At 46.2% G+C, this 270,095-nt stretch overlaps 1 protein-coding gene across 3 annotated transcripts; it reads left to right on the forward strand.

Moving 5' to 3' along the window:
* Positions 1–15,684: 15,684 nt before the first annotated feature.
* Positions 15,685–232,597, forward strand: TMEM178A (transmembrane protein 178A). Of its 3 annotated transcripts, none has more exons than XM_063918045.1 (4): positions 15,685–16,481; positions 182,778–182,891; positions 216,072–216,209; positions 228,648–232,597. In XM_063918045.1, the coding sequence occupies exons 1-4, from the start codon at positions 16,061–16,063 to the stop codon at positions 228,887–228,889; spliced, it is 915 nt and encodes a 304-aa protein (XP_063774115.1). In that variant the 5' UTR covers positions 15,685–16,060; the 3' UTR covers positions 228,890–232,597. The 3 variants fall into 3 exon arrangements, with proteins under 3 accessions (XP_063774115.1, XP_063774116.1, XP_063774117.1); XM_063918046.1 differs by lacking the exon at positions 15,685–16,481 and adding an exon at positions 60,577–60,659; XM_063918047.1 differs by lacking the exon at positions 15,685–16,481 and adding an exon at positions 61,610–61,695.
* The last annotated feature ends 37,498 nt before the right edge of the window (positions 232,598–270,095 follow it).

Below are 270,095 nucleotides of genomic sequence, written 5' to 3' on the forward strand. Positions count from 1 at the left end.
AAGGAAAGGGTGACAGGAAGAGCGTGACGCCAGGGAAAGGGTGACAGCAGTGGGTGACAGGAAGAGTGTGACGCCAGGGAAAGGGTGACAGCAGTGGGTGACAGGAAGAGTGTGACGCCAGGAAAAGGGTGACAGCAGTGGGTGACAGGAAGAGGGTGACGCCAGGGAAAGGGTGACAGCAGTGGCTGTCAGGGAGAGGGTGACGCCAGGGAGATGGTGACAGGAAGAGCATGATGCCAAGGAGAGGGTGACAGGGAGAGGGTGATGTCAAGGAGAGGGTGACAGTGGTGACGACAGAGAGAGGGTGACAGGGAGAGGGTAACAGAAGTAGCAGAGGGTGAGAATTTGACAGAGAGAAGGAAAGGGTGATGGAAACAGACAGTGAATGATGATTATATTGCATTTTCTTACCTGGTCCTGGGCCTAGAACTGCAGCGCGGCTCCCCTATTTGGTGGCAAGGACAGCATGAACATGAATCTGGAGTCATGGAAGAGTGAGGGAGGAGGGGAGGAGCAGGGATCATGGCCCTCTGGCCAGCAGGTCCGGCGACAGGGAGGTCAAAGGGGACACCCATCCCATGTCCCGATGTTGTGAGGGGCCCCAAGGTCCAGCAGCGGCAGCATGTCATATTTAAATAATATAAATCGCAGCATTTTGTTTTTATTCAGCCGACAAGCCCCCCCCCACACACACACCCACACACACACACACACACACACACACACACACACACACACACACACACACACACACACACACACACTCCCCTTCCCTCGGCCCTGTGCTCACCACTCAGTACCCCCAGCCCCAGGTCATCTGTCAGCCAATCCCACCCTCCTTGTCAAGTCTTCCCTGCCCGCCCTGTCTCTGGTCGGACTGTGTGCGAGTGACCAGAGACTTTCGGGTTTCAGAGTCGGGCAGTGGCGGCGGTGTTACAGGGGAAGTGAGGAGGAAGCGGCCGCAAAGTACGGGACTGTGGGCTCTGTTGCAGCGCCGCACGCAGGGAACTTTCCCTGCATACATGTCCTTCCCTGGCCGGCGGCGCAACCCTTCTTCCGTATCTGCTACGGTGCAGGTAGACGCATGGGCTGGGGGTCAGAACGGCGGGTAATACAGCGGTAATATTTATAATTTAGACGTCCTTGCCCACCCCCAAACCGCTACTGCCCAATCACAGTGACAGGGGCGTGCTTTCATATGGGCTGAAAGCACGCCCCTGCAAAAGAGGCACTTATATCAGTGCCGCATATAGGGCTATATTGAACGGGTTTTTACTGCCCGCTGCTTGGCCCCGCCCCCCTCTCCGGCCCTTTCCCATTGTCAACGGGAGGCACCGATAGCGGTGCCTCTAAAACAGTTTTAAAACAGTTTTTTATGGGGGTACAAATTATTAAAATAATAGAATGGCAAAAGCAGATACTTATGACACAGATTATGTGTCATAAGTATCTTTTTTTGTATTATTTTAATCAATAAGGACAAGGGAGGCACTGCCTCCCCTGCCTCCCCTGACTGCACGTCCCTGATTAGCAGGTCTCCCATCCCTTATAATATTCATTATTGCACCCCTCGGTCAGTGACTCTATTGACTATATATCAGTGCTATATAAATAACTGGTAATAATAATAATAATTATCAATACAATTGGTGGGAGGAGGGGGGCACACTGAGGATTGTTTGAGGAAGGGGAGCCCCAAATTGGTGTCTTGCTTAGGGTCCCATGAGGCCTAAATCCGCTTCTGTCGCTACTGCACTTGCGCCGGTCCCGGCACCTGTTAACTGCATTGGGATCGGCTGGCAGTGGGTGCAGATGGCAAGGACCAGGAGGCAGGTACCAGCAGACAGCATGGCCAGTTGCAGCCCCCCTCCTCCATCCAGGTAGGAGCTGCGTCTGGTTACAGTGTTCAGGATGGGCAATTTGCAGACGTGTGGTAAAATCACAGGATACAGAAAATAATCAGAGCATAAAACCAAACTGAAATCATTATTTATTTGAGGTAGAGGGGAGTTATTTGTGAGGAGAGGATGAAATGTAATAAGAATTAAAATTTGCCATAGACTGGAAATACCAAAAAGATGTAGTAGATGGTGGTGAATGATTCTTCTAACCTATTACTTTTGCTGCTACTCCAATAAAGTCTTGTGTAGAGCATCATGTCAGCATCAAACTGGCATATAAAATTATGCAGGGGCGGACCCAGAACTAAATGACAGGGGGGGCACCATGACAGGAAAAAAGGGGGAGGAGGTTTGTATGCGCACGGGCTCATGGAAAAGTGGGTGTAGCCATGCAACAAGGGGCGTGGACTCAAGGAGAATGCCATATCCACGAGCTATGCCCTCATTTTCATCACACTTCCTCACCCACTCCCATTATGCCAGCCTCCTCACCGACTCCCCAGCCCTTGCCAACCTTTGTCTCCTCAGTCCTCACCCACTCCTTTCAGCAGTCACATCCAGGCTTTGGCCTCCAAGTGACAGTCTCTATTCCCCCTCCTGGCACTGCTTCCCTCACACAACACTGCTCAGCTCCTGACTGCTTTTCTGAAGACAGGGAGAGTCAGTGGGTGATATTTAGAAAGGCAGTGGGTGAAGCCAGGGAATGGCTGACAGGAGGAGGCAATAGGTGACACTAGGAGGAGGCAGTGAGTGACTAAGAAGATGACGGGGAGAGGGCGTGGGTGACGGAAAGGGTGACAGGAGAGAGAATTGATGGGGAGAAAAAGGGGGATATGTAAAGGCTGTGGGTGACAGAAAAAGGTGACAGGGAGAGGCAGAGGGTGACATAGAAGGTGACGGGAAGAGGCAGTAAGTGATAGGGTAGGGGTGGGCAACATCCGGCCCGCGGGCCGGATGCGGCCCGCGGACCGATCCTGCCTGGCCCGCTGTGCCCCACCAGAGTGCAATGACAAGAGGCCCGACAGGCCGCTTGTCATTGCACTGCTCGCAGACGCGGCGCCGCTGAGGAAATCCCGGTCACGTCACATGGTCAGCTGACCGGGATTTCCTCTATCTCATGCGCTGGGCGTCACGGGGGGCGTCAAGGGGGGCGGCGCTGGGCGGGCACTGCAGAGTGGGACTCGGAGCAGAACGAAGCGGCCAGTGGGGAGCACAAGCGGAGGCCAGTAGGGAGAAGAAACGGCGGCCAGCGGGGAGAAGCAGCATCAGCAGCAGCAGCGCGGATCATCACTGGCAGTGGGGATCGTCACTGACAAATAGGTAAACCCCCTGGATAAAGCTAAAGCTGCCCTATAAGTTATGGGGAGGGTAGTTAAAAACGGTTGTATGGGTTTAGGGGAGTGTGGGGGGGGGGGGGAGGGTAAGGACTGCTATATAGGTTTAGGGGAGGGTGGGGAAAGGGGGGTAGGGACTGTCTGCCGTAATGTGTAAAAACGGGGGCCCTGTCTGCCGTAATGTGTAAAAACGGGGGCGCTGTCTGCCGTAATGTGTAAAAACGGGGGCGCTGTCTGCCGTAATGTGTAAAAACGGGGGCGCTGTCTGCCGTAATTATAAAAACGGGGGTGCTGTCTGCCGTAATGTGTAAAAACGGGGGGTGCTGTCTGCCGTAATGTGTAAAAACGGGGGCACTGTCTGCCGTAATGTATAAAAACGGGGGCGATGTCTGCCGTAATGTGTAAAAAGGGGATGCTGTCTGCCGTAATGTGTAAAAACGGGGGCGCTTGCTGCCGTAATGTGTAAAAACGGGGGTGCTGTCTGCCGTAATGTGTAAAAACGGGGGCACTGTCTGCCGTAATGTATAAAAACGGGGACGCTGTCTGCCGTAATGTATAAAAGCGGGGGCGCTGTCTGCCGTAATGTATAAAAGCGGGGGCGCTGTCTGCCGTAATGTATAAAAGCGGGGGCGCTGTCTGCCGTAATTATAAAAATGGGGGTGCTGTCTGTCGTAATCTGTAAAAAGGGGACGCTGCCTGTCGTAATGTGTAAAAAGGGGGACACTGTCTGCCATAATGTGTAAAAAGGGCACGCTGTCTGCCGTAATGTGTAAAAAGGGATCTCTTTTTGAGTATTTTGTGTGTGGCCCTCGAATATTCGCTGGAAGTGTTAAGCGGCCCCCCAGCTGAAATAATTGCCCACCCCTGTGATAGGGAGAGGGTGGTGGGGAGAGGCAATAAGTGACCGGAGAGAGAGGGTGATACAGAGATATTGACACAGGGGACTAGCAGTGAGTGATGGGGAGAGATAGTGGGAGATGTAGAGGAAGTGGGTGACAGGGAGAGGCAGAGTGTGACAGAAGAGGGTGAAAGGGAGAGGCAGTGGATGATGCTAGGGAGAGGCAGAGGGTGACAGAGTGAAGGTGGCAAGAGAGGCAGTAAGTGACAGGGAGAGAGTGACGGAGAGAGGCATTGGGTGACACCAGGGAGAGGGTGACAGGCAGTGGGTGAGAGGGAGAGGGTGACAGGTAGTGAGTGAGAGGCAATAAGTGATGCCAGATAGAGGGTTAAAGGTAGTCACAGAAAGGGTAGTGGACAAGTGGAATAGCCTCCCATCAGAGGTGGTAGAGGCTAAGACTGTAGAGCAATTTAAACATGCTTGGGATAGGCATATGAATATCCTTACAAAGAATTAAAGTTCAAAAAGGGTTGAGATTACCTAAAGGATAAAAAAAGGGGCAGACTGGATGGGCCAAGTCAGAGCCGGCCCTACCCAATATGATGCCCTAGGCAAGATTTTGGCTGGTGCCCGCTAGCACCAACGCTAGTTCCTCCTCTAACCTTGCACCCCTTTCCCAGCACCATCACCCCTCACCTATACCAGTCCTTATTTTGGTTTTCCTACCCCCTGTAATTTAAATAAGAACAGTGTGCACATTCAGCGCACAGCCCAAAAAGGTATGTGTTCTTGCTGGGAAGGGGCATGGCAACACAATAGTACCCCCAATTCAAATTATGCCACACAGTACTGCAACTTTGTTCACAATTTATCATGCGATAGTATCCCTTATTCTCACTACATCACGAAGTTGTACCACTTTACCTTATATACGTTACTCCTCAACAGTAGTGCCCCTCATTCACATAACATCATACTGAATTGCTCCTTATTCACATTACACCACACCATATTGCTCTTTGTTATCATTACACCACACCATGTTGCTCTTTATTATCATTACACCACACCATGTTGCTCCTTATTCACATTACACCATAACATATTGCTCTTTATTCACATTAGACCACACACTAGTGCCCTTTCTATACACATTTGCTGCACATTATTAATACATTATACACAGTAAACGCATAATGACCCTTACACATATGCTGAACACTACTGCACAACCAACCCACTCACACACACACAGCACTCACACGGCCGCTAACACTGTGACCTCTGCCTCTGCTTGGATACATAAATCTTACACCATGCAGCAGGAGATGCCTGGCGCGAGTCAACTGGTAGCTCTGCTAACGTCAGGTGCCTGTTTTTGATGACAATGCATCTTATTTGCATTACTATGTGGCTAGGATGCACAAGCAGCTTCTCCTGATTAAAATGATATGCGGCATGCCTATATACTGTGTGTGACTGTGGCTGTATCTGCATACGAAATGCTACACACAGACTATAGGCATGCCGCATATCATTTTAATCAGCAGAAGCTGCTTGTGCCCCTAGGCATACCAGATGCCCTAGGCGATTGCCTAGTTTGCCTATACCTAGGGCCGGCTCTGGGCCAAGTGGTTCTTATCTGCTGTCAAATTCTATGTTTCTATGTTTCTATGTAATGGAGAGAGGCAGGGGTGACACCAGGAAGAGGGTGATAGGCAGTGGGTGCCTAGATATTTATGCAAACAGCAAATTTTAGTTTTTAATGTATTTGTTAAAAAATAAATCAAGACAAGGCAATTGTAGGAGCATGTGTGTTTGCAATAAAAAAAAAAAAAAAAAGAAGGCCGACATCTCCAGGACAAATTTTCCAACTTACTGTACAAATAGTAATACTAGTAAAAAAAAAGTGTGGTACCATATGTACTACATAACTACATGTGACAAACTAGGTGTTCCTGGCTGGAAGAATTTATATTTGCATGGTCCAAATGAGATTCCACTGTGACAAGTGTAAGCTAAGTGGTACTATGATATATAGATAAGAGAAAAGGAGTGAAGAATTGCGTTATTACTGCACACAACCTCCTTCTGGCTGGTTGCTGCTTATAACACTACTGTATGTGGGTATACTATAGGATCCCACTGAGGACGTAACAGATGTGATAAATGTAGTGTTTTAGCGCATTTATTTGTATAAATGAATAAAAATAAATAAAAACCAGGTGAATTATAAGTGCAAGTTTTTCTATATATTACTGGTAATCCTAAAAATAATTTTGCGGAGTAATCAATCCCGCTCCAGTGACCGCACGGATGAAGACACGGAGCAACGGAAGTCTGCCGGCAGACTACAGTTCATTCCACTACATCACCAAAGAGGATCCCTATGCAGAAGCAGCTGAATTGAGGTAGGCAGAGGACACACCTGAGACCACCCGTATATCTTTGAAAACAGAAACACGGGGAAAGTTCTGTATTACACAGAGACAATCAACCAGCATTTTGCCTATAAATTGGGACAATTGAATGCAGTAACGGAACTAGCCTCATAACTGCAGAGATTTTATTCCCAGTGGGAATCACCAGACACTGTGTTTAACCCATCAAGGAAATAGAAATAGAATACTTTTCTTTGGAATAAGAATCATCACTAATTAATCAATTACCAGAGGGGTAAAACGCTATAAAGTGTGCCCACAGGCAATTTATATGTTTGTCCATGTGTTTTATGTTTGGTACTAGAGAGTTTTTTTTAGGATTACCAGTAAAGTAATATATAGAAAAACCTGCACTTATAATTCACCTGGTTTTTATTTATTCTTACTCATTTATACAAATAAATTGAAATTTTATTCATAACTCTGTCTCATTGTGGACATTTTTTATAGATATAAAATAAAATATTCAAACACTCAAGCTAGGGGTGCGCTAAAACACTACATTTATAACATAAGTGGTACCAAGTGGTATTATGTGGTACTATGGCTGGCCATTCTACCCCCCCCCCCCCCCCCCAAAAAAAAAAAAAAAAAAAACACCTTCACGCTCCGGCTGGAGACCAGGAGGCAGTGTCCATTACGGCCCCTCTTTACATGGCTGGAGATCCTGAATGTAGGGGCGGCTGGAAACTGTGACACTTACCGCTGGAGAGTGACACAGGCTTAAAAGAAGAGGTGAGCTGAGTATCAGGCAGCGGCGTTGGCTGGGGCCGGGAGGAGCTGGCAGCCGCGGCTGAGACTGACAGGACAATGTTAAGTCTCAGCGCAGCGGCTGTGGATGTTGTTGCAGTGGCAAGGGTAGGAGAGTTGCTGCATTATAATAAAAAATCTTGGAATCCGCCACTGGAATTATGTGTATGGTTATGGAGAGAAAAGGCAAAAACTACAATAAATCAGGTGTGTGGAAAATGCAAAAAAGATAGAAGTAAATGCACTTAAAAAGTTAGCTTAGTCTTATAGTCATGGACAAATTGCTGTAGTCCATAACAGTGTGTTTTTCAGTAGAGAGAAAGCTTAACGAAGCAGGAACTACCATTAAGTGTAAATTAAGATTTGCATTGAATAAATATTGTGTATTTATTTAGGTGTCCAAGGTAAAGCAATATATATATATATATATATATATATATATATATATATATATCAGTGAAAACAGTGGAGGACTGGAGAAGTGTACCATTGGAGAAGTTGTAGTAGTAGAACACTCTATAAATGGTTTCTATGGGCAACTTCTCCACTGGTCCACTAATCAAGGGGCCCAGACCATTCACTCTACAATGGTTAGCCAGCCTCTGTGGTAGCTGGCCACACCCTTAAACATGGGCTCATACTACTGCATTCCCCGGTGGGCCCATCAGTCCGACACTGCTCCATACTGTCTATGAAATGTATTCACCCACCTTTGCTTTTTCACTGATTTTGTAGGGACCATGATGAACTGTATTTCATTTACATTTATTCCCACTAATCCATAAAAAGTACTGAAAAATAATGTGCCCATGGGTTGCGGCGCAGTCTGAAAGGGGTCAGATGAAAAAGCGCAGGTTGAGCAACCCGGTATTTACATTCGGGTAGCGAGCAGGGTTGAACACGTGTTTAACCTGGCTCACGGTGCAGTGTGAATGGGTAAGCCGGGTCGCTGCGACCCGGTGCCCCTTCACTGAATCTACCAAAGGAGAGGATCTACTGAATAGGAAGAGGAGGTGCTTGTAGATCATCTCATCTCCAAGCGCCACATCCACACGCGTCAGCCATGATGTCACCAAACCAGCAATAAGCCAGTCTGAAAGGGGTCTCAGGCAGGTTGCACTTGGGAAGGACCCATGTACAATCCTGGGTGCGACCTGGCTATGCAGTCTGATAGAGGTATTCGTTAATGATTGGTAAAACCATCTTAAATTATACAGTGGTTCTAGCAACTGAAATTTCAGCTCTATTGCCTTGGCAAAATTGCTCAAGAGCCATCAGGTTTGATGGTGATCGTTGCTGACAGCAATTTGGAAATTTTGCTGCAGATGCTCAATTGGATTTAGATCCGGGCCTTGAGTACTGTAGGCCACTTCAGGACATTAACCTTTTTGGTGTTAAGCCATTCTGGTGTGGCTTTTGCTGAATGTCTTGGGTCATTTGACATGTTAGAAGATAAATATTCTTCCAAGTTCAAGCTCGTGTAGACTACAGGGGAAGATTTACTAAACTTTCTAAAAATTAAAGTGGTAGTGTTGCCCATTGCAACCAATCAGATTGTAACTATGATTTCTATATTGCATGCTAGAAAATGATAGACAGAATCTGGTTGGTTGGTATAGGCAACACTACCTTTGGTCTGTTTTAGAAGCTTTAGTAAATAAGCCCCAGGACTTTTTCCTCCAGAATTTCTGTGTGCTTTGCTCTTCTATTTTTTCTTCTACTTTTCTAAGTGTGCCAGTTCCTGTTGCAGAGAAGCATCCCCCTAACATGATGATGCCACCATGTAGGGATGGTGTTGTCACCTTGTGGCATGTGGCAGGAGAATTCAGTTTTGGTCCCATCAGATCATAGCATCTTTGTATGTGACATACATAACCACATGGATATGCATGTCACATGTCATTGGGCAAAATGTAGCCAGGCTTTGATGTTTGATTAACAAGGAGTTTCTTCTTGTCACTTTCCCATACAACCAGATTTATGAAGTGTGGATCTGAAATTTTGGCATAGATAGATGAGAGGGGGGATTCAGTATTTTGCCTATGTGCGGGTAGACTTGGCTCTGATGCTCATAGCACTAACTGGCCATGCAGTGGCAGCAGAGATAACACCAGTATACCAATCATCTGTGATCACGGCTGTCCTTTGTATGTGTATGCAGGGACCCTGAAAAAATAGTGCGTGACTGTTACCTCAGAACATTGCTCACATAATTATCATTTATTTACATATAGTTACCATATAACCGGGTGTTACGCAAAACACATGTTCAGTAGAGCTTACAAGCTCTCCTCCTAATCTCCACTTACCTTTCTACCCTTGTCATGCTTTTTTCACAAGTTCACTTGCCAATCTGTTCAAACACTCAAAACTAAAAAAAATAGCTGGTTTTGGCATTTGACTGCATTCCCCATAGGTTTCAGTCTCTGAAAGCAAAACTTTATGGAGCTTGTGCCTGGTAGGCAACGCCACCTATACAAGGTGTTGCCTTATAGAAGCCTACGGGCTTCTCACTGCATAATTCTGCAGGAAGGATCCAATAGGATCCCTCTCAGTGTCTTCCCGGGATCGCGCATGTACTGGCCAGCAGTTGTGCATGTGCAGAAAGACTCCCAGGTAGGGAGGCCAATCCCGGGCCGTTTTTTCAATCCCGGGATTCGGGATTGAAAAACGATCAATCCCGGGATTCCCGGGATCCCGGGATTGCAGTAGGGATCAGTAAAGAAGGGTGTAGGGAGTAGCGCTGGAGGGTAGGTAGCGGTGCGGGAGGGTGTAGGTAGCGGCGGGGAAGGGAGGGAGGGTGTAGGTAGCGGTGCGGAGGGTGTAGGTAGCTGGGCGGGAGGGTGTAGTTAGCGGTGCGGAGGTTGTAGGTAGCTGGGCGGGAGGGTGTAGGTAGCTGGGCGGGAGGGTGTACAGTAGGTAGCGGGGAGGGTTGGTAGCGGCGCGGGAGGGAGGCTGGGTGTAACTTAAGTAATAACACTTACTATTAGGTGGGCGCCAGCCATGGACACTCTGAACGCGGCGGCATTTCAAATGAAGCGCCGGCCGCCAGCCAACCAGAGCAGGCGGACCAGCAGCCAATCAGGGAAGTGGCCGCAGTAGTCGCTCCTGATTGGCTGCCGCGGCAGCTTCCCTGATTGGCTGCCGGTCCGCCAGCTCTGATTGGCTGGCGGCCGGCGCCACATTTGAAGTGTCGCCGCGTTCAGCGTTTGTCTATGGCTGCCGCCCGCCTAAGTGTACGTAGTATTACTTACAGACACTCCCTCCCGCACATGCGCAGTGCAATCCCGTGAATCCCGGGATTGGATGCTCCAATCCCGGGATTCAAATCCCGGCATTTTTGGGCCCAAATCCCGGGATCCCGCCGATCCCGGGATTGGTCTCCCTACTCCCAGGCCATAAACACGAAAGTCATCTAATCAGAAAGGATACTGTGGCTCTTATCAAAAGAGCTGTCCTTTACTATTTCATTCACAATACAGGGTTACTAAATGCCGCAATACATGCGATCAGTGGAGGGATGTATTGCATTCAAAATGCAATGGGAGATACATACTGCCTAGTAAGTTGTACTATACTCACCCTGTGTCCACATCGGTGGCGAAAATACCATTAGGCACGTCAGGCATTTGCCTAGGGGTGGCACTTGTTTGGGGACGGTACTTTGATGCTTGTGTTGGTACTGTCAGCCTAAAAAGTGCCAGTAACTGCAAAATATTTCGACCGTACTCTACAATATGCCATCTTGAATAGAATGTAAATGGGTAGGACATACACATACTGTCCCTGTAAGCTGTCCTACTGAGTAAATACAATATGGTATGTATACATAATTAAAATGTCATAGTTAGTGGCTTTTTTATAATTATTCTATTAAATTGGCTATCATGAAATGAGTGCTTAAAACCAATCAATAAAAGTGATACAATTAGGTGGGGGTGGGGGTCCTGCTGTTACTGGTGTGCCTAGGAGCGCCCTCGCCTCTAAATCCACCCCTTGTCCTTATCAAACCATGTCTTACTGTCATAAGTTGTTCCTTGATACAGTATGTCAATTTACAACATATTGGGGGTAATTCCAAGTTGATCGCAGCAGGAAATTTTTTAGCAGTTGGGCAAAACCATGTGCACTGCAGGGGGGGCAGATATAACATTTGCAGAGAGAGTTAGATTTGGGTGGGTTATTTTGTTTCTGTGCAGGGTAAATACTGGCTACTTTATTTTTACACTGCAATTTAGATTGCAGATTGAAGTCACCACACCCAAATCTCTCTCTCTCTGCACATGTTATATCTGCCCCCCCTGCAGTGCACATGGTTTTGCCCAACTGCTAACAAAGTTCCTGCTGCGATCAACTCAGAATGCTCCCGCGTTCAGTGAGTCCATGGCTGCCGCGGCCGCCCGCCTAATAGTAAGTGTCATTACTTACACCCACCCTCCCTCTCGCGCCGCTACCAACCCTTCCGCGCCGCTACCTACATCCTCCCTCCCGCACCACTACCTACACCCACCCTCCCGCACTGCTACCTACCCCCTCCCTACCTCCCGCACCGCTACCTACACCCTCCCTACCTCCCGCACCACTACCTACACCCTCCCTCCAGCGCTGTTCCCTACAACCTTCACTGGTCCCTACTGCAATCCCGGGATCCCGGGATTGACCGTTTTTCAATCCCGAATCCCGGGATTGAAAAAACGGCCCGGGATTGGCCTCCCTAGACATGATGGCTTGCTGAACTTTTCTGTCAGTTTCTCAATCGCCTATTCCTGCAGCAATATTACTAACTTGAATGCTTCTGTCCACCTGAATCAGACCTTCAGTCATCTGTGGGCAGAGCCGGCCCTAACCAATATGATGCCCTAGGCAAGATTTTGGCTGGTGCCCCCTAGCACCACCGCTGGTTCCGCCTCTGACCTTGCACCTCTTTCCCAGCACCATCACCCGTCATCCATAGCAGTCCTTATTTTGGTGTTTGTACCCCCTATATTTTAAATAGAAACAGTTCGCACATTTGGCACACAGCACAAAAAGGGGTGTGATTTTGCTGGCAAGGGGCATGGCCACACAATAGTAACCCCAATTCCAATTACGCCACACAGTACTGCAACTTTATTCACATTTAATCATGTGATAGTGTCCATAATTCATATTACATCCCACAGTAGTATCACTTTACCTTTTAAACATTACTCCTCACAGTAGAGCCCCTTATTCACATTACATCACACTGAATTGCTCCTTATTCACATTACACCACACCCTATTGCTCTTTATTCACAATAGATGACACAGTAGTGCCCTTTCTATATGCAACGCCACATAGTAGAGCACCTTATACACATAATGCCACACAGTAATGCCCATTACACATAATTAATGTCCTTATAAACATAATGCGCCTTACACATTATGACAACCTTTATTAACGCCATTTTACACATAATGTTCCTTACACATATGCTGCACATTATTAATGCCCTTATACACATAATGACACACATAGTGCCCCCTACACATTTGCTGCACATTATTAGTGCCCCTATACACATAATGACACACATACAGTAGTACCGTTACACATATGCCGCACATTATTAATGCCCTTATACACATAATGACATACATAGTGCCCCTTACACATATGTTGCACATTATTAATGCATTTTTACATGACACACATAATGCTCCTTACACATATTCCAAACACTACTGCACAACCAACCCACTCACATGCACACAGCACTCACACTGCCACTAAAACTGTGACCTCTGCCTCTGCTTGGATACAGATGTGTCCTCATAAATCTTGTCTCAATGCTGACGTCGGGCACTTTCTTTATGAAAATGCATCTTATTTGCATTGCTATGTAGCTAGGATGCAGAAGCAGCTTCTGCTGATTAAAATGATATGCAGCATGCCTATATACTGTGTGAGACTGTGGCTGTATCTGCATATGAAATGCTACACACAGAATATAGGCATGCCGCATATAATTTTAATCAGTAGAAGCTGCTGATGCCCCTAGACATATCAAATGCCCTAGGCAATTGCCTAGTTTGCCTATGCCTATGGCCGGCTCTGTCTGTGGGGGACATGCTTATCTTGAACGTCTGCCCTGCAGTTATCAAAGGCGTGCGCCAAACCCAAACCTGTTTCCGTGACATGACGTTATCACCATACACCTCGATAAATTGGCGATGAATCTCAGCTGCTGAGGTGCCCTTTAGACACAGAAATCTGATCACACTACACAAGCCAATGCTTGACCATGTTTCTACAATCGCCACCATTTTGCAACTGATGTTAGGCCAGTATGACTGATATGAGGTGCAGTCTAATGACCGTGAAGGGAAGCAGTGGTCTATCTACTCTGGCCTGGACGGAAATTAGAATGAAATAGAGAACATAACACATGTGCAAGGTCTTGTTACCTTATTTATTGAACCACCCTCGTATTGTGGAGCACCTATAGATGTCTGCCATTATTGTTATACTAAGCATGCAAAATGTCTTCAGTTGCGTCTAGAGGCGTCACCAGGTGTGGTGACACCCGGTGCGCACTCTGCATTACTACACCCCCCACTCACCCGGCTGGAGCAGCGGCCGGCCGAAATAGGGGGCATGGCCTAATTTAAAGGGACGTGGCCTCGCGGGTGTCCTCTTCTTCACTCCGGGGGCATGTCCAGCTTCCCCGGAGACGCTGGCTGCCCCCGGAGACTGGGCAGTGTGCAGTGCCGGCTCCTTATCTGTGACAGGAGCCGAGTGCTGCAGAGGATTATCACACTGCAGCACTCGGCTCCTGTCACTGCAGTAGAGCCGGCACTTTGGTGTCACCCTTTCCGAGGGTGACACCTGGGTGCGGGCCGCACCCCCTCACCCGCCTTCTGACGCCAGTGGTTGCGTCTGTAGTATCCAGTTCAGTGCTGGTACACGTGTACAATGATGATGGTTAATAAGCAAGCACGCATACACATACAGTACCATATGGGACAGATGCAAAGCAAAATGTGCACACGTTCAAATATACGTTTCCAGCACCAGGGAGAACAGCACTACCCAGCGCTTCCACAGGACACACAGGGCAGCTGTACAGGGTGGCTCTGCAGTAGGCTGGGCGGCACCCTGCTAGCCAGATGCAGGGGCCGTGGGGCAGTACCCAAGTCAAAGGTAATGCTGGCACACCACTAGTTACGGTCCTGCCTGGAACATTGGTATTACACTATGCATTTGCCTGTACAATAGCAAGCAGAGTAAACAAGGAATTCCTGTTAACACCAGTGATGAATATAACCTGCTGTATGTACTATGAGCTACGCACTAGTCTGGGCTCAAAGGTGGACTCTAAATGGTCCCTGCTCCACAAAATGTAAACTCCATTTGTCTGCTAACTTTACACTGCATGTTTCTTAAATAACTGTATACCTGAGATATTTATACATGGCAAGCAGCATGCATATTTAATGGAGGTTTCATTCCAACTGACAGACATGATAGCTCAATCATAGTAATTTACAGATTGATAACTTAAAGTGCTAGCATTTACATCGCATACAGACAGTTCTCTCTACACCTTACTACATATATTATACTCCTAACAACTCGTTTTTCTCAATCTACAAATTGAAAATAGTAATTACATTTTTCATTGTCTAGTCTGCTGGTACTGTATATTGATATGTCTGGCATGAGTATTGCCTGTATATTTCTGACATCAAACTTGGCATTTGAGACTATTGTTCATATAACTAGCTCATCATGTGTATATTAGTTATTAATATAAAGGCCTCAGATTATATATGTTTTTTTTCTAATAATATTATTAACATGAATAAAGACGATAGCCAGAAATATGTCATTTTTTTTATAGATTTCATAATAATATCTTGATAATATTGATTGCAGTATAGAATAATGATGTAACTAATAAACAAAACGATTTTCTATTGTGAGCTTATAACTAAGGTTGCAAACATTTTGCTTACGTAATTATTTCGGTTTTGGGGCTGTGCGGAGAGTAATGTCAATGAGCTGATGGTTGTGTTTTATTGTCTTGAAGCTGCAGCTTTACATATTTGTCTTTATGACCTTGCTGTGCCCTGCCTGGCTCTGGGAAGGGTACGTGCTGTGGAGAGTAGATCATTATTGTGATTGATTAGACTGTACATTATTCATTAACTTAGCTGGTATAAATATCCCTCTACTTCTTGATTTAGTGATTTGTAGCCATGCTGCATTGAAGAGACAGTAAAAAAAGAAGTAGAGTGAGAAAGACAGAGAAAAGGGGGGATATAAGAGGTAGGGGGGAGAGAGAGAGAGAAGAGAGAGAGAGAGAGAGAGAGAGAGAGAGAGAGAGAGAGAGAGAGAGAGAGGTGGGGCATAGTAGAGAGATAATGTAATAAGAAAGGAAGGAGTCACAAGGAGACAGCTGAGGGAGGGAAGAATATTCAGTGGATGACTGGATAAGGGAGCTGCTGTCTGCAGTTTATTCCCAGGCTGTCTGTGAGCTTCCAAGACACACAAAGGGCTTGTATTATACACTGGTACTGCACAACTCGCAGCATCTTGACTGTTTGGTTTTTGGCTGAAAGCATCCTGAAGACGCAGGGGAGATGACATTATGGTTTAGGATATGGAAAGGAAGCAAGTAGCGTGTTGTGGAGGTTGCAGATCACAGAAGGGGTGGCTTAATGGTTGGAAAGGCACAAAGAGGAGTGAGAGGAGGGGAGTGTATTGCCTGAATCAAAGCAGCATCATGCCAGCCAGTGTCTCCTTGGTGTGATGCTGCACAAAGAGACATGGAGACACGGGGCTTGGTCACTGCTATCAGCCTGGCTCTGAGCCTCTTCTCACTGATTCTGCTGGTCACAGCTATCTTCACAGACCACTGGTATGAGACAGACACTCGCAAACACAAGGAAATCTGCGAGAGCCAGGGCAATTCGGATCCTACAGACCAGAAGAACAGGCTTATGCCCCTCTACCAGCTGCCGTTCCGTGGGGACTCCTCAAAGAGCCGCAGGATGGGGCTTCTCTCTCCAGCTCCTGCTGGTGGGGTGAGGGAGCCTGAGGATCTGCTGGAGAATTGGAGGTCTTTGTTGGGACTGGGGGTTCTGGAGTCAGACTGCGGACGCCCTCTCTTTTCTACTTACTCTGGGCTCTGGAGGAAATGCTACATTATGGGGATTGACAAAGACATTGACAACCTCATCCTGAAAGGTGGGCATTGGCAGATTGGCTGAAACAGAGTCTGTGTACATGATCTGATAAATAGATAGATAGATTAGATAGATAGATAGATAGATAGATAGATAGATAGATAGATAGATAGATAGATAGATAGATAGATAGATAGATAGATTACAGATAGCTACATAGATAATGGTTGAACTGCTAGCTGAGTGGAGTTTCTTGTTCTTGAAAAGTTTAAATCCATATTATATTAACAGCTATAGATATAACAATTAATATTAAGACACGATATTTGCCCGGATTTGTTAATCCTTGGAGAGTGATAAATAGCACGGTGATAAAGTACCAACTAACTACCATGTTATAGTCAGTCTGTGTTTGAAAAATGATAGTTGGTACTTTTTCGCCGTGCAATTTATCACTCTCCAAGGCTTGATAAATGGGGGCCAATATTCAGTATGTGTCTTATAGGAAAAATAAAGCGAAAGGAGGAAACTAAAGAGTAATTTTGAAATTCACATTATTTAAAACACACAAGTCAATTAAACGAGATGTCCCCACACTAGTTTTAATTATTTCTTTATTACCTTTGTTTTGACCAGAACAACCTATTTGCTTATTTACTTTGTAATCTGGAGTTATTAATAGGATACCGCATTACTGTTTGTTGCTTACTGTATTTTTTTTCTTATATATATATATATATATAACAATCAGTATGACCAAAGCACAATCCTGCAATTGTGGCCCAAAAGTATAAGTGCAAGGAAATACTCTGCTTTGTGTACAATACCTACATGTACAGTGCAAGTACTGTACTATGCAATCTGCATCCATCGTCATCTGTACAGCAGCCCAGACAATGGGAGCTACAGCAACATTCTGAGTCACACTTCTGTTTTACTGTAACTGCAAGCATCAACTTAGCAGGTGTCAAACACAAACTGTTCCCTATTATACATGGATCTTATCAGTACAAAATAGATCTGTTAGGCACCAACCAAGTCAGTCCCTTATGTTCTATTGCACTCTGTGTGCACAATTCAGCGTGTTTCTAATACATAACACATCCCACTCAATAAATGGTACATTTATGAAATGATAAATATTATCTGTATTCACTCAGGAGACATTGTTGAAGGCATATAAATAATATTCATATATATATATGATAAAATCGGAAGTATTACTTCTTTAAACATCTGGAATTAGGAATGGGTGACACCTAAACATTATCACTACTTTTAAGACACACACATTTTTGTATATATATATATATATATATATATATTTCTCTCTCTCTCTCTCTCTCTCTCTCTCTCTCTCTATATATATATATATATATATATATATATATAAAGTTTCAGTAGCATTAATTATGTTATTATGAAAGTAAATGATATTCCTTTTAGCAGATGCTGTTTTCTGCCTCCTTATAATTCTGTCAGACGGTTATCTAAAATAAAATTTAGTGCACAATAGTGTTGAAAGCTGCAATTAAGTGGAAAATGCAAAGAAAATATAATTGAAGTTCATTAACATGTTGAAAGTTGTTAAATTTACACTCATACTGTAAAGTTATATAAATCATTATTTTATTGTTATAATTAACAACAGAAAATTATTCAAATTCTGATTGGGTTTTATAATTGTTGCCTAGCTACGCAGCATAGATTTATTTACCAGCCATCTGCAATTTATGTAATGCTTGTGCCTAGAAAGTGTTGATGCCAATAAATACTTATTGTGTGCTTATTCGCACAGAATGTATTTTGACACCCTGGAACCTGAGTTAATGGACTGTACCCTCCACGCTAGTGTAAACTGCAGCTGGCACCCTTAGGAAATGGAGCATATCATTATTGGAATTGGAGTAATCTGGATCAGAGGAGAGAACTGATACATTTATTTCTTCAGTTTCAAAAGGACAAAGAATAAAATTTTCTTGTTAGTATATGGGTTAAGTCCTACCAAATTTACCTACAATAATTTGTGTGATGCAGGTTGCTAAAATAGAAGTATAGCCCGGCAATATTTGGCATATAAACCCTTTACACAATTATATCTCAATTGTATCACAGCAGTATTATTTAGTAGTCATTAATGTATGTAATGAATAGCATGTTTCACTTTATCATTACTTAACCCCTTTCCATTGGTATCCTTAGCCAAAACCTTTGCGATCCCATATAAATAATTAGAAATGAGAATATTTCTGACGTGTTATTTAGAAGCCCACGGCTGTCTCTATTTCTCATACAAGCACACCAGGAGTTAGACTGTTTATTGGTATACTGAACAGTGATCAGCAGTTCTTGAGGTTGTTACAATGTCGAAACAGGCAGTCAGGGTCTAACACGAATTTCCACAGCCCACACTTAATCATTTAAAAAGAAAAATGTACACAAAAACTAAGTATCACTTTGTGAGGTTGTGTATATACAGTAATGCAATCATAGATCTTTGTAGAAGCAATTATAGTATATATTTTTTTGATACCTATATATACTGTATGCACAATGGCTTATTGTCAGCAGTATAGTAATACAGGTTGAATATCCCTTATCCAAAATTCAAAATCACACATTTTTGTTATCCTACTGAGATAATGACACATATATATATATATATATATATATATGTATATTATATTATATATCTATATAATATATCTATATATACACATAACATATAATATATATGTCATTATCTCAGTAGGGGACCCAAAAATGTGGGATTTTGAATTTGCTATCTGATGAATGCTCTCCATAAATATTTTCAGGATAACACATTTTGTAAAAGTAGATGGTAGTTGTCTCCATCTCTGACATAGCACATGTACCATATATCAGTCCCGTAACAGGACAGCCAGCCATGTGCCCTGTGCTGCCACGTCCTCCCCTCGCTGCCCCTTGACTGCATTCCCATGGCTTTCATAAACAAGCGCCCCAGGAAGTGGGTGGGTGGAGACACTATCACAGCACCACCAATGTGCCAGGTGCGTTCTGAGAGAACGCTACTTGCAGCACTACATCTTCCCTGTTGGAAATGTCATGACGTCTTTCCCATAGTGCTGAACACAGGAGCCGGGATAAGGAGGAGCGCAGGCACCTTCCTTAAGGCCCTGCCATATATATCCTAATTAGAAATATGCTGGTTCGGATTTACAGGCTTCTTTTTGCCAAACTAGCACAAGTTCGCATTTATCCGGATTTATCTTATTGACTCACCAAAACACATGAGAGCTGATAGCCAATAATAATTTGAGATCAGAGTAAATCCGAATAAAATCCAAACCGGCTAATTTCTAAACCTAATATGAGACAACTTTACAAAGTATGCAAAATCCCCTTTAAAATGTGTAGGGGGGAATTAGCTCGTGGCAATGTGCTGCAACAGTGCTGGGCTCCACACATCCCCAAGAACTACAGTAGCCCAACATTGTTAACTTTCCTACTCACATCTCTAGGGTGCAAAGAAAAATTGTACTTCCGACTTCGTGGTCATTGACTGAAAATGAATTCCCTTGTAATACAAAAAAGGTCCTATGTTACAACACTGACTACTTGAATACCCCAGATCAGACTGTTTTCTTCTAAAACATGGAAGATTTAGCACTGGATTACCACAATGCTAGATCAGGCCATTTTAAAGATATGTAATCCAGAAATGTAAAAATGTTCAGTCTGTTATTATATTTTATTGTTTTACAGGTATGCTCCTGTTTGACATTATTAGAAACTATACATTGTTAATACAATTGAAAACATTGTGGTTGTTGGTCTTTGCTTAAAACACTAACAGCTGCTAAAAGATCCAGTGAATAAATTGTCCTTTGAGGGGCAATTCTGACTCCTAACGTGCATGTGTATTATAAAGTGGTCAGTGTGCAAATCACCACAGTACTCTGGAGAACTTCAGAAGTGTATCTTTACCTTCTGCAGGTGTGCTGTAACTGGACAAACATTGCAATATATTTCCTGTAACAAACAGTTCCTCAATACAAAAAAATACTTCCTGAATGACATACAGCATACATATGTAACATTATGAGTTGTAATATCTAAAGGCCCACAAAACACTTGATGACATCACTCTATGAGCAACGTCGTCTACTGATTCACCTCCCGGGTAGGGTGGTCGGTGGTCGCCCATACACAGTGATATGACCGCTCATATCGCTCAGTCACATCACGCAGCTGCCGGCTGTGCATGCAGCTCCTGAACGACAGTCCAGATCAAGCTTGCATGCACTGTCGACAGGGACGATCGTTGCCGACCCGCGGGCATACACATTAGCCGATAAAATGAGTGACGTTGCTCAGTAAGGAGGAAAATGAGCGACGTCGCTCATTTTATCGGCAAGTGTGTATGGGCCTTTACATTTGTATTTGTTGCAATGGATTTCTTTATTAATAAACAATGACTTTCACAGTGGTTTATGAAAGTGACTTATAGCTCTAGACACCAGGGGTGTAACTATTGATTTGTGTGCCCCATAGCAACATTTGTAACAGCCTCAAACACTGCCCAGTGTAAAAAAAACGAAAATAGAAACATGACACAGACAAGGAAGACAGTCCCCTATCAGATGTGGGCACCATAGCATCTGTACTCATTGCATCCATGATAAGTATGCCCTTGCGGCTTGTGGACAGGGCCGTCTGTTCATATAGGCTCAATGGGCACTTGCTCAAGGGCCCCAGGATTATAAGGGCTCTAGGCTGATAGCTGAGGGTCCCCTTTTTCCAGGGGTACCATATTTTTGTAAATCAGCCCTGGGGAAGCAGAGAAATCCGACTTCAAAGCTGTGGTTCCCATCCAAGCCTGTTCATTGCTATTCCCAGCCAGATATTTTGGGTTCTGTCTGACCTAGAGTTTTTCTGAGGGTATACTCCAAAAGCTGGGACTCACCCTTTTAGGTGGACACTGGCAGCCTCTATTATACCCAGAACCAAAGATTTCAGCCTTCAAGCAGCTTGTCCCTGCTCCAGCTCAACACGCCTAATATGCAGTTTTATATTTTCATTGTGGATTGCTCTGGCTCCTGAATGCTGATCCCCAAGTCCCCAGTACCTCCTGAAAGGTGAGACTCTCTAGTTTTGTTATCCCATTCAAAGCTAAGAAATCTATTTCCAAAAACTTGAGATATCTGCAGTCAAGTAAGCTGCCCTCCCACCAGAAAATGATGACTATTAAGCCCACTCTAGTATCCACCCCTCCCCTACATATTAAACACCCCCTACCACCCTGGAAGTCATGTACCAGGTCCCCTTCATTCAGCCTAATGTTCCCGTCTACAGTCTACTGTGAAGTAAAGGAGTAATTAGCAGAAATTACTGCTCCAGGTCCAACATGCTGAGCGGAAGATAGAACATCCCCTACCGCCCATGGGACATCTAAGCTGACGCTTATAGAACACCATTCCGCTGGAGGATGGGTAGGGGGCCCAGTGCATTGCTGTGCTAAGGGAGCCTACATTGCTATTAAGATGGCCCTGCTTGCGGACCATATTTTTTAGTACGTGTGTGGCCTGGTGCATGTGTACAACCTGAAGCACGGTTTGGGCTCTCAGTTCCCTTGCTATTCCAGTTTTATTTACAAATACCTAAAATAACTGCTATATATAAAAAAGGTAGATATATGGATGATATTTTTGTTAGGAGTTTTTTGAAGGTGATTGAGATAATTGCTGATGTTAGTGACCCGTGTCATTACTTATTTTCCTTACAGCCCTCTAATAAATGTTATAGGCAGTGGTCGAAGTGGGCCGGTATGCAACGGTATGGCATACTGGCACTTTGCCACTGACCCTGATTTATTTATTTATTTTTTAAATGAATAAGTGTGCAGACTCGAGTCTGCACACTGTAGAGGCAGCAGCACTGAGCAGCAGGAGGAAGGGGGAGAGGCCAGCCTTCTGGCAACAGTGTTGCGCCCGCTTCCCGCACCTGGAGCCCAAGCAGCTGGAGCCCGCCAGGCGGCCACTTCCTGCACCCGCACCGCTGCTGAATCATGCCAGGTGTCCACTTGGGGTGTGACTGCTTCCCGCACCCAGCGCAGCTGAAGCCTGCCAGGTGCCCACGTGGGGTGCGCCCGCTTCCCGCCACAGCTGGAGCCCAAGGCCTGCCATCTTCTCCACCCACAATGTCCCTGCAGTGAGTGCTGCCTTTATCTGGGGGTGGGGGTGAGTGCACAGATCGAGGAGCAGTAGCACATCCACACACATAATGTGTGTAAGGGGCTCTACCGTGTCCGTGGCGTAATGTAAGGGTCTCTACCATGGTGTAATGTGTGTATGGGGCTCTACTGTGGCCGTTGCATAATGTTAGGGGCTCTACCATGGCGTAATGTGTGTAAGTGACTGTACCTGGTCTGATGTGTATATTTGGCTGTACCTGGCGTATTATGTGTAGGCGGACATTGGCATAATGTGAATTTTGGCTCATTCTGTGGGAATGTTGGCTCGTTCCGTGTGGCATAATGTGAATTTTGGCTCATTCCGTGTGGCATAATGTGTAAGGGGCACCAGTACTAGACTGTATAAAGGGTCCTACTATTGTGGTGCATAATGTGTATAAGGGGTATATGGTGAGGTACACTACACACAAGGCCACACACCCTTTTGAGTGACCACACCCCCTTATTACACCCTTGACTTTTCCATACTTCAACATTTTCAATTCGACCACTCGTTATAGGTGTATTAGAACTCGCATAAGTAGGTTGAAGAACAGTTTTTTTCCTATCAGTGGGCATTATACAGGTTTGTTAGCAAACCAAAAAAAGCACACTAATGAACAAAACCATGTGCACTGCAGGTGGGGCAGATGCAACATGGGCAGAGAGATTAAGATTTGGGTGGGGTGTGTTCAAACTGAAATCTAAATTGCAGTGTAAAAGTAAAGCAGTCAGTATTTACCATGCACAGAAACAATATAACCCACCCAAATCTAAATCTTTCTGCACATGTTACATCTGCCCCACCTGCAGTGCAACATGGTCTTGCCCATTAGGTGGCTTTTTAAGTTTGCTAATAATCCTGAATAACACACTCTATGTTGAATTTATAATTGCAATGTTTTAGTTTGTTTTCTTTTATCTATTTTATACTTTGAATTCTTGTAAGTATCACAATGTATTTTCACTTTAAATGCATTTTTTATGTTTTTGTACTGAATAGATTGATTTATTGCTTATACAGGTTGAGTATGCCTTATCCGGAATGCTCCTGGTTTCCGAATAACAGAATACCAGTTATCCAGATGGATCTTGGGGGTCCACGGTGGGTCCGGCGCATCGGCGTGGGGGGTCCCCGGCAGGTCCGGTGCATCAGCACAGGGGGGGGGGGGGCAAATATTCCAGTTTTGAGAATATTTCGGAATTTTTTTCAGAATCTTAATATTTTTATAATATTAATTGTATTATACCTAGAACTTTTCCCCCAGAAAAATATTTAATTTCTGAGTACCAATAAAATGCTAATTTCACCTAATTGTGGAGGCGTGGCCATGCCCTGTAGCAAAAAATGGATGCTCGCAAATGCGTGGTCTGCTAATTTCACATGTGCAGTAGTGCGTCGGGGTCTCGAAACAGCAAGTAAAATTTCCAGCATCTTAGTAATCCCTTAATTATTTTGCATATTAAATAGCTTGCATTGTTGAACATATAGGCCCGAATTCTGAGGTAGACACTGCTGCGTTTGTTCTGTCCCTCATGCTGGCGGAGCTGTACCATACCAGTATCGAGGAGCATAGTACTGACTTCACAATTGCAGAGTAGAAGAGGAGCAGAAGCTTCTGTGGGATGTTGTACTTCCTTAGTTGCCTGAGGAAGAACAACCTCTGCTGCGATTTTCCAACAGTGGCGTATTGCGTTGGACCCCCATTTAAGGTCCCGGGAGATTGTGTTCCCTAGAAACTTGAAGCAGTCCACTAGTGATACCACACTGTCAGCAATCGTTAGCAGAGGTGAACTAGCTGACTTCTTCCTGAAGTCCACTATCATCTCGACAGTTTTGAAGGGGCTGAGCTCAAGGTCTACTTGCCGTCTATAGGCCTATTCGTCCCCGTCCTTAATGAGGCCGATGATGGTGGTGTCATCGGCGAATTTGATGGTCTTTACTGATTGCGCCTCTGAGGTGCAGTCAGTTGTGTACAGGGAGAAGAGCAGGGGTGAGAGGACACAGCCCTGAGGGGCACCTGTACTAATGGACCGCACTTGAGAGTTGAATTCCCCTGCTTTCACCACCTGTGTCCTATCTGTCAGGAAGTCTACTATCCAGGAACAGGTAGCTTCTTGGACCCAAAGGCGAAGTAATTTGGGGTGGAGGATGCTGGGGACGATTGTATTGAAGGCCAAGCTAAAATTGACAAACAGGACCCTCGCATAGGTACCGGGAATGTCTAGGTGCTGTAGAATGTAGTGCAGGCCAAGGTTGACTGCATCCTCGACACACCGATTCCATCGATAGGTGAACTGTAGGTGGTCCAGTTGGGGGCCAGTCACAGTTTTCAGGTGATTCAAAACCAGACGCTCAAACGTTTTCATGACCACAGATATCAGTGCTATCGGCCTGTAGTTGTTCAGATTTGTGATAGAGGGTTTCTTGGGGACCAGGACGACAGTAGACCTTTTGAGGCAGGAAGAGACTTTCTGTAGCTCCAGCGATTTGTTGAAGATCTTGGTGAATATGGGGGCGAGCTGACCTTCACATGTTCTCAGGGCAGATGATGACACTCCGTCAGGACCCGGAGCTTTCCTGGGTTTGGCCCTTTTGAACAATGCCTCCACTTCTTCTTGGGCGAGTTGCAGTGCTTGGAGTTGGCCGTCGGTGTTCGGGGCATCTTAGAGGTGATTGTTTGGGTCGCAGGGCAGGGACGTGCAGTCAGGGGAGGCAGTGCCTCCCCTGTCATTAATGATAACAATAATGCAAAGAAGATACTTATGACACATATTATGTGTCATAAGTATATGCTTTATATTATTGTAATCATTTGTATATTAAAAATAGGTTTAAATTAGTCTTTGGAGGCACAGAAATCAGTGCCTCCCGCGGGCAATGATAAAGGGCCGGAAGTGAGAGGCGGGACCAAGCTATGGGCAGTAAAAAGCCCATTTAAAAAATCAGTATAAGCGGCACTAGTATAAGTGCCTCAGTGACAGCGGCGTGCTTTCAGCCCACATGAAAGCACGCCCCTGTCTCTTAGGCAGATATGATTGGGCATCAGATTTGGATCCATCCCACCTTCAGTAGTGCTGAGCGACTCCATTGTCCGCCCTCTACACCGCACCGCCGCTCCTGTCGCCAGTGGAAGCCGGGAGCAGCTGTTCTCTCTGCCGCCAGGGCTGACCGCACCATTACTCCAGGTAAGGCGTCAGACCGCACCGCAGCCGGGCATGCTCTTCAGCTGTCACCTGGTCCCCACCCGCCGCAGATACTGTCAGAGACTGGCGCACAGCCCCCCGCCCGCTTCCTTCCGGGATCTTCATTCTTGTGAATGAAGTGCTCCACGGCCTCCTTATCTACACCGGTCAGTGTCTCTGCTGAGCGCTGCTGTATATTGCGCACAGGCCGTCCTGCTCTCGTTTCAGCGAGATGTGCGCACTGTGGCATTGGGAGTATGTGTGTGTACGGGGGGGGGATTAGTGCGTTTGTGCTGGGTATAAGGGTAGGGTGTGTGACTACTAGGGTGGGGGAAATTACTGGATGTGTTTTCCTGGGTATAAGGGAAGGGGGGGTGATTACTGTATGTGTGCACTGTGCAGGGGTATAATGGGAGGGGGGGTGATTACTGTATGTGTGCACTGTGCAGGGGTATAAGGGGAGGGGGGGGTGATTACTGTATGTGTGCACTGTGCAGGGGTATAAGGGGAGGGGGGGTGATTACTGTATGTGTGCACTGTGCAGGGGTATAAGGGGAGGGGGGGGTGATTACTGTATGTGTGCACTGTGCAGGGGTATAAGGGGAGGGGGGTGATTACTGTATGTGTGCACTGTGCAGGGGTATAATGGGAGGGGGGTGATTACTGTATGTGTGCACTGTGCAGGGGTATAAGGGGAGGGGGGAGGTGATTACTGTATGTGTGCACTGTGCAGGGGTATAATGGGAGGGGGGTGATTACTGTATGTGTGCACTGTGCAGGGGTATAAGGGGAGGGGGGAGGTGATTACTGTATGTGTGCACTGTGCAGGGGTATAAGGGGAGGGGGTGATTACTGTATGTGTGCACTGTGCAGGGGTATAAGGGGAGGGGGGAGGTGATTACTGTATGTGTGCACTGTGCAGGGGTATAATGGGAGGGGGGTGATTACTGTATGTGTGCACTGTGCAGGGGTATAAGGGGAGGGGGGGTGATTACTGTATGTGTGCACTGTGCAGGGGTATAAGGGGAGGGGGGAGGTGATTACTGTATGTGTGCACTGTGCAGGGGTATAATGGGAGGGGGGAGGTGATTACTGTATGTGTGCACTGTGCAGGGGTATAAGGGGAGGGGGGGTGATTACTGTATGTGTGCACTGTGCAGGGGTATAATGGGAGGGGGGTGATTACTGTATGTGTGCACTGTGCAGGGGTATAAGGGGAGGGGGGGGTGATTACTGTATGTGTGCACTGTGCAGGGGTATAAGGGGAGGGGGGGTGATTACTGTATGTGTGCACTGTGCAGGGGTATAATGGGAGGGGGGTGATTACTGTATGTGTGCACTGTGCAGGGGTATAAGGGGAGGGGGGGTGATTACTGTATGTGTGCACTGTGCAGGGGTATAATGGGAGGGGGGTGATTACTGTATGTGTGCACTGTGCAGGGGTATAAGGGGAGGGGGGGGGTGATTACTGTATGTGTGCACTGTGCAGGGGTATAAGGGGAGGGGGGAGGTGATTACTGTATGTGTGCACTGTGCAGGGGTATAATGGGAGGGGGGTGATTACTGTATGTGTGCACTGTGCAGGGGTATAATGGGAGGGGGGTGATTACTGTATGTGTGCACTGTGCAGGGGTATAATGGGAGGGGGGTGATTACTGTATGTGTGCACTGTGCAGGGGTATACGGGGAGGGGGGGGTGATTACTGTATGTGTGCACTGTGCAGGGGTATAATGGGAGGGGGGAGGTGATTACTGTATGTGTGCCTGGGTATTTGGGGAGGGGGGAGTGATTAGTGAGTGTACGCACGGGTATAAGCGGAGGTGTAAAGATTACTGCCACTGTCTCAATCAACCGCTCTGCAACTCTAAACCTGCTTCTATGCCTCCAGGCAGACCCTTTGCTGCTCTCCTTAACCCTGGGCACCTCTGCTGCCCAGACCTTGGCTGCCCCTGCTCCCCAGACTTCGCGGGCATTGGCGGTAGCATCGGACTGGCAATTAGCAGTGGGGGCAGTACCTGGCGGCAACATTAGCAGGCAATGGCAGCTGGCAGGGGTGACAGTACAGTATTGACCACTGACAGCAGCGGTAGTGGGCATGCCTCACCAGCCACTGACCTCACCGCACACCACTGTCGCAGGGGACTTCATTTGCGAACCTGCAATAAAAGTGGTTTATCTCGTCTGCTAGGTCTTGGTGCATGGTGGTGGACTTTGATGTTTTCTAGTAGTTGGTTATGGATTGCATACCTTTCCATACAGATACTGGGAAAGCAATCCATAACCAACCTGAATGCGCAAGCACTGGGACTCCCACTCTGTGTGCCTTTGCATCCTGTTAAACCGCTGGTGGCTTTACCACCAATGTTGCTGAGAAGCGAGGGGGGGGTACTAATTACCCTGGCCTGGGCTTGTTGGAGGGACCTGGCAGGGGCCTGCCCCTCTCCCCTCGAGTATATTTAACCTTGCTCCGGCAAGCGCGTCTCTCCTCCACTGCACTATCTACCTAGTGATATGTTTGGTTAGAGACTTTGCTCTGTCCTGCACATGTGCCATGGAGGAAGGTACTGCTTGCTGGAGCCAGGTAAGATAATGATTCACCCCCCCTCGCATGGCCACAATTCACCCCCCTCCCCCAAACGGCGCCCCTCCTGTGCAGAGTGCAAAAATGTTGTGTGTATATGGGTTGTATTTATTTATTTATTTATTTTTATATATTTTTTTTGGGGGGGGCATATGGCACCTCTCTATGGCCCTGTTTACCACTTCATTTCTGAAAACAGCGGCACCTTTGTGTGTAGACACTCAGGATAATGCATGTGCTGCCAGGGTTTTCATGCACACATTCACAGTAGAAATAGTCACTCAAGAACGTACACATGGAAATAGGTGGTTTTCATGCACCTCTGACTCAGGCCCATAACCACTTGGTCAGCATATTACACACCATTTAGAGACTGCATCAACTCCAGTGGTCCAGCACATCTTATAGCCACAACTGGCTCACATTTTGTATATCTCCATTTGTTCACTTGTCTATAGCTGTGTATCCCCCCCTCAATTACCACATAGCTCACCATGCCCTTGAATTGTTTCTACCGATTAGTAAAAAAAAAAAATTCCAATGTGATTAGACATGCCAACTATTCACCATTAGTAAAGGTGCATACAGTATACTGGACACGTAAAATGAAAATGGAAGTTAAAAATGAAAGTAAAAAATTAATTAAAGAGCTAAAAGGAGACTATTGACATTTAATGTCTTAATGCCCATGCAGGTGTAACACCTATTAGTGGGCTAATAAAAACATCTTAAAGCAGGAGTTTTTATTTCTTATTTTGGTGCTTACCATATAGCACCTATGGGATAGGTCAAGTACCAGTTTGCAGAAGCAAAATATATAAACATGTAAACAATTGTGACATTCATTCCACATAGCATTTAGCCCCCTCGTAGTTCTCACTGCCCCCTTTACATAGATCTCATTACCCCTCCACATAGCTCTCACTGCCTCCTCCACGGACCTCTCATTAACGCCTCCCCTACCACTACCACCACAGGGCTTACTCTACCCTTCCACAGGCCTTTCTCTGACACATTCAGAAGCCTCTCTCTGCCACCTCCACACACAGACCTCTCACTACCCCCCCTCCCCCAAGTCTCACTTTACCCCTTGCACCTCCAGAAGCCTCTCTCTGCCACCTCCACACACAGACCTCTCACTACCCCCCCTCCCCCAAGTCTCACTTTACCCCTTGCACCTCCAGAGCCTCTCTCTGCCACCTCCACACACAGACCTCTCACTACCCCCCCAAGTCTCACTTTACCCCTTGCACCTCCAGAGCCTCTCTCTGCCACCTCCACACACAGACCTCTCACTACCCCCCCTCCCCCAAGTCTCACTTTACCCCTTGCACCTCCAGAAGCCTCTCTCTGCCACCTCCACACACAGACCTCTCACTACCCCCCCTCCCCCAAGTCTCACTTTACCCCTTGCACCTCCAGAGCCTCTCTCTGCCACCTCCACACACAGACCTCTCACTACCCCCCCCCCCTTCCCAGGTCTTACTCTACCCTTCCACTAATGCCTCTCTCTGCCACCTCCACATGTCTCAGTTTCAGCATGATAAATAGGGCAGATTGTTTTGATAAATAGGCCACATAGTTATACGTTTGCATCCTATAAAAAGTCCATACAGGTGCACTAACCCATTGTCTTTTATCAAGGACAGTAATGGTATGTGTACCATTCCCAAAAGATGAAGAGTGCAAACAAAATTTGATTGCCTTTGGTTATGAAAAATAGTGTTTGCAATTTAATTTGAAAGTAACAGTAAACTGTTATTAAACATCACTAACTTTAAAGAAATCACATTCCAAAGTGAAGGTTTTCTTCCTTACTAAACCAATGTTTTCTCCGTTTACATTGGCCACTGGGGGAAAATTCTATATAGAGTATACTGTATTTCATTTCTGAGCAGTCAGATACCACAGCCCTAATGGAAACATACAGAGAAAAGAGGTTATCTGTGTAGGTTAATATGTGTAACTATTGTTCTCTTGTGGAATATTGTCTCGTATGAACGTTTACAGGGGATGTAGTCAGCATGCCCAACCCCATTTACAGTACCATAACACAGGACATATTAATGTATATAAGGGAGCTGTACATATTTTGTACCCACTATGGGCCTAATCCAAGGTTGATTGCAAAACAACATTTTCCTCTAATGGGCAAAACCATGTGCACTGCGGGTGGGGCAGATGTAACATGTGCAGAGAGAGTTAGATTTAGGTGGGGTGTGTTCAAACTGAAATCTAAATTGCAGTGTAAAAATAAAGCAGCCAGTATTTACCCTGCACAGAAATAAAATAACCCACCCAAATCTAACTCTATCTGCACAAGTTATATCTGCCTCCCCTGCAGTGCACATGGTTTTGACCAACTGCTAAAAAAAATCCTGCTGCGATCAACTTGGAATTACCCCCAATGGCTGATACATTGATGAGTATGTAACAGACCAAATCCCATATTTATATTCCATTACTGACATGAGAAAGTAGAATGGTAAGAGAGAGGAAGAGAGGGCATACCTCCCATCTGTCCCAAATTAGACAGGAAAGCCCAGATTTGAGCGGCCTGTCCACCATCCCACCATGTAGCAGCTGTCAGGAATACAGGTACAGTATTTAGAAGTACAGTATGACCTCACTCACCATTGAGTTGGAGATGGACGCTGTAGTTCAAGGCTCTTTGGTGGCAGTGGGCAAGGTTTAGATGGTTTAACACCAAGTACAGATGGAGCCTCGCTCATCTAGCCTTCTCTGCTGTGCCTAGGTGCACCAAGGTTTATTAGCATAAGCCTTTCATCTATTGTTCTCAGCTGCAATACAATACAGAGAAAGGGGATTAAGTAATTACAGCAGGGGATTAAATCCGACTGCCCTGGCTCAATGAATCCTATTAAAGGGATAGAGCAGGGCTCCATCTGTACACCTGTGCTATTAGTTCTCCTGCACATTGCTAGCCATGACCTTTCTATGTTCTATAGTAAGCACATGAAAATGATGATGTTGCAGGGGTAATTAATTGACATGCACCCCTATAAACAGGTCACTATCAAGGTCAGATCTGGAAGGAAGACGCTGCTGAGCAGATTGCCATCTGGATGCTATAAAATGTTTCATATTAATCATGTACAGTGCAAATAAAATGTCTTGCCTTAATTTATTTACCTATTATGAAGCTATAGGTAAATACAATGACACTATAACTAATCTACAGTAGAAACATTACTATGATTTATTTATTTTTTTGCTTGTACACAGTGATTTGTAATTACCCTTCAGCCCCTGCCTTTTACAAATCCCATAGTTTCCTAAAGCCATGCTGTGCCACATTAGTACACAGTCGTTGCTTGGGATTCCTCCTCTGTCTTTCATAAGTACTGTATATAAATATCAGAATGCATTGTTAATGAGTCATCAACAATACTTAAAAAAATAACAGTAAAAAGATCTGATTTCCTTAGCTATATGGCCAGTACCCAGTGGTGAGACCTTCTCAGTCTATGCCTATACCCAGATGTTAGCATTGAAAATACAGCAGCAATTACCAGAAATAAGACTGTGTGAAGAATGTTGACTGTTGAATGCTCAGTGTGAATAAATTATGGAATGCCATGGGAATCTGTATACTGCAATATAAAAACAAGTCAAATGTACACAGGGAACCATTGGAGTTCAGATCTTGAACGTAATATGGGATTTTTTTTTCAATAACTGCAAGCAAATAGGACCACGGAAAGGGTCTCCATGGTGTATAACCCCCCAAAAAACTTATCAGCCAGAACCCGAAGAAATAACAGAAATGTCAACCTATCTAAATTGAATAGGCTGCTACATAGTTCTGCTACATCCTCAGTGGTCAATAAGGGGCATATTTATCACAGTCCACATCTCAAATGCAGGTTGGATGTAATAAATTTGCCCAAATGCGCATTCTGATGTTTGAATACATAGCAAGAATGTATCAAATATTGTATGCAGGGACAGAGCTTGCAAGAAAGCACTGTTCTGCAAATCCTCTCCCTACACCATAATTTACTATTCTCCCAGGCCCTGCCGATGACATGCGATTTTACAGGTAGTCCCCCATACCCCTGGAGAAATGGGAACCCCTCCAGCATCCCACCCACTTCCTAGAGAAGTGGGCAGAATGTAAAGAATAATATGGGAATTGAAAGAGGGGTCATGGACTAATTACATGTTTCTATGCCAATCATGTAATTTGGCCCCACCCCTATGCAATTTTGCACCAATCGTGACATTTTAAACATAAGGAGTGGGCCCCACCTCCGTTGCCACCCATCTGCTTCACCTCCTACATCAGTGTAGCTAAGTATGCCCCACACTTCAGCATCTGCCGCCGGCTATCCACACTCCCCGCAAACCTAACAATTACCTCACGCTACTGCAGCCAGGGATCGGTGTCCGGCTCGTTCTCTGTGATCACTGTCAGCTGATCAGTGCTGTAAACTGATATGCTGCCCTGGTAGTTTAACCGCATCCCCTGATTGTGGTCACAGAGAGAGGGAGCCGGGAACCGATCCCCAGCTGCAACAGCGTGCAGGTAAGTTTTATCTATTATTTTCTGTTTTAGCTTTTTATTTTCTTCAGTGATCAGCCTGTGGTCTATTTAGACACAAAAGGCTGATAACAGGTGCCAACACTGAGTTCTTCTCTGCCTGTCAGAGCAGAGCTGGAGTATGGGAACCAGAAGCCCTAATAACGTCATCTGGAGATGGCATTATTACTGTATTACAAAACTCCCTCCGATATTTTCTTTATCATTTATTTTACTGATTTGGGTAGATTACATTTCCCAATACAATAAACATCTTAGTGATAATTGGTGGACCCCTTTCTTTGAAAGTAAAGCATTCATAAGCATAACCAGAAATAACGACACTGAGACTTGAATTTGGCAGAAAATTGCTAGCTATTTATTTGTCCCTAACCATTGGGAAACCTGTAATAAAAAAGATTAATTTAATATGCCGCTCCAGCTGGCATATGGTGGCGGCCCAAAAGAACGGCTCCTTAATCTAAATTAACTTAAATAACTAAATCCTATAACTTTACTAAAAGCTTACCATAAACCGGTAATAGGTGACAACTCAACCCCCACAGTGACTACCCACCGCTCCTGGGTGCCCTGCCGCTGCCTTCCCGGATGGGTGGTCAAGCGGCCATAAGTCGATGGAGGTGAGTGCACCTAAACCACAACAAACTGTAAAACACTACAGTTTTCTCTACCATACGAAACTGCCGTTCTTTTCCGCCAATAAATAGCCAACGATAAAACAGCCAACAACTTAGAGCCACAGCACCACGTGCCACTATTTCCAACTACCAGGGCGGGTGGGTGGGAAACCGAGTCACCAAGAGACTTAAAATGGCTTCACCTTCCCTATATATATCAAGCCCTCCCCTTTAAAGGCTGAACTTTCTTTACAGCTAGGTCCACCCCTCCCCAGATGTTTAACCCTTTCCTCTCCTATGCAGTCAATGCTCTCTTCTAAACATCTTAGTGATAATTGGTGGACCCCTTTCTTTGAAAGTAAAGCATTCATAAGCATAACCAGAAATAACGACACTGAGACTTGAATTTGGCAGAAAATTGCTAGCTATTTATTTGTCCCTAACCATTGGGAAACCTGTAATAAAAAAGATTAATTTAATATGCCGCTCCAGCTGGCATATGGTGGCGGCCCAAAAGAACGGCTCCTTAATCTAAATTAACTTAAATAACTAAATCCTATAACTTTACTAAAAGCTTACCATAAACCGGTAATAGGTGACAACTCAACCCCCACAGTGACTACCCACCGCTCCTGGGTGCCCTGCCGCTGCCTTCCCGGATGGGTGGTCAAGCGGCCATAAGTCGATGGAGGTGAGTGCACCTAAACCACAACAAACTGTAAAACACTACAGTTTTCTCTACCATACGAAACTGCCGTTCTTTTCCGCCAACAGCGAAAGACTCATCCCAAAATCTTTCGCACCGCCACCATAAAACTACCCTAACTCCTGCAAAGCGAAACCTAGATCCTCCAGAAACAACATCATCCCCTCGTTGGATAGATGTACCCCATCGCGCCGGAAAAGGTGGCTGTCTCTAAACCGTATCCTCGGGTGGCGAACCACCCTCCCACCGTGGGACAGCACCCACTTTGCCACAGCTCCGTTCACCTTTTTCCGGGCCTCATCAATCCGGCGACCATCCGCCACACCCCTCCAACACAATCTCGGCACCATCATGGAATAAACCAACACACAATTGGTCCATTGCGCGGTCACACGTGCCAGATCCTGTATCATGGCCCACCGCAGCTCCAAGGATGTCCTCTTCCCCAAGTCGTTGCCACCTAGATGGACAACCAAAACCCTAGGGACTCCATGCTCTCTGGCCTGACTCACTAACCTACTCTTCAGCTCACCCCACATCATTCCTCGCCAGCCGAGCCATCTGACACCCTGAGTTCCAAACAATGCCTGAGACCCTTCCGAGGCCACAAACCTGGCCGCCCAGTAAATGTAAGAGTGGCCAACCACCCAAATGGGCAAACAGTCTTCGAACCATCCTGAAGGGAAAAAGAGGGGTAGAATTGATTACTAAGAGGCTTATTTAATGTTTATACTGAAGGATCTGCCAAAAAGAAAAAACTTTAGATCTCGCCATTGCAGCAGTCACGGCCTAGCCGACTGCACCACGTTTCGTTGCCAATTTAGAAGTGCAATTAAAGACACAAAGGGGGAAAATCAAATAAAATTAAACGAAATAAAAACATGGGGGGGGGGGGTGGAAGGGGGGGGGGGTATAAAATGGGAAACACATGTAATAACTCAGCTGGAGGTGAACGTAAAGACCTGCTGAGGGACTCTGATTAGACCAAATTAGCCGAATTATAGATTAGAATTCAGTCCGTCAAGTCAGGCAAAAAATCGCAAATAACTCCAGACCCCCGCTGCCGACTCATGCCGGCAACGGCGAGTAGCTAATCCCTGAGTAGGACAACAAAACGGGGGAACAAACATTAACAAAACGCACAACTTCATAAAAACACAGAACTGAAACAGCATAATGAATTGCAATTAAACAAACGCCCCCAGCGCCGGGCGCCCTCTCAAGGGACAGGGCGAATATATCGCTTATAACTGGACGACTTCCATCGCCCCACCGCCTGGATCTCAGTTCTGGAGAAACCCGCCGCAGCTGCCGACGTCGCCGCGCCTATCCGAAAGGAATGGGTACCGAAAACAGCAGGCGAGAGGCCCAAGCCCTTCAGACAGCGACCCAGCATCCACCGGAACTGGTATTTTGTGACTGGCAGCCCGTCATAGTGCAATAGCCATGACCCCTCCTTATCGGGTCGTTCTCCCAGATATTGCATTGCCAGGCCCACTGGGCTAACGCTTACTTCTAGCGCTGGAACCATCGTAACCCAGCGCCCTCTCCCCACTTGATCCGTCTTGGATCGCCGTAATTTGCACAGCAAGGACCTCTCACCCACTACTACGTCTCCGACCAGCATGCGCGATTCCGACTTCTTGGAAGGCGCTACCAACTCAGAAACTCGAAAAGCCCCGTGGTAAGCCATAGAGAAGGCTAAACGGAACAAAAGCGCCTCAAACTTGGACGACGCTACCCGCCCCACCTCCTCGATGACGGCCGGCAACAAAGCCGCATCGATGGGCCGCCTCCTATCCGGCGGTGTCGGCGCAACTCGCGCCCACCCTTTCATAGCCTTCCGTAAAACCTCACTTTTTGTTACATCCGGGACGCCGCGCAGCTTGCAGAAGAAGGAGACGCCAGCCAAGTACCGGGCCACAACCGCTCGCGACCTACCAGAAACGTAGAGCTGCCACATAAAAGAGAGCATCAGCCGATGCTTACTCTTACCTTGATGTTGACGACTCTGAACAAACGCCTCCCATTCGCTCCATGCTTGTCCGTACGCCTTGAGCGTGGCCGGCGCTACAGACCGCAACGCTAGACCTTCCAATCCGGCCCGATCACCTGCCAAACATAATCAGGACAATGATAACCCTGCTTTTCGGCCTCGGGTGCCAAAACCCAAAACCTCTCCCACTGTCCCCGCGACAATGCATCTGCGATTTCGTTTTCCAAGTCTGGAACATGCTGCGCCCGGAACCATAGATTCCTACGCAAGCACGTCAAAAGCAAGTGCCCAAGCACCCTCAGAACCACTAGCGATTTCGCCCTCTGGTTATTAATCGCATGCACTACGCCCAGATTGTCGCATCTAAACACTATGCTGCGATTAGCCAACCTGTCTCCCCAAACTTCCAGGGCTACCATAATGGGAAAAAGTTCCAGTAGTAACAGATCCCTTGTAAGACCCTCACTATGCCAGCTTTCCGGCCAAGATGCCACACACCACGATCCCTCCAAAAAACAACCAAATCCATAGGCCCCTGCGGCATCGGTAAACAGCTGCAACCGGTCGCTGTCTACGGCTGGCGCTTGCCATATGCTCACACCGTTGAAATCCTCCAGGAACGAAGCCCATACGGCCAGATCCCTTTTTAATTCAGAGGACAATCGAACGAAATGATGAGGCCTGGCACACCCCGCCGTAGCCCTTTCAAGCTTCCGGCAGAAAACCCTGCCCATCGGAATTACCCGACAAGCAAAGTTAAGCATGCCCAGCAAGGACTGTGCCTGACGCAGCGTGACCTTACGCGAGCCTTTGAACCGGCAAATGGTTTCGCGGAGCTTTGACACCTTGTCCTGAGGCAATCGACACTCCCCCGCCACTGTGTCAATCTCAATCCCCAGGAACGATAAACAGGAGTCAGGACCTTCCGTTTTGTCTTTGGCTACAGGAACACCGAAGTGGTAAAATAGAGCCTGGGTGCTAAACAACAAATCGGCGCACCTTGTGTCGCTCGCCGGACCTGCACATAGGAAGTCGTCAAGGTAATGTGCAACCCCGTGGCCGCCTGACGTCGACTCCACACACCAATGAAGAAAAGTGCTAAAGCGCTCGAAAAATGAGCATGAAACGGAACATCCCATCGGCAGACATTTGTCGATGAAATACTCCGTCCCAATCCGGAAACCCATGAAACGGAATGAGTCAGGATGCAAAGGCAATAATCTAAAGGCTGACTCAACATCGATCTTAGCCATGAGGGCCCCGCTCCCGTAGCTGCGGACCATCTCTAGCGCCTCGTCAAATGACTGATACACCACCGAACAAAAGGCCGGTGGTATTGCGTCGTTGACCGAAGCCCCCGGCGGGTAAGACAGATGCTGTATGAGCCGAAAAGCGCCCGGGGTCTTCTTCGGAACCACCCCGACCGGGGAGATGACCAAGTCATCCACCGGGGGTGATCTAAAAGGCCCCTCCATCCTGCCCAACCTGACCTCCTTATCTACTTTCTCCCGCAGGACGGTCGGCAATGCCCGTGCTGACTGTAGGTTTCTCTGCGCCCGCACTGATACCTCGCTTGCAACAGGCAAGCGAAAACCAAACTTAAAACCGTCTAACAAAAACTTAGCATCCTCTTTATTTGGATACATATTCAGCCATTTGCCCATTGTTAACAACTTAACTGGCGTTGGGGCTCTGCTGAGCGGTCCCGCTCGTGGCCTGCTTAGAGTAAGGCGGCTTCCCCTTGCTTCCCTGTCGCCCCCCTTTGAAACAGGAGGAGGCTGGGTGGGCTCCCCCACAATGGTGGCAGGAGTGACGAAACCGACACTGCTTGCCATAGGAACATGTTCCGCTGTTAAAAGCGAAGCATTTCCCCCGAGCAGCAGACCGTCCGCCCCCGCGAGCGGCCAACCCGCCTGTCCTGGCCATTCCTCCGTCCGCGGCCGCTCCCTGTGCTGATGACCCCGCGCGACGCACCCCTGCCCCCTGTTTCTGGGGCTCCGCCTCTTGTTGTGATGCCCGGGTCACCTTGAGCCATACCTCCACGTCTTTGAAGCCAAAATCCATGACCCGCAGCCCATCCTGTTTCTCCCGAAACTCTTGATCGTACTGGCGCCATTCCGAGCCTGCGGACGTGCGCTGCATGTCATGCACTAGATGCAGGTACCGGATGATATTCATGTGCTCTTCCGGCCTATCCTCCAAATAGCATGCCGCAAACACCCAAAAACCGGCCAGCCAATTATCAAAAGAGCGGAAAGCTTCAGTACCCATGCCTGTCTTAGCGGCCGCCGCTTTGTAATCCCTCTTCATGGCCCTCGTCAAGACGAATAAGTCCACGAAGTCACCCCTACATATTTTCTTGCGGCAGCTATCCCGCAGCCCCCTCATAACTGCGGTGTATTCGCAGCGCACTACTCCCGGCAGATCTCGCCGCTTCTTTGCCCTCCGCTCCTCTACACTCATTCGTCTGCGTCGCTTGCGCCTCTTCTGCTGCCTTGCCGCTCTTTTGGCAAGTTTCTCGGCCTCCCTCCTTGCCCTAGCCGTGCTATCCGCGTCGGACGCCTGCGACGCTAAAGAAGAGGAGGACGCGGAGGAAGAAGAGCTTCGCGAACTCGAGCTCGTGGTGGAAACCGATATAGAGTGGACCAACTCACCGGATGCTATCGACCTCTCCGACCCGGATCCTTCGTAATCCTCCAACCAATCCTCATCCGCCACGGCGTCCGCTCCATCTCTTTCACTTCGGCCCTCTGTGGAAGACAAAAAAGAAGAAGAGGGCCCGGGCCACGCTTGTGGCGCACGCCGGGCACCGCGTGCGGAATGTGCGGTGACTGTGTGCCCCCGCTCACTTCCTGGTCCTAGCTCAAGTTCCGCCGCAGCGGCCCCCAGCTCTCGGCAGGCCCTTGCTATTCGCTGTGCCGCTGATGCTCTACGGTCGCCAGACCCCCTGCGTACTGCAGACTGACCCCCATCCCGCGCGGCGCGACGCGCGGAACCGCCGCCCGATGGGTGGCCGGACCTTGGTTGGGCGCGAGCCCGCGCCCGCTGACTGCTTGATGCGCCCCGGGGACCCTGCTCGTCGTGTTCTAAACCGAAATAAAGGGCACCTCTGACGGCTCCGCCACCCTCCATTTCAGAGCCTGCTTCTTCCCTGTCTGAGGAAGCAGAAAAATCCCCTGACCCCGCGGAGGACACACTGTCGGGCTCAGCGGCCCGTGCCGCGGCCCTGCGGCCGCTGACCCACTCCCTGTCTTCCTTCCTGCCTCGGGGCCTGCTGTGACCCGCGGTATCCGCGGGTAACTGCTGCCCCTCCGTGCGTGCCCTCCCGTGTGCCACCGGGCCCGCGGCGGGCGCACCCGCCCGCTGGCTCCGGCCATCCCTTGCTGCAGGTGTTGCACCCCTACTGCCTCTTGTCGCCACTACGCGCCCAGCGTTGCCTACCTGAGGCATACGCTGCACCCCCCTCATGTGCTCCCTCCCCCTGCCGTTTACCGGCATACGGGGAGAAGGAACGGGTGATCCGTCTGCAGGGAGCTCTGCTGCGCGTGCACGTGCGCGGACAGCAGCTTGCGGAACGAGCGTGGGCGCGCGCGCGCCTCGTGCGCGCGTCCCACGTCCTCCCGGACACGGCCTCCCGCCATGTTCCTCCTCCTCAGCCGCCGCGCGGGCTTCCTGCATAGGCCCCGCGCGGCGACCGCTTGCTCTCCCACCAGCCCTCTCCCCCCGCCCGGCACCAACCCTCGGCCGCGGCGAGGAAGGAGAGGTGTTATCTGCTGCCGGGCGCTCACCGCAGCGCGCATGCGCGCGCCCGCGGGCGCCCGATCTGCTCACGGGTACGGCGGCTCCCGGAGGGGACGGCCGCCGCCCGCTGGTCCTTGGGTGGCTTGAAGGGACGACCGGTCCCCCACGCCGCCCTCTTCCTGCTGAAATGCTCCTGGCCCCTGGCGGCGATACCGCCCGGCCCCCGCTGCCTACGGCCGTGGATGTAGAGGCCCGAGAGGACGGAGCCCCGTCCCTCAGGCCACCCATAGCCTCCTCAGGGCCCGCTCGGACATCCGAGCTGAAACGAGCCGGGGCCCTCAACACTCGCCGGGGTCTAGAAGCCATGTGAGCAGGCAGACCGATTGATAAATATAGATAGGGGGGGGGGGGGGGTGGAGAGCAGCCACAGATGAATGATGAAAGCAAAAGACAAGGGAAAACAAAGTTTTAGCTGTCACTGCAGCACTCACCAAACCAGATCCAAACCGAGTCACCAAGAGACTTAAAATGGCTTCACCTTCCCTATATATATCAAGCCCTCCCCTTTAAAGGCTGAACTTTCTTTACAGCTAGGTCCACCCCTCCCCAGATGTTTAACCCTTTCCTCTCCTATGCAGTCAATGCTCTCTTCGTATGTGAAATACAATCTGCTTACTAAGCAAATGTGAATTTAAGGGCTTGGAGGAGAATTTGGCGAATTCTCCTCCAATTTCTCTTTCATTCATTTCTGTTATACTAAAATAATGTGAAAGGGTGTGAAAACAGCTGTTTTCACATTATTTAGTAAAAATGATATTGCTAAATATGCCCCTAAAACATTTAAATATGATCAGGAGATTTGCATTTTTTTAAGTTCATCACAAGAAAATCGCATTAGCTGCCATATTGTATTTTCATCTGCCAGGATTGCATTTAAGTGGTTTTAGAATACAAAATATAAAATAGGCTGAACATTATTAGCTGTTTCTACTTAAAAATAAAAGTAGAAATAGAACTATAAAAGTTTGGTGGCAGGTATGGACTTGGGGGGAGTTAGATCTCCCTACTGACCAATTTCAACTAAATTATGTAGATCGCAAAAAGTCAGAGTTTCAGTGTCGATGAGAACAGCTATGATTAGAATTTGTAAACAAAGAAATGTACACAGTGCTGACAAAATATAAATGAGCATGTAAATATACAAATTTAATGAGAGAAATTATAAAAAAATATAAATAAGATCTACAGTCTCTATCAAAGGACCAATAGTGGGAAATGCAAATTGGGTCCAAACAGCCACAACTAATTGGCAGTGTGTTAAGAAGGGGCCAATTGAAGTTTTGAGCATCCTGTTGTATATAATTAGGAATTAACTCCCGGACGTTCAATAATCGGACAGTTCAAAAGATTAATAAAGAGCTCAAAATGAAAAATCCAGATAGGCACAGTTACGAATTCTGTGTTGCAATAAACTAAATCCAATGGGTAAAAGCCCGTATGGCAACAGCAGCCGGTGTATGGAGGAATCCTGTCCCACAGTAAGCATGCTGGTGCTGAGCAGGCTGTTCTTGGTGGTGTCCTTATAAGGAGGTATAGGTTTTGTCTGGATCTGTCCACTATCTTGGCCCAACATGTCTGACATGTTTCGCTGCTCCAGGCAGCTTTCTCAAAGGTAACTAATATTGAGATTGATCCACCTTTTATAGGGGAAGTGATGTCATGGATTGAGAACACCTGGTTCTCAATTACAGAACAATTACACTTATACACAGTTATTTTATAATAATGACAAAATATAAAATGCAGTGAGGCAAAATCCACATAGAGATTTCTTTATAATACTAAAACAATGCGGTTGAAAACAAAGAACTACATTTTTCTTTACCTGATAAGGACTCACCTTGCGGTCACGTGATCACTTATTTTGTCACGTGACTTAAGGCCCATCATCAGGCAAAACATCTTAGGGCTGGAGTAATCAGCGTGCGTGCATGTACAGCATCGGGGCATTTCCGGTCACGCGATCAGGCACGCGGTCACATGATCCCGGCCATAAGAGTATTGATAGGTGGAAAGTCCAGTGCTCTACCAAGATACATGTGACCTAAATAGCGAATAAAGCACCAGTGGAGCCTGTCACTTGACCCGAAAGTACCGCGGTGGGATGCAAATTGCATGAATGGAACGCACAGCTGATTTCCATACTAGAGTCACTGGTGAAAACACAGACTAGTAGCTATAATTTTTTTGGAGAGCCAAACCAGTATATTCTATAATAAAACAGACTCACAACTGAGCAAGAGAAGGAAATATAATTATCATGCTAAATGTCAACAATTTAATTCCTTTGGTGTTGTACTCATAGGGTTAAAAAGACTATAGACATAATAATTCGATATAGGGCACATATAATTATGACCAAATAGAGCTGGAACCATGAATAAATATGCAAATAAAGATATGAATACAAATAAAAGTAAACCAGAACTCTTTTTACAATACTGCTTAAGCTCTAAGGCTTCATTAAGACCTTGGGGAAGTAAGGAATTTAATTGGAAAGTCCACTATATCTCTTGTCTATAAAGTTTACCAAACCTATCACCGTAAGTGGGATGTGTTCTAGACCAATTATTCTCAATGTCCCTGGATCCCCATTATAATACTTGCAGAAATGTCTAGGAATACTATGGTTATTGGTTAGTGACTTTATTGACAATTTTCCATTGATGTTCTGTAAAGCGGGCTCAAGTAGTTCTTCCTACATATTTCAGGTTGCACCCACAATACAGTAAGTACACTAGCCAACTTGTATCACAATAAAACATGTGATTGTATGTTCTTTCTCCACAAGTGGTGTTCATAATTTCAAAGTTTTGTTCACATGTTGTAGAGATTGGCGTAGCTCAGAGTAAATTTGGTCCCCATGGCCGTCCCCATGACTTGAAGGTAAAACATTTCCGAAAAAAGAAAATAATTGTACTGGAGAATAAAGAGAATCCAGTAAGAATTGCCTGTGTCTCTCTGTGAGGTCACCATCCTTTAATAGCTGTTCTTTAACAGCCTGTACTCCCAACAAATGGGGGATATTAGTGTAGAGGCTTTAAACATCCAGCGTTAAGAATGCATAGGATGGCTTCCAATTAATTTCTTGGATAAGCAGTAAAAAGTATGTAGTATAATGTATATGTGACCTCAACAGAGAGACATGGGTCTGAAGAAAACTGTCTACATATGCTGAAAAATTAGACATGAGAGTTGACACCAGAAATAATGGGCCATCCCGGGGGTACAGTATGAGACTTGAGTATCTTGGGAAGGTGATAGTAGATAGGAGTGGTGGGTAATATAGGAAGGAGAAACTAAAATTCCTCCCTGGATATGACCCCTTCCACCATGGCTTCATGTAACAAATGTAATTCCGCAGAGAAGGCAGCAGAGGGGTCTTTGGGTAATTTATGATAGAACAACTGATTATCTAGTGGCCCGGATGCCTCTTTTATATAGTCTATCCTATTCTGGATAACCAAACCAACCCCCTTTATCCGCCTCCTTAATTATTATTAAAGTATATTGTTAATTTATTTAATGTTGTCCTTTCGCTCTTGTTCAAAGTACTGTTTATTGTATTACTCTTGCTTTTGGTGCACAAAGTTCTAAAATTATCCAGTGTCAATCTATAAAAGCACTCAATACTGGTGCTTTTAGACTTAATAGGAAAAAAAGTGTGATTTTAGTTTAAAAACTTTCTTATTTATACTGTACTTTTGTGAGGAAAGTGGACTGGTCAGTTGATTTTCCTGTTGTAAGTCTTCAAGAATTGAAAGTATCGGGTCACCTGTTGTATCTAGAATGATTGGGGCAGCATCGCCCTCGATTTTATTTGAAGTTTTTTGTGCAAAATGTCTTTTTCTACATAAAGTTATGATGAACCTACTCAAATCAACAAATAATTCAGACACATTGGATTCTGTGGAAGATGAAAATTGCAATCCTTTACTGAGAAAGGTAGATCTCATTATTAGTTAACGTTCTACTAGAAAGATTAAATATCCCAATAGGATATAGATGGTTCACTTTGGTTCTCAATTTCTTAAATTCCCCATCCCCCCCCCCCCTTCTACCTCTGCACTTAAATTTCTGCCTCTTTTTGGAGTTTAAAATTGCTAGTCATTGTAGCCTGTCTGTTCCTGTAGTAGCCTTGATCTAAAAAAAGCTTCATTATGATAGGCATGATTATTGTGTTCTTGTCTTGTGTTTGTTCTAGAAGAGGGTTGTGGTTCCATTTTTTTTAATGCAAAAAAAAAACTATCAAGGAAAACAGGCACTTGATATAGAGTTGCTGCACCAAGCTGCTGCTATAAAAACAGGTAAGTCACTCCTTGAATGAACACAAATACATAACAAATAAGCAGCGCTATAGATATAAAATAATTGGATTGTTATTGATTAAAATATTTATAACAATTTATTCTGAAAATGATTATAATTTCATAAAAAGAGATGAATCTCGTATCTCAAGCAAAACAAAAAGCTGCATTTTTGGGGCACAGCGAAACGCATCAGGACCCCACAAACACCACTATCCAAGCTCCACGAACCGTGACTACAGGTGTCTGAACCAGCCCCAGATTTACAACAATCATTCGTTCCACATAAGACCACACAGACTAAGGAGGACAACAACAGTTTTCACCATTTCTAATGAGGATAAAGATTCCTAACAAGGACTTAATTCAATGGAAGCATTCCACCTCTAAACGGTGACCGGTAACTATACTGATCCTGCCGAACTGAGTTGCTACTAGAGACTGTGGCTACGTGAGGGGCAAATAACAGGAACAGACACGAGCAGTCTGATTAAGAGGAGCAGTCAGAGAAGGTGTTACATGTACTCTGTATTTTGTTAACATGAATTTGTTTTGATTGAGATGCGAGATTCATCTCTTTTTATGAAATTATAATCATTTTCAGAATAAATTGTTATAAATATTTTAATCAATAACAATCCAATTATTTTATATCTATAGCGCTGCTTATTTGTTATGTATTTTTGTCCATTTTTTTAAATGTTTGTAGAGTCACCCGCGTCCTCTTGTTCCCGGCAATCAGATTGGAACCTCTGTCATGCCAATGGACGTCTTGGCAGTGGTGACCGTTTTTCTGCACCCACTAATTGGTTACTATGTTGGTCCATATATTTTGTGTTTTTAGAAATTAAAAGGTTACATTTTCTCTTTGATTTGATCAATTTGGAAGTGAGAGGCATGAGGGTGTCAATATTTGACATACTGTAAGATGCGGTAATGGGGCTTATTTATAAATAATACTGTATGCAGGATACTTTTCTTAACAAGGAAGAATCCCTTTGTCCATGGATTTACATAAAAATTATTTGCACAGTATGTAAAAATGAACTGTGGACAGAGCTCCAGAGCTGGCACTTCCATTAGGTAGTCATAGCCAATGATTAAGGGGCATTGAAAACACTGAATTAACTCATCCAGTGATTTTATTGGACCCAAAATAGAGTGCTGGATGCTAACAAGAAGAAGCAGATATCAGCTTCATGTGAATCTGCTGTTTCTCCATGTCAGAGTTCATTAGGAATTTATCTAGCCCATTCTTTAAAGTGTTGACCAAGTGCGCCATTACTACTACTCTCTCAGGCAGGGAATTCAAAACACGTATTGTCCTTACTGTGAAAAAAAAGTTTTGCCTCTGTGTGCGAAATCTCCTCTCCTCTAACCTAAGCATGTGTCCACGTGTCCTCTGTGTTGATCTTACCAAAAACAGATCCCCCGCAAGATCTGTGTATTGTCTCCTTATATATTTGTAAATGTTCATCATGTCCCCTCTTAGTCTCCTCTTTTCCAGTGTAAACATGCCTAGCCTTGCAAGCCTTTCCTCGTTTTCCAGCATCTCCAACCCCTTAATTAGTTTGGTCGCCCGCCTCTGAACCTTTTCTAGTTCCAGGATATCCTATTTGTAGTATGGTGCCCAAAATTGTGCACAGTATTCAAGATGTGGCCTCACTAGTGATTTATATAATGGGAGTATAACACTCTCATCCCTTGCATCAATTCCCTGTTTTATGCATGCTAATACCTTGTTAGCCTTCTTTGCTGAAATCCTACTTTGGGTACTACTGCTTAGTTTGCTATCTATGTGAACACCTAAGTCTTTCTCCAGTACAGAATCCAAGCGCCTTGAGTCCTGTTGGAGAAAGAGCGCTATATAAATAAAATTATTATTATTATTATTTTACCCCATTTAGTATGTAGGTGTTACTTTTGTTCTTGCTACCAAAGTGCATTGCCTTACACTTTTCTGTATTGAAGCTCATTCTCCATTTTGCTGCCCATGCTTCCAGTTTAACTAAGTCATTCTGAAGAGACTCAGCCTCCCCCTTCGTATTTATAACCTTACACAATTTGGTATCGTCTGCAAAAATTAGCACCATGCTCTCTAGATCTACTGCTAGATCGTAAAAATGAAAATGTTGAACAATAGTGGTCCAAGTACAGACTCTTGGGACACACCACTTAGTACTTCAGTCCAATTTGAAAAAGTTCAATTTACCACAACGCGCTGCTCCCTGTTATCTAACCAATTTCTGACCCAAGTGCATATTGTGCTCCTTAGCCCTAGTTTTTGTAACTTATAGATAAATCTCATGTGTGGTACTGTGTTGCAAGCTTAGCAAAGTCTAAAAAGATTACATCTACCTCCTTACTCTGATCAAGGTTCGCACTAACTGTTTCATAAAAGCCTAGTAAGTTTGTTTGACATGGTCTATCCTTCAAAAATTCATGCTGGTTAGTCGCTAATGCGCATGCGCAATGTCCGCAGTGCGACTGCGCCAAGTAAATTTGCTGTTAAGTTAGGTATTTTACTCACGGCATTACAAGGTTTTTTCTTCGTTCTGGTGATCGTAGTGTGATTGACAGGAAGTGGGTGTTTCTGGGCGGAAACTGGCCGTTTTATGGGTGTGTGCGAAAAAACGCTGCAGTTTCTGGGAAAAACGCGGGAGTGTCTAAATAAACGGGGGAGTGTCTGGGTGAACGCTGGGTGTGTTTGTGACGTCAAACCAGGAACGAAACTGACTGAACTGATCGCAGTGGCTGAGTAAGTCTGGAGCTACTCAGAAACTGCTAAGAACTGTCTATTCGCAAATCTGCTAATCTTTTATTCGCAAATCTACTATGCTAAGATTCACTCCCAGTAGGCGGCGGCTTAGCGTGTGCAAAGCTGCTAAAAGCAGCTTGCGAGCGAACAACTCGGAATGAGGGCCCTTATTGGCTTTGAGGAACTTCTGTATACTATCCCTTAGAATACCTTCCAGTTCTTTCCCCATTATAGATGTAAGACTAACTGGTCTATAAATACTCAGTTCAGCTTTACTTCCCTTTTTGAATATCGGCATTACTTCCGCTATACACCAGTCTTTGGGAACCATGCCTGAGTCATTGAAGATCAAAAATAGCAGTCTTGCTAGGTCAGAGTGAAGCTCCATGAGAATCCTTGGGTATATTCCGTTGGGACCAGGTGGCGGTGGGTGCGGGGTTCATTGTATGTTAATATTGTCCTTTACAGGTGGCCTACAGGTCCCAGCAAGCCTGCCCCAGCATGCTGGCACTTGGAGAACCACAAGTGCCAGCATGCCCGGACATAAAGGGCCCGCTGGCACCTGTAGTCAACCTGTAAAGAAAATATATAAAAAACAACACTGTCTTTAAAAAAAAAGTTTTATTACACAGGGTCTTCACCTGGGGGCGGTGGCCTTTAAGCTCTTTTGCGTGGCCGCCGCCTTCCCAGGGTTTCCGGCGTCTTCCCCTGGGTGGGCGCCACCCTCCAGGGTTTCCGGCGTCTTCACCTGGGAGGCGGCAGCCTTTAAGCTCTTTTGCATGGAGGCCGCCTTCCCAGGGCTTCCGGCGTCTTCACCTGGTGGGCGGTGGCTGTTAAGCTCTTTTGCATAGCCGCCCATCCAGGACTTCCGGCGTCTTCTTTCTTCAGGAGCTGTTCACTGCTCCTCCGCCATCGGACTGACGCCGCTGCCTCGCACTGACTTACATAAGTCAAAGGGAGGGGGCGGGGTGATAACGTGGCGAGACGTGATTGGCTCGCGGCGGCCATCTTTAATTTAAAAAATGACGCTGAGGCGCTATTTTTGAAACTGGTACCGCTCCGCTGCCAAACTCTGCAGAATGGCCCTGACTACCACGTCCTGCCGCCGCCGCCCGCATCTCCACCACATCCCACCGCCCGCATCTCCGCCACATCGGCCCGCCGCATCCCGCACCTCCGCCGCCACCGAATCCCACACTGTGATTGAAAGAGGATCCAGTGATGGATCTGCTGGCCAATCACTGTGGTCTCACTGACAGGGGCGAACTTTCATGGGTTGAACGCACGCCCCTGTATGGAAGCGGCACCTCTAATGGTGCCGCTTTCCTATGCAATTTCAATGGGCTTTTCCTGCCTAAGGCTTGTCCCTGCTCCCACACCCTACCCATTCATAACGGGAGGCACCATGATCGGTGCCTCCCAAACACATTTTACACCTTATAATGATTAGAATAATAAAGGAGATACTTATGACACTGAATATGTGTCATAAGTATCTTCTTTGTATTATTTTACCCTGCTGTACTCTCATTCTTTAATCTTTTGCTGTTGATGTAGTTAAAACAAATTTTTGGGGTTTGATTTGCTTTCCTTTGCTACTTTTCAGTTTCTACTTTAGCCGCTCTTATTTCTTTCTTGCATATTTTGTTACAATCCTTATAGTGCTGGAATGACTCCGCATTCCCGTCTGATTTGTATTTTTTAAATGCCCGCCTTTTGCCCATTAGTTCCTTAATTTTTTTGTTAAGCCACATTGGTTTGGAATTTTTAGTCCTTTGTTTGCTGCCCATGCGAATAAATTTGCAAGTATTATTACCGAGCACTGATTTTAATACCTCCCATTTCTCCGTAGTATTTTTTCCTTGAAACAAAATTTCCCATTTCCTTGAAAAAAAAAACATTGGGAGGGATGGGTGGTTGTTGCAATGTTGGGGAGTGGGTGCAGGTAACAAAGGTGGTGGAGTCACCAATCATCCAGAGCTGAAATCCGCTAATCATGACAGAGAACTCGGAGGTCCATTGAGAGGGGGAGGCAGGTAGTCGGGATGGGGGTGGAGCTCTGCAAATATCATTATCAAGGCCCCGTCCTATGTCATTTTGATGGTAATCTTGGTTTTGCTATGCGGGGGACAGAGCTGCTATAATGTGATTCATAGCAAATTGTGCTATCATGACCCATGTCCTGCCCACTTCACGGTTCCGCCAGTGCGATGCATGAAAGTTGCCTTCTTTCCCAGATGTTCCGGGATAGCAGGAAAGACACAAACAGTATTTTAATTACAAATTGATTTTGATGTAGTATAAATAATTTAAAAGTTGGGGTTGTATCTTTTTATCGCAGATCAATAAAACTGGCGAAATATATAAATATAAATATCAATGAACTAAAACTTCCTATTTATTAATTCCAGCTAAGGTTCTCTAACCATGTTCCAATTATCTGAGTTCAGTTCATTATCCAGGCAACTCCACTTCTGAACATTTTCCATTCACTTTATTTGGTATTGGGTTGTGAACATTCTTTTTAATCTATAGATAATAGGTTTTCATAGCCACTTAGAAGTCTGATTACATTTTGCAGACTGGATTCATTTGGAAACAGTATCATTTGTGTTGCTAGGCATCAAAGTGATGGCATTACCAGAAGGAACAATGACATATTGTACCTGTTTAATATGAGCATGGGCTACAAAATGAGTCTTTTCAATTTTGCATTTAGTTTAACTTAATATTAAAGACTGAAAGTTGCTTGTCAAAAATTCATTCAGTATCTGAATATTGATGATATTATATTAGGGCCAAATGCCAATTTAGAGGTAGACACATTAGTTCTGGAAGTACACATAGATAAAGATGAACATAAAAAAAGTGGAATTACATGCAGATGTTGAGTATCACATAGAAAATATGTCCAGATAAGAAACAGCAATGTTTGTTTCAGGAGTATGCCATGTTGCGGGAGCGCGTCAATGGGAATGCGGGCAGGTCCAGGCCATTTATGGGGAGGCCACGTGACATCACACGCTGCGTCTGCAAGAAAAACCATGGCCGCAGTGCGCCGGCCTTCACAGCCAGGCTGCGCAGGCCAGGAGCTACCCTTACTGCCTCTAATTCACAGACAGCTATGAATTCTTCCTCACAGTTGGTGTAACTGGCTCTGTCAGAGCCTACGTGACCAACTAAGTACATCCATCCCTGTTCTCTGCATTGCGCAGGACTGTGTGGGGGACTGTGTGCTTTTACTCCTGTCACCCACTGCTTCTCCCTATCACCATCTCCCCATCACCCGCTGTGTCTCCCTGTCCCCATTGCTATGTGGTATATTATGAAATTAAGGTAGGACAGAGAAAAGGGGCCCAAAGTATATTTTTCACCTGGGCCCACCACTCACAAGTTCCGCCACTGCTACTACAGATGCCTCTGTGTTTTAGCGGTATCCGGACTCCAGGTCGACAACAAAAAGGTCGACACACCTTAGGTCGATGCCAATTGGTTGACACACCTTAGGTCGACATGGACAAAAGGACGACAGGAACAAGGTCGACATGGAAAAAGGTCGACATGACTTTTTCACAATTTTTTTCTTTTTTGGAACTTTTTCATACTTAATGATCCATGTGGACTACGATTGGAATGGTAATCTGTGCCGAGCGAAGCGGATCGGAGCGAAGGCACCATGCCCGAAGCATGGCGAGCGAAGCGAGCCATGCGAGGGGACGCGGTGCACTAATTGGGGTTCCCGGTCACTCTACGAAGAAAATGACACCAAAAAAACATAAAAAACTCATGTCGACCTTTTTCCATGTCGACCTTGTTCCTGTCGAGCTTTTGTCCATGTCGACCTAAGGTGTGTCGACCAATTGGCGTGGACCTAAGGTGTGTCGACCTTTTTGTTGTCGATCTGGAGTCCCAGACCCGTTTTAGCACAGACATTGCGTACAAATACACGGCTGTAGCTACTGTATAGCATCGATCTCTGAATCAGCTCTCTGTCTGGACTAGTATTAAACTCCAAACACCAGATTTTGGACATGAGACCTTTGGACACTGATTCTAACTTGGACAACAGGCACTGGATGCACGCCTGTGAACATTAAATACAGTGGGGACTCTGACCCTTTGCACACTTTCTATAGAGGAACCAAAACACTCCACTCCTCTATGCCGCTAGAATGCCCTCCTGCATTTCTCGCCTTCCTTCTCTTCATTTTCCCACACTCAGAAACCACGCAAATTCAGTTCTCCATCCTCTTTCCGTTCCTTCCAAAGCAGTACAGGTCACGCTGAGAGATGTAATCCTCTTACCCCTCTAACCATCAACCCCATCATGACTCCCAATTCTAGGTAAGCATCAGGCGTTACATTTACTGTATATATAAATAAGTCAAAATGTAAACATAGCACTGACTCCAGCTAAAGATGCCAGTCAAACATTATAATAAATAAGAAAAACGCAATGCATATTATAAAGATATTAGATTTGGCCTACACTTACCCCGGCTACGACATCTTTCAACTGCACCCATCCTCACTGCTTCTTGCCTCCTCCACAGTAAGGGGGTCAGTATGAAAAACCAGCGGCCAGGATTCTGGACATCAGTATACCGACAGTGGGATCCTGGCCACTGGTATGCTGGCAGCGGGGAAAGCGCTAGAAGGCCCCATGTAGGCTGACTGCGCTTGCCACACTGCAGGCACGGTGGCCCGCTGCGCTTGCCACAGGTTATATTCTCCCTCTATGGGTGCCGTGGACACCCATCTAGGGAGAAAAGCCTGTGGTGTTGGGATTCCGGTGGCAGTATTTCACCGCTAGTCAGGATTTTGGCGTCGGCATTGTGACGGCCGGGATCCTGACTAGCGGTTTTGTAACCGCATTCCACAGTAGGGGCCGTTAGACAATCCCTGCCAAATATTCATTTGTGAAAATGTTATAATGCCTGCCTCTAGTACACAGGTCCTCAAACTCTGTCCTCAGAACCCCACACAGTGCATGTTTTCAGGTCTCCTCACAGAATCACAAATGAAATTATTAGCTCCACCTGCGGACCTTTTAAAATGTGTCAGTGAGTAATAAATACACCTGTGCACCTGCCAGGCTACATGGAAAACGTTGACTATTTGGGGTCCTAAAGACCGAGTTTGAGAACCTATGCGCTAGTATATACCCAATTTTCCATTTAGAGGCTGTTTAATATGTGTTTCAGTATTACATAGTAAATGGAGTTGGTTATAGTGAGAGATTTTGTGATAACTGATTCTGTTTCTCATCATAGCAAATCTCACTTAATGCCTCAAGCAGAATACAGCATACTGAAAGACAATGGCATCTCAGCTCATTTAATGAATCTAGATGAATCCTTAAAATGTATTCAATGAAACAGATAAAAGTTAAAACGAGACATTAAATTCTTTATTGTCTTGTAATCACAATCAGTGCAGCCATTGTTCTTTTTGCTTTAGAAATAAAAGAGCATGCCCTTTCAGCTGCATCCAAGAAAAATAACTTACTGATTCATACCGCACGCCCCATTTCAGAGTCCTTATGCAGTAGATCATCCTTAATAGTAGCTTTGCCAGTAATAATGGATACTGTACATTCCATCAGAGCACCTTCATTTTTCCCAGCGCACGTGGATGATCTTCCCAGTGTGCATTCATATGTGTTCCTTGGAGATACCTCAGAAGGTAGAATGGCAACTAGGTATGTAGTGAGGTGGGAAAATCTAATGCCTGTGCCAATGTCACCATCATGCTCTTGTGGACAAAGCAGCAGTAATTCTACCAAATGAGCATCAGCAGCTGCTATCATATATTTGTCTGCTCTTCACCCACTTATTATACAACTAATTCCCTACAATGAGGTGGGTATATAAGGCTCTGCTATGCTCTGCTTCCAGGGCTTTGACCCTTGGCTTTGTCTGTATCCGCACTGGCTTTGATTTCTTTGGTTTTGCATATGATCTCATCCCTGGATCATCCCTAGGCTAGCAGCAACAGAGTGCCCACCTGCATTTACAGCAGCCAACAACCACTTTAGTCACACTTTATACTTTTCTATCTGTCAGTTCAGTGTAGGCTAATTTTTCTTGCTAAAATTTGCCATGTTTGTACAGTAGGTTACATGGGTGCTGTCTTGAATACATGTGGCAATTTGTGTGTGTGTGTGTGTGTGTGTGTGTAGGTGCGCGCGCGCACAAGGACTTTGGGGGAGATTAATCAAACCTTAGAGAGATCAAGTACCAATCAATCAGCTCCTACTTATCATTTTTCAAACACAGCCTGTAGCATGGCAGTTAGGAAGAGATTGGCTGATACTTTATCTCTCCCCACTCTGTCTCCCTTTATGTTTAATATATTGTATTCAGAGGTGTAGAGTGTAGCCACGGAGCTCAGAGCATGGCTATCTCCCCACTGTGTCTCCCCAGAGCTGCCCCCCCTGTGTCTCCTCATGGCTGCCTCCCCATGTCTCATCTCCGTATGGCTGCCTGCCCCCCCACCGTGTCTCCCCATGTCTGCCTACCCCCCCATGTCTTTCCATGGCTGTCTCCCCTGTGTCTTGTCTCCATATGGCTGCCCTCCCCCCCCCCGTATCTCCTCATGTCTGCCCCCCCCCTCACCCCCACCCCCGGTGTCTTGTCTCATCATGACTGCCTGCGTCTCCCCACAGCTTTCTCCCCCCTCTGTGTCTCTCCAGCAGCTACATTTACCTCTCCTGCCTTCATCCCGGATCAGTGCTGAGCTGAGCTGCTTGTCACTGCGGTGTTGGCTCCTTCTGCTCTTCAGTCACAGCGCACAGACATCATGACGTTGCACGCTGTGCCCCCCCCAAAAAAAAAAAACAAAAAACTTTATTGTGCTGGGGGCTCCGGGGAGAGCATCCATCCCTCTGCCTCCCGCAGCACAGCCGCCGAGCACTGTGACATGCCACTTGCGGCGCAGAGTTGTAACGGAGTGATACGCACATCCTTAGCAGTGTGGCCAGTCTCCAGTAGGGGTGTGGCCAGCCACCACATTGGTTTGACTAACCATTAGAAAGTGCATGAGCTTGGCCCCTGAGATAGATATATATATGCTATGATACATATCCTCTCTAAAAGCTAAGAACCTTTTTTATATACTTTTTATGCTGATCTTATGTCCAAGTTTGTACTTTTAGGACGCTTTTTTCTCTTGTCTTATTTAAGTTCGTATTATTGATTTTATACTAACTTATATTTTATACACAGTTTTTAGTAACGTTTCTGGCCCCTTGTAATAGGGCTACTATTTTATTTGTTTTTATTGGTGCATATTAGATTTAATAAATAAAAATATTTTCTTTTAAATTTGAGTATCCCATTAGCATTAGACACCACTGGTCGCTTAAAACCACCTTATCCTTTCTTTTTGTTTACACTGCACATGAAGCACCTTACCAATGCTTCTTTCTTTAAGGTGGAGCTGACGCCCGATTAATATAAAGGGAGTGTCTAGAAAAAGGAGACTTTTTTGTTCATTTATAAATATCCTGGACTACATTCTAGTATAATTTGGTATCGCGGTTAAGCGCCGAAAAGCTTTTCCCCCATCTATCTAAGATATATATATATATATATATATATATATATATAGGTTGAGTGTCCCTTATCCAAAATTCAAAATCCCACATTTTTGTTCCCCTACTGAGATTATATATTATTATATATTTATATAATATATAATATATATATTATTAATTATATATATTATTATTATTATTATTAATATAATAATAATAATAATAATAATAATTATTATTAATATATAATATATATATATATAATATATATTATATTATTATGTAGATTATACTGTATATATATATATATATATATATATATACAGGTTGAGTGTCCCTTATCCAAAATTCAAAATCCCACATTTTTGTTCCCCTACTGAGATTATGACATATATATATTGTATTATATATCTATATAATATATCTATATACACATAATATATAATATATATATCTCAGTAGGGGACCCAAAAATGTGGGATGTTGAATTTTGGATAAGGGATACTCAACCTCAGTGGCGCACCCAGGGGGGGTTCCAAGCACCCAGAAACCCCCCTCCACTAAAAAAAAATAAAAAATTTTTTTTATCGCTGCATGAGTATTATTAATGGCTGTCCAGCGTCCTCTGCAGCCTGCTGTCTTCCTGGTGGCACTTGTAAGTGCAATAAAAGTTTACTTTATTTTAATTATAGTACATATATATCCATGTGCATACATATATACACATGTATATACATACATACATACATATAAACACACACACATGATATATATATATATATACATGTGTGTATATATATGTGTACTGTACATATATATATATGTATGCATGTTTAATATGCTATGTATATGTGTATATGTATGTGTGTGTGTATGTATATATATATATATATATATATACATGTGTATATATATATATGTGTAGATATATGTACAGTATATATATATATATATATATATATACACACACACACAGACACCCTAGTTTTACGGACCCAGCATATACTGGGTCACCTCAGTCCCCACCCCCGTGATTGGCTCCGCCCAGTTCTGGAAACCCCCCCATGCAAATGCTGCGTTTGCCACTGAACCTGTATATATATCTATCATGTATAATGTATAGTTCAATAGCATCGTCTGGAACCTTATCCCTAGGGTTGGGACTTTGGGGGGGTGGGGCCACCAGAAGTTTCCCCCTTACCCCAGTGGGCCCGTCCAACCCTGTGCCTGATTCTGAGGTGGGAATAACGCAGTAAAGAGCAAGAAACTATGCACCTGGACATAATATGCTGAAATGCAAGAGCTGCAAATACATTTTTTTATTTTGCGTGCAGGGTAATACTACTGACTGCTTTTGTATGCAGTCCACAAATGTTAGGCAGCTTTATTTTTATACACTGCACATTAGATTTCAGTTTTGACACTCCCTTCCCTAACCTAAATCTAATTATAAGTTTGCCCCACCTGCAGTGTAACATGGTTTTGCCAAGGTGCACAGTTACTTGTTCCGAAGATCAGCTGTTCCCACGATTCCTTTCCCCACTGCTTTAGTAGCAGTGAAACTTAGCACTGCCGAGTCTGATTTGGTACTGCTACTGCGAATGGGTGAGCTGAGGTTCACACATGTGCGACTTCCGTTGGAAGGAGCCGTACACGGACGTCACAGAATGGAGAGCAATGTATAACAAGACCTGGATTCCGGGAAGTCCCTGTCAGGCATCCTGCAGGTGATGTTGTGGTGGTTTCCAATAGATAGAAATAAAATCACTTTCCATGGCTGCTGATGTGTTTCAGCCCTAAAGTGTCTTTATCAATGCCTTGGGGAGGAGATAGTAGGGAGGAGATGAAGGGGGATGATTAAAGAGAAGGAAAAGAGAATAGAAGAAATAAGAGAATTAGAAAAAAACAAGTAAAATCATAATCTTATTGTTTCTTCCGCTTTTCTTATGATTGGTCTTTGACCTTTCAGCTTTCATCTTCCTTTTTTTAAACTAAATTTTTAGTTTGAAAGCATCCTATTAGGCTAATATCTGTTAAAGTTAGAGTGTGGAGAGCCCATACCAAGCAGAACTATAAGTACAGCACTTAGTGTATGGAAATATATCAATAAAAATAAATGTAAATATATTAATAATAAGAATAATAAAACATGGAAATAAATCCTATAATTCCGGAATATACTGCATGTGGAGTTTTTGTAAAATGGGGACAGTGGGCATGGGATGGTTAGGGGTTTAAGTGTTGTTGAATTGGGTGTAGTATGGCTGACCGGCGGTCTCCTGACCGCCGTCAGCTTACCGACGCAGGGATCCCGGCAGCATACCGACGCCGGGATCCCGGCGGGGAGGGGCGAGTGCAGCAAACCCCTTGCGGGCTCGGTGGCGACCTGCGGTCGCCACGGGTTCTATTCCCACTCTATGGGTGTCGTGGACACCCACGAGTGGAAATAGTCCCTGTTAGTCGGCATGCCGACCATCGGGAAAGTGAGCCGTCGGGCTCGTGGAGGAGGTCATGTGACTGTCGGTCAGCTGACCGGCGGTCACATGAATACCACCCGTTGAATTATGTCTATGATAAACACAGGTTTTCTCAAATAAGATAATAAATTACACTTTGTCATAAATCTTTTTGTCTGAGATCAAAAAATTCTTACGCTACACAAGAAAGCGCTTTTATCTCTAATCTTCAAAAGTTAATTTGCATTTCATGCCTTCAAATTAGTGTGAGGAGTACTGAAAACAGACATGATGTCAAGTGGGTAGCTCAATGCACATGTAATAAAATGTAATGAATTTCCATAGTTACACGGTCTACAACACATCTGTAATAGGCAAGACAAACCTATAGTGCAAAGAGCAGTTACAGTATATGGGATGGCTTATGATGCTCTGCCTGATAAAAGAAGGCAAATGTGCTACTGTATAATGATTATGGCATTTGCCATTAAACTAGTGTTAAACTGAATAGATATATCAGATAAAAGGTTATATCCTAGCATGGAACACTTGCTTTTTTTGATGTCCAATTATTATCTCATACCGAATGCATAGAGCGTAAGAATTGATTTGTGTCTTTACACTAAATTCAGCATATAATGGATACTGAATGGCAGTGACGTAACTCCCACCTCCGCAGCCACTGCGGAGGCTTGGAGGCGCAGGGCTGCGGGGTTGCCGCCACTGATTCAGAGCAGATTAACATGCAAACTAGCCGTCCGCATGTCAATCTGCTAAATGTCCCTTCCAATATGGCCGCCGCCATGGAGGAGAGATGCTAGGGGTCATACTTGACCTCTAGCATCTAGAAAGTGACGGGACCCACGGGAGGGCATAGCGCTGGCTGCGGCACCCTGCAGCTCTGCCACCTTGCTACACTGGCGTAGCGGCAGCAGCAACGGGGGGATCAGGCAGAGGTGCCTGCGGCTCACTGCAACCTTCAGCAGCAGTGGGAAGAGGGGATCGGGCAGCATTGCCCATGGATCACTAAACAGCGGGGGGCGGGTTGGGCAGCATTAATCCCTAGCAACAACTAAGAAGCATGACACCCAGTGCATGAAATCCCTGGCAACAAGCATTACCCCCTGGCAACGAGCTTGACACCCAGCACATGAAACCTCTGGCAACGAGCATGACACCCAGTGCATGGAATCCCTGGCAACAAGCATTACCCCCTGGCAACGAGCTTGACACCCAGCGCATGAAACCTCTGGCAACGAACATGACACCCCGAGCATGAAAAGCCCTGGCACCGTGTATGGAACTAAGATCATGAAACCCTTGGCAACGATCCGGTAATTTAAAAGTAATCAGAAGCCTTACTGTAGGGCTTAATGTGTAATGGGCATTGCAGTGTGTGGCATAATATATAACGGGCATTGCGAAGTGTGGCATAATGTATCACGGACATTGTGATATGTGGTATAATGTATACCGGGCATTGCGGTGTGCGTCACAATGTGTCACAGGCATGATGGTGTGTGGTATACTGTATCACGAGCATTGTACGTGGTATAATGTCTCAGGGGCATTGCAGTGTGTGGTATAATGTATAACGGGCATTGCGGTGTGTGTCATAATGTGTCACAGGCATGACGGTGTGTGGTATGCTGTATCACGGGCATTGTATGTGGTATAATGTTTCAGGGGCATTGCAGTGTGTGTCATAATGTGTCACAGGCATGACGGTGTGTGGTATGCTGTATCACGGGCATTTTATGTGGTATAATGTTTCAGGGGCATTGCAGTGTGTGTCATAATGTGTCACAGGCATGACGGTGTGTGGTATACTGCATCACGGGCATTGTATGTGGCATAATGTCTCAGGGACACTGCAGTGTGTGGCATAATTTATAACAGGCATTGCAGTGTGGCATAATGTGTCACAGGCATTACGGTGTGTGGTATAATGTCTAAGGGCCATTGCAGTGTGTGGCATAATGTGTAAGGGGCATTACTATAAGGAGGAATAATGACAAATAATGTAAGGGGCATGAATCAGGATTATTATTTTTTCCTGCGGTCGCCAATGTCTCGGCGGGCAGGTTGCAAAACTGGGGTATAAGGTGGCTTTTCCTGCAACGCCACGCCACTTTCGGTGAAGCCACACCCACTTTAATGAAGCCACACCCCTTTTGCAAGCGCAAATTCCACACTTTGCTAGTGCCAATTGTGGGGGGGCAGAGAATTTTTTGGCTCGGGGGAGAAAAATTTCTAGTTATGCCGCTGCTCACTGCTGAATGGCGGGTATGTTTGTACCAGTAAATTCATTGCTACTATACTTTTAGGTGGTGTTTATTTTGTGACTTTCAGACAATACTGAGAGCAATTTTGTCACTATTAGACAATACTGAGAACAATGTTGTGACCGCCAGTGTTGCAGAGAGCATTGCAGTGACCTCCATATTATATAGAGAGTGCTGCTGTGCCGTTCAGATCCACCTGCCCACATGCCTACCCAATCTATGTTTGGGAATTTCACCTGTAGCTAAAGACACATATATACAGAGTTACACAGACACACATATACAGTTACATAGACACATTGTACAGGTACACAGACACATACTGTATAAACACAGAAACATATATACAGAAACATATATAGTTACTCAGACACATACTGTATGTACACAGACACACATAGACAGAGTTACACAGATACACATACACAGTTACACAGACACATATAGAGTTACACAGATACATATATACAGTTACATAAACACACATATACACAGACACTTACTGTATATACACAGACACATTAAATACACATACATATATAGACAAGGTTACACAGAGACACATAGTTACACTGCTACACATATACAGCTACATAGACACACATATAAACAGACACATATTGTATATACACAGACACATTATATACACAGATATACTGAATATAGACAGGGTTACACAGAGACACATATAATTACACAGATACACAGATACAGTTACATAGATATACATAGACACATATTTACAGACACATACATAGTTACTCAGACACATATATAAACAGACATATATAGTTATTCAGACACATATATAAACATACACATAAATTCTTTAGTTACACAGACACAATAGTCCTCATACCCTACATACAGTATACTGACAGTTGTGTCATTGAGTGGGGATTGTGGCTCCATCACTCCTATGTCCCATATGGCACTGCAGGAAACAGGGCTAGGTAGCCCCGCCCCCTGCTGGGACACTGCCACTTTCCGTTTCTTCTTTTAATCTTCAGGATGAACCTATGAAAGAAGGGAGGCCTGGAACACATGCCACCAGACCCCCTTTTGTGAGCCACTATTCTCCTGTGACTGTAAGCAGCTGCCCCCTCCTCGTGTCGGAGGCGGAGCTTCTGCCTGTCCGGGAGCATAGGGGAGAATAGCAGGAGGCTGGAGGAGGAGGAGCTGTACTGACTGACCAGACTGTCTGTCACTGTACTCCCGTATTCACAGCTGGTAAGGGGAGCACAGCAGGGGACAAGTGTCTGTCAGATAGATAGCGCTGGCTGCAGCAGCCGTCGCAGGCATCATATTCATGATGCTTAGTGAACAACACAGCGCCGTCGCTGCAGGTGACCTGGGCTGGGAGCTAGCTGAGACAATGGAGTACAAGTGCCCCCTCATTGGCTGGAGCCCGGCGGCAGCTGACTACATTGACTCCGTTCGTTCCGCCCCTGACTGCAGAAGAGGCTTGGTTAAATTCAATATTAAAGTAGAAATCCTTTCTAACTTTAAATAAAGGATTTAAAATGACCATATTGCTGTGGCGATAGAAGAGAATAGGCTTGTCCTGCACATCAGAGCATGTTTCCAAAAGCAGAGCGCATCAAACCCATCCACTGTTTTAATCCCTTTATCAAGCGGTTATTCCAAATGTAAGCAAATGAATCTGTACACATACTTTTGGTCAACCCTTCGTGGCCGGCCGTCAAAAACATTAACAGTCAGGACATAATAGAGTACTATGGTATTGCTCATTAAATAAAAATAAAGTGATTGACGTTAATAAATGTCAAAGGTGGTGTGCTACTGAGCACAGTGGCTGGCAGATTGTCAGACTTTATTTATAGAACTAAACTGTGTGGTTCATATACAAGGGTAAGGCCAGGGATGGCACATAATATTGTTCCTCTCCTTTAGACCATGAACATATTTGCCTAATCTCACGTGACGGAACTGCCAGGAGGCTCCCAAAAATTGGGAAGAGTGGACAAGTCTCCCAGCCAGGTGTCATCCACATGCACCTCCCCCTCAGCCCACCCCAGTTGTTGTGGTCTTGGGGTCCAATGACGCGAATCGCATCATCGTGGCCCCACCCCCTGCCTCATAATGCCTGTAACCTCAGCATTATGTAGCAGGGGCGGGGCTACAATGACGTGGCTATGCTGTCCCGCCCTCAGTCCTGCCCTTATTCGGCATCACAAAAGGCAGTGGGTCCTCGCTAAGTGTACGGTGTCCTGGGACTGTCTGTACAAGTGCAAAGGAGTGTTCTGTAAATACTTTATTTAAAATTATTTTTGAAAATAGTCCAGAAATTGGTCCAAGCAATTCAATGGTGGCTTTCGATGCTCATCAGTGGGTGGCAAGAAACAGCTGACATGTTTCGCTGTATTATACAGTTTTTTAAGAACTGTGGACATCAACATACTGTAGGATTCCCCCTTCAACTGTGACTACTGTGATAAAAATTTAAAATACCATTTCTGATGAACTGTGCTTCATATTCAAGAGGGTGTATACTGTATACCTTATTTCTGCTATAACCCGGATTTATCATAGGAACAAGCACCAATATTTATTATTACCATATGCTGTGTGGGCTGTATATGGAATTTTTATGGTGTGAATTTTAAATTTTCCATTACATTTTTATAGTTCTTATCCTGACAATCCAGTATAGCATTTTTAATTATCTAAGTGCTGCTTTTTTGTTTATTTTGTGAATATGCCCTGTATTCAAGCACAAAATGATCCGGCCAAGGTGCCAAATGGCCAGTCGGCTTTGATTAGGCCATTCATTTGCTGGATTAAGCATCAGGAAAAGTCAGTGTGTAGCCAGCTTTAGAACAACATCCCTTTAGCTTTCTCTGTTTTATTGATTGACCTACTATCTGAAATCCACTTGACATTGACTTTTGTATGAGCGTTGCCTTGGGCTGTATCCAGTGAGCTGCATGCTGGACGGATGTAGTCACTGGTGAGGAAGAATAGTGTAGGGACCCCATGTTGTGCAGAGTGCATACTGTACAGTAGTAGGACAGATTTGCACTGACACTGTTACGTATAGAGTGTGTATATTTCAGAATATGGAAAAGCAAATTCTTAGATGTTGTCCACTACTTAGATGAACATTTACATTTGAATAGTCAACAAAGTTACATTTGAGTATGTTGTAGACTGCGTTCACTCTGCCGCTTTCTGGTTGTTGTTGAACTCTAACAACCAGTATCCTCTGTTCTTTCTATATACAAGCATTGTATTTTGCTGTATAAGCAGAATAAAGTACACAATTAGGAATATCCTGTTTATGTAAGTGGCATGTTTAAAGGGGTCCAGTATGACTTATCAATAGACGGGATGCTGGTGGTCAGTATACGGACAGTGGCATCCCATCTATCAGAATGCTATTTAGCCCCCTAGCCCTCACCTGTTCCCTAACCCTCCCTTGTGGGTGCCTAAGCCTAACCCTCCCCACTTGGTGCTTAACCCTCCCTTCTCCACTGCCTAAATCTAACCCTCCCCGCTTGATGCCTAACCCTAACCTTCCCTTCTATGTGCCTAACCATAACCCTCCCTCCCCGGTCCCTAAGCCTAACCTACCCGTGCCAGCACCCTAACCCTAACCCCTCTTCTGCTGCCTAGACCTAATCCCCCGCCCCCACTGTCAGGATGATTGGGATGCCGGCAGTTGGTATTTTGATGCCGGCATCCCGTTTGGCGACAGTATTTTGACACCGGGATTGTGTCCTCCCTTGGGATCCCGACGTTGGTATAGCGACCGCCGGGATCCCGTTCATCAGGAAACTAACTGCTTCCCATTATAAGAGCCACCCTTTAACTAGCATTACACCTACTGTATGTCGGAATTATGGCACCAGCATTGTGAAGTTGACAGACTGGTGACATAGTGCATGTTGACCTCCTGACCTCGTACCCCGAGGAACATTTATATGTTTTCAATACACAAGCATATTCATCCACCTTGTGCAACAGACACATTTGTACAGGAATGGAGTACATAGCTTATATAGTTTTTGATGTAGTGTGCAATGTTTGTCTGTTTGTGAAGCGTGTCTTGCATGAATTTGCACATTGCATGCTTTGCAAATAGTGCATATTTGCATAGGAGGCGGGGCCAAAATGACGCAATTGACACTCTAGGAAGTTGGCCGGATAACGGAGGGGTGCACACTCATCTGGGTGCGTTGGGGACTACCCGAAAAATGGATTCTCCCACAGGTTCCAGTAGAGTAGGCAAGTATGGATTGTCCTACTGTCTGGAAGCTACTCATGTTCTTCCATAAAATCAAGTGTATCCTCTTTTTTTTTCCATTTAAAATTACTGCATGACAAAACTTTCACAAAAGCAAACTTGTAAAAAGTTGCCCCCCCCCCCCTAACTTTCTGTCTGTGCTCTGGTGATGGGTCATTACTCATTAGGTGGTAGTAACAGGGCTGCCATTAGAATTTGTGTTGCCCAATACAAATGAAACATGCTGCTGCTCCCTCTCCAGGCACACTGGCCTGTTGGATGCAGGGGTATAAAATGGAGCTCTGAATAACAGAAAACAAATGAACAATTAAAAAAAAACAATTTTATGGATTAAAAAGGGCTTCATTCTAAGAATGGAACATTAAAAAAAGATTTATTGTGGTGGTACATGTAGTGCCGTGGTATATGTTGAATAGACTTCCCTACTCAAAAAGTAATTTTACCTCTGGCCAGGTTACCACCAGCGATAGCAGTGTTTTTGCCAGTTGTATCCTTTTCAAATGAAAAATTGCATTTATTAAAGGGAAACTATTATTTCTGATCGCAGCTATCTTACATAGGGGATAATTCCAAGTTGATCGCAGCAGGAACTTTGGCCCTCATTCCGAGTTGTTCGCTCGTTGCAGAGTTTCGCTATATTGCGATTAGTCGCTTACTGTGCATGCGCAAGGTTCGCAGAGCGCATGCGGGTATTTATTTTACTCAAAAGTTAGGTATTTTACTCACGGCATAACAAGGATTTTTCTTCGTTCTGGTGATCGGAGTGTGATTGACAGGAAGTGGGTGTTTCTGGGCGGAAACTGGCCGTTTTATGGGTGTGTGCGGAAAAACGCTGCCGTTTCTGGGAGTGGCTGGAGAAACGGGGGAGTGTCTGGGCGAACGCTGGGTGTGTTTGTGACGTCAAACCAGGAACGAAACTGACTGAACTGATCGCAGTGGCAGAGTAAGTCCCGAGCTACTCAGAAACTGCTAAGAAATTTCTATTCGCAATTATGCAAATCTTTCGTTCGCAATTCTGCTATGCTAAGATACACTCCCAGAGGGCGGCGGCTTAGCGTGTGCAATGCTGCTAAAAGCAGCTAGCGAGCAAACAACTCGGAATGAGGGCCTTTGTTAGCAGTTGGGCAAAACCATGTGCACTGCAGGGGAGGCAGATATAACATGTGCAGAGAGAGTTAGATTTGGGTGGGGTGTGTTCAATCTGCATTCTAAATTGCAGTGTAAAAATTAAGCAGCCAGTATTTACCCTGCGCAGAAACAATATAACCCACCCAAATAGTACCCATTCTATGTAGAGAGCAAATGCAAGGACATATACTAATAAAATCACCTAAGAATGTTAACATCATGGCTGCTGATATTGTGGTGTTGACATTATGAATGTCAACATTGTCATTGTTGACCTTTTGATTATATACATCTTTACAGATGAATGCAGATGTTTTTCTTCCAGAATGTCAGCTAGAACATTTTGACATTTACATTAATATGTTTATAATATTCACAATAGTGTCACAGCTTAAAGCATTTTTATTGTCATAAAACAAGGAGTATGTGGTTTTTAGGTCCCCTGATTGTGCCACCACTGGATGATTAAAAAGAAGCTTATTTATTTGGAATTGAGGAAAAGCAGAACATTAACCCTCACTTCAATATTTCTGGACTGTAAAATATATATCTCAACCTCTTTATGCTTACTCTGATTCTGAGTCTTAAAGTGCAGTTACAGTATATGGGGGGTCATTCCGAGTTGATCGCTAGCTGCCGTTGTTTGCTGCGTAGCGATCAGTTTGCGTGGCTGCTAAAAACTGCTAGCGAGTGATCAACTCGGAATGACCCTCATAATGCGCTCACACGGAAAACATGCAATTACGTTTATGTGCTGATTCACACAAATCTTAAGTTCAGCAAAAGTAGGATGTACATGTAATTGGGTGTGAATGCATAAATCAAGTTGAAGGATAGAATCTATCAGTGCATTAATGATCACTAATAACACAGTGCAGTTAATAGCAGTTAGAGGTTAGATCCTGAGTATGTTTTCACCACTATTAACCAATACAGAGTGGTTTTTCCTCACATTTACCAGTCAGTGCTAATCTGCTCCCTATTCACTGCCAGTTGTATCTATATAAGGATCAGTTCCCATCTTACACAGAGTTTATTTTATTTTTTCTCAATAGATTTCAAGCATGAAGCAAGATTTGTATTTTTATTTTTTATTTTTTTGCAGTATGTGTTTATTTTACAGTATATTTTGGCAGGTGCACTGCATGTTCCAGTGGTCCCTTGATGTCACCCATGAGTACATGACACCTGTAGGTCTACATTTACCAGCATAGACCTACAGTTGGGGGATGTCAAGGTATGCTGGGACCAGAAGTACACCAGCAAATTAAAGCCTACAAATGTGACCCTTTCCGCTAGGTGCAAAATACTCTGCTCCTGGACTTCCAACATAATATACTGTATGTTGAAACACCCTTATAATCAGCCCATCATTTCAGCACAGGTGACTGCAATTGTAAATTAAGTGGGAAGTCCAAGAGCAGAGCATTTTGTACCTGGTGGAAGGGACCATGTCATAGGGTCTGCTTAAATCTGTCTTTTCCATATCTATAACTACACAAGCCACTGTCTTGGTTTTGGTGGTGCCCTAGTGTTGCCATATTTTTAGCATGTGTCTGTATTCCCTTAGGGTAGTGTTCCCCAAATACAGTCTTCATGGCATACAGCAACGTTTAGACATCCACAGGGCCCGGGCACACTGATTGCATGCACACATGGTGGGGTGAAGACAAATAATGTAAGAATTACACTTTTAAAACCATGAGATGCCTTTGACTGATGAGGAAAAAAGAAAACATTTAAAATTTGCTTAAAAAATCTATCCCGAATCTAGCAATATCAGCCCAAAATTGATTCTTCAGTGGGCAGAACGCCATCTGCCGGCCATATCCGCAGTGTTTATTCCGGGGTCCTAAACTGGAAAGCGGACTTTCTCAGTCATCCGTACATCAGTTCTCAGTTCATACCGGAGAATGATGCCTCCATCCAGAGGTGTTTCAACTTCTCGTGGTCAAGTGGGGCCTTCCAGATGTGGACCTGAAGGCGTCTCGACACAATCACAAGGTTCCGGTCTTCGGAGCAAGGACAAGGGATCCTCATGCAGCGTTCGTGGATGCTCTGTCAATCCCATGGAACTTTTGGCTGCCGTATATGTGTTCCCTCCGGTGTCACTCCTGCCCAGAGTAATACGGAAGTTCAAGCAAGAAGGAGGAAACCTACTTCTGATCGCTCCAGCGTGGCCCAGACAGCACTGGTTCTCCGATCTACAGGGCCTCTAGCTAGATCGTCCCCTTCTACTTCCACAACGACCAGACTTCCTCGTTCGGGGCCCTTGTGTTTACCAGGATTTGGCCCATCTGGCTTTGACGGCATGGCTCTTGAAGTTCCGTCCTGAGGGCCAAGGGTTTTTATGAGGCGGTCGTTCAAACTATGTTGAAGGCCCGTAAGCCGGCTTCTGCTTGGATTTACTATAGGGTCTGAAATGCTTACTTTACTTGCTGAGCGTCTCACAATCATGACGTTTTCAAGTTTAGCACGGCCAAACTGTTGGCCTTCCTACAACAGGGCCTGGATTTAGGCCTGCGTCTGGCCTCCCTCAAGGTTCACATTTCTGCCTTGTCGGTGTGGTTTCAGAGAAAGATTGCTGCCCTTCCTGATGTTCATACATTCACTCAGGGTGTGTTGCGGATTCAGCCTCCTTATGTACCTCCTGTGGCCCCTTGGGATCGGTCAGTGGTGCTGGAGGCCTTGCAGGAGTCTCCATGTGAACCCCTTGCCTCTGCTGACCTTAAGTGGCTTTCCCTTAAGGTGCTATTTTTGCTGGCTATTGCTTCAGCTAGAAGGGTATCGGACTTGGGTGCCTTATCCTGTAAGTCCCCCCATTTGATTTTTCATCATGACCAGGCGGTTCTTAGAACGCGAATGGATTATTTACCCAAGGTGGTGTCTTCCTTCCACCTTAAACAGGAGATTGTGGTTCCGGCCTTTAATTCTCCTGAGTTGTCTTCCAAAGAGCGGTCTTTGGATGTGGTACGGGCTCTCTGTATCTATGTGAAGAGAACATCTACCAGCATAGACCAGCATAGACCTACAGTTGGGGGATGTCAAGGTATGCTGGGACCAGAAGTACACCAGCAAATTAAAGCCTACAAATGTGACCCCTTCCGCTAGGTGCAAAATACTCTGCTCCTGGACTTCCAACATAATATACTGTATGTTGAAACACCCTTATAATCAGCCCATCATTTCAGCACAGGTGACTGCAATTGTAAATTAAGTGGGAAGTCCAAGAGCAGAGCATTTTGTACCTGGTGGAAGGGACCATGTCATAGGGTCTGCTTAAATCTGTCTTTTCCATATCTATAACTACACAAGCCACTGTCTTGGTTTTGGTGGTGCCCTAGTGTTGCCATATTTTTAGCATGTGTCTGTATTCCCTTAGGGTAGTGTTCCCCAAATACAGTCTTCATGGCATACAGCAACGTTTAGACATCCACAGGGCCCGGGCACACTGATTGCATGCACACATGGTGGGGTGAAGACAAATAATGTAAGAATTACACTTTTAAAACCATGAGATGCCTTTGACTGATGAGGAAAAAAGAAAACATTTAAAATTTGCTTAAAAAATCTATCCCGAATCTAGCAATATCAGCCCAAAATTGATTCTTCAGTGGGCAGAACGCCATCTGCCGGCCATATCTGCAGTGTTTATTCCGGGGTCCTAAACTGGAAAGCGGACTTTCTCAGTCATCCGTACATCAGTTCTCAGTTCATACCGGAGAATGATGCCTCCATCCAGAGGTGTTTCAACTTCTCGTGGTCAAGTGGGGCCTTCCAGATGTGGACCTGAAGGCGTCTCGACACAATCACAAGGTTCCGGTCTTCGGAGCAAGGACAAGGGATCCTCATGCAGCGTTCGTGGATGCTCTGTCAATCCCATGGAACTTTTGGCTGCCGTATATGTGTTCCCTCCGGTGTCACTCCTGCCCAGAGTAATACGGAAGTTCAAGCAAGAAGGAGGAAACCTACTTCTGATCGCTCCAGCGTGGCCCAGACAGCACTGGTTCTCCGATCTACAGGGCCTCTAGCTAGATCGTCCCCTTCTACTTCCACAGCGACCAGACTTCCTCGTTCGGGGCCCTTGTGTTTACCAGGATTTGGCCCATCTGGCTTTGACGGCATGGCTCTTGAAGTTCCGTCCTGAGGGCCAAGGGTTTTTATGAGGCGGTCGTTCAAACTATGTTGAAGGCCCGTAAGCCGGCTTCTGCTTGGATTTACTATAGGGTCTGAAATGCTTACTTTACTTGCTGAGCGTCTCACAATCATGACGTTTTCAAGTTTAGCACGGCCAAACTGTTGGCCTTCCTACAACAGGGCCTGGATTTAGGCCTGCGTCTGGCCTCCCTCAAGGTTCACATTTCTGCCTTGTCGGTGTGGTTTCAGAGAAAGATTGCTGCCCTTCCTGATGTTCATACATTCACTCAGGGTGTGTTGCGGATTCAGCCTCCTTATGTACCTCCTGTGGCCCCTTGGGATCGGTCAGTGGTGCTGGAGGCCTTGCAGGAGTCTCCATGTGAACCCCTTGCCTCTGCTGACCTTAAGTGGCTTTCCCTTAAGGTGCTATTTTTGCTGGCTATTGCTTCAGCTAGAAGGGTATCGGACTTGGGTGCCTTATCCTGTAAGTCCCCCCATTTGATTTTTCATCATGACCAGGCGGTTCTTAGAACGCGAATGGGTTATTTACCCAAGGTGGTGTCTTCCTTCCACCTTAAACAGGAGATTGTGGTTCCGGCCTTTAATTCTCCTGAGTTGTCTTCCAAAGAGCGGTCTTTGGATGTGGTACGGGCTCTCTGTATCTATGTGAAGAGAACATCCTCCATTAGGAAATCTGATTCTCTGTTTGTACTGTTTGGTTTTCACAAACGTGGCTGGTCTGCTTACAAGTTCTTACCATAAATCTTGTTGTTGTTGTTTTTTTAACCAGCTTGAAGTCTGCAACCCTCACACTACCAACTGTAATACAGGTTGATTGACCGGGTTGTAACTTCTGTTGCTTCACCTCCGCAGGACCTGTCAGCAGCTTCCTTTGGAAGAAAACAGAGACATGTCTTTACTGTTAAATTAGGAGAGATTAAGCAGCAGCAGCAGCAAACAACAGCAGCAGCAGCCTCTTACACTGTCTGGGCAGCAGCCTGCATAACTATGTTGGAATATATATGCCCATCCCCCTCTCAGAGATAAAGCCCGCCTCAGCTGCGTGCCTAAAATAATATCTAAAGATGGCCGCATTGAATTTTTTTAACCACATCATTAAGAACAGATAGTGCCAGCAGTGTCCCACTCAGCCGCCAACCAGCCCTTGTCTGCTCTTCGCTGTATAGCCGTCCACTAATAAACGGAGCTCTCTAACTAACTAACTAACTAACTAATGCTAGCCTCCCTTATCTCGGGTACCCATCCCGCCAGAGCCTTTACGCTGAGTAGCCTTTAACCGCCGCCTCTCTATAGTGTTACTATGGAGCATTCTGTTTCCCCGGACTCACCGCCTAGCTGCAGTGCCCGGTCCCCTGTATGTTGCTTTAGCTCCGCAGGAAAAAACAACTAACTGACGAAAATAAGCTCTGTCGCTTAGCTGTTTGCAGCCGCGGTACAGAGCGCCATCTACTCACTGTCTTCAGCTGCTTCCACGCTGAACTTTCCTCAGAGAGATGCCGACCCCTTCGAACAGGGTCTTTGACTCTCACTTCCTAGGACACTGTTGCCCCCCTTTTTAATAGGTTGGCTTGTCTCCTGATCTTTTAAAAGCAAATTCTTTCTAAGTGGAGCAGGATCTCCTTTTCCTGTGCTGTACCTCTTAGCACAATTTTTCAAACTGAGGGGTAAGGGGCGTGAAGGGGAGGGGCCGGCTGTGCTTAATTCTTTATGTAGATTGAGCCACCTCTGGGCTGCATACTTCACACCCCCAGCTGAAGTGTTCCAGTGTCCCCTAGTGGATGAAAGAGAAAGTCAGTTAATAATCCTACTGTTATAACACTAGGGGTGCAGGTACAATGTCCGGGGGCAGCCCAGCATGTCCAGGAATGTCGGGCATGCCCCCGGAGTGATGAAACCAAGACGTTCCATGACGCAACGCGCCTTCTCCCCAAGTTCATACCACTCCCTATGATTTGACACCTCTCCCTTAGATTTCAGGCATGCATATGGATTTTATACAGTGCATCAGGTGTCACCGACCATCAGCAAGATTGCTGGCTAGCCTGATGTGTACCCAGCCTGAGATATTCATCATTTGTGCTAACCTCCATCACACATGGCTGACACCTATGGCTCTGCAAATAGGTTATGGGCCCAGACCATCAGCGTGTGAAGAATAATGATTCCAAGAATGCAGCTGTAACAAAATGAAATAAAAGGATCTTAGTGCAGAAAAGACCTTTATTCATACCGTGGTTTAAAATGTACAGTGTGTATGTACAGTGCAAATATACAGTGTAAAAGCTGGCCAGTGGTCACTGGAACTGAGTGGAGGCCAGGTAGCATTCTCTGGAGTGGATTGAGTGCTGGCCAGAATGCTTTGCAGTGGAATGGAGGCATGTCACAGTCTCTGGGGAGAGCTGGAGACTGACTAGCAGTCTCTGTAGTGGGCTAAAGGACTCTGTAGTGGGCTCATGGTCTATGGGGCAAGTTGAAGGCTCACCAGCGAACTCTGCAGTGGGCTGGAGGCCAGCCAGCAGTCTCTTGCTCAATCTGGAGGCACGCACCATCGCTTTGCTTGAACAATGCCAGGTAGCAGTCTCTGGAGTGAGCTGGAGGTCAGTCAGTGGTCTTTGGAATGGGATGGAGGCTGCCAACAAGCTTCTGGAGTGGTCAGAAGGCTGGCCAGAGGTCTTTGAAGCCTGATTGAAGCTATTCGGCAGTCTCTGGAGTGAGTAAGATGGCAGCTAGCAGTCTCAGAAGTATGACTGCAAGGTTTGTAGATAACATTGCACTGGACGGCTAATCCTCAGCTTGGAGGGGAGCCTGAACTAACTGGGATAAAAAGGACTAAATCCCAAACAGTAGCTCATGTAAACTCTGAGAGGCTTGTGGATTTTGTTCTACTTAATGCTAATTAAAATTCTTCAAAAAAAGGGAAGTTGGCTCTTCTTAATCCATGTTTCTTTGGACATGTGACAAATATTCTCTGATCACTTCTAGGCCGAGATGTAATGGGAACCAAGTTTAGCATTCGGGAAAAAAGATGCACCAAGTCAGACATTTATAATGTGCAATGTTTTCCCGGAACTCGCGTGCATCTTTTATGTTCCCAATGCAATTTGGATCCGACTTCTCATGGCATTTTTAGATCAGTAAGTGACTGATTTTTTCAGACAAACCGGAAAGCGTCTTAAAATATAACAGTTGCACAGTGTGGGGAAAAGTCACCCATTGGCACCCAAAAGACCCATGATTGAAGCAACATGCACCCTATATAAACCCCATTCCTCCAGGATGCATAAGCAGATCCTGCTGGTAAAAATATGCGGCATGCCTATATTCTGTGTGTAATTGTGCTGTATCTACATATCAGATTACAGTATGATACAGTGTTTGCCAAGACTATGGTCTTGAAAATGAACTAGGACACTATTATGGGGCATAAAATTAACAACTGCTGCAGAGAAGTGTCTCTCTAGAAGCATTGGGACAGGGGCCCCTTCAAAATGGTGCTATGGAGCCCTGAAAGTACTGGCTACGTCTCTGGGTGACACCCGGGTGCGGCCCTTGGGACGCCACTGCATCTGGATACACCTTTTTACCGGGTGCTCTTGTCCAAAGTAGAAAACATCCGACATTTCAAGAATTCAGACGCTATTACATTGGCCGGGTTTAAAAATGTCTGACTTTTGCCGCAAAATCGGCCATTTTACAAAGTTGGGTCAAGCTCGGTTCCCATTACATCCGGCCATAGTGTTTATAACTATGCTCAGGGCTGTTGAGATATCCATAGATATCTCAACCCTGACAAAAAATTTTTTTATTATGCGCTGCGCTGTAAAGGAGAACATTTGTACTCCGCAGCTGGCCTTGGTCCCCTCCAGACCTCTAAAAAACAGACCCGGTTATTTAGCACCTTTACTCTCTTCTCTCAACGCCCATATACACTATAAGTGCATGTTTATAGGTCTCTTCAGAAGTGGAGTAATTAGTACTACAGTACCTGTGGTTTTTTTAGAATGTCTGTAAGCAATGAATTTATATGATTTGATCTCCAGCAATTGGATATGAAAAACATGCACTGTCAGGGTTTCCTGAGGATTGGATTTGAGATACTGCTCTAGAGAACTCAGCCGCATGCTGATAAGAGATCAGTGGAGATGTACAATACCTTGGAAAGAGATAAAGTGGAGATAAAGTACCAGCCAACCACCTCCTAACTGTTATTTTTCAAACAGAGGGGCAGATGTATTAAGCCGGGAGAAGTGATAAGTGAAAGGTGACCAATCATTAGGGGCTAGAAAAATGATAGCATACCCTCCAACATTTTACAGATAAAAATCGGTACAAATTAAGAAAAGGGGCGTGACCACAGGTAAAGGGGGCGTGGTCACGTCCCCTTTCCTATACTTTCAGTGGAAGTTTGGAGAGCCAAAAATCGGTACAATGAAAAAAAAGGTACTGTACCTGCTAAATAGGTACAGTTGGAGGGTATGTGACAGATAGGATCTAATTGGCTGGTGCGTTATCACCTTCCACTTATCACTGCTTTATCACTTCTCCTGGCTTAATACATCTGACCAAGAGACTTTAAAATGACAGAGAAGATGCTTGGTTGGTACTTTTTCTCTATCCAAGGCTTGATCCAGTACATACACTGGCGTATTTATAATGGGTGAAGATATCGCTGCGATGCTGCAAGAGGACGGTGCATCTGGGATTGCAAATGTCCTCCAATTGATGGTGCTGGTCTAGTTATGCAGTAGTCTGCAGTAGATGTCTGTTTAGAGGCTCATTGCATTTCAGTGTGGATATACCCACATTTGCCTCTGGAGCATATGCTATAACTTGGCAAATAGCCGCTATTTATACCTCCAACATTGGAGCAAGATCTTCTTGCAGCAGGGACTGGATTGCTTATCAAATTCATGGACTGGGTAACAATCTCCTATTTGCTGGATGTTATACCGGAATGATCTGCATGAATATATTTGTCTGCATCCAGTGACTGTGTCTTTAAAATTTAAAGGGGTACACTTGGAGGGTTTTTCAGCGTTGTTAGCAAACCAAAAAAGTTAGCAATTGGGAAAACCATGGGGGTCATTCAGAGTTGTTCGCTCGCTAGCAGTTTTTAGCAGCCGTGCAAACGCTATGCCGCTGCCCACTGGGAGTGTATTTTAGCTTAGCAGAAGTGCGAACGAATGTATTGCAGAGCGGCTACAAAGGTATTTTGTGCAGTTTCAGAGTGGCTCAAAACCTACTCAGCGCTTGCGATCACTTCAGACAGTTCTGTTCCTGTTTTGACGTCACAAACCCGCCCAGCGTTCGCCCAGCCACGCCTGCGTTTTTCCTGGCACGCCTGCATTTTTCCAAACACTCCCTGAAAACGGTCGGTTGACACCCAGAAACGCCCACTTCATGTCAATCACTCTGCGGCCACCAGTGCGACTGAAATGCTTCGCTAGACCCTGTTCAAAACTACATCGTTCGTTGTGTCCGTACGACGCGCGTGCGCATTGCTCCGCATATGCATGCGCAGAACTGACGTTATTTAGCCTGATCGCTGTGCTGCGAACAAATGCAGCTAGCGATCAACTCGGAATGACCCCCCATGTGCACTGTGCATGTTACATCTGGCCCTCCTGCAGTGCACCTTGGTTTTGCCCAATTGCTAACCTTTTTGCTTTTCTAACAACTCTGAATAACCCCCTTAACCATCATATATACTGCACAAGGAGAATAGATATTGGCTTCTCTATTCCCCCCTAATAGACCAGTTTATGGACTTCATACAACACAATTTCAGCTTTAATACTTGCTTTTTAATGTTTCTAGTACCTATGTATTGATATTTTATTATATTGTATTGCTTTTAATAACCGAACTGCATTGTGCATACATTGTAAATAAACCCAGTGTGGTTTATATAGCAAGAACGCTATTCTCCCCCTTTTTGAGATTGTAGTAGGAGTGCGCTTTTAATAGTTACATAGAAACATAGAATTTGACGGCAGATAAAAATCACTTGGCCCATGTAGCCTGGCCCTTTTTTCATCTTTTAGGTAACCTCAATCCTCTATCCAAAGCATGTTTAAATTGCTCTACTGTTTTAGCCTCTACCACCTCTAATGGGAGACTATTTCACTGGTCCACTACCCTTTCTGTGAAGTACTGTTTCCTTAAATTTCCCCTGAACCCCCCCCCCCCCCCCTCCAGTTTCCGGTTGTTCTCACATCCCTAATAGTGACCTAAATAAGCAGTGAGATGTCAAACTGATAGAAAATGTGAGAAAATCTAAGTGTCAGCAGGACTGTCCCAGTGGCAGGCTACAGAGCTGATCTTGTCAGAGAAATATTTTCATGGCTGTAACAGTTCTGGCAACCTCCATAGGCTTCTTTAGACAGAGTCCTTTTCTTTATATAAATCTGTCCAACAACATGTAATATATACACGTAGGGCCTAATTCAGATTTGTACATGCACCCCAGGGGTTAAAGTGGGGGGGAACGAGGTGGAACTGAGTTCCACCACCTGTAATGGTAGGGAGAACTAGTTCCACCTCCTCCATTGCCGTGCACAGTAATTCCAACAGAAAAGCCCACCCCACCATCTGCATCAATCGATGATACAGGCGGCACTAGTGTTGCTGATGAGCTGCAGCCACCTACTCCTTCCTCAGGTCCTGGTGGCTCCATGGTCCTCCTCCATGAGTTCTACCACCTCACCAGGACCACTTTAAGCCCTGATGCACCCGAAAGTTTAATTACAAATCTGATGGTTGTGGGGCTGAGCAGGCGCATGTGCAGAACGGGTCCATATTGCTCACAGCCCCATGTCATCCACATGCCGCAGCGTTTGGTGGAACAGGGATGCAAGGGCAAACGCACAATTTCTTTTTTTTTTTTTGGGGGGGTGTGATGTTAGTGTATTATGCTTAATATTTGTAGACACTCCATTACTAATCTGTGTAAGCCTAAAACTTCAGTGATGGTCCCTGGGACCAGGGGGATGCTGGGAAGTGGGTGGTCCAGTGTGTAGTGTGTCTGGAGTTGGTGATGGAATAAACAGCACAGCAGTGAACTCACATGTCTCTGTGTCCTTATGACTGGATTTACAAACATATGAACAAAACATGGTGTCAGAAGAATTTTAACTTGGACTGCTAGTGCTCTCAGAGTGTGAAAGAATCCTGCAGAAGTCTGTAAGGCTGTGATAGTCAGTGTCTGCAAAGCCTGCCGTGTGCTCCTCTCTTCAAACAGTGAGTAACCATGGATAAACTAGCTCCTCCAACCGGCATGCTGATGTCTGGTAACTTGTCTGAAAACTGGAAAAGATTTAAGCAAAGGTTTAATATATATCTTGCTGCATGTGGAGCTGATACAGAGGCTGACAAAACAAAGGCATCCATTTTCCTCCATGTGATAGGAGAGGATGTGCTGGACATTTATAATAGTTTTCAGTTTGATGAGGGGCAGAATATGGTGCTATCTTCTATAATGCAAAAGTTTGAAGATTACTTTGTGCCAAGGAAAAATGTGACATATGAAAGATATAAGTTTTTCACATGTGATCAGAAGTCTGTAGATGGATTTGATCAGTATGTTACAGAGCTGCAATCACTCAGTAAAACCTGTGAGTTTGGTGATTTAAAGGATTCACTGTTTAGAGATCGTATTGTCTGTGGAATACCTGATAATGGACTCAGAGAGAGATTGCTGGGAGAGCAAGACCTAACACTAGAAAAGGCAGTGACTATGTGTAGATCTGCAGAAATAACTAGATATCAAGCCAAAAAGTTACACAAGGAAGTTGATGCTGCTGTCCATGTAGTGCAGAACACAGAGCCAAGCAAACCTCCATTCTCAAGAATGAAGCAGTCTAAGCCACAGTCTAATAAGGAAATGTGTAGTAGATGTGGAAATGCTCACAATCCTAAAATGTGCCCTGCTTATGGTAAAACCTGCGTGAAATGTGGTAGACTTAATCATTTTGCCAAATGCTGTAAAATGAAAAGGGAAACAAGCAATGTGCATGCTGTTAAACAAACAGAGGAATTCTTTGTGGATTGAATTGAACTTTGCAGTGCAGATAAGAAAGAATGGATTGTTCCTTTAACTGTGAACGAGATTGTCATTCCCTTTAAGCTTGATACTGGCGCACATGTGAATTTAATATCGTTTCAAGACTATAAGACTTTTAGAGTAAAACCTAAAATTCATCCAGCCAAAGTGAAAGTTACAGGGTACACTGGGGAGGAAATTCCTGTGAAAGGTACATGCTTAGTGACACTGAAATATAAGGGACAACAGTTTAAAACATCTCTACTGATTGTGGATAAAAATGTGCAACCGATTCTAGGATTAAGTTCCTGTGAGAAACTAAGCTTGCTAAAGAAAGTTTTTATGGTGACATCACAAGTAGAAGATGACTGAAAATCGATGTTTACAGAATACAGAGATTTGTTTGAAGGTCTAGGTTGTTTGCCTGGAGAGCATAAAATAAATATAGACACGCAAGTTTCTTCAGTGATTTACCCCTGTAGAAAAGTGCCGTTCGCGCTGAGAGAAAAACTGAAATAAGAGTTAAATCGCATGGAAGCCTTGGGTGTGATACAGAAAGTTGATGAGCCTACTGAATGGGTAAGCTCCTTAGTAATTGTTGAAAAGAAAAATGGACAACTCAGAATATGTGTAGACCCCAGAGATTTAAACAAAGCAATTAAACGAGAACATTTCAAACTACCAACCAGAGATGAAATCATGTCGCAATTTGCGGGAGCAAAATGGTTCAGTAAATTGGACGCATCTTCAGGATTCTGGTAAATGAAGCTAGATGAGGCTAGCTCAAAGCTTTGTACATTTAATACACCAGAAGGTCGATACAGATTTCTTCGACTACCATATGGAATATTGTCTGCTCCAGAAGTATATCACAAAAAGATACACATGATTTTTGAACATATTCCAGGTGTTGAAACAATGATGGATGACATTATTGTCTGGGGATCTACAAAGAAAGAACATGATTCTAGAGTGAGACTAGTAATGGAACTTGTCAAGAAAGTGAATCTAAAGCTAAACAAGGACAAATGTGAATTTGGCGTGAATACACTTACCTTTATGGGCGACGTGGTCTCGGATCAAGGTGTAAAACCAGACCCAAGGAAAATATCAGCCATAGTGAACATGGAACGTCCTAACAACAAAGACGACGTCAGAAGATTCCTAGGAATGATTACTTACTTAGGAAAGTTTATTTTTCAACTCTCTGAATGAACAGCCTCTCTTAGATGGTTGTTGGACAAAGATAACGAGTGGATGTGGTCACATGAACAAGAAGAAAGTTGGCAAAACTTGAAACAGATCATTACAGAGCAACCAGTGCTAAAATTCTTTGATCCTGCGAAAAGAATAAGAATTTCAGCAGATGCTTCGCAATTTGGCCTAGGCTCAGTGCTGTTACAAGAACATGAGGATACATGGCAACCAGTAATCTATGCATCAAGAGCACTGACAAGTGCTGAAACAAGGTATGCTCAGATAGAAAAAGAACTTCTAGCGATCACATATGCATGTGAGCGATTTCATCAGTTTGTGTATGGTCAAACATTTACCGTGGAAACTGACCACAAGCCATTGGTAGCTATCATGACTAAATCATTACATGACTGTCCCATGAGAATTCAATGAATGCTTATCAGACTACAGAAATATGATGTACACTTGCTGTACTGTCCCGGCATATACATGTACATTGCTGATACACTTTCTCGTGCTGTGGACAAAAGTGAAGGTTCCAAAAGTCTGATGGATGAAGAGATAGAAGCCTATGTTAATTTGATCGTAGCTTCTCTACCAGTGTCTCTTGCAAGACAAGAACAGATTAGGAAAGAAACTGAGACAGATGACACAATGAAAGTGTTGAAAGATATCATTCTTAAAGGTTGGCCAGCAGAAAAACATGCGTGCCCGCTGTCTATCCATGATTATTGGATGTACCGCAGTGACCTTACAGTTGTCGATGGTATTATTTACAAAGGCAATAGGTTTGTCATACCTGCATGACTAAGAAAAACTATGCTGTGCAAGATACATGAAGGCCACTTAGGAGAAGAAAAATGTAAGCGGAGAGCGCGTGAAGTTATGTATTGGCCAAGAATGAACCAAGACATAGCACAGACTACAGCTACATTTGAATTATGTCTTACGTATAGACCGAAACAACAAGTCGAACCACTGAGTCCTCACGCAGTGCCAGAGAGACCATACCAGAAAGTTGGCGCAGATTTGTTTGATTGTAATGGGAAAACGTACATTGTCGTGACTGATTATTACTCTAACTACCCTGAGGTGAAGATACTACATACAACTACTAGTATAGCCGTAATCAATTGCATGAAGTCAATCTTTGCAAGGCATGGTGTTCCTATGGAAGTGTTCACTGACAATGGTCCTCAGTTTTCCAGTGCTGAGTTTAGACAATTTGCTGATGAGTGTGAATTTGTCCATACTACGTCAAGTCCCACTATCCACGCTCAAATGGGTTGGTGGAAAGTTCAGTAAAAACTGTAAAGAGTCTCATGAAAAAAGCTCAAGAAGGTAAAGAAGATTTATACAAAAGTATTTTAATCTACCGCAGTACACCTTTACAGAATGGACTTTCTCCTGCACAAATGCTGATGGGAAGGAGGATTAGAGCAAATCTCCCAATACATGATGAACTGCTTAATACACATAACTCAGCGTTGGTCAGACTGAGTAAGGAACGTCAACAGGCGAAAGAGAAACAGTTCCATGACAGGCGAGCAAAAAGCTTATCTGATCTAAAATCGGGTGACCAAGTCCGTCTCAGAGATCACGAGAAAAGTATTTGGGGGCAGAAAGGTATTGTGCAAGCACAAGTAGCACCAAGATCTTATACTATACGTACAGAGCGTGGAACGGAAGTAAGAAGAAATCGGGTGGATTTAAGATCTCAACCTAACCATAATGAAGACAACATGACTGAAGAATACCCTTCATCTGACATGTATGATGATCCTCATAATGGTGAACAAACCACGATTCTAGAAAGGTCCAACATGGTAGATAAAACACAGACTGTGTATGAAAGACCCAAAAGGGAAATACGCAGACCTGAGAGACTCATTGAAACGTGTTAGATGATGTTCTTAATATGATGTTGTTAATTGTTGCATTGAAGCGTACAGGGCTTATCTTTAAAGAAAAGAGGATGTGATGTTAGTGTATTAGAATGCTTAATATTTGTAGACACTCCCTTACTAATCTGTGTAAGCCTGAATCTTCAGTGATGGTCCCTGGGACCAGGGGGATGCTGGGAAGTGGGTGGTCCAGTGTGTAGTGTTTCTGGAGTTGGTGATGGAATAAACAGCACAGCAGTGAACTCACATGTCTCTGTGTCCTTATGACTGGATTTACAAACATATGAACAAAACAGGGGGGAGTTCCATGTGTGTAGGTATATACAAGTGTGTGTGTGTGTGTGTGTGTGTGTGTGTGTATATATATATATATATATGTATATAAACAGCAAACCCAGCACTCACCATAGCAAGCTCACTCATCCTCAACGCATCAATAAATAAATAATAAATAAATGATGGGGGTTTAGTTAGTGAATTGGCCAATGCACAGAAGCCTGCAAACCGATCGCCAAGGTACCCCACCTTCATGCAGGTCCTACACTAACACAGAGTCCTAAAACCTGGCATCTGTTTCACACATAATATAACTGCAAATATACCTACTTGGTTTAATGTGCACCTGCCAAATACATTATGGCTTTTAAAGGTACACTAGTCACCTGACACTGGCTGATAAATTACTAAGGAACAGCTGACACAGGTTAGGGATAATAGAGTCTACATAGGGGTGCATGAGAAAGCTAGTGGTTACAGTTAATAAGAGTTAACCATAGATTAACCCCGCAGTATACACACAAATATAAAACCACAGCACTCGCCACTCCAGAAGCCAGGCACACAAGTGCACTCACCAATCATAGGATGGGGTGCACATAACCTCTGCACTCGCCACCCCACAAGCGGGGTACACAAATGAACTTACCACACATAGGGCGGGGTGCATGTTATTTGTGTATCCCACTTCTGGGGTGGCGAGTGCCAAGGTTATGTGCACCCCACCCTATGAGTGGTGAGTGCACTTGTGTGTCCCGCTTCTGGAGTTGCGAGTGCTGTGGTTTTATGTGTGTGTGTGTGTGTGTGTGTGTGTGTATATGATTATGTATGTATATATATATATATATATATATATATATATACACACACAAAAATACAAGAGGGTCAGCCCTCCCAGCACAGACTTCATACAGAACCTTAGAAACATAAGACACTGAGGTTATATCATTATAGGGGGCACATACTGTATGCATGACAACACTTATGGGGGGCACTTCAACACCAGCATGACTAAATTTTTTATGGGAGGGGGGTGCACACATGACCTCTGAACCATGCGTTTCAACACCTTTTTTTAGGGAGCAGCTATGACATCCACCCCCCACCCCCACCATGTCAGTACTTTAGGAAGCACCTCTGGCCCTCTCATATCAGACATGTAACTAATGAGGAGGTGACATCTGTGACACTAGTCTGTGATCTGTAATACCCCAGATTCTCTTCCCAGACCCCTGTGCCAGGATAAGGGGCTGTACCAAGCCCTGTGAGCCAACTCCTCTTGGTGTACCTGTTGCCAGCCGGATCCCCCACTTCTCCTCATCCGTCTTATTATTGTTACACACCCAGGCGCCCTTACCATTCCCCAGCAACCATGGAGACCCCCCATGACCTTCCCCAACTGCCTCTCACCTGTTGGTAACTCGATCCTGTCTGACTCACATTATACGGCAGCCGGCAGACACAGCGGACGGGTGCTACTCCAGCCAACTCTTGCCCATCACAGACAGCTGAGACGAGAAGGGAAATGATGTCTTGTTGCTGCAGTTGGGAGAGGCACAGAGAGGCTGGCATGGAAGCTGTGCAGAGGCGTAAGTGCGGTACCTGGATCAGCGGGCTGCATCTCAGATCCTGGCGCCCTTATGCAGATGCGGTTGCCTATTGGAAGTGCATGTCCTTTTGACAGCTGACAGTCAGTGGCCGATCGTGGGTTGCCCGCGGCTGATGCAGAGACAGAGACACGGCTGTCTCCATTTCCGAAAAAAAATTGGGTCCGTCGGGTGGGTTTCTGGGTACTCAGAAACCCCCCCTGAGTGCACCACTGGGACAGTACCCGCCACTGTTTGCTTTGTGCAGTATTGTGTAATATATATATTTTTAAAAATGTATATACGAGAAATGCAAACTTCCAACTTAAATTCAGAACACACAAATTCTCACTGGTTGAATAAAAAACTGTATACCAAGCTTAAACTGGCAGAAAAAGTGACATTTTAAGCCTTTTCATTTTGGTCAGGTTCTAGGTTATTTGTTTATTTGTTCCTACCAAAAATGTATTTTGTCCAAAACTTCTAAGAAGTTTAATTGAGAGAGTGCGATTGAATTCTGAACTGGCTTGAAAGTTTGTGCCTCTCTTGATGGGAAGATGTTTTGCATTGGCTATTTAAGAAAACATACTTTCTCTATCGTCCTAGTGGATGCTGGGGTTCCTGAAAGGACCATGGGGGATAGCGGCTCCGCAGGAGACAGGGCACAAAAGTAAAGCTTTCCGATCAGGTGGTGTGCACTGGCTCCTCCCCCTATGACCCTCCTCCAAGCCAGTTAGATTTTTGTGCCCGGCCGAGAAGGGTGCAATCTAGGTGGCTCTCCTAAAGAGCTGCTTAGAAAAGTTTAGCTTAGGTTTTTTATTTTACAGTGAGTCCTGCTGGCAACAGGATCACTGCAACGAGGGACTTAGGGGAGAAGAAGTAAACTCACCTGCGTGCAGGATGGATTGGCTTCTTGGCTACTGGACATCAGCTCCAGAGGGACGATCACAGGTACAGCCTGGATGGTCACCGGAGCCTTGCCGCCGGCCCCCTTGCAGATGCTGAAGTAAGAAGAGGTCCAGAATCGGCGGCAGAAGACTCCTCAGTCTTCTAAAGGTAGCGCACAGCACTGCAGCTGTGCGCCATTTTCCTCTCAGCACACTTCACACGGCAGTCACTGAGGGTGCAGGGCGCTGGGAGGGGGGCGCCCTGGGAGGCAAATGAATACCTATTTTGGCTAAAAATACCTCACATATAGCCTCCGGAGGCTATATGGAGATATTTAACCCCTGCCAGAATCCGTTAAGAGCGGGAGACGAGGCCGCCGAAAAAGGATCGGGGCCTATCTCCTCAGCACACAGCGCCATTTTCCCTCACAGAAAGGCTGGAGGGAAGGCTCCCAGGCTCTCCCCTGCACTGCACTACAGAAACAGGGTTAAAACAGAGAGGGGGGGCACTAATTTGGCGTTAGAAATATATAAAAAAGATGCTATAAGGGAAAACACTTATATAAGGTTGTCCCTATATAATTATAGCGTTTTTGGTGTGTGCTGGCAAACTCTCCCTCTGTCTCTCCAAAGGGCTAGTGGGTCCTGTCCTCTATCAGAGCATTCCCTGTGTGTGTGCTGTGTGTCGGTACGTGTGTGTCGACATGTAGGAGGACGATGTTGGTGAGGAGGCGGAGCAATTGCCTGTAATGGTGATGTCACTCTCTAGGGAGTCGACACCGGAATGGATGGCTTATTTAGGGAATTACGTGATAATGTCAACACGCTGCAAGGTCGGTTGACGACATGAGACGGCCGACAAACAATTAGTACCGGTCCAGACGTCTCAAAAACACCGTCAGGGGTTTTAAAACGCCCGTTTACTTTAGTCGGTCGACACAGACACAGACAGGGACACTGAATCCAGTGTCGACGGTGAATAAACAAACGTATTCCTTATTAGGGCCACACGTTAAAGGCAATGAAGGAGGTGTTACATATTTCTGATACTACAAGTACCACAAAAGAGGGTATTATGTGGGATGTGAAAAAACTACCATAGTTTTTCCTGAATCAGATAAATTAAATAAAGTGTGTGATGATGCGTGGGTTCCCCCCGATAGAAAATTATGGGCGGTATACCCTTTCCCGCCAGAAGTTAGGGCGCGTTGGGAAACACCCCTTAGGGTGGATAAGGCGCTCACACGCTTATCAAAACAAGTGACGGTACCGTCTATAGATAGGGCCGTCCTCAAGGACCAGCTGACAGGAGGCTGGAAAATATCATAAAAAGTATATACACACATACTGGTGTTATACTGCGACCAGCGATCGCCTCAGCCTGGATGTGCAGAGCTGGGGTGGCTTGGTCGGATTCCCTGACTAAAAATATTGATACCCTTGACAGGGACAGTATTTTATTGACTATAGAGCATTTAAAGGATGCATTTCTATATATGCGAGATGCACAGAGGGATATTTGCACTCTGGCATCATGAGTAAATGCGATGTCCATAACTGCCAGAAGATGTTATGGACACGACAGTGGTCAGGTGATGCAGATTCCAAACGGCACAAAGGTGTATTGCCGTATAAAGGAAGAGGAGTTATTTGGGGTCGGTCCATCGGACCTGGTGGCCACGGCAACTGCTGGAAAATCCACCGTTTTTTACCCTAAGTCACATCTCTGCAGAAAAAGACACCGTCTTTTCAGCCTCAGTCCTTTCGTCCCTATAAGATCATATCTGCCCAGGGATAGAGGAAAGGGAAGAAGACTGCAGCAGGCAGCCCATTCCCAGGAACAGAAGCGTTCCACCGCTTCTGACAAGTTCTCAGCAGGGCGCTGAGACCGTACAGGACCCCTGGATCCTACAAGTAGTATCCCAGGGGTACAGATTGGAATGTCGAGACGTTTCCCCTTCGCAGGCTCCTGAAGTCTGCTTTACCAAGGTCTCCCTCCGACAAGGAGGCAGTATGGAAAAAAATTCACAAGCTGTATTCCCAGCAGGTGATAATTAAATTACCCCTCCTACTACAAGAAAAGGGGTATTATTCCACACTATATTGTGGTACTGAAGCCAGAAGGCTAGGTGAGACTTATTCTAAAAAAATTTTTTTGAACACTTACAAAGGTTCAAATCAAGATGGAGTCACTCAGAGCAGTGATAACGAACCAGGAAGAAGGGGACTATATAGTGTCCCGGGACATCAGGGATGCTTACCTCTATGTCCCAAATTTGCCCTTCTCACTAAGGGTACCTCAGGTTCGTGGTGCAGAACTGTCACTATCAGTTTCAGACGCTGCCGTTTGGATTGTCCACGGCACCCCGGGTCTTTACCAAGGTAATGGCCGAAATGATGATTCTTCTTCGAAGAAAAGGCGTCTTAATTATCCCTTACTTGGACGATCTCCTGATAAGGGCATAGTCCAGGGAACAGTTGGAGGTCGGAGTAGCACTATCTCGGATACTGCTACAACAGCACGGGTGGATTCTAAATATTCCAAAATCGCAGCTGATCCCGACGACACGTCTGCTGTGCCTAGGGATGATTCTGGACACAGTCCAGAAAAAGGTGTTTCTCCCGGAAGAGAAAGCCAGGGAGTTATCCGAGCTAGTCAGGAACCTCCTAAAAACAGTGCATCATTGCACAAGGGTCCTGGTAAAAAATGGTGGCTTCCTACGAAGCAATTCCATTCGGCAGATTTCACGCAAGAACTTTTCAGTGGGATCTGCTGGACAAATGGTCCGGATCGCATCTTCAGATGCATCAGCGGATAACCCTATATCCAAGGACAAGGGTGTCTCTCCTGTGGTGGTTATAGAGTGCTCATCTTCTAGAGGGCCGCAGATTCGGCATTCAGGATTGGATGCTGGTGACCACGGAGCCCAGCCCGAGAGGCTGGGGAGCAGTCACACAAGGAAAAAATTTCCAGGGAGTGTGATCAAGTCTGGAGACTTTTCTCCACATAAATATACTGGAGCTAAGGGTAAATTTATAATGCTCTAAGCTTAGCAAGACCTCTGCTTCAAGGTCAGCCGGTATTGATCCAGTGGGAAAAACATCACGGCAGTCGCCCACGTAAACAGACAGGGCGACACAAGAAGCAGGAGGGCAATGGCAAAAACTGCAAGGACTTTTCGCTGGGCGGAAAATCATGTGATAGCACTGTCAGCAGTGTTTCATCCCGGGAATGGAAACTGGGAAGCAGACTTCCTCAGCAGGCACGACCTCCACCCGGGAGAGTGGAAACTTCATCGGGAAGTTTTTTCCACATGATTGTAAACCGTTGGGAAATACCAAAGGTGGACATGATGGCGTCCCGTCTGAACAAAAAACGGGACAGGTATTGCGCCAGGTCAAGAGACCCTCAGGCAATAGCTGTGGACGTTCTGGTAACACCGTGGGTGTACCAGTCGGTGTATGTGTTCCCTCCTCTGCTTCTCATACCTAAGGTGCTGAGAATTATAAGACGTAGAGGAGTAAGAACTATACTCATGGCTCCGGATTGGCCAAGAAGGACTTGGTACCCGGAACTTCAAGAGATGCTTACAGAGGTCTTAGGGCCTCTGCCGCTAAGAAGGGACTTGCTTCAGCAAGTACCATGTCTGTTCCAAGACTTACCGCAGCTGCGTTTGTCGGCATGGCGGTGGAAAGCCGGATCCTAAGGGAAAAAGGCATTCCGGAAGAGGTCATTCCTACCCTGGTCAAAGCCAGAAAGGAGGTGACCGCACAACATTATCACCACATGTGGCGAAAATATGTTGCGTGGTGTGAGGCCAGGAAGGCCCCACAAAGAAATTTCAACTCGGTCGTTTCCTGCATTTCCTGCAAACAGGAGTGTCTATGGGCCTCAAATTGGGGTCCATTAAGGTTAAAATTTCGGCCCTGTCGATTTTCTTCCAGAAAGAATTGGCTTCAGTTCCTGAAGTCCAGAAGTTTGTCAAGGGAGTATTGCATATACAACCCCCTTTTGTGCCTCCAGTGGCACTGTGGGATCTCAACGTAGTTCTGGGATTCCTCAAATCACATTGGTTTAAAACCAGTCAAATCTGTGGATTTGAAGCATCTCACATGAAAAGTGACCATGCTCTTGGCCCTGGCCTGGACCAGGCGAGTGTCAAATTGGTGTTTTTTTTTTCTCAAAAAAGCCCATATCTGTTTGTCCATTCGGACAGGGCAGAGCTGCGGACTCGTCCCCAGTTCTCTCCCTAAGGTGGTGTCAGTGTTTCACCTGAACCAGCTTATTGTGGTGCCTTGCACCTACTAGGGACTTGGAGGACTCCAAGTTGCTAGATGTTGTCAGGGCCCTGAAAATATGTTCCAGGACGGCTGGAGTCAGGAAAACTGACTTGCTGTTATCCTGTATGCACCCAACAAACTGGGTGCTCTTGCTTCTAAGCAGACTATTGCTAGTTGGATGTGTAATACAATTCAGCTTGCACATTCTGTGGCAGGCCTGCCACAGCCAAAATATGTAAATGCCCATTCCACAAGGAAGGTGGGCTCATCTTGGGCGGCTGCCCGAGGGGTCTCGGCTTTACAACTTTGCCGAGCAGCTACTTGGTCAGGGGCAAACACGTTTGCTAAATTCTACAAATTTGATACCCTGGCTAAGGAGGACCTGGAGTTCTCTCATTCGGTGCTGCAGAGTCATCCGCACTCTCCCGCCCGTTTGGGAGCTTTGGTATAATCCCCATGGTCCTTTCAGGAACCCCAGCATCCACTAGGACGATAGAGAAAATAAGAATTTACTTACCGATAATTCTATTTCTCGGAGTCCGTAGTGGATGCTGGGCGCCCATCCCAAGTGCGGATTATCTGCAATACTTGTACATAGTTACAAAAATCGGGTTATTATTGTTGTGAGCCATCTTTTCAGAGGCTCCGCTGTTATCATACTGTTAACTGGGTTTAGATCACAAGTTGTACGGTGTGATTGGTGTGGCTGGTATGAGTCTTACCCGGGATTCAAAATTCCTCCCTTATTGTGTACGCTCGTCCGGGCACAGTACCTAACTGGCTTGGAGGAGGGTCATAGGGGGAGGAGCCAGTGCACACCACCTGATCGGAAAGCTTTACTTTTGTGCCCTGTCTCCTGCGGAGCCGCTATCCCCCATGGTCCTTTCAGGAACCCCAGCATCCACTACGGACTCCGAGAAATAGAATTATCGGTAAGTAAATTCTTATTTTTTTTACCAATTTTTTTCTCTTTCATTAACCATTAAAGTTTTCCTAAATAGAAGTACGCACAGTAAAAACAATGCCACCATGGCTTTAAAGCTTACACTAGATCACTGGAAGGATTTATAATTCACAGATTTTTGCTCTTTTAGAATCTACTGAGGTTACGGCTTAAACAGTTCTACACTTCCTAAGAACCCCAACTGTTTGAGTGTACTCTTTTATGCGTAGAGTAACCCACAAATAGAAGGCTATGTGTTGACTGCCCAGCAAACCATGCAATAAAAAAAAGTGTTGTCTGGTTCATAATTTGTTTTGTGTGAACTAAAAGTGGTTCTGCTTTCCATTATATAGTTATTTGTACCAGAGGCACTTTAAGAGAGGAGGGTCCTGTGTGCAGTCTCTGATTGGGCCCTCTTCTCTCTGGTGGTACAGTAGACTCTGACATTGTGCCAGAGACTACTGCGCATGTGCAGGTCTCCAGGAACATGACGCTAGCGCTGCATTCCCGGGGACATCTTTATTACAAATGCGCAAATCTCCAGAAAATAACAGTGGTGGCCATTTTGCCGAGTGATATTTGCCGCAAAGCAACCAGCGCCAGGGTGACGGAGAGGTGAGTACAATTAAATGGGCACAGGGTGTGTGGTGTGTGGGCCCCCCTGAACCAAGGGGTCCATGTGCACCGTATACCTTGCACCCATTATAGATACGCCAGTTATTTGTGTACGTATACTATGATATGTACTTTAAGTACTGTTGGCCTAATTCAGATCTGATCGCAGCAGCAAATTTGTTAGCTAATGGGCAAAACCATGTTGCACTGCAGGGGGGCAGATATAACATGTGCAGAGAGAGTTAGATTTGGGTGGGACGTGTTCAAACTGAAATCTAAATTGCAGTGTAAAAATAAAGCAGCCAGTATTTACCCTGCACAGAAACAAAATAACCCACCCAAATCTAACTCTCTCTGCACATGTTATATCTGCCTCCCCTGCAGTGCACATGGTTTTGCCCATTAGCTAACAAATTTGCTGCTGTGATCAGATCTGAATTATCCCCTGTAGCTGCAAACTGCTAGTTGAAATTATTTTTTACTTGCAGTGTTTCACTTCAGAGATGTTTATTGTACTTTACAGTATGTAGGCTAGCATGTGGGTAAACAATAAATGACAGATGAATTGCTAATAGGAGTTCATCGCTAAACATGTCTGTATTCTGTAGCCAACTGTTTCATTAACACTTTAAACTACTTTATTGCCAATAGCACCAAAAAAGGTAAGTAAAGGACGCAAATGGACCACGTTCATACCTTGAAATGTTTTGATTTTTTTTAATTGAGTTAGTAGCTATCTATGCTAACATGGCATTATAGGTAAGTATTAATTGGTAACTAGGGGGTTATTCCAAGTTGATCGTAGCCGTGCTTAATTTAGCACAGCTACGATCAGGCACTCAGACATGCGGGGGGACGCCCAGCACAGGGCTAGCCCGCCCCGCATGTCAGTGCCGGCCCCCTCGCATGCGATGCTTTTGCATTTGAGGAGTAACTCCCGGCCAGCGCAGCTCCTGCGGCTGGCCGGGAGAACCTCTTCGCTGCCCGGGTCAAAGTGGCTGCGTGTGACATCACGCAGCCGCCGTGGCCCGCCCCCCCAATGGCCCGGCCACGCCTGCATTGGCCGGACCGCGCCTCCTAAATGCAGCTTAACGCCGCCGTCCAGCCCCCTCCCGCCCAGCCACCGCCTCTGCCTGTCAACCAGGCAGAGGCGATCGCTACGGAACAACGGCCTTCGGCCGTTTAGCATGCGCCGGCGCATGCGTATATCAGACCCGATCGCTGCGCTGCAGTAAACTGCAGCGAGCGATCGGGTAAGAATGACCCCCTAGTTCTTTGCAATTACAGACCACTTTTCTTTTGCATACAAACTAAATGAATGACTGTTTTTAAATTATGAAGTCAACAGAGGGAGCAGATACTTACCATTTACATAGCATTTACTTTGGTGCTACATTTCCTATGCAATATTTGCTATACATTTTTTCACCTGATTTCTAAAGCTAAATGCAGCAATCAAAGTAGGAAGATTGCATACCTCCCAAATTTGGAGGCTTCAAGTCGGGACTCCAGGCGCGGCGAAGCTGTGCGGTGCCAAACGGGCATGGCCTACCAAAAAGGGGGCATGGCTTTGCATGACTGATGCGATTGCGAGCCATGACTCCAATTTTCATCACAGTGAGGGCACGACCAACGCTCCTTGAGCTGCTGGCCATGCCCCCTCTCCCTCTGGCTCCCTGAAAACGACGTGTGCGCATGCGCACAGCGTCTATTCACCGCTGCTCTGCTCTGAACTGAGCAGAGCAGCGAGTGATAGGGAGCCTCCCAACTGCCCCCACCCCGGGACACTGCGGCCCACGGGAGGGACAGCGGGACAGACCCCAAAACACGGGACTGTCCCGCGAAAATCAGGACAGTTGGGAGGTATGAGATTGTGAGATGATTTTATTGTAATTGTTTCTTTATCTGTACTACTACATGCAACTATATGAATTGTACTGGAGGATATTCAAAGCCTTACTATAAATTCCCCTGGAATAATCAAATAAGCAGCATTTATACAGTTATACGGGCATATTTATAAAAAATTATTTAAACTAAAATAATGTGAAAAGGGTGTTTTTACACCCTTTTCACATTATTTTAATATCACCTAAATGTACTAAAGGGCAATTGGAGGAGAAAACGCAAAATTCTCCTCCACGCTCTAAAATAAAAAATGTTTACATAACCAGATTGCATTTCTTATACTTGTAAAGGGAAATGCGGTCTGCCCGAATTTAATAAAAAAAGTTCTAAAAGAATAGTAGAGGGAGCCCTGTGATAATAATGGTGTCTCCAGATAGTGTTAATAGGGCATTCGCCCAGTTCCCGGACTCCTGCACCACCTTCTCTGCCTGCTGGCAGTGAAGGCTGAGCTCAGAGGCTGGCTGTGATCAGCCATGTGTGTCTGATGGACACACAGACTGATCCCTGTGTAAAAAAAAAAAGTTAGAAAAAAAGTAATACTTACAGATGTACCCATGCTCATCGTGGCTACATCTGTGCTAAATATGCACCCCCGGCGCGCCTAGCCGTGCCGAGCTGCGGCATTTGCCACTCCCATTCATGCTAAATCTTAGACGTGCGCATGCCCCAAACGTGTACACACGGTCCTGCCTAACAAGGCACATCACAGCAAGACGTAGCCACAATGAGCGTGGCTACATCTGCTCCTGCACCCAGGGACCAGTGATCACTGATCCAGTGAGGGCAGCCACATACCCTGTACCTTTATAGCAGGTACAGTACCTTTTTTTTTTATGGTCTGTACCAATTTTTGGCTCTCTAAATTTCCATTGAAAGTATAGGAAAAGGGGTGTGGCCACACACACCCTTTACCCATGGCCACGCCCCCTTTTCGAATTTGTACTGCTTTTTATGTGTAAAATGTTGGAGGGTATGCAGCCAGTCAACTGAATGCTAAGCTCCTGCTGTGACCCCGTGTACAGTAAAGTGATGCTGTGAAGATGGCATCTCACTTTACAGCACTGGCGGGTCACTGTGGAGCACAGGATCAGATGACTGGCTGTTCTCCTGGATCACCGATCACTGGTCCTGGCTGCAGGTAAGTGTAATTGGAGGCGTGCGTGTGTGGTGTGGGAAGGGGGGGGGGGTGGAGTGGTAAACGCAGGATTTCAAGAGGGAGGTTTCCAAATGCAATCCACAATCTCCTACTCTGCAGAACATGGACTACGGTTTCATATTTCTCTGACGTCCTAGTGGATGCTGGGAACTCCGTAAGGACCATGGGGAATAGCGGCTCCGCAGGAGACTGGGCACAACTAAAAGAAAGCTTTTAGACTACCTGGTGTGCACTGGCTCCTCCCACTATGACCCTCCTCCAAGCCTCAGTTAGATTTCTGTGCCCGGCTGAGCTGGATGCACACTAGGGGCTCTCCTGAGCTCCTAGAAAGAAAGTTTATTTTAGGTTTTTTATTTTACAGTGAGACCTGCTGGCAACAGGCTCACTGCATCGAGGGACTAAGGGGAGAAGAAGCGAACCTACCTGCTTGCAGCTAGCTTGGGCTTCTTAGGCTACTGGACACCATTAGCTCCAGAGGGATCGACCGCATGGAACTGGCCTTGGTGTTCGTTCCCGGAGCCGCGCCGCCGTCCCCCTTACAGAGCAAGAAGCAAGAAGAGGTCCGGAAAATCGGCGGCAGAAGACATCAGTCTTCACCAAGGTAGCGCACAGCACTGCAGCTGTGCGCCATTGCTCCTCATACACACTTCACACTCCGGTCACTGAGGGTGCAGGGCGCTGGGGGGGGGGGGGGCGCCCTGAGCAGCAATAAAAACACCTTGGCTGGCAAATATATCACAATATATAGCCCCAGAGGCTATATATGTGATAAATACCCCTGCCAGAATCCATAAAAAAGCGGGAGAAAAGTCCGCGAAAAAGGGGCGGAGCTATCTCCCTCAGCACACTGGCGCCATTTTCTCTTCACAGTGCAGCTGGAAGACAGCTCCCCAGGCTCTCCCCTGTAGTTTGCAGGCTCAAAGGGTTAAAAAGAGAGGGGTGGCACTAAATTTAGGCGCAATATTGTATATACAAGCAGCTATTGGGAAAAATTCACTCAATATAGTGTTAATCCCTAAATTATATAGCGCTCTGGTGTGTGCTGGCATACTCTCTCTCTGTCTCCCCAAAGGGCTGTGTGGGGTCCTGTCCTCAGTCAGAGCATTCCCTGTGTGTGTGCGGTGTGTCGGTACGGCTGTGTCGACACGTTTGATGAGGAGGCTTATGTGGTGGCAGAGCAGATGCCGATAAATGTGATGTCGCCCCCTGTGGGGCCGACACCAGAGTGGATGGATAGGTGGAAGGTATAAACCGACAGTGTCAACTCCTTACATAAAAGGCTGGATGACGTAACAGCTGTGGGACAGCCGGCTTCTCAGCCGCGCCTGCCCAGGCATCTCAAAGGCCATCAGGGGCTCAAAAACGCCCGCTCCCTCAGATGGCAGACACAGATGTCGACACGGAGTCTGACTCCAGTGTCGACGAGGTTGAGACATATACACAATCCACTAGGAACATCCGTTACATGATCCCGGCAATAAAAAATGTGTTACACATTTCTGACATTAACCCAAGTACCACTAAAAAAGGGTTTTATGTGTGGGGAGAAAAAGCAGGCAGTGTTTTGTTCCCCCATCAAATGAGTGAATGAAGTGTGAAAAAGCGTGGGTTCCCCCGATAAGAAACTGGTAATTTCTAAAAAGTTACTGATGGCGTACCCTTTCCCGCCAGAGGATAAGTTACGCTGGGAGATATCCCCTAGGGTGGATAAGGCGCTCACACGTTTGTCAAAAAAGGTGGCACTGCCGTCTTAGGATACGGCCACTTTGAAGGTACCTGCAGATAAAAAGCAGGAGGCTATCCTGAAGTCTGTATTTACACACTCAGGTACTAGACTGAGACCTGCAGATAGTGCTGCTGCAGCGTGGTCTGTGACCCTGTCAAACAGGGATACTATTTTGCGAACATAAGAGCATATTAAAGACGTCGTCTTATATATGAGGGATGCACAGAGGGATATTTTGCCGGCTGGCATCCAGAATTAATGCAATGTCCATTCTGTCAGGAGGGTATTAGAGACCCGACACTGGACAGGTGATGCTGACTTTAAAAGGCACATAGAGCCTTATAAGGGTGAGGAATTGTTTGGGGATGGTCTCTGGGACCTCGTATCCACAGCAACAGCTGGGAAGAAAAAAATTTACCTCAGGTTTCCTCACAGCCTAAGAAAGCACTGTATTATCAGGTACAGTCCTTTCGGCTTCAGAAAAGCAAGCGGGTCAAAGGCGCTTCCTTTCTGCACAGAGACGAGGGAAGAGGGAAAAAGCTGCACCAGTCAGCCAGTACCCAGAATCAAAATTCTTCCCCCGCTTCCTCTGAGTCCATCGCATGACGCGGGGGCTCCACAGGAGTAGCCAATTACGGTGGGGGGCCGCCTCAAAAATTTCAGCGATCAGTGGGCTCGCTCACAGGTGGATCCCTGGATCCTTCAAGTAGTATCTCAGGGGTACAAGCTGGAATTCAAGGCGTCTCTCCCCCGCCGTTTCCTCAAATCTGCCTTGCCGACAACTCCCTCAGGCAGGGAGGCTGTGCTAGAGGCAATTCACAAGCTGTATTCCCAGCAGGTGATAGTCAAGGTGCCCCTACTTCAACAACCACACTGTTGGTACCGAAACCGGACGGTTCGGTGAGACCCATGTTAAATTTGAAATCCTTGAACACATCCATAAAAAAAAAATTCAAGTTCAAGATGGAATCGCTCAGGGCGGTTATTGCAAGCCTGGAGGAGGGGGATTACATGGTATCCCTGGACATCAAGGATGCTTACCTACATGTCCCCATTTACCATCCTCACCAGGAGTACCTCAGATTTGTGGTACAGGATTGCCATTACCAATTCCAAACACTGCCGTTTGGACTGTGCACGGCACCGAGGGTCTTTACCAAGGTAATGGCAGAAATGATGATGCTCCTTCGAAAAAAGGGAGTTTTAATTATCCCGTACTTGGACGATCTCCTTATAAAGGCGAGGTCCAAGGAGCAGTTGTTGGTCGGAGTAGTGCTACAACAGCACGGATGGATTCTATACATTCCAAAGTCACAGCTGGTTCCTACCACACGCCTACTGTTCCTGGGGATGGTTCTGGACACAGAACAGAAAAAAGTATTTCTCCCGCATGAGAAAGCCAAGGAGCTGTTATCTCTAGTCAGAGACCTCCTAAAACCAAAACAGGTATCGGTGCATCACTGCACACGAGTCCTGGGAAAAATGATAGCTTCTTACGAAGCAGAATTCCATTCGGCAGGTTCCATGCAAGAACCTTTCAGTGGGACCTCTTGGACAAGTGGTCGGGATCGCATCTTCAGATGCATCGGCTGATAACCCTGTCTCCAAGGACCAGGGTATCTCTACTGTGGTGGCTGCAGAGTGCTCATCTTCAAGAGGGCCGCAGATTCGGCATACAGGACTGGGTCCTGGTAACCACGGATGCCAGCCTTCGAGGCTGGGGGGCAGTCACACAGGGAAGACATTTCCAAGGACTTTGGTCAAGTCAGGAGTCGTCCCTACACATAAATGTTCTGGAACTGAGGGCCATTTACAATGCCCTAAGTCTGGCAAGGCCTCTGCTTCAAAACCAGCCGGTACTGATCCGATCAGACAACATCACGGCGGTCGCCCATGTAAACCGACAGGGCGGCACAAGAAGCAGGATGGCGATGGCAGAAGCCACAAGGATTCTCCGATGGGCGGAAAATCACGTCTTAGCACTGTCAGCAGTGTTCATTCCGGGAGTGGACAACTGGGAAGCAGACTTCCTCAGCAGACACGACCTACACCCGGGAGAGTGGGGACTTCATCCAGAAGTATTCCAACTGTTGGTAAACCGTTGGGAAAGGCCACAGGTGGACATGATGGCGTCCCGCCTAAACAAAAAACTAGATATTGCGCCAGGTCAAGGGACCCTCAGGCAATAGCTGTGGACGCTCTAGTGACACCGTGGGTGTACCAGTCGGTTTATGTATTCCCTCCTCTGCCTCTCATACCAAAGGTACTGAGAATAATAAGAAAACGAGGAGTAAGAACGATACTCGTGGTTCAGGATGGGCCAAGAAGAGCTTGGTACCCAGAACTTCAAGAAATGATATCTGAGGACCCATGGCCTCTACCGCTCAGACAGGATCTGCAACAGCAGGGGCCCTGTCTGTTCCAAGACTTACCGCGGCTGCGTTTGACGGCATGGCGGTTGAATTCCGGATCCTAAAGGAAAAGGGCATTCCGGAGGAAGTCATTCCTACGCTGATAAAAGCCAGGAAAGAAGTAACCGCAAACCATTATCACCTTATTTGGCGAAAATATGTTGCGTGGTGTGAGGCCAGGAAGGCCCCAACAGAGGAATTTCAGCTGGGTCGTTTTCTGCACTTCCTACAGTCAGGAGTGACTATGGGCCTAAACTTGGGTTCTATTAAGGTCCAGATTTCGGCTCTGTCGATTTTCTTCCAGAAAGAACTGGCTTCACTGCCTGGAGTTCAGACATTTGTAAAGGGAGTGCTACATATTCAGCCCCCTTTTGTGCCTCCTGTGGCACCTTGGGATCTCAACGTGGTGTTGAGTTTCCTAAAATCACATTGGTTTGAGCCACTTAAAACTATGGATTTGAAATATCTCACGTGGAAAGTGGTCATGTTATTGGCCTTGGCTTCGGACAGGCGTGTGTCAGAATTGGCGGTTTTGTCATGTAAAAGCCCTTATCTGATTTTCCATATGGATAGGGCAGAATTGAGGACTCGTCCCCAGTTTCTCCCTAAGGTGGTATCAGCTTTTCACTTGAACCAACCTATTGTGGTGCCTGCGGCTACTAGGGACTTGGAAGATTCCAAGTTACTGGACGTAGTCAGGGCCTTAAAAATTTATATTTCCAGGATGGCTGGAGTCAGGAAAACTGACTCGCTTTTTATCCTGTAGGCACCCAACAAAATAGGTGCTCCTGCTTCTAAGCAGACTATTGCTCGCTGAATTTGTAGCACAATTCAGCTGGAGCATTCTGCGGCTGGATTGCCGCATCCTAAATCAGTAATAGCCCATTCCACGAGGAAAGTGGGCTCATCTTGGGCGGCTGCCCGAGGGGACTCGGCTTTACAACTTTGCCGAGCTGCAACTTGGTCAGGGGCAAACACGTTTGCAAAATTCTACAAATTTGATACCCTGGCTGAGGAGGACCTTGAGTTCTCTCATTCGGTGCTGCAGAGTCATCCGCACTCTCCCGCCCGTTTGGGAGCTTTGGTATAATCCCCATGGTCCTTACGGAGTTCCCAGCATCCACTAGGACGTTAGAGAAAATAAGATTTTACTCACCGGTAAATCTATTTCTCGTAGTCCGTAGTGGATGCTGGGCGCCCATCCCAAGTGCGGATTGTCTGCAATACTTGTATGTAGTTATTGCCTAACTAAGGGTTATTGTTGAGCCATCTGTTGAGAGGCTCAGTTATATTTCATACTGTTAACTGGGTATAGTATTACAAGTTATACGGTGTGATTGGTGTGGCTGGTATGAGTCTTACCCGGGATTCAAAATCCTTCCTTATTGTGTCAGCTCTTCCGGGCACAGTATCCTAACTGAGGCTTGGAGGAGGGTCATAGTGGGAGGAGCCAGTGCACACCAGGTAGTCTAAAAGCTTTCTTTTAGTTGTGCCCAGTCTCCTGCGGAGCCGCTATTCCCCATGGTCCTTACGGAGTTCCCAGCATCCACTACGGACTACGAGAAATAGATTTACCGGTGAGTAAAATCTTATTTTAACACTAAAAATGGTCTATAGCAGTGATGGGGAACCTTGGTACTCCAGCTGTTGTTGAACTAAACATCCCAACATGCCCTGCTACAGTTTTAGCATGGCCAAAAAGCAAACTGTAGCAGGGCATTCTGGGATGTGTAGTTCAACAACAGCTGGAGTGCCAAGGTTCCCATCACTGGTTTATAGTATAGGCTGTAGCAAACATATTTAAATAAGATAATTGGTCAGGAAGGAGTTAAACATACAATAATAAAAACACAAACATAATAGAACTAGTACTGCACTTTCTAAGCACACATTCTCCCACCTCATGTTAAGGCTCCTGTCTCTTCTTCCTGGTAGCTACTCTCTGGTCCAGTGCACTGATTGAGGACTCAGAACCACACACAGAGCAAAAGAAGCTGCTACCACTGGGCATGTGCAGCAGCTCTGCTCTGTCCCTTAAACTGCATGATGTGGCAGCAGCTCCAGTAATCGTATTATATACCATTGCTATTGCTGTCATAATTTGAGCCACTTGGCAAGAAGAGGGGGGGTTTCCAGGTAACCGGACCCCCCCCCCCCTTCCCTCTCCCCCTGCGTTTGCCTATGTAGGGGGGTCACAGGGGGTAGGCGGTGGTAGCACATGCACCGTCACACACACAGGGTATTTTTCCCTGAGCTGTTCGGCAAGAGGATTTGCAGGGATGGAGCCTTCCCGCAAGCTCTGTCCCTGCATGCGATAATTGATACATCCCTGATACGTATTCAATTATTGCATTGTGGATTTGGGCAAGTTTATCACACCCCATCCGCATCTGAGATGCGGATTGTGAGAAATATTGTCAATAATGTTTCTTTAGATTAGCTGGAGCATGCAACAATGATAATTGCATTGCTAATTAATAAATACTGGAGTCCTTCTTTTGAGTCTATTGATCATATTAATCAAGTTCCAGATTTCTTCTCTATGAGGGTAATCTGAATAATGCTGCCTGGTTTATGTTTCTTGCAGTTTTATAGTACTGTTGTTTTGTTCTGACAGTGTTCACTTCTGGCATTGAATATCTTGAATCTCATGTTTCGATTTAGGGCAAATATGTTGAACTGGCTAGGGAAAGCTATTAAATTATTTATGATGAAGTGCCAGGATTGCTGCCAGATCCTTTATCAAAGTGCATTTCCTCCCTTATAAATGACATTTTCACCCAGTGATTGAGACCATGCCAATATAATCTGTGTGCAGAAATTCACCCACTTTGGACTCCATTTCCTCTGCTAGCTTTTAAACAGCTGGGTAAATGTTATGCAACCCCCTATTGAGCTAATTACAAAAGCCAATCAATTAGCTCTTCTCAATTTTGTTCTGTTTCAATGGTGTAAAATGATAATTAATTTATACTATGCCTGTCATCATATCAACCTGATATAGTTAAGTAAAACAAGAATTTCCTTTATCAATTAATATACCCCACCCATCTTCTTTTATCTTCTGTAACTTCATTTCTTAAATAACAATTAAATATCTCGCCACAGGTTCTGTTCCCACTATATGGGTGTCGTGGACACCCACGATTAGGAATAGTCCCTGTCAGTCGGCATTCCCACTGCTTGGCTTTTAAGTGAGCGGGACCCCGGCGGCGGTATAGTGACATAACTACATCCCCTCAACGGTACACGGTACTTCCATTTTAAATATATACAGGGAGATTTAGCAAAGCTTGGAAAAACAAGTGGAGAGAGATGAAGTACTAACCAATCAGCTTCTATCTGTCATTATCTCTCTGATCACTTTATCTCTCTCCGAGATTTGATAAATCTCCCCCACAGCTTATAACTTGTACTAAAAACAAGGAAGAAAACCGTGACATAATTTGAGAAATTATTAAAACAAGCGTCTGAAGACCTGTCCACAGTATAGAAGCTACTTTTATCAACTTTTTTAATAGAAAAAAAAAACACTGCTCTAATATTATAATAAGTATATATCACAGAAATTACGAAATGTTACATTTCAGTAATGACAATACTGCTTGGGCAGTTTTATTTCTGTATAATTGCTCAATATGCTGCACCTTCATTGATGTCATGGACATACAAAATATACAAAATCATAATTTAGCTGTTATTTTCAGGGAATTGGTTATTATAAAATAAGTAGTGATGACCTTAATTATTAAATGCTTTGTAGCCTTATGGAGCACACAGGGCCACCACTGCTGTGACTGGATTCCTGGGCATGCACTGAGTAAGGAGGGTCTGCCCCTGGCTCCTACACAGAGTAGATGGATAGATATATTAATGTGGTGTGGGGGTAGGAGTCAGACAGCCACTGGCGCTCGTTGGCAGCTGCCTGGTACAGTACAACATGACATTTCGAACGCCACACTGCTGTCACACAGAGGAGCTGGCCACAGCGCTAGGAGAACAGCTAGAAGACACAGAGCTGGATGCGGAGGCCGGCTGGAGACACAGAAGGGGGGGGGGGGGCAATTGGAGACACTGAAGTGAGGCCGTTTGGAGATACAGAAGGGCTAACTGGAGAGACAGAAGGGATGCTGGCTGGAGAGACAGGTAGGGGACTGGCTGGGTAGAAAGAAGGTAGGGACTGGCTGGAGAGACAGAAGGGATGCTGGCTGGAGAGACAGATAGGGAACTGGCTGGGTAGAAAGAAGGTAGGGACTGGCTGGAGAGACAGAAGGGATGCTGGCTGGAGAGACAGATAGGGGACTGGCTGTGTAGAAAGAAGGTAGGGACTGGCTGGAGAGACAGAAGGGATGCTGGCTGGAGAGACAGATAGGGGACTGGCTGGGTAGAAAGAAGGTAGGGACTGGCTGGAGAGACAGAAGGGATGCTGGCTGGAGAGACAGATAGGGGACTGGCTGGGTAGAAAGAAGGTAGGGACTGGCTGGAGAGACAGAAGGGATGCTGGCTGGAGAGACAGATAGGGAACTGGCTGGGTAGAAAGAAGGTAGGGACTGGCTGGAGAGACAGAAGGGATGCTGGCTGGAGAGACAGATAGGGGACTGGCTGGGTAGAAAGAAGGTAGGGACTGGCTGGAGAGACAGAAGGGATGCTGGCTGGAGAGACAGATAGGGGACTGGCTGGGTAGAAAGAAGGTAGGGACTGGCTGGAGAGACAGAAGGGATGCTGGCTGGAGAGACTGATAGGGGACTGGCTGGGTAGAAAGAAGGTAGGGACTGGCTTGGAGAGACAGAAGGGATGCTGGCTGGAGAGACAGATAGGGGACTGGCTGGGTAGAAAGAAGGTAGGGACTGGCTGGAGAGACAGAAGGGATGCTGGCTGGAGAGACAGATAGGGGACTGGCTGGGTAGAAAGAAGGTAGGGAGTGGCTGGAGAGACAGAAGGGATGCTGGCTGGAGAGACAGATAGGGGACTGGCTGGGTAGAAAGAAGGTAGGGACTGGCTGGAGAGACAGAAGGGATGCTGGCTGGAGAGACAGATAGGGGACTGGCTGGGTAGAAAGAAGGTAGGGACTGGCTGGAGAGACAGAAAGGATGCTGGCTGGAGAGACAGGGGACTGGCTGGGTAGAAAGAAGGTAGGGACTGGCTGGAGAGACAGAAGGGATGCTGGCTGGAGAGACAGATAGGGGACTGGCTGGGTAGAAAGAAGGTAGGGACTGGCTGGAGAGACAGAAGGGATGCTGGCTGGAGAGACAGATAGGGGACTGGCTGGGTAGAAAGAAGGTAGGGACTGGCTGGAGAGACAGAAGGGATGCTGGCTGGAGAGACAGATAGGGGACTGGCTGGGTAGCATGAAGGTAGGGACTGGCTGGAGAGACAGAAGGGATGCTGGCTGGAGAGACAGATAGGGGACTGGCTGGGTAGAAAGAAGGTAGGGACTGGCTGGAGAGACAGAAGGGATGCTGGCTGGAGAGACAGATAGGGGACTGGCTGGGTAGCATGAAGGTAGGGACTGGCTGGAGAGACAGAAGGGATGCTGGCTGGAGAGACAGATAGGGGACTAACTGGGTAGAAAGAAGGTAGGGACTGGCTGGAGAGACAGAAGGGATGCTGGCTGGAGAGACAGATAGGGGACTGGCTGGGTAGAAAGAAGGTAGGGACTGGCTGGAGAGACAAGGGATGCTGGCTGGAGAGACAGATAGGGGACTGGCTGGGTAGAAAGAAGGTAGGGACTGGCTGGAGAGACAGAAGGGATGCTGGCTGGAGAGACAGATAGGGAACTGGCTGGGTAGAAAGAAGGTAGGGACTGGCTGGAGAGACAGAAGGGATGCTGGCTGGAGAGACAGATAGGGGACTGGCTGGGTAGAAAGAAGGTAGGGACTGGCTGGAGAGACAGAAGGGATGCTGGCTGGAGAGACAGATAGGGGACTGGCTGGGTAGAAAGAAGGTAGGGACTGGCTGGAGAGACAGAAAGGATGCTGGCTGGAGAGACATAGGGGACTGGCTGGGTAGAAAGAAGGTAGGGACTGGCTGGAGAGACAGAAGGGATGCTGGCTGGAGAGACAGATAGGGGACTGGCTGGGTAGAAAGAAGGTAGGGACTGGCTGGAGAGACAGAAGGGATGCTGGCTGGAGAGACAGATAGGGGACTGGCTGGGTAGAAAGAAGGTAGGGACTGGCTGGAGAGACAGAAGGGATGCTGGCTGGAGAGACAGATAGGGGACTGGCTGGGTAGCATGAAGGTAGGGACTGGCTGGAGAGACAGAAGGGATGCTGGCTGGAGAGACAGATAGGGGACTGGCTGGGTAGAAAGAAGGTAGGGACTGGCTGGAGAGACAGAAGGGATGCTGGCTGGAGAGACAGATAGGGGACTGGCTGGGTAGCATGAAGGTAGGGACTGGCTGGAGAGACAGAAGGGATGCTGGCTGGAGAGACAGATAGGGGACTGGCTGGGTAGAAAGAAGGTAGGCACTGGCTGGAGAGACAGATAGGGGACTGGCTGGGTAGAAAGAAGGTAGGGACTGGCTGGAGAGACAGAAGGGATGCTGGCTGGAGAGACAGATAGGGGACTGGCTGGGTAGAAAGAAGGTAGGGGCTGGCTGGAGAGACAGAAGGGATGCTGGCTGGAGAGACAGATAGGGAACTGGCTGGGTAGAAAGAAGGTAGGGACTGGCTGGAGAGACAGAAGGGATGCTGGCTGGAGAGACAGATAGGGGACTGGCTGGGTAGAAAGAAGGTAGGGACTGGCTGGAGAGACAGAAGGGATGCTGGCTGGAGAGACAGATAGGGGACTGGCTGGGTAGAAAGAAGGTAGGGACTGGCTGGAGAGACAGAAGGGATGCTGGCTGGAGAGACTGATAGGGGACTGGCTGGGTAGAAAGAAGGTAGGGACTGGCTTGGAGAGACAGAAGGGATGCTGGCTGGAGAGACAGATAGGGGACTGGCTGGGTAGAAAGAAGGTAGGGACTGGCTGGAGAGACAGAAGGGATGCTGGCTGGAGAGACAGATAGGGGACTGGCTGGGTAGAAAGAAGGTAGGGAGTGGCTGGAGAGACAGAAGGGATGCTGGCTGGAGAGACAGATAGGGGACTGGCTGGGTAGAAAGAAGGTAGGGACTGGCTGGAGAGACAGAAGGGATGCTGGCTTGAGAGACAGATAGGGGACTGGCTGGGTAGAAAGAAGGTAGGGACTGGCTGGAGAGACAGAAGGGATGCTGGCTGGAGAGACATAGGGGACTGGCTGGGTAGAAAGAAGGTAGGGACTGGCTGGAGAGACAGAAGGGATGCTGGCTGGAGAGACAGATAGGGGACTGGCTGGGTAGAAAGAAGGTAGGGACTGGCTGGAGAGACAGAAGGGATGCTGGCTGGAGAGACAGATAGGGGACTGGCTGGGTAGAAAGAAGGTAGGGAGTGGCTGGAGAGACAGAAGGGATGCTGGCTGGACAGACAGGAGTGCTGACTGGAAAAACAGTCGGAGGCTGGAAAGACCGATGTAGGCTGTGGCTGGAGCTGGAGATGCAGGAGGGGGCTGACTGGAGCTGGAGAGATAGTGTGGGGTTGAAGCTGCAGAAACATGTGGGATGAGGCTGAAGAGAACTGGGGAGAAATTCCTGGAAAGGGAGTGGGTGTCTTCCTATTTTGTCAGTCTCATGCCGCAAATTTTTCTGAGGTCAGCCTTGGGGGCACAGAATGGGTACCCTATAATGACAGACCCTCCAACATGGCCCGCCCCACTAGGTACAAAATGCTCTGTTCCTGGACTTCCCTCTTAATTTATGATTTCCATCACCTGTGTTGAACTAGTTAAATTATAAGAAAGTTGTTTCTTCACAGGTGATTGCAATAATAAATTAAGAGGGAAGTCCAGAAACAGAGCATTTTGTACCTAGTGGGGAGGGTCATGTTGGAGGGTATGTAATGAGCTCTGGCTGAGTGAAGATCAGAGTTGCAGGGTATTGTTTTAGGTTTTAACAAGCAAATACATACGTGACAGTAATAGGTTTAAAACTTTAAATATCTGAAAAAAGAGGGCCTCATTTAAATAATCACACAAATGGCACAGTACTAAAAGTCACATGATTTGTAAATGTATGCCTCGGTTATCACCAAGGTGCATGGTGTATGGAAGCAAGATGGCAGCATTTCCAGATCACATTTATTTGTGCTATCCAACGATTGAACAAAGGCGTTCTCTGCTCAGGATGAAGTTGGAGTACTGTCCGACTTAGGCCCTGATTCAGAGATGGACATATAGGGGTATATTTAGTAAATATTATTTACTAAGGTCCCGATTTTGACCGAGATGCCGTTTTTTCTTCAAAGTGTCATTTCGGTAATTTACTAAGCAAAAATATCGGCAGTGATGAGGGCATTCGTAATATTTTGGAAGTCCTTGGAAAAAATCACGAATCAATACACCATCGGTCAAATACGCCTGCAATTTGGTAGAAATCGGGAATTTACTAAAAAGTGCAAATCACAAACACTGCCGACAATAGCCAAACACTGCCGTGCAGAAATACAATTCGTAAAAAAGTGCTAAAAAAAAACAGACCTGCTTTTTTATCCCGTGTTTGGATAGGCATGCAGGGATCCATGAGATCCGTGCATGTTTATCAGTGGGAAGGGAATGGGAAAGTGTTCATTTTTTGAAAAAAAATTGCGTGGGGTCCCCCCTCCTAAGCAAAACCAGCCTCGGGCTCTTTGAGCCGGTCCTGGTTGAAAAAATATGGGGGAAAAAATGATAGAGGTTCCCCCATATTTAAACAACCAGCACCGGGCTCTGCGCCTTGTCCTGGTTCCAAAAATACGGGGGCCAAAAAGCGTAGGGGTCCCCCGTATTTCTGAAACCAGCACCGGGCTCCACTAGCCAGATACATAATGCCACAGCAGGGGGACACTTTTATATAGCTCCCGGCGGCCCTGGCATTACATAACCAACTAGTCACCCCTGGCCGGGGTACCCTGGAGGAGTGGGGACCCCTTCAATCAAGGGGTCCCCCCCCCTCCAGCCACCCAAGGACCAGGGGTGAAGCCCGAGGCTGTCCCCCCATCCAAGGGCTGCGGATGGGAGGCTGATAGCCGTTGTGTAAAAAAATGAATATTGTTTTTAGTAGCAGTACTACAAGTCCCAGCAAGCCTCCCCCGCTAGCTGGTACTTGGAGAACCACAAGTACCAGCATGCGGAGGAAAACCGGGCCCGCTGGTACCTGTAGTACTACTACTAAAAAAATACCCCAATAAAAACATAAGACACACACCTTGAAAGTATAACTTTAATGCATACATCCACACCTCCATATACACATACTTACCTTATGTTCACACGAGGGTCGGTCCTCTTCTCCATGTAGAATCCATGGTGTACCTGTGGAAAAAATTATACTCACATACTCCAGTGTAGAAGCCTCTTCTTCTTGTAATCCATTTGTAATCCACGTACTTGTCAAAATAAAAAAACGGACACCCGACCTCGCACTGAAAGGGGCCCCATGTTTTCACATGGGACCCCTTTCCCCGAATGCCAGAAACCCCCTCTGACTTATGTCTAAGAGGGTTCCATCAGCCAATCAGGGAGCGCCACATTGTGGCAGCCTCCTGATTGGCTGTGTGCTCCTGTACTGTATGACAGGCGGCACACGGCAGTGTTACAATGTAGCGCCTATGCGCTCCATTATAACCAATGGTGGGAACTTTGTGGTCAGCGGTTGACCGAAAGTAACCTCACCGCTGACCACAAAGTTCCCACCATTGGTAGTACTTCAGGTACCAGCGGGCCCGGTTTTCCTCCGCATGCTGGTACTTGTGGTTCTCCAAGTACCAGCTTGCGGGGGAGGCTTGCTGGGACTTGTAGTACTGCTACTAAAAACAATATTCATTTTTTTACACAATGGCTATCAGCCTCCCATCCGCAGCCCTTGGGGTGACTAGTTGGTTATGTAATGCCAGGGCCGCCGGGAGCTATATAAAAGTGTCCCCCGGCTGTGGCATTATGTATCTGACTAGTGGAGCCCGGTGCTGGTTTCAGAAATACGGGGGACCCCTACGCTTTTTGTCCCCCGTATTTTTGGAACCAGGACCAGGCGCAGAGCTCAGTGCTGGTTGTTTAAATATGGGGGAACCTCTATCATTTTTTTTCCCATATTTTTGCAACCAGGATCGGCTCAAAGAGCCCGAGGCTTGTTTGGCTTAGGAGGGGGGACCCCACGCAATTTTTTTTTAAATTTTAACCATGTTTTTTTTTTTTTACAAGGTGCACAATGAAGCCCAGCACGGATCTCTCAGATCCGGCCGAGATTCATTGTATTAAATTCGGCAGTGTTTTACAAGTCACTCACGTAAAACACTGCCTAAAAAACGAATGACATCGACATCGGTAAAACCGAAAATGCAGAATACGGCAGCTTAGTAAATTAGTCGTACTAAATTCAAAAAGTTGCATATTTACACTTTCGATGTCATTCGTGATTGAACTTTGACCTCAAACGAGAAAATACGAACTTTAGTAAATATACCCCATAGTCGATGTTCTGTGTGAGTGATTATCGACAGAATGTGCATGTGCTGCATTCGCATTGCGCAAGCGCCAAGGCGCTGCTGCGTATGCACATGCAATGAGGATGCGTTTGAAAAGTGATTGACAGGAAGTGGCCATTTGGGGGAGTTAACATGATGTTAGCAGGGAGGGTTCGTAAATACAAGTGTCATGGCCATATTTGCAGCGTGTATCTGACATCACATGGGGGCTCTAATGTACAAATATATATATATATATATATATGTACAAACAGAAAATTCAGCACTCACCATAGCAAGCTCACTTATCCTCACAACATCAATAAATAAATGATGGGGGTTTAGTTAGTGAATTGGCCAATGCACGGAAGCCGGCAAACCGCTCGCGGTGAGTGCTCAATTTTCTGTTTGCATATATATAAGTAGGTGTCCATGGGCTACATGCATCCCACCCTTTGAGTGGTGAGTGGAGACATTGCACCCCGCTTCTGGGGTGGCGAGTGCTGTCGTTTTATATTTGTTTATATACATATATATATATATATATATAATATACAGTTTATGTAGAATCTCCTGCATATCTGGAAACCTCCCTGCAAACCCTGCCCCCCTCCCCCAGCCACTGATACTGTAGGGGCCCCTGTGCATTGCTTTGCCCGGGGGGTGACATTGCTGTTAAGATGGCCCTGACCATTATTTGCACGTTCCAGTTGCATTCCCAGGTGTGCTTCGAACTTTATGAATAATGGTTTGAAATACACAAAAGTGCCAGGTATCATAAATGTAATCCTGATGTCCCCTCAGTCATAATTAGCCATAAATAAGGAAAACTTCAATATAATGAAAGGGTAGGAGGTTGGATTTATATGTGACAGTTACACCTATGCACAGTGCTGCTGCACCTACCTGCAACCCTAAACCTGCATATCTAGCTTGTGTAGGGATTGCCAAAGACCAATTATCAAGAGTGCACATTGAAGTGCTCTGGATAGGCTGTAAGGGGGTAATTCCAAGTTGATCGCAGCAGGAAATTTTTTAGCAGTTGGGCAAAACCATGTGCACTACAGGGGAGGCAGATATAACATGTGCAGAGAGAGTTAGATTTGGGTGGGTTATTTTGTTTCTGTGCAGGGTAAATACTGGCTGCTTTATTTTTACACTGCAATTTAGATTGCAGATTGAACACACCACACCCAAATCTAACTCTCTCTGCACATGTTATATCTGCCTCCCCTGCAGTGCACATGGTTTTGCTCAACTGCTAAAAAATTTCCTGCTGCAATCAACTTGGAATTACCCCCTATATGTGAAGCAGTGCAAATCCACAGCAATTTGTGGTGCATTGCTACTGTGCTTCCTAAATAGGCCCAGAGCATTTTGTTTCCATAGTAATTGTTCAAACCCAGACCCTGTTAGTCTGCACTTTCTATTTCTGCTGTGACTATTGGAGGGATGGATTGTTTAATTGATTAATTAATTTTACATTCATGCTTAGAACATATTGTTTATACACATGGGCATTACTTTGATTAATGATATTCCTTTGAGAAGACTGGCAGTATAGTGTAACTATGTTGCAAAGTTTCTATTTCTTATTAGATCTAGAGATGAGCGGGTTCGGTTCTCCGAGATCCGAACCCCCCCGAACTTCACCTATATTACACGGTTCCGTGGCAGCCTCGGATCTTCCCGCCTTGCTCGGTTAACCTGAACGCACCCGAACGTCATCATCCCGCTGTCGGATTCTCGCGAGATTCGTATTCTATATAAAGAGCCGCGCATCGCCGCCATTTTCACTCGTGCATTGGAGATTGAACGGAGAGGACGTGGCTGCGTTCTCTCCCTGAAAAGCTCCGTAATCTGTGCTCAGTGTGCTGCAAATATCTGTAATCAGTATGCTGCAAATATCTGTGCTCAGTGTGCTGAAAATATCTACGTTCTCTGCCTGAAAACGCTCCATATCTGTGCTCAGTGTGCTGCAAATATCTGTGCTCAGTGTGCTTTATTGTGGGGACTGGGGACCACCAGTATAATAGTAGTACAGTACAGTAGGCCATTGCTGTATCTTGCAGCTCAGTGTCACTGCAAGTATACATTCCATATCTGTGCTGCATTTTTGTGAGCAGTATATATAGTATTACAGTGCAGCATTTTGGTGACCCAACAGTATATAGTTGTGTACAGTAGGCCATTGCTGTATCTTGCAGCTCTGTGTCACTGCAAGTATCCATTCCATATCTGTGCTGCATTTTTGTGAGCAGTATATATAGTATTACAGTGCAGCATTTTGGTGACCAACAGTATATAGTTGTACAGTAAGCCATTGCTGTATCTTGCAGCTCTGTGTCACTGCAAGTATCCATTCCATATCTCTGCTGCATTATTGTGAGCAGTATATAGCAGGACAGTGCAGCATTTTGGGACCAACAGTATATAGTTGTACAGTACATTAGGCCATTGCTGTAGTATCTTGCAGCTCTGTGTCACTGCAAGTATCCATTCCATATCTATGCTGCATTTTTGTGAGCAGTATATATAGTATTACAGTGCAGCATTTTTGTGACCAACAGTATATAGTTGTACAGTACAGTAGGCCATTGCTGAATCTTGCAGCTCAGTGTCACTGCAAGTATCCATTCCATATCTGTGCTGCATTATTGTGAGCAGTATATAGTAGGACAGTGCAGCATTTTGGTGACTAGCAGTATACATATATAGTACAGTACAGTAGGCCATTGCTGTATCTTGCAGCTGTGTCACTGCAAGTATCCATTCCATATCTGTGCTGAATTTTTGTGAGCAGTATATATAGTATTACAGTGCAGCATTTTCGTGACCAACAGTATATAGTTGTACAGTACAGTAGGCCATTGCTGTATCTTGCAGCTCTGTGTCACTGCAAGTATCCATTCCATATCTGTGCTGCATTATTGTGAGCAGTATATATAGTATTACAGTGCAGCATTTTGGTGACCAACAGTATATAGTTGTACAGTAGGCCATTGCTGTATCTTGCAGCTCTGTGTCACTGCAAGTATCCATTCCATATCTGTGCTGCATTTTTGTGAGCAGTATATATAGTATTACAGTGCAGCATTTTGGTGACCAACAGTATATAGTTGTACAGTACAGTAGGCCATTGCTGTATCTTGCAGCTCTGTGTCACTGCAAGTATCCATTCCATATCTGTGCTGCATTATTGTGAGCAGGATATAGTAGGACAGTGCAGCATTTTGGTCACCAGCAGTATACATATATAGTACAGTACAGTAGGCCATTGCTGTATCTTGCAGCTCTGTGTCACTGCAAGTATCCATTCCATATCTGTGCTGCATTTTTGTGAGTAGTATATATAGTATTACAGTGCAGCATTTGGTGACCCAACAGTATATAGTTGTACAGTACAGTAGGCCATTGCTGTATCTTACAGCTCTGTGTCACTGCAAGTATCCATTCCATATCTGTTCTGCATTATTGTGAGCAGTATATATAGTATTACAGTGCAGCATTTTGGTGACAAACATTATATAGTTGTACAGTAGGCCATTGCTGTATCTTGCAGCTGTGTCACTGCAAGTATCCATTCCATATCTGTGCTGCATTTTTGTGAGCAGTATATATAGTATTACAGTGCAGCATTTTGGTGACCAACAGTATATAGTTGTACAGTACAGTAGGCCATTGCTGTATCTTACAGCTCTGTGTCACTGCAAGTATCCATTCCATATCTGTTCTACATTATTGTGAGCAGTATATATAGTATTACAGTGCAGCATTTTGGTGACAAACATTATATAGTTGTACAGTAGGCCATTGCTGTATCTTGCAGCTGTGTCACTGCAAGTATCCATTCCATATCTGTGCTGCATTATTGTGAGCAGTATATACTATATAGTAGGACAGTGCAGCATTTTGGTGACCAACAGTATATAGTTGTACAGTACATTAGGCCATTACTGTAGTATCTTGCAGCTCTGTGTCACTTCTAGTATCCTGATCAGTGCTCAATATCTGCTGCATTGTTGTGACCAGTATGTATACTGTACTGTGCGATGTGTGTTATACACCTGGTGATTATACATCCTGTAATCTGTACTGAGCGATGTGTGAGATACACCTGGGGATTATACACCCTATATACTGCACTGTGTGATGTGTGAGATACACCTGGGGATTAAACACCCTATATTATTATTATTATTATTATTATTACAGGTTGAGTATCCCATATCCAAATATTCCGAAATACGGAATATTCCGAAATACGGAATGTTTTTGAGTGAGAGTGAGATAGTGAAACCTTTGTTTTTTGATGGCTCAATGTACACAAACTTTGTTTAATACACAAAGTTATTAAAATATTGAATTAAATGACCTTCAGGCTGTGTGTATAAGGTGTATATGAAACATAAATGAATTGTGTGAATGTAGACACACTTTGTTTAATTCACAAAGTTATAAAAAATATTGTCTAAAATGACCTTCAGGCTGTGTGTATAAGGTGTATATGTAACATAAATGCATTCTGTGCTTAGATTTAGGTCCCATCACCATGAGATCTCATTATGGTATGCAATTATTCCAAAATACGGAAAAATCCCATATCCAAAATACCTCTGGTCCCAAGCATTTTGGATAAGGGAGACTCAACCTGTATTAGTATTAGTATTAGTATCCTTTATTTATATGGCGCCACAAGGGTTCTGCAGCGCCCGATTACAGAGTACATATATAATCAAACAGGAAAACAGCAATTTACAGTTGATGACAGTATAGGACAAGTACAGGGTAAATACACATAGTTACATCAGCAGATGACACTGGAATAAGTATCAGGTGGCAGAAGACTGCTGGATGTGGTACAGTTAAAGATTATTAAAGTAAGACAAAGGATAAGCACATGAGGGAAGAGGGCCCTGCTCGTGAGAGCTTACAATCTAAAGGGGAGGGGTAGACAGACATGGGTGACACAGATGGGGTACATAGAGAACGTGGAACAGAGGGTTAGGATGAGATTTGGCTGGGTTTGGTGAAGAAGTGGACCCCCAGAAGGCACAAGTCAATACTTAACATTGCAACATTTTACTGGGCTATGCAGGAGAAAATTAAAAATAGGGGGAAAAAAAAAAGAATTGATAACTTCTACCGCTTTCAAAAAGGTCAATGGAAGCTGAAATAATGGACAACTACATCATGGAAGCCAGATACAGTATACCAAACAGTACTTAGCAGAGTTAGGAATGAGTACTTATGAAATACAGTAACATTTTGTCATAATATTTCAGAAACTGCATGGCTGGTCTCTTGCACTCTTTTGCTCTAATACACCACCTGCTTTAGGATTTATATTCAAAAACATTATGTCTCCATAATCCCAAAAACGTCAGTCCTCTTGGAAAGTGGTCTGTTCCTTTGTAAGGGAAAGAGAACAAACGTTCTCAAACAACGGTTTCTCAATTTCTTTGGGAAGGGATTGTGGATTCGCAGGAATATCTGAGCATTTCTGTAATCAGAAAGCAGCGACTTTCTACAAATGTTTACGAATAATTCCAGTGATTTTGTCATTTTCTTCCAGTGATTTGGACCAATAATACCATTGACTAGAACGAATAATTCCAGTGATTTTGTCATTTTCTTCCAGTGATTTGGACCAATAATACCATTGATTAGAATGAATAATTCCTGTGATATTGAGGTGTTTGTGTCGCTTAGCTTAGCTGTCCAGCGACCACAGTGCACTTCTTTTTCTCTTTTCTTTGCATCATGTGCTGTTTGTGGACAATTTTTTTAAGTGCCATCCTGTCTGACACTTCCGTATATGTCCAGTGGTACTGTCATTTGATATAATTCCCGACATTACTGCCATTTAATTCCAGTGATTTTGTCATTTCTCTAACGTCCTAGAGGTTGCTGGGGATTCCGTAAGGACCATGGGGAATAGACGGGCTATTTAAGAAAGACTTTTGATTCTGGATATGCACTGGCTCCTCCCTCTATGCCCCTCCTCCAGACCTCAGTTTTAGACTGTGCCCAGAGGAAGATGGGTGAACTGCAGGGAGCTCTCCTGAGTTCCCTGCTAAGAAAGCATTTTTGTTAGGATTTTTTCTTCTTATCAGGGAGCACTGCTGGCAACAGGCTCCCTGCATCGAGGGACTGAGGAGAGAGGAGCAGACCTACTTAAATGATAGGCTCTGCTTCTCGGCTACTGGACACCATTAGCTCCAGAGGGAGTGGAACACAGGTTCGTCCTGGGCGTTCATCCCAGAGCGGCGCCGCCGTTCTCCTCACAGAGCCAGAAGAAACGAAGAAATCGGCAGAAGCTTTCGGGTGCTTCACTGAGGTAACGCACAGCACGGCAGCTGTGCGCCATTGCTCCATTACACCTCACACACTCCGGTCACTGTAAGGGTGCAGGGCGCAGGGGGGGGCGCCCTGGGCAGCAATAAATACCTCTCATATGGCAAAATAACCTATATACATGTACAGGTGGGCACTGTACATGTATATAAAAGAGCCCCCGCCATATTTTACAAACTTTGAGCGGGACAGAAGCCCGCCGCCGAGGGGGCGGGGCTTCTCCCTCAGCACTCACCAGCGCCATTTTTTCTTCACAGCACCGCTGAGAGGAAGCTCCCCGGACTCTCCCCTGCTTGACACACGGTGACAGAAGGGTTTTAAAGTAGAGGGGGTCACATAATTGGCAAATATATATACTACAGCGCTACTGGGAAAACATTCTGTGTTTTTCTCCTGGGTCATATAGCGCTGGGGTGTGTGCTGGCATACTTTCTCTCTGTCTCTCCAAAGGGCCTAAGGGGGATCCTGTCTTCAGAAAAGAGATTCCCTGTGTGTGTGTGGGAGTGTGTCGGTACGCGCGTGTCGACATGTTTGACGATGAAGGCTCGCCTAAGGAGAAGGGGGAGTGCATGAATGTCGGGTCGCAGTCGGCACCGCCGACACCGGACTGGGTAGATATGAGGAATGTCTTGAATGCTAAATTATTGCATAAGAGATTAGACAAGACTGAGGCTAGGGATCAGTCAGGTTGTCAGATCCCAGTGGCACCGGGACCTTCTGGGTCTCAGAAACGCACATTATCCCAGATCACTGACACAGATACCGACACAGGGGCACCCTCCTGATTGGCTGTGTGCTCCTGTAGTGTCTGTCAGGTAGCACACGGCAGTGATACAATGTAGCATCTATGCGCTCCATTGTAACCAATGGTGGGAACTTTGCGGATAGCGGTTGACCGAAAGTAACCTCACCGCTGTCCGCAAAGTTCCCACCATTGGTTACAATGGAGCGCATAGGCGCTACATTGTATCACTGCCGTGTGCTAGCTGACAGACACTACAGGAGCACACAGCCAATCAGGAGGGTGCCACGACGTAGCGCTCCCTGATTGGCTGAAGGAACCCTCTTAGACAGAAGTCAGGGGGGGTTCCTGGCAGTCGGGGAAAGGGGTCCCATGTGAAAACATGGGGCCCCTTTCAGTGCGTGGTCGGGTGTCCGTTTTTTTATTTTGCCAAGTACGTGGATTATACAAAGAACAGAAGAGGACCGATCTACACTGGATTATGTGAGTATAATTTTACCCACAGGTACCCCATGGATTCTACATGAAGAAGAGGACCGACCCTCGTGTGAACATAGGTAAGTATGTATGTTTGGAGGTGTGCATGTATGTAATAAACTTATACTTTCAAGGTGTGTGTCTCCTGTTTTTATTGGGGTATTTTTTTAGTAGTAGTACAACAGGTACCAGCGGGCCCGGTTTTCCACTGCATGCTGGTACTTGTGGTTCTCCAAGTACAAGCTTGCGGGGGAGGCTTGCTGGGACTTGTAGTACTGCTACAAAAAACAATGGGGGTCATTCCGAGTTGTTCGCTCATTATTTTTTTCTCGCAACGGAGCGATTAGTCGCTAATGCGCAATGTCCGCAGTGCGACTGCGCCAAGTAAATTTGCTAAGAAGTTTGGTATTTTACTCACGGCATTACGAGGTTTTTTCTTCGTTCTGGTGATCGTAATGTGATTGACAGGAAGTGGGTGTTTCTGGGCGGAAACTGGCCGTTTTATGGGAGTGTGTGAAAAAACGCTACCGTTTCTGGGAAAAACGCGGGAGTGGCTGGAGAAACGGAGGAGTGTCTGAGCGAACGCTGGGTGTGTTTGTGACGTCAAACCAGGAAGACAAGCACTGAACTGATCGCACTGGAAGAGTAAGTCTCGAGCTACTCAGAAACTGCACAGAGAAGTCTTTTCGCAATATTGCGAATCTTTCGTTCGCAATTTTGATAAGCTAAGATTCACTCCCAGTAGGCGGCGGCTTAGCGTGTGCAAAGCTGCTAAAAGCAGCTTGCGAGCGAACAACTCGGAATGAGGGCCAATATTCACATTTTTACAAAAAGGCTATCAGCCCCCCATCCGCCGCCCTTGGATGGGGGGACAGCCTCGGGCTTCACCCCTTGCCCTTGGGTGGCTGGAGGGGGGGACCCCTTGATTTAAGGGGTTCCCACTCCTCCAGGGTACCCCGGCCAGGGGTGACTAGTTGGGTATGTAATGCCAGGGCCGCAGGGACCAATATAAAAGTGTCCCCCGGCTGTGGCATTATGTACCTGGCTAGTGGAGCCCGGTGCTGGTTTCAAAAATACGGGGGACCCCTACGCTTTTTGTCCCCCATATTTTTGGAACCAGGACCAGGCGCAGAGCCCGGTGCTGGATGATTAAATATGGGGGAACCCCTGTCATTTTTTCCCCCATATTTTTTCAACCAGGACCGGCTCAAAGAGCCCGAGGCTGGTTTTGCTTAGGAGGGGGGACCCCACGCATTTTTTTCCTGCAAATTTAACACTTTCCCACCCCTTCCCACTGATAAACATGCACGGATCTCATGGATCCGTGCATGCCTATCAGAACACGGTAAAAAAAAGCAGGTCTGGTTTTTTTTAGCATTTTTTTACGATTTGTATTGTTTCACGGCAGTGTTTGGCTATTGCCGGCAGTGTTTGTGAATTACACTTTTTAGTAAATTACCGAGTTCTACCAAATAACAGGTGTATTTGACCGATGGTGTATTCATTCGTAATTTTTTTCTTTGAGTTCCAAAAAAATACCAATGCCCTCATCATTGCCGTGATTTGAGATTCTAGTGTCGACTATGAGGATGCAAAATTACAGCCAAAAGTGGCTAAAGGTATTTGTTGCATGATTGTTGTGATTAAAGAGGTTTTGCATATCACTGAGGAACCACCTGTCCCAGACACGAGGGTGCACATGTATAATGAGAAAAAACCTGAGGTCACTTTTGCGTCCTCATTTGAGCTAAGCGAATTGTGCGAAAAGGCTTGGGAATCTCCGGACAGGAGATTACAAGTTCCCAAAAGGATTCTTATGGCGTATCCCTTCCCACAAAAGGATAGGATACGTTGGGAATCTTCGCCTAAAGTAGACAAGGCGTTGACACGCTTATCCAAGAAGGTGGCACTGCCTTCCCAGGATACGGCTACCCTCAAAGATCCTGCTGATCGTAAGCAGGAAGTTACCATGAAGTACATTTACACACATTCCGGTACTATTGTTAGACCGGCGATGGCATCGGCCTGGGTTTGTAGTGCTGTCGCAGCATGGACCGATTCCTTATCTAATGAGATTGATGCCCTAGATAAGGATACCATTCTAATGACCCTAGCGCATATCAAGGATGCGGCATTATTAATGAGGGATGCACAAAGAGACATTTGTTTACTGAGCTCAAGAATAAATGCTATGTCTGTTGCTGCTAGGCGACTCTTGTGGACCCGACAGTGGACGGGGGATGCCGACTCAAAGCGGCATATGGAGTCGTTGCCGTACAATGGGGAGGAGTTGTTTGGAGAAGGCCTCTCGGACCTGGTCTCTACTGCTACAGCTGGTAAATCGAATTTTTTACCTTATGTTCCCCCGCAACATACAAAGAAGGCGCCTCATTATCAAATGCAGTCCTTTCGTTCAAATAAAAGCAAGAAGGTACGGGGATCGTCCTTTCTTACCAGAGGTAAAGGCAAGGGAAAAAAGCTGCACACAGCTAGTTCCCAGGACCAGAAGTCCTCCCCTCCGTCTGCAAAATCCACCGCATGACGCTGGGGCTCCCCTGGGGGAGTCGGCTCAGGTGGGGGCACATCTTCGAATTTTCAGCCACGTCTGGGTTCGCTCACAGGTGGATCCCTGGGCAATAGAGATTGTTTCTCAGGGATACAGGCTGGAATTCGAAGAGATGCCTCCTCGCCGGTTTTTCAAATCGGCTCTGTCGGCTTCTCCGTCAGAGAGGGAGTTGGTGTTATCTGCAATTCAAAAATTGTATCTTCAGCAGGTGATAGTCAAGGTTCCTCTTCTCCAGCAAGTAAAGGGGTATTACTCAACCCTGTTTGTGGTCCCGAAACCAGACGGTTCGGTCAGACCCATTTTGAATCTAAAATCCCTGAACCTGTACTTAAAAAAGTTCAAGTTCAAGATGGAATCGCTCAGAGCGGTCATCGCCAGCCTGGAGGGGGGGGGATTGGATGGTTTCCCTGGACATAAAGGATGCATACCTTCATGTTCCTATTTTTCCTCCTCACTAGGCGTTCCTGAGATTTGCGGTACAGGACTGTCATTACCAATTTCAGACGTTGCCGTTTGGGCTTTCCACGGCCCGAGGATTTTCACCAAGATAATGGCGGAAATGATGGTGCTCCTGCGCAAGCAGGGTGTCACAATTATCCCATACTTGGAAGATCTCCTCATAAAGGCGAGATCCCGAGAGAAGTTACTGAACAGCGTGTCACTGTCTGTGAGAACGTTGCAGCAGCACGGCTGGATTCTCAATATTCCGAAGTCCCAGCTGGTTCCTACAACGCGTCTGACCTTTTTGGGCCTGATTCTGGACACAGAACAGAAAAAGGTTTTTCTTCCAATGGAAAAGGCTCAGGAGCTCATGACTCTGGTCAAGGACCCGTTGAAGCCAAAAAAAGTTTCAGAGCATCACTGTACTCGAGTCCTGGGGAAGATGGTGGCATCTTACGCGGCCATTCCCTTCGGCAGGTTCCATGCGAGGACTTTTCAATGGGGCCTACTGGACAAGTGGTCCAGGTCTCATCTACAGATGTATCAAAAGATCACCTTGTCTCCCAGAGCCAGGGTGTCTCTCCTGTGGTGGCTACACAGTGCTCACCTCTTAGAGGGTCGCAGATTCGGCATTCAGGATTGGATCCTGGTGACCACGGACGCAAGCCTCCGAGGTTGGGGTGCAGTCACTCTGGGAAGAAATTTTCAAGGTCTCTGGTCAAGTCTAGAGACTTGTCTCCACATCAATGTCCTGGAGTTGAGGGACATATACAACGCCCTACGTCAAGCGGAGGCATTACTTCGGGACAAACCTGTTCTGATTCAGTCAGACAATGTCACGGCAGTGGCTCATGTAAACCGCCAAGGCGGCACAAGGAGCAGAGTGGCCATGACAGAGGCCACCAGGATTCTTCGCTGGGCGGAAGGTCATGTAAGCACACTGTCAGCAGTGTTCATCCCGGGGGTGGACAACTGGGAAGCGGACTTCCTCAGCAGACACGACCTGCATCCGGGAGAGTGGGGACTTCATCAGGAAGTCTTCGCACAGGTCGCGGGTCGGTGGGGACTGCCTCAGATAGACATGATGGCGTCCCGGCTCAACAAGAAGCTAAAGAGGTGTTGCGCCAGGTCAAGAGACCCTCAGGCGGTAGCGGTAGACGCTTTGGTGACACCATGGGTGTTCAGATCGGTCTATGTGTTCCCTCCTCTGCCTCTCATACCCAAGGTGTTGAGAATAATAAGACAAAGAAGGGTGAAAACAATCCTCATTGTTCCAGATTGGCCACGAAGGACTTGGTATCCGGATCTGCAAGAGTTGCTCACAGAAGATCCGTGGCTTCTTCCTCTAAGGCAGGACCTGCTGCAGCAGGGGCCCTGTCTGTTCCAAGACTTACCGCGGCTACGTTTGACGGCATGGCGGTTGAACGCCGGATCCTAGCAGAAAAAGGTATTCCGGAGGAAGTCATTCCTACCCTGATCAAGGCTAGGAAGGACGTGGCATTGAAACATTATCACCGTATATGGCGAAAATATGTTTCTTGGTGTGAGGCCAGGACTGCTCCTACGGAGGAGTTTCATTTGGGCTGTCTCCTTCACTTCCTTTAAACAGGAGTGAATTTGGGCCTAAAATTAGGGTCCATAAATGTTCAAATTTCTGCCTTATCCATTTTCTTTCAAAAAGAATTGGCTTCTCTTCCTGAAGTACAGACATTTGTGAAGGGAGTGCTGCATATTCAACCTCCTTTTGTACCTCCGGTGGCGCCTTAAAATCTTAACGTGGTGTTAAGTTTCCTTAAGTCACATTGGTTTGAACCACTCAAAACGGCGGAGTTAAAATATCTCACTTGGAAGGTGGTCATGCTGCTAGCCTTGGCTTCGGCTGAGCGAGTCTCGGAATTGGCGGCTTTATCACATAAAAGCCCCTATCTGGTTTTTCATGTGGATAGGGCGAAATTGCGGACTCGTCCTCAATTCCTACCTAAAGTGGTTTCATCCTTTCATATGAATCAACCTATTGTTGTGCCTGTGGCTACGCGTGACTTGGAGGATTCCGAGTCCCTGGATGTGGTCAGGGCTTTGAAAATTTACGTGGCCAGAACGGCTAGAGTCAGAAAAACAGAAGCACTATTTGTCCTGTATGCAGCCAACAAGGTTGGCGCTCCTGCTTCAAAGCAGACTATTGCTCGCTGGATCTGTAACACGATTCAGCGGGCACATTCTACGGCAGGATTGCCATTGCCTAAATCGGTTAAGGCCCATTCCACTAGGAAGGTGGGCTCTTCTTGGGCGGCTGCCCGAGGGGTCTCGGCATTACAGTTGTGCCGAGCAGCTACTTGGTCGGGGTCAAACACCTTTGCAAAGTTCTATAAGTTTGATACCCTGGCTGTGGAGGACCTCCTGTTTGCTCAATCGGTGCTGCAGAGTCATCCGCACTCTCCCGCCCATCTGGGAGCTTTGGTATAATCCCCATGGTCCTTACGGAGTCCCCAGCATCCTCTAGGACGTTAGAGAAAATAAGATTTTACACTTACCGGTAAATCTATTTCTCGTAGTCCGTAGAAGATGCTGAGCGCCCGTCCCAAGTGCGGACTACTTCTGCAAGACTTGTATATAGTTATTGCTGACATAAGGGTTATGTGTTGGTTAATCGGTTGAACCGAGGCTATGTTGTTGTTCATACTGTTAACTGGGTAGTTTATCACAAGTTATACGTTGTGATTGGTGTGGCTGGTATGAATCTTGCCCTTGGATTAACAAAATCCTTTCCTCGTACTGTCCATCTCCTCTGGGCACAGTTTCCCTAACTGAGGTCTGGAGGAGGGGCATAGAGGGAGGAGCCAGTGCACACCCAGAATCAAAAGTCTTTCTTAAAGTGCCCATGTCTCCTGCGGAGCCCGTCTATTCCCCATGGTCCTTACGGAGTCTCCAGCATCCTCTACGGACTCCGAGAAATAGATTTACCGGTAAGTGTAAAATCTTATTTTTCTTCCAGTGATTTGGACCAATAATACCATTGATTAGAACGAATAATTCCTGTGATATTGAGGTGTTTGTGTCGCTTAGCTTAGACGTCCAGCGACCACAGTGCACCTCTCTTTCTCTTTTCTTTGCATCATGTGCTGTTTGGGGCCAATTTTTTTAAGTGTCATCCTGTCTGACACTGCAGTGCCACTCCTAGATGGGCCAGGTGTTTGTGCCGCCCTCTTGGGTCGCTTTGTTTAGTCATCCAGCGACCTCGGTGCAAATTTTAGGACTAAAAATAGTATTGTGAGGTGTGAGGTGTTCAGAATAGACTGGAAATGAGTGGAAATTGTGGTTATTGAGGTTAATAATACTATAGGATCAAAATTACCCCCAAATTCTATGACTTAAGCTGTTTTTGAGGTTTTTTTTTTAAAAAACACCCGAATCCAAAACACACCCGAATCCGACAAAAATTTTTCAGGGAGGTTTTGCCAAAACACATCCGAATCCAAAACACGGCCGCAGAACCGAATCCAAAATCAAAACACAAAACCTGAAAAATTTCCGGTGCACATCTCTAATTAGATCGCTTGAACTTATTTTTTCAGGAATCAACACACATTGGGGTAGGTGTACTATAGCGGCACATATTGTGCCACTATAGCTCTTTCTGCTTTGCCTCTTTATGGAGGCAAAGCAGGAAGGTACATCGACGAACATATTGTTTGCCGGGGTGGGATGCAGTCGCTTTACCTCCAATCATAATCCCGACGGACTATATACCGACACCCATTGACCGATGGTCGAAATCCCGACAAGGTCTAAATACCGACACGGACTAAATACCGACATGTAAAATACCGACAAGGTCTAAATACCGACATGTAAAATGCCGACAGGTCGAAATACCGACACAAGTTTTTCATGATTTTTTTTATTAAAACCGACTTGTTCATACTTTACCGTCCCAGTGGACCTGGAGGGGGAATATAATAGTGTGCCGAGTGCAGCGAGGCACCGTGCCCGAAGCATGGCGAGCGCAGCGAGCCATGCGAGGGGACGCGGTACACTTTATATGGTGTCCATGTTGATTTATGTCGACATACACACACAAAAAAATAAAAAAATGCATGTCGGTATTTCGACCTGTCGGCATTTTACATGTCGGTATTTAGACCTTGTCGGTATTTTACATGTCGGTATTTAGTCTGTGTCGGTATTTAGACCTTGTCGGGATTTCGACCATCGGTCAATGGGTGTCGGTATATAGACCGTCGGGATTATGATTGGCGGGATATCATACCGATCCCGCCGGGGTGGGTGAGTGAAAACCGACCGATTACTCCCACCTTCAAGTCTAAAAACACTTGTCTAACTCATAAAGCACCCCAATATACCTCTCCCATACCTTGTTCCCCAATTTTCCATCACTTTGCATTTTTTGACCCCAAAAATGACATGTCATTATTGGCCAATTAAAAATAATAAAAAACATCTAAGTGCCTAATTAATCATTCAAGGGGGTGTCTCAGGGGTTCTGAACCAAATCCCAACATTTTTACCTTAAAATAAGGATTTGCACTACTTATCCCCTGCTCAGAGATGGTGAAGAGAAATTTGCGATAAACCCTATGAAGACTAATCGCCAATAACTTTTTTGCCGCTAATTGGATACCAAGTTATCACAAATGCGATAAAATATCGCTGCTAATTGGATACCCCTCTAAAACTTACATAAACATTTTGTCTACTACATTGTTATAGTAAGATTAACTAATCTTTTTAATTTGCATGTAAATGGCAGTAAGTTAATCAGTGAAATAATGACAAATAGTTAAGGGGTATACTGGGGTAAGAGTAGCAAATGTCAGATTTTCCTTGAAAATTTTTATCCCTAACATGCTCAAGGGCAGGGGGCAAAGATCTTTCCAATATTAAGCAATAGATCCATCTGCATTCAAGATACAGTATGTGATGCAAGTTCATCAGAGTGTGAACCCAAGCCAGAAATAGGAAGGGATAGAAGATGAAACCGAGAAAATCACCTTTAAATCTGCAGTATCACCATCCTAAGGGAGAGATTGCTGGAAATATATTCAGTGATCTCATACAGACAGGTACCATGGGGTATATGCAATTAGCGGCGAATCGCAGCAATTTTTCGCCCGTTTTTTTAATTCGACACAATTCGACCGTCAAATTCCGGCAAGTGGGTGCTGAAATTTACCATATTCAATAAAAAACGTATTCGACAGTCCCGCTGTCGAAAAACGGCCGATTTGACGGATTTTGACCCGATTTTTTAAAACGGGGAAAAACCCGAAAAAAAATTGCGTGGGGTCCCCCCTCCAAAGCATAACCAGCCTCGGGCTCTTCGAGCCGGTCCTGGTTCTAAAAATCTAGGGGGGAAAATGACAGGGGATCCCCCGTATTTTTAAAACCAGCACCGGGCTCTGCGCCTGGTGCTGGTGCAAAAAATACGGGGGACAAAAAGAGTAAGGGTCCCCCGTATTTTTTACACCAGTATTGGGCTCCACTAGCTGGACAGATAATGCCACAGCCGGGGGTCACTTTTATACAGCGCCCTGCGGCCGTGGCATTAAATATCCAACTAGTCACCCCTGGCCGGGGTACCCTGGGGGAGCGGGGACCCCTTCAATCAAGGGGTCCCCCCCCAGCCACCCAAGGGCCAGGGGTGAAGCCCGAGGCTGTCCCCCCCCATCCAAGGGCTGCGGATGGGGGGCTGATAGCCTTGAGAAATTTGAAAGAATATTGTTTTTTCCAGTACTAGAAGTCCCAGCAAGCCTCCCCGCAAGCTGGTACTTGGAGAACCACAAGTACCAGCATGCGGGAGAAAAACGGGCCCGCTGGTACCTGTAGTTCTACTGGAAAAAAAATACCCAAATAAAAACAGGAGACACACACTGTGAAAGTAAAACTTTATTTCACACATGCCGAAATAATGAGGACACTTATAGCACATATTGCAAGTATCAGAGCTAGATATTTTAGACCTATAATCGATACACAGTCATGTAAACTGGATAAGATCCCAATACGACCCGTAGAAACATATACCTCGTACATGACCCAGACCATGCTACACAACTCCAGGGTACATTTTTATAATAAGACGAATGTTCCAGATTTTCATATTCTGATCATACCTACTGATTTGCAATTGTGGCATTATATCCTAGAGTCCAAAAAAACAAAAAAACAACCCAGACTGATTGTGGAGCTGTATTGCACCAAGCTGCAGCTGGCAGGCACCTAGTTACCACCTCCAGCAGCACTGGCAGGCACACTCCCACCCCCATCAACAAGCTCCAAACACATGATTGTGCCCCGCACTGGCAGGCACACTATCGACCCTCCCCATCGACAAGTCTGATCACCCCCTCCCCCCCCTCCCCCGCCACACACACTGTAGCAATTTATGAATATTTACTTCTATTAATTTTAAATACTGTCTGTACTCCTCCTCCTCCCCCACACACACACTGTTCTCCTCCTCCCCCCCCCCCCACACACACACTGTACTCCTCCTCCTCTCCCCCCCCTCACACACACACACACACACACACTGTTCTCCTCCCCCCCCCCCCCACACACACACTGTACTCCTCCTCCTCTCCCCCCCCTCACACACACACACACACACACTGTTCTCCTCCCCCCCCCCCCCCCCCCACACACACACTGTACTCCTCCTCCTCTCCCCCCCCTCACACACACACACACACACACACACACTGTACTCCTCCTCCTCCCCCCCCCCACACACACACACACACACACACACACTGTACTCCTCCTCCTCTCCCCCCCCTCACACACACACACACACTGTACTCCTCCTCCTCTCCCCCCCCCTCACACACACACACACACACACACACACACTGTACTCCTCCTCCTCCCCCCCCCCCCACACACACACACACACTGTACTCCTCCTCCTCTCCCCCCCCTCACACACACACACACACACACACACACACACACACACACTGTACTCCTCCTCCTCTCCCCCCCCTCACACACACACACACACACACACACACACACTGTACTCCTCCTCCTCCCCCCCCCCCACACACACACACACACTGTACTCCTCCTCCTCTCCCCCCCCTCACACACACACACACACACACACACACACACACACTGTACTCCTCCTCCTCTCCCCCCCCCACACGCACACTGTACTCCTCCTCCTCTCCCCCCCCTCACACACACACACACACACACACACACACACACACACACACTGTACTCCTCCTCCTCTCCCCCCCCCACACGCACACTGTACTCCTCCTCCTCTCCCCCCCCTCACACACACACACACACACACACACACACACACACACACACACACTGTACTCCTCCTCCTCTCCCCCCCCTCACACACACACACACACACACACACACACACACACTGTACTCCTCCTCCTCTCCCCCCCCTCACACACACACACACACACTGTACTCCTCCTCCTCTCCCCCCCCTCACACACACACACACACACACACACACTGTACTCCTCCTCCTCCCCCCCCCCCACACACACACACACACTGTACTCCTCCTCCTCTCCCCCCCCTCACACACACACACACACACACACACACACACACACACACTGTACTCCTCCTCCTCTCCCCCCCCCACACACACACTGTACTCCTCCTCCTCTCCCCCCCCTCACACACACACACACACACACACACACTGTACTCCTCCTCCTCCCCCCCCCCCACACACACACACACACTGTACTCCTCCTCCTCTCCCCCCCCTCACACACACACACACACACACACACACACACACACTGTACTCCTCCTCCTCTCCCCCCCCCACACGCACACTGTACTCCTCCTCCTCTCCCCCCCCTCACACACACACACACACACACACACACACTGTACTCCTCCTCCTCTCCCCCCCCCACACGCACACTGTAGTCCTCCTCCTCTCCCCCCCCTCACACACACACACACACACTGTACTCCTCCTCCTCTCCCCCCCCCACACGCACACTGTAGTCCTCTTCCTCTCCTTCTCCTCTCCCTCCCCCCCCCCCCCCTCCACACTGTGCTTCTTCAAGGGCCCACAAATTTCTCCCGCTGGGCTGAGCTCCGTGCTGCTGTCACGTGTGCCACTATGCAGTAGAGGAGGGCTACACTGTGACTGACAGCGGACCCCAAACCCCCCCCCCCTCCCGGACACATTGTACTGCAGTGGCACCTGACTTCATCCTCGTTACCCCCTCCCCCCGAACCAATCTGTTCTGTGGAGTTTAGACACCGCCAGCCTCATTTTACTGCTGCAGCGCTGGACATCAAGTCCATCCCAGCTCCCAAGAAACCCCCCGGACACTGTATTGCGGCGTGGCGCTGGACTTCAGACCGGACCCTCCCTTCCCCCGACACTGTACAGCGGTTCAGACCTCCTCTCTCCCCCCCCCCCCCGGGACACTGTACAGCGGCGCGGGCTTCAGATCCTGATTCCCCCCCCCCCCGGACACTGTACAGCGGCGCGGCCACGGACTTCAGACACCTCCCCCCCCCCCCCCCCCCCCGGCTAACTTACGAGTTCTTGTAGAACCAATTTCTCCGCTGGGCTCCTCTACTCTAGTGCTGCTCAGTCACGTGTGCCGCTATGCAGCGGAGGAGGGCTACACTGTGACTGACAGCGGAGAGGGCGTGAGCTGGTGCTGGTCCCAGCGGCAGCAATCCAATCAGGATGTGCTGACAGCCTGCTGGGGCCGGCTCAGCTTCACATGTGGTGTCCGTACTCTGCAAAAAAAAAAAAAAAAACCTCTGCTGCAGCGCTGCTCCTGGGCCGCATTACTAGCCGACCTGGGCCGCGGGTTGGACAAGCCTGTCCTAGACCTTCAAGTCACATCACAATCTGTCTAAACTACACCTCAATTTACAATGTCATGCACTTGAATTGCGAGGCCACATCACATCAGGGGTCACTGAGGTCACATTATTCATCACTGAGGTCGGATGTCAGCCTGGGGTACTTACAGATGTAGCCACGCTCATCGTGGCTACATTTAGGTACAAATACGCCTCGTTTGCCGCAACCATGTGCACATCTCCGTGTGCACGTGCGTGCATCTTAACCTGGGTATACACTGTTGTAACGGGGATTCATTTCAACATAGGAACAAATCCCCATCAACCTGAATTGCCCCTCTACACTGGGGCGACTTTAATGAAGGACGGAACGACCATGTTCCATCCTTCATTACCATAACACAGGATGGTAGCAACGGACGCTTGGTTTGATGTGCAGCATGCCACCGTGATGTGGAGCATGCAACCGTGGGAGTGCGCAGTCCTGGGTACACACTGAGCGATGTAAGTGATATGTCACTCCAAAACGGTATTTTGGAGCGACATTGCTCCAGTGTGTACCCAGCTTTAGATGCTCCCGCGCCCCATACAAAGTATATAGGGTGGCAAAAGATGCAGCTCGGCACCCGCGCCCAGCAGTGCTGGGAGTGCCCATGTCGGCAAGATGTAGCCACGATGAACGATGGAGCAAAGCAGCTATCCCCATGATCAGTAACACTGCTACAGACGTAGCAGAATTACTTATCATTTCTACGCTGGCATTCTTCGCATGTGTGGCCTGATTTCACGTATACGCACAGCCGCTGGGCACACAGTGAGGAAGTGGTGGAGGGATTCGCTGGTACCCCTCTTACAACTTCGGACCTCATGAGAAACAGCACCATCTTAATATGGCATTTGTTTTTGCAGGCAGACTCTGTTAAACTTCAAGTTTTTGTAGTTTGCTGAATATTAGACGTCCTATCGTCTCCTAATTATTATTTATTTTATTTATTTATTACCAGTTATTTATATAGTGCACACATATCCCGCTGCGCTTTACAGAGAATATTTGGCCATTCACATCAGTCCCTGTCCCAGTGGAGTTTACAATCTGTGGGGCAGATGTATTAACCTGAAGAAGCCATAAGGAAGTGATAAAGCAGTGATAAGTGCAAGGTGATAACGCACCAGCCAATCAGCTCCAATATGTAAATTGACAGTTAGGAGCTGACTGGCTGGTGCGTTTATCTCCTTGCATTTAACACTTGCTTATGCCTTCTCCAGGATAATACATCTGCCCCTATATTCCCTATCACATGTACACACAGACACATTCACACTAGGGTTAATTTTTGTTGGAAGCCATCTAACCTACCAGTGTATATTTTTGGATTGTGGGAGGAAACCAGAGTACCCGGAGGAAACCCACGCAAGTACAGGGAGAATATTTAAACTCCACACAGTTAACGTCATGGTGGGAATCGAACCCATGACCTCAGTGCTGTGAGGCAGTAATGCTAACCATCACACCATCTGTACTGCCCAATAATAAATAAGACATGCTGAAACTAGCAGGATGATGAATAGGCCCATACTGTAGCCTATGAATCCCCCCCCCACCCCCCAATCAAAGTTTTTCTTTTAAAAAAAAATCACACAGTATAAGTCAAGGTGAATATTGTATGTGCCTTAACTAACGTAATGTCCATAATTTATGAATTGGTATACAGCCACAAACACAAGTTATAAAAAAAGAAAGAATAAATATTTAATTCAATATCTGGGCTGCTCTGGTGCATTACCTCTTTACTTACATGTTACTGACCACTACATATATGATTCATATAGCATGCTTTGTGTCCGCTGCATATCAAAATCATTCAAGACAGACACCTTCTGATGTATACCAACTGGTAAAATATTTATCAGCTATTCCATCAACAGCCTCAAATCCAGACATGTATTATGGGTCTATTGCTATCTCTAGCACTTCAATTCATTTGATGGATGCAGTGTTGGGAGAATGTAAATAAATGTATTACCAGCAATAGATTCAAATTGCTTAATCCAGTGGTTTACAAACTTGATTGAAGCACGGCGCACTAGAGTATCAGAATTAATTTCATGGCGCCTCTAGACCAAAAGTTATTTATTGAGAAATTTAGAAAAAAATATTAGATTAAGCAAATTGTGTTTATACAGTATGTCTACTCTTCATTAGGTTCAGTTGTGTGGTGAGGGACAGATTTGCTTCTGTTTGTCCACATATGTTATGATTCACAGCCACCAGCACTGGTTTTGCTTATTACATTGACCATAAATAATTGAATTAGTCCTTGACCACTAATCCAAGGTATCCCTGCAAGTGTCCCGAGGCACCCCAGAGTGCCACAGAACAAAGTTTGAGAACCACTGGCTTAGGCTTCACATTTCAGAGATAATGCTAGAAATTGCGTTTTGCTATTTAATGCAGTGGGGGTTGCGGAGCACACAGTAATTGCAGCTAAATGTCACAGTGCTACAAATATAGTATCCTGAACATGGAGCATACACTTGTTTTACAGTGTAAAACAATGAAGGGACAATATATGCAAAGAATCTATATTAAAGTACCAGCAGGTGGCCAGAGCGAGAATTTGATTGGGGCAAGTGAGGCATTTGCCTTGGGTACAGAGTAGGGAAGCCAATCCCACCACATTTGTTCAAGCCCAGAACTCGGGATTGAAATAAATCTCAATTACAGGATTTAAGTAGATCAATAAAGCACGGGTCGCAGCCGGGAGCCTGACACGGGAGCTGCCCCCTGCTGCGACCCGTGCTCGGTCCCTTTCCCATTAGCAGTCACAACCCGGCAAATGCCGGGTTGGTGACGCTTCTAGTGACACGGCAGGGGCGGCGCAGGGAGATCACATGATCTCCCAGCGCCGCCTTCCCTATGCACTGTGAACGGGAGCCGTGTCACCTCGACACGAGAATGCAGGAGAAATATAAAACTTTCTCAACCCCCCCCCCCCCTTTAGCCCCCCAGAGGAGTTAAATAATTTTAATGGGCAGCCCAGCCCCCACCGGCCCAGCCAAAACCTAAGAAAGCCAGTCTGTGTGACAAACAGTGATATTCACTGTACTCGCCCTCCTTCAGTGTCCACCCCAGAAATATTGAAGAACAGCACTAGTCTGCAGCGGCACACACAGCCTCAGCCTCAGCCATCACTGGACAGTCCCCTCTACAGCACAGCACAGTTTGACAGAGCAGAGTGCAGGCAGGGCCACCCCAAGCATTCACTGTCAGGCAGTAGCACAGGTCCCCATCACCGGCTGCAACTAGTGACTCCCTGTCCTCCAAGTCACTCACAGCAGTGACGGGCGCCACTCAGTGTGACACAGTGACAGTGTCACTCACTGTCACCATGTGACTACTTCTCACGCTTTGCGAGCAGACCTCTGCTTAAGCAGGCGGACGCAGCTCTTGAAGGGATGAGTTGCGCAGCGTGACATCTGATGTCATGGGCAGCCGCACAGTCGGACAGGACAGCATCTGTACCAAGTGCTCAGCAATGCCCGTCTGAAAACGAAACTGCGCATGAGTGCCATAATCCTGGAAATCCTTGGATTAGAAGCACCAATCCTGGGATTGGCCATCCTGAATAGGCACAGGTTTATAGCACCCGGCTATTATGTGGGATTATGGCTTTGTAATAAAATGACTCTTGAAGTATGTCTGTAAATTATCTGTAAATAACTGCAATGTAGATTTTATTGTTTCTTGCTGTATAGAGTGTAGAGGCTTTTATTGTTGATCAGCTCTTACACTAGTCATTCTTTTCTAGTTCAAGTAACTGCAACAAGATGTTTTCAGTGATTGCAAATTTGTGGCCATGAGTCATATGGGGAGGACAGGGTGAACAGACTAATTGGTCCTATCATCCAGTTTATAGTGGCACTGCCTCAATGGGGTCTCCAATGGACCACCCCTTAATTGCAACACCATTACTGATGTCAGTGGCTGATTTCAGCAGGATAATGCGCCCTGCCACTCCACAAAAAATTGTTCAGGAATGGTTTGAGGAATACAACAAAGAGTTAAAGGGTTGACTTTGAGGGTGATTCAGATCTGATCGTAGACGTGCTAAATTTAGCACATCTACGATCAGTTACTCAGACATGACAGCCCAGCACAGGGCTAGGTCGCCCTGGCAGTGCGCTGACAGGTGGCTACCCGCCGCGTCCCAGGTCGCAGTGGCTGCGTGTGACATCACGCAATGCTGAGGCCCGCACCGGTCTGGACACCCCTGCGTTGTCCAGACCGCGCCCCACCAACTTCATTCTAATGCTATTGGCACGCCCCCTCCCACCCCCCGCGTCCGCCAATCTGTCAATCAGGCAAAGGCGATCGCAGCCTTGTGATGTGTGCGTACTCCCCAAAGGGCGTCTGAATAGGCCCTTAGCCTCCAAATTCCCCAGATCTCAATCCGATCGAACATCTGTGGGATGTGCTGGAAAAACAAGTCTGAGCCATGAAGGCCCCACCTCGTGGTTTACAGGATTTTACAAATCTGCAGCTAACATCATGGTGCCAGATACCACAGACACCTTCAGAGATCTTGTGGATCCATACCTCAAATTGTCAGAGCTTTTTTAAACGAGAAATGCCCGGCATAGCTGAGTTGCATGGGACCTGGCATAATGCCCAGGCGCCAAAAGTAATTGCCCAAAGTAATAGCCTTTCCATAAACAATGTAAATAGTTAAATCTATTGTTCATTGCCTTTCTCTTGTTTCAAAATGGAATTCTCAAGTACAGCATTAATATTTATTTTCTTTTACTGCAACAATAGTGAGCAAACAGCTGTATTGCAAATGACATAATATTCTGAATGCTAAATTCTGCCTGTCAGATTAACCAGATGGACTTTTTAGCTGTACATCTGTTTATGTGAAACTGATGCAGCCGTAGCTAAAGCTTTCAAATCTATGATTACTTCATTTTTTCATTTAAAGAGCTATAATCAAACACAGTGTACATTTTTTTTATCAGATTCAAGGTGCAACGTGAAGACATTTCTCTTAGCAAGTATACAACAATACAGGGTACTCACCTACCCTCCCGGAACAGCCGGGAGGCCCCCGAAATTTGAGTGACACTCCCGGCCCCCCGGAAAGGATAGGCAAGTCTCCCAGAGCCTGCCTAAACCAGCCAGCTGATAGTACAACCCCGCAGCCTCCGCTTACCTAGTGCAAGTGGACGGGGCAAAGGCGCAATTCACGTGGGGCATGGAGGCGCGACTGCATAATTGCGGTTCCCGCCCCCACTCAAAAATGCCCAGATTACTGACATTGCAGAACGGGGATGGGGCTACGATGATGCAATTCAGCGTGAATTGCGCCTTTGCCCCGTCCACTTGCACTAGGTAAGAGGTGGCTTATGCAGTCGCGCCTCCACGCCCCACACCGCTCACTTGATGCCACGCCCCCTGTTGTGCCAACCTGGCTATCCTCTCCCGGAAGGGGCAGTAAAAAAGTCGGCAAGTGTGAAATACATATATCATTTTAGTAATCAGTTAACAGCAGAGGTTATTGCATCGGATCCACAAAGGACAGTGGTTCCCAACAAGGCACCCCAAGGGATACATTTACTAAAGGTTCTAAAAATGAAAAGTAGTGATGTTGCCCATACATAGCAAGCAATCAGATTCTATAATTTCTCTTTTGCATCTTAGAAAATGATAGACAGAATCTGATTGGATCCTTTAGTAAATTTACACAGTCCAGGTGTTAGGTAGTATTAATTTTGACTAAAAGTATTCATCAACTACAGTTTATGTCAGGACTAAAATTAGACTAAAATAAAAACCGACATCCACTGACTAAATCTTAACTAAAATAAAGCAAAAAAAAAAAAGTGACTAAGACTAGAACTAAATTTAAAATCCTTGTCAAATTACTGGAAGTAGAGTTTTTAATTTTTAAAGAATAATTATGTGTTCTAGATATTTGCAGAAAATACATATGTCCTGCTGTGAAGGAAATAGGTTTGTGTATTGCACCATTAATTTGTATATGATATATGGGAATACTACGGTAAGTCAGAGTCAGTATGTAACACATTCTCATTCTACTGAGCCTAGATTACTAAATACATAGTTAAAGGTATGCAAATTTCTCAAGGGAACTTTAGAGAAATATTCTCAAGCAAATCTATTACAGCAGGCATTCTCAACCTCGGTCCTCAAGGCACACTAACAGTCCAGCATTTAGTGATATCCATGCTTGAGCTTTAGGTGACTTAATTAGTACCTCAGTTATTTTGATTTAACCATCTGTGCTGAAGCCTGGAAATCACTAAAACCTACACTGTTAGTGTGCCTTGAGGACCGAGGTTGGGAATGCCTGCATTACAGTATCATTAAACTGTTTTCGAAAAGAAACAGTATGATTAAAACATTAACTAAAATTAGACTAAAATGAAAACTGAGATCCACTGACTAAATCTTACCTAAAACAAAGTAAAAGAAAAAGACTAAAATGTGACTTTAAACCAATTACAATTTTAAGTAAGCAACTAAGACTAAAACTAAATTCAAAATCCTTGTCAAAATTAACACTGGTGTTAGGGATATCCCTGTTTGTGCACAGATGGTATAATCAAACTGACTGAGGAACTAATTAAGTTACCTGTGCCTAAGCATGGAAACCTGGACTGCTGGGGTGCCTTGAGGAATGTGTTTGGGAACCAGTGACATGCTTGCCTATTTCAAATTTCAGGCAATTCTCCTCAAATCCCAGGACAGTTCATCAACATTCTGAATTTCGGCCACTTCCCAAGTGGAGAGGGCAGATTGGGAGCACGATGATGCAATTTACAGCTAATACTGTCATCGTTACCCGAACTCTTTCTTTAGTATCTCCAGATTTGTAAAGTAATTGTAGATAAATATGATATAGAATCAAGACTCATCTGGTAAAACCTGCACATTCCTTTATATTGGCTCCAAATTTTAACATCTTTTAATGTTCTCTGTGAATGTACAGTATATGGAGTCAAATTTCTGGTGGCTGCACATAATAGACCTAAAACATGTGATAACTATCTTGGTGAGTGCATGTTCAAGACCTTGTATGTACGGTAGTTATACAGTGCAGACCCAAATCTCTGGTAGCTGTTAGACCCATGTTGGCCAACTTAATACATTTTGTGGGCTTTAGGTGGAGCCAAAAATTTTCTAAATGATCGCACAGTATTCTATGTTATGTTCATATATTTACATTCATCTGCAGTGTGATCATCTTTGGTAAACTCAATTTAAAGAGTAGCACAATGACATCATTATAATGAACAATTGTTTCCATTATATTTGTCATTAGTCTAGTGATCCAACTTCGCTCAGATGCATTTGAGATCATTGTAACCTATGGTTAAAGCCTTGTTCAGTTTAACTTTTCTTTATGTTAACATATTGAATTTGGTTACCCACTACTGTTTACTGGTTTTTTTTTTGTGTCACACTACATTTGGAAGTGTCCTAATTGGTGACTATCACTAGTAACATCCCCTTTTGCCAATTACTATATGGGGATCTATCACTATGCTTTTTTCCTGGTATCTAACACTATCACCTGGTCTAAAGAAATCAGAGAGATTGTTGCCAAAATGTGGATCCACTAAATATGTCATGCAAGTCATCTAAGGATGTTTCCAGTACTAATACTTCTCAGTCCATACTTCATTTACTCATAATTAACACCTGTTGATCATAGGAGAAGGTATAGGTCCTGGTGACACACTGGATAAGCAAATTCAGTAAAAGTCAATATTTCTTATTCCATTTATTTTTTTTTCAATGTTCAAAATGTCTTCCACTGTGTTACTGCTTGTACTATTGCCATGTACAGTGGTGCTTGAAAGTTTCTGAATCCTCCAGAAAGTCCTAAAAGTAGATAAAGAGGACCAAATCAAATAAATGAGACAAAAAAATTAGATATGCTAATTTTTTTATTGAGAAAAATGAACCAATATCACATATCTGTGAGTGTCAAAAGTATGTGAACCTTTAGGCTTAGCAGATATTTTAAATATGAAATTAGAGTAAGGTATTTTCAATCTATGGGATGACAATCAGGTGTGAGTGGACAACCTGTCTGTTTAAAAAAAACGGGATCTATCAAAGTCTGATGTTCACAACACATGTTTGTGCAAGTGTATCATTCCACAAACAAAGGAGAGTTCTGAGCATCTCAGAAGAAGAGTGGTTGATGATCATCAGGCTGGAAAAGGTTACAAAACCAATCAACAGTCAGACAGACTGAGTATAAATGGAGGAAATTCCAGACCATTGTTACCCTCCCCAGGAGTGGTCAACCAACAAAGATCACGCCAAGAGCAAAGCGTCTAATAGTTTGCAAAGTCACAATGGAACTCAAGGTAACCTCTAAGCAACTGAAGGCCGTTCTCACATAAGCTAATTTTAATGTTCATGAGTCCACCGTCAAGAAGACACTGGACAACAATGTGAGCATAGCAGGATTGCAAAGAGAAAGTCACTGCTCTCCAAAAAGAACATTGCTGCCCATCTGCAGTTTGCTTAAGATCACCTGGACAAGCCAGAAGGCTATTGGAATAATGTTTTTTGGACAGATGAGTCCAAAATAGAGAGTTTTGGATTAACTGAGAAATGTTATATTTGGAGAAAGGAGAACACTGCATTCCAGTTTTCAAACCTCATGCCATCTGTGAAACACAGTGGTGGTGGTGGTGGTGGTGGTGGTGGTGGTGGTGGTATCATGGTTTGGGCCTGCATTGCTGCATCTGGCCCTGGATGATTTGCCATCATTGATGGGACAATGAATTTTGAATTATACCAGAATATTCAAAAGGAAAATGTCAGGACACTGTCCATGAGCTGCATCTCAAAAGAACGTGGGTCATGCAACAAGACCATGACTCAAAGCACACAAATCATTCAACCAAAGAATGGTTAAAGAAGAATAAATGTAAAGTTTTAGAATGTTCAAGTCAAAGTCCTGACCTTAATCCAATCGAAATGTTATGGAAGGACGTGAAATGTTATTGAAGGACCCAAAGCGGGCCGTTTATGGGAGGAAACCCACCTACATAACAGAATTTAAGCTGTTTTGGAAAGTGGGTAATATTCCTCCAAGCTGATGTTCAGGACCAATCAACTATTACGTTTACATGCACAAGGGGGTCATACCAGATACTGAAAGCAAAGTTTCACATACTTTTGCCACTCACAGATATGTGATATTGGATAACTTTCCTCAATAAAAAAAGGAGAACGTCTAATTTTTTTGTCTCATGTGTTTGATTTGGTTTTCTATATCTACTTTTAGGACTTGTGTGAAAATATGAGGTAGTTTTGGGCCAAATTTCAGCATAAATATGGAAAATTCTGAAGTGTTCACAATTTTTAAGCACCACTGCAACTGGCATTGGAAGGAATGACTCCTAATAGCTGGGTACAGTATAGATAGACAAATGGGAATGTAAGTAAGTGATCAATTCAAAATAATAAGAACCAGAGCAGTCAGACTCAGAAAGGTAGGCACATGGAGCCAATTAGACAGAGCCAGAATAGAAGTCAGAGCAGCCAAGTTTGGTATACCGAAGTTTAGTCAATAGTAAACAAATGTAGAGTTAGGCACTATTGCACAATAATTTGGAAATTAACTCAGTCAAGGTGGCTCATATACAGGAAGTGAATTATGCTTCCATTTGCTGGATGGGAAAATTGTGACCATACGCTGTCTTCACAAAGCGACTTCTGAACATGCATAATTTGTTGCGTAAACAGATGCAAGGTTTATACCAGTTGAGAAATTTAGCATTAGCATGGGCAGTACGGATGGTGTAATGGTTAGCATTACTACCTCACAGCAATGAGGTCATGGGTTCGATTCCCACCATGGCCCTAACTGTGCGGAGTTTGTATATTCTCCCCGTACTTGCGTGGGTTTCCTCCGGGTGCTCCGGTTTCCTCCCACAATCCAAAAATATACTGGTAGGTTAATTGGCTTCCAACAAATTATCCCTAGCGTGAATCTGTGTGTACATGTGGTAGGGAATATAGATTGTAAGCTCCACTGGGGCAGGGACTGATGTGAATGTACAAATATTCTCTGTAAAGCGCTGCGGAATATGTGTGCGCTATATAAATAACTGATAATAAATAAATAAATAAATTAGTAACTTTTCCCAGGAGCATTCAACTAGACTGAATAATTTTTCACTTGTATACTAGGTTTTGTAAATAGCCATTTAGAATGCAAGAATCTAGAATCCTTTATTTTTATTTATATAGCCCAAACATATAAGCAGTGTTTTTCAGAGAATATTTTAGTCATTCACATCAGTATTTGCACTGGTGGAGAATGCAATCCATATTAACCATAACATACCCACTAGGGTTAGTTATTGTCTGAAGTCGTTTAACCTACCAGTATTTATTTTTAGAACTGTGGGAGGAAACCTGAGGTACTGTAAGAGGGATGGAGACAAGATCCCAGCAGTCGGGATCCCAACAGTCAGAATAGAGACAGTGGGATCCCGATGGTCAGAATCCCAACCAATCCCAAAGGTAAGTAAGAGGATAGGGATAGGCACTAGGGGCAGAGTTAGGGTTGAAGTACTTCAGAGAATCCATCTTGATTTTCACTGTCGGGATGCCACTGTCGGCGTCCTGACCATTGGGATAGGAACTGCTGGGATTTTGTACTCAACCCCTATAGAAAACCCACGTGAACACAGGAGAGCATACAGACCATTCATTCACATATTTGGCCATATGCAGTTGGAATTAAACCCATGACCCCAATGCTGCGAGGGAGAAAACTTAACTGGTGTGTTGATGTGAAGCCTCTTTTACACAATATTCTAAATATGGCACTGTACTTACTGAAGAAGAGGAAATACAGAAATATGGTGACAGAACCATCTTAAATTGGGATATGGATAAAATTGGATGGACTTTACAGTTGATGGGATATGTGTTCCAATATGGGGAAAGGCCAATTATAGCCAACAAGTTTAGGCATTAGACTCACTAGATGCAGATCATTGATTGTCAATCAGTCTTGTTCCCCATTTATTTGAAGGAGTTAGAGGGTGATTATTTTCTCCTTAATATTTGTACGTGTCTTGGAACTTCCATAGAGCTGTAGCTATTTGTGTCCATATATTATGCATGTTATGTGATACGGCAGACAAATGGCATCTATATGTAGAGGACAGATGTTAAGGAGCATCATTTGTGAAAAACACTTTGTTGAGTTGATATATTCATGTCTGTAATTATTGTAGGTGACAAACTCTGCCTAGGGTACAGTAGGAAGTCTGTCCAATATTTTTGTAAAACATGGCATATAGGTATTGTTGTAAACAATGATTGACACATTCATTTGTCTGAATGACCATGGTAGTCAGTGGATGATGGTAGTCAGAAGATGTTTGATGATCAGCAGACATGTTTTAACAGGAAAATACCCACTGTAACTATGTAGACTGGTTTAACAGATAGTATTTAAGCCAAGAATACTCAGTTGTAAAGTCTCTGCATCTAGACTGCCATAGACTAGGAAACCTATGGGCTGTGACTGAGAATGCAGTGTATTATTCCCAGTACAAACTGGACAGGTGGCACATAAAGTGCGTTCAATAAACATGTATCAATGTGTATACATCTGCAGATTAATGGCTTGATGCACAGTTGGAGGGATATTGGTCATAATCTGCTCCAAAGGTTTTTGCAACGGAAAATGTGTATATTACCAATTGGACAGTTAAATTCATTTTGAGATCTACAGATGAGACTGCCGCTATGTGTATGCATGGTGTTCTACTATCTTTCATCATCATGGGATCGAGTCAGGACCTCGGTGGTCGGGATCCCAGCAGTCGAAATACCGACACTGCTATCTCGACACTGCTCAGAATGTGGGCGCAGATATCCCAACAATGATCACAATCCTGGCGCAGGGATCCAGACCGCTGAGATCCTGAACAGATTTGCCAAGGTTCTGGCCAGGCAAGCTGCACGGGGGGGAGGGGTGTGATGTTTAGGTTTAGGCAGCGGCCGGAGGGAGGGTTAGGGTTAGACTCCGGGATAGGGAGGGTAGGTGTAGACAAATCCTGGAAGTCAGGCTGCCACTGCGCATCGCGGAGGACAGCTCTTATCAGAAGAGCTGTCCTCCGCAATGCTGATCGCATATGTAAGTACATATGCGATCATCATTGTGGTGCAGGGCGGCGAGGGGCGACGATGTACATTAGTACATACTGCCCCCTATAATTTAGACCAAACAAAGCCAGATTCTGAATAGATATAACTTTGGTATCCTCATAAACAGAATTAACTGAATATATGTTAGAAAATATTTATACAGATTGAAATTACCATGGGTAAAAAAATGGAAACATTTTATTGTTTTTCTAATTGGCCATTGTGTTCCTTAAAATAAAAATATAATAGGGATAATTATATTTTAGGACCATAATTTGCCCCCTTATAGTAACACATTAAATTCTACTGGCTCATATAAAATAAAATTAGTCTGTTATAAAACCACTTCCTAATAGTAATGTGGCCCATACATACTGTAAGCAATTTAAAAAGAATCACTGATTCTTCATTTTTCCCCTCGATTTAATGATTCTCCAATGCACTAAAATGCGCCCATACATTGCAGAGTTTTTTCATTGATTTGCAGATTTTTTTCATCCAGAGAGTGGATCTGCAAATCATGACAGTGCCCATTTTAATAGTAAAATACTAGAAATGGTTTGCAAATCCTCTGATCGGTCCCATACACTAGCAATCTACAACCCAGATTGGTTGGTGAAATCCAATATGTTGGACAACCTGATTTAGCGATTCTAGTCACTGGGTGAATCCCATAAATTGCAGATTTTTTTTACATAATCATTTGCAAAATGGGAATTGCCCCACTTGAGTGCTAATGTATGGGCCCTTTAAGATTTAATTTTATGAACAATTTGTTAATTGCTGCATTCCATACTTAAAGTATTTGGCAGTCAACTTCCAACAGAAATTCCAAGCATTTTCATCTACACAACTTCATCTGCTTATCAGCCTGTGTTCTGCATCATTCCCTAGCATGATAAATGAAAGGAATTTACTGTAACACGTTAGCTGTCATGTGTAAAACACATTAAGTGCCATTTATCATATAATACATATCAAGGTGACTTTCAGAAGTTAGTGGATGTCATATTGCTGGCGGCTGTCTGAAGAACAAACTTTGCAATCACCTCAACTCAAATCCGTGCCGATACTTTAAGAGACAAATTGTGCGTATTAAGGCTAATTAAACCTACAACAATTACAATTGCTAATTACTCTGCTCTAATGTCCAAACATTATCAATTTCCCTAATTTACAGTATCGTTACTTGAATAAATTAACAAATATGGGCCTACGGTTACTTCTGAATACAGCATTCTTGATATTGTCTTTAATAAATGAATATGGCCACACTTATAAACATTTTATTATCTCTTAATTAATTTTCAGGAAACCAGGTGACTATCACAAATAAACTAATTATGGGGGTAATTCAGAACCGATCGTAGCAGCAAATCTGTTAGCAGTTGGGCAAAACCATGGCCCTAAACCAGACCTGATCGCAAGCAGGCGATTTTTGCACTGCTGCAATCAGATAGTCACCGCCTACTGGGGGAGTGTATTTTAGCTGTGCAAGTGTGCGATCGCATGTGTAGCAGAGCTGTACAAACAGATCTTGTGCAGTCTCTGCACAGCACAGGACTTACTCAGCCGCTGCGATCACTTCAGCCTGTCTGGGACCGGAACTGACGTCAGGAACCTTCCCTGCAAACGCTTGGACAGGCCTGCGTTTTTCCAACCACTCCCAGAAAACGGTCAGTTGCCACCCACAAATGGCTTCCTCCTGTCAATCTCCTTGCGATCGGCCATGCAAATGGATTCTTCGCACAAACCCATCATTGAGCGGCGATCCGCTTTGTACCTGTGCGACGTGCCTGCGCATTGCGGTGCATACGCACGCGCAGTTTAGACCTGATCGCAGGCTGTATGAAAACGCAGCCTAGCGATCAGGTCTGAAATACCCCCCATGTGCACATGCAGGGGAGGCAGATATAACATGTGCAGAGAGAGTTAGATTTGGGTGGGGTGTGTTCAAACTGAAATCTAAATTGCAGTGTAAAAATAAAGCAGCCGGTATTTACCCTGCACAGAAACAATATAACCCACCAAATCTAACTCTCTTTGTACATGTTATATCTGCCTCCCCTGCAGTGTACATGGTTTTGCCCAACTGCTAACAAATTTGCTGCTACAATCAGGTCTGAATTACCCCCTATGTTACTACCTTCGTCTCCCAATATTATTTGACTGCAAATTATATTTTGTTAAAACCAACTCCGTGATTTTTTTGTTTTCAATGCAATTAAAAGAGTAAACATACAGATGTAGCCACACTCATCTATCCTCCGTGTGGTGTACTGCAAAAGACTAGTCGCATTACGTATGCCTGCGTCTGGTCGCAGGGTGGCATACTCAGTTGCAAGGTGGTGTATTCAGTCGCAGTGCAATGAATTGAGTCTCTGATAAGTGCAATACTGGTGTTCATCCACCAGGTGGCGCTTTCGAAAACCGCCATTGCGCAAGCGTGAAGTCTCCTTTGTAAAGTCAAACAATGCTTCCAGATATATATACAGTATTATGGTGGATATACAGTACTGTAATGCACATGTGTTTTACTAGCCTTACCATGATATCAGTTTTATTACACACTGCAAATTTTGCCATGCTCATTCTGGGGCACTCATTATCATTCATAATAACTACAGTACCAGTATCAGCACAGAAAAAGGTTTTTTTTCCATTTAGCTGATTGCGTGCGTCTGTTACCCCACTAAGGAAATTACAGCGTACTGTGAAAATGAATGTGCAAGGGTTAATATTGTGGTTACTGTGCTCTAGAGGTACTGTCAACATTTACCATGCCTATGTACCTGGGTTCGATTCCCAGACGTGATTACACTTTTTGAAACAATTCAGATTTTTTTTCTAATCCGTATTATGCTGCATACACTGTAAATATTTTTCATTACAAATCTCATCTTACTGCGCACAAAGACTTGTGGTGTTGGTGGTCATTCCGAGTTGTTCGCTCGCTAGCTGTTTTTAGCAGCCGTGCAAACGCTATGCCGCCTCCCACTGGGAGTGTATTTTAGCTTAGCAGAAGTGCGAACGAAAGGATCGCAGAGCGGCGGCAAAGTTTACCTACTCAGCGCTTGCGATCACTTCAGACTATTCAGTTCCTGTTTTGAAGTCACGAACACGCCTGCGTTTTTCCAAACACTCCCTGAAAATGGTCTGTTGACACTCAGAAACGCCCTCTTCATGTCAATCACTCTGCGGTCAGCAGTGCGACTGAAAAACTTTGCTAGACCCTGTGTGAAACTACATCGGCTGTTGTGAAAGTACGACGTGCGTGCGCATTGCGCCGCATACGCATGCGCAAAAGTGCTGTTTTTTTGCCTCAACGCTGCACAGCGAATTAATGCAGCTAGCGATCAACTCGGAATGACCCCCTTTGTCGGGTGTAGTATGTTATGCTGACGCTTGGGATCCCGACCGCCGGCATGCAGGCAGCGGGGTGAGTGCAAAAGAGCCCCTTGCGGGCTCGCTGTGCTCACCACGCTGCGCGCTACCACGCTATTTTTTTCCCTCCAGGGGTTCGTGGACACCCCAAGAGGGAGAATAGTTGTTGGTATGCCGGCTGTCGGGATTCCCGCGTCAGTATGGTGAGCGCCGAGATCCCGACAGCTGGCATATCAAATGCTTCCTGGTATTGCCACAGCAATGAAGCAGTGATACCAGACCAAACAAATGAACCATTGGCTTCAAAAGCGTTCTATATTATGATAACTGTAAGTGGGGACAAAAAAAGGACTGCTCCTACAGTGAGCTGACTGTGCATGTTTAAACGCAACATTCTGTATATGGCTGGGGCACTCATGATCACTTACAGTACCTGTATACAGAAAAATATTATTATTTTTTCCATTGAGCTGATAGCGTACATCTATTACCACACTAATCAAAACAACATTGAACTGTGATTCGCCATTGAACTCATACTGTAGGCAGCCCCTCACAGGCAGGGAGGACAGCTTAAATGAGTAACAAAACAGCTTAAATGAGTAACAAAACAGTATATTTTGTTAAAAAAACCCATCTTAAATTAGTAAAAAAAACAGTATTTAAATGAGAGGCTCATGCCGGCTTTGGTTGGAGAAATGGACCCAGAGAGAAGTCCCTTGCAATTGTGTTTTTTTTTTTTTTTTGCTGCATACAGTAATGAAAGGGATTGCGAGCAACCCAGCCCCATATACAGTATAAGCAGTAACTGCTTATAGCCTTATACACTACAGATGGTGTGTCATTCTTACTGCTATTTATGTGTTCACATTTCTAGTGAATATAGCGTTCCTAACTGTGTAAATGTGCTATATATATATATATATATATATATATATATATATATATACTGTATATGTTCATCCAGGATGCGGCACTCAGGATACATTTACAGAATCAATAGTCAGCAGCAAGGCATCAACGTTTCAGTTTTATCAACTGTTTTCAAGATATACAAACATAAAACAACTTACCTAAATATACCCAACACCATCACCAAGTGAATTGATTCAGCTGTGCTGCTCAGGTCGCGTCCCGGTCCGTCATGCGCCGCACACCACGTGACCATCACCAAAACATCTATTGCCCAGGAACCATTTACACAGGACAACTGTTGATGGTCACGTGATGTGCGGCGCATGAAGTCACCTGATGGGATGGAGGCGTGGTGACGTCATCGAACCGGGTCGTGCCCCGTGTCCTGAGTGCCGCATCCTGGATGAACATTTCTACTACTAACTATGCGGGCACCGGATCAAGCTGCAACGGTTTTTTGAGTACTCTCAATAGTACATATAAAAATGGATCTATGTGTGTATGTATGTTTGTATGTATGTACTGTATGTTCCAGCATAACTCTGGAATGCCTGGAGCAATTTACACCAAAGTTGGTACACATATGAGTGTACAATCTGGAAAAAAATACTGTGGGGGTGGGAAGGGGGTGACGTCAAAATCCATAGTTTTCGGGGTCGCTACAATGCATAGTGACACTCCCGATGCCGTTTCATTCCAAGTTCAGCCCCCACCAGCATGGGGGGTGAGAAGGGGTAGTGAACTATATAACTTGAAGATGGGCGCAATGACAATAGTCTTACTGCGTTAAGATTTCCACGGGCGGAGCTTTGCCTGTCGTCCCAGCATTTACAGCACTGAGCAGGGCAGCATCAGAGGCGGAACGGGGCAGAGAAGGAGGCGGAATATTCTCCTCAGCACAAGCATTTTGACAGCATCAATCTGGGGAAGCCCAGAGGTGCGGCCTGGCAAACATTGGCATTATTATTTACATTCCGTAGCGAAGCACGGGTATTCAGCTAGTGTGTGTTTGTGTGTGTTTGTGTATATATATATATATATATATATATCTATATCTATATATATATATATATATATTGTAACACTGTAGGGGAACCGGACCCCGTTTCTTGGGGTAGATGGCAGCCGCCAGCAGCTGAGAAGTCATACAAGTCCAGTTTTTATGGTGCAACTGGCCACAACCAGTTTTATTAAACAGAAAACAAAACAAACATCAAAAGTCCGGCACTAACTAAACACAAGACGTTCCTAACTGTCTCTAAACAAAAAACACAAAGTTTTCCAACCAACACTGCATGGCTCACTTGTGTAAGGAAGCGTATTTCTCTCACAGAGATCCTGCAGTCTTCCCAGGCAGTCTGCACACACTAATCAGGCTAGCAGCCCTATAACCCACTTACACAGCTGAAACCCTGATTAGCCCTCTGCGAGGCCAAAGACCCAAACTGGGCCCAATGTCTGGAACTTGCCCTATATTTCAGGGCCCTTATCCTGTTTTTCCAATAAACTGAAAAGGTTCTGACAAAACAAAACATTATCCTAATACATGTAAGACAAGAACCTGGGACAAACATACCTGCCCTCAAACACTATTCCAGTGTTCTTGTCACAATATATATAAAACACAAGAGTGTCCGGCACTCACGCTTAGTAGTAAACTTGAAGTGATCCAGTGTCCAACCTCGCATGTAGGCAGAAAGTAATGGTGGCACTCAGAAATAAACAGGCAGAGTCAATGCTGGTTAGGTCGGCGTTTCAGGGACTGCTCCCTTTTATCAAGACACAACCAGCACACTGGCAACAGACATATATAAATACCAAACTGTGCACTTACCCAACACCAATCGTGGAGCTGTGTCCGCGCGTCCCGGCCGCCGGATAGTGACGTCACTGGAGCGGCAGTGCACCGGGAATCACCGTCAGATGGGTAGGGGGTGCGGCATGAACACTCGCACCACGGTTGCTAGGTAACGGCTCAAAGGAGGAAATATAATAATACACCAAATAAACCAAACTGACAAACGAACATATACCAGACATGTAAACTGACTTATATCAATGCTGTACAGGATGACAATACAGAACATGGACAATCACTGAAGATAGCGTTATACCATAACATACCTATCATGTAATATAGACATCAGCAAACATCACATCAGGGACACCTACTTACATGGCACACGCTATGTCCCTATATAAGGATCAAACAGGGCACTGAATGTAACTAACCTCTATAAAGGGGATAATAAAGCCATGGGTGTCACACTGCTTTGGTAATATTGCTACCCAACAGTATCTGAATAGTGCTATAATACGGGCAGTAGCTCAATCATCATAAAACCTACTGAAGATCTAATAGGAAGTGAACAAATAATAATTAAAGAAAGCAATTGAAGCTTAGGACTTCATTCAGGCTATTGGAGTGCACTGTTTGCAGTGTGTGTATCCACCATGCCTCTTTACGAAGGAGGATTTTACCCCTATCACCGCCTGTGTTGCTGGGAGGGACAGGGTCAATCATCTGATAGCGGATGGTTGACAAATTGTGATTACAGCTTTTAAAGTGTCTGGGAACTGGTAGATCACAGCCCTTGCCTTCCAAGGCGGCACGAATACTGGATCTATGGAGAGCTATTCTCTCCTTGAATTGTCGAATACTTTTTCATTCTCTCAATTTTTGAGAATTATACGAATTTGCAGCAATGATGAAGATGCTAAACTTCAGATCTCAAATATGGCAGAGAAATTTAAATCCAGAGGGTATACTCCAGAGTTGGATCAAGAGATACCGGCGCGTTTCCTTTCTCGTAAACCTGGAAACTACAGATGTACTGGATGCACTACCTGCAGTTGCCTGGAAATTGGCAATTCCTTCAATCCTCCCAGATCCGGCAAAATATATACCATCAGGCATATATTAACTTGTAGTAGTAAATTTATAGTGTACTACATTAAGTACACATGTTGCTTACTATACAGTATGTCGGAAAAAGTATTTAACAATTCCCTGACATGTGGGGGGACGCCCAGCACAGGGCTAGTCCACCCCGCATGTCAGGCCCTACCCCGTCGTACAAGTACAAAAGCATTGCACAGCAGCGATGCTTTTGTACTGTAGGAGTAGCTTCTAGCCAGCGCAGCTCCTGCGCGCTGGCAGGGAGATACTCGTAGCTGTCCGGGTCGCAGCGGCTGCATGTGACATCACGCAGCCGCCACAGCCAGCCCCCCCAATGGTCCAGGCACGCCTGCGTTGCCCTGACTGCGCCCCCTAAACGGCGGGCAAACACCGCTGGCCCGCCCCCTCCCGTCCAGCAACCGCCTCTGCCTGTAAATCAGGCAGAGGTAATCACAGGGCTAAGACAGCCGTTGACTGTCTGCCATGCACCGGCGCACGGCGGTGTCAGCGCATGCGCACTTCAGACCTGATCGCTGCTGTGCGACCGTGCACAACAGTGACCAGGTCTGAATTAGCCCCTAAAACAGTTGTGAAATGTCAATGCACAGAACTGTATATACTGTAAGCAGCTCTGCACCCCTGAAGTACTCAGCTTTCTTCACAAACTCGTTATTGAGCTTAACATAGTCCACCGGAGAGCCATGATCTTCTATGACTACAAGAGTGCTCTGTGAAAGCAGGAAAGTTTTGACCAGCTGCAAGCTGCTTTTAGGGAGGAAGTACCGTCCCGAACCTCTGTGTTTTATTGGTTTGCAGAATTTCAGTGCAGGAGACGGTTCCTGGAAGACTAGACGTGTTGCGGCCAACCTGTGTCCACCATCACAGAGGACAACATTGCTGCCGTGTGCGCCATAGTTAAGGAGGACGCCAGAATGACCATGGCCCAATTAAAGAAGGAGATAGGCATCTCATCGGGATCCATCCCCTTGATACTCCACAAAAAGCTTGGCCTTGTTACGCACACCAGTGCTAACAGGAGTATACCGGTGTATGAACAGAGAGGGAAGCGAAGCAAACGAACTCACAGACAGTATAACATAACATACACAGGAGGTGATGGAATAACTAATAAACACAAAGTGAACGGAGAAGCCCAAAGGCTCAGGAATTGGGTGTCTCCCTAGTGTCAGGAATGCTCAGATGGAATAGAGCGGACAATGAAGCGATGTGTAGTGATTTAACATGTGGAGCACCTGAAATGATGTTGCTAAGAGCAACAGAAAAAACCCCAAAGGGTTACCAACGGGTGTGAGAATAATCTCCTTGGTCAGAGATAGAAATATAGACACAAGGAGAGTATCCACAATCCTAACCCCCACTTGCAGGGCACAGGTTCAGCTTACTGCCACTAAACTGACACCTGGACGCCCTGCACAGTGAGGGAGGATTAAGCAAGCAGGTCTGAGAGTACAGCCGCAAACCTGCTGGGTTCACAGAATAGCAAAAGAACCCCAGCAGGTCAAACAACTGACTCCAGTCTTACTGCTAGGTCCGGATTGGCAGAATGAAGTACCGAATCCCAAGGCCTATTCGCAGTAAGCAACAAGTAAATACAAAGTCACACAGTACTAGCTAACTCTCTGGAACTGACTAACAAACAAAGATTCAGCAGCATTTGCCTAGCCTGAGAGGATGGTTTATATAGCAGGTGCTGTCCACACCCCACTCAGACCTCACAGACTGTGAGCACAAAACCAGCGCCGGATTCCCTGCCGTGCACAGAGCCTGTAACCACTACACAGTAAAAACCCGGACCGGGGTATCAGCTGCGCTCAGGTTACTTCGCTAACACTTGCCTCCCGGTTGCCATGGCGACGTGGCAGCACAGAGCAGGAGATCCTAACAGTACCCCCCCTCTGACGAGGGGTCAAAGAACCCCTACCACCGGGTTTATCTGGGAACTGCGAGAAGAAAGAGCGTATCAGTCTGGGGGCATGAAGATCACAACTGCGCACCCACGACCGCTCCTCCGGGCCATACCCCTTCCAGTGCACCAAAAATGACAGCCGACCCCGAACCATCTTGGAGTCAAGAACCCTTTCAACCACAAACTTCCTCTGACCCCATATCAGAAGAGGAGAAGGTCTTCCACTGGAAGAAGGATTACTAACCGCCAGTTTTAAAGGGAACAATGAAATGTTTTATTGATACCCAATGAACGGGGCAGAGCTAACTGAAATGCCACCGGATTGATAACCCTGGTGATCTTATAAGGGCCGATGAACCGGGGGCCTAACTTATGAGATGGCTGTCTCAACTTCAAATTCTTGGTGGACAACCAGACGAAGTCTCCTAATTTGAAGCTGCAGGGTCTTCTCCGCTTATCAAAAACCCTTTTGGTCACTAATGACACAGACACAAGGGCTTTCTTCACTTTCCTCCAAATACCCCTAAGGACCGAAACAACAGAGGAACCACCAGGCGTGGAATCCAGGGGGTCAAAAGAATTGGCCTTAGGATGATGCCCATACACACAAAGGAAGGGAGAGATCCCTGTAGCAGAGTGAGCCGCGTTGTTATAGGCAAACTCCGCCATGGACAGATGAGCAACCCAGTCAGTATGACACTTGGAGACATAACACCTGAGGAACTGCTCCAAGGACTGGTTCACCCTCTCAGTCTGCCCATTAGACTGTGGATGGTAGCCTGACGACAAGCTCACAGAAATCTGGAGATCAGAACAAAATGCCCTCCAGAATTTGGCCACAAACTGGGATCCACGGTCAGAGACCACATCAAGTGGCAACCCGTGGAGGCGCACAACATGCTGCATAAATAACTCAGACAGGCGTCTGGCCGATGGCAACCCAACCAGTGGAACGAAATGCGCCATCTTCGAAAACCTGTCAACGACAACCCAAATGGCTGTCATCCCCGAGGATTTGGGCAAGTCCACCACAAAATCCATGGAAATGTGGGTCCATGGCTTAGACGGAAAAGAGAGTGGATGTAATGGGCCGACAGGAACCCCTCTAGGAGTTTTATTTCGGGCACAAACGTCACATGCCCGAACCCACTGATCCACATCCCTAGCCACCGAGGGCCACCACACCGCCCTAGACAGCAACTCCCGAGTTCTGGCCATATCCGGATGCCCTGCCGACCTCTTGGCATGGAATTCCAGGAACACTCGCTGTCTTAACCTAGGAGGCACAAACAAGAGACCTACCGGAAGGTCTGGAGGAGCCTGCTCCTGTGCTCTAAGGACTAATGACAAGAGGTCCTGGGTAATGCCCACTTTAATACATGATGGGGACACAATGGGCAATGGCTCCTCGGTGGTCTCTTGAACTGGAGCAAAACTCTGCGAGAGCGCATCAGCCTTGATGTTTTTTGACCCAGGGCGATATGTTATCAAAAAATTAAAGCGAGCAAAAAACAAAGCCCATCATGCCTGCCTGGCATTGAGCCGATTCGCTGACTCTAAATATGCCAGATTCTTATGGTCGGTGAGAATTGAGACCACAAACTCAGCCCCCTCAAGCCAGTGTCTCCACTCCCCGAGTGCATCCTTTATAGCCAACAATTCCCGGTTACCCACATCATAATTCATCTCGGCAGACGAAAATTTACGGGAAAAGTAAGCACAGAGATGAAGGCGATTATCAGACACCCCCATCTGAGAGAGCACTGCCCCAATACCTATCTCAGAGGCATCCACTTCTACCACAAAAGGACGCTCTGGATCTGGGTGTCGCAGCACCTTGGCCGAGACAAATGCCCTTTTGAGACGGGCAAAGGCCGCTTTGGCCTCACAAGACCAGTGAGCAACATTCGCCCCTTTCTTAGTGAGTGCCACCAAGGGGGCCACTATAGACGAAAATCCAGCGATAAACCGTCTATAAAAATTCGCAAAGCCCAGAAAACGCTGAAGCGCCTTCAAACTAGTCGGCTGCACCCAATCCAGGACTGCCTGTACCTTAGAACCCTCCATTTGGAAACCTTCTGAGGAGATAATATACCCTAGAAAATAAGATTTTACTCACCGATAAATCTATTTCTCGTAGTCCGTAGTGGATGCTGGGACTCCGTAAGGACCATGGGGAATAGCGGCTCCGCAGGAGACAGGGCACAAGAATAAAAGCTTTAGGATCAGGTGGTGTGCACTGGCTCCTCCCCCTATGACCCTCCTCCAAGCCTCAGTTAGGATACTGTGCCCGGACGAGCGTACATAATAAGGAAGGATATTGAATCCCGGGTAAGACTCATACCAGCCACACCAATCACACAGTACAACTCGTGATCTGAACCCAGTTAACAGTATGATAAACGAAAGGAGCCTCTGAAAAGATGGCTCACAACAATAATAACCCGAATTTTGTAACAATAACTATATACAAGTATTGCAGACAATCCGCACTTGGGATGGGCGCCCAGCATCCACTACGGACTACGAGAAATAGATTTATCGGTGAGTAAAATCTTATTTTCTCTGACGTCCTAGTGGATGCTGGGACTCCGTAAGGACCATGGGGATTATACCAAAGCTCCCAAACGGGCGGGAGAGTGCGGATGACTCTGCAGCACCGAATGAGAGAACTCCAGGTCCTCCTCAGCCAGGGTATCAAATTTGTAGAATTTAGCAAACGTGTTTGTCCCTGACCAAGTAGCTGCTCGGCAAAGTTGTAAAGCTGAGACCCCTCGGGCAGCCGCCCAAGATGAGCCCACTTTCCTTGTGGAATGGGCTTTTACAGATTTTGGCTGTGGCAGGCCTGCCACAGAATGTGCAAGCTGAATTGTACAACAAATCCAACGAGCAATCGTCTGCTTAGAAGCAGGAGCACCCAGCTTGTTGGGTGCATACAGGATAAACAGCGAGTCAGATTTTCTGACTCCAGCCGTCCTGGAAACATATATTTTCAGGGCCCTGACAACGTCAAGCAACTTGGAGTCCTCCAAGTCCCTAGTAGCCGCAGGTACCACAATAGGTTGGTTCATGTGAAATGCAGAAACCACCTTAGGGAGAAATTGAGGACGAGTCCTCAATTCTGCCCTGTCAGAATGAAAAATTAAGTAAGGGCTTTTATATGATAAAGCCGCCAATTCTGACACACGCCTGGCTGAAGCCAGGGCTAACAGCATCGACACCTTCCATGTGAGATATTTTAAGTCCACAGTGGTGAGTGGTTCAAACCAATGTGACTTTAGGAAACTCAAAACAACATTGAGATCCCAAGGTGCCACTGGAGGCACAAAAGGAGGCTGTATATGCAGTACCCCTTTTACAAATGTCTGAACTTCAGGCACGGAAGCCAGTTCTTTCTGGAAGAAAATCGACAGGGCCGAAATTTGAACCTTAATTGACCCTAATTTTAGGCCCATAGACAGTCCTGTTTGCAGGAAATGGAGGAAACGACCCAGTTGAAATTCCTCTGTAGGGGCCTTCTTGGCCTCACACCACGCAACATATTTTCGCCAAATGCGGTGATAATGTTTTGCGGTTACATCCTTCCTGGCTTTTATCAGGGTAGGGATGACTTCATCTGGAATGCCATTTTCCTTCAGGATCCGGCGTTCAACCGCCATGCCGTCAAACGCAGCCGCGGTAAGTCTTGGAACAGACAAGGCCCCTGCTGGAGCAGGTCCTTTCTTAGAGGTAGAGGCCACGGGTCTTCCGTGAGCATCTCTTGAAGTTCCGGGTACCAAGTCCTTCTTGGCCAATCCGGAACCACGAGTATAGTTCTTACTCCTCTCCTTCTTATGATTCTCAGTACTTTTGGTATGAGAGGCAGAGGAGGGAACACATACACTGACTGGTACACCCACGGTGTTACCAGAGCGTCCACCGCTATTGCCTGAGGGTCCCTTGACCTGGCGCAATACCTGTCTAGTTTTTTGTTTAGACGGGACGCCAACATGAACACTGCTGACAGTGCTATCACATGATTTTCCGCCCAGCGAAGAATCCTTGCAGCTTCTGCCATTGCCCTCCTGCTTCTCGTGTCGCCCTGTCTGTTTACGTGGGCGACTGACGTGATGTTGTACGATTGGATCAATACCGCCTGACCCTGAAGCAGGGGTTTCGCTTGACTTAGGGCATTGTAAATGGCCCTTAGTTCCAGAATGTTTATATGAAGAGATGTTTCCATGCTTGACCACAAGCCCTGGAAATTTCTTCCCTGTGTGACTGCTCCCCAGCCTCTCAGGCTGGCATCCGTGGTCACCAGGATCCATTCCTGAATGCCAAATCTGCGGCCCTCTAGTAGATGAGCACTCTGCAGCCACCACAGAAGAGACACCCTTGTCCTTGGCGACAGGGTTATCCGCTGATGCATCTGAAGATGCGATCCGGACCATTTGTCCAGTAGATCCCACTGAAACGTTCTTGCATGGAATCTTCCGAATGGAATCGCTTCGTAAGAAGCCACCATTTTTCCCAGGACCCTCGTGCACTGATGCACTGACACCTGGCCTGGTTTTAGGAGGTTCCTGACTAGCTCGGATAACTCCCTGGCCTTCTCCGGGAGAAACACCTTCTTCTGGACTGTTTCCAGAATCATTCCTAGGAACAGTAGACGTGTCGTTGGAATCAGCTGCGATTTTGGAATATTTAGGATCCACCCGTGCTGACGTAACACTACCTGAGATAGTGCTACTCCGACTTCTAACTGTTCCCTGGACCTTGCCCTTATCAGGAGATCGTCCAAGTAAGGGATAATTAAGATGCCTTTTCTTCGAAGAAGAATCATCATTTCGGCCATTACCTTGGTAAAGACCCGAGGTGCCGTGGACAACCCAAACGGCAGCGTCTGAAACTGATAATGACAGTTTTGTACTACAAACCTGAGGTACCCTTGGTGAGAAGGGTAGATTGGGACGTGGAGATAAGCATCTTTGATGTCCAGAGACACCATATAGTCCCCTTCTTCCAGGTTCGCTATCACTGCTCTGAGTGACTCCATCTTGAATTTGAACCTTTTTATGTAAGTGTTCAAGGATTTCAGATTTAAAATTGTTCTCACCGAGCCGTCCGGCTTCGGTACCACAAACAGCGTGGAATAATACCCCTTTCCTTGTTGTAGGAGGGGTACCTTGATTATCACCTGCTGGGAATACAGCTTGTGAATGGCTTCCAAAACTGCCTCCCTGTTGGAGGGAGACTTTGGTAGAGCAGACTTCAGGAACCGGCGAGGGGGAAACGCCTCGAATTCCAGTTTGTACCCCTGCGATACTACCTGTAGAATCCAGGGGTCCACTTGCGAGTGAGCCCACTGCGCGTTGAAATTCTTGAGACGGGCCCCCACCGTCTCTGAGTCTGCTTGTAAAGCCCCAGCGTCATGCTGAAGACTTGGCAGAAGCAGGGGAGGGCTTCTGCTCCTGGGAAGCGGCTGCATGGTGCAGTCTTTTTCCTCTTCCTCTGCCCCGGGGCAGAAATGAGTGGCCTTTTGCTCGCTTGTACTTATGGGAACGAAAGGACTGAGTTTGAAAAGACGGTGTCTTTTTCTGCTGATGTGAGGTGACCTGGGGTAAAAAGGTGGACTTTCCAGCCGTTGCCATGGCCACCAGGTCCGATAGACCAGCCCCAAATAACTCCTCCCCTTTATACGGCAATACTTCCATATGTCGTTTGGAATCCGCATCCCCTGACCACTGTCGCGTCCATAATGCTCTTCTGGCAGAAATGGACATAGCACTTACTCTTGATGCCAGGGTGCAAATATCCCTCTGTGCATCACGCATATATAGTAATGCATCCTTCAAATGCTCTATAGTTAACAATATATTGTCCCTGTCCAGGGTATCAATATTTTCAGTCAGGGAATCCGACCACGCGACTCCAGCACTGCACATCCAGGCTGAAGTGATAGCTGGTCGCAGTATAACACCAGTATGTGTTTATATACTTTTTAGGATATTTTCCAGCCTTCTATCAGCTGGTTCTTTGAGGGTGGCCGTATCAGGAGACGGTAACGCTACTTGTTTAGATAAACGTGTGAGCGCTTTATCTACCCTAGGGGGTGTTTCCCAACGCGCCCTAACCTCTGGCGGGAAAGGGTATAGTGCCAATAATTTATTAGAAATTAGCAGTTTTTTGTCGGGGGAAACCCACGCTTTATCACACACCTCATTTAATTCATCTGACTCAGGAAAAACTATTGGTAGTTTTTTCACACCCCACATAATACCCTTCTTTGTGGTACTTGTAGTGTCAGAAATGTTCAATGCCTCCTTCATTGCCGTGATCATGTAACGTGTGGCCCTACTGGACATTACGTTTGTCTCCTCACCGTCGACACTAGACTCAGTATCTGTGTCTGGGTCTGTGTCGACCCACTGAGGTAACGGGCGTTTTAGGGCCCCTGACGGTGTCTGAGACGCCTGGACAGGCATTAATTGATTTGCCGGCTGTCTCATGTCGTCAACAGTTTTTTGCAAAGTGCTGACATTGTCACGTAATTCTTTAAATACGATCATCCAGTCAGGTGTCGACTCCCTAGGGGGTGACATCACTAACCCAGGCAATTGCTCCGCCTCCACATCATTTTCCTCCTCATACATGTCGACATACACGTACCGACACACAGCACACACACCGGGAATGCTCTGATAGAGGACAGGACCCCACCAGCCCTTTGGAGAGACAGAGGGAGAGTTTGCCAGCACACACCAAGCGCTATATATATATATATATATATATATACAGGGATAACCTTATATAAGTGTTACTCCCTTTTATAGCTGCTGTTTTTATTATTAGCTGCCAATAGTGCCCCCCCCTTCTCTTTTTTACCCTGATTCTGTAGCAGGTCTGCAGGGGAGAGTCAGGGAGCCGTCCTTCCAGCGAAGCTGTGAGGGAAAATGGCGCTTGTGTGCTGAGGAGATAGGCTCCGCCCCTTCACGACGTCCTTATCTCCCGCTCTTTTCTGGAAAACTGGCAGGGGTTAAATACATCCATATAGCCCAGGAGCTATATGTGATGTATTTCTTTTTGCCAACCTAAGGTATATCTGTTATATTGCGTCTCAGGGCGCTCCCCCCCCAGCGCCCTGCACCCTCAGTGACCGGAGTGTGAAGTGTGCTGAGAGCAATGGCGCACAGCTGCAGTGCTGTGCGCTACCTTAGTTGAAGACAGGACCGTCTTCTGCCGCCGATTTCACCGGACCTCTTCGCTCTTCTGGCTCTGTAAGGGGGCCGGCGGCGCGGCTCCGGGACCCATCCAGGCTGAACCTGTGATCGTCCCTCTGGAGCTAATGTCCAGTAGCCTAAGAAACCCAATCCACTCTGCACGCAGGTGAGTTCGTTTCTTCTCCCCTTAGTCCCACGATGCAGTGAGCCTGTTGCCAGCAGGACTCACTGAAAATAAAAAACCTAAAATAAACTTTTATTCTAAGCAGCTCAGGAGAGCCACCTAGCCTGCACCCTTCTCGTTCGGGCACAAAAATCTAACTGAGGCTTGGAGGAGGGTCATAGGGGGAGGAGCCAGTGCACACCACCTGATCCTAAAGCTTTTATTCTTGTGCCCTGTCTCCTGCGGAGCCGCTATTCCCCATGGTCCTTACGGAGTCCCAGCATCCACTAGGACGTCAGAGAAATGCGATTTGCTGGACTTCAAACTCGCACTTCTCCAGCTTCGCCCCAAGCTGGTGGTCTCTGAGTTTCTGGAGGACTAAGCGTACATGCTTCCGATGTTCCTCCAGGGAATGAGAGAAGATTAGGATGTCATCTAGATAAACAACTAAGAATCTATCCAAATATTCCCTGAGCACATCGTTCATGAATTCCTGGAAGACTGCCGGGGCATTAGAGAGCCCAAAAGGCATCACCAAATATTCATAATGCCCTGAGTGGGTATTAAAGACAGTCTTCCATTCATCCCCCTCTCTTATTCGGATTAGATTGTAAGCACCGCGTAGGTCAATCTTAGAGAAAATGGTGGCAGTACGAAGCTGGTCAAACAAAACCGAAATGAGAGGCAGTGGGTACGAGTTTTTAATCGTGATACGGTTCAATTCCCTGAAGTCGATGCAGGGTCGCAACGAAACCGTCCTTTTTACCCACGAAAAAGAACCCCGACCCAACTGGGGACTGTGAGGGTCTGATAAATCCCTTAGCCAAGTTCTCCTGAATGTACTCTGCCATAGCCTGAGTCTCAGGATGTGACAGGGAGTACAACCTGCTCTTGGGAAGCTTAGCATCCGGCAACAAATCAATGGCGCAGTCAAAGGGGCGATGGGGAGGTAGTACCTCCGCAACTTTTTTGGAGAACACATCCGCAAAATCTGCATAACATCCTGGCAATCCTGGCAAACTTAGCTGCGAGAGCCTGACTGGAAGGCTCAAGCAACTCCTGAAACAATCACTACCCCAACTAAGAATCTCCCCAGAGACCCAGTCAAATTGAGGGTTATGGGCCCTTAACCAGGGTAACCCCAAAACCAATGGGGCAAAAGAACAGACAGTCACATAAAAAGACAATCTTTCAGAGAGTGTGGCTCCAATAAACAAAGTAATTTGGCTGGTGCAGGAGGTAATTTTACCCTGGGACAATGGTTCCCTGTTTAACCCACAGATCTCAATCTCTGATGCCAAAGGTACTGAGGGAACAGAGTGTTCCAGGGCGAATTGACGGTCCATGAAAACCCCATCGGCCCCACTGTCAACAAAGGCCTCAGTCTTGACAGTTTGACCGAGGATCTCCAAAGTCACCGGAATGAGAAAAGTCTTTTTGGGAAATTCTGACTTCTGGCCTGACAGGATATTTCCCATCACCCTCAGGCCCTGAAGTTTTCCGTTTTTTCTGGGCATGATACTACAACATGACCTTTATTCCCACAGTACAAACACAAACCCTGCTGTCTCCTCCGCGTCTTCTCACGCGAGGAGAGGCGGGTAGCCCCAATCTGCATAGGCTCCTCGGAATATTCCTCAGAGTCTGAGGTTCCCTTGGGAAAAAAGGAAACTGTGGTCTCCCTTTCAAGCCTACGCTCTCTCAGCCGTCTATCCACCCGGATGGATAACTGTATGAGCTGATCTAAGCTATCAGGCGAGGGATATTGTACCAGTTGGTCCTTTATCTGGTCAGAAAGGCCCCTTCGGTACTGGTTTCTCAGGGCTGGGTCATTCCACTGGGTATCATGAGCCAACCTCCGAAACTCCGTACTATAAACCTCAGCTGGCCGTCGCCCTTGCTTAAGAACCGTAATCTGAGCCTCGGCTGAAGCCATCTTGTCAGGGTCATCATACAAAATGCCCAGTGCCGTAAAAAAAGCATCAACACTTTTAAGCGACGGACAGTCAGGCTGTAACCCATATGCCCAGACCTGTGGGTCTCCTTGTAGCAAGGAAATCACCATGCCCACCCGCTGAATCTCCGACCCAGAAGACTGGGGCCTAAGCCTGAAATATAGCTTACAGCTCTCCTTGAAACAAAAGAACTGCGAGCGATCTCCAGAAAAACGATCCGGGAGATTTACTTTCGGCTCCTTAACCCCTGAACTTGCCGCTGCTGCTGCGGGAGCTCCGCTAGCGGCCTGCGGGGTGTTCATTTTAATGGACATCTCATTAAATTGTCGAGTCAGGACCTGCACCTGATCGACCACCTGTTGCAAAGTATTTTGAGGGATATGCTCCATATTCCCACAAAATTTCAACAGGAGTAAGGCTGCTGAATATGTTACGCACACCAGTGCTAACAGGAGTATACCGGTGTATGAACAGAGAGGGAAGCGAAGCAAACGAACTCACAGACAGTATAACATAACATACACAGGAGGTGATGGAATAACTAATAAACACAAAGTGAACGGAGAAGCCCAAAGGCTCAGGAATTGGGTGTCTCCCTAGTGTCAGGAATGCTCAGATGGAATAGAGCGGACAATGAAGCGATGTGTAGTGATTTAACATGTGGAGCACCTGAAATTATGTTGCTAAGAGCAACAGAAAAAACCCCAAAGGGTTACCAACAGGTGTGAGAATAAACTCCTTGGTCAGAGATAGAAATATAGACACAAGGAGAGTATCCACAATCCTAACCCCCACTTGCAGGGCACAGGTTCAGCTTACTGCCACTAAACTGACACCTGGACGCCCTGCACAGTGAGGGAGGATTAAGCAAGCAGGTCTGAGAGTACAGCCGCAAACCTGCTGGGTTCACAGAATAGCAAAAGAACCCCAGCAGGTCAAACAACTGACTCCAGTCTTACTGCTAGGTCCGGATTGGCAGAATGAAGTACCGAATCCCAAGGCCTATTCGCAGTAAGCAACAAGTAAATACAAAGTCACACAGTACTAGCTAACTCTCTGGAACTGACTAACAAACAAAGATTCAGCAGCATTTGCCTAGCCTGAGAGGATGGTTTATATAGCAGGTGCTGTCCACGCCCCACTCAGACCTCACAGACTGTGAGCACAAAACCAGCGCCGGATTCCCTGCCGTGCACAGAGCCTGTAACCACTACACAGTAAAAACCCGAACCGGGGTATCAGCTGCGCTCAGGTTACTTTGCTAACACTTGCCTCCCGCTTGCCATGGCGATGTGGCAGCACAAAGCAGGAGATCCTAACAGGCCTAAGCAAGGTTTATGCATGCTGGGTGCCCCATATGTTGACTTTAAAGCCGCCCAATGGTGGGTGCTATGATCCGATGCTGCGCCCTAGAAAGCAGCTCGGATCACAACTGCAGCAGGAAGCATCTGCTTTTATTAGACTCCTGCTGCATCACCATACAGCGCCTCTTGCTGCATCACCGTACAGCGCCTCCTGCTGCATCACCATACAGTGCCTCCTGCTGCATCACCATACAGCGCTATCACTGTTCCTTCTGAGGAAGCAGCAGTGATAGAAATTCCAACTACATCTGAATAACCCCCAAAGATCCCTATGGCTACATGTAATTTTGGTTTATTATGTCCACTTATATGGAACCACTTCCAAAACTCTATACATAAGCAAGCCCTGAAAAGTATTTTTTCATCAGCAAGTAGATCTGAATAACTGCTTTGAGGCTCATTTACATGTGGATGGAAGTCATTTTTATGACACACCTCTCAGATGTAGCAGTATATACTTTAGCACCATTTTAGGGGATGCTTTCACAATCTCCCTCAAATGCTTTTTCAAAAGTAGGCTAGAATACTTTATTGGTTGTACTTGTATTGATCCGTAGAGGATCTTGAAAGCAATTAGAGAGTTTTTGCATGCTTATATGTACCTTAACAAACTTTTTGCACTTTTCTGAAGGTTTTCTGGCACATTTTTGGATTGCAGTGTTTTTCCTACAGCTTCACAATTAGATACCCCCACATGTGTGGGGTTATGTGGTTCTGTGTGGTACTAAACAGTTTAAAAATAATATTTCTCAATGTTACTGTATACAGGTTGAGTATCCCATATCCAAATATTCCGAAATATGGAATATTCCGAAATACGGAATTTTTTGAGTGAGAGTGAGATAGTGAAACCTTTGTTTTCCGATGGCTCAATGTACACAAACTTTGTTTAATACACAAAGTTATTAAAAATATTGTATTAAATGACCTTCAGGCTGTGTGTATAAGGTGTATATGAAACATATATGATTTGTGTGAATGTACACACACTTTGTTTAATGCACAAAGTTATTAAAAATATCGACTAAAATGACCTTCAGGCTGTGTGTTAAGGTGTATATGTAACATAAATGTATTCTGTGCATAGACTTGGGTCCCATCGCCATGATATCTCATTATGGTATGCAATTATTCCAAAATACGGAATAATCCGATATCCAAAATACCTCTGGTCCCAAGCATTTTGGATAAGGGATACTCAACCTGTATATTTTTTTATTATGTAGTACTTGGGTCATTCTAAAGAAGAAATATCCAAGGTGAATTGCATTGTTTCACAGTAAAGCTAGTTATTTTTTTGTTTTGTTATTTCTTGAGATGTGTGCCTGACTATTTTTGCTGGGGGGGGGTTTGTTCTACTTAGTCAACTGTTTTTGGTTTTGGATTCAGTTTTGGATTTTGGCCATGACTGGTTCTGGCTTTGTATTTTCCCCCAAAAATGACAAAAAAAATAGCTAAAATCACACAATTTGTGCCCTTTTTTATTCCTAGAGTATTATTAACCTACTAATAATATTATTTCAAGTCATTTCCACACTCAATTTTGACCACCTCACAGCTCACAATATTGGGCCTTACTCAGGTTTGTCAGCAAACCAAAAACATTAGCAATTGGGCAAAACCATGTTGCACTGCAGGTGGGGCAGATGTAACATGTGCAGAGAGATTTAGATTTGGGTGTGTTCAAACTGAAATATAAAGTGCAGTGTAGAAATTAAGCAGCCAGTATTTACCATGCACAAAAATAATATAACTCACCCAAATCTAAATCTCTCTGCGCATGTTACATCTGCCCCACCTGCAGTTAGCAATTGGTGTTGCCCAACTGCTACCTTTTTTTGTTTGCTAGCAAACCTGAATAACCCCCATTGTTCATAAACAATGGCCAAAAGCTGGCTGGCTAATAAGCAACAGAGGAGCAGCACAAACACACAACCGTTATTTCTGCTTAAAAATGTTTAGCAAAATAGTAATTTATTAGCAATAACTAATTATACCAAGTTCTTTCAGTAGAAAACAATCCAAGACAGAAATTTACTAAGAATCAAACTCTATTGGGAAGTGCTTATTGGCTGAGAGCTGTGACAGGTGGCAGTGCGGGAATTCCGTCAGTGTCCTCAGTGCGGGAGTGTCGGCAGTGAGGGAATGCTGGTGGTGTACTCAGTGCTGGGGTGCCGGCGGAGTCCTCAGTGCGGGAGTGCCGGCAGTGTTGGAGTGTCGGCTGTGTACTCAGTGTGTGAGTGCTGACAGTGTCGGCAGTGTGGTGCCGGCAGTTCAGGGGTTCCGGCAGTGTCAGCAATGTGGGCAGCGGTGTCCTCAGCATACTGGGGGCCACCTCATTGAAGTATATGGGAAAGTGCTTATTGGCTCAGAGCTGTTACAGGTAGTTTTCTCAACCAGTTAGTGGTCAGCCAATTGATTTCAACGGGACTTTTGAAATTGGTGCCAGAGGTAAACCCGCGAGATCCCCAGCGGGACCGTAAGTTTTTTTTTTCAAATGTGTTTTTATTGCAAATTGTACAAGAAATGTCAAGTTGAACAATACAATAAGCCAATGTACACATTTTCTAATCTTTTCTTCATTCCGATACAACAACATAGACAAATACAACTTTTTTCAAGTTTCAAGAGGATAATGCTAACAGTACATATCAATAAATGACAGTCTTGAAGTACAAATACAGTCTCTGTTGCTTTTGCTGTGATTAATTTGTACATAATAGCTAATAGAGTAGATTAAAGTCTTGTTGAAATAAGGCGTAGGAAGGCTAAAGGGGGACAGGAAGGAAAAAGGTAAAAGGGATAAAGGATAAAAGAAAAAAAGAAGGGAGGGGGGGAGGCCATGCGCGTCCGAGTCAATCATTATGCTTCGACTTAAGGAGGCCGAAGGATCTTGCATGAATATTCTAGTTTAATACCAGAGGGTCATACGAAAACATTTATGTATTTGTTTTCTAGTTTCAATGGGTAAGGTGTCTATATAACTTTCCCACACTGAAAAAAGTTTTCAAGTTGGGAGTCCTTGTGAAGTGTGGTTTCAGTCCATTCAAGTTTCAACATTTGAAATAATTTGTCCTTAAATATAGTAAGGGATGGAGGCGTGGGAGAAATCCATTGTTGTAATATGCTTTTTCTGGCTATCGAAGAGACAAACAGCAATCATTTTTTGCATCCAATAGAAATTTTTGGGATGTTTGGCAAGAACCCAAGGACTGCCCCTTCTGGGGTCAATGATAGGAAATTCACCAGGTGGTCAACTGTGAACTGTTAACCAGAAATGCTGAATCATGGGGCATTCCCACAAACAATGGTATAAGGTTGCTTCCCGGCAAGTACATTTGGGACAGACGGATGAGCTAGTCATACCAATTAGATTACACCGATGGGGAGATAAGTACCCTCTATAAAATATTTAAAAAAAAACATGTCCTTATAGGATGTAGCTGAAATTGTTTTGATAGAATATAATAGAGTTTTCTAAATAGCCTTTTCCTTTAAATTGGGGAAGTGTGTGTGTGCCATTTAGTGATGCCCGTTTGGAATTGACCAGTATGATGGGGTATTCCTAATATTTTGTAGAAATAAATTGTGGCTTTCGTGGAATAACTTACATTTAGAAAGGCCTCATCAAGCGGATTACTCCAGTCCTACTCACCTAAAAAGGTTATAACTTTATTAGTGTAATGCTGTGCCTGGAGAAAGGCTAAATTGCACACTGGCAAAAAATCATAACAAAATTTAGCTTGTGCGTAAGTAAGAGGCTTTTTCGTTACCGAATTTGCGAGGTGTCTAACTGAACGTATTCCCTGCTCATGCCACGAAGTAAATGGTTGTGTTGCCAAACCATGTTGAAAGTTATTATTGCCCAGGAAGGGAAGATGTAAAGAATATAAAGTGTGAAGTTTAGCTTTGTTACGTATTGTGTGCCATGTTGCACATGTTGACATTAGCAAGGGATTTTCCAATAAATGCGTAGGAATTTCATGTTTAGGTAAGTGTAAAAAGCAAGTCAAATCTAGATTAGATAGAAATTGCTTTTCTAGCGTATAATTTGCATATTGATCTCTCCTATGGCGCCAATCCTTGATATATCTACAAGTGGCTACTTGGTTATATAATTTAACATTAGGGAAATTTATTCCTCTTTCCTCCCTAGTCTTTTGTAATATTTTTAGGCTAATTCTTGGTCTTTTCTTGGACCAGATACATTTTTGAAAAAGTTCCACGATTTTTTTTTCATCGGATAAAGTTAGTGTGAGAGGGAGAACTTGCAACGGGTATAATAATTTTGGAAAAGTAATGAGTTTAATTAAATTAGCTCTTCCCACGTACAATTGTAGGTGTTGCCACCCCTCTAGTTCCGTTTCAATTTTTGCAATAAGTGGGGTTATGTTTGCGTAATACAAATCATGGATATGTTTGGTTAGGTTAATCCCCAAGTATTGTACCTGGGAAGAGGTACAACACAATCCTACAAAGGAATTAGATGGCATATAGGGGCGATTGTCTAGAGCCATTGCCGTCGATTTAGATAGGTTAATCCTAAATCCCGAAATTGAGCCAAAATAATTAAGTGTATCAAACAAAGGATTCAAACTAACCTCAGGATTAGAGATAAAAAGCAATAAATCATCGGCAAAGGCCTGCAATTTTAACTCCTGATTTCCAATTTTTGGCCCCTGGAAGGTTGTCCGATGTTGTAGATGTCGCAACAAAGGGTCCAATGCTAGGTTGAATAACACGGGTGACAGTGGACAACCCTGCCGTGTCCCCCGCTGCATCAGTAAAGGCTTGCCGAGAAGGCCATTGATCAACAATCTAGTGCTGGGCTCTAAGTAGAAATACTTGATCATCTCCACAAAGGTATATCCAAAGTCTCTGTAACTCAGCACTCTGAACAGGTATTTCCATAAGACCCTGTCAAAGGCCTTCTCGGCATCCAGACTCAATATTACAGTGGATTAAGCCTTGTTTGCTGGTGAAGAGGCTAACACCGCTATAGCCGAACGAATTCCCAAGACAGAGTGACGACCCGCTGTGAAGCCCAATTGGTGTGGAGTGAGGAGAGATGGCATTAATTCTTGTAGTCTGGTAGATAAAATTCTAGCTAGAATCTTATAGTCCTGATTCAACAGTGCGATTGGTCTATAAGATTCCATGAGAGAGACATCTTTACCTGGTTTAGGTATTAATAATGTTATGGCTTCATTAAATGACGAAAAAGAAACCTTGTTATCAAAAATCTGTTGGAATAAAGTGTTAAGTGTTGGTTTTTAATATTTTGTAATAATTTGCATTTAAACCGTCTGGGCCCGGTGCTTTATTTAATTTGAGGGAATCTATGGCTATAAGAATTTCCTGTTCCGTAATTGAGTTATTAAGGCATTCCTTCTGTTCTGCCGTTAATTTAGGTAGTCCTACAGTCTCCAAGAAATCAACTATATTCTTTTGATTAGGGTCATTGTATTTATATAAGTCAGTAAAGTATGACTCTAGGAGATTTAGTATGTCAGGGTGAGAAGTGAGGGTCGCTCCGGAGTCCTGGTCTAGTAATTTAGTTATATAGCAATTCTTTGTCTGCTGTTTAGCCATAAAGGCCAGAAGTCGACCTGACTTACCACCCCATCGGTGATATTGATTTTTAATGTATTCAGTCTTAAGTTTTGCCTCCTGTAAAAGGAAGGCTTCTAGTAAGCCCTTTTCCTGTAGATATATAGATTTATTTTCCTCTGTGGCGGAAAGAAGGTATTGTTGATGGGAATGACGTAATGTACTAGTTAAAGAATGTAATTGTTCTTTCTTATCTTTATTGCGTTTAGCGATATATGATATGATGTGTCCTCACATTACTGCTTTCGAGGCTTCCCAAAATAGGACTATATTGTCCCAATGTTGTATATTGTCATCTACATATGCCTGCCAATTAGTTCTCAGATATTTTTGAAAATCTTCATTTTGTGACAAGTATATCGGAAAGCGCAACCTTTAGGTTTTGCCTCGGATAGGGTTCTGGGGCAGACAGGGAGATCCGAGCTGCAGATCAGATCACCTCGGATACCTGAAGTGCGGGCGGGTTTGGATTTCTTAAAATCTCTTAACATCCAAACTGCTCATCTCTACTTATTTCTGTACTTTTGCCATAATTTAGATAAATATGCTATATTAAATTGCGCTGTTTTATCACCCATTCTTATAGATATCTGACTAACTGAACATGTCAGTTTAGTGAATGAAAGCAGCTACCCATACCGAAGGATGTGTAGTAATCTACAGGTGGACAAAAGTTATTCCTGTTTATAAAGAGACAATGGGGTAAATTTACTAAGGTGGGAGATTTTTAGAACTGGTGATGTTGCCCATGGCAACCAATCAGATTCTACTTACCATTTATCTAGCTGCTTGTAGCAGATAATAGATATAATCTGATTGGTTGCTATGGGCAACATCACCAGTTCTAAAAATCTCCCACTTTAGTAAATTTACCCCATTGTGAGAGACTTTTTAATCAGTGTAGAGCTCGGCATTACTATTGTTTTTAATTAATTAAATGTATATGTATAGGAAACATAAAATTTGATGGCAGATAAGAACCACTTATTCTGCCCTAAACACATGTACATGCACATACTTACACAGTAGAGTTAATTTTTTGTGGGGAGCGAATCAACCTACCAATATATTTTTGGATTATGGGAGGAAACCTTAGCATGATTGGGAGCAGCAAAAGACGCAGCTCGGCGCAGCTAGGCACGGGCGCACCTAGCCTCGTTGGGAGTGCCCGTACACGGCAGGTGTAGCCACGATGAGCGTGCCTACATCTGTATGTTCTATCTATCTATCTATCTATCTATCTATCTATCTATCTATCTATCTATTGTAACACTGTAGGGGTGCAAGGTGCCTTTTCCTGGGGAATATGGCAGCACGCATCAGCTGAGGAACAACACAAGTCCAGTTTCTGGTACAACTGACCCCGGCCAGTTTTATTGAAACAGAAAATAAAACAAACCCCAAAATAAAAATACCTTGCCTGTCCGGCACTAACTAAACATAAGATGTTCCTAACTGTCACTAAACAAAACACAGAGTTCTTCAGTACATACTGTATAGCTTACTTGCATCAGAAAGCGTGTCTCTCACACACAGATCCTGCAGCCTTCCCAGGCAGTCTGCCCATACTAATCAGGTTAGAAGCACTATATCACTCTTACACAGCTGAAACCCTGATTAGCCCTCTGTGAGGTCAAAGACCCGAACTGGGCCCAATGTCTAGAACTCGCCTTATCTCTCTCTCAGAGCCTTTACCCAGCTTTTACAGCAAACTGAAAAGGTTCAGACAAAACAAAAAGCATTTTTCCTAGAAGTTAACATTTTCTAAAACATGTAAGACAAGAACCTGGGACAAATATACCTGCCCTCAAACACTATCCCAGTGTTCTTGTCACATATCCCCCTCCCCTGTTTCGACCTAGGGGCCGGAACACTTGTAGCCCCCAAACAGAAGATGCGAGACAATGCATCTGCGTTGGCCAATTGTGTTCCCGGTCTATGTTCGACAGTAAACTTAAAGTCCTGCAACGCTAGAAACCATCTAGTTACACGAGCATTCTTGCCTCTATTTACATACATCCATTTTAAAGGGGCATGGTCTGTCACTAGTCTGAATTGTCTACCCAAGAGGTAATATCTCAAGGTATCTAGTGCCCACTTAATGGCCAAAGCCTCCTCTTCCACAATGGCATACCTTTTTTCATGCTCATTGAGTTTCCTACTCAAATAAATGATAGGGTGTTCGTCCCCATCTCTGGTTTGGGACAGCACAGCACCTATCCCTACCTCTGAGGCATCTGTCTGTACCACAAATTCTTTTGAAAAATCTGGTGTTATCAACACCGGTTGTGAACACAAAGCCACTTTTAATGCTTGGAACGCCTTTTCTGCATCAGGGTTCCATTTCACCACATTTGACTGCTTCCCTTTGGTAAGGTCTGACAACGGCACCGCTGTGGTCGCAAAATTAGGAATAAACCGTCTATAGTACCCAGTAATTCCCAAAAAAGCCCTTACCTGTTTTTTATTCACTGGACGAGGCCAGTTTTGAATAGCATCAACTTTATTCAATTGGGGCCTAATCAGACCTCTGCCTATGGTGAAGCCCAAGTATTTGACCTCCTCCATTGCGAGGCAGCACTTCTTTGGGTTAGCAGTTAACCCTGCCTCTCTGATTGAGTCCAGTACTGCTTGTACTTTAACCAAATGTGACCCCCAGTCTGTACTGTGAATTACCACATCATCCAAATAGGCAGCTGCATATTTTCTATGGGGCCTCAAAATTTTATCCATCGCCCGTTGAAAGGTTGCTGGAGCCCCATGCAACCCAAAGGGTAACATCTTATACTGGTACAGCCCCTCCGGAACCGAAAAGGCTGTTTTTCTTTGGCGCTATCAGATAAAGGTATTTGCCAGTAACCTTTGGTCAGGTCCAATGTGGTGAGAAACCTGGCTGTTCCCAGCCTTTCTACAAGCTCATCCACACGGGGCATGGGGTATGCGTCAAACTTGGACACCTCATTTAACTTACGAAAGTCATTACAGAAGCGTATGCTACCGTCGGGCTTCGGGATGAGCACTATGGGACTGGACCACTCACTGTTAGACTCCTCTATGACTCCAAGTTCTAACATGGTTTTAACTTCCTTAGAAATAGCTTCTCGCTGAGCTTCAGGAATCCTATATGGCTTTAAATGAACCCTGACCCCTGGTTCTGTGACAATGTCATGTTTTATTATGGTCGTTCGGCCAGGCAGCTCTGAAAATACCTCCCTATTTTGGATGAGAAATTCTTTAACCTGATTGTTCTGATCAGCTGATAATGTCTCTGACACCTTCACTGCGGGAAGCAACCGGGGTGAAGACACCGAAGGGCAAGGCTCCGCTGACAGAGACAACCTATCTTTCCAGGGTTTGATTAAGTTAACATGGTAGATCTGTTCGGGTTTTCTCTTTCCCGGCTGGTATACTTTGTAATTAACCTCATTCACTTTTTCCCTAATCTCAAATGGGCCCTGCCATTTAGCTAGGAATTTGCTTTCCACAGTGGGTACCAAAACAAGAACTCTATCTCCAGGAGCAAATTCCCGTATCTTGGCACTCCGGTTATAGACCCTCTGTTGAGCACTTTGGGCCTGTTCCATGTGCTCTCTGACAACAGGTACCACGGCTGCAATCCTATCCTGCATTTGTGTTACATGCTCAATAACGCTTCTATAAGGAGTGGGCTGTCCTTCCCACGTCTCTTTGGCAACATCCAACAGCCCTCTGGGGTGTCTACCATACAACAAATCAAATGGAGAAAACCCCGTAGAGGACTGAGGAACTTCTCTGATGGCCATTAACAAGTAGGGCAACAAACAATCCCAGTTTTTCCCATCTCTCTCAACAACCTTTTTTAACATACTTTTTAATGTTTTATTAAACCTTTCCACCAACCCGTCAGTTTGGGGATGGTAGATGGACGTCCTGAGGTGAGTGACCTTAAATAACTTGCACAATTCTTTCATGATCCTTGACATAAATGGAGTACCTTGGTCAGTCAAAATTTCTTTTGGTATTCCCACTCTACTAAATACCTGCACCAGCTCCCTAGCTATCACCTTGGTTGTGATAGTGCGTAAAGGGACAGCCTCAGGATATCGAGTGGCATAGTCCATAATTACCAGGATATACTGATGGCCCCGAGCAGACTTTAACAAGGGCCCCACGAGATCCATGGCTATTCTGTCAAACGGGACCTCTATAATAGGCATGGGAACTAGTGGGCTCCTGAAATGGGGTCTAGGGGCATGATACTGGCATTCAGGACAGGAAGAACAATATTCAGACACTTCTTTATAAACCCCTGGCCAAAAGAACCTTTGTAAAACTCTTTCAGTGGTTTTTTCTGCCCCTAAATGTCCTGCGGTAACGTGACTATGAGCTAAATCTAGTACCGTTCTCCGATAAGGCTGGGGAACTACCAGCTGTTCCACCACATCCTCACCCCTTTTGACAATGTGGTACAAGAGCTCATTACAGACGGCCATGTGGGGATACGTAACCCTGTCACCTGGTACCACAGGTTCCCCATTAACAATCTTAACATTCTCTCTAGCCTTTATTAAGGTAGGATCCTTTAACTGTTCAGACGCAAACAGATCCTTCTTTACCTCCAGGTCAGGCACGCTTTCAGTTCTAACTACTATGTCTCTGTTCCCGGCAAGAGGGTCCTTACTGGACTCCCCATCTGTCACTTCCCCAGCCAAACTAGCAAAAGGCAAAGGGCCAGAAAGTTCCGAAGACCCACGTACATCCATAAAATCACCGGTATTATCAACTGGCTTTTTACTTCTCACATCTGTTGATAACCGTGATTCCCACAGTTTCCAAAAATGAGGAAAATCCCTCCCTATTATGGCCTCATGCACCAAGGTAGGGACCAGTCCCACTTTAACCATTGCTGACCCACAACAAGTTTCTATATTCACTTCAGCAGTGGCATAATGTTGGGTATCCCCATGTATGCAAGTTACCCCAATAGGTATTTGCTGGACCTTTAAGGGGTTCACCAACCCAGCTTTCACGAGGGTAACTAAACTTCCTGAATCTAGCAAGGCCTCTACCCGGTTACCTTCTAAGAACACATCACACATTTGTTTTTCCAGCTCAGGTGAAGGTACCACAGTACAGGCTAACCTAGCAAAGAAAGACATTCTGCGACATTCAAAGGCAGCATCACATTGCATGGGTTCTTGCGTGACTGGGCAATTGGCAATAACATGACCTGGCATACCACACCTAAAACATTTAACCACACGATTATCAACCCATTTGGGCAGCATAGACCGTTCTAGCCCCATTGGCCTGTTTCCAGGGCCAGTGTTTACAGTCTCTCCAGCCTTGCGTTCTCTTAACCGCCCAGCAACGTTTTCCCACGGAACAGTCTTACCAGTCTTTACTGAAGGGCGCTGTCGAGGATCTATGGGTTGCTGGGTGGTCATCAGTAGTTCCTCTGCTGCCAAATACCTCTCTACCATGTCCACTAATTGGTCAGCAGTACCCGGGTTTCCATGGCTCACCCACTTGCGCAGGACCATGGGCAAAGATCTCAAGTAGCGGTCCATGACGACTCTTTCCACCATCTGGGGACCAGTTAATGTCTCTGGCTGTAGCCATTTTTTTGTTAGCTGAATAAGGTCATGCATCTGCGAGCGAGGAGGCTTCTCCATGGCGTACAGCCAACGGTGCACCCGTTGTGCTCGTACTGACAGCGTGACTCCCAGGCGGGTCAGGATCTCAGTCTTTAGTTTATCATAGTCCCGAGCCTCAGCAGGGCTTAAATCAAAGTAAGCTTTTTGGGGCTCACCTGACAGGAAAGGTGCCAGCAGACTGGCCCACTGTGCTTTCGGCCAGTTCTCACGCTCGGCAGTCCTTTCAAACGTGGTCAGATAGGCCTCCACATCATCAGCCTCTGTCATTTTCTGCAGGAAGTGACTGGCTCGTATAGAACTAGAGCTGGTTGGAGCACTGACGGCCACATCTCCAACCCGAGCTGCAAGTCTCTGCACCACTTCTGCTAAGGCCTCTCTATCCTGACGCTGTTGCCTGTAAAGTTCATCAACAACTGCCTGCTGTTGTCTCTTATTTTCCTCCATTGCCACCTGCTGCTGTCTGTTGGCCTCCTGCTGTAGTCTCCAATTTTCCTCCATTGCCACCTGCTGCTGTCGGTTGGCCTCCTGCTGAGCCGCTGTAGCTTGCAGCAAGGCTTTAAGCAGATCCTCCATGTCAACAGATTTTTCAGGCGGCTTTGCAGCTGCTTTCACCCAGGACATATATCAAACCCTCAGGGGTGAGTCTCAGTAACTTCACACTGGGCTGTATCTGCATAAACCACCGTTTTCTGCAGGCCTCACAAAGCTGCTGCTTTCACTTATGCGCAGAACGGCCTGCTCGCATTCTCCACCAAGTTGTAACACTGTAGGGGTGCAAGGTGCCTTTTCCTGGGGAATATGGCAGCACGCATCAGCTGAGGAACAACACAAGTCCAGTTTCTGGTACAACTGACCCCGGCCAGTTTTATTGAAACAGAAAATAAAACAAACCCCAAAATAAAAATACCTTGCCTGTCCGGCACTAACTAAACATAAGATGTTCCTAACTGTCACTAAACAAAACACAGAGTTCTTCAGTACATACTGTATAGCTTACTTGCATCAGAAAGCGTGTCTCTCACACACAGATCCTGCAGCCTTCCCAGGCAGTCTGCCCATACTAATCAGGTTAGAAGCACTATATCACTCTTACACAGCTGAAACCCTGATTAGCCCTCTGTGAGGTCAAAGACCCGAACTGGGCCCAATGTCTAGAACTCGCCTTATCTCTCTCTCAGAGCCTTTACCCAGCTTTTACAGCAAACTGAAAAGGTTCAGACAAAACAAAAAGCATTTTTCCTAGAAGTTAACATTTTCTAAAACATGTAAGACAAGAACCTGGGACAAATATACCTGCCCTCAAACACTATCCCAGTGTTCTTGTCACACTATCTATCTATCTATCTATCTATCTATCTATCTATCTATCTATCTATCTACCTTGAGAAAGAATAGATAGATAGATAAGATAGATAGATAAGATAGATAAAATAGATATATAGATAGATAGATAGATAGATAGATAGATAGATAGATAGATCGATCTATATAAATTTAGTCCATGAGGTTAGGTTGTCCACTGGGTTTGAATCTCATGTATCCATTTGTGACATTTAACAGTAAGAACTGATGCAGAGTCAAAATTAGCAAGCGGCGATGCTGTTTGTTTTTACAGGCTTAAAAAATCTATTACATACGCATAAATTAATGGAGGAAAATGTGGATAGTGTATCAGACACTAATGATTATAATGATTCCACTGCCCTCTAGTGGTTTTGGTAAAGATAACATGCATGTACTGTACTGTATGAATTAAATTAAATAAAGATTATGGCCATAAAGAATATTTATTATTATTATTATTATTATTATTATTATTATTATTATTATTATTAGTAGTAGTAGTAGTAGTAGTAGTAGTAGTAGTAGTAGTAGTTAATAATAATAATAATAATAATAATAATAATAATAACAACATTATTCTTAATACACATATCACAAAGATTTCAAATATCTATTATCACTGCAATTTATAAAAAAAAAATCTCAGCTGTTTCGGCGATAATGGCGCAAAGTTGTAATGAAACATAGAATATGATGGCAGATAAGAACCACTTGGTCCATCTAGTCTGCCCATGTACTTACACACGATGCACTAAGGTTAATTTTTTTCTCAGGAGCCAATTAACCTACCAGTATATTTTTGGATGGTGCCCGGAGGAAACCCACGTAAACTCCGGGAGAATATACAAACTCCACACAGCTGTGCTGGGACTCTAACCCTTGACCTCAGTGTTGTGAGGCAGTAATGCTAACAATTTGCTTAACACTTCTGTCAGCCTTGGGATTTATATACAGTACCACTAAGAAAAATAATAAATAGTTAAGAATAGAATATAGTATTTTTAAAAAACAAAATATTTAAAAAACATTGTCCTTTAAAAGAAAAAAAATGTTAACATTGGGTTTTTTTCAATATGACAATAACAGAACAAGTACTGTGACTGTACAAGCTTGTTAAATAGACAAAGGCCTGGGGAGTATTATGCCTTGATATTTAAGTCAAGGCTCTATCACCAATGTACTCATTAGTTTATGCCAGCAATAGATCTTTTTGCCCTTTCATAAATATGCACCCAAGATCTTTACAGTCTGTTATACAACATCATAATGCAGAGAATGCCAATGCCTTGCTGTAGTAAAATCTGGCCTCCCAACAATGGGCCAAATTCAGACCTGGTGCGTTTTTTGCATCCCTGCGATCAGGTAGTCGCCGCCTACAGGGGGAGAGGGAAATTGCAGTGCAGGGGTGTGATCGCATGTACAGGAGAGCTGCACAAACAGAAGTCCTGGTGCGATAATCAGGGCCGGAGCTGACGTCAGAGACCCTCCCTTCAAACGCCTGGCCCTCCTGCGTTTACCCGGACACTCCTTAAAAATGGTCAGTTGCCACCCACAAATGGCCTCTTCTTGTCAGTCATCTTGCAATCGCCCGTGTGATCGCTTTTTTCGCACCATTCCGTCGCTGTGGACCAACGCGCCTGCGCATTGCGGTGTATACGCATGTGCAGTTCAGACCTGATCGCAGGCTGTACGAAAATGCAGCCTAGTGGAATTAGGCCCAATGTCTAAAACAAGCTCAGTATATCCATATACACAGGGGTTAAAGTGAGCCGGAACGGGGCGGACCTGCGTTCCGTCAGTTCCATTTGGAGACGGAACGCAGTTCCGCCTCCTCCGGCTCACCTAACCCGATGTGTGGCCGGCGCTGCAGGGAGATGTCGGGCGCCCGCTGAGATTGCGTTACCAGCGGGCGCCCGGCGGCAGCCAGAGGCAGGAGCTCAGTACTGAGCTCCGACTTCCGGCGCTGTCACTGTGCGCTATGGGAGAGACGTCATGATGTCATGCACTATACTACAGAAGGGCACCAACTGGGGGCAAACTACTGGGGGGGCATTACTACAGAGGGGCACCTACTGGGGGGCATTACTACAGAGGGGCACCTACTGGGGGAAAACTACTGGGAGGCATCTACTGGGGGGCATTACTACTGAGGGGCATCTACTGGGGGCAAACTGCTGGGAGGCATCTACTGGGGGCAAACTACTGGGGGGCATTACTACAGAGGGGCACCTACTGGGGGGCATTACTATTGAGGGGCATCTACTGGGGGCAAACTACTGGGAGGCATCTACTGGGGGACATTACTACTGGGGGGCATCTACTGGGGGCAAACTACTGGAGGACATTACTACTGGGAGGCATCTACTGGGGGCAAACTACTGGGAGACATTACTACTGGGGGGCATCTACTGGGGCAAACTACTGTGGGGCATCTACTGGGGCAAACTACTGGGGGGCATTATTACTGGGGGCAAACTACAAGGGGGGCAAGCTACTGGGGGCAAACTACAGGAGGGCATTACTACTGGGGGCATAACTACAGGGGCAATACTACTTGGGGGCATTACTACTTGGAGGCATTACTACTGGGGGCATTACTACTGGGGTCTAAACTACAAGGGGGCATAACTACAGGGGCTAAACTACTGGGAGCATAACTACAGGGGCTAAACTACTGGGGGCATAACTACAGGGGCTAAACTACAAGGGGGCAAACTACAGGGGGGCATTACTACTGGGGGCATTACTACTGGTGGCTAAACTACAAGGGGCAAACTACTGAGGCTAAACTACTGGGGGCATTACCACTGAGAGGCTAAACTAAAGGGGGGTAAACTACTGGGGTCATAACTGCAGGGGCATTACCACTGGGGGCATAACTACTGGGGCTAAACAACAGGGGGCATTACTACAGGCAACATTACTACTGGGGCAATACTACACAGGGGCATTACTAATGGGGGCACTACTAATGAGGGCATTGTAAAGGGGGCACTTCATAAGGGGCATCACTCCTGGAGACATAAGGGGCACTACTACTGGGGGCATTGCATAAGGGGCACCATTACTGTGGGCTCTATATAAGGGGAACTACCACTGTGGGCACTACCAGTACAGTGGACATTGCATAAGGAGCACTACTACTGTGGGCATTGTATAGGGACACTACTGCTGTGGGCAGAGGCGTAACTAGGGTTTTTGGAGCCCAGGGCAAGATGTAAAATGGTGCCCCCCCCCAAAAAAAAAAAAAACCATAGCAAAAGAAGTATGTGCGCATAAAATGGGCGTGGTAAAAAATGGGCGTGACCATGCTACAGAAGGGGTGTGGCCACTGAAAATACAGATACAATGTCCCACAGTGCCAGTTACATTGCCCCACAGTGCCAGATACAATGCCCCACAGTGCCAGTTACATTGCCCCCCAGTGCCAGATACAATGCCCCACAGTGCTGGATACATGCCCCACAGTGCCAGTTACATTGCCCCACAGTGCCAGATACATGCCCCACAATGCCAGTTACATTGCCCCACAATGCCAGTTACACTGCCCCACAGTGCCAGTTACATGCCCCACAATGCCAGTTACATTGCCCCACAGTGCCAGTTACATGCCCCACAGTGCCAGTTACATGCCCCACAGTGCCAGTTACATGCCCCACAATGCCAGTTACATTGCCCCACAGTGCCAGTTACATGCCCCACAGTGCCAGTTACATGCCACTCAGTGCCAGTTACATGCCACTCAGTGCCAGAGTGCCAGTTACATATGCCCCATTTGGTGCCAGATACATGCCCCACTGTGCCGCCAAGCCCGCCCCCCCCCCCCCCGTCACTCACCGCTTGCTCTATGTGAGGGGAGGAGAGCGCAGCGGTGAGTGACGGGGGGGGGGGGGCGGGCTTGGCGCCGGTTCGCTAGCCAATCAGAGCTCGCGGACCGGCAGCCAATCAGGAGCCGGTCCGCAAGCTCTGATTGGCTAGCGCCGGAGACCGGACACAGCAAAGCATTTTAGCGATCTCTATACAAAAGATAATTCTAATAACATTTAGAGGCTTATCTATAAAATAATATTTGTGGGATATTCTCCAAAAACAGCTTTTTTTGGGAGATACCCGCAACCGCAAATATTAAGTATCCCTAGAATGTAGCACGGAGGGACTATTGCAGAAATCTCCGGTATCTGCTGCAGTCCCTCCGTCTCCAACAGCAGCCACAGTCCCCATAGGTTTCCACGGGTGGTCTTCAGTATGCCGGCAGTCGGGCTCCCGGCGCTCAGTATACCGGCGCCGGGAGCCCGACAGCCGGCATACCGACACTTATTCTCCCTCGTGGGGGTCCACGACCCCCCTGAAGGGAGAATAAAATAGTGTGGCGCGCGTAGCGCGCCACCGTGCCTGTAGCGTGGCGAGCGCAGCGAGCCCACAAGGGGCTCATTTGCGCTCGCCACACTGTCGGTAAGCCGGCGGTCGGGCTCCCGGCGCCGGTATGCTGGTCGCCGGGAGCCCGGCCGCCGGCATATCGTAGTGAACCCGTTTCCACAGGGGACTGCAAAGCTGTCAGATTTACCATTTCTGAAATGTAAAGCATTCCGCAGCTTGGTCCTGATGGTGTTATTCTATAGTAGCCTATGGGCTAGTAGCCCGCAAATGTTTGCAGGGCTATCCTATTAGACCTGATTAGACCTGATGCTAGCACTTATCTGATTAGACCTGATGCTAGCGCTTATTGCAAACCAAATCCCTGATAAGTATTTTTTCAGCAATAAACACGTAGATCTGCAGCTTTTCGTGGATCCTATGTATTTTCATGCAAAAATGGGTCATTATTCTCATAAAGAAAAGGGCTATAACTGGATAACCCGATAATGGCCATCGGGAAAAATTGCAAAAAAGACAGGTTTTTTTGCTCTCTTAAAATGATTGCAACTAATAGGATGCCCTCATCAGTCCCTGACGACACATGAACCAGAAAGCAGCGAGAAAGCATTACACTATCACACTGATCTTCACCATGGTTGGCTCTTAACAGAACCCATCTGCTGGCAAGAGGACATTGGTAAATTTGCATGAAAATATTTATTTTTACTTTGCAAATTTATGGGATTTTTTTATGGCTCTCTCCCTCCCTAGAACAGCACAGTCTGTTGCGTGCTGGGCTGGTACAGGGAGGCTGCTGATTTCATTCTGCTTAAAGACTCATTACAGTCTAATTTTTTATGTGGTCATGTACTGTATGATTTTCTTTCTTATTATAAGACTGGTTTTCATTAAAAAAAACAAATATAATTAGAGCTTAAGAAACTGGATATGATAAAGACTGTATTAACATTTATTAAGACCAGGGGCGGATCCAGAAGAAAATGAAAGGGGGGGCACCATGATAGGGGCTACGGTAATAGTTATATTTACATGCACCTAAGGCAAGCGTGCTCCCAGATAAGAGGAGTGGTATCACAGGGGGCGTGGCCTCACAGAATATGCCATCAGGTAATAATTGGCTGTAGGAGCGCATCCTGGTTTACTGCCAATGTTTCACTCTGATGAAAAGGCTGATTGGGCCTTGAAATGTTGGTCACCTGTTCCATTAGTTATGGGAGCCTGGAAGGCGCCCCAGCACAATATAATTATTATAGTTTTTAGTTGGTGGTGGCAGGTGCAGCATACCTTGTTTTGGGCACTGCACTGAGACTCAGACTGCAGGACACGAGCTGCCCATCTTTGATTAGCAGAAGCAGCCAGCTGCATCTCCAACAAGCAGCATAAGACTTTTGCAGGACAGTCCTGTCACAATCACATGGGCCGCCTTCTCAAAGCTGAGCTGAGTTTGACTGCACCTAGCATGGTGGTAAAGGAGGTGGAGGAGGAAGTGCTGGGAAACTGTGTGGTGCAGTGAGGGCTAATGAAGCCTTCTGCGCCGTCATAATGAACAGTCTTACTCGATGCTGGCAGTCCTGCCAAGATCTATGCAGAAAAGTAACTCTGAAGGAAGTAGTAGACCTGTGCCCCCTAAAACACTCTAATGGCTATATGAGGTTTCTTTTGATCTTCTCACAGATGCAGGTCTGTAATTAAGGTCATGCGTCATGACGTTGGGTGCTCAGGGGCGGGCACAGGGTGCACTTGAACCTGGTATAGCACTGCACAGAGGGATTATGGTTTTGCAAATACTACACTCAGCATTTTATTTAGAGATGTGCACCGGAAATTTTTCGGGTTTTGTGTTTTGGTTTTGGGTTCGGTTCCGCGGCCGTGTTTTGGGTTCGAACGCGTTTTGGCAAAACCTCACCGAATTTTTTTTGTCGGATTCGGGTGTGTTTTGGATTCGGGTGTTTTTTTCAAAAAACCCTAAAAACCAGCTTAAATCATAGAATTTGGGGGTCATTTTGATCCCAAAGTATTATTAACCTCATTAACCATAATTTCCACTAATTTTCAGTCTATTCTGAACACCTCACAACTCACAATATTATTTTTAGTCTTAAAATTTGCACCGAGGTCGCTGGATGACTAAGCTCAGCGACCCTAGTGGCCGACACAAACACCTGGCCCATCTAGGAGTGGCACTGCAGTGTCACGCAGGCTGGCCCTTCCAAAAAACACTCCCCAAACAGCACATGACGCAAAGAAAAAAAGAGGCGCAATGAGGTAGCTGTGTGAGTAAGCTAAGCGACCCTAGTGGCCGACACAAACACCTGGCCCATCTAGGAGTGGCACTGCAGTGTCACGCAGGCTGGCCCTTCCAAAAAACACTCCCCAAACAGCACATGACGCAAAGAAAAATGAAAGAAAAAAGAGATGCAAGATGGAATTGTCCTTGGGCCCTCCCACCCACCCTTATGTTGTATAAACAGGACATGCACACTTTAACCAACCCATCATTTCAGTGACAGGGTCTGCCACACGACTGTGACTGAAATGACGGGTTGGTTTGGACCCCCACCAAAAAAGAAGCAATTAATCTCTCCTTGCACAAACTGGCTCTACAGAGGCAAGATGTCCACCTCATCATCATCCTCCGATTCATCACCGTGTACATCCCCCTCCTCACAGATTATCAATTCGTCCCCACTGGATTCCACCATCACAGCTCCCTGTGTACTTTGTGGAGGCAATTGCTGCTGGTGAATGTCTCCATGGAGGAATTGATTATAATTCATTTTAATGAACATCATCTTCTCCACATTTTCTGGAAGTAACCTCGTACGCCGATTGCTGACAAGGTGAGCGGCGGCACTAAACACTCTTTCGGAGTACACACTTGTGGGAGGGCAACTTAGGTAGAATAAAGCCAGTTTGTGCAAGGGCCTCCAAAGTGCCTCTTTTTCCTGCCAGTATACGTACGGACTGTCTGACGTGCCTACTTGGATGCGGTCACTCATATAATCCTCCACCATTCTTTCAATGGGGAGAGAATCATATGCAGTGACAGTAGACGACATGTCCGTAATCGTTGGCAGGTCCTTCAGTCCGGACCAGATGTCAGCATCAGCAGTCGCTCCAGACTGCCCTGCATCACCGCCAGCGGGTGGGCTCGGAATTCTGAGCCTTTTCCTCGCACCCCCAGTTGCGGGAGAATGTGAAGGAGGAGATGTTGACAGGTCGCGTTCCGCTTGACTTGACAATTTTCTCACCAGCAGTTCTTTGAACCCCTGCAGACTTGTGTCTGCCTGAAAGAGAGATCCAAGGTAGGTTTTAAATCTAGGATCGAGCACGGTGGCCAAAATGTAGTGCTCTGATTTCAACAGATTGACCACCCGTGAATCCTTGTTAAGCGAATTAAGGGCTCCATCCACAAGTCCCACATGCCTAGCGGAATCGCTCTGTGTTAGCTCCTCCTTCAATGTCTCCAGCTTCTTCTGCAAAAGCCTGATGAGGGGAATGACCTGACTCAGGCTGGCAGTGTCTGAACTGACTTCACGTGTGGCAAGTTCAAAAGGTTGCAGAACCTTGCACAACGTTGAAATCATTCTCCACTGCGCTTGAGACAGGTGCATTCCACCTCCTATATCGTGCTCAGTTGTATAGGCTTGAATGGCCTTTTGCTGCTCCTCCAACCTCTGAAGCATATAGAGGGTTGAATTCCACCTCGTTACCACTTCTTGCTTCAGATGATGGCAGGGCAGGTTCAGGCGTTTTTGGTGGTGCTCCAGTCTTCTGTACGTGGTGCCTGTACGCCGAAAGTGTCCCGCAATTCTTCTGGCCACCGACAGCATCTCTTGCACGCCCCTCTCGTTTTTTAAATAATTCTGCACCACCAAATTCAAGGTATGTGCAAAACATGGGACGTGCTGGAATTTGCCCATATTTAATGCACACACAATATTGCTGGCGTTGTCCGATGCCACAAATCCACAGGAGAGTCCAATTAGGGTAAGCCATTCTGCGATGATCTTCCTCAGTTGCCGTAAGAGGTTTTTAGCTGTGTGCGTATTCTGGAAAGCGGTGATACAAAGCGTAGCCTGCCTAGGAAAGAGTTGGCGTTTGCGAGATGCTGCTACTGGTGCCGCCGCTGCTGTTCTTGCGGCGGGAGTCCATACATCTACCCAGTGGGCTGTCACAGTCATATAGTCCTGAGTCTGCCCTGCTCCACTTGTCCACATGTCCGTGGTTAAGTGGACATTGGGTACAACTGCATTTTTTAGGAAACTGGTGAGTCTTTTTCTGAGGTCTGTGTACATTTTCGGTATCGCCTGCCTAGAGAAATGGAACCTAGATGGTATTTGGTACCGGGGACACAGTACCTCAAACAAGTCTATAGTTGGCTCTGCAGTAATGATGGATACCGGAACCACGGTTCTCACCGCCCAGGATGCCAAGGCCTCAGTTATCCGCTTTGCAGCAGGATAACTGCTGTGATATTTCATCTTCCTCGCAAAGGACTGTTGGACAGTCAATTGCTTGGTGGAAGTAGTAAAAGTGGTCTTACGACTTCCCCTCTGGGATGACCATCGACTCCCAGCAGCAACAACAGCAGCGCCAGCAGCAGTAGGCGTTACACGCAAGGATGCATCGGAGGAATCCCAGGCAGGAGAGGACTCGTCAGAATTGCCAGTGACATGGCCTGCAGGACTATTGGCATTCCTGGGGAAGGAGGAAATTGACACTGAGGGAGTTGGTGGGGTGGTTTGCGTGAGCTTGGTTACAAGAGGAAGGGATTTACAGGTCAGTGGACTGCTTCCGCTGTCGCCCAAAGTTTTTGAACTTGTCACTGACTTATGATGAATGCGCTGCAGGTGACGTATAAGGGAGGATGTTCCGAGGTGGTTAACGTCCTTACCCCTACTTATTACAGCTTGACAAAGGCAACACACGGCTTGACAAATGTTGTCCGCATTTCTGTTGAAATACTTCCACACTGAAGAGCTGATTTTTTTGGTATTTTCACCAGGCATGTCAATGGCCATATTCCTCCCACGGACAACAGGTGTCTCCCTGGGTGCCTGACTTAAACAAATCACCTCACCATCAGAATCCTCCTGGTCAATTTCCTCCCCAGCGCCAGCAACACCCATATCCTCCTCATCCTGGTGTACTTCAACACTGACATCTTCAATCTGACTATCAGGAACTGGACTGCGGGTGCTCCTTCCAGCACTTGCAGGGGGCGTGCAAATGGTGGAAGGCGCATGCTCTTCACGTCCAGTGTTGGGAAGGTCAGGCATCGCAACCGACACAATTGGACTCTCCTTGTGGATTTGTGATTTCGAAGAACGCACAGTTCTTTGCTGTGCTTTTGCCAGCTTAAGTCTTTTCATTTTTCTAGCGAGAGGCTGAGTGCTTCCATCCTCATGTGAAGCTGAACCACTAGCCATGAACATAGGCCAGGGCCTCAGCCGTTCCTTGCCACTCCGTGTGGTAAATGGCATATTGGCAAGTTTACGCTTCTCCTCCGACGATTTTATTTTAGATTTTTGAGTCCTTTTTTTACTGATATTTGGTGTTTTGGATTTTACATGCTCTGTACTATGACATTGGGCATCGGCCTTGGCAGACGACGTTGATGGCATTTCATCGTCTCGGCCATGACTAGTGGCAGCAGCTTCAGCACGAGGTGGAAGTCGATCTTGATCTTTCCCTATTTTTGGAACCTCAACATTTTTGTTCTCCATATTTTAATAGGCACAACTAAAAGGCACCTCAGGTAAACAATGGAGATGGATGGATACTAGTATACTTATGGATGACGAGTGACTGCCGACACAGAGGTAGCTACAGCCGTGGACTACCGTACTGCGTCTGCTAGTATAGACTGGATGATAATGATATAAAAAATATATATATATCACTACTGCAGGACAGGTATATATTATATAATGACGGACCTGCTGGACACTGTCAGCAGCAGACTCCTAAACTACTAGTATGAAGAAGATAGAAAAAAAACAACCCACCACAGGTAGGTATACAATTATGGATGAGCACTGCCGACACAGAGGTAGCTACAGCCGTGGACTACCGTACTGCGTCTGCTAGTATAGACTGGATGATAATGATATAAAAAATATATATATATCACTACTGCAGGACAGGTATATATTATATAATGACGGACCTGCTGGACACTGTCAGCAGCAGACTCCTAAACTACTAGTATGAAGAAGATAGAAAAAAAAAACCCACCACAGGTAGGTATACAATTATGGACGAGCACTGCCGACACAGAGGTAGCTACAGCCGTGGACTACCGTACTGCGTCTGCTAGTATAGACTGGATGATAATGATATAAAAAATATATATATATCACTACTGCAGGACAGGTATATATTATATAATGACGGACCTGCTGGACACTGTCAGCAGCAGACTCCTAAACTACTAGTATGAAGAAGATAGAAAAAAAAAAACCCACCACAGGTAGGTATACAATTATGGACGAGCACTGCCGACACAGAGGTAGCTACAGCCGTGGACTACCGTACTGCGTCTGCTAGTATAGACTGGATGATAATGATATAAAAAATATATATATATATCACTACTGCAGGACAGGTATATATTATATAATGACGGACCTGCTGGACACTGTCAGCAGCAGACTCCTAAACTACTAGTATGAAGAAGATAGAAAAAACCCCCCACCACAGGTAGGTATACAATTATGGACGAGCACTGCCGACACAGAGGTAGCTACAGCCGTGGACTACCGTACTGCGTCTGCTAGTATAGACTGGATGATAATGATATAAAAAATATATATATATCACTACTACAGGTATATATTATAATATAATGAATGACGGGCCTGCTGGACACTGTCTGTCAGCAGAATGCGTTTATAGAATAAAATAAAAGAACACCACACGAGTGTTTAACTTTTTCAGGCAGACAATATACTGGTGGTCACTGGTCAGTCACACTGGCAGCAAAAGTGTGCACTGTTATGTACTCCTGCTATAACTGCTCCCCAGTCTCCCCCACAATTAAGCTGTGTGAGCAGTGAGCACTCAGCACAGTCAGATATACATAGATGATATTATCATGCAGCACACTGAGGCTGAGCACAGATATGGTATGTGACTGTGTATCGTTTTTTTTCAGGCAGAGAACGGATTTTAAATAATAAATAAAACTGGTGGTCACTAGTATAACTATCAGCAAAACTCTGCACTCTCTGAGTACTCCTAATGCTCCCCAAAATTACTAAAATTAAATTACTAGTAAATCAAGTGTCTCACTCTCTATCTAAACGGAGAGGACGCCAGCCACGTCCTCTCCCTATCAATCTCAATGCACGTGTGAAAATGGCGGCGACGCGCGGCTCCTTATATAGAATCCGAGTCTCGCGATAGAATACGAGCCTCGCGAGAATCCGACAGCGGGATGATGACGTTCGGGCGCGCTCGGGTTAGCCGAGCAAGGCGGGAAGATCCGAGTCTGCCTCGGACCCGTGTAAAAAGGCTGAAGTTCGGGGGGGTTCGGATTCCGAGGAACCGAACCCGCTCATCTCTAATTTTATTGCGGTTTTATTTTAGTTTTTTGTATCTCACAGATTATTATTTTTATATACAATATATGTTGATCTTTTATGTATTTAGGTCTAATAGCTGGGTAATTGCCATGTTCTCAAAGTTATCATGAAGCCAGATCTATAAATAATTTATTCCACTGATTTTTCTCTTCTTTTTATTTCATTGGTATCATTTGCTTTGCTAATTTTTGTAAAGCATTAATTAATCAGTGTCAATCAACATTTCTAGGACCTGAAAACTGCTAGTGTCGCTGTGAATAAATGATGTTTGCATATCAAGATTGAGACTTCTCTAGATCAATGTGCTATTTTTACACAGAGAAATATGCTAAATTGCTGTACTTTCTTTTTGAAGGAATTGCTCAGAAATGCACAGCCATCAAGTATCACTTCTCTCATCCAATTCGCCTGAGGAATATTCCATTTAATTTGACCAGGACTATTCAGCAAGATGAGTGGCACCTTCTACGTAAGTATGGAGCTGCAATTTACTGCAAAGAACAGTTCTGAAGGTGAAGGTAGAAAAGACTCACACAGACTGAAAAAAATTGTGTAGCAAATCAAACAGACATTACTTGTCTCCTCATTTATCCGCTATTAATTACCACATGCTAATTGAATTTTTTTCACTAACATTTCATGCAGCACATATTTCAGGTTCAATAGAATTACTTTTTTTTGGTATAATTAATCATGCAGACAGATGGCCTGATTCATGTTTGTAAGTAAAGCAAAAAAACAAGCAACTGGGCCAAACCATGTTGCACTGCAGGTGGGACAGATGTAACGTGCAGAGAGAGTTATGCACATCCCTACACATTTGGCGATCCGCCGCCGAGCTGCCCAACGGCGGATACGGGCGACCCGGGTCGCCCGTATCCGCCGTTGGGCAGCTCGGCGGCGGATCGCCAAATGTGTAGGGATGTGCATAACTCTCTCTGCACGTTACATCTGTCCCACCTGCAGTGCAACATGGTTTGGCCCAGTTGCTTGTTTTTTTGCTTGCATGCATAAGCACCAACGATGAACAAGCGCGGGCCGCGCATCATTCATCATTGGTATCTACACACTGAACGATATTAACGAGTTCTCGTCATTAATGAACGAGAACGTTCATATCGTTCAGTTATATCTTCAAGTGTGTAGGGCCCTTTAGATTTGGTAGGGGTGTGTCCAGACTGAAATCTAAATTGCAGTGTAAAAACAAAGCAGTATTCGTGGGCTACATGCAAAAGCAGCCAGTATTTACTCTGCACAGAAAAAATATAACACACCCAGTTGCTTGCATTTTTGCTTTACCTACAAACATGCCCTAAGAGCGGTATGTGAGATAATGTATGAAGCCTTCCATGCAGCACAGGACCTGCACCAGGTGTTTCAGGGATATAATGGATGTTGCTGTGTCACAAATCTTCTAATGGAGGTATTTCATTTGTTATTTTACAGTATATGGCGATAATCCCAGGTCACATTTGCAGGTGTCTATATGCAGTAAAATGTTAAATCATTAGTGTTACTTGTATCTTGAGTAGAACAGGTTTCAAGATAACAGGTATCTAGATTGCCATACAATAATGGCATGAACTTGTAGTGGTCTCATGGGGTTGGGTATGCGTGACCAGCGGTCATGACAGTAATCAACTTCAACAACCTAGTACAAAGTTATTAGAGCACATGCTGAAGACTGAGGGTCTGATTCTAAATTTGGTCACATCATGAGCTTTTTAGTAAAAGGCTCATGCGTTGTGGGCTGCAACTCCTCTGAAAGTCGCTTGTACTGTACGACTATGAGCAATTCGTCATCATGCGCATATTGATCGCTTCTCACTTACAGCTCAATGGGCGTTAGTGGGTAGAGAATTCACTTGTAGAATAATTTGGCATCAGTCATGCACACAGAGCTGCATGCTATTATGAGCTGTGCATATGCAAAGATCTTTCCAACATCAGTTAGACCTCCTGCTTCGTGAACCAGAACCTAACCCTTTGGCTAATGCAGGACTCCTTCATTTTCATTAAATCAGGAGACATATGGGGTAATTTGTACTGGATCGCTGCAGTCTGAACTATAAACATCCTAGTGACATTTGGTGGACCCGTTCATTCCAAGTAAAGCATTCGTTACCTCTAAACCCAATAAATAAAGACACGGAGACTTGAATTTGGCAGAAAAATTGCTAGCTATTTATTTGACCCTAACCATAGCAAACCTGTAATTGAAAACTTTGTTAAGATGCCGATACAGCCGGCATATGGTGGCAGCAAAAAGAACGGCTCTACTAAGCTAAATTAACCGTAAAATACTAAAAATTCGAAACCATCCTAATTTTACTACAACTATCAAAAACCGGTAATAGGTGACAACTCCACCCCCACAGTGACTACCCACCGCTCCTGGGTGCCCTGCCGCTGCCTTCCCGGACGGGTGGTCAAGCGGCCAATAAGTCTATGGAGGTGAGTGCACCTAAACCAAATCAAACTGTAAATCACTACAGCTTACCATACAACCACCAACTGCCGTTCTTTTCCGCCAATAAATAGCCAACGATAAAACCAGCCAACAATTTAATGCCAAGGCACTCCGTACCAGAAACCTTTACCAACAGGGCGGGAGGGCGGGAAGGCAATTTCACCAACAAGAGAGAGACAAGATGTCTATCCTTCCCTATATATACTAACCCTCCCCTTTTCCCAAAGGGCTGTACTTTCCTTCCAGCTAGGTCCACCCCTCACAAGATGTTTAACTCATTCCTTTCCTATGCTGTCAATTCTCTCTCCTAAACATCCTAGTGACATTTGGTGGACCCGTTCATTCCAAGTAAAGCATTCGTTACCTCTAAACCCAATAAATAAAGACACGGAGACTTGAATTTGGCAGAAAAATTGCTAGCTATTTATTTGACCCTAACCATAGCAAACCTGTAATTGAAAACTTTGTTAAGATGCCGATACAGCCGGCATATGGTGGCAGCAAAAAGAACGGCTCTACTAAGCTAAATTAACCGTAAAATACAAAAAATTCGAAACCATCCTAATTTTACTACAACTATCAAAAACCGGTAATAGGTGACAACTCCACCCCCACAGTGACTACCCACCGCTCCTGGGTGCCCTGCCGCTACCTTCCCGGACGGGTGGTCAAGCGGCCAATAAGTCTATGGAGGTGAGTGCACCTAAACCAAATCAAACTGTAAATCACTACAGCTTACCATACAACCACCAACTGCCGTTCTTTTCCGCCAACAGCGAAAGACTCCTTCCCAGAGTCTTCGCACCGCCACCATAACCTCACCCTAACTCCAGCAACCCTAGGAACAGATCCTCCAGGAAAAAACATCATCCCCTCATTGGATAGATGCACACCATCAGGCCGAAGAAGGTGACTTTGTCTCTGACTGAATCCTAGGGTGGCGAACCACTTGGCCTCCGTGGGACAACCCACTTCGCCACCGCCCCATTCACCTTCTGCCTGGCCTCCTCAATTTCGCGACCGTCCGTCACACCTTGCCAACTCAACCTTGGCACCATCAAGGAGAACACCAATATAACAAGTGGTCCATTCCCCTTCTGCATGGCCTCCTCAATTTCGCGACCGTCCGCCACACCTTGCCAACTCAACCTTGGCACCATCAAGAAGAACACCAATATACAAGTGGTCCATTCCCCTTCTGCGTGGCCTCCTCAATTTCGCGACCGTCCGCCACACCTTGCCAACTCAACCTTGGCACCATCAAGGAGAACACCAATATACAATTGGTCCACTGCTGCGGCCCAACTTGCCAGATCCTGTATCATGGCCCACCGCATCTCCAAATAAGTCCTCTTCCCCAGGTCGTTGCCACCTAAATGGACAACCAACACCCTAGGGCTAACATGCTTGCTGGCCTGACTCACTAGTCTACTTCTCCACTCTGTCCACATCATCCCTTGCCAACCAAGCCAACGAACTTCTCGAGCCCTAGGAAACATCTGTGCCCCCTGCGAGGCCAACACTGGGCGGCCCAATACACATAAGAGTGGCCAACCACCAAAATAGGCAAGTCATCTACCAACCAACCTGAAGAGGAGGAAAAGGGGGTAAAAGTGGTTACTAACTATCTATACCATTGTTTAATTTACTGCATTAACCTGAAGGATCTGCCAAAAAGAAAAATTTTGCTGTCGTATATTGCAGCAGTCTCGGCCTAGCCGATCTGCACGAGCAATCAGCCAATTTGAAGCCTAACTTGAACACACAAATGGGAAAGATGAAAATAACAAACCAAAAGGGGGGGGGGGGGGGGGAGAAGGGGTAAAACATGTAATAACTCAGCTGGAGGTGAAAGCATAAAGACCTGCTGAGGGACTCTGATTAAAACAGATTAGCCGAATTGTGGATTAGAATTCAGTCCGTCAAGTCAGGCAAAAAATTGCAAAATAACTCTAGACCCCCGCTGCCGGCTCATGCCAGCAACGGCGAGTAGCTAATCCCTGAGTAGGATAAAAAAGGGGGAAGACAAACAAACGCACAACACCATAACGTACTGAACTGTAATAACATGATTAAACGACTGGAATTGACACACAAGTACGCGCGAGCTAACATCTCATGCAACGGGGCGCATATACCGTCTGTAGCTTGACGACTTCCATCGCCCCACCGCCTGGATCTCAGCCATGTAAAATCCCGTCGCCGCAGCCGACGTCACAGCCCCTATGCGGAGGGAATGCGTCCCGAACGCAGCGGGTGGAAGGCCCAAGCTCGCAAGACAGCAACCCAGCATCCCATGAAATAGATACTTCGTCACCGGCAGCCCGTCATAGTGCAGCAGCCATGACCCCCGACCGTCGGGCCGTACTGCCTCATATTGCACCGCCAACCTCACTGGGCAAATGCTCTCCTCAAGAGCCAGAACCAAGGTGACCCATTGACCTCTCCCCACTTGGTCAGTCTTAGAGCGTCGCAATCTGCAAAGCAAGGACTTCTCACCCACCACAACGTCCCCGACCAGCATGCGCGAATCTGCTCGCTGAGAAGGCGCTACTAGTTCCGAAATCCTAAAAGCCCCGTGGTAAGCCATTAAGCACGCCAAACTGAAGAACAACCGCAATTCAAAACATGGACGACGCGACACCTCTAACCGCCCTGATGACATCCAGCAACAAGGCCGCATCAATGGGCCTCCTCCTGTCAGGCGGCGTCGGCGCAACTCGCGCCCATCCTTTCATCGCCTTCAACAGAATCCCGCTCTTAGCCACATCGGGGACGCCCTTTATCCCGCTGAAAACGAAATCCTGGCCAAGTACCGGGATACCACCGCTCTGGACCTACCCGAAACCTACAGCTGCCAAATAAAAGAAAGCATCCTCCGATGCCCGCTCTTACCTTGCTGAATTCGTCCTTAAACAAACTCCTCCTACTCCGCTCCAAGCTTGCGGCTTAAGCGTGGCTGGCGCGACTGACCGCAACGCAAGACCCTCCAATCCGTCCCGATCACCTCCCAACATAACCGGGACACTGAACACCATGTTCGTCGGCCTCCCGTGCTAACAAACAAAAAAACTTTCCCACTGCCCTCGTGACAGAGCGTCGGCAATTCCGTTCTCCAGCCCCGGCACATGTTGCGCGCGGAACCACACGTTCCGACGTAGGCATGTCTACAGCAACTGTCCCAGCACCCGCAGCATGACAGCGGCTTCGCCCCCTTGTTATTTATCGCATGCGCCAACGCCCAGAGTGTCACATCTAAACAAGATGCTGCGAGGAGCCAGCCGTTCGCCCCAAACCTCCAGCGCCCCCATAATGGGGAAAAAACTCCAGAAGCAAAAGGTCCCTGGTTACGCCTTCGCGATGCCGTCCACGAAGCCGCGCACCAAGATCCCTCCCGATAACATCCGTATCCAGAGGCCCCAGCCGCGTCGGTGAACAACTGCATCCTAGCGCTGACCACCGTTGGAGCCTGCCATATACACCCCCGTTGAAATCCTCCAGTAATGAGGCCCATATTGCTCCATCCCCTTAAATCTCGGAGGATCATCGCACGAAATGATGTGGTCTGGCACACCCCGCATTCGCCCTTTCCAGCTTCCGGCAGTGTGATCTTACGCGACCCTTCGAACCGGCCAATAGCTTCGCGGAGCTTCACCACCTTGTCCCGATGCAGCCGACCCGATCCTGCCGCTGTGTCGAAATCGATCCCCAAAAGGACAAACAGGAGGACGGTCCCTCAGTTTTCTCCTCATCCACTGAAACGCCGAAGTGGAAAAAACAGGGCTCGGATGCTGACCAGCAAGTCGACGCCCGTGCTGAATGTGCCGCCCCGCACACAGGAAGTCATTGAGGTAATGGGCGACCCCATGACCCCTTGGCGAAGACTCCACGAACCAGTGTAGAAACGTGCTAAACCGTTCGAAAAACGAGCATGAAACGGAACATCCCCTCGGCAAACCGTTGCCGATGAAATACCCCGCTCCGATCCGAAAACCCCATAAAACGGAATGAGTCCGGATATAACGGCAGCAACCGAAAAGCGGACTCAACCTCGATCTTAGCCATGAGTGCTCCAGTCCCGTAACTGCGGACCAGCGCCAATGCCTCGTCAACGACTGATAAACCACCGAACCATGATCCGGCGGCCTCACGTCATTGACCGCCGTCCCCGATGGGTAAGAAAGATGTTGAATAAGCCGAAAAGCGCCCAGAGTCTTCTTCGGAACCACCCCCACTGGAGAGATGACCTCCGTATCTACTGGGCCCGAACCAACACCTCGCTCGCAACAGGCACGCGAAAACAAAACTAAAACCGGAAAACAGAAATTTTTGCATCCGCCCTATTTGGATACCAATTTAACCCCTTGCCCATCGTTTCTAAAGCAATTGGCGTTGAAGCTCTGTGGAGCAGGAGGAGGCTGGATTTGGCCGATCCGCCGTCCGCGCCTTACCCCTGGGCGGACGACCCTGCGCGGTGGTGGCCGTCCGCCCCCGGCTTCCGGGCTCCTCCGTCTGCTGCGAAGCCCGAGTGACTTTGAGCCAGACCTAGACGTCCTTGAACCCAAAGTCCATGACCCGCTAACCATCCTGCTTCTACCTACGCCACTCCGATCCCGAAGAAGTGCGCTGCAAGTCATGTATGAGAAGCATGTACCGAATCACGTTCCTGTGCTCGACCGGCCTATCTTCCAGGTAGCACGCCGCGAAGACCCAAAACCGGTCAGCCAGTTAACGAAGGTACGGAAGGCCACGGCCCCGATGTCCCTCTTTACAGCCGCCGATCTATACTCCTTCTTCGCTTCCTCCGTACAGACGAACACATGCACGAAGTCCCACTACGAATCTTCCTACGTCCGCTAACCCGCAGGCCCCGCATCACTGCAGTGTAGTCGCAGCGAACAAACCCGTGCAAATCGCTGCGTTTCTTGGCCCTGCGAGCTTCCTCCCTAATCCGCTTACGCCTCTTCGAGCTCCCAGCTGCCCCGCCGCCCTTTTGGCGAATTTAGTCGCCTGATTCTTCGCCCTAGTCGCGCTACGGACTTCGGACGCCTGCGACGACAGAGCAGAGGAAAAGGAGGAAGAGGAAAAGCTGCGAGAACTGGGACTCGAGGATGAGCCCGCTACCGACTGTAACACCTCACCTGAACCCGTCGACTGCACCGACACGGAATCCTCCGGCGTGGCAGAACCGACGTCTTCTTACCCGTATTCCACCATCTCCACTTCGCCGCGATCCCCTGCAGGAGAGAAAAAGGGGGCGAAAGACACAAGAAACAACTGCGGCGCCTGCCGAGCCACTCGTGAGGGGGTTGTCCCCGCAGCGCGTCCCTGCCCTTCCTGTTACGGACAGTGCTACAGGTCTGCGGCGGCCTCTCCGAGCTCCCTGCAGGCGTGGCAATTCGCCGCGCCGCTGAAGCTGACCGTCTTCCGGACCCGCCTTCCATCGCGGCCGCGTCGGAGCTTGCCGCTACCCCCGGTGATGTAGCCGCAGCCAGCGGCCGTAATGCCGCGCCCACCTTGGCCAGAGCCAACGCCAGAGTTCCGGAGGGGCCCTTAATGGCCCGAACCACGGCGCCGGCTTCCCGGTGCCCCCAGCCGGGGCCCGCGCGCGCCTACCCGCATGACGCCCTACGGCGTCACCTGGGGGCAGACGTCTGCCGACCCGTCCGCCTTGGCGGGAAAAAAGGGGGGCGCCCGTCTCTACCGAGGGACTGGCCGCCGGCGCCAACGCTGCTGTCGCTCTCCGAACCCCCCGCAGATCGGAGCCAACTCCGCCCGCTAGGAGGGACCTGCGGCGAGGCCGGTCAGCGCCCGCAGCAGCCCTGCGCCCCCCTTCCCTGCCCCCCCTCCTCCCCCGCAAGCCACTGGCATCTGGCTCCAGGGGAGCGAGTTGGGGAGACAGAGAGACGTGCGGCGCCGCTGCGCGCGCACGCGCGCAACGGCGGCGCCTGCCGTGAGTATGGGCTCGCGCGCACATCGTGCTCGCGCCCCGACTCCTGGTGCCTCTAACCCCCCGTGTTCCCCCTGGTCGTCCCTCCCTGCAGAGCCCTGCTTAATACTATTCTGAGGGAACCACCCTCGTACCTCTCCTCCCCCCCCCCTGCCCCCCGCCGGACTCCGGCTGCAGGGGAGCAAGCTGGGGAGACCGGGAGGCTGGCGACGCCGCTGCGCGCCCCCGTGCGCGAACGGCGACGCCGGAAGCGAGCGTGGGTGCGCGCGCACCTCGTGCACGCGTCCCACTGCTTCCCGGCCGGCCGCATCCCCCTGCAGATCCGCCGCGCGAGGCCCAGTGACAGACCTCGCGCGGCTAGCAGCCGACTCCGTCCTGGCCCCTCCACTTCGTACAGTGCCCAGGGAGCTAAATATGAGCCCCGTGCGCCTCCACGGACGGGCGCCTACAGCGGCGCGCATGCGCGCGCCCGCGGTCGCCCGCCTCCCGCTAATCACCCGCCGCGCTCGGAGGTGGGGGCAGCCGCCCTTCCACCTCCGGGCGGCCGGGACGCACTGCTGGCCCACCTTGCCGCTCAAGCCCAGCAACAAAGCTGACCCGGGCTGCCGCACCTCGGCCCTGCTCGAGCCCGTGGAGGCCTAGTTGAATTGTAGAGTCAAAAAAGGGGGGGGGATGCAGAGGAGGGTTTTAAAATAAAGTTAATGAGCCCCAGGGGAAACACAGTAAAAGTTGGGAAGCCTGCTATGCAGCACTCACCCACTCAAAGGCAATTTCACCAACAAGAGAGAGACAAGATGTCATCCTTCCCTATATATACTAACCCTCCCCTTTTCCCAAAGGGCTGTACTTTCCTTCCAGCTAGGTCCACCCCTCACAAGATGTTTAACTCATTCCTTTCCTATGCTGTCAATTCTCTCTCCTTCTGTCAGCATCTCACTGGCTGCGATCGCGTCTGCCTGATTGACAGGCAGAGGCTGTCGCGGGAAGGGGCGTGCCAATGGTGTTAGAACGCCGTTGGCGGGGCACGGTCCAGACAATGGAGGCATGTCTGGATCATTGGAGGGGTGGGCCGCGTGGCTGCGTGACGTCACACGCAGCCACTGCGACCCGGGAAGCAGCAGGTAGCTCTCTGCCAGAGTGTAGGAGCGCTTTTCATCTAACAATTCCGACCACTGGTATTTCATCTGGTGTCGGGATTACGGCATCCGTATCCTGACAGCCGGGATCCTGACCAGCGGTCAATTGACTGCCTCCCCTGTACAGTAATAAGCACGGTGTAACACTAAACTTCAAATAGGAGATTTTTAAAAACTTTGCAAGCTTTTTCTTTCTCTACACTAATAGCTTGGTAAAGTTTGATTTGTATAACTCTTTCATACCCTCCAACTGCACCTTTTTGGCAGCTACAGAACCTTTTATTTATGGTCTGTACCGATTTTTGACTCTCCAAATCTCCATTAAAAGTAGAGGAAAAGGGGCGCCCCCTTTCCCCGTGGCCACGCCCCTTATCCTAATTTGTACTGATTTTTATGTGTAAAATGTTGGAGGGTATGCTCTTTCCTACAAAGTGGCTATATCACAATCCCCAGTTAGGTTATGCTGTAAACCAGTGATTTTCAACCTCTTATTACTCGCGGCGCACCGAACAATATTTTAAAATTCCCAAGGCACACCATCAGTTCCCCACAGAAAAAACTAAACACACACATTGGCCCTCACAGTAACCCCCCCCCAAAAAAAATAAAAAAAATAAAAAAACACACATACATTGGCCTACACAGAAAAAACAATAACATTGCTCCCGACATAAATCCTATTGCTCCACACATAAATCAATCACATTTCTCCCCACAAAAATCCTATTGCTCCCCACATGAATTATTCACATAGTTCCCCCCATAAATCCATAAATTATTACTCTCCCCACAAAAATCCTATTGAAATCCTATTGTTCCCCACAGGAGAAATAAAATGACAAATATTATTATCAGCTGTCCTCCTCCCTGTCCCTCAGTGGAGGGGGCTATTCATAGTGGAGTGCTGCGAATACTGAGCAGCGGGCGGTCGGGCAGGTGTGTATGTGGGTGGGCAAGTAAAGCTGTGTATGCAGGCGGGAACTGGTAGATGTGTATGCAGGCGGGTAGGCTGGCTGGGTGGTGAGTCGCCGCGGCTGTGACCTATGATATCACATCGTTTTCAAGGCATAGGTCATGGCCAGAGCACAACTGATCTTCTAAGAAGAGCCCAGGCCAACAGTTCACTCTGAAGGTGCAGGAAGCTACTCTGGCTCCGCGGCACACCTTGCAACTGGTCGCGGCACACTAGTGTGCCACGGCACACTGGTTGAAAAAGCCTGCTGTAAACAATTAGAATATTCAGTAAAATATATATTTGAAATAAATATATGGTTACAATTTTTGATGAGTGAGTGCTTTGAGAATCATATTATTAATATGAAGATTATTATTATTATTATTAGTAGTAGTAGTAGTAGTAGGAGTAGGAGTAGTAGTAGTAATAGTATTATAATAATAATAATAATAATAATAATAATAATAATAATAATTTCATTGAATCTCTAAGAATGACAAAGGAAGTACCAGTGTTTATCCTAGGATTTTTTTGCTGTAATATATGTGTAAAAATATTTAATCAAGTTCAAACTGTGCATAATATTACAGTGGGTGAAAGGATTAGAGTATAGTTTCAACATATCTAATTTGCTTTTAGTCTATAGTTAGTCTTGAAAACGTGCCAGGATTAATAACTGAAACTGATATAAGCAGTAAATTGTGAATCGTTCATAATCGTAAACACATTACAGTCAAGTGATAAAAAAACTTCAGAACAAATGCGCAACAAAACCAAAAAGCTGCTAAAAGATGTGCAATAGTGCGCATCCAAATACACACACAATGGACAAAGTGGAAGAAAATTTACACATCAATAATAGCGCTGATTGGAAATCATGTAGTAGTCTCAATACACCACTGTGTGAAAACAGGTGAATATAAGTGTATTGGTTCACCATAGGCTGAGGCGGATCTCCTCACAATTCTCTCTTAAGTGTGCAAAGTTCTCCTCCTTCTACGAGCCAATCAAGGGGTGGCTGCACCAGATCTTGAATCTGCAATATATAAGTGGCACCTCTTCCCCTCTTTTGCATGAGGGAATATTTGGAGGGACACTTTACACAAAATAGATCATGGTGCAGTATTTCTTAAAAGCAGAACAATTTATTTTTTACAAGATGCACTTACAGAAGAAAAGAATAAAAACAGCATAACATGAAAATCTCATTTGGCATATCACCAACAGATGCGCTCCTTGGTCAGGGATCCCCCAGGTGTCAGATGGTAAAAAGGTGGAAATATGAGCTCCGGATGCCCACATCCACGTCACCACAGGTCAATCCCGCAAGGTAGCAGATGAGATGGAATACAGGAGCCACGCTTAACGCGTTTCGGACGATATGACGTCCTTCGTCAGAAGCATGGCTAACATTCAAATGTTCTTACTATTTAAACCCTCTTAACGAGGGATGACCAGCTGTGTGCAATTTCCGCTAGCCAGCATCGTCTTGATCTCCCACCGGTGTTTTTAATTCAACCGCGGAACCGGAAGTGACGTGTGCGTTTCATCGCGGACCGGAAGTCGCGATGTTTGCGTTCCACCGCGGGATTCTTCTTCTCCGGTTAAGATAAAAAGTTGGGCTTTTCAAAATCCCTTTATAGATGGAGAGTCCATATTATAGAGTCCTCATGGATATAATGCACCATATAAAATGCAGAAATGACAAAAAACATAATTTAAAACTACATCATAATAATTTATGTCATAGAAATACATCAAAGACATAGAGTAATAAAAAAAGTGCACAGTGCATTGTTAAAAAACCAACACCAACATACTTGGTTAAATAATTGATATAAAATTAATTTTAATTGTTAGGTAAGGAAACATTTTAATTCGAATTCACCGTTTAGTCCTCCTGGAGACAGAGTCCCTAATCGGTGAATCCACCTCATTTCTGTCTGTGATAACCTTTTTTCAAGATCCCTCGTCCTCCATTTAGGGAGAATTACTTGGATCCCACAGAAGAATTTTAAAAAACATTCTTTTGAGCTATGCTGTTTCTTAAAATGTGAGGAAACTGTATGGGTCTCTAAACCTTTTCTGATATTATAAATGTGTTCTGCCCATCTAGTTTTTGCACATCGAGTAGTTTTTCCCACATAAAAGAGTCCACATGCACACTCTAAAATGTATATAACATTCTTCGAGTGGCATGTAATGAACTCCTTTATGGGGTAAGTCTGGCCATGAACACCAAATTCAGTTATTTTTCTGGTAGATGATTTTACAGTTCTACACATCAGACACTCGCCGCAGCGATGGAAGCCCTTAGTTCTCACACTTTGTCTTGGATTGCTTTCCATGCTGCTCCTCACTAACTGATTTTTTAGGGCTGGTGCTTTCCTGTAAATAAAAGCAGGTTTCACAGGGAGCAATGGTCCCAAAATAGCATCCTGTTTTAGGATATTCCAGTTTTTACTAATAACACGCTCAATTCCTTTATATGAGTTGCTATATTGACTGATGAAAGCCCATATATACCTTTCATCTGTGGGCTTTCTATCAGTTTTTGGTCTCAATAAGGAATCTCTCTCTATGGTGTCTACTTTCAGTCTGGCTTTTTCTAGAGATTCACTAGAATACCCTTTCTCAATAAAACGTTCAGCCATTTCAGTGAGCTGTTGGTCACATACCTGCACATCTGAACAGTTTCTTTTTATTCTTGTGAACTGGCTGAAAGGGATTCCATCCAGCCAGTTTGAATGGTGCAAGCTGGTTTTCTCAATGAAACTATTGGAATCCGTTGCTTTCCTATATGTCTTCGTGTTTACCTGTCCATCCTTAACATAGATATTCAAATCAAGGAAAGAGACTTCGTCTCTACTCTTAGTGAATGTCAATTGGATGGACATGGTATTGTGATTAAGATTCTCACAGAAAGTGTTCAGAGATTCTTCATCCCCTCTCCAAACAAAAAGGATATCATCTATATAGCGCTGCCATGACACCAGGCCCGCCACCAGCTCGCCCTCATGCCAAATCTGGAGTTCTTCCCAGTAGGCCATGAACAAGTTCGCGTAGCTGGGGGCGAACCTGGTGCCCATGGCAGTGCCCACCCTCTGTATGTAAAATGTGCCATCAAAAATGAAATAATTGTTTACTAGGATAAATTTGATACTATCCAAAATGAAAGTTTTCACAGCCTCACTTAAAGTACTGTTGTTCAAATAGTAAGAAACTGCCATTAAACCCTTTTCAAGATCAATTATTGTGTAAAGGGTGCACACATCTGCAGTGCATAAAAAATCCCCCTCCTCCCATTTATACTGGTGGATCCTTCTCAGGGTATCGCCCGTGTCTTTTAGGAAGGCTTTAGTTTGTTGTACAAGGGGTTGCAGGTAGTAATCTACCATTGCTGATAGATTACTCGTTATGCTGTTACATCCAGACACAATAGGTCTCCCTGGGGGGTGGAGGGGGTCCTTATGAATTTTAGGGAGGACATATATTGTAGGAGTAGATGGCTCGGATACATTCAGATAATCAAACTCCTTTTTTGTTATTGCTTTTGAGTCTAAAGCCCTAGTAATTAATTCCAATAGGGACTTCATAATCTTATGGGTGGGATCAGTCTTCAATTTAGAATATGTCTTCCCATCGTTCAATTGTCTGTGGACTTCTTGCATATATGCCTCCCTATTCATAAGAACCACTCCTCCACCCTTATCCGCAGGTTTAATGACCAAGTCATCATCATTTTTGAGGCTCTGTACAGCCTCAAACTCCATTTTGGTTAGATTAAGTTTCTTATTACGACCTTTATCTTTTTGAATTGTACTTTCTATCTCTTTGCAGACAATTCTATTAAAGACATCTAGGCAATTGCCTTTTGCTTGAACAGGGTAGAAAGAAGTGGCAGGTTTGAATGAAGAAACTGCTATTTCATCTAGCTCTTTCGGAGGCACAGATTCTTCACTCTCTTTCATTTTAAAAAACCGTTTAATAGTAAGTTTGCGCACAAACTTTTGCACATCCAAGAAGGTGTCAAAGGAATTTGCACTGGTAGAAGGTGCAAATTTTAATCCCTTCTGTAATACTCTTTTTTCATGTATATTTAATGTCCTATCTGAGAGATTAAAAATCTTTCCTCCCTTGTCAGTTTCATCAATGTGATTGATGTTGTTCTGTGGGGCATTTTTTGGGCAGGAAATTCTTTTAAATTTTCTATTTTTGCCTGCCCTTTTCCCTCTTTTAGTTCTCTTTACATTGGTCAATGATGAAATCGTGGAGTCCTTGGGCCCCATTCTAAAAAAGACGGAGAATTTACACCATTCCTATCAGATAGGGGCTGAAATCTATTGGAGAGTTGGATCTCTAAAGGTCCTGATTCAAATCTAGGTGATCTTAATTGATACCTTTCCCGTCCTCTATTGGCCTGATTATTATCATATTGCGGGTGATTTTGTCTCCCCCAAGGTTTACTATGGTAGGATTCCCATTTGTTGTTATCCCGATAATTATTCTGGGATAGTCCAAATTTGGAATTCTGTCTCCATACCGGGGGTCTCCCATTATATCTGAACCTATCATTTTTCCTTTTTGTCTCAGTTTGCATTGGAGTATCATGAGAAGACCTGGATCTGAATTTTTTACTTAGTGGTAGATTTTCATTAATAGTACCCATACCAGAGGGTTCTGCCACAGATCCAGATTTCCTCAAAACCAATTCATTAGAGTCTCTTTTGAATTTTTTAGCTTTCCTATCTCTCAATTCTTTAGTGTTTTTACTTATTTTTTGTAATAAGGATTTTTCTAGGGTTTTGAATTCCTCTGATTCTTTAAATGGGTGAGCTAACGTCTGAAGGGTGGTAATTTCTTCATTTAGCTCACTCAGGTTCTTTTTCCTTTCCTTTATAATTAAACTCATTAGTAGATTGGAGCAAGAATAGAGGATGCCATCCCATTCATTTCTAAATTCAGAATCCAATGAACTGAATGAAGGTGGTTTAATTACTTTTAAACCTTTAGGAATGAGGTGGGCTGCCTGGTAGTGCTCCAATGTTGCTACCTCCCACCACATTCTATTTTCTTTTTGCATCACAAGTTCTAATTTCTTAAATATAGATCCCAGGTCCTCATCAAGGATTTCTACATTTCTATTCACATTTTTAAAGGTAGTCAAAAGTAATTCATTTCTATTCTCTCTGAAATTATACATGATTGCAGCACAATACTAAAGAAATGGATGTAAAACAACAGCAAGTGATAAAAAAACTTCAGAACAAATGCGCAACAAAACCAAAAAGCTGCTAAAAGATGTGCAATAGTGCGCATCCAAATACACACACAATGGACAAAGTGGAAGAAAATTTACACATCAATAATAGCGCTGATTGGAAATCATGTAGTAGTCTCAATACACCACTGTGTGAAAACAGGTGAATATAAGTGTATTGGTTCACCATAGGCTGAGGCGGATCTCCTCACAATTCTCTCTTAAGTGTGCAAAGTTCTCCTCCTTCTACGAGCCAATCAAGGGGTGGCTGCACCAGATCTTGAATCTGCAATATATAAGTGGCACCTCTTCCCCTCTTTTGCATGAGGGAATATTTGGAGGGACACTTTACACAAAATAGATCATGGTGCAGTATTTCTTAAAAGCATTCTTTTGAGCTAAGAGGGTTTAAATAGTAAGAACATTTGAATGTTAGCCATGCTTCTGACGAAGGACGTCATATCGTCCGAAACGCGTTAAGCGTGGCTCCTGTATTCCATCTCATCTGCTACCTTGCGGGATTGACCTGTGGTGACGTGGATGTGGGCATCCGGAGCTCATATTTCCACCTTTTTACCATCTGACACCTGGGGGATCCCTGACCAAGGAGCGCATCTGTTGGTGATATGCCAAATGAGATTTTCATGTTATGCTGTTTTTATTCTTTTCTTCTGTAAGTGCATCTTGTAAAAAATAAATTGTTCTGCTTTTAAGAAATACTGCACCATGATCTATTTTGTGTAAAGTGTCCCTCCAAATATTCCCTCATGCAAAAGAGGGGAAGAGGTGCCACTTATATATTGCAGATTCAAGATCTGGTGCAGCCACCCCTTGATTGGCTCGTAGAAGGAGGAGAACTTTGCACACTTAAGAGAGAATTGTGAGGAGATCCGCCTCAGCCTATGGTGAACCAATACACTTATATTCACCTGTTTTCACACAGTGGTGTATTGAGACTACTACATTACAGTCAAGGAAAAGTGGGTTTACTAAAGATCAGTTTGCAGAAATAGTGATAAAATATTTTTTTCTCAGTGATTTCCAGTTGGATTTCATAATGATCATGGTGGTCATTCCAAGTTGATCGCTCGCTGCCGATTTTCGCAGTGTAGCGATTAAGTAAAAAACAGCAAAAGTGCGCATGCGCTAAGTACTGTCACACAAAACTTTGTAGATTTACACAAGCTCGAGCAATGTTTTTTCTTGACAGGAAGTGCGTGTTTCTGGGCGGAAACTGGCAGTTTTCAGGGAATGTGCTAAAAAACGCAGGCGTGCCGGGTAAAAATGCAGGAGTGGCTGGAGAAACGGGGGAGTGGCTGGCCGAACGCAGGGCGTGTTTGTGACGTCAAACCAGGAACTAAACGGACTGAGGTGATCGCAATCTAGGAGTAGGTCTGGAGCTACTCAGAAACTGCAGCAAATTATTTAGTAGCATTTTTGCTAATCTTTCGTTCGCTATTCTGCTGAGCTTAGATACACTCCCAGAGGGCGGCGGCCTAGCGTGTGCAATGCTGCAAAGAGCAGCTAGCGAGCGAACAACTCAAAATGAGGGCCAATGTGCATAGTTAACAAAAAAATTTATTTTGGTTTTCATGGTCACTTTTGTGCGTCTACACAGTGGTGCACGTACAGTAGCTGTAAAGGTTTTCTGGCATTGTTCTTACCCATCCTGCCCCCACACTTTATTCTACTTGTGCGCCTCACGGACATTTTACACTGCATGTTTTATATGGTTCTTGTCCTCTTGCGATGTTCCCCTATTTTCCTATGCACGAGTCCTTTCTCTTTATTGCTTCTAGCTTGCTCCCCTCCACTTTCTGGTTGTGAATGCCATTGGCGGGGGCCTGGGTGCTGTGATGATTACCACATGCATCACATTGTTGTGTTTCGAGATTTCAAAGGGGTGTCGGGGGGTCTAGGGTACACCTAGACTCAGTCAGGGCAGAAGAGAGCTTGCCTGGGACTAGGTACTTTTCAGGGGGCGTGGCCTAATCACAGGAGGCATGGCCATGCACCCTTAGAAAAAGTAGTATTTTAAGCACCTAACGGGCTACACTAAAACCCTGCTGGGCTGAGGAGAAAAGCTGCAGCTGCTGCTGCCAGGTAAGGAGGGGGGCACCTGGGCCCCCACTGGGCCCCTCCATCTGACCTGGGTCTGGGTAATTCGTACCCTCTCCCCCCCCCCTTCCCCCGCACCTTGGACCCAGTATCCTGTGTGTCTTATGCACAGGGGGTAGTGTCGCCATCTTCTTCTGTTGTGCTGGGTGGAGCTCTCGTATTCACCGGGTGCTGGGGTTCTGAGTCTGGTATACTGGGGAATAGTAATTTGAGGATTTGGCATCTGTCTTTGCCAACCTCTGCAGCAAATTATTTAGTAGCAGTTCTGCTAATCTTTCGTTCGCTATTCTGCTAAACTAAGATACACTCCCAGAGGGCGGAGGCCTAGCGTGTGCAATGCTGCTAAAATCTGCTAGCGAGTGAACAACTCGGAATGAGGGCCCATGTCTGTTAAAGCCAAACCAGATTATAATTCACCAGTTTTCTAAAACTCCCTTATGAATTCGACAGACATCGCAAAGTCACTATAATAATTGATTTCTTAATGTTAAGTAGAGAACATGGAGCATCTATGAAATAAATAACGATAATCAGAGGCGTAGCGTGAACTATACACACACACAGATATACACAGACATACACATATACACACAGACATACATAAACACCAGGGGCGTCTTAAGAGAGGAGGGGGCCCGTGTGCACACTCCGGGTGGGCCCCCTCCTCTTCACGGCGCCATAGGTTCCTGCAATATGCCGGAGTCTACTGCGCATGCACAGGTCTCCCGAAACATGGCGCCTGCCATGTTTTGGAGACAAAAATCGTACTGCACTTGCGCAGTGGCCATTTTTTAGGTGTATCTGCATTGCCTGGCGGTGTACTTCGGAGAGGTGAGTATGAAAACATAGGTGCAATGTGTGCGGTGTGGGCCCCCCCTGGACACAGGGACCCGCGTGCACCACACACATTGCACCCATTATAGAAACGCCACTGATAAACACACACATATACTCACAAATACCGTATACAAAGATATATATACATAAACACACACGTACATGTATACACATTAGCACACAAACATATACACACAACCATAGACATATACACATAAACACACAGTATACACAGTCATATATACACAGTATACACACAGTAATTCTCACCAAATGTGCAGCAGCATAGCAGCTCCTCGTTCCAGCCTGGAGGGGCGGAGCTTCTATGTGATTGACAGGCTGGACCTCCGTGGGTAGAAGGAAAGGACTGAAGAAAGGGAAAGGGTGGCCACCACACTGCCTGCATGTTCCAGATCACTGAATGCAGATCCCCGACAGCCAGGAAAGTTCTTCTGACAAGCCTTCAAACCTCTCCTCTTCCCTAACAACACACCACACTGCACTGCACTGGACTCTCTGCACTGTGCAATCAGTGATATGCAACATGCAGGCAGTGTGGTGGCCACCCCTTCCCTCTCTTCTAGTCATCTCCTCCTACCCCTGCCCGAGAGCCCGGCTCTCAGCTGTGCAGTGAGTCGGCACCTTCTGTCCCCAGCGGCGTCTGGAGCTTGAGCTCCACTTGTTCCACCCTCCCTACGCCCCTGACTATAATGGGGTTTTTTATGTAAGGTTTGAAACTTGCATGGCACAATTTTAGTTGGTATGGACACCTGAACACTTTACATGGTTTAATGGATTATGGAGGCCATGTTTTTGGATTATTTAAGAAACTTGTTTGCAGACTTAATTTAAAGTTAATTTTCCAAGCATTTTATTAGTTATTCCATTATAAACAGTGTAGTCATTATTAGTCAATGTATATGAAAATCATAGGAACTCAACCTCAAATCACCAATTAAAGTCAATATTACATTACTTAAACCTGTGCTTATCAGTCAATGACAAAGTAATACTGAAATGGACATAGTCCAACTTTTGCAATATTAAATGTGCACAAACTACTGACCAGCTAGGCAGGTATCTGGGTACAGTAAATAAATATGATCATTTCTCAATGCAGTCAGTGCCAGAACACTTCCTAAGTATATCAGGACTTGTGTAGGCGGAATGTGAAGCTCTTATCACGGGTTCTGTATATTGGGCCTGTTTCCCAATTGGAAGGTATTGCACAGTTGCAGGGAGGCAGCTATGCAATACCATACAAATAAAGTGCAAATGCAGCAGGAGGCATCTGTAGGATATAGAAGTCTCCTGCATGCACCTGAAAGATCCGAGTGTTGCGTCTGTGGATGCATAATCGGATCACTCGCAATGGCAGCAGCCCTCAGTCAGTCTGCATAACTCGAAGCTTACTCAGACTGGCCGTTGGATCCGACAATGCAGAACCCGGACCCAGCACTAGAGATGAGCGGGTTCGGTTTCTCTGAATCCGAACCCGCCAGAACTTCATGTTTTTTTTCACGGGTCCGAGCGACTCGGATCTTCCCGCCTTGCTCGGTTAACCCGAGCGCGCCCGAACGTCATCATGACGCTGTCGGATTCTCGCGAGGCTCGGATTCTATCGCGAGACTCGGATTCTATATAAGGAGCCGCGCGTCGCCGCCATTTTCACACGTGCATTGAGATTGATAGGGAGAGGACGTGGCTGGCGTCCTCTCCGTTTAGAATAGATTAGAGAGACACTTGATTTACTAATTTTGGGGAGCATTAGGAGTACTCAGTACAGTGCAGAGTTTTGCTGATAGTGACCACCAGTTTTATTTATAATCCGTTCTCTGCCTGAAAAAAGCGATACACAGCACACAGTGACTCAGTCACATACCATATCTGTGTGCACTGCTCAGGCTCAGGCCAGTGTGCTGCATCATCTATTATCTATATATAATATTATATATATCTGTCTGACTGCTCAGCTCACACAGCTTATAATTGTGGGGGAGACTGGGGAGCACTACTGCAGTGCCAGTTATAGGTTATAGCAGGAGCCAGGAGTACATAATATATTATATAGTGAGTGACCACCAGACACACAGTGCAGTTTATTTAATATATCCGTTCTCTGCCTGAAAAAAGCGATACACACAGTGACTCAGTCAGTCACATACCATATCTGTGTGCACTGCTCAGGCTCAGGCCAGTGTGCTGCATCATCTATATATATTATATATCTGTCTGACTGCTCAGCTCACACAGCTTATAATTGTGGGGGAGACTGGGGAGCACTACTGCAGTGCCAGTTATAGGTTATAGCAGGAGCCAGGAGTACATAATATTATATTAAAATTAAACAGTGCACACTTTTGCTGCAGGAGTGCCACTGCCAGTGTGACTAGTGACCAGTGACCTGACCACCAGTATATATAATATTAGTAGTATACTATCTCTTTATCAACCAGTCTATATTAGCAGCAGACACAGTACAGTGCGGTAGTTCACGGCTGTGGCTACCTCTGTGTCGGCACTCGGCAGCCCGTCCATAATTGTATATACCACCTAACCGTGGTTTTTTTTTCTTTCTTTATACATACATACTAGTTACGAGTATACTATCTCTTTATCAACCAGTCTATATATTAGCAGCAGACACAGTACAGTGCGGTAGTTCACGGCTGTGGCTACCTCTGTGTCGGCACTCGGCAGCCCGTCCATAATTGTATATACCACCTAACCGTGGTTTTTTTTTCTTTCTTTATACATACATACTAGTTACGAGTATACTATCTCTTTATCAACCAGTCTATATATTAGCAGCAGACACAGTACAGTGCGGTAGTTCACGGCTGTGGCTACCTCTGTGTCGGCACTCGGCAGCCCGTCCATAATTGTATATACCACCTAACCGTGGTTTTTTTTTCTTTCTTTATACATACATACTAGTTACGAGTATACTATCTCTTTATCAACCAGTCTATATATTAGCAGCAGACACAGTACAGTGCGGTAGTTCACGGCTGTGGCTACCTCTGTGTCGGCACTCGGCAGCCCGTCCATAATTGTATATACCACCTAACCGTGGTTTTTTTTTCTTTCTTTATACATACATACTAGTTACGAGTATACTATCTCTTTATCAACCAGTCTATATATTAGCAGCAGACACAGTACAGTGCGGTAGTTCACGGCTGTGGCTACCTCTGTGTCGGCACTCGGCAGCCCGTCCATAATTGTATACTAGTATCCAATCCATCCATCTCCATTGTTTACCTGAGGTGCCTTTTAGTTGTGCCTATTAAAATATGGAGAACAAAAATGTTGAGGTTCCAAAATTAGGGAAAGATCAAGATCCACTTCCACCTCGTGCTGAAGCTGCTGCCACTAGTCATGGCCGAGACGATGAAATGCCAGCAACGTCGTCTGCCAAGGCCGATGCCCAATGTCATAGTACAGAGCATGTCAAATCCAAAACACCAAATATCAGTAAAAAAAGGACTCCAAAACCTAAAATAAAATTGTCGGAGGAGAAGCGTAAACTTGCCAATATGCCATTTACCACACGGAGTGGCAAGGAACGGCGGAGGCCCTGGCCTATGTTCATGGCTAGTGGTTCAGCTTCACATGAGGATGGAAGCACTCAGCCTCTCGCTAGAAAAATGAAAAGACTCAAGCTGGCAAAAGCAGCACAGCAAAGAACTGTGCATTCTTCGAAATCCCAAATCCACAAGGAGAGTCCAATTGTGTCGGTTGCGATGCCTGACCTTCCCAACACTGGACGTGAAGAGCATGCGCCTTCCACCATTTGCACGCCCCCTGCAAGTGCTGGAAGGAGCACCCGCAGTCCAGTTCCTGATAGTCAGATTGAAGATGTCAGTGTTGAAGTACACCAGGATGAGGAGGATATGGGTGTTGCTGGCGCTGGGGAGGAAATTGACCAGGAGGATTCTGATGGTGAGGTGGTTTGTTTAAGTCAGGCACCCAGGGAGACACCTGTTGTCCGTGGGAGGAATATGGCCGTTGACATGCCAGGTGAAAATACCAAAAAAATCAGCTCTTCGGTGTGGAGGTATTTCACCAGAAATGCGGACAACAGGTGTCAAGCCGTGTGTTCCCTTTGTCAAGCTGTAATAAGTAGGGGTAAGGACGTTAACCACCTCGGAACATCCTCCCTTATACGTCACCTGCAGCGCATTCATAATAAGTCAGTGACAAGTTCAAAAACTTTGGGTGACAGCGGAAGCAGTCCACTGACCAGTAAATCCCTTCCTCTTGTAACCAAGCTCACGCAAACCACCCCACCAACTCCCTCAGTGTCAATTTCCTCCTTCCCCAGGAATGCCAATAGTCCTGCAGGCCATGTCACTGGCAATTCTGACGAGTCCTCTCCTGCCTGGGATTCCTCCGATGCATCCTTGCGTGTAACGCCTACTGCTGCTGGCGCTGCTGTTGTTGCCGCTGGGAGTCGATGGTCATCCCAGAGGGGAAGTCGTAAGCCCACTTGTACTACTTCCAGTAAGCAATTGACTGTTCAACAGTCCTTTGCGAGGAAGATGAAATATCACAGCAGTCATCCTACTGCAAAGCGGATAACTGAGGCCTTGGCATCCTGGGTGGTGAGAAACGTGGTTCCGGTATCCATCATTACTGCAGAGCCAACTAGAGACTTGTTGGAGGTACTGTGTCCCCGGTACCAAATACCATCTAGGTTCCATTTCTCTAGGCAGGCGATACCGAAAATGTACACAGACCTCAGAAAAAGAGTCACCAGTGTCCTAAAAAATGCAGCTGTACCCAATGTCCACTTAACCACGGACATGTGGACAAGTGGAGCAGGGCAGGGTCAGGACTATATGACTGTGACAGCCCACTGGGTAGATGTATGGACTCCCGCCGCAAGAACAGCAGCGGCGGCACCAGTAGCAGCATCTCGCAAACGCCAACTCTTTCCTAGGCAGGCTACGCTTTGTATCACCGCTTTCCAGAATACGCACACAGCTGAAAACCTCTTACGGCAACTGAGGAAGATCATCGCGGAATGGCTTACCCCAATTGGACTCTCCTGTGGATTTGTGGCATCGGACAACGCCAGCAATATTGTGTGTGCATTAAATATGGGCAAATTCCAGCACGTCCCATGTTTTGCACATACCTTGAATTTGGTGGTGCAGAATTTTTTAAAAAACGACAGGGGCGTGCAAGAGATGCTGTCGGTGGCCAGAAAAATTGCGGGACACTTTCGGCGTACAGGCACCACGTACAGAAGACTGGAGCACCACCAAAAACTACTGAACCTGCCCTGCCATCATCTGAAGCAAGAAGTGGTAACGAGGTGGAATTCAACCCTCTATATGCTTCAGAGGTTGGAGGAGCAGCAAAAGGCCATTCAAGCCTATACAATTGAGCACGATATAGTAGGTGGAATGCACCTGTCTCAAGTGCAGTGGAGAATGATTTCAACGTTGTGCAAGGTTCTGATGCCCTTTGAACTTGCCACACGTGAAGTCAGTTCAGACACTGCCAGCCTGAGTCAGGTCATTCCCCTCATCAGGCTTTTGCAGAAGAAGCTGGAGGCATTGAAGAAGGAGCTAAAAGGGAGCGATTCCGCTAGGCATGTGGGACTTGTGGATGCAGCCCTTAATTCGCTTAACAAGGATTCACGGGTGGTCAATCTGTTGAAATCAGAGCACTACATTTTGGCCACCGTGCTCGATCCTAGATTTAAAGCCTACCTTGGATCTCTCTTTCCGGCAGACACAGGTCTGCTGGGGTTGAAAGACCTGCTGGTGACAAAATTGTCAAGTCAAGCGGAACGCGACCTGTCAACATCTCCTCCTTCACATTCTCCCGCAACTGGGGGTGCGAGGAAAAGGCTCAGAATTCCGAGCCCACCCGCTGGCGGTGATGCAGGGCAGTCTGGAGCGACTGCTGATGCTGACATCTGGTCCGGACTGAAGGACCTGACAACGATTACGGACATGTCGTCTACTGTCACTGCATATGATTCTCTCAACATTGATAGAATGGTGGAGGATTATATGAGTGACCGCATCCAAGTAGGCACGTCACACAGTCCGTACTTATACTGGCAGGAAAAAGAGGCAATTTGGAGGCCCTTGCACAAACTGGCTTTATTCTACCTAAGTTGCCCTCCCACAAGTGTGTACTCCGAAAGAGTGTTTAGTGCCGCCGCTCACCTTGTCAGCAATCGGCGTACGAGGTTACATCCAGAAAATGTGGAGAAGATGATGTTCATTAAAATGAATTATAATCAATTCCTCCGCGGAGACATTGACCAGCAGCAATTGCCTCCACAAAGTACACAGGGAGCTGAGATGGTGGATTCCAGTGGGGACGAATTGATAATCTGTGAGGAGGGGGATGTACACGGTGATATATCGGAGGGTGAAGATGAGGTGGACATCTTGCCTCTGTAGAGCCAGTTTGTGCAAGGAGAGATTAATTGCTTCTTTTTTGGGGGGGGTCCAAACCAACCCGTCATATCAGTCACAGTCGTGTGGCAGACCCTGTCACTGAAATGATGGGTTGGTTAAAGTGTGCATGTCCTGTTTTGTTTATACAACATAAGGGTGGGTGGGAGGGCCCAAGGACAATTCCATCTTGCACCTCTTTTTTCTTTTCTTTTTCTTTGCATCATGTGCTGATTGGGGAGGGTTTTTTGGAAGGGACATCCTGCGTGACACTGCAGTGCCACTCCTAGATGGGCCCGGTGTTTGTGTCGGCCACTAGGGTCGCTAATCTTACTCACACAGTCAGCTACCTCATTGCGCCTCTTTTTTTCTTTGCGTCATGTGCTGTTTGGGGAGGGTTTTTTGGAAGGGACATCCTGCGTGACACTGCAGTGCCACTCCTAGATGGGCCCGGTGTTTGTGTCGGCCACTAGGGTCGCTAATCTTACTCACACAGCTACCTCATTGCGCCTCTTTTTTTCTTTGCGTCATGTGCTGTTTGGGGAGGGTTTTTTGGAAGGGACATCCTGCGTGACACTGCAGTGCCACTCCTAGATGGGCCCGGTGTTTGTGTCGGCCACTAGGGTCGCTTATCTTACTCACACAGCGACCTCGGTGCAAATTTTAGGACTAAAAATAATATTGTGAGGTGTGAGGTATTCAGAATAGACTGAAAATGAGTGTAAATTATGGTTTTTGAGGTTAATAATACTTTGGGATCAAAATGACCCCCAAATTCTATGATTTAAGCTGTTTTTTAGTGTTTTTTGAAAAAAACACCCGAATCCAAAACACACCCGAATCCGACAAAAAAAATTCGGTGAGGTTTTGCCAAAACGCGTTCGAACCCAAAACACGGCCGCGGAACCGAACCCAAAACCAAAACACAAAACCCGAAAAATTTCAGGCGCTCATCTCTACCCAGCACACCTACAAAACAGGGGAGCCCCCCTCCTGCTTTTTAAAAATGATCCGGTTGCTGTCTCCACCTTGTGATTGCCCCTTTAAAAAAAAGTGTTTGCGTTTGGCCGGAATCCCGCACGGCATCCGGCCCCTTGAAAATAATAGTACAGGAAAACATGTCAAAAGGCAGAAGACAGATATCTTGCCTTTATATCTGAAATATGAATTTTATTATAATGTATTACCAATGAAAACATAAGCTACGTATTTTGCATACTATAGGACACAGGTTCTCAAACTCGGTCCTCTGGACCCCACACAGTGCATGTTTTGCAGGTCTCCTAACAAAATCACAAGTGAAATAATTAGTTCCACCTGTAGACCTTTTAAAATGTGTCAGTGAGTAATTAATACACCTGTGCACCTGCTGGGTTACCTGCAAAACATGCACTGTGTGGGGTCCTGAGGACCGAGTTTGAGAACCTATGCTATAGGAGAATGACCTAAGAAAGGTTTTTTCATGTTTAGCTGTACTTGTTATAGAGGAAAATGTTGAAACAGATCATATAGCTATAACTATAAAGACAGGCAGGCGGCTGTATTAGCAAAAATGACTTTTATCCCCCATGGTAACAGTACAGTAATAGTATTGTTGCCGTACATTACTCCATGACGTGTAAGACTATGCCCCAACGAACACTCTAAGGGGTAAATTTACTAAGATGGGAGTTCTATTTAAGATGGGATGTTGCCTATAGCAGCCAATCAGATTCCACTTCTCATTTATCTAGCACCTTCTAGAAGATAATATCTGGAATCTGATTGGTTTAGGGATGGCCATAGTGGGTTATCCTTCGATGGTCATTCTCGATGGTACCACTGATGGATAACCTCAATGGTGTAAAACCATCTGAAAGGGATCCATCGATAGTCATCCCTGCATTACTGTGCAGTGAAATGCAGGCAAATCAGAGCCCAGGGGTGTGTCTTTGCTGGTGTCATGGGGCGGGGCTAAGCTCCGTGCCCTGACATTTGAGGAAAGAAAAAAAAAATCAGTAGCACTGAACCATCAATGGCGGGAAACCATCGATGGTAAACATATTCAACATCGCCCATAGACCATCAATGAATTTGAATCATTGATGGACGGTGGCCATCCCTAGATTGGTTGCTATGGGCAACATCCCATCTTAAATAGAACTCCCATCTTAGTGAATTTACCCCTCAGGTATAATTGTACACTCTTTTGTTGTGTATGTAGTGGTGGATTAAGGAGGGAAGGGGCACAGGCGTTGAGTACCCCAAGCTTCCCTCTCTCAGGGGGCCTGCTGCTCTGGCTGAAGCTGCTCCGACCATGTACTGATGCTAACAAACCCCCCCAATGGACCAGACTGCGGTGCTTGATTGTAGCTGCAACTCCTCAGATGGAGAGCTGTGTTCTGCAGAGCTCTCTGACTGTATACAGCACAGAGTTGTCCTGAAGCCGTGGTGGATGTATCGTCTCGTCACAGCCAGCTATCAGTCACACCTGGCCTGCTGGCAAGCACTTGAAGAGACGGTTGTGACTCGGAAGCAGTGGACCCTGTAAATCAGACAGAATTTTTAGTACAAAATCGGTACAGTGAAGGTATAGGCACTGGCGTTTCTATAATGGGTGCAGTGTGTGCGGTGCACACGGGTCCCTGAGTCCAGAGGGGGCCCCCACCGCACATGCTACACCCATTTTGTGAATACTCACCCCTCCGGAGTCCCGCGGCGACGTCCATGGCGGTGTTAAAACTCAGTGAAAATGGCCCAGCGCCCATTTTCACGGAGTTCTGCGGATACGCAGTAGAGAAATCTCAGGGAAAATGGCAGCCGCGCCATTTTCCCGGGGAACTGCGCATGCGCAGTAGAGTCTGAGCATTCTAGTGCTCGGACTATCCCCACTGCCGGCAGAGAGGAGGGTGCCCGAACGGAGGAGGCTGCACCCGGGCCTCCTCCTCTCTTAAAACGCCACTGGCTATAGGTGCTCACAAGAGGGGAAGGGCCACCATGTGGTAAGTGCCCTGGGCCTCCCGAAGGATTAATGTGGCCCTGGGTGTGTGTATCCTCTTTCCTATAAGAGTACTCCTTTTAATTGTTACCTCACAATATTTTAGCAATAAAAAATACTATTTTGTAAAATACTGTACCAGCTTTCTACACCCCATTTTCAAAATACACAGGCACGAGTCTCCTCGTTCAAATAAGGGGGCCCACTGATAATTTATTGGTTTGTGAGCACCCAACAATAAACTCCTATTTATGTAAATACAAAGTATAAGGGGCTCACTGTATCTGTACTCCTGCCGACTAGTTACACTAAGTTAAATGACAATTCTTGTCAGGATAGAAGCCGTCCTACTTTGATTTAGTAAATAATTGAAAAATGTAAAGAGGTTTCCTCCAGTGCGCCTCCTTCTGGACATTATGTGTATTCCAAACTGGAGGTACAAAGGTCATTTGCAAAACATTTGAAGTATAGTTTACAAAAATCAATGGCTTTCCCATCTTCTGCTTGATGTTGCCATTATGATGGCTGATTCAGATCTGGACACAATCTACGTGCCATGCAGATGTTCACGTCACAGAGCAGTTCTTTGCAACTGCATTACATAAGGCACATGCATTACACAGAGTCTACACACATACAGTAAGTGCTGTTGTGATAGAGACAGACAGTATCAGAAATGTTGAACAATATAAATATATAGATAGAGTGCGCTGTCAACGGCAGCCCGTACAGGGAAGGTCAGTTCCCTCAATGGTAGATACAAGCAAGGAAAAGAAAAGTACTGGCGCCGGCTGTGATTCAAAACACAATATATAAAAATATAAAATATATCTTTTTATAAACATTCATCTACAAGAGAATAATCTATCCCTCAAGGGTGAGACAACAATGATAAAATGTATTAAATGAATTCTGTAGGATACCACAAAAGTTAACCCTTTTGAGTGAAATGTCCACAGTTCCTGGCTAGGACACTATTCCACATTTGCCCACAAGTTTAGTTGGTGTAAGAGCATTTTACCAGACTTGCTTCCGGATATAGGTCCCCTAGGAGTCCCATGCAGATAGGGTCCAGATGGCAGATGGGGATAAGTCCGGGTCTGTGAAGAACTTGTGCCGGAATTTAATCCAGTGGATGCCAATGAGTCCAAATAAAGCCAGGAGGTGGTCTAAGGGTGCCAGCTTCCTCATGCTCCTGAGGAAGCTGGCACCCATTAGACCAGCGAAACGCGTTGGGATCTTCTCTGTAGGACCACAAGCACCAGCACCCACATCCACCTCCTGGCTTTATTTGGACTCATTGGCATCCACTGGATTAAACAGTAGTCTGTTCATTGGGAATATTATGGGAGTGGTATAAATGTAAGCAGTGTGAGGGGGATGTATTATACCGGCACATATCATGCAGGTACAGTGCTTCCTGATTCGCCTCTTTACCGAGGTAAGCCAGGAAGCAGTAGCGCTGAGATGTAGTAACATCTCGAATGCTGGAGTGAAAACTCTCCACTCCGGCAATCACCGCCAGCATCACCACAGCCTAGTGCGGATGTGCTGTGTCTTTTCCAGCCGGCTCTGTGCGAATGAGCGAGATCTTGCTGCTATCCCAAGATCTCCCATGGGCAGCCTGGAGTCAACAGTCACCAGTGGCTGTCTATGGGGCAACGATACCTGCAGATGTCGGAACTATCAGTGCCACTAACTGTTCACACATTGTCCGGCACATCTTTGTGCTATCTTGTAGATAACAGTGCCGATAATGACAAGGGACGCATTGGTATAAGGATGCAACAATTGGTATGGATGATAAAAGTGGGTGCCTCTTTCCTAGCACAGTCAGTCGAATGGATGTACACAAGGGGGAGTTTGTAGTGATATTTGGATAAAGTTACAGACAGGCGACCTCCAACAGATACTGCTGAGTGCTCTATTGAATATGATTCAGAATCATGCCCAAAATGACCTAGAAAGTGATAGCATTCTGGCTGCCAGATGTACAAATATGCAAAGTCAGTCTATACAAATGGGGTTACCACTGTAAGGGACCACCAGCTAGAAAGGGATGTTAAGTTCTTCTTTTCATCTGTTTGACAAACTTTTTGTGATAAACAAATTCAATTCATGCACTATTTTCTGCTTAATGAACCAAGTCCAAATGTGGCAAAATAAGCTCAACATAGGAATTAAGAATGGCTTAAACATAAGAAATTAATGGAGGAAGGTTTCGTAAAGGTAACCTTTAATACTTACCTGGGTGGCCAGATGAAGAACATTAATTATTACTTTATATTTATTAGTAGGATAACAATTTTCTACTAAATTGTCAGTGTGACCAGGCAGGCTCGGACTGGCCCACAGGGGTACAGGGGAAACCACCGGTAGGCCCCACTGCCTGGGGGCCCTCCTCCTCTAGGGATCAGGTTCTAGACTGTGCACTTGAATTATATATTATACATATGTTACCTTATGCTGCACAGGATTATGATGTATTCTCTACAGTACATTGCTGTCATTAATCTGGCACATTATCATGCATGCACTAGCATTAATTACTAAATAACTTATCATGGAGTCCAGACCAGGTACTCTATAATGCAGGGGTGGGGAGCCTTTTTTCTACCGAGGGCCATTTGGATATTTATAAAATCCTTCGGGGGCCATACAAGTCTGCCCCAGAGCGCCAAAAAAATGGGTGTGGCCAGTTAAAATGGGACGTCATACACATATGCCCCCAATAGTGCAGTGCCAGATCCACAATTGCCCCCACAGTGCCAGGTATACAGATGCCCCTCACAGTGCCAGGTATACAAATGCCCCCACAGTGCCAGGTATACAAATGCCCCTCACAGTGCCAGGCATACAAATGCCCCTCACAGTGCCAGGTATACAAATGCCCCCACAGTGCCAGGTATACAAATGCCCCTCACAGTGCCAGGTATACAGATGCCCCTCACAGTGCCAGGTATACAAATGCCCCCACAGTGCCAGGTATACAAATGCCCCTGACAGTGCCAGGTATACAGATGCCCCCACAGTGCCAGGTATACAAATGCCCCTCACAGTGCCAGGTATACAGATGTCCCCACAGTGCCAGGTATACAGATACCCCCACAGTGCCAGGTATACAAATGCCCCTCACAGTGCCAGGTATACAAATGCCCCTCACAGTGCCAGGTATACAGATGCCCCCACAGTGCCAGGTATACAGATGCCCCCCACAGTGCCAGGTATACAAATGCCCCTCAGTGCCAGGTATACAGATGTCCCCACAGTGCCAGGTATACAAATGCCCCTCACAGTGCCAGGTATACAGATGCCCCCACAGTGCCAGGTATACAGATGCCCCCACAGTGCCAGGTATACAAATGCCCCTCACAGTGCCAGGTATACAGATGTCCCCACAGTGCCAGGTATGCAGATGCCCCCACAGTGCCAGGTATACAAATGCCCCTCACAGTGCCAGGTATACAGATGTCCCCACAGTGCCAGGTATACATATGTCCCCACAGTGCCAGGTATACAAATGCCCCTCACAGTGCCAGGTATACAGATGCCCCCACAGTGCCAGGTATACAGATGTCCCCACAGTGCCAGGTATACAGATGCCCCCACAGTGCCAGGTATACAGATGTCCCCACAGTGCCAGGTATACAGATGCCCCTCAGTGCCAGGAATACAGATGTCCCCACAGTGCCAGGTATACAAATGCCCCTCACAGTGCCAGGTATACAGATGCCCCCACAGTGCCAGGTATACAAATGCCCCTCACAGTGCCAGGTATACCGATGTCCCCACAGTGCCAGGTATACAGATGACCCCCACAGTGCCAGGTATACAGATGTCCCCACAGTGCCAGGTATACAGATGTCCCCACAGTGCCAGGTGTACAGATGACCCCCACAGTGACAGGTATACAGATGTCCCCACAGTGCCAGGTATACAGATGTCCCCACAGTGCCAGGTATACAGATGTCCCCACAGTGCCAGGTATACAGATGCCCCCACAGTGCCAAGTATACAGATGTCCCCACAGTGCCAGGTATACAGATGCCCCTCAGTGCCAGGAATACAGATGTCCCCACAGTGCCAGGTATACAAATGCCCCTCACAGTGCCAGGTATACAGATGCCCCCACAGTGCCAGGTATACAAATGCCCCTCACAGTGCCAGGTATACCGATGTCCCCACAGTGCCAGGTATACAGATGACCCCCACAGTGCCAGGTATACAGATGTCCCCACAGTGCCAGGTATACAGATGTCCCCACAGTGCCAGGTGTACAGATGACCCCCACAGTGACAGGTATACAGATGTCCCCACAGTGCCAGGTATACAGATGTCCCCACAGTGCCAGGTGTACAGATGACCCCCACAGTGATAGGTATACAGATGCCCCCCCCCCCCCCCCCCCCGTCCCGCTTACCGCTCCTTTCGGCGGGTACACGGAGGAGAGCGCGACTATGTTGGGCGGTGGCGTGTAAGACTTGAAACCAGCCGCCGGTTCGAGAGCCAATCAGAGCTCGCGGACCGGCAGCCGCGGCTCCTGATTGGCTGCCGGTCCGCGAGCTCTGATTGGCTCACGAACCGGCGGCTGGTTTCAAATCCTACACGCCGCCGCCCGACAATAGCCGCGCTCTCCTCCTGAGTACCTGTCCTGACAGCTGAGACACGCTGCCGCCGGACTGTGCAGCGGCGTGTCTCACTGAGAGGAGCGGGTGGGCAGGACCAAACGGCTTTGCGGGCCTTATACGGCCCGCGGGCCGGAGGTTCCCCACCCCTGCTATAATGGTTAGCCAAACCTCTGTGGTGGCTGGCCACGCCGCCTTGGAGGCTGGCTACACCTCTAATCATAGGCCCCTACCACTGCATACCCCCGGTGGGCCCTTCATGCTCCAGTCCGACACTGTGACCAGGCCATGCTCAATGTGGAGTGTTGCTTTGTTGCTGAATTGTTATTAATGTAGAATACAAGGTACCAGCACATCATATTCTGTGAAGAAATAAAAGAAATAGACAAAATATAATCAAATACTTTTATTTTTCTAGCAATATTATTCCCTCAACATGAGTTAATATTCAATAGGGTTTATTACACTTTTTATACATTTGTATTGACAGCCTTTATGTTACTGCTCATGGCTCAAAGGTTGGAATAGCTCAGTTTATCCACTGAATTTCATTTTTATGAGGTTTGGATGTCAGTCATTTTGCCTTTTGTACTTTAATACCACGCTGGCAGATTTAATGCTTGTTTTAATGAAGTGAGAAAATACGTTTATAACTGACTTAAAAGCCAGCCCGGCTTATTTAATAACACTAAACGCCAGCCAACAATAGAAATTGTATCCATTGTTTTCCTTTGGTTTGAAGTTCTAATGCACTGAAGGGATTAAAGTGTTTTTTTGTTTATTTTTAATTCTTGCTCACAAATTTAATGTCTTAGGAATTGCAAAAGATTTGCCAACCTCATGTATTGCTGCTGAGAGATAAAATAATTATAAGCCTTTTTTCCTCTTTACTTGCTCAGATTTAAGAAGAATTACTGCCGGATTTTTGGGCATGGCCGCTGCGGTTCTCCTGTGCGGCTGCATAGTGGCAACAGTAAGCTTCTTTTGGGAAGAGAGTCTTACACAACACGTGGCTGGGCTCCTATTTCTCATGACAGGTAAGTCATACAAATTATAGGGTCTAATTCAGAGTTGATTGCAGCAGCAAATTTGTTAGCTAATGGGCAAAACCATCTGCAGTGCACGGGGGGGGGGGGGGCAGATATAACGTGCAGAGAGAGTTAGATTTGGGTGGAGTGTGTTCACTTCAAACTGAAATCTAAATTGCAGTGTAAAAATAAAGCAGCCAGTATTTACCCTGCACAGAAACAATATAACCCACCCAAATCTAAAGGCCACATACACGTGAGAGATGTGTGCTGAGCGAACCACTCAGCACACGTCTCTCCCGCCGCTCAGCACAGCGCGATGTGTGCTGAGCGATGCGGGGGAGAATGAGGGGGGCACTCATTTCACCCAGAAGGTGAAATGAGCGACATGCTAGATTGAGCCTGCATGCAGGCCAATCTAGCACCGGCGATAGCGATGCGTGGCCCTATCGCTGTGGGGGGTACACACGAGTGATCTGTGCTTAAAATCTAAACAATCTAGTCAGATTGCTTTGATTTTAAGCAAGGATCTCTTCGTGAGTACCCCCTTAACTCTCTCTGCACGTTATATCTGCCCCCACGCAGTGCACATGATTTTGCCCATTAGCTAACAAGGGGCCTAATTCAGAGTTGATCACAGCAGCAAATTTGTTAGCAGTTGGGCAAAACCATGTTCACTGCAGGGGGGGTAAGGCAGATATAACATGTGCAGAGAGAGTTAGATTTGGGTGGGGTGTGTTCAAACTGAAATCTAAAGTGTGTGTAAAAATAAAGCAGCCAGTATTTACCCTGCACAGAAACAATATAACCCACCCAAATCTAACTCTCTCTGCAAATGTTATATCTGCCACAGCTGCAGTGCACATAGTTTTGCCCATTAGCTAACAAATTTGCTGCTGCGGACAACTGTGAATTTCCCCCAAATTTGCTGCTGCGATCAGATCTGAATTACCCCCATAGTCTTCAGTTCTATTTAAAGTAAACTTTGGTATCATTGTTTAATTTAGTGTTTCCCAAACGCGGCCCTCAAAGCATCCCAACAGTCCAGGTTTTAAGAGTATCCATGCTTAGGCACAGGTGACTAAATTAGTACCACAGTCGATTTCAGGATGATATACCAGCGGCTGGGATGCCAGCCGTCAGTATACCGACAACGGCATTCCTTGCCACCAGTATGCTGGTAGCGTGGCAAGAGCAAAGAGTCCCCTTGCGGGCTGGCTGCACTCGCCACGCTGCGCTCGCCACAGGTTCTATTCCCACAGTTTTTTATTACATTGGTCGAGGTGCACCTGATAACATAATTTCCTGCTAAAAAAAATATTAAAAAGCCTCTGCTTATAGCATTCATAAAGCAAGTATGTAAAGTATAAAAAGCATCCAAGTTTAAAAACATTCTCAAATTAGAATTGGATTCCACATGCAGAAGAAGCAGGCATACGTAGATTATCTGCAGTCTAAATGCTTTTTGTCCCAAAAACAAAAATCCAATTTCACTAAAATTAATATTCAAAAGATTGCGTGCAGCAAGAAAATCATAGTTGTATTCAGCGACGGACTGGGGCCTTGATTCGGCCCTGGCATTTGTGAAAGCGCGCGTCACAGGGGGTCGCGCGCACACTTCACAGGGGGGCGCGCCGTATGACGTATGGGGGCGTGCCACGAGTCATGGGGGCGTGGACTCATGGCACTCCCCCATTACCATGGCACGTTTGCCGGGGTGGGGACGTGCCGCGAGTCCGGGGGTGTGGACTCGCGGCACGCCCCCATTTCCATGGAGACCATGGAACCAGAGAGCCGGAGGCTGCGCTGAGCGCGGCCTTCCCGGCTCTCTGAGTGACCAATTTGGCCCACCTGCCCATCAGCCCTTCTGGCATGTGCCAGAAGTGCCAGATGGCCAGTCCGGCCATGGTTGTATTGCAAATTATATTAAGCATTCCATATGGCATTTTTAATATGGTTGATAATTATTAACAGATTTACTTTTTAAAAGCGAGACAGCTAAACAATGTAGCAAGGCAAGTCTAGATAGGAGGGGTTAGGGTGTGATGCTGTGATCTATGTCATTGTGGCTCAGAAAACCCAGCAATGTAATGCCGCAGATTACGTCATCATGCCCTTTGACTCTTGTCCTTTACAAATAACCATATTCACCCAAGTCTTTCTATTTGCCCATGAAAACGTTGGCTCTTTCGCAAACTAGTGTGCCATACAGCAGTTGCCCACTCTTTTGAAATTTCCTGGAGACTCCAGAATTTCAGAAAGTTCTCACGCCTAGCACAATAGTGGGCAGTTCTCCTGTAACCTGCCAGCTTCTCCCATAAAGGCAAGGGGCATGATGATGTGATTTATGACGAATGGCCCACCAACTTCATGTCATGTAACAACTAAAGATTATAATGAAGTCTGAGAACAAGTTCCCCAAAAATGTAAAATAAATGGGATGAAAAACCTCTAATAAAATATGTAGATCTGTATCTGCTGGAAGGGAACTTTACAATAAACTCACTAGTGGCATATTTCATGTTACCCTTTAAATGTTACCTGTACCTAACAACTATATACAGCATGTGTATGTATATATCTATATATATATATATATATATATATAAACAATATATTATATTATATAATACTTAACCACTAAGAATAAAAACATGGATAACAGTGCTGGCATTAAAAATGTTCAAATGTATTATTGACAAAGAATGCTTTTAAAATAGATTTTTTTGTTAATTATGGTGGTACTAAAGAACGGACTAGACAACCAAACACACCAACATTGGAACCAATCGTTGGTGTTCAACTCTCTAGTCCACAACCCACTCATTCAGGTGTAACTATTTCACCTCAAGGACAATTGTACCACTTTCACATCGCAAAAAAACTTGGTATCGACCCGGGTTACTGTGCGATGTGAAAGGGGCCTTGGAGAATTCCCGGGTCGCTTGTCCCGGCAATTCAACACGGGTTATAAGAAGGAATATTCCCGGATTGAATACCGTGTCAGTGACAGCGTGAACAGGTTCCCAGCGCCACCCCCGCTGCCGGCTCTGCTCCCTGCCACTATGGCAGCCGACCCGGCAAATTGCCGAGTCGGGAAGCCAGTGCTTAGGCTCCAATGCCGGATCACACCCACGAAGGACCTGTTTCCAATTCCCGGGTGGGATCCGGCATTGGAGATGTGAAAGGGGCTTTGGTTTACTCCATACTCCGCTGCACGGAGAGTGCACCCATTAAGCCTAAAACTTAACTTAAAAAACAAACTACTGTTCTTTAAAAAATGAATCATAAAAAGCATCCAAGTTTAAAAACATTCTCAAATTAGAATTGGATTCCACATGCAGAAGAAGCAGGGAAATGTAGATTATCTGCAGTCTAAATGCTTTTTGTCCCAAAAACAAAAATCCAATTTCACTAAAATTAATATTCAAATGATTGCGTGCATCAAGAAAATCAACTCTCCATTCCACAACCCACCCATTCAGGTGTAACCATTTCCCGTCCAGGACAATTGGTTTACTCCATACTCCTCTGCAAGGAGAGCGCACCAATTAAGCCTAAAACTTAACTCAACAAACAAACTACTGTTCATTAAACAATGAATCATAAAAAGCATACAAGTTTAAAAACATTCTCAAATTAGAATTACCACCATAGCGAGGCCTAAGTCAATGTGCTACCAAAAAAATTCCTTTTAAAGAAAAACCCATCACTCGACGAAATTAAGACTCCACAAAATCGTACAAACCATCATAGCAAATGTGAACACCACCTGCTCCACTACTAAACCATTGTTCTCCAACCACCTGCTCCACTGCTCCACCATTGTTCTCCAACCACATGCTCCACTACTCCACCATTGTTCTTCAACCACCTGCTCCAATACTCCACCAATGTTCTCCAAAAAGTGACGATCCACCTCAGCGACTGTCCTCTGGGCCACATCCAAGCTCACTCCTGGCCTAGCATACCACCAGGCATACAGTGGGACCACAGACAACCATACAAATCTACAGGAGGTAATGTTACTGCCATCAAGGGCAAATTTCAAATTACAAAGTAGCGCAGACCCACAGGTAGCAAAATAAAGAACCACGCACAAACAAAGGCAGCCAAACCACAAGCAACCAACGCCAAACAAGATGGGGATGGGGCATTAACGTAGCCAAATGGACCTGAGGCAAAACAGACAACCCCCAAAGTAAATTACTAAATGCCATATAAGTAGAATCAGAAAGTTATTTGGGCCCAGGAAAACTGAAATTCCTCACAAACTCCCACAGTATATCAGCGGGTGGTTAATCCTTCAGTTGGTTATGTTGCATTCTGAGAAAACAGAGAAACCCAGAGATAGCAACGAAAAATGTTGAAAAAATTGCCACTGACCCATGGACTACAACTCACGAACGACTCACAAAAGCCACAGAGGTAATGTATGTTATGACAGTGAAAATTCTGAGACTGACTGTGCAACCAGGGACCCATCCGCATACTTTCACCATGCTCCATCTTGAACCGTCTGAGCTTGCTTGAAGGGTCGCGCCACTGCCACTAGAACAAAAACAAAAAGTCCGCCTTCTACTGCGCTATCCGTAAGTCTTCAAAATACTGTCAGTCTTTCAACAAAACCCCAAACCCCAAATGGGGGGAGAATAGACAGTTCAGTTTGTTCAAAATGGAAATAGTAGGATGTCACAAATGTAGGTGATTGATAGATGTATATCATGAGGGAATGTCAGGAAAGTTCTCAACGGGTACGCACCGTACTCACATTTACAATGTGCGTGAAGTGTCCATAAAGGTATCTTTTTCCTTCCGGACTGCGGTGAGGTCCAATACTCTCCTTCCCTTTAATCGCCCCTCATGAGACAAGAAATAGAGAACAGAGGCAGGACCCCAATGTGTAATACGTTCGTGGGACCAATTTTTATAGAGTATGTGTGGTGATCTTAATATTTAAACGAGAAACGTACCACACTTACATAAAAACACAGTAAATACTCCTATAAAGGTATCTTTAAAAGCCAAGAAGGTGAGGCGTACCTCAAACTCACGTTCTGTGGGAGTTTTGCAGACACATCAAGGTTTCTTTCAGGTTTCTTAAGAAGATGGCTTCCTGCTTCTTCCTTAAACAATTCTCATTGGAACCATGAAGTTCAAGCAAACCCGCAGAAGAAATAACTTTTATGATATGTCCATTTATTAGGGAAAAGTGTCATAAAATTTTTATAATATAAAACAATGTCCAAACATGGATCACCATGCATAAACCATGGAGGAAAAATCCCCAATACTGGGAGGTAGCAATGGAAAAAACACAGACCTGGGGTGCGGTAAATCCGGATTCCCACACTCCTAGGAACTGATCTCCTGGGTACCGGGGTGAACCTCCTTTACCACTTAGACACACCCCACTCACGGAGCATGGTTGAAGTGAAAACCAATGCTTCCTTCCAGCTTGGTCAGTCATGGAGCACCGTAGGTGATACCTAAAGACAGCTTCCAGTTGAATACTCTCATCTGAGAAAATAGCACAAAGGATACTTTGTAAATTAGCAGTGAATATGTATTTAGAGAAGCTCCCAAACTCAAAATATGTCACAATAAACCATGGCAAGAAAAGCATTAAAATAAGCCATCATAACTAAAAGCAAAGTGAGGTAAACGAATGTAACAGATGAAGCAGGATAACACTAAGTAAGTGCCTACAGCGACTTACGCTGGCCTTGACCTGGACCAACGCCCCAAGGCCCTTTTGTTCAACAAAAAATGGCCTAGAAGGGTCGTTCTGGTCATAAAAAGATGAAAACTGGGGAAAAAAACAAAAATACCCTGAACATTTGTGACCAAACACTTTTGGGCGCACAAGCTCATTGCAAACCGGGATAAAATGGCGCATGCTCCCACCTGCCTGCAAAATCGCTCATACTCCAGAGCATTGCAACGTCCTAGACGCAATCACCCACGCTGCTACAAGCTACCTATCCGGGTATTTGGATGTGTCAGTGCTAAGGTGCCATCAAGACAATGGACTGTAATATAAAGGAAACCGAAGGTTTTCAAAAGCAACCAAAATATATATTAAATATATTGAATTGCTAGGAAAAGAGCATGCATGTACATATACAGATGTGTCCACTGACATCTCGCCTCCCTGCACGTTAAACAGCCCTTGTAGTCACACCATCCCGTGGTGTAACTCTGTAGCACAGAGCGTCTAATTGTGCAACTTTTCCCTTAAAATGTGTCTTATTCGCATGGCTACACAAATAGGATGCTCAAGCAGCTTATGCTGATTAAAATGATATGCGGTATGGCTATATTCTGTGTGTGACCACGGCTGTATCTGCATACTAAATGCTACACTACAGTGTTTTCCTAGAAAGTACTGTAACATACAATTTTGTATGCAGATACAGCCACAGACGCACACAGAATATAGGCATGACACATATCATTTTAATCAGCAGAGTATGTGTGTGCTTCCGATTTGCATAGTGATGAGAATAAGACACATTTCGCCAAAAAGAGATGCCTGACGCTAACGGAGTTGCCTGGGATCTGACAGCTCATTCGAGCCAGGGTCACACGTGGCGTATTGAGGCAAGAAGTATGAGGACACATCTGTAAACCACAGGTCCACTAACAAGTTATCAAAATTAAAAAGGAAGCATTGGGACAAAGATCCAACGCAGTAAGTAGTATAGTGCAGGAGAAACCAGTAATTCCCAAATATGGAGAAGCCAGAAGGTAGACCTCCACTGACTTACGGCTTATCATGACTTGGGAAAGATACAGAGAATTAACTATAATCAATTAATAAATAACGTAGAGATGGGGAGTATATCCCTAAGAGGTTGGCAAAGACAGATGCCAAACCCTTAAATTACTATTCCCCAGTATACCAGACTCAGAACCCCAGCACCCGATGAATACAAGAGCTCCACTTAGCACAACAGAAGACGATGGCGACACTACCACCTGTGCATAAGACACACAGGATACTGAGTCCAGTGGTGCGGGGAGGGGGGGGGGGGAGGGTACTAATTACCCAGACCCAGGTCGGATGGAGGGGCCCAGTGGGGGCCCAGGTGCCCCCCTCCTTACCTGGCAGCAGCAGCTGCAGCTTTTCTCCTCAGCCCAGCAGGGTTTTAGTGTAGTCCGTTAGGTGCTTAAAATACTATTCTTTCTAAGGGTGCATGGCCATGCCTTCTGTGATTAGGCCACGCCCCCTGAAAAGTACCTAGGCCCAGGCAGGCTCTCTTCTGCCCTGACTGAGTCTAGGTGTACCCCAGACCCCCAGACACCCCTTTGAAATCTCCAAACACAACAATGTGATGCATGTGGTAATCATCACAGCACCCAGGCCCCCGCCAATGGCATTCACAACCAGAAAGTGGAGGGGAGCAAGCTAGAAGCAATAAAGAGAAAGGACTCGTGCATAGGAAAATAGGGGAACATCGCAAGAGGACAAGAACCATATAAAACATGCAGTGTAAAATGTCCGTAAGGCGCACAAGTAGAATAAAGTGTGGGGGCAGGATGGGTAAGAACAATGCCAGAAAACCTTTACAGCTACTGTACGTGCACCACTGTGTAGACGCACAAAAGTGACCATGAAAACCAAACTAAACATTTTTGTTAACTATGCACATTGGCCCTCATTCCGAGTTGTTCGCTCACTAGCAGATTTTAGCAGCATTGCACACGCTAGGCCGCCGCCCTCTGTGAGTGTATCTAAGCTCAGCAGAATAGCGAACGAAAGATTAGCAAAAATGCTACTAAATAATTTAATGCAGTTTCTGAGTAGCTCCAGACCTACTCCTAGATTGCGATCACCTCAGTCCGTTTAGTTCCTGGTTTGACGTCACAAACACGCCCTGCGTTCGGCCAGCCACTCCCCCGTTTCTCCAGCCACTCCTGCGTTTTTACCTGGCACGCCTGCGTTTTTTAGCACACTCCCTGAAAACGGCCAGTTTCCGCCCAGAAACACCCACTTCCTCTCAATCACACTACGATCACTCGAGCGATGAAAAAACGTTGCTCGAGCTTGTGCAAATCTCCAAAGTTTTGTGTTAAATTACTGAACGCATGCGTGTTGCGTACCATGTGCATGCGCATTTTCCACCTAATCGCTCCGTTGCGAAAAACGGCAACGAGCGAACAACTCGGAATGACCACCATTGTTTGTTTTCCTGTACACAGCCAGCAGTGGATAGGCAGAGTTACAGACATCTTTACAGCGAGACATTCAGTGAAGCAAAGAGTCACCAACACTTTGCTAAGAGACCCAGTAGCTCATAATTATGTGGGCACCATAATAAATGTACGGCAAAGTGAATGCAAATATGTTACACCCTGTTAAGGTAATGGAACTGGAATGTCCATGTCCTAAACTACACAAAGCATGACAAACATAGGAAAAATCCTCCAACATCACAACCCCCAAATATTGTGCGGATGTGAATTGTAAGCCCAAAAAAAAAGGGGGGGGGGGGATCATGCGCACATAGCAGTTTTCCAGAGGCACATAAATTAATTATTAATGCAGAATTATTTTACCAACTTGTAACACAGCACACAAACACTCCCTCTGCAGTGCTATGGAGCTGGAGCAGGGACCAGCTGCTGGAAGGATGATATCTCTGGTCCTGGGTCCTGTCTCCGAAAAGGGAGAGACCCAGCTTTTGGAGTATACCCTCAGAAAAACTCTAAGTCAGACAGAACCCGAGATATCTGGCTGGGAAGAGCAATTAACAGGCTCAGATGGGTACCACTGCTTTGAAGTCGGATATCTCCGGTTCCCCAGGGCCGATCTAAAAAAAATCTGGTGCCCCTGGAAAAAGGGGGCCCTCAGCTATCAGCACAGGGCCATTACACTCCTGGGACCCTGCAACTGCCCATTGAGCCCATCAGCGGTGCAAGTGGGCGGGTACGGCGTACACTTAAGAATTTAGCCGTGAGTGCGCCATACCCACCGCCGACGGGCCGATGGACCCTCCCTCCGCTGCTGCTCACCGACGCTGCTGCGAGGGGAGGAGAGCGCAGCGTGCGCCTCTCCTGCCCCTCAGTGTCTACCTTCAATTAAGCGCCGGACCGTAAGCCAATCATGCTCGCGGACTGGCAGCCAAGGCTCCTGATTGGCTCCTGGGCCGCGAGCTTTGAATGGCTCATGGATTGCCGCTGAATTGAAGGTAGACACCCGCACCACCGCCGGAGACTGAGGGGCAGGAGAGGCGCACGCTGAGCTCTCCTCCCTCACACACAGAACAGCAGCAGCGGTGAGCAGCAGGGGTAGGGGGGGCATGTGTACTTGGCACTGGGGGCATATCTGGCACTGGGGGCATATATGGCACTTGGGGGACATTTGTATCTGGCACTGGGGGCATATCTGGCATTGGGGGACATGTGTATCTGGCACTCGGGGCATATCTGGCACTGGGGGGACATGTGTATCTGGCACTGGGAGCATATCTGGCACTGTGGGGGCATTTCTGTTTCTGGCACTGGGGGCATATCTGGCACTGGGGGACATGTGTATCTGGCACTGGGGGCATAGCTGGCACTGGGAGCATATCTGGCACTGTGGGGGCATTTCTGTATCTGGCACTGGGGGCATATCTGGCACTGGGGGACATGTGTATCTGGCACTGGGAGCATTTGTGTATCTGGCACTGGGGGGACATGTGTATCTGGCACTGGGGGCATTTCTGTATCTGGCACTGGGGGCATATCTGGCAGCGGGGGACATGTGTATCTGGCACTGGGGGCATTTGTGTATCTGGCACTGGGGGGACATGTGTATCTGGCACTGGGGGCATTTCTGTATCTGGCACTGGGGGATTATCTGGCACTGTGGGGGCATTTCTGTATCTGGCACGGGGGGGCAATGTATATCTTGTACTCTGGGGGCATTTGTGTATCTAGCACTGTGGGGCAATGTGTATCTGGCACTGTGAGGCAATGTATATCTGGCACTATTGGGGTCTTATGTGTATCTGCCCCTCCTCCATATGTGTATCACACCCCCATTTTCATTGGCCACAACCCATGTGGCATTTGGCCAAACCCATTTTTTTGGCACACGCGCCTTAGGCACACAGTACCTTTATGACATTTTTTCTACTTGCACCACTGGAGCCCATACAAAAAGACGGCCCTGCTCACTGTACAAAGTAATGGAGAAAAGAACCATAACAGGCCCAAGTGACATGGGGAGTGAGTGCAGAGGATGGAGGAATAATGAAAATAGTAATAATGCAACTTCAACCATGCTCCCACCAAATTCAAACAGATGCCTTCCAGCTAGAGCTAGAAAATATCTAGTTTTAATCAACAAGGACTTCAATCAGGTCCCGCAAACTGAAACCAAAACCAATAGTCATGCATAGGGGGTGACCCCTAATAACCCCTAGCTTCTCACCACTTTGGGGCTCCCTATGTCAAGGAGGATTGACCCCTATATCTTGGGGTTCATTAGTGAAATCATGGCCCCTCCTAAACTGGGGCTCCCCAATGCAGCTTATATTCCCTTGGGAGGGCTGGCTGCTGGCCTCCTCCTCAGCACTAAAATGGTGGCTGCAAATACCAGCAAAGCAAATCAGTGGCATGCAATCTCCTACGACCACACCCTACAGTAGCACCCACAGCGAAAGTCAATTCACTGGGCACTGCATACACAAGCACCCTGGCCCAGGCTGTAGCTCTGGTGTTGCAATACACATGCATGGCTGGGCCACCAGGCAGCATGTACAGGGGGTGTAGTATGGTATGCCGGCGGCAGGGCTCCCGGCACCCAGCATACCGGCTTCGGGATCCCGACCGCCGGCATACCGACAGCGTGGCGAGTGCAAAGGAGCCCAGTGCGCCACGCTATTTATTCTCCCTCCAGGGGGGTCGTGGACCCCTAAGAGGGAGAAAACGTGTCAGTATGCCGTCGCCGGTATACTGTGCGCCGGGATCCCGACAGCCGGAAAACTGAAGACCACACCCTGTACAGGAATACCGTCATTAAGTCACATTCCTTGGTATTCTTATGTGCTATGCCTTTGTCTATGAAACCAATATGTGCCTGTGCAAGGTACAGAAATTTGCTGCAGCAATAAAATGTAACTTTGTGTAAACAAAATAATAAAGCTGATTTGCAGCATGTACAGTACTGCCTTATATCCCTGACAATAGAGGGAGTGGCTGGGCTGCCAAGCAGACTCTGTACCAGTCTATGCTATATTTGGCAGCGAGTAAAGACTAGGGCTACATAGAGCTGCCATTCTTTCTGTATTGTGCGGGGAGCAGAGAGAGGAGCATGAGGAGAATGAAAGAAATAAGAATGATAAGTGAGAAAGGTCAGGAGAGTACTGAGAGACAGGAAACAACTGTATGTGATGAGAGTTATGGTGCCCATACACCATACTTGCCTACTCTCCCGGAATGGCCGGGAGGCTCCCGAAAATCGGGTGACCCTCCCGGCCCCACGGAAGAGCAGACAAGTCTCCCGGTTTTTCAGTTTCCCCCTGCCCGGCCGCCCACTTTGAGAGTAAAGTGGGCGGTCCGGACAGGGCCGGCTCTACCATTAGGCAGCTTTAGGCGGCTGCCTAGGGGCACCAGCTCCTGGAGGGCGCCACTGAATTCATCTAGCAAAAAACTGAAGGATGTCCCTGTGTGCAGCCTCCTCCCTCCTTTTGCACTGTGCTGGCTGCTGCTGCGGGTCTAATCAGGTGCAGCTACCACTATCAGGCTGTACCACATAATGCCTTAGCGCTTCCTCTGTGCCGACATGAGTTACATCAAGTCATGTGAAGGCACATAGGAGGCGGATGTAACTATGGCTCCCGAGGGGCGCCCCAACGGCCGCTCCTCATATCCCTGATGCACCTCCTGCAGGGGGGTTGCAGGTTAGGGGGCACCAGATTGAAGCTTTGCCTAGGGTGCATAGAGACCTTCCACCGGCCCTGGGTCCGGACAGTAGATGACGCGTTTCTTGTTGAATCGCGTCATCATAGTCTCGCCCCCTGCTGTAAAATGCCGGTTATAGCGGCATTACAGAGCGGGGGGGTGATTTAGACGAGGTGACGCTATAACCCCGCCCTCGTAATCTGACTGCCTTAAATGGGAAACTACCAGCACATTACTAAAGGGAGCAACACTCAAACTCCTCATGGTTTAATGTCCCTCAGGGCTTATACATAAAATTTAAAAAAAACAAAACATGTTTTATAACAGTTATGGGCAGAATTTTTTCTGTCATTGTTAGTACTATATTTTACAATTAGAAATGGATAAATAATACTCTGTTTATGCTTTATTCCTGTGTAAAAAGTAAAACTAATAATGTCAAATAGTGAAATAATGATTTAAACATTTCAAGATTATTTAATTTTGTTGTTTTAAAGTGTAAAGCTTTTGTTTCTTACTAACTTTTTTTAATGTTTCTTTAATTTATTTTAGGAATATTTTGTACCATTTCTTTGTGTACTTATGCAGCAAGTGTCTCTTATGATCTAAATCGCCTGCCAAAATTTATTTATGGGCTTCCAAGTGATGTGGAACATGGATACAGCTGGTCTTTGTTTTGTGCCTGGTGCAGCCTGGGCTTGATAGTAGCAGCTGGATGCTTCTGCACTGCCTACCCATTTATCAGCAGGACCAAGATATTGCATCTTAAGTTTGCCAGAGACTCTTGTGTATGACTGAGAGCTGCAAGCTAAATGACTTTGGTGGCATCTATAAGACTGTCTGCGCACTAATACAGCCGAACATGCTCCGTCGACTGAAGACTGAAAGAAGTTCTTGTTTAAAGCACAAATTCCATATGCTTAAAAGTCTACAGGAGAAGATAACTTCCTGCTATGTACAACGCATAATTATATGACCCAGAGGCCTTCTTTGATTTGCTGTTGGACCTGGTCCCATGTTATTTTACCTGCCTGTGCACCTCTACAAACCAAACACTGGAATGTAAAATGGTTGGGTTAGTAATTAGAATTGGTTTTATATCTACGGAAACGGGAGTACAGTAAAACTTATTCTTCTCAAAATCAGCAACACAACCCTCCAAGGCATGGGGATACTGTGAAATCAAGTGCTTTAAGAATCCATTGTTTATGCAACATATTTATGTGTGTCTATGACTGATCTGTCAATTTAAAAATATTGCTTAGCTGAAAAACTGTGTCCATTCATTGTTCTGCTCCGATGTTCTGATTTCTTTGCTTGCTGTCATTAATGGAAAATAGAAAATGCAGCCCTATTGGTGACACAAACACTGAGGATGGGAAATGACATGTTTGATAAATTGTACATTCAAAATGTTTCAAAACCATTTGAAATCTTGTTTCAGTATTGCATCTATTTTGCATCTCATTGCCTGATGTGAATCCTGTTGTGCCATAGAAAACTGTGCAAAATACAGTGGAAACTAATCACGTAAGACCTTTGTATATGTTGACTATTGCCAATGTTGTTACAATACAGTTTCTGCAAGCAATTTTACTGTTATAGCCACTGGATCATAGTGACGTGCGGTGAGGTCAGTGGCTGGGGAGGCACTGGTTAGTATCAGAGCCAGATTTACACACACACATACATGAACCCAATGGTTCATGTGGGCATTATACAAAGGTGCAGCAGCATATACTTTGTTACTGTGTACATTTTATATATATAAATATATATATATATATATAAAATCACTAATAACATGAAAATAGTTTGTTGCACAAAAGATCGAACAGAGAGCACTGAAACATTTTTAAAAACCCACTGCACTGTACTTAAGGTGGGTACACACTGGCCGATATATCGGGCGTTCTATTGAACAGCCGATATATCGCGGGTCCGTCGGCCAGTGTGTACGGGCGATATGTCTGTGAACTCTGTCATTCGGTATCCGGACTCCAGGTCGACAACAAAAAGGTTGACACACCTTAGGTCGACGCCAATTGGTCGACACGCCTTAGGTCGACATGGACAAAATGTCAACATGGACAAAAGGTCGACAGGAACAAGGTCAACATGGAAAAAGGTCGACATGAGTTTTTCACAAATTTTTTCTTTTTTGGAACTTTTTCATACTTAACGATCCACGTGGACTACGATTGGAACGGTAATCTGTGCGGAGCGGAGCGGAGCGATGGCACCATGCCCGAAGCATGGCGAGCGAAGCGAGCCATGCGAGGGGACGCGGTGCACTAATTGGGGTTCCCGGTCACTCTACGAAGAAAACGACACCAAAAAAACATAAAAAACTCATGTCGACCTTTTTCCATGTCGACCTTGTTCCTGTCGACCCTTTGTCCATGGCGACCTAAGGTGTGTCGACCAATTGGTGTCGACCTAAGGTGTGTCGACCTTTTTGTTGTCGACCTGGAGTCCCAGACCCCTGTCATTCACAGACATATCGCGTCGGCCCCACAGCACAGCCGACAGGCAATATATCTACCGATATATTGGCGCATCGCTGTGTGTGTATGGGCGACCAGCCGGCCGCTCATACACATGCTGCTGCGGCGGCCGGCGGTGATTGACAGCTGAACTGGGCGGGCGTGTGTATACGCCCGCCCAAATCATGACATCAGTCCCTGATGGATCGGGCAGTGTGTATGCACAGCACACTGCCCGATCCGTCCATAGATATATCCGCCGATCAATTGATCAGCAGATATATCTATCAGTGTGTACCCACCTTTACCCTTTTGTCCTCTAGGTTCTTATTCATGGGCCAAACATTGAAATCTCACATTTGCCCTAGATAGCAAATATCTATTTTTAAGCATGCCAGTCCCAAATGTAACTATATTTTGAAAACCCAATATATAGTGTATAGCTATGCTTGAGTAAATTAAAACTCATTGCAAATACAGAAAACCCCTGTGTGCTGATGCCAGTAAAACCAGTCTAAGCTCAGTAAGGGAAACAGTCTTTATTACGTCTGGAATCCGGTTACACTGTACAGGTAGGTCATAATTTATGCAAATTGTACAACAGGCTCCAGTGACAATTCTAATTATGCAGTAAATTGCAGAAATCTTGCTGTTTAAACTTAAATCAATTTCTCTTTGCATCATTTAAGAGTAGAGCTAGACTAGCCTGAATGTCATTAACAGGTCTCTGTGGGTATACTTTTATACCAACTCTGACTGTATACTGCAATAAAAGGAAACATATTAACCTGTTCATCACAGGAAAAAAATGTTATGGGTCAGCAGCATCATCGCTGTGTAATCCATTAAATAAAATAAAAAACTAAATTATCCCTATCTACAGCGATAATCCAGAATCCCTTCTTTGCTGCTGATCATGATTACATGAGCTACTACTGATGCTTATCACTTGCTGGTACCATGACTGGTGCTGCCCAGGGTGGTACACACAAATAACACATTGAAACATGTTGCAGAACCTCTAGAGAAGCAGCCTAGAACTTCCTGGGCACTATCTGCCTCCTCATGGTAGGAGAGTATGTTGCCCACAGGATGAGAGTAGGCCAGCCCTGTGCCCCCTTGCCTGGCCCCAGCAGCCACTCATCGGCACATTCCTCTGAATTTTAGCCATCTTGATCATCAGATTATCTTTCATGTTGGCTCTTCCTAGTTGAGTGCTGGGGAGCTTCCTGGATAGATCACCTGACACTACATCAAGCCACACATACCCATCAGTGAGGCAGATCTGATAGCTGTGCTTTGTTTTGCAGTATTATTGGCCACAGTGTGGCCCTGCCCCAGCTCCGGGCAGTGTCTGACTTTCACAGAGAGGAGTCTTTTTCATAGCTGCCTCTGGTATCTCCATGATAGTCCCTGTTTCTCCAGTGGAGCACTGCAAATTTTGTGAGCTTTGACTATAAGCTGTTATTTATACATTATAAATATCTTTTTTTGTCTTATATTCTAATATTTTTTTATAGTTAAAACTTTAGCGTAAACTGGAGTATGACAGGTGAGACTCTGCCTTCCCTGCCTACCCTGACTGCACGTCACTGCTGGATCCATACCCTAACCTTACATCATAATGTTATTCTGCCAGAGGACTCTGCTGTATGCTCATTTCAGTATTCAATGTTTCCGATGCCTAAGAGACATGTACTCCTTCCTTGTTCCTGCAAATTCTCCACAACTAACCTGAGATACCGAGAAGGCAGATACAGAAGCTCAAATGTATATTTTGAGTTTAATTAGATAAATGTCTGGTGTAAATGTGCAACACAGTAAAGGTCAGTGTTTATTATTTAATTGTTATGCGGTTTGCAGAAATTTTATAAGGCACCATATGGACTTAGGTAAAGTTATGGAATCCATTTCTTGAGAATGATCAAACTAAGACACAATGAACAGTCAGTTATTGAATTCTAAAATGCGCAGTAGGCTTGTTGGGTTAATAAACAGTTTTCTATTAAAAAATAAGTCTTTTGCTTTTTTCTAACCTTTAATATTTCAAATTATTATTATTATTATTATTATTTCTCATTTTTTAGATGCCGCAAATATTGTGCAATGCTTTTTATAAGGGTTGAACAGTGAACACATTTAACAGCATTAACCAAAACTCTGACGATTTTTGCCTTCAAAACCGTTCATATGTTTTTTTTTGTTTGTTTTTTATTTAATATAGTTTAAAAAAGTATTTTTAAAATATTTAATATTATGTACGTCTGCAGAACAGATCTCCTCATCAAAAACTGGAGGACACAGTGAAGTGGCGTGGTCGCATGTGATCTGACCATGCCAGTTAAGTGATTAAACATTGCACAAGCAACAATGAATAACACATATTGTGACAGTACAAAATTATACAATGGCCACTAGGGAGGCCAATCCCGGGTCATTTTTTCAATCCCAGGTATCGGGATTGAAAAATGGTCAATCGCGGGATACCCGGGATTGGCTTTCAACTTTGTCCGTCCGGCCGCCCCCCCCCCACGTCCCGCCCCGCCTCGCCCCGCCTCTCCCCACCCGCCCCGCAGACATAAATAAATGTACAAACTTGCACAGCCGGGCGGCGGGTGAGTGCAGGGGGAGCCGGGAGGAGGCGGTGGGTGAAGACCGCCGTACCTTCCGGCTCTGCGGCTGCTGACAGCGCAGTGGGACCTCACAGTCACAGGTCACGATGCACAGGGGGAGTCGGGAGGGGGGAGCCGGGCAGCGTCTAAGCGCCCTGAGGACGCTCAATGCTGATCCCTCAATCCCCGGGATTGGAGCTTCCAATCTCTGAATTGAATCCCGGCCATTTTTTTGCCTAAATCCCGGGGGATCCCGCCGATGCCGATCACAGGATTGGCCTCCCGAATGGCCACCAAACAGCAAGTTGACAGAGTATGTACAGAGCATAGAATTGCAGATGCTTCCATTGACAAGACATTGAGCATCAGTGATTACTAGCACTGTGAAGAAGTCAGTGCTCAAGAGGACTGCCTTAAAAATCAATGAGACAGGCAGGGGTGCAGTGTTAGGAAGCAAAACACAAGGAAAATGGCCCTGCTTGTTATAGATTACTGTACATCCTAGATAGAAGGGGCAGGCACGAATAGTGTAAGACTAAATGGTAAGGTAGATAAACCAGGAGAGGACAGTGTATTGGATGCTGATGAAAAGGAGGGTTTGCAAGAGAAAAGGATAGTCAAATGGTATTAAAGGCAGTAGAAGGCTGAAAAGAACAGAGATGTGACCATTACACTTAACCATGGGGAAATTGTTGGTGACTTTGGCAATGGCTGTTTCTGTGGAGTGGAGAGAGTGAAAGTCAGATAGAGTGGGTCAAGAAGGGATTGAGATGAGAGGAAGGAGAAGAGATGGTTGTAAACAACTTTCACAAGAAGTTAGTAAGCAAAGGCAAAAGAGACAGGATGTATGAAATATCACAAATACTTAGTGATACATCCCACCTGACTATTGCATGCATACCAGCGTTTTTTGTTTTTCGCCAGCATACATGACTACATATCATGCCGGGACAGCTCCACAAAGTTAAACTTGCATATGAAGACATCTCTTGCATTTGAGACTTGCTGTGCTATGGATCTGCAGTAGATATCTCTGATATCTCCTGGGATCTTTTTAATAAATATGAATTAAATGAAACCTCCAAAAGCCACAGTTTTGAGGGTTTACCACACATTTACTAATGATACATCATGCCCAGAATGAGATAGGTTGGTAAATAGAGAGAGCGAGGCAAATCAAGGGAGGGTTATATGAGTATGGGGAATACAAAGGTACATGAACAGGAGGAGGAGAAGGTACAAGATAAGAGAGACAGGTTTTTAAAGGTGGGCCAGGTGAGAGCAGGCTTGGGAAAGGGAGCAAATGAGGTGAGGTGGGATTGGGTCAAGGGGTCATGTTCAGTGGAGAGATGAGGAGAGAAGACTGTATGCATCATCTGACAAAAATAAGATGGAAGGAGGAGAGGTGGAATGGCGAGGGGGCCAGAGTGACAGTGGGAGAGAAGGGCTTAGATCCTTTCTCCAGAAAGAAGGGGTTGAGGCAGATAGACAGGAAAGAAGGGGGTCAGGTGAGATGATACTGATGTGAGGAGATGTCTTTGCGCTTGACTTTTCAATACATTTCTCCTCCATAATTCTTGACAATTGTGTGGAAGACTTTCAATAAATTTCAATGTTTCCATTTTATCTTCTGGTGTGTTAATTGTTTAGCACCCTTACCAGCACACAGGACAGCACCCTTAAAGAGCACACACTGACCCCACCTGATGCCACCACCCACAGAGAGACAGAGGTCTGTCTCCCTCACTCTCCAAGTCCGAAGTGAAAATGGTGGCAACGCGCAGCTCTTTATATGGAATACAAGACCCGCAAGAATCCGACAGTGGGATTATGACGTTTTGCCTCGTTCTGGTATCCGAGTCTGTCACATTTTACACAGATGTCCCTTATAATCTGATTTTGGTTGTTCAAACATTCTAATTGTTTGCAAAAAGATTAATGCGGGATGTGGTAATATTTTAAAAATAATAGTTTAACACATATCTTGCAATCTGCTGAATGCATCTACTCTCTTAAGATACATATTAAAGATAAGAGTCTGTTGAATCGTAAAACAAAGTGGGATTGAGTTAAAAGTAATAGATTTAGCCACTTTTAAGTAGAGATGTGTTGTTCGGTCTTTTAGCAATCCTTGACTACCCAAATTTTGCAGATCCAAGTTTCGGTTCGGATCTTCCCATGGTTTGGAATTTGGATTTTAAATCCAAATTTCGGCTCCTGATTTGAAAAAACGACATGCCTTGTGCTTGATCACTGAGAAATCTGCCGATGAAGCAGAAGTATGTAACATATTCTGCAGGTGGTAGACTGGATGCAAGGTTACACGGTTTGAAGACCCAACAAAACTATTTTAGATGACAGGACAACTGTGCACATGAACCAACAATGCCCCAACCACTTGAGGATGAAACGCGAAAAATTCAAAGGCCAGCAACACATTACAAATTGGCTTCTCTGCAAGAAAGCAAAAGAAACCCAGTTTCACCTACATTATCAGTCAGTCTTGGTCCTGCACAGCATGGAGGTCTCTCTGATGAGCACACAGAAGAGCAGACACAGTTATTCTAAATAGCACTACTAAATTCATCCATGTGCAAAGTCCCAGGAAAGGTCATTACAGAAGCCAAATGGAAAACCAGCTTCAGTGCAATTATAATGGGAAATAGCTCAAGCAGAAACAAATTCCTTGTCAATCCTTCTCCACCCCTAACAGAAAGGCATGGGGCAATATACTGAAGATCATCCAAATAAGTTCACAAACCAGCATAAACTGTACAATAAAGACCAAGAGAGTCCTACTTTTTTTTCTGCAGACAACCTAATAAAATACAAATAGGATAGTGTTGCACTAGTTCTTATCATAGAGTCTTATATGGACAAAAAAAGACACTATTAGAAATATATGTACAGATGGAACCGCTCTCATCCAGTGCGGCTCCATCGCAGGCGTGCACTCCCGGCGTGACTAGGCGATCCGCCCACCTAGCCTCGCCGGAGTGCACAGAAACCCTCTCCCATTCTAGTGAATGGGGCACGTCTCCGTCACGTATGCGTGCACACCCCGGACGGCGACGCTCACCCATTCTAGTAAAAGGGGCACGTCTCCATGGACAGAGACGCTCCGGCAATCGACATGCCCGGGCGTTCGTGCCCAGGCACAGACGGAGCCACGATTAGCGTGGCTCCATCTGTATGCTATAAATTTATTTTTATTATTATAATTTAGTTACAGTGGGGCAAAAAGTATTTGGACAGCCACCGATTGTGCAAGTTGACCCACTTAAAAAGATGAGAGAGGTCTGTAATTTCCATCATAGGTACACTTCAACTGTGAGAGACAGAATCTGAAAAAAACAACAACCAGGAAATCACATTGTATGATTTGTAAACAATTTATTTGTATATTCTTGCGGAAAATAAATATTTGGACACTCAATCTGACTGTTTGAGGGTGTGGACAGGTGTCTTTTATACAGATAACCAGTTCAAACAGGTGCCATTAATACAGGTAACGAGTGGAGGATAGAAGAGCTTCTTCAAGAAGAAGTAACAGTTCTGTGAGAGCCAGAAATCTTGTTGCTTGGTAGGTGTCCAAATATTTATTTTCCACAAGAATATACAAGTAAATTGTTTAAAAATCATACAGTGTGATTTCCTGTTTGTTTGTTTGTTTGTTTGTTTGTTTTTTTCAGATTCTGTCTCTCACAGTTGAAGTGTACCTATGATGGAAATTACAGACCTCTCTCATCTTTTTAAGAGGGTCAACTTGCACAATTGGTGGCTGTCCAAATACTTTTTTGCCCCACTGTATATAGCATATGTTTATCCAATGTTCAATATACAGTATATAAAAATTGACATAAAACACTGCGACACAGACGGTTATATCATACCAGGGATACATTGAATAAACCCATTTCTATGACCATTTGGATTACAGAAATTGAGAAGTTGTGCACAAAAGTACAGAGAATTGTGTTTGGGAGAAGTAAAGAATATATTAGACATAAAATCAGACATTTACCAGACACTCCAAGTTGCATATATACAGTATGGTAACTCTATATCTACCAAATAGATTGTTCACCTCCTATACAGGTTATTCACCCAGTGTTTTATGTATTGCTTTATTGGTACCATTATTATATAAGTGTTTTTAGTGATTTGTGTAAATGTATTTGTACATAGCCCGGCTATGTCACTGTTTTTTTAGATAAATTATATATATATATATATATATATATATATATATATATATATATATTGAACATTATATAAATATATGCTATATAATTAAATCAAAATACTAAATATGAATTTATAGCATACATATATTTCTACCTCCCAGAGGAAGTGCAAGGGGTCAGGTTGGAGCTGCAGGAGGAGCCCTGTTCTGCTTCTACTACAGTACTGGGTCCTCCTCTATGGTGTGCTGTGATTCCCAGCCCTTCTGTGTTCCTACAGTCCAACCATGCAACAGACACACACTACTCACTCACATGTGATCCCTGCTCCATACACACACACACCCTGCAGTCCCTGCTACCCACACACAAACACGCACCATATGGTCCCTGCTCTCACCACACACACACACCCTGCGGCCCCTGCTCCCTACACACAGACACACCATGCGGCCCCTGCTTTTTACACACACCCACAAGCACACGCTCCCTAGACACTCACACACCATGCGGCCACTAAGGACACGTGTAGCATGGCGAGCTGGATTTGTCTTGTGGAATTGCTTTACTACGCAGCAAATTATGTATTGATGAAGAGGTATGTAGTTAATTTCCTGACTGATGGGATCCCGGCGGTCGAAATGACAGCGGTGACAATGCCGGTGGTCGAAATCCTGACAGATGTCCAGTATTCCCTCTAGGGTGGTGGTCCACGCCACCACCTGAGGGGGAATAGAATAGTGTGGTGAGCTATACTCGCCACTGAGCCCGAAGCATGGTGAGCGCAGTGAGGGGACACGCTGCGCTCAATGTTGGGATTACGGCGTCAGTCTCCTGACCGACGGGATCCCGACAGTTGGGAATTCATACTGAATCCAATGAAGATGTTCACAATTTCTGCATTGCACAGATTTTTGATAGAGAGGGAGACACTCCGCCAACATTATTTATGCCGCAGGAGAGCACTGTTCATGTCCAGCAGCTCGTCCATATTGCGGATAACTGGAGGGTCATCTTGTACAATGTGGACTCGAGATCACAGATTTGGACAGGTTTTCTGGGCTACGATGGAGGCGTTTAAAGAGAACCAAGGGATGGCACATTTAAGGATGTCGCATGGCACCTTTAACTACATTCTGGAACTCCTCACCCTGGCACTTACTAGGCACACCACCCACTGGAGACAGCCCATTTCTCCGAGAGGGAGAAGAGTGCTTGTTTTGTGAAGATATATCACCCCTGGCGAGCATCGTACAATCGCCAGTTTCTTTGGTGTCGGGATCTCCATGGTGTGTGTTTTTGGTGCGTGAAGTGACAAATGTAATACTAGACACCTTGTATTATCGATTTATTGGCCTACATCAGGGGCAGAGACTTGATGAGACAGTGTCTGGATTTCTGCGTTGCGGTTACCCACAGTACACAGGGGCAAATGAAGGCACCCCGATTCCCATAACTGCTCCCACAGACAGTACATCTGACTACCATAATCAAAAAGATTGGCATCATTCTCCAAGCGGTCATTGACCATAGATATTGGTGAATGTGTGTCCCTATCAGGCCCCAAAACACCCCCCAATCATTTTATAACACTTAAATGAGGCTAATTGTTCTTCTAATCATAGAATGAAGCCTCCTAAGTGAGCAGAGGTTAGCTATGTTTGTGCACCCAAGTCAAGACTTGTGCCACTGTAAGCCTTGGGGTTTGTTTTTTTTGGTAGCTATTGTTCCACTGTAGGGCCTTTTGGGATTCAGGTAATTGAGAAAGTTACAGTTTTTTAACAACTGGCCAAAATGTGCCCCATTTCAGAGATAGGAATTTTCAATTTGCTGCGCTTGTGCAGTGGCTTCATGCATGGGGAGGAGGAGCCTAGATGGAGGTGTCCCTACCTCTACAAACTTTGGCCTCACAAATGGAGCAGATGCCTTCACATTGTCAGGATTTAGGTAACAATAATCCCCCACCCAAGAGGTGGCTTTTTGGTTTTATGGCCAGGCATCACAATCACTTTCTTTTTATCATGGGCAAGAACTACAGCCACTGGTGCCTGACTTACACAAACAACATCATCATCCTCAGTTGCAGATAGTAGTAGTACACACATATCCCCTTCATCCTGTTCCACTTCCACACAAGCACCCTCAATTTTTATTATGTCCTCCTCATCACCATCTTTACTTGCACTGCTCCCCACATGTGCATATGGTGCAGAAATGGTGAAAGGAGGTGAAAGAAGCTTCTCTATGAGGACAGTGTGAGAAATATCAGGCATAGCCAATGTGGACACCCCTAGACTCTTCTCATGGATTTTTGAACACACAGTTTAAGCCTTAGGGCCTAATTCAGACCTGATCGCAACAGCAAACTTTATCTCTAATGGGCAAAACCATGTGCAGTACAGGTGGGACAGATATAACATGTGCAGAAAGAGTTAGATTTGGGTGGAGTGTGTTCAAACTGAAATCTAGATTGCAGTGTAAAAATAAAGCAGCCAGTATTTACCCTGCACAGAAACAATATAACCCACCCAAATCTACTGTAACTCTCTCTGCATATGTTATATCTGCCACACCTGCAGTGCACATGGTTTTGCCAATTAGAGAAAGATTTTGCACAGGTCTGAATTAGGCTCTTAGTGTTCTCTTTATAGGGCACTGATTTGTCACTTTTTAAGGTGACACCACTACCCCTTTTGTAACATTGTGAAAGATTTTGTTTTCAGGTGCAGTTTTCTAAACTTTATGACTCCTAGACCACCTTTAGTAGATGTTGTACTATCATGACTGGCAGCAGTATTTGGTTGCTGCTCGTGTTCTTCTCTCAACTGATCGTTATACATATCGACAAACACACAGAAGCAGTACAAACAATAGAATAATATATTTGTTATCTACTTTTTTTAATTCACAGCTCAGCTCACATTGCGTGGAGCCACAACGCTTTTGTATGTACGTGAACAAACGCACTGGGATACAGCACACAGACGTAGTGCAAACAATAGAACAATATTTTTTTTCTACTTTATGAATTCACAGCTTAGCTTACACTGCGTGGAGTCACAGCTCTTTTATATGTACTTGAACAAATGCACTGGGATACAGCACACACAACAATTTGCACCAAAAAAATAAAAATGTAAAAAGAAATGTATTTAAAAAAATTTCCCCGCAGTAAATGACAACTGACACTGTGGAATCACACCGCATAAATATATGAGCACAATGAGAGACAGCGCATACAGGTTGTACAAACAAAAAAAAACAAAAAAACCTTTTTGTTAGCAAATTATGTATTTATGTGAATGCAGTGGGGTATAGCCTGCGGAGTCACAGTGCAGCACAACTGTGTGACAGACAAATTAGACTAGTAATAATTCCTGCACTATAAAAAAAAAAAAAAAGGAATAAATAATGATTTGCTATCTGCCTGTACTGTATATCTAGCTCAGCCAATAATAGGATTTTAATACCTACCGGTAAATCCTTTTCTCCTAGTCCGTAGAGGATGCTGGGGACTCCAAAAGGACCATGGGGTATAGATGGGATCCGCAGGAGACATGGGCACACTATAAGACTTTGAATGGGTGTGAACTGGCTCCTCCCTCTATGCCCTTCCTCCAGACCTCAGTTATAGGAACTGTGCCCAGGGAGACGGACATTTAGAGGAAAAGGATTTTCGTTAACCAAGGGTGAGAAACACACCAGCTCACACCACAACGTACAACATGGCTTGTAAGCAATACCAGTTAACAGCATGAACTAAAAACAGCAACAAGCTGAACATAACCAATACACAACCTCCGTGTAACAGAAGCAATACTACTGCAAAAACAGTCCGCACAGGGACGGGCGCCCAGCATCCTCTACGGACTAGGAGAAAAGGATTTACCGGTAGGTATTAAAATCCTATTTTCTCTAACGTCCTAGAGGATGCTGGGGACTCCAAAAGGACCACGGGGTCTATACCAAAGCTCCAGACCGGGCGGGAGAGTGCGGACGACTCTGCAGCACCGATTGAGCAAACATGAGGTCCTCATCAGCCAGGGTATCAAACTTGTAGAACTTAGCAAAAGTGTTTGAACCCGACCACGTAGCTGCTCGGCAAAGTTGAAGCGCAGAGACTCCTCGGGCAGCCGCCCAAGATGAGCCCACCTTCCTGGTAGAATGGGCTTTCACTGACTTCGGCAACGGCAATCCAGCCGTAGAATGAGCATGCCGAATCGTATTACAGATCTAGCAGGCAATAGTCTGCTTGCAGTAGCGGATCTTGCCACGGGCAAGCAGGACTTTTGCCCGGGGCGCCGCCTTCCGTAGGGCACCGCACCATGGCAAGATCTGCTGCTGCTGTGCCCCCCGCTGCTGCTGCCCGCTGAGAAGGAAAACTAGACGCATAGCGTCTAGTTTCCCTTCGTCGGCTGCCCGTTGTGAAGGGAAACTAGACGCGTAGCGTCTAGTTTCCCTTCGTGGAGAGGACCTTTACTGTAATGATGTGCGGTGCGCGTTGACGTCATCGCGCACCGCACAGCAAAGGTCCTCTCCACGAAGGGAACTAGACGCTTAGCGTCTAGTTTTCCTTCGTGGATAGGACCTTTGCTGTGCGGTGCGCAATGACGTCATCGCTCACCGCACATCCTAATACAGTACAGGGGGCGTAACTGACCATGCTGTTAGGGTCTCCTGCCCTGTGCTGCCACGTCGTCATGGCAACCGGGAGACAAGTGCTAGTGGAGTAACCTGAGCGCAGCTGATACTCCGGTTCGGGTCTTTTGCTGTGCAGTGGTTATAGGCTCTGTGCACAGCAGGGGATCCGGTGCTGGTTTTTGTGCTCACAGTCTGTGAGGTCTGAGTGGGGCGTGGACAGCACCTGCTTTATAAGGCCTCTTTTCAGAGTAAGCAGATGCTGCTGAATCTTTGTTGGTTAGTCAGTTCATGAAAGTTAGCCAGTACTGTGTAGCTTTGTATTTGTTTGTTGCTTACTGCAAATAGGCCTGGGGATTTGGTATTACACTCTGCCAATCCAGACCTAGCAGTAAGACTGGAGTCAGTCGTTTAGCTTGCTGGGGTTCTGTTACTACTCTGTGAACTTAGCAAGTTTGCGGCTGTATTCTAAGACTTGCCTGCCTAAATCCTGTCTCACTGTGCTAGGTGTCAGGGGTCAGTTTAGTGGCAGTAAGCTAAAACCTGTGCACTGCAAGTGAGAATTAGGATTGTGGAGATTCTCCTTGTGTCTATCATTCCATCTCTGACCAAGGAGTTTACTGCCACACCCGTTGGTAACCCTTTAGGGTTTTGCTGTTGCCCTTAGCAACAGCATTTCGGGTTCTCTACGTATTAAAACACAACATCTTGCTTTTCCATCTGTGCAGTTCTAATACAAGGGAGATACCCAGTTCCTTAGCCTCTGGGCTTCTCTGTTCACTTTGTGTGTATTTTGTTACCCTATCACCTTCTGTGTACGTTATGTCATATTCCCCAGTTTGTCTGTGAGTCCATTTGTTTCGCATAACAGTTCAAACACCAGTACATTCCTGCAGACACTGGAGTGCATAACAGTTCTGACACCAGTACTTTCCTGCAGGCACTGGTGTGCATAACATATTCAGCAGCCCAATACTCCTGTTGAAATTTTGAGGGAATATGGAGCATACCCCTCAAAATACGTTGCAACAGGTGGTCGATCAGGTGCAGGTCCTGACCCGACAATTTAATGATTTGTCCATTAAAATGCACACCTCCCAGGCTGCTGGCGGAGCTCCCGCAGCAGCAGCACCTGCAGGGGTTAAGGAGCCGAAAGTAAATCTCCCGGATCGTTTTTCTGGAGATCGCTCGCAGTTCTTTTGTTTCAAGGAGAGCTGCAAGCTATACTTCCGGCTTAGGCCTCAGTCTTCTGGGTCGGAGATTCAGCGGGTGGGCATACTGATTTCCTTGCTACAAGGAGACCCACAGGTCTGGGCATATGGGTTGCAGCCTGACTGTCCGTCGCTTAAAAGTGTTGATGCTTTTTTTACGGCACTGGGCATGTTGTATGATGACCCTGACAAGACGGCCTCAGCCGAGGCTCAGATTTCGATCCTTAAGCAAGGGCGAAGGCCAGTTGAGGTTTACTGTACGGAGTTTCGGAGGTTGGCCCATGATACCCAGTGGAATGACCCAGCCCTGAGACACCAGTACCGAAGAGGTCTTTCTAACCAGATAAAGGACCAACTGGTACAATATCCCTTGCCTGATAGCTTGGATCAGCTCATGCAGTTATCCATCCGGGTGGATAGACGGCTGAGAGAGCGTAGGCTTGAAAGGGAGACTGAGATTTCCTTCCTTCCCAAGGGAACCTCGGACTCTGAGGAATTTTCTGAGGAGCCTATGCAGATTGGGGCTACCCGCCTCTCCTCGCGTGAGAGGACGCGGAGGAGACAGCAGGGGTTGTGTTTGTACTGTGGGAATAAAGGTCATGTGGTAGTATCATGCCCAGAAAAGCCGGAAAACTTCAGGGCCTGAGGGTGATGGGAAATATCCTGTCAGGCCAGAAGTCAGAATTTCCCAAGAAGACTTTTATCATTCCGGTGACCTTGAAGATCCTCGGTCAAACTGTCAAGACTGAGGCCTTTGTGGACAGTGGGGCCGACGGGGTTTTTATGGACCGCCAATTCGCCCTGAAACACTCTGTTCCCTTAGTACCCTTGGCATCGGAAATTGAGATTTGTGGGTTAAACGGGGAACCATTATCCCAAGGTAAAATGACCTCTTGCACTAGCCAGATTTCTTTGTTTATTGGAGCCACACACTCTGAAAAATTGTCCTTTTATGTGACTGTCTGTACTTTTGCCCCATTGGTGTTGGGGTTACCCTGGTTAAGGGCCCACAATCCTCAATTTGACTGGGTCTCTGGGGAGATTCTTAGTTGGGGTACTGATTGTTTCAGGAGTTGCTTGAGCCTTCCAGTCAGGCTCTCGCAGCTAAATTTGCCAGGATTGCCAGGGTGTTATGCAGATTTTGCGGACGTGTTCTCCAAAAAAGTTGCAGAGGTACTACCTCCCCATCGCCCCTATGACTGTGCCATTGATTTGTTGCCAAATGCTAAGCTTCCCAAGAGCAGGTTGTACTCCCTGTCACGTCCTGAGACTCAGGCTATGGCAGAGTACATTCAGGAGAACTTGGCTAAGGGATTTATCAGACCTTCACAGTCTCCAGTTGGGTCGGGGTTCTTCTTCGTGGGTAAAAAGGACGGTTCGTTGCGACCCTGCATCGACTTCAGGGAATTGAACCGTATAACGATTAAAAACTCATACCCACTGCCTCTCATTTCGGTCTTGTTTGACCAGCTTCGTACTGCCACCATTTTTTCTAAGATTGACCTACGCGGTGCGTACAATCTAATCCGAATAAGAGAGGGGGATGAATGGAAGACTGCCTTTAATACCCACTCAGGGCATTATGAATATTTGGTGATGCCTTTTGGGCTCTGTAATGCCCCGGCAGTCTTCCAGGATTTCATGAATGATGTGCTCAGGGAATATTTGGATAGATTCTTAGTTGTATACTTAGATGACATCCTAATCTTCTCCCATTCCCTGGAGGAACATCGGAAGCATGTACGCTTAGTCCTCCAGAAACTCAGAGACCACCGGCTTGGGGCGAAGCTGGAGAAGTGCGAATTTGAAGTTCAGCAAATCGCATTTCTAGGATATATTATCTCCCCAGAAGGTTTCCAAATGGAGGGTTCCAAGGTACAGGCAGTCCTGGATTGGGTGCAGCCCACTAGTTTGAAGGCGCTTCAGCGTTTCCTGGGCTTTGCGAATCTTTATAGACGATTTATCGCTGGATTTTCGTCTATAGTGGCGCCCTTGGTGGCACTCACTAAGAAAGGGGCGGATGTTGCTCACTGGTCTTGTGAGGCTAAAGCGGCTTTTGCCCGTCTCAAAAGGGCATTTGTTTCGGCCAAGGTGCTGCGACACCCAGATCCAGAGCGTCCTTTTGTGGTGGAGGTGGATGCCTCTGAGATGGGTATTGGGGCAGTGCTTTCTCAGATGGGAGTGTCTGATAATCGCCTTCATCCCTGTGCTTACTTTTCCCGTAAATTTTCGCCTGCCGAGATGAATTATGACGTGGGTAACCGGGAATTGTTGGCTATTAAGGATGCACTCGAGGAGTGGAGACACTGGCTTGAGGGGGCTAAGTTTGTGGTCTCAATTCTCACTGACCATAAGAATCTGGCATATTTAGAGTCAGCGAAGCGTCTCAATGCCAGGCAGGCACGATGGGCTTTGTTTTTTGCTCGCATTAATTTTTTGATAACATATCGCCCTGGGTCAAAAAACATCAAGGCTGATGCGCTCTCGCGGAGTTTTGCTCCAATCCAGGAGACCACCGAGGAGCCGTTGCCCATTGTTTCCCCATCATGTATTAAAGTGGGCATTACCCAGGACCTCTTATCATTAGTCCTTAGAGCACAGGAGCAGGCTCCTCCAGACCTTCCGGTAGGTCTTTTGTTTGTGCCTCCTAGGTTAAGACAGCGAGTGTTTCTGGAATTCCATGCCAAGAAGTCGGCAGGTCACCCGGGTATTGCCAGAACTCGGGAGTTGCTATCTAGGGCGGTGTGGTGGCCCTCGGTGGCTAAGGATGTGGATCAGTGGGTTCGGGCATGTGACATCTGTGCCCGAAATAAGACTCCTAGAGGGGTTCCTGTTGGCCCATTACATCCACTCTCTATCCCATCTAAGCCATGGACCCACATTTCAATGGATTTTGTGGTGGACTTGCCCAAATCCTCGGGGATGACAGCCATCTGGGTTGTCGTTGACAGGTTTTCGAAGATGGCGCACTTCGTTCCACTGGTTGGGCTGCCATCGGCCAGACGCCTGTCTGAATTATTTATGCTGCATGTTGTGCGTCTCCACGGGTTGCCACTTGATGTGGTCTCTGACCGCGGATCCCAGTTTGTGGCCAAATTCTGGAGGGCATTTTGTTCCGATCTCCAGATTTCTGTCAGCTTGTCGTCAGGCTACCATCCGCAGTCTAATGGGCAGACTGAAAGGGTGAACCAGTCCTTGGAGCAGTTCCTCAGGTGTTATGTCTCCAAGTGTCAGACTGACTGGGTTGCTCATCTGTCCATGGCGGAGTTTGCCTATAACAACGCGGCTCACTCTGCTACAGGGATCTCTCCCTTCCTTTGTGTGTATGGGCATCATCCTAAGGCCAATTCTTTTGACCCCCTGGACTCCACGCCTGGTGGTTCCTCTGTGGTTTCGGTCCTTAGAGGTATTTGGCGGAAAGTGAAGAAAGCCCTTGTGTCTGTGTCATTAGTGACCAAAAGGGTTTTTGATAAGCGGAAAAGACCCTGCAGCTTCAAATTAGGAGACTTCGTCTGGTTGTCTACCAAGAATTTGAAGTTGAGACAGCCATCTCATAAGTTAGGCCCCCGGTTCATCGGCCCTTATAAGATCACCAGGGTTATCAATCCGGTGGCATTTCAGTTAGATCTGCCCCGTTCTTTGGGTATCAATAAAACATTGCATTGTTCCCTTTTAAAACGGGCGATTAGTAATCCTTCTTCCAGTGGAAGACCTTCCCCTCTTCTGATACGTGGCCAGAGGGAGTTTGTTGTTGAAAGGATTCTTGACTCCAAGGTGGTTCGGGGTCGGCTGTCATTTTTGGTGCACTGGAAGGGGTATGGCCCGGAGGAGCGGTCATGGGTGCGCAGTTGTGATCTTCATGCCCCCAGACTGATACGCTCTTTCTTCTCGCAGTTCCCCGATAAACCCGGTGGTAGGGGTTCTTTGACCCCTCGTCAGAGGGGGGGTACTGTTAGGGTCTCCTGCCCTGTGCTGCCACGTCGTCATGGCAACCGGGAGACAAGTGCTAGTGGAGTAACCTGAGCGCAGCTGATACTCCGGTTCGGGTCTTTTGCTGTGCAGTGGTTATAGGCTCTGTGCACAGCAGGGGATCCGGTGCTGGTTTTTGTGCTCACCGTCTATGAGGTCTGAGTGGGGCGTGGACAGCACCTGCTTTATAAGGCCTCTTTTCAGAGTAAGCAGATGCTGCTGAATCTTTGTTGGTTAGTCAGTTCATGAAAGTTAGCCAGTACTGTGTAGCTTTGTATTTGTTTGTTGCTTACTGCAAATAGGCCTGGGGATTTGGTATTACACTCTGCCAATCCAGACCTAGCAGTAAGACTGGAGTCAGTCGTTTAGCTTGCTGGGGTTCTGTTACTACTCTGTGAACTTAGCAAGTTTGCGGCTGTATTCTAAGACTTGCCTGCCTAAATCCTGTCTCACTGTGCTAGGTGTCAGGGGTCAGTTTAGTGGCAGTAAGCTAAAACCTGTGCACTGCAAGTGAGAATTAGGATTGTGGAGATTCTCCTTGTGTCTATCATTCCATCTCTGACCAAGGAGTTTACTGCCACACCCGTTGGTAACCCTTTAGGGTTTTGCTGTTGCCCTTAGCAACAGCATTTCGGGTTCTCTACGTATTAAAACACAACATCTTGCTTTTCCATCTGTGCAGTTCTAATACAAGGGAGATACCCAGTTCCTTAGCCTCTGGGCTTCTCTGTTCACTTTGTGTGTATTTTGTTACCCTATCACCTTCTGTGTACGTTATGTCATATTCCCCAGTTTGTCTGTGAGTCCATTTGTTTCGCATAACAGTTCAAACACCAGTACATTCCTGCAGACACTGGAGTGCATAACAGTTCTGACACCAGTACTTTCCTGCAGGCACTGGTGTGCATAACACATGCCCCCTGTATGAAGCCATGCCCCCTAATGCGGCTCGGGGCGCAAGAAGCCCCGGAACCTGCCCTGTCTGCTTGGAAGCAGGAGCCCCAATTTTGTTGGAAGCATATAGGACAAACAGAGCCTCTGATTTCCTAATTTGAGCCGTTCTGGCGACATAAATTTTAAAAGCTCTGACTACAAAGAGAGATTTTGAAACAGCCAAGGCATCCGTAGCCACAGGCACCACAATAGGTTGGTTTATGTGAAACGAAGAAACCACCTTCGGCAGAAATTGTTGACGAGTTCGCAATTCCGCTCTATCCACATGGAAAATCAAATAGGGGCTCTTGTGAGACAAAGCCGCCAATTCCGACACCCGTCTTGCGGAAGCCAAGGCCAAAAGCATGACCACTTTCCAAGTTAGAAATTTCAACTCAACCTTTCGCAAAGGTTCAAACCAGTGAGACATAAGAAATTGCAACACCACGTCAAGATCCCACGGTGCCACGGGTGGCACAAACGGAGGATGGATGTGCAGTACTCCCTTCACAAAAGTCTGAACCTCTGGAAGGGCGTTCAATTATTTTTGAAAGAAAATAGATAAAGCCGAAATCTGCACTTTAATGGAACCTAATTTCAGGCCTGCATCCACACCTGCCTGCAAAAAATGGAGGAAACAACCCAGCTGAAACTCCTCCGTAGGAGCCTTCTTGGCTTCACACCAAGACACATACTTTCTCCAAATACGGTGATAATGCTTCGCCGTGACCTCCTTTCTAGCCTTAAGGAGAGTGGGGATGACTTTCCCGGGATTACCTTTTCGAGTTAGGATTTGGCGTTCAACCTCCACGCCGTCAAACATAAACCACGGTAAGTCCTGGAAGACGTACAGCCCCTGCAGTAACAGATCCTCTCTGAGAGGAAGAGGCCAGGGATCTTCTATGAGCAATTCCTGAAGATCCGGATACCAGGCCCTCCGTGGCCAATCTGGAACAATGAGTACCGCCTGAACCCTTGTTCTTCTTGTGATCCTTATCACTTTTGGAATGAGTGGAAGTGGAGGGAACACATATACAGACTGAAACACCCACGGAGTTACCAGGGCGTCCACTGCACTGGCTTGAGGGTCCCTTGACCTGGAACAATATCTCTGAAGCTTCTTGTTGAGGCTGTCAGGTCTGTTTTTTTGTCTGTCCCCGAAGGGAACACTAGTGGGTCAATGGTGGTGCAATGGAGAAACCGAGGAGGCTGTAAAGATTCCTGTGCAACAATGTTTATTAAATGCACATGGATTATAACAGAAATAGAAACGGATGAACTTGAAATAATTTGGTACAGGAAATGCTGACAGTTAATATAAACAGTCACAGATATTCGGTTGGTCTGGGAACCAGTGCAGTAATATAGGCAATGAACCAGTCTGGAAACTGAAATAGCAATCTGATAGTGATCACTCCCACAGATGGATTGAAACCCAGCAATAATTCTCCACACAGTCAATAGTAATGCAAAGTCCACAGCCAAGCAAGGTTTAAGCAGGAGACTGCATGAAATGTACATGAAGAGGTTGTATTAAGTGCCAGATGCACAATGCAGCAAGCAAGTTAACCATACACAGGTGAAAACAATAGATAGCACCTGGAGAGAAGTCTCTACTGCAAACGGTGGAAGCTGACTGTAGCAGAAGCTGGAGCTGATGTAATGCTGGGACCTGTAGTTCCACAGGAATGCTGGAACCGGGAGATCACTTGGAGATAACAGAAAATAGGAGATTGCTGGAAACAGGAGTCTGAACACTGGAGACTGGAAACAGGAGTCTGAACACTGGAGACTGGAAACAGGAGTTTGAACACTGGAGACTGGAAACAGGAGTTTAAACACTGGAGACTGGAAACAGGAGTTTAAACACTGGAGACTGGAAACAGGAGTTTAAACACTGGAGACTGGAAACTGCAGTTTGAACACTGGAGACTGGAAACAGGAACGGGAACCAGGAGCCGCTATGTAGCAATGCGACGCGTTGTCCAAGGCAATGAGACTGAGCCAGGAACTGGAGTTTATACCCCTTGCTCAGTAAAGATTGGATGTTGCATCTCTGTGAGAACACACCCCACTGGATTGGGTGTTCAGATCAGCTGTGAGTTAGCTGGAGCTAATGATTCATCAGGAGAGTAATTATGTAGACAGTTACTGCTATGCACTGCTGGTTGCTGGCTGGGCTCAGTAGTGCATCGGGAGTTAATGCTGTTAACTAGAAGCACTGCGCACTCCAGGCTGCTGGCTGAAACCAGTAGTTTACCAAAAGATAGTACTGGTTAGGTGGAGCACAGTGAGCTGTAGGCGACTGAAGACTGGAACGGAACTGGAACTGCTGGGACCTGTAGTTCCACGGGTCCAATTCACAGGGGATACTCAAGACAGAGGACTGAAGCCAGGAGACGCCTGTTCACTGGAAGTGATGCGATGGAGAATGCAGATTCCTGACAGAGGCGAGACGCCATCATGTCTATTTGAGGAATTCCCCAACAACTTGTCACTTCTGCAAAAACCTCTTGATGAAGACCCCACTCTCCTGGATGGAGATCGTGTCTGCTGAGTAAATCTGCTTCCCAGTTGTCCACGCCCGGAAGGAAGACCGCTGACAGAGCGCTTACATGTTTCCGCCCAGCGGAGAACTTTTGTGGCCTCCGCCATCGCCCCTCTGCTCTTTGTTCCGCCCTGGCGGTTTATGTACACCACCGCTGTTACGTTGTCCGACTGAATCAGGACAGGTAAACCTCGAAGAAAGTGTTCCGCTTGCAGAAGGCCGTTGTAGATGGCTCTTAATTCCAGAACATTTATGTGCAGACAAGCTTCCTGGCTTGACCATTTTGCCTGGAAATTTTTTCCCTGTGTGACTGCTCCCCAGCCTCGGAGACTTGCATCCATGGTCATAAGGACCCAATCTTGGATCCCGAACCTGCGTCCCTCTAGGAGGTGAGAACTTTGAAGCCACCACAAGAGAGATATTCTGGTCCTAGAAGATAGGCTTATTTGTGCAGGTGAGACCCGGACCACTTGTCCAACAGGTCCCACTGAAATACTCGGGCATGAAACCTGCCAAACGGAATGGCTTTGTAAGCTGCAACCATCTTCCCCAGCACCCGAGTGCGTTGATGAATCGACACTCTTGCCGGTTTCAGAATCTCCTTGAACATGATCTGCATTTCCAGAGCTTTTCCCACTGGGAGAAACACTCTCTGCAGTTCCGTGTCCAGGATCATGCCCAAGAAAGACAGCCGAGTTGTCGGAATCAACAGTGACTTTGGCAAATTTAGAATCCAACCATGTTGTTGCAGAACTGTCAGGGAGAGTGCCACGTTTCTTAGCAACTGCTCCTTTGATCATGCCTTTATCAGGAGATCGTCCAAGTACGGGATAATTGTGACACCCTGCTTGCGTAGGAGTACGATCATTTCTGCCATTACTTTGGTGAAGACCCTCGGGGCCGTGGAAAGACCAAACGGCAACTTCTGAAATTGGTAATGACAATCCTGAACCGCAAACCTCAGGAAAGCTTGATGTGGAGGATATATTGGGACATGTAAGTAGGCATCTTTGATGTCGACTGACGCCATAAAATCCCCCCCTTCCAGACTGGAGATCACTGCTCGAAGAGATTGCATCTTGAACTTGAAAGTTTTCGAATACAGATTGAGGGATTTTAGGTTCAGGATCGGTCTGACCGAGCCATCCGGCTTTGGTACGACAAATAGGCTCGAATAAAACCCTTCTCCCCGTTGAGACGGGGGTACCGTGACAATGACACGCTGTTAACACAGCTTTTGTATTGTAGCACGCACTACTTCCTTTTCTGGGATAGAAACTGACAAGGCTGATTTGAAAAATCGGTGGGGGGGCACTTCCTGAAACTCCAGTTTGTACCCTTGGGACACTATGTCTAACACCCAAGGATCCAGGCCCGAGTGAAACCAGACCTGACTGAAGAGTCGGAGACGCGCCCCCACCGGTACGGACTCCCGTAGAGGAGCCCCAGCGTTGTGCGGTGGACTTGGCAGAAGCTGGGGAGGACTTCTGCTCCTGGGAGCCTGGCACAGCAGGCAACCTTTTTCCCCTTCCTCTACCTTTAGAGGCAAGGAAGGACGACCCTCTTCCTTTTTTGTATTTATTAGGCCGAAAGGACTGCATCTGATAATGCGGCGTCTTTTTCTGTTGTGCAGGAACATAAAGAAGAAAGGATGACTTACCCGCTGTAGCTGTAGACACCAGGTCAGCGAGGCTGTCACCAAACAAGACACTACCTTTATATGGGAGAGCTTCCATAGCTTTCTTAGAGTCGGCATCAGCATTCCATTGATGAATCCACAGCGCTCTCCTGGCTGAGACTGCCATGGCATTGGCCCTTGATCCCAAGAGGCCAATATCCCTTGCCGCATCCTTTAGGTAAGCTGCAGCGTCCCTGATATAACCGAGAGTCAAAAGAATGCTATCCCTATCCAGGGTATCCATGTCAGATGCCAAATTATCTGCCCACTTACCAATAGCACTACTCAACCATGCCGACGCCACGGCAGGTCTGAGCAGCGCACCCGTAGTGACATAAATGGATTTTAAGGTCGTTTCCTGCTTACGATCCGCAGGGTCCTTAAGGGCAGCAGTGTCAGGAGACGGAAGCGCCACCTTCTCGGACAGTCGTGATAGAGCCTTGTCCACATTGGGAGATGACTCCCACTTTTCCCTGTCGTCAGAGGGGAAAGGATATGCCATTAGAATTCTCTTGGGAATCTGCCACCTTTTGTCAAGAGATTCCCAAGCTTTTTCACAAAGCGTGTTCAGCTCATGAGAGGGGGGAGACGTCACCTCAGGCTTTTTTCCCTTATACAAACAAACCCTTGTATCAGGAACAGCAGGTACCTCTGAAATATGTAAAACATCTTTAATAGCCACAATCATGTACTGAATACTCTTAACCAGTTCCGGATTTAAACTGGCCTCACTATAGTCGACACTGGAATCAGAGTCCGTGTCGGTATCAGTATCCGCCATCTGGGTAAATGAACGCTTTTGTGACCCTGAGAGGGTCTGGACCTGAGACAAGGCGTCCTCCATGGATTTTATCCATGTTTGTGTCTGAGAATCAGATTTATATAGACTTTTAGTCAATAACACCACATTTGCATTCAATGTACTCAACATATCCACCCAATCAGCAGTCGGCGGTGCCAACAGAGTCACTCCCAGCACCTTATCCGCCCCCACAGCAACCTCCTCCGGGGAAGAGCACTCAGCCTCAGACATGTCGACACACACGGACCGACACACACCAACACACTGGCAACAGGGGACAGACCCACGGAAAGCCTGTTAGAGACACACAGAGGGAGTTTACCAGCTCAGACCCCAGCGCCTATCCTGGTACTGAGAGCAAATACACACTGCCTCAGACCTATTTGTGCTGTTATCCTCAATGGGTAATCGCACCAAATTACTGTGCCCCCCCGTTTTGCTCCCTGTTACTTGTGCAGGAGAGTGGAGGTCCGGGCCAGCGTCTCTGCATCCTGTGTAAGAGAAAATGGCGCTGGTAAGCTGTGAGGGCTAAGCCACGCCCCCTCACCGGCGCACTGTAGTCCCGCTCAAATTTAAAATATTTATACTGGCGGGGGCTATATCAAGTGCCTAGGCTATATATACTTTGGCCAGATTTATTGTCTAACTCCAGTAATCATGCTTCCCAGGGCGCCCCCCCCTGCGCCCTGCACCCTGCAAGTGCCGCCATAAGTGTGTGTGGGAGCATGGCACGCAGTGCGACCGCTGCACGGTACCTCATTACTGTAGTCTTCTGCCGTCACTGAAGTCTTCTGTTCTTCTTTATACTCACCTGGCTTCTTTCTTCTGGCTCTGTGAGGGGGTTGATGGCGCGGCTCCGGGAACAAGCAGCTAGGCGCACCAAGTGATCGAACCCTCTGGAGCTAATGGTGTCCAGTAGCCTAAGAAGCAGAGCCTTTGAACTCAGAAGAAGTTGGTCTGCTTCTCTCCCCTCACTCCCACGTAGCAGGGAGCCTGTAGCCAGCAGGTCTCCCTGAAAATAAAAAACCTAACATAAAGTCTTTTCAGAGAAACTCAGGAGGGCTCCCCTAGTGTGTGTCCAGTCTCTCTGGGCACAGAATCTAACTGAGGTTTGGAGGAGGGGCATAGAGGGAGGAGCCAGTTCACACCCATTCAAAGTCTTATAGTGTGCCCATGTCTCCTGCGGATCCCGTCTATACCCCATGGTCCTTTTGGAGTCCCCAGCATCCTCTAGGACGTAAGAGAAATTAACACTAAGGGGACTGGATTGGAAAGATAGGTCTGGTCAGCTCAGCTCAGCCACTGGACTGGATGGACACTGCACAGCAGCAGCCACTGGAGAGGATGGACACAGCAGCTACTACTTGAGTGGATAAACACCGCACAGCAGCCACTGGACACAACAAAGCTCTTGAGTGGATAGTGGATAGACACAGGGGGGTAAATTTACTAAGGTGGGTTTTTTAGAACTAGTGATGTTGCCCATAGCAACCATTCAGATTCTACTTAACATTTATCAAGCTGCTTCTAGAAGATAATAGTGTCGCGGCGCCGCGGTCTCCATACTTACCTCTCCGGGGCGCGCTGGGTCTCCGTGCGGCCGTCCTCGCTGGCGGGTCCCGGCGTCCGGCACTCCGTCCAGCCGGCGTGTGCGTCCGACGTCCTCGGGAGGTGCGGGTGACGTCATCGGCCCGTCCTCCAATCAGGTCCTGGCGGGAAGTTCAAATTCAGACGCCGGGCAGTGCTCCGGTGCCTGAGTATCATCGTTGCTACTGTACCTGTGATCTCCAGTGCTCCGTGCCTCCAAGCACCTCCGTGCCTCCAAGCACCTCCGTGCCTCCAGCACCTCCGTGCCTCCAAGCACCTCCGTGCCTCCAAGCACCTCCGTGCCTCCAAGCACCTCCGTGCCTCCAGCACCTCCGTGCCTCCAAGCACCTCCGTGCCTCCAAGCACCTCCGTGCCTCCAGCACCTCCGTGCCTCCAAGCACCTCCGTGCCTCCACACCTCCGTGCCTCCAGCACCTCCATGCCTCAAAGCACCTCCGTGCCTCCAAGCACCTCTGTGCCTCCAGCACCTCCGTGCCTCCAAGCACCTCCGTGCCTCCAGGCACCTCAGTGTCTCCACGCGCTTCAGCGCCTACAAACACTTCTGTGTCTCCAAGTCCTGTGCACGTTAGTGCAGTTGTGTCTCCAGCACCTAGTATTCTTCCGTGATTCACCAGCACCTTTCAAGTTCTCTCTTTCAGGAGACCTTCAGCGTCCACACGTGCCTCCTGATCCTGCATGAGGAAAACTTACATCCGGCCATCTCTGCTGCGGTCCAGTTGCGGTTCCACTGCCCGGTCACCGGAAGAAACCCCGAGTCCACAACCCTCCCAAACCAGGTCAGTGATAGTATACTCAGGCCCCATGGACCCGGGGAATCGGAACACGGACTCAAGTGCCATACAGAACCTGGCTTCCCGAGGACAAAGTCAGGAAGCGGCACAAGGTCAGGTGATGCAGTACCTCCAGGAGTTGTCCGGGCGTCTGGATCAGATTCAGGCGTCTCTAGCCTCAGTAATTCCGGCACCAGTTCCAGTAGCTGCACCAGTTGCCACCTCCAGCAATGTCCAACCATCGGCCGGTGCCACTCCGCGCCTTCAGTTGCCTACGCCGTCCCGTTATAATGGGAATCCTAAAAACTGTCGTGGTTTCTTAAACCAATGCGAGGTACATTTCGAGCTACTAGCACACAACTTTCCTACAGACCGGTCCAAGGTAGCATATATTATTTCTCTGCTGGAAGGATCTGCCTTGGATTGGGTGTCTCCTTTATGGGAACGTTCTGATTCACTGGTTTCCAATTACTCCGAATTCATCACGTCCTTTCGACGAATTTTTGACGAGCCCGGCAGGATGACCTCGGCCTCTTCTGACTTACTCCGCATCCGTCAAGGCTCCCGATCCGTGGGTCAGTATGTGGTTCATTTCCAAACCATTGCCTCTGAACTTCGTTGGAATAATGAGGCTCTGAGAGCTGCTTTCTGGAACGGTCTTTCTGATCGCCTGAAGGATGAGTTGGTCACTCGAGAGCTTCCGGATTCTTTAGAAGAATTGATCTCTCTCTGTGTCAAGGTAGATCTCCGGATGCAGGAACGTGGAGGTGAACGTAGTCGATCGGATCGTTCCAGGTTCTGGCTTCCTCCTGCAAGGCAAGCGGTGGTCCCAAGTCCGGACGAACCCATGCAGATTAACCGATCCCGATTGTCCCCGGAGGAGCGGCAGCGTCATCATGAGAGTAAGCTCTGCCTGTACTGCGGAGCTGCGGGTCACTTCATCAAGTCCTGCAAATCCCGTCCGGGAAACGAGAAGGCCTAGCTTGTTCCGGAGGAGTCAAGTTGGGGGTTACGACCAAATCTTCTCCCACTTTGGACTGTTTGCTTCCTGTAACATTAATCACCAAGGCTACTTCCAAGTCTTTTGAAGCCCTGTTGGACTCCGGAGCTGCAGGGAATTTCGTTTCTTCTTTCTGTGTCCAAAGCCTGAATTTGGAAGTACGGTCCATCGAACGGCCTATTTCCTTGACAGCCATCAATGGTACTAGGATATCCAAGGGTATCATAACAGAATGCACGGTTCCAGTTAAACTACAGGTTGGGGCTCTACATCAAGAATATTTGGAGTTCCTGGTGATCCCGGAAATGCATCACGATCTGGTTCTCGGAATACCTTGGCTCAAAAGTCACAATCCCCATATCGACTGGAAGACCGCACAGATTCGGTCTTGGGGTTCTTTTTGTCACGCCAACTGTCTCACCCCTGTCTGTCCGCTCCGTGTTTCTTCTAAGGCGGAGGAAGAACCTATCCCAGAGGCGTACCAAGAATTTAGAGATGTGTTTTCGGAACAAGCAGCTGACCAGTTACCTCCCCACAGGGCTTGGGACTGCCCCATTGACCTTATCCCTGGGAAAATGCCACCTCGGGGTCGCATTTATCCTCTCTCCCTTCCAGAGACACAAGCTATGTCTGACTATATCAAATCCAATCTTCACAAGGGATTCATCCGTCCCTCTACCTCCCCGGCTGGAGCGGGCTTCTTCTTCGTGAAAAAAAAGGACGGAGGGTTAAGACCATGTATCGACTACCGCGGCCTAAATGATATTACCATCAAAAATAAATACCCCTTGCCTCTAATCACAGAGCTATTTGATAGAGTTCGCGGTGCCCACGTTTTTTCCAAGCTCGATTTGAGGGGGGCCTATAACCTTAGACGTATCAGAGAGGGAGATGAATGGAAGACCACCTTCAATACCCGGGATGGGCATTATGAGTATCTGGTGATGCCGTTCGGTCTTAGCAATGCTCCTGCTGTCTTCCAGGGATTCGTCAACGAAATCTTCCGAGACATGTTATACCTAAGTGTCGTGGTTTATTTGGATGACATCCTGATTTTTTCAAAAGACCTTGCTGAACACAGGATACAAGTAAAAGAGGTACTCCCTCGTCTACGTGAGAATCACCTCTATGCCAAGATGTCCAAGTGTACCTTCGAAGTAACATCAATACCGTTCCTCGGTTATATCATCTCGGGGATGGAGCTTCGCATGGATCCGGAGAAACTCTCTGCCATTCGGGACTGGGCACAGCCACTCTCCTTGAAAGCAGTACAAAGATTTCTGGGTTTTGCGAACTATTATAGAAAGTTCATTAGAGGTTTCTCCACCATTGTTGCACCCATTACCGCCCTAACGAGAAAGGGTTCCAACCCGGGGTTGTGGCCTCCCGAAGCCATAGAGGCCTTTTCCCACTTGAAATCAGCTTTTATGTCCGCCCCAGTACTCCAACAACCAAATATCGAGGAACCTTTTGTTAGGGTCTCCTGCCCTGTGCTGCCACGTCGTCATGGCAACCGGGAGACAAGTGCTAGCGGAGTAACCTGAGCGCAGCTGATACTCCGGTTCGGGTCTTTTGCTGTGCAGTGGTTACAGGCATGGGATCCGGTGCTGGTTTTTGTGCTCACAGTCTGTGAGGTCTGAGGGGGGCGTGGACAGCACCTGCTTTATAAGGCCTCTTCTCAGGGTAAGCAGATGCTGCTGAATCTTTGTTGGTTAGTCAGTTCCTGAAAGTTAGCCAGTACTGTGTAGCTTTGTATTTTGTTGTTGCTTACTGCAAATAGGCCTGGGCATTTGGTACTACACTCTGCCAATCCAGACCTAGCAGTAAGACTGGAGTCAGTCGTTTAGCCTGCTGAGGTTCTTTTGCTATTCTGTGAACCCAGCAGGTTTGTGGCTGTACTTTCAGACCTGCCTGCATAATCCTCTCTCACTGTGCAGGGCGTCCATGTGTCAGTTTAGTGGCAGTAAGCTGAACCTGGGCCCTGCAAGTGAGAATTAGGATTGTGGAGACTCTCCTTGTGTCTATTATTCCATCTCTGACCAAGGAGTTTACTGCCACACCCGTTGGTAACCCTTTAGGGTTTTGCTGTTGCCCTTAGCAACAGCATTTCGGGTTCTCTACGTATTAAAACACAACATCTTGCTTTTTCCATCTGAGCATTTCTAATACTAGGGAGACACCCAGTTTCTTAGCCTCTGGGCTTCTCTGTTCACTCTGTGTTGGTTTTGTTACCCTATCACCTTCTGTGTACGTTATATCATATTTCCCAGTCTGTCTGTGAGTTCATTTGTTTTGCATCCCTCTCTGTTCAGACACCAGTACATTCCTGCAGGCACTGGTGTGCATAACATATTCAGCAGCCCCTTCAGGGGTTAAGGAGCCAAAAGTAAATCTTCCGGATCGTTTTTCTGGAGATCGCTCGCAGTTCTTTTGTTTCAAGGAGAGCTGCAAATTATATTTCCAGCTTAGGCCTCAGTCTTCTGGGTCAGAGATTCAGCGGGTGGGCATAGTGATTTCCTTGCTACAAGGAGACCCACAGGTCTGGGCATATGGGTTGCAGCCTGACTGTCCGTCGCTTAAAAGTGTTGATGCTTTTTTACGGCACTGGGCATGTTGTATGATGACCCTGACAAGACGGCCTCAGCCGAGGCTCAGATTTCGATCCTTAAGCAAGGGCGAAGGCCAGTTGAGGTTTACTGTACGGAGTTTCGGAGGTTGGCACATGATACCCAGTGGAATGACCCAGCCCTGAGACACCAGTACCGAAGAGGTCTTTCTAACCAGATAAAAGACCAACTGGTACAATATCCCTTGCCTGATAGCTTGGATCAGCTCATGCAGTTATCCATCCGGGTGGATAGACGGCTGAGAGAGCGTAGGCTTGAAAGGGAGACCGAGGTTTCCTTCTTTCCCAAGGGAACCTCAGACTCTGAGGAATTTTCCGAGGAGCCTATGCAGATTGGGGCTACCCGCCTCTCCTCGCGTGAGAAGACGCGGAGGAGACAGCAGGGGTTGTGTTTGTACTGTGGGAATAAGGGTCATGTGGTAGTATCATGCCCAGAAAAGCCGGAAAACTTCAGGGCCTGAGGGTGATGGGAAATATCCTGTCAGGCCAGAAGTCAGAATTTCCCAAGAAGACTTTTATCATTCCGGTGACCTTGAAGATCCTCGGTCAAACTGTCAAGACTGAGGCCTTTGTGGACAGTGGGGCCGACGGGGTTTTTATGGACCGCCAATTCGCCCTGAAACACTCTGTTTCCTTAGTACCCTTGGCGTCGGAAATTGAGATTTGTGGGTTAAACGGGGAACCATTATCCCAGGGTAAAATTACCTCTTGCACTAGCCAGATTTCTTTGTTTATTGGAGCCACACACTCTGAAAAATTGTCCTTTTATGTGACTGTCTGTACTTTTGCCCCATTGGTGTTGGGGTTACCCTGGTTAAGGGCCCACAATCCTCAATTTGACTGGGTCTCTGGGGAGATTCTTAGTTGGGGTACTGATTGTTTCAGGAGTTGCTTGAGCCTTCCAGTCAGGCTCTCGCAGCTAAGTTTGCCAGGATTGCCAGGGTGTTATGCAGATTTTGCGGACGTGTTCTCCAAAAAAGTTGCAGAGGTACTACCTCCCCATCGCCCCTATGACTGTGCCATTGATTTGTTGCCGAATGCTAAGCTTCCCAAGAGCAGGTTGTACTCCCTGTCACGTCCTGAGACTCAGGCTATGGCAGAGTACATTAAGGAGAACTTGGCTAAAGGATTTATCAGACCTTCACAGTCTCCAGTTGGGTCGGGGTTCTTCTTCGTGGGTAAAAAGGACGGTTCATTGCGACCCTGCATCGACTTCAGGGAATTGAACCGTATCACGATTAAAAACTCATACCCACTGCCTCTCATTTCGGTCTTGTTTGACCAGCTTCGTACTGCCACCATTTTTTCTAAGATTGACCTACGCGGTGCGTACAATCTAATCCGAATAAGAGAGGGGGATGAATGGAAGACTGCCTTTAATACCCACTTAGGGCATTATGAATATTTGGTGATGCCTTTTGGGCTCTGTAATGCCCCGGCAGTCTTCCAGGATTTCATGAACGATGTGCTCAGGGAATATTTGGATAGATTCTTAGTTGTATACTTAGATGACATCCTAATCTTCTCCCATTCCCTGGAGGAACATCGGAAGCATGTACGCTTAGTCCTCCAGAAACTCAGAGACCACCGGCTTGGGGCGAAGCTGGAGAAGTGCGAATTTGAAGTTCAGCAAATCGCATTTCTAGGATATATTATCTCCCCAGAAGGTTTCCAAATGGAGGGTTCCAAGGTACAGGCAGTCCTGGATTGGGTGCAGCCCACTAGTTTGAAGGCGCTTCAGCGTTTCCTGGGCTTTGCAAATTTTTATAGACGATTTATCGCTGGATTTTCGTCTATAGTGGCGCCCTTGGTGGCACTCACTAAGAAAGGGGCGGATGTTGCTCACTGGTCTCGTGAGGCCAAAGCGGCTTTTGCCCGTCTCAAAAGGGCATTTGTCTCGGCCAAGGTGCTGCGACACCCAGATCCAGAGCGTCCTTTTGTGGTGGAGGTGGATGCCTCTGAGATGGGTATTGGGGCAGTGCTCTCTCAGATGGGAGTGTCTGATAATCGCCTTCATCCCTGTGCTTACTTTTCCCGTAAATTTTCGCCTGCCGAGATGAATTATGACGTGGGTAACCGGGAATTGTTGGCTATTAAGGATGCACTCGAGGAGTGGAGACACTGGCTTGAGGGGGCTAAGTTTGTGGTCTCAATCCTCACCGACCATAAGAATTTGGCATATTTAGAGTCAGCGAAGCGTCTCAATGCCAGGCAGGCACGATGGGCTTTGTTTTTTGCTCGCTTTAATTTTTTGATAACATATCGTCCTGGGTCAAAAAACATCAAGGCTGATGCGCTCTCGCGGAGTTTTGCTCCAATCCAGGAGACCACCGAGGAGCCGTTGCCCATTGTGTCCCCATCATGTATTAAAGTGGGCATTACCCAGGACCTCTTGTCATTAGTCCTTAGACCACAGGAGCAGGCTCCTCCAGACCTTCCGGTAGGTCTTTTGTTTGTGCCTCCTAGGTTAAGACAGCGAGTGTTCCTGGAATTCCATGCCAAGAAGTCGGCAGGTCACCTGGGTATTGCCAGAACTCGGGAGTTGCTATCTAGGGCGGTGTGGTGGCCCTCGGTGGCTAAGGATGTGGATCAGTGGGTTCGGGCATGTGACATCTGTGCCCGAAATAAGACTCCTAGAGGGGTTCCTGTTGGCCCATTACATCCACTCTCTATTCCATCTAAGCCATGGATCCACATTTCAATGGATTTTGTTGTGGACTTGCCCAAATCCTCTGGGATGACAGCCATCTGGGTTGTCGTTGACAGGTTTTCGAAGATGGCGCACTTCGTTCCACTGGTTGGGCTGCCATCGGCCAGACGTCTGTCTGAATTATTTATGCTGCATGTTGTGCGCCTCCACGGGTTGCCACTTGATGTGGTCTCTGACCGCGGATCCCAGTTTGTGGCCAAATTCTGGAGGGCATTTTGTTCCGATCTCCAGATTTCTGTCAGCTTGTCGTCAGGCTACCATCCGCAGTCTAATGGGCAGACTGAAAGGGTGAACCAGACCTTGGAGCAGTTCCTCAGGTGTTATGTCTCCAAGTGTCAGACTGACTGGGTTGCTCATCTGTCAATGGCGGAGTTTGCCTATAACAACGCGGCTCACTCTGCTACAGGGATCTCTCCCTTCCTTTGTGTGTATGGGCATCATCCTAAGGCCAATTCTTTTGACCCCCTGGACTCCACGCCTGGTGGTTCCTCTGTCGTTTCGGTCCTTAGAGGTATTTGGAGGAAAGTGAAGAAAGCCCTTGTGTCTGTGTCATTAGTGACCAAAAGGGTTTTTGATAAGCGGAAAAGACCCTGCAGCTTCAAATTAGGAGACTTCGTCTGGTTGTCTACCAAGAATTTGAAGTTGAAACAGCCATCTCATAAGTTAGGCCCCCGGTTCATCGGCCCTTATAAGATCACCAGGGTTATCAATCCGGTGGCATTTCAGTTACATCTGCCCCGTTCTTTGGGTATCAATAAAACATTTCATTGTTCCCTTTTAAAACGGGCGATTAGTAATCCTTCTTCCAGAGGAAGACCTTCCCCTCTTCTGATACGTGGCCAGAGGGAGTTTGTTGTTGAAAGGATTCTTGACTCCAAGATGGTTCGGGGTTGGCTGTCATTTTTGGTGCACTGGAAGGGGTATGGCCCGGAGGAGCGGTCGTGGGTGCGCAGTTGTGATCTTCATGCCCCCAGACTGATACGCTCTTTCTTCTCGCAGTTCCCCGATAAACCCGGTGGTAGGGGTTCTTTGACCCCTCGTCAGAGGGGGGGTACTGTTAGGGTCTCCTGCCCTGTGCTGCCACGTCGTCATGGCAACCGGGAGACAAGTGCTAGCGGAGTAAACTGAGCGCAGCTGATACTCCGGTTCGGGTCTTTTGCTGTGCAGTGGTTACAGGCATGGGATCCGGTGCTGGTTTTTGTGCTCACAGTCTGTGTGGTCTGAGGGGGGCGTGGACAGCACCTGCTTTATAAGGCCTCTTCTCAGGGTAAGCAGATGCTGCTGAATCTTTGTTGGTTAGTCAGTTCCTGAAAGTTAGCCAGTACTGTGTAGCTTTGTATTTTGTTGTTGCTTACTGCAAATAGGCCTGGGCATTTGGTACTACACTCTGCCAATCCAGACCTAGCAGTAAGACTGGAGTCAGTCGTTTAGCCTGCTGAGGTTCTTTTGCTATTCTGTGAACCCAGCAGGTTTGTGGCTGTACTTTCAGACCTGCCTGCATAATCCTCTCTCACTGTGCAGGGCGTCCATGTGTCAGTTTAGTGGCAGTAAGCTGAACCTGGGCCCTGCAAGTGAGAATTAGGATTGTGGAGACTCTCCTTGTGTCTATTATTCCATCTCTGACCAAGGAGTTTACTGCCACACCCGTTGGTAACCCTTTAGGGTTTTGCTGTTGCCCTTAGCAACAGCATTTTGGGTTCTCTACGTATTAAAACACAACATCTTGCTTTTTCCATCTGAGCATTTCTAATACTAGGGAGACACCCAGTTTCTTAGCCTCTGGGCTTCTCTGTTCACTCTGTGTTGGTTTTGTTACCCTATCACCTTCTGTGTACGTTATGTCATATTTCCCAGTCTGTCTGTGAGTTCATTAGTTTTGCATCCCTCTCTGTTCAGACACCAGTACATTCCTGCAGGCACTGGTGTGCATAACATCTTTCTTCCTAGAAGTCGACGCATCCTCGGTCGGAGTTGGGGCCGTTCTCTCTCAGTATGCCTCAGATAAGAAATTACATCCGTGCGGCTTTCACTCTCGTAAATTCTCTCCGGCTGAACGGAATTACACTATTGGAGACCAGGAACTCTTGGCGATTAAATCTGCCTTGGAAAAGTGGAGATATCTCTTAGAAGGGGCCAAACATGTGACTACCATTTACACTGATCACAAAAATTTGTTGTATATCAAAACCGCACAGTGCTTGAATCCTCGCCAAGCTAGATGGGCACTCTTCTTCACTCGATTTTCTTTTGTTATTAAATACCGAGCCGGGACTTTCAATACCAAAGCGGATGCACTGTCCCGTTCACAAACTCCCACAGATGATGAGGATTCCTTTGAACGGAGTTTAATTCTGAATCCAATTTCTGTCTCTGCTGCCTCGACTACTCCAGGTCCTCTTCCCGGAAGAATGTCCGTACCAGTTAAATTCCGGTCGAGGATACTACAGTGGGCCCATATCTCCAAATTCTCCGGTCATCCCGGCGCCCAGAAGATGTACAAGTTTCTGCAAAGATCTTACTGGTGGGACTCCATGAGGAAGGATGTACAGGATTACGTTAATTCCTGTCCCCAGTGTACACAGCATAAATCTCCCCGTTTACCTCCTGCTGGGTTACTTCGTCCTCTGTCCATTCCTATGAAACCCTGGACTCATATTTCCATGGACTTCATCACTGACTTGCCCCGTTCCAAGGGTTGCAACACCGTTTGGGTAATCGTCGACCGTTTTTCGAAGATGGCACACTTCGTTCCTTTGACTGGTCTACCGACAGCTCCGAAACTAGCTCTACTGTTTATCCAAGAACATTTTCGGTTGCATGGGTTGCCACAGGAAATAGTCTCTGATCGTGGGGTACAGTTCACCGCAAGGTTTTGGAAAGCCCTCTGTTCGACTCTGCAGATTAAACTTAAGTTTTCATCCGCTTATCATCCCCAAACGAATGGACAAACGGAACGAGTCAATCAAGATCTAGAGACTTTCCTCCGTCTTTATCTCTCCCCTTCACAGGACAACTGGGTGGAGTTGTTACCTTGGGCGGAGTTTGCCCATAATCATTCGTTTCATTCTTCCACTGGTGAATCTCCATTTTTCATCAACTATGGGTTCCATCCACGTGTTCCAGAATTACCAAGCCTTCCAATAGAAGAGGTTCCAGCTGTAACGTCCACTCTACAACACTTCGGACAAATTTGGAGTAAGATTCATGCTAATCTTAAGAAGGTTTCAGTCCGGTACAAGTTCTTTGCAGATAAGAAACGGCGAGCCGCTCCACAATACAAGGTTGGTGACAGGGTGTGGCTGTCCACACGTAATCTCCGGTTGAAGGTGCCCACCATGAAGTTTGCTCCAAGATTCATCGGTCCTTACCCTGTGCTACAAGTCCTGAATCCTGTGGTCTGCAAGCTGGGTTTACCTTCGCACCTACGTATACCCAATGCCTTCCATGTTTCTCTTCTTCGTCCTCTCGTCCTTAATCGTTTTCATTCAAAGACCTCTAGCCCCACCTCAGTGGAGACTGAAACAGGGACAGACTTCGAGATCAAAAATATTCTAGACTCTCGTTATCTTCACAAGAATCTGCAATATCTGGTGGAATGGAAAGGATATGGTCCTGAGGAGAGAAGTTGGATAAAGGCTTCTGAGGTCTCGGCTCCTCGACTAGTCCGGATTTTCCATGCTAGACATGCTACGAAGCTGGGAAAGTGTCCAGGGGCCACTCCTAGAGGAGGGGGTACTGTCACGGTGCCGCGGTCTCCATACTTACCTCTCCGGGCACGCTGGGTCTCCGTGCGGCCATCCTCGCTGGCGGGTCCTGGCGTCTGGCGCTCCGTCCAGCCGGCGTGTGCGTCCGACGTCCTCGGGAGGTGCGGGTGACGTCATCGGCCCGTCCTCCAATCAGGTCCTGGCGGGAAGTTAAAATTCAGACGCCGGGCAGTGCTCCGGCGCCTGAGTATCATCGTTGCTACTGTACCTGTGATCTCCAGTGCTCCGTGCCTCCAAGCACCTCCGTGCCTCCAAGCACCTCCGTGCCTCCAGCACCTCCGTGCCTCCAAGCACCTCCGTGCCTCCAAGCACCTCCGTGCCTCCAAGCACCTCCGTGCCTCCAGCACCTCCATGCCTCCAAGCACCTCCGTGCCTCTAGCACCTCTGTGCCTCCAAGCACCTCCGTGCCTCCAGCACCTCCAAGCACCTCCGTGCCTCCAGCACCTCCAAGCACCTCCGTGCCTCCAGCACCTCCGTGCCTCCAAGCACCTCCGTGCCTCCAAGCACCTCAGTGCCTCCAGCACCTCCGTGCCTCCAGGCACCTCAGTGTCTCCACGCGCTTCAGCGCCTAAAAACACTGCTGTGTCTCCAAGTCCTGTGCACGTTAGTGCAGTTGTGTCTCCAGCACCTAGTATTCTTCTGTGATTCACCAGCACCTTTCAAGTTCTCTCTTTCAGGAGACCTTCAGCGTCCACACGTGCCTCCTGATCCTGCATGAGGATAACTTACATCCGGCCATCTCTGCTGCGGTCCAGTTGCGGTTCCACTTCCCGGTCACCGGAAGAAACCCTGAGTCCACAACCCTCCCAAACCAGGTCAGTGATAAATAGATTGAATCTGATTGGTTGCTATAGGCAACATCACCAGTTCTAAAAAAAACTCCCACCTTTCTAAATTTACCCCAGGGAGTGGATGGACACAGACATGTTAGTAAATATGCAGTTTGTATAGGTTTCTGTTAAAAAGTACCAATTGTTGGTTTTATGGACTAACTTATTTTAAAGTTTTTGTGGTCGATTTTCAGCCAGTTTTGCCTTTAGTAAATCTCTAATTTACAATATTGACTGAATGTCAACTAAAAATCATCCAAAAATCTAAACTGACCTTTAGTTAAATATACCCCATAGAGTCAATACAACACATCTACCCCTGCCTTTTTTCCCTACGGAAGATGGTACACATTAGCAAAATAGCACAGGAGAAAGAGGAAATATGTGTATAACAAACCACCACTCACATACTGCATATGTATTGATTATGCCTTATGGCTTTAAGGAGCCTGATTTTGGTCTCCCATTAAAGTACTCATTGGGGGGTATTCAATTAGCGGGGGTTTACCCCGTGACTAATTGGCAGCTAAATCACTGCAGTACGGGATAAGGCTATTCAATTAAATAGCCTTTTTCCCGTGTCTAAATATCGGGATTCAGGAGTGGAAATCCACTAATGTCACTTAAACAGAATCAATGGATTCTTTCCCAGGCACAAAGCTCGGATTTTGCTGTTTTTACACAGCCAGATTGCTGTGGCGAGGCAATCCACAGCTAATTGAATACATCCCACTGCTTAAGATTAAAACACTCATTGAATAAATTGTGCTATTATTATTAGTATGTGTAGTGAGGACTGGAGTTTTAAACATAAAATTATTGGACTCTATTTTTTTTTTTAGGTAACCCAGTCTGATTGTATTCATGTTATGATACTGCAGTTGCACAATAAGCTATTTACTCACTTGGCTGCCTGAGAGTCAAGTCCTTGTAAAGATGAAGTAGATATTATTGGTTATCACATACAAAGTGAACTTCCTCATAACAGATACAGGAAGAGAGAAAAAAAATATACAGGAAGAGAAGAAAGGTATTCTTTACTTTCTGTTCTAACTTCTGCTGTAGGAGTTTTATCATACAGTGCTAATTGGATTCCTACAAACAACAACTGCACAAGCATAGGATACAATGTTTGTCTACTCACATAATCTTTACAAGGTAAGAAAGATGTGCTTTATGTTTTCTATAGCCTTCACTTTGCTGTTTCTGCAATGTATAAATTGTAGAACAGAAATATGTAATTGCAACATTTCCTTTAACACTATATGACTGTCAGCTGTACTATACCATAATGTTGTCTGATTTATTAAAAGTATTATCGTTGTATAGTTATACTTTGTTTATAGACTTATTTTTAGATACATTTTAAATATTGTATGGATGGCTGTTTACTGCTCTTGTAATGACAAATAAAATGTATTTCATTTGGCTGAAGTTTTATGCAATTTCACAGTATATTATAATGTATGACCTTGTTTTGACAAAGCTATTGACATTAACAAACTTTTGGAAATTACTACTTAAATACCTATACTTCATTAAGGTACCCATTTAATTATCTGAAAAGAGTATTATACATTAGATATGGCCAGGGCTGCCATATCAAATTGCGGGGCCCAGGACTAACAAAACAGACAGGGCCCACCCTACAAAAAAAGGTTCTGTCGCACCACTCCACCCCTATGTGATGTCACACATTGTGATGTTACATACAGGTGGAGCGTTACAGACCTGCAGGAATTATTCATGGAGAGGAAATGCCTGTTTTAAGAAGTCTCATCAGCCCGCAGTTGTTGCACAGCCTGGTGAAGCTCTCCAGGCATTGTCAGTATGAGCCAGGAGTGGGCCCCCCTCTCTGTAAGGGCCCGGGACTCCAGACCCCGCAGTCCCCCCCTGATGGCTGCCAGATCAAACTTTGAAGAAGTACACAGGCTACATTACAATTGGTTGCTTTCTGCACAACTGCTGCTGATAAAATCCAAACATGAGGAATGTAACTACAGGTAATGATATCATCCGGGTTTATCCTATTAGCCCCAATAAACCGTGGCTTACTGGGGATTGTGTTACCTGCATTGTTGCACAGGTGCACCAGGCATCGGCTTCCCTGGCTGTTCCCGTGCTTCAGCATCGCCGACATTTCCGGCTTTCCCGTCACATGACTCCCGCCTGGCCAGGGCAGGGGAAAAGAGGCAGATGTGTCATGGGGGTCATGAGGCTAAGTGACGACTTCCGGGCGCCCTCCCTGCAGTCCCCGACTGCTGTGGCAGAGAGGGGCACTGACTGGAGGGGTCGCCACGGCTTATCAGCCTATAAATGCCAGCTTTTCCTGGCTGATCCGGCGAAAACTCACAGGTGTCACTGAACCTGTGCGTTTTCGCACTCATTTTTTTTTTTTTTTACGAGAAATCTAATAGGATACCCTGTAAAAAAATATTGGTGAAACAACTGGAAAAATCACAAAAAAATCTTGTTTTTCCCCCCCAATGTTTCATCGTACCTAATTGGATACCCACAAAATATGAAAACAGGATTATACATATATTTTTAGGGGATAGTATATGCCAGGTCCCTTTACTGGTTCTTTAATACCAGAAACCATGACAGTGTAATTAAATAAATGGAGTCCATACAGCACAATGGTAGTGGTTGTAGATGAAGCATATATTAAGCAACTAGCTTATGTTTATTGGATAATATTATATCACTACAACAACCTCATTTCTCCTCACTGACAGAACTAAGGATCAAGTAGGGTCGAGATTACTATAAGGTACAAAAAGCACAAACTAGATGGGTCAAGTGGTTCTTATTTGCTGTCACATTCTATGTTCTGTGTTACATACATGGCTAGGTAGACTGATCCTTAGCAACTTTGTTTTGTACCACAGTTTCCTATATTTTTTACACTTTGGTATTTGTTTTTAAATATTTCACTTCAAAGTACAGATCCTGTTGAACGTTAAAAATAATTACTTAGCTTTAGCTTATTGCCATGGAAACAGTGCACCTTATTAATATTAAAACACAATAAACCCATTCATTGTAAAAAACAAAAGTTTCAGCTAAAAATTTTTTTATATATTAATATTGTAGCAGGTAGGACTCTCCAATTGAATACCAAAATCTAAAGCAATTGAAAGTGTCTCATATAAGAATGAGAGTCGTACAGCACTTATAATTAGAAAACAAAGCTTGATTTCTAAGCACGTACTACTATACAAAGAATTAAGGTGCATACACACGGTGAGATTTGGACTATCTTCGATTTTGACTTGGCGATTTCCCCTGAACTCCCCGGAGCCCTGAACCACTGATACTATCTGTTCTTTCAATATTGACTATGTGCAATTTTGACTAGGTGCCAATTTTGAATATACTTTGTACTAGATTATACACAATATAGCCAAGATTGACTTGCCTGCACAGTCTGTCTTTCCTTGCGATTTCGACTACGCGAGAGTGCGCATCGGTATCGCAGCTGGCTAAACACAGTGTGATTTGCACTAACTTTCCTTGCGATTTTGAGTATATAGTCAAAATCGAAAGGATAAATCTCACCGTGTGTACACAGCTTTAGTTTTACATTTTGAGTTTTGAATTTATATACCAAAATCATTAACTAATCAATT

The sequence above is a fragment of the Pseudophryne corroboree genome, chromosome 4 (assembly GCF_028390025.1).
Source record: "Pseudophryne corroboree isolate aPseCor3 chromosome 4, aPseCor3.hap2, whole genome shotgun sequence".
In the NCBI taxonomy this organism is placed as follows: domain Eukaryota; kingdom Metazoa; phylum Chordata; class Amphibia; order Anura; family Myobatrachidae; genus Pseudophryne; species Pseudophryne corroboree.

Excerpts from the sequence above, each read along its gene's own strand:
- TMEM178A (XM_063918045.1), top strand. The coding sequence starts at position 16,061 with ATGGAGACACGGGGCTTGGTCACTGCTATCAGCCTGGCTCTGAGCCTC. Across the intron at positions 16,482-182,777 it reads TGACAACCTCATCCTGAAAG|GAATTGCTCAGAAATGCACA; the intron begins GTGGGCATTGGC and ends TTCTTTTTGAAG. Across the intron at positions 216,210-228,647 it reads GCTCCTATTTCTCATGACAG|GAATATTTTGTACCATTTCT; the intron begins GTAAGTCATACA and ends AATTTATTTTAG.